Here is a 288,358-nt window from a genome sequence, read left to right as displayed (position 1 = left end):
ACTTCAATGCCCATAAGCCCCAGCTGATTGAGTTACACTGAGTAGTAGATTTCTGATCCAACTGGAAAGAACCAGGTTGCAGAATATAAAAACCAGGTTGAATATAAAAACTTATTTAATAGTCTTAAAGTAGGACTCACCAGATGGTGCTATTGTCTGTAGTCTTCCAAGCTATCTCCATGAACATGTCACAGAAACCAGTTTAGATTTAGGAGAAGAGCAAGTTTCAGAAAAGAAATAACTGAAAGACCCATAATGGAAGAACTTTACCATAGGTAGTTCTCAACTTACAACAGTTCATTTAGTGATCGTTCAAACTTATAATGGCACTGTAAAAAAGTGACATGAGCATTTTTCACAGTTACAACCTTTGTAGCATTCCCATGATCATGTGATCAAAATTCAGATGCTTGGCAACTGCTTCATACTTATGATTGTTGCTGTGTCCCAAGGTCATGTGATCACCCTTTGCGATCTTTTGATGAGCAAAGGCAATGGAGAAGCTTGTTTCACTGTACAACCTGTTGCTAACTTATCAACTGCAGTGATTCGCTTAACAACTGTGTCAAGAAAGGTTGTAAAATGGGGCAAAGCTCACTTAACAAATGTCTCACTTAACAACAGAAATGTTGGGCTCAATTGTGGTTGTAAGTTGAGGATTACCGTATTTTTCAGAGTATAAGATACACATTTTTCACTCAAAAAAGAGGGTGAAAATCTGGGTGCATCTTATACACTGAAAAAGCATTTTTGGCCTCCCAAAACACCGTCCCCATTGCAAAAATGGTTGTGCATAGCCTTTAGGACGCTTACAGAGTGCTCCTGGGGGCTGGGGAGGGCAAAACCAAGCAAAAAGGACCATTTTTTGCTTGTTTTTGCCCCCCCAGCCCCCAGGAGCACTCTATAAGTCTCCTAAAGGCTATGCATGCCCTTTTTTGACAAAAAATGGGCCTGTTTTTATGAAAAATGGGCCTGTTTTTATGAAAAATGGACCGTTTTTGCTCATTTTTCCCTCCCCAGCCCCCAGGAGCACTCTACAAGCCTCCTAAAGGCTATGCATGCCCTTTTTTTGACAAAAAATGAGCCTGTTTTCACAAAAAATGGGCCATTTTGGGGAGGTCTGCAGAGTGCAAAAGCTTTTTTTTTAAATTTGCCTCTTCAAAATTTTAGTGCATCTTTAACTCTGAAAAATATGGTATCTGCATTCTGTTTGGAACAGAGACTTCCATTTTAAGGAATATTAATCATTCCATAAGTTGTACTAGCCTTCCAGTCTTGGTATCCATGGGAATTATTTTCCAAAGATACTGATCTCTGGAACACTTTTCTTCTGAAGAACAGTAAACATACATACTTTTTGTTAAGGAAATGCCTTGTGTGTATATTTTATCTTTCTCGTAATAGTTCACTCAAGATGAAATTAAGCATCAGATTTATTGCTCTGGCCCTCATCAGATAAACATGATCACAATTTTCAGTTTCTTTCGGTCAAACAATGTCAAACCAATTTAGAAAGAGAAAAAAATGTAGATTCCCCCTACAATTACATTTATTGCCTGCTATAGTCAAAGAGAGGATATTGGTCTGGTTACAGGCAAACTTTTGTGCTAGGCACTGATTTCAACTCAAAGACATCTTTCTTATAACCAAATACTAGAATCCAGGAACTGTGAGGTCAAAATAAACAACTTTCCCACATTTGCTGGTTGTATGTGGCCTGAATTTATGGGGCTCAACAAAGACATGCTTTCTCCAATCTGCTGAAGTCAGAGGGCTGGTCTTAAAATTTAATAAAATTAAACTCTTTGGGTGACTCATCTGTGGAAAGTTCAGACACAGAACCTATCAACAGCAGCTCCGATCTCTGTTAGAAATGTAAATGTGATCCAGTAGTATTAATATGCTAAGTTATTCAGGTTGAAATATTCATGATGATAGAAGCATCATAGGCAGAAAGGGCTATGTAATAGACTCGGGGTTATTGTTATTCACTGTATTTATATCCAATTTTCCTTTAAAATGTTCAATATACTCTCCCCATGTCAAGAATTTTATCTAATCCATCCCAAGCCATTATGCACATCAATATCAATACACTACCCTTATTTTCTTTTTGTCTGATCCTCCCTCCCTCCCTCTCTCTCTTTCTCTCCCCCTCCACTCTCTCTCTGATTCAGGATTAAGTTTTGAATTGAATGATGTGGCTAAAGTCCTTGGACAAGGACATCACATACAGAGTTGAACTGTGCCTGTAGCTGATAAATCCTGGAGGTGAACATAATTATCTTTCCATTATTTCTCCATCTCTATGAAATGGCTTTTTAAATCTGTTTTCATCTCAATACAGGCATGTGTCAAGCTGAAGCAGCAAACTCTTTATTTGTGATACTTCATTTTTTTTCTCAATCTTTTTTTAAACATCAGCGAGCATCCGGTAAAACTTACAAAGATGCAACTACTATATTCTATTGCAATAAAATCCTTAGTTTAATTCAAGGCAAGTGGAACATGTTAAAATGGTTTGTTGGGTTGTTATGAATATTATTCATTAAATAAAACATGGACCCATGCAAAAATAAAAAAAGTAAATTTTCAGTGGTATAAATAGTGGCTTGCAATGGATACCTGGGTAAATTTATGTACCAATAAGTCATGATGTTATATGGAAATTATACTTAAATATTGATTCAGGATTGGGATACAAAAACTTTTCATTGTTTAATTATCAAGAAGATAAAATATTGGTGTAATATACTTGTAATGTCCAGGGCAAGTCAATACATTCTGTAATTACTGAAGTTTCCAGACTTCCAAAACCGGCATCTCATAATATATTGTGGTAATAAATATTTAGGTTGTGATGTTGCAAGATTTTACCAGCTTTGTTACCCAGACTGTTATATTTCTGTTCCACGTTTCTGCAAAGAATTGAGATATATATATATTTCCTACAATTTTTTCCTTTTTTCTAGATACCTCATGAACACTTCAAATGGTGTATATCTATGTACACATAGAAACACACATTATATAGTAGCCAAAATTATAGCAGTTCTCTCCTAGCAAGTCTTTTCAGAGTTTTAAGCAATATGATGAAAAAACCTGTGTCTACAAGTAATGAAGCAAATCAGGGTTGGGTTCCTACTGGTTTAACAACCAGTTTGCTGCATGCACATGGACGTTTTACAGAAAAATCACCTTCTGCATTGCTGCTGGGGAGGAAAACAGCTGAGGTGCAGCAATCCACTCCACCATGCCTATCAGCTGGGCTTCAGCTGAAAGTCAGAGAGAACTGGTTCGCTCCCAGCTGATAGTCGGAGCAAACCAATTTGCCTGAACTGGTCCAAACTGGTAGAATCACACCAGGGTTGGGTTGCTGCCGGCATTATTGCCAGTTCATTGTGTTAAGTTCTCTGAAAGAACCAGGCGGGAAGCGTCTGAGGTAAAGGTAAGTCAACCAACGTTTTATTAACAGGCAATGCAAAAACAAGAACAGTAAACCGGCACCCCCTCCCTGTCTGACAGCTATTTATACAGAGCTGTCAGACAGGGAAACCAATAGCCGTGCGTTTGACAGCCCGGCAACCGCAGGTCGCGCCTGATTGGCTCCGGCGCACCTGGCTGTTGCCGAACTGTCATTCGTAAGTCCGAGGACTTAACACAATGCCTCAAAAATTTTGCTGCGCATGTGCAGAACTGAAAAACAAAATGGCAACCCCATAGGAGAACCAATTCGAGGGCATGGCAGGCCTGGGTCGCTGCCAGTTCCAGCGACCCAGCCCACCAAGTTACTACCGGTTCGGCCAAACCAATCTGAGCCAGTAGGAACGCATCTCTGAATCCCATCCCTGAAGCAAATGCAAGACAAAGAATAGATTCATATATTTATTAACATAGATTAATATAGTAGGTCCTTAAAATATTGGCCCAAGATGTTTTGAAAACTGTTTATCAGAAAAGCTACTTGGCCAAATCAGGATTTGATCTTAATGCTTCCTTGGTAAATCAGGTCCAGTTAGAGAGATGGGAACAATTTTATTTGTCCATTTCTTGCCAAAAGTCATAAATGAGGAGAAAAGAACCTGATATTTTGAAGATGGGAAAAACATTTTGCCCCTGGTGACCTCTTTGTGGATGTACTTGCATGAGTATATCTGGATTATTATTTCATTTCAGATACATTTGGTTCTTAGTACATTTTTAATATCAAAAAATTTTTTGTATCTGCTAAAAAAAATTTTTTTCAACCCATTGCAAGAAAATGTTACAGATGTGAAGGATCTTGAAGTCTAGTAACAGGTAAAGCTGCATCTGCTGATAAAAAGGGGACTTAAGGTAACACAATTTATTCTGAAATGAGTTTAATTTATTTGGATGAACAGTAAGCAATATATTTGTAAAATGCAGAGCAATGGTGTTGACTTATTGCCTAACATTTGTGAGGTGTAAATAATCAATCTGCACATTGCAGAGCAGAAAGAAAAAAAAAAGCAACTTATGTAGCCCTTACTCTTAAGCCTGTACTTTCAATATTGGTAATTAACTAATCAGAAATGTATCTGCAATATGATGGAGTGATGGAGTCAAACATACTTATTACAAAATATTAACAAAATACTATCATTACTGAGTCTACTCCAACCCCATTCATCATCCTCTTTTAACAAACCCATAATCCCTTGCAGGGTGGATGTCTGAGCAACTGAACGGAGTATTTACTAGCCAAATGCCCTTCCTGTCACCAATGCGGAGTTTTTTTCCCAGCAGATATATTCTCATTGTGCCCAGAGAGAGAAATATCTACCTCTACCTAGGATCAAACTTATAGCCTCCTGATTGTGAGGCGAGAGCACCATCCCTAGGCCAACATGCCACTCGGATCCAATCCCATTGCACACAATTAATAAAGTGGCTCCCTGTTTCCAAGCAGAATCATAATTTCTGACCTCTTTCTGCAGTTGTTGAGGAAGATATGAGGTGGCGCAGTGGTTAGAGTGCAGTACTGTAGGCTACTTCAGCTGACTGCTAGCTGCAGTTCGGCAGTTCAAATCTCACCAGCTCAAGATTGACTCAGACTTCCATCCTTCCAAGGTGGGTAAAATGAGGACCCAGATTGTTGGGGGCAATATGCTGACTCTGTAAACCGCTTAGAGAGGGCTAAAAGCCCTATGAAGCGGTATATAAGTCTAAGTGCTATTGCTGCTATAATGCTATCACCCTTTCAAATGTAGTATCCATACCAATATTTGTCACCCAAAGCCCTATCAAAAAGAGATCTATAATAACAATTAATCAGAATCAAGCATCTACTTGAAACAAGAATAAGAAAAACAATAATGCAGTAAGTCAGCCTTTTTCAATCTCAGAAGTCTTCGATTTCCTAGTGGCTCTGCTGGTTGGAATATTTTGGAAATTGAAAGTCCATGCATTTTTTAAAAATGCCCAGGATGGAAACCATAGATAGAACAATCTTTTTGATATTTGCAATTGAAAAAGTATGCATCTCATATATATTACAGGTAATCCTCAATTTACAACTACAATTGAGTGCAAAATTTCTGTTGCTACATGAGACAGTTGTTAAGAGAGTTTTGACCCATTTTAGGATCTTTCTTGCCATAGCTGTTCAATGAATCACTGCAGCTGTTAAGTTAAGTTTGTCTGTCTGTCTGTCTGTCTGTCTGTCTGTCTGTCTGTCTGTCTGTCTGTCTGTCTATCTATCTATCTATCTATCTATCTATCTATCTATCTATCTATCTATCTATCTATCTATCTATCTATTGAATTTATAGGCCGCCCAATCCCGAAAGTTGCGGTTGTAAAATAAATCTTCCCCATTGACTTTGCTTGTCAGAAGTTTACAAAAGGTGATTACATGACCTCTGGATATTACAAGCGTTATAAATATAAATTAGTTGCCAAGCATCTGACTTTTGATCGCATGCGGATGCTGCAATGGTTGTAAGTGTAAAAATTGGTCATAAGTCACTTTTTTCTGCGCCTTTTGTGGAACTTTGAAAAGTCACAAAACCAACTGTTGTTAAGTCGACAGCTTTCTGTATGAAGCATTTTGTAAAGGAAGACCACTGAAGACAAACAAGATATTTTAAAGAAAATAGCAATAGCAGAATAACAGAGTTAGAAGGGACCTTGGAGGTCTTCTAGTCCAACCCCGCTACTTAGGCAGGAAACCCTATACCATTTGAGACAAATGGTTATCCAATTTCTTCTTTAAAACTTCCAGTGTTGGAGCATTTACAACTTCTGGAGTTGTTCCACGGATTAATTGTTCTAACTGTCAGGAAATTTCTCCTTAGTTCTAGGTTGCTTCTCTCCTTGATTAGTTTCCACCCATTGCTTCTTGTCCTGCCCTCAGATGCTTTGGAGAAAAGATTGACTCCCTCTTCTTTGTGGCAGCCTCTGAGATATTCGAACACTGCTGTCACGTCTCCCCTAGTCCTTCTTTTTCATCAAACTAGACATACCCAGTTCCTGCAACCGTTCTTCATATGTTTTAGCCTTCAGTCCTCCAGCAATAGCATTGAGACTTATATTAAGCAGTTTACAACAACAGCATATTGCCCTCATTTTACTGACCTCAGAAGGATGGAAGGCTGAGTCAACCTTGAACCTGGTGAGATTTAAACTGCCAAATTGCAGTCAGCCAGCAGTCAGCAGAAGTAGCCTGCAGTACTGCATTCTAACCACTGCACCAACCCGGCTCTTTCATTTTTATTCTGCACACTGGAGCATATATATATATTTTGTAATAGATTCATAATATATTGAGATATATACATTTTATTGAAAATAGAAAACTATTATAAAAAAAAAACCTAAATAAATAAAACCTCAACTCCAAACTATCAATCGTTTCTTGCTAGCTGAATTCTAAGAGAACCACTTGCCAATAAATCTGCCTGTATTGTCCTTGGGAGAATCTGAAGAGCTCATTGGAATCTAGCTTGACCAATCATACAACCTGGTTGGGACATTGGCATCTTCTAAGATTCCTTCACAACAACAGGAAAGCAGCGCTAATGTTCATTGGGAGTATTTTCCAGAATCCTCTGTAACGTACACAGAGTGTGCATCTGTTCATAACAGCTGGGCAGGAGGAATAACGAAATGGATCACTGGAACTGGAAAAAATGAATTAGATGAGCAACTAATTGAACATACTAACATTTCCTAAAATGTATCCTGTTTCATTAAAAAAAAAAATATTCCCCAGGAACAATCCCATACAGTGATCAACAATGAGAGTTGTTACTGAATGTCTTGAAAATTCAGGAAACCTGACTTTACAAGTCTTTTTTTTTTCCTCTCCTGGTCTCACACAAGAATTGTGCGCAAAAAGGGGGTGAATTCCCAAGAGATGAGCTAAGCACTGGCTGTGTTTTCTGACATTAGAAAGAAGTGTTAAAAACACCACCACCACATAAATGAGGTAATAAACCAAATATGTTTGGTTTTTTAAAAAAAAACAGAGCAGAATTCAGCTTGACTCTCTCTTAGTGGAAAAATAGCATTGTCTAGGCATGAAGGAATATTCATAACTATTGTATAAGAGGTTGTTTGAGTTGGATATTTTGTGGAATTTCAGAGCATAAAATAGTACAATTAGATTGTAAGGGATTGCAGAAGTATATTAAGGAGATGTTTATTTTGGATGTGGGCTTTACCCAGGCCATTTCTTTTTTAAAAAGAAACACATAAAACATTAAATTGATTTATTACTGTGTTCAACCCAAGAAAAAAGGCAAAGTATACAGACTTTCTTTCCCATTTCATCCTTCAGCTACAAGAATTCTATGAGATAGGGTTGGATTGAGAGAAAGTGGTTAGCTCTGGTTGAGGGGAATCTTGAATCTGCTGTCCTAATTCAACTTTAACCAATATACTTCACTGGCCTAGTAGCATTGATCACTGTTGATCCTAGGTTAATGGAATATCTTGTCATTGGAATGTTCTTTTCTATGGCAATTTTAATGACCTAGTTTCTACAGATGAAGAACCAATATAACCAGTCTTGCCAATGCAGTATAAAGTGACACTAACACTTTATGTGATCTTGAATCTATCCCTCTGTTAATGCAATCTTGTGTGTCTGTGTGTGTGTATGTGTGTGTGTGTGTTGCATTTATGTTGATAAATAAATAAAGGGAGACTAGTATAGATCTATTTCAAGCTATTTAGCTCTCATCAGCTAGCCATACCCTTACTGGGATTTGAACCTGGGCTGTTGCAAGTGCTTGGATTAGAATACTTAGGATAACACTTACTTATTTCCTTGGCTCAACTGATAAAGGAGAAGAGCTTGTGGCTTAGTGGCTAATACAACTGCCTAACATGTAAAAACAGCCCAGGTTCAAATTTCAAGGCTGGCTGATGAGAGCTAAATAGCTTGAAATAGATCTATACTAGTCTCCCTTTATTTATTTATCAGCATAAATGCAACACAAAAATGGTTTCCTGCCTGGAAGGCTCCCAGGGTGGAGCTGAAAGGCAAAAGGGAAGCATGCTCCCTCCCATATTTGGGCATACCAGGTGCTTTGACATAACACTAACTTATTTCCTTGGCTCAGCTGATAAGGGAGGAGAGCTTGTGGCTTAGTGGCTAATACAACTGCCTAACATGTAAAAAGAGCCCCGGTTCAAATCCCAGTAAGGTTATGGCTAGCTGATGAGAGCTAAATAGCTTGAAATAGATGTTGGAACAATCGCAACTTCTGGAGGCAAGTTGTTACACTGATTAATTGTTCTAATGCTGATCAATGCTATAGCTAATGACATGGGGTGGTTAAAGTTGAATTTAGTCCTTTTGTCATGACATTTCAGTGGGAGAATCTTGAATGTTTGGGGGTTGCAAATAGGGTTGTGAGAGACACATGTGGCCCTATCCTGACTTGTACAAAGTACACCTTGTATTCTGTATGTCTGTCAGTATGAGGAGAGATTCAACCTGGTCTCAGCACAATTGAATTTCAGGTACTTCTTAACTACCCCCATTTCCCAATGATGGGATTGAGAATATGGGCCAAAATTTTCAGCCCTACTCCTTTCAGTGTTGTCACAATTAGAGGTCTACATTTCTTCCCAAGTCTACCTTTAGCCTATGCTCTGTTACACAATTCTGATAGATGGAGAGGGAGGGGGGGATTGATATGGATATAAACAAATAGAACAACTTCCACACTTTCTCTCTAGATAGAAATTAAGGCAATGTACCAATGAAACCAAACTTTCATTTCAATTGTAATAGAGCAGAGGTGTCAAACTGACATCATCACAGCATCATCACATGATGTATTGGGACTTTGCCCCCTTTCGTTAAACTGGGCGGGAACATGGCCAGCACATGACTCATCCAACCCATGGGCCATGAGTTTAACAGCTCTGTAATATAGGATAAAATACTATTGATTTAGACTACATATGCTGTTCAAACTCTGCCATACTTCTATTTTTAGAAAAGAAAATGTGTGTGTACTTTTGTTTGTAGAATTCAACTCTTTGCCTTGCCTCTGTCATTAAATTTCTGTTCCCTTTTGGCAGCTGCCAAAAAAGCCAGCACAGTTCTAGGCTGCATAAACAGAGGGATAAAATCAAGATCACGTGAACTGTTAATACCACTTTATAATGCCTTGGTAAGAGCACACTTGGAATACTGTATTCAGTTTTGGTTGCCATGATGTAAAAAAGATATGGAGACTCCAGAAAGCGTGCAGAGAAGAGCAACAAAGATGATTAGGGGACTGGAGGCTAAAACATATGAAGAACGGTTGCAGGAACTGGGTATGTCTAGTTTAATGGAAAGAAGGACTAGGGGAGACATTATAGCAGTCTTCCAATATCTCAGGGGTTGCCACAAAGAAGAGGGGGTAAAACTATTCTCCAAGGCACTGAGGGCAGAACAAGAAGCAATGGGTGGAAACTAATCAAGGAGAGAAGCAATTTAGAACTGAAGAGAAATTTTCTGACAGAACAATTAATCAGTGGAACAACTTGCCTCCAGAAGTTGTGAATGTCCCAACACTGGAAGTCTTTAAGAAGATATTGGATGGCCATTTGTCTGAAATGGTATAGGGTTTCCTGCCTAGGCAGGAAGACCTCCAAGGTCCCTTCCAACTCTGCTATTGTATTGTATTGTAAAGCATTTTTGTGTAAATGAAACAACAATTTTCTCCGCTGGGACTTCAGCAGGGATTAGACCCCCCTTATTGTCTCAAATACAATCCTTTGTAATGTATCTCTGGAAGTTTTGGCAGAATCTCACTGACCATTAATTTTTTAAACCCTGCACTTTGAAACAAAAACATGTTTTTAATATTGTGCATAATTTGGTTTGGAGCTGGTTAAGCAAAAATGGAAATATGGAATAGAGATGGAAGATGGAATATAAAATTGCTATAAGTGATATAAATTAAACAGTGAAGGAGAGCCACAACCAGAAAGGTCCAGAAAAAACAAAAAAGTGCTTTCTTGCAAATGCCATTTATTTATATCATATTCCTCTATTGTAGCTAGTTCCAGGACTGCTTCAGAAATTGTATAAAAGAAAAGTGATGGATCCAGATGAAGAAGGAGAGATAATTTAACTTGATTGAATATTCACTTTCCTGAAGCATATATTAGATGGTTGCTATATTTCACTTCATATAACACTTAATTCGGTTCTCAATTCAAATATAGCTATGATTTGGGGAACATTGCATTCCAAAATATTTATACATGTCTACAACACAATTTCTCATCTGGACCTAACACCAAGTCTCAGCATTGTTCCAGGTGAACCTCATAACCTCATCTAATCGTCTGCTGGTCAAATGAAATTGAAAGCAGATGGCCTAGAAATATAAGAATGTTAGAAAGAGATTAAAAGGTCCATAACAGTAACAAATTACTCCTCTTGTTAAAATAAATGCCCCCTTGAATAAAATCAGATCATACTCCCCTCAATGATAATTCTCTTGTGCTCTAGCTGCAGCAACACCTGCCACCATTTTGAAAATGGATGGCTTCCATAATTTGTAAGGATTCGAGACCACAATAATTGGCACAAAAAATGTGCAGACTTTTTACTCCAATATACAGAGGAAAAATAGGATGGACTGAACCTCCACTTCAAAAAGTTTGAAAATGTTAGCCAACAATGACACTGATCTAAGTAGGTTATTCTGTGTCCTGGAATACTGTTATTGCTTCCTTTATATCAACAAGCAATCTGGGTCCTCATTTTACCGACCTTGGAAGGGTGGAAGACTGAGTCAACCTTGAACTGTTGAGGATCAAACCAGTGGTGAGTTCCTACCAGTTCGGACTGGTTCAACTGAACCAGTAGTGGTTTGGCTGACTGGGTCGCTGAAACCGGCAGCCCCCTCCCCCCCAAACCAGTTCTCCGGGTGGCGCCTATAGTGCCGCCAACTTGTTTTTTGCTTCTGCACATGCACAGAATATTTTTATTGCACTGTGCATGCATGCATAGAACGCATCAAGGGCGCACACATGAAGAGCCCGCCCACGGCGTGCCCATGAGCGAACCAGCAGTAGTTATTGCCAGAACCCACACCTGGATCAAATCCCTGGCAATCAGCAGAATTAGCCTGCAATGCTGCATCCTAACCACTGTGCTATCATGGCTCATGATGAAATACATATGAAAGTGGAGAGATTGCATTACAATAGTGCAACCCAGCTTTTGCCCTTTGGGTGACAAAGGCTTAGACCCTGTAGGCATGTCCACAATGGTTTTCCATAGTCCACATTAATTTTCAGCCCTTCTAGATTCAGAGTAAACATTTCAATGGAGTATTTTACCTCGAGTAACAATTAAAACCATAGGCTGTGTTTGCATAATTTGGCGATTGACTTTTCCATTTTCTAAGTTAGCATACTTCATAGACTCTTTAACTAACAAAATACGTTCATACAATATGGCAGGTTGTGAGAAATGAAACAAAACAAAACCAGGTAAAATTCAAGCTTAGGGGATGGTTTAAATGGAGCTAATAGGTTTTTAATTGATCTTGTTAAGCGTGTAGTGTTAATGCAGGATTGTCGCTCTGTTCATGAATTCAGAAATGCTATAACGTGATGCGCATTCTTGTAATATGTAGAAAATGACAATTTCTGCAATTCAGAACCAATGTTCCCTCTAATCTTTTTCAGTATGGGTGGAAAAATATAGTGTTTGAGCGGCACTGCCTGAGCACCTGAATTTTTTTCACAGATGTCACCCAAGACAACAACGAAATCAGTGTTATATCAAATCAAACTAATAAAAATTTAAAACGAATAAAATTGTAAACAAATAAATTTAGAAATAATTGTTCACTACAATTATCTTTTCAAATTCATTTTGGATTAAATAAAAAAGAGCTTTGAAATGAATATATATATGGCACTTAATACTGGTAAATATTAAAATAGTAAATGTTTGATATACTTCATTTTAATGATTTTCACTTGATATACTTCATTTTAATGTATTATATGCAATTTGCTACTTTAAATGAGTAAAATGATTAAAATCCCCATGCATAAAGTCTCATTCACATCTAACAGTTTTCTTCCATCATTAATTTGTAAACTCAAGGATTTATTGCCTGTCTGTTCAACAATGCTTGCTGATTGTTTAAAAAATTGTGGCAATTTGTTCCTCTCTATACAGGTGGTTTCAGTAACCTACTACTACTGAACTCTGGGAGGCAATTCTGCATATAACTAGTGATAGTAACTAGTGACCCAAAATATCCAACAAAATTGCACAGATAAACTGACAGATAGGAAGTTTAATTAGCTTAAAAGCAAAAATATTCTCAATGACTTTGAAAATCCCAATGAGTTATCAAATATCACGTGATCTCACTTGACCGGCTGGAGACTCAAACATAGCTGAGATTGCAGCCAGGAGAGGTAGAACAAGGAAGGTTTTCTTTGAAAGAGAGATGCACGAGGAAACAGACCTGCTTCCTACATTTGGATTCTGTGGCGCACGCTCTAGGTGGGAGTTTAGGATCACTGCCGCACTGCCCTGGACTTGCCAATGCGAGCCTCAGGTGGGTAGCCTCGAGAGAAATGGCAGCAGTAAGCCTCCTGCCTTCACTTTCTATCTTGTTGCGGGGAGGTAGAAAGTGAAGGCAGGAGGCTCACTGCCGTCGTTTCTCTCGAGTGTGAGTTGCTCTCTGCTAAGCTTAGTTGGCTCATTCTTGGTTCACGACCAGCCCCCACCCCACCCCTTGTGGGCTTTTATGTATTAATCGAGGCACGGATGCTGGAGAGGAAGGGAAGCCAGCTGTTTTCACACAATATGTTTATCTCAGAGGCTGAATTAATCACGTGGGTCAGAAAGACACAGAACTTTCTTTCAGCAAGTTTTGGCCAATCACTCCCCACCGACCCACGCAACGAGGCAAATTTAGCCCTCTTAAACTTGTGCAAAGGCAGCTGTGGGCAATGTTCCCTCTAAATAGTTGCTCCAGGAAGCCTGAGCCACCTCAAGTCCTCAACCTGCTGCCCTGCTGCACCTCAAGACCCCTGTTTAGCTGGAGGGGGTTTCAATCGCGATTGTGCGGCCGCTCTGCAGACTGCAGTCTGTGTCCGGCAAACAACACTGTGCGGCAGTTGGAAACTGCTGTGCAGTGTTTACTTTCCACGTGTGCGTCAGTGCAGCCGCGCAGCTTAGAGGGAGCATTGTTCAGAACATTTAGAAATTCACTATATTTCTAAGCCTCACAATCCCCTTGGGAATAGCCAGTAGTTTTAGTGTCTTTCGTGCTGAATATTCTGCCTCAAAATGAAAGCTCAGTGTTAGAAATCCAAAATAAACCATTTATTACCCTTCCCCTTGGGAATATGTCAACTCATAGCTAAAGATGAAGACATTTCAGTCCAAGATATTTGAAGGGTGCCATGGGTTGAGAATGGCCATAGTGATCTTCCACTCTTTATCCAACTCCTCCAGTTCAGAAATGAATATATTTACCTGCTTTTGATCTTGTCAAAATCTGATAATTCAGTTCCAGATCATTCTCTGTGCTCCCATTATTGCTGGCCATTGTCCTAACATACTAGTCTATCAAGATAAGCAATAATGTGTCTATTTGTTTGGGTATAGTGTGTTAAGTGATAATAGCAACTGTGTTTTGCCAGCCTGGGTTTAGCCTACTGTTTGAGTGTAACTAATGGGCCTTTCAGAGTGGCTGATCCTATTTAAGATAGGCTGACAACAAAATCTTAAACAAGTTAATTATCAGCTCCCAAGATTACCATCTTGCTGGAAATCTCAGTGAATTTATTGGAACTCACCTAGTTTCCTAACAAATCCAGGCATTGTTCAGCAGGTGTAACGGGTGTTCTTCTGACTCAAAAGATGAAGAGGTATTGAATCTATCTATCTATCTATCTATCTATCTATCTATCTATCTATCTATCTATCTATCTATCTATCTATCTATTTTTTGGTACTGTCCATGCGGTTGTCACTAGAGAAGAGCCTAATGCTGGGAAAGATTGAGGGCAAAAGAAAAAGGGGACAACAGAGAATGAGGTGGATGAATGGAGTCACTGAAGGGGATGACTGGGGGATGGTACAGGAAGGTTTGGAGGAATGTTGTCCATGGAGTTGCGATGGGTCAGACACAACTTTGCAACTAACAACAACATCTATCTATATCTATCTATCTATCTATCTATCTATCTATCTATCTATCTATCTATCTATCTATCTATCTATCTATCTATCTATCTACCTACCTACCTACCTACCTACCTACCTACCTACCTACCTACCTATCTATCTATCTATCTATCTATCTATCTATCTAATCATATATCAATCCATCCTTTAAAATGGGTAACTAGTATTGTTAATTCTATCTCCTTTAAGGACTTTTTACTTTCAATTTTAAACCATTCAAAGAAAAAATGTGCACATCAGAAACATTTTGAAGCTGAAGAAGAACTCTCTAGGGAAGTTGGCTTGGCTAATACAGGATTTTTGATGGTTGATGCCAAACCACAGACTACATCTTAGACAAGTTAATATGCCTTTCTGTTACAGTAAACATGTTTTGGGACAAATTTGCTGAACCAACAGAGTTATTCTTATGTGAATGTGTAAGCCTTAAGGGCTGTCCCTCTACTCTCCTGGGCTGCTGTTGTTATTGTTTTTGATATTGAGTATCTTCGCATCATTCTTGATTCCTGGCAACCGTGTGGACAAGCTCCTGCAGATATATATTTTTTTTTAGAAGAAGGTATTTGCTATTGCCTGTTTCTTAAGAAAGAGAGAAATTAACTGCACCAAGGTCATAAAGCTTACTGTGCCTAAGGCAAGAGCCGAGGTGGCGCAGTGGTTAAATGCAGCACTGCAGGCTACTGCTAGATCAGCAGTTCAGCGGTTCAAATCTCACCGGCTCAGGGTTGACTCAGCCTTCCATCCTTCCGAGGTGGGTAAAATGAGGACCAAGATTGTTGGGGGCAATATGCTGACTCTCTGTAAACCACTTAGAGAGGGCTGAAAGCCCTATGAAGCGGTATATAAGTCTACTGCTATTGCTATTGCTATTGCAAATCATAGTCTCCCGTTTCCTAGCTTGGGGCCTTTAACTATTGCATCTCAATTGTATAACTAAATATATGCGATTATAGAACTTAAATTAAAAGCCACTTTGGTAAAACTGTTAAACACTGCAGATTAGAAACTGGGAGATTGTGAGTTCTAATCCTGCTTTAGGCACAAAGTCAGATGGATGACCTGGGTTCAAACCCTCTCTCTCGACCCTAGGATGCAGGCAGCAACATTTTTTTTTCCTGAAAATCTTCCCATAAATAAATAGAAAATAATATAAAGCAATATATTCTCTAGAAAGAGTGCAGAGAAGAGCAACAAAGATGATTAGGGGACTGGAGGCTAAAACATATGAAGAACGGTTGCAGGAACTGGGTATGTCTAGTTTAATGGAAAGAAGGACTAGGGGAGACATGATAGCAGTCTTCCAATATCTCAGGGGTTGCCACAAAGAAGAGGGAGTCAAACTATTCTCCAAGGCACTGAGGGCAGAACAAAAAGCAATGGGTGGAAACTAATCAAGGAGAGAAGAAACTTAGAACTGAGGAGAAATTTCCTGACAGTTAGAACAATTAATAAGTGGAACAACTTAACTCCAGAAGTTGTGAATGCCTCAACACTGGAAGTCTTTTAGAAGATGTTGGATAGCCATGTGTCTCAAACGGTATAGGGTTTCCTGCCTGGACGTTGGACTAGAAGACCTCCAAGCTCCCTTCCAACTCTGCTATTGTATTGTATTGCATATTGTAATACAAAGTAATACAAAATAATACAAAATAATACAAAATAATACAAAATAATACAAAATAATACAAAATAATACAAAATAATACAAAATAATACAAAATAATACAAAATAATAATAAAACAATAAATTCTTTTATTGCTAATATGCTAGTTCAGTGGTGGCTAACCTTTTTCTAAAGGTGTGCCAAAATTGTGTGCGCATGGATGATATTGCACGCATGTGTGCCCAACTCACCTGTGCACCCATACGCGAACACACACACACACACACACACACACACACACACACATGCATGTGTGTGCAAATCCCCCCCCCCCCAGGCTCCAGAGGCTTTCCTGAAGCCTAGGGAAGGCAAAAAATGGTCCAACTGCCCAACTGGAAGTTCATTCCCGAACTTCCGGTTGGCCCATTGGGGCTTTTTTCCCCACCCTCTCTAGGCTTCGGAGGCTTTCGTGAAACCTGGGGAGGGAGAAAATAGCCCCCTCCCCTGGCCCTCCTGAAGGCTGGAAATCAGCTGGCCAGCACACACGTGCCATAGATACCCCATCACGGTGCTAGTTCAATGATCCTCAAATATTTGGGGCATGATTGTTATTTTGAGAGCATGTTATAAGTACTCTCACAAATTGAGTTGTGGTGGTGCCATTTTTACCGTGCAGTATTGCAGGCTGGTTCTGTTTACTGCTAGGAGTTGGATCCTAGTTCAAGGATGACTCAGCCTTCCATCTTTCTAAGGTTGCCAAAATGGGGACCCAGCTTGTTGAGAGCAACAATGCTGATTCTGTAAGCCACTTAAAGTATGCTGTAAAGCACTATGAAGCAGTATATAATCAATGGTGGGTTTCCAATTTTTTTTACTACTAGTTCGCTTGTGCAATGCGCGGACGCTCGCACGCATGTGTGTGACACTTTTGTGCATGCACAGAAGTGTCTGGGTGGGTGGGTGAAGCCTCCCACCGCTGCTACTACTGGTTTCTCTGATCCGGGCTATTTCTAAGTGCTATTTCTAATGCTACCGTCCACCATAGCAGGTTGATAGTGACTAAGCTAGTGGCCAATCACAAGAAACACAATCATCAGACGGCAACTATTGATGATACTTATTATTCTATCTGACCTCAATCCCACTTCCTTTTTTTTTTCTTTTTCTTTTTTTTCTTGTTTCTCCTTTTTCTTGGCTTCCTGCAGCCTTTAACATTCTTACTTTATAAAACTGCTTCTTCGGATATGCCAAGGACTGAAGCATCCTTGGAATTTTAAACTATTTTTGAAGGGGGAACACTTGGCTTTCCAGTATGCTTCTTTCCTTTTCTTCAAATTTAAAATAATCTTAAAACAAATAAAATGGGACAAGGAGCCCAGCAGGCATCAAGGGAAGGATTGGTGAACCCATTGTGAATCCCATTGATGGATGACCCAGGGTTAGGTGCCAGCACCGAAGTCTTTTTAAACTTTCCCCTTACATATATAGAAAATTTGAAGTGGAAAAAAAAATAATGCAGGGATAATCAAACAAATGTATGCTGGAAGCAACAGTCATAAAACTGGTGTATTGGTATAGAGTGTATTGGCTTTTGTGAAGAAAACAAAACCCTGGAAATCAATGATATATAAATATTAAATTAAGAACAACCCAAAGGAAAACAATAATACCAGTTCTGAGATAAGGAGTGTGAAATCAGAGCACACAATCAGAAAAGAAACATCTCTGAAATTTCCATTGTAGATAGAGGGGAGTAGAATAGAATAGTTCCTCCTCTTTAAATGCAGAAAAAGATATGCTTAGGAAAAATTCTATGGTTTTTGAATGCACCGTGAACAATAGATAAAGGTAAAGGTTTCCCTCACACATATATGCTAGTCGTTCCCGACTCTAGGGGGCACTGCTCATCTCCATTTCAAAGTCGAAGAGCCAGCACTGTCCGAAGACATCTCCGTGGTCATGTGGCCATCATGACTAAACGCCGAAGGTGCACAGAATATTGTTAGCTTCCCACCAAAGGTGCTCCCTATTTTTCTACTGGCATTTTTGCATGCTTTTGAACTGATAGGTTGGCAGAAGCTGGGATAAGTAATGGAAACTCATTCCATTACGCGGCACTAGGGATTTGAACGGCTGATCTTTCTGGTTGACAAGCTCAGCCTCTTAGCCACAGAGCCAACATGCCCGTCATGAACAATATTACAGACCAAAGCACATTGCTTAAAATTGAATCCAAATTGCTCATGGTTTTTTTTTGGGGGGGGGGGGTTGGTGACTATCCATCTCATTACCAACTGTGTCATACTCCGCTCCCACCTCCACCCCCACCCCCCAAAAAACCCCTACAATTTCTCACACTGCAGCCCTTATTTTTTTATCTTGCTCTTTAGCATACAGCAAACGTTCTTCTAAAATTGCCACCTTGACTTGTTTAAAATGGAGGCTTCAGTGCAGATTAAATTGTGTTGTAAGAATTGTGGATAGTAAGGCACTTTAGGGTTTAAGGTTGAACCACAGTGGCACAGTGGTTAGAATGCAGTACTGCAGGCTACTTCTGATGACTGCCGGCTGCCTGCAATTTGGCAGTTCGAATCATGGCAGGCTCAAGGTTAACTAGGCCTTCCACCCTAGGTGGGTAAAATAAGGACCCAGATTGTTGGGGGCAATAGGCTGACTCTGTAAACCGCTTAGAGAGGGCTATAAAGCACTGTAAAGCAGTATATAAGTCTTAGTGCTATTGCTATTAGTGACCTTGGCATAGAAAACAGCAAAACATATCAAGAAATCAGTTCTATAGATGGTGGTAACTAAATCTAGAAACCTAACACCCCCAAGAAATACTGTCCATACTGTTTTTATTTCTCTTATCTATCCTTTTCTTTGTTGGTTTTCTTGGTTTGGAAAAAAATCTGCCTCTGCCTCCAAGCAATTTGCCTCCTTGCAGCAAACAGCAAACAGCACAGACACATACATTGTTTGTGGTGTTACATTTCAGACTGTACTTATATAGATGCTGTTAAAATTGATGTGGCTTTCTGGACGTATATGTTATTCTCTGCTATTTAAAAGAAGATACACTTACTTCCTTGCAGAAAACAGTCTATTTCAGTTTAGCCTGATTAGAAGAAGAAAATCTGCCTCTGCTTCCCAGCAATTTGCCTCTTGCAGCAAACAGCAAGTTTCACTTTCAATTTCAGTTTAAACACAGGGCGATGAACAGGTGTTTCAGATTGCAGGGATTGGCATAGCCTATTGCCATCTCTGCAAGCCCCATTTTCCCCATTGGCTGCAATGAGGTAAATTGCTGGAAGGCAGAGACCAAAGGGTGGGGGCCTGTGGGTGGGCGGGGCAACATTCAGTGTATAAGACGCACCCAAATTTTCATCCTATTTTAGGAGGGGAAAAGGTGCATCTAATACTCTGAAAAATATGATAATTCCTTGTTCATCTTTTCTGGCTGCTGTGAAGCAGCAAGTGTTAATAGAAAAATGGAGAGATGGAAAGGTGGATAGGAAGCTGCTTTTCATAATTATTCAATGACATGTCACTCAATGTTTGAACTGGTCAGTGGAAAAAAAATGTGAGATGAAATGCAAGGACATAAAAAGCCTAGCCCTGATTTTGCATCGTGAAGGTTTATTCATCTTGAATTCAGAGCGGTGCAGTGGCCTAGAGGTAGCAGCTCTCACCTCACAATCAGAAGGCTGTGAGTTTGATCCTAGGAAGCGACAGATATTTCTCTCTCTCTGCTTTGAACTCCACATAGGTGTCAGGAAGGGCATCTGGCCAGTAAATGTTCAAGCTCCATTTAGTCGCCCTGACTCCAGCTCAATGCAAGAGATTATATGGTCACTAACTCGATACCTGTGCTTCACCATGAAACCACAGGCTGGATGAGTCACATGCTGGTCATGCCTATATAAGGCAATTGGCAGTCAGAACAGATTTCCTTTCAGGTGGGGAGGGGTAGTAGAATGTCTAACTCCTTAGCTTCGACACATGTTAATATAATACGGTATAAGAAATACTGATGATCTGATGGTCCTTTCGAAAAATCCTTTCTTAGCGAGCACCTAGAAGCCAAGAGAAACATATGTGCCAAATTTCAAGTTTGTAGGCTTTACAGTTGTGGAATTTCGTGATGAGTGAGTGGTGTTTGGCTTTTATATATATACAGTAGATTAAAAAGGGGGTGGGAATCATCCTGAATCCAAATCCTTACTACACAAGAGAGCAAAATGACTGTCTGAGAGAAGCCAATGTTTTGAAGCCTGAAATTGATATTATGACAAATGGCAGCTTCTTTAAGTCCTATCATTAGCATCGTCTTTTAAATAGACAGTCGGTTGTCATTTATTAGGTGTGGCTGTATCGATTCTGCCAAGATTCAGGCAGCTGGCACAGGTATCCTCATGAGAGCCATTTCAATCCAGATGATCAGATGTTGTTTATATTTACAGAAGAGCTGTGATAAAAATAAAACTGCTCACTCTATCCTATTATCAATCTGTCCAGATGTTCTGATACAGCTGGGAACTAAAGAGAGATCTGTTAAAAGAGACAAGGAACTGGATTGCCACAACTTCTCTAAAGACTTTGAAGATGGAATCAAATATAGGAAAAAAGGAAAGTTCTCCGAAAAGGATGCTATTCTACAAAATATTTCTTACCACGGTTTCCTCACAACATGCAGAACGATAGAAATGATAGTTTTGTATTGATGTTCCAATCCATCGCCTGGAGGTGAAGATGTCCTCCATAAAATTTCTTTCTTAATATTATTTGAGAATAAGAGATGGACTAAAGAGACTGTCTGGTGCAAAAATCATTTAGAAAGATTGTTATGAATAGATCAGAGTTTGTTGCAGCAATCACATTCAGAAAGCACACACAGATAACTGATTCAGCAGGATTCATTAACTTCTCTTTATATATAATAGCACCTGAAGTAAATATGCAATACCAAAAGCTGGTTTTCCAAGTGGTAGTAAATACAAGCAAACACAGGCAGAGGACAGTTTCAGTTTAGAGCAGCAGATTAATTTTGAGTTCAGCACAGACTCAGAACTACACAGCTACACCATGCCCTGGCTCCTGGCTGTCATCTTGTTGCTCACACAGCAAATACTGTTTCAGTTTCCAAACAACCCTCATTGGCTGACCCAGTTGCCATGTCTCTTCATTAACTGACCTTGTTGCCATGTCTCTTCCAATCATGAACTGTCATACACTGACAGGCTAAGGTTGAATGGTTCAATCTACGTCTCTTTATTCTGACTATGTTGTACCAGTTTCCTTGAATATTGGCTGTAAGTTATTATGGAATCTGTGAAGTAGCGTCTGACACAACAACTGATTGTTTTTTCCCCACTACCCAGAAAAGCATAGATAAGAGAAAATCTCTGTTCTTGATGTAGCTAACAATATCCTTCCCCTCATTATAGTTCTGTAGCAACTGAAAGGCTATAGAGATTGAAATAATCACTAAAACTAAAATCAGGACTAGATGGGTGGACAAAAATGCCAAATCCAGTCCAAACATCCGGCTGACTGTGTGACAAACCATAATAATAAATCAATAAACTTCAGGAAAAAGAAATCTGGCTCTGGAAAAAAAAATGCTGTAATTATATCATCACTGTGTTGTGTACAGATAAGGTGGGGAACTTTGAAGATAAAATGGCATATTATGTCCACTATCCATGTAAAAAACAGCAACTTTCTAGAGTCAGCAGTGTGCTTTCTAAGCAGCTCCTCATTGATGAATTGTTAAAATTGTCATTTTTTTTCAAGTTATTGAAAGTTATTCTTTTTTGGCATACTTGCAGAGTCTGCTCTTTTTTTTACTGCGTTCATCTATTCTTATTCAGAGCTATCAACACATGATGTGACAAGAGGTGTTTTTTTATCAGCAGGGTTTTTCCATTTTTTTCCATAATAATTTTCAGCGTAGTGATTGATTGATTAGGTGCCATGAAGTTGCTGCTTACTGTGGAGTTCCTAGTACTTTCTGACTTGGGTTGGTTGCTTGCTGCTGTTTTATTACCCAATTCTGTAACATCATCAATATGAGTCATTGTTGACTTTTGGCGACCACATACAGGTAGATTTTCTCTGTGACAATCTATACCAGTGGTGTAAAACTGGATTTCTTTGATGGCTGGTTCAGCATTGTAGTTATCCTCCATGGGCTGGGGGGGGAGTGAGATGGGATGGACACAGAGGTGGGTTCCTACCAGTTCGCACCAGTTTGGTAGAACCGGTTCGTCAAACCTACTGAACCGGTTAGAAGAGGTTCCACCAGAAAGCAGGCCACACCTACAGAAGAGGTTCCAAAAAATTTTGAAACCCATCACTGACACACACACACACAAACAGACTCACACAGAGAGAGAAAGAGAAAGAAAGGAAGAAAGAAATAAAGAAAAAAAGAAAAAAGAAAGAAAAAGTGAGAGAGATGAAAGAAAAAAAGGAAAAAGGGACAGAGAGACAAAAGGAAGGAGAGAGAGAGAGAGAGAGAGAGAGAGAGAGAGAGAGAGAGAGAGAGAACACATGACCGACAAGCCACTCCCACCAGGTCACATGGCCGGCAAGCCACTCCCACAAAGGAGGCTACACCCACAGAGTAGATTTGAAAATTTTTTGAAACCCACCACTGGATGGACACTTCCTTCAGCATTTTGCCAGCCAAAATGGGCCACAGGGGGAATGTGGGCACCTCCCCCACATCCTGTTTTGGCTGCCAGAGGTACCGTGGACCAGTCCTGTGCGATTTCTAGGCCGGACCTGCAGGTCAGATTTAAACACCCCGTGGACTGGCTCCAGCCCACAGCTCCTGATCTATATCTGACCTTATCTTTCAGGCTTTTGAACAGTGCATTTGCCACCACCATAACTGAAGCCATCCAACTTACTGCTCTTTGTCCTATCCTTCTCTTTCCTTCTACCTGTCTCAGCACTAAAGCCTTCTCCAGTGCATGGTCTTTACATAATAATTTTGCAATCGCGCAGGGAACTTTCGTCATAGGTAGCGGTCAGTTCGGACTGGTTTGGGCAAACTGATAGTTGAGATCTATGAGTGGCCCTGCCACCCACCCGGGCATAATCCCGTCCTATAGCACTGTGTTTTTGATGTTGCATGCATGCAAGGAAGGCACACATAAGCAAATTGGCATGTTTTTTATACCACACGCATGTGCGGAAGTTGCGCCTGCACCAGTGGTGGGATTCAGCCAGTTCTCACTACTTCGGGAGAACCGGTTGTTAACTTTCTGAGCAGTTAGGTGAACTGGTTGTTGGAAGAAATCATGAAGGCAGAGAACCGGTTGTTAAATTATTTGAATCCCACCACTGGCGTGCACCCACATTTCCGGTGCTGGGCGAACCAGTTGTTACAGTATGTAATGCTCACCTCTGGTCATAGGGCAGAATAGTAGCAACAACAATAAGCCAATTGGAATATTTAAAAGCAAAAGAAATAAAACATTTAGATATCAGTAATAAGCTTTTTTCCTTCCTATGTTTCTCCCACTTAGCTGCATGATCCATTTTGCTTCCATTGGGCTCACTGGCCATGCCCATCCCAGTTTTGTGAAGGGGGGGGAATCGTGATACATCACATGACAACAGCGTGATGCTGTGAGTTTGACACCCATGACATGGTTGATCTGGTGACGCTACAGTACCGACACAGGATGAAATGAGGGAGGTTTTTTTCCAGCTGGTTTGTCACAGATATTGATTAAGAACAAGAGGGAGTGATTGGTCCATCCAGCTGGTGTTTCTGCTTAAAGAAGGATTAAAACCCAAGTTTAAAAGGTGAAGGTTCCCCTCGCACATACGTGCTAGTTGTTCCCAACTCTAGGGGGCAATACTCATCTCCGTTTCAAAGCCAAAGACTCAGCACTGTCCAAAGACATCTCCATGGTCATGTGACCAGTACGACTAAACGCTGAAGGGCACGGAACGCTGTTACCTTCCCACCAAAGTTGGTCCCTATTTTTTCTACTTGCATTTTTACATGCTTTCGAACTGCTAGGTTGGCAGAAGCTAGGACAAGTAACGGGAGCTCACTCCATTATGCGACACTAGGGATTCGAACCACTGAACTGCCGACCTTTCTGATCGACAAGCTTTCTCATTCAATCTGTTCACCACTACACCAGGCTGTTTCCCTTGAAAGTAAGATGAATCATTTCATAAGATTCTTTAGCCATGACATCACATCGCCGGTGGTATTGGTAGTAATTCTGTGGTATGATACTTCTCACTTGAAGCACGATCACAAAAAAAAAAAGCCACTCGGCTTTTCCAAAGTGCTTTCATGGAGATGAAACTGAAGAATGGGAGAACAAATGAGAAGCAAAACATCTTCAAACATCTTGTTGGATGAGAAGCGAAACAAAGAAATCCCAGTTGCCTCTGGAAAAAAATGCCTTTGAGACAACCGTGACTCAGGTGACTGAGAATCTCCACAGACTGTTATGTATATATTTTATTTATTCATAAACCTATTCAGTATGCCACCCATTTTGACGACTCTTGCTGGGTTATAAAAACTTATTATAACATGAGTCGCAGTTGTGCCTGGAAAAAGGTGTCGGTGAAGTGACAAAGAAATTCACACCGTTCGCTGATACTAATTGTATTTAGCACACATTTCTAATTCCATTACAGATGTTTTACTGACAGAGAAAAATGAAGCACTGCCTCTGGGGAAGAGGAGAGAGGAAAAGAGATGTGCCAGCTTATCAAAGGTAATAATCAATTCCTTACCAAATTGGTGCTTTATTGAATGATGCCATGATAAATTAATCAGACACCAACCAGGCTGATGACAGGTTTGACGAATAAAAGTTGTCACACAGACAGGAAAAGCTTACCAATCAATTGCTGCCATGGCATAAGGGTCAGGTAATACGGTGTTAATGCATCCAACCTAATGACTAGCAGGGAAATGATTTTTAAAACTCCCTGCCCCCCATTATAGCATTTTTCTTGCATTCAATCAGACCCATCACATTGTTGGCATGTCATTCTGCTTTCTTCTCAGCAAGGATTGTTTGGCTACGACAGTCGCATCTGATTGACAAAAGGAGTAGGTCAGTGATAGTTAACCTTTTTGTCGTCAAAAATGCCAAAAATGTGCACGGGCTCGCGCAACAACACGCCTGCATGCCCGCACCCATAATGCAATGCGCGCGTGTGCTCTGCCCCTTGCACATGCAGGTGCGATCCCCTGCATGTGCCCTGTGCCCCCTGTATGTGCATGGAATCCCCATGCATGAGACCCACTGCACATGTGGACTTGATGACCTGTGCTCCCCCGCCTCCCCAGCGCATGCAGCCCGCCCGCCCTCACCCACTTTTTTGCTTTTGGGTTGATTCAGGAGGCTTTCCAGGCCCAAAATGAGGTGCTGGAAGGCCTCCTCCACCAACCTTGAAGCCAAAATGGGATGCAGGGGTGCTGCGCGAGGCCCCAAAATGCAATGTGAGTGCCCCCCTCGAGCATGTGCCCCATGCCCCTGTGCATCCACACATGCCTCCCCCGCGTGCGTCCTTCCCCTGTGCATGTGCGGCAGAAACCCAAAGACCAGTTGCCTGGTGGTTGGGGCAATAGCTGTCATGCCTGCAGAGAGGGCTCTGTGTGCCACCTGTAGCACACGTGCCATCGGTTCGCCATCACAGGAGTAGACTCTTGAAATGAAATACAGCTTGCCTTTGGACACGTCTAGTACTTCAACACACAAACTGAAACAGGCCTTATGAATGTTGCCAGTTCTTTGAGTCTCTTAAACAAAAAATAAAGCTGGAAAAATGAGATGCAATTGTTATAGATCCTTCTCAGAGTGAATAAATAAAGCATTTCACTCTTTTGCTTCTTACTTATGTGTTCTGACCCCCCTCTGTAGGGTGAGGCACGCCGACACAAGATTACTGCTAGACAATTTATTCACAGTAAATTAACACACCGACAAGACTTTGGCCGCAACCCAGATTTCCACAGATAAGAAATACACACGAGAGCTTCTCCAGCTTTAGTATATTAGTTGAATCCTGCAAACAGCCTCCTCCCAAAGTCTCTCCTTATATACTCTCTTTGGAGGAGTCTAATCACAACCACCTGGGTCCAATTATCTCCTTTGTCTCCTTAATTGCTGCCAGCGCTTATCCACCCATCTCTGCTGGGCGTCCGAGACCACTTCCCTGTGAACCTCATCACTGCTCAAGGGCCTGACGTCTTCACCACTGCTCCAGGGACACACTCCCTTTGGCTTTCACTGCTGCTCCATGCCTCAGGCACCTCCTGGTGGCCAACCAGCCTCTCTGGTCCCTGCTTGGTGTCTGAACCCTGTCCAGGTTCCTCCACATCTTCAAGAGCTGACTCATGGGGTCCCTCACTATCGGAGTCTGTTTGCAGCTCCAACAGCTCCCTTATGTATTTAGTTTATACTACCTCATCTATATCTGGTTGTTTTGGATTGATGCTTTTGAATTGTGGTGCTGGAGAAGACTCTTGAGAGTCCCTTGGACTGCAAGCAGAGGTGGCATTCAGCTGGGTCTCTCTGGTTTGGACAAACCAGTTGTGGCGGCTGCAGGAGGCTCCGTTCTCCTGCCCTGACATAATGTGCAAGCACTGTGCAATGCCAGAAGGCGGTGCACATGCACAGACATGGCCCGTGCACTCACATTTGCAAACCAGTAGGGATGGTAAGTGAATCCCACCGCTGACTGCAAAGAGATCAAATCAATCAATCCTTTTTAAAAAATCAACTTTGACTGTTCTTTGGAAGGACAGATATAGAAGCTGAAGCTCAAATGCTTTGGCCGCCTAATGAGAAGAGAGAACTCATTGGAAAAAGGCCCTGATGATGGGAAAGACAAAGGGAGAAAGTGACAGCAGAGGATGAGATGGTTAGATTGTGTCATCAATACAGTGAACATGAATTTGGGCAAACTCAGGGAGACAGTGGAAGACAGTGGTGTGGGGTGTGCTACAATCCTTTGGGGTTGTGAAGAGTCAGACATGACTTTGCAACTGAACAACAGGGAGATGTCATCTTTTAGTGTTCCCAAATTCCAAATGAGTCCACCACCCCAAAAGTTACTTACCACTCCTTAGGATCTTGACTAAGACAGTGGTACGATTCAGCCAGTTCGCATCACTTCATGAGAACCAGTTATTAACTTTCTGAGCAGTTTGGTGGACTGGTTGTTGGAAGAAATCTTTAGGGCAGAGAACCGGTTCTTACATTATTTGAATCCTATCACTGGACTAAGATCATCCAAGCCTTGAATGTCCAGGGCTCAAAGGTATTTAGCTGCAAAGCCTACACTTGGAATTCAACAACTTGACATCCTGCAGCTCCTGACAGTGTCTTATCGTATCATATAGGACAGGTAGCAGAGGGTCAAAAAATATCAATCTGCCTCAGGCTTTGTCCCACTGAGCTTGTCACAAGCAAAGGTGAACTGTTTATGGGGGACAGTTTCATTTGTAGGTCATTCTCTTAGTCATTGTACCGTACAAGCTAGAAAAGATGTTCCTTTATAATGGAATGATTTTTCAGTGCCCTTAATTTAAGAGAACAAAGAGTCTGAGTCTGAAATGCTTCAGGCTTGATTCAAATTGACAGATATATTTCAAAGGCAAAGAACGTTTCAGCTAAAATTGTTACATCGGTGAATCATAAGTTCGTACTACGGAGCTGAAAGAGTTCAATAATGTTCACAATCTGATCATTTATTAAAGAGAGAGATAGAGGGATATTCAGAATGTATTAAGAGAGTGGAATCCTTAAAATTATCCAGTTGAATCTTTGCAGCATTACTATCATCTAAAGAATTTACCGGCCCCTAATGCTTCCTCATTATAGTTCATGGTTGAAGCTTTTATGAATCAAGTTTAATTTTATGTCTCAATTATAACTGAACATTTCCATTGAGGAACACATGTACTATATTTCGAGTCTTGACTGATTATAGGGATGTCCATAGGATGGATCAGGATCAATGTCAAGATGGCAGCCTTAACTCAACTCAGGAGCTGGGAAATTATAAGGCACTGTCCAGTGGTGGGTTTCAAATTTTTTTAGCACCTCTTCTGTAGGTGTGGCCTGCTTTGTGGGAGTGACTTGCCAGCCATGTGATTGGGTGGGAGTGGCTTGCTGGCCATGTGACTGGGTGGGAGTGGCTTGCCGGCCATGTGACTGGGTGGGTGTGGCCAACTTGTAAAATGTGGTGAAACTCACTTAACAACACTCTTGCTTAGCAACCAAAATGTTGGCTCAGAAACTCTGGCATTTGAAGCATGCAAGTCTTAAAGCTGCCAAGTTACAAAACCCTTGCACCCCTAACCCTTTAGGGGAAAAAACCTCCAGGAGTGTTCAAACTTGACAGATTTAAGACTTGTGGACTTCAACTCCCAGAATTCCTCCTCCAGTCATGTTGGCTCAGGAACTCTGGCATTGAAGTGTGCAAGTCTTAAAGCTGTCCAGTTACAAGACCCTTGTACCCCTAACCCTTTCGGAAAAAAAACGCCAGTGGTGTTGAAACTTGACAGCTTTAAGACTTGTGTACTTCAACTCCCAGAATTCCTCCTCTTGCTCTTCATCTTAATGATGTGCGGACGGGCTGGGGGAGTGAGTTGGAACCAGTTCTAAATGGCACTGTAGATTTGTGGAAACTCTTCTATAGAAGAGGTTAGAATTGGCAGGAACCCACCCCTGGTACTGTCTATTTATGCATGTCTATTTATGCATGACTTATTCAGAGGCTGTGGTTTTCTGTCTTGTCATAAATTGTTCCAAATTTAGATCATACAAATTCTAAGTCCTTGTGTATTTCATCTAATTTCCCATTCTAGCCACTATGATTATGAGTTCTTTTTCCCAATTTTTACAAATAAATCCTGGTATGTTGTACTTTTTTTTTCAATTCCAGGCAGGGGTGGGCTGCTTTAGGTATACTCGGGTTCGGGAGAACCCATAGCTAACATTATGCCCAGTTCTGAGAACCTCCAAATCCCACCCCTGGCTGACCCTGCCCATCCCACCCCGCCTTGCCCCTCCCACCCTGCCCTGCTGCTCCGAGGTGTCTCCACACAGCCCATTTTGGATGCAAGGTAAATGCAGGGCCCACACAGAGGCTTGGGGAGGGGAAAAATGGGCCTGCTGGAAGGCCTTCGGAGTCCAGGGGAGGCAGCTTTCACCATTCCAGGGGCTCAAGGAAAGCCTCTGGAGCCTGGGGAAGGTGGAAATGCCCCCCCACCATGGTGCAGGAGGATGACTAGGCCACACCCACCATGGCCACACCCACCCAGCAACCTGTTGCTAATATTTTTGAAGCCCACCCCTGATTTCAGGTCTTCAATATTCCTATGTCTTGGGCCATCACATTAGTAAAACAAATATGGTTCTTTTCATGAACATTATTTATGCTCCGGTAGCATAGTATCTCGCCAAATCAATTTTTTTTTGGGGGGGGGGGTAATCAATCAATGCAATTTTGCTGCATTTAGTTATTAGGTGTTCAATTGTTTCACCTTTACCTCATCATAATCAGCATCTACTTTTAAACTATTTTTGTCTTGATGATAGTGCTATGCCGTGCTATTTCTTGAGCAGCAAAAGCACTTCTTCTTTTTTTCTTTTTTAATGTACTATCCTTTGCCCAATGCCATGTTTTGAGGTCATCCAATTTTCCTTCAGAATCTTAAATGCCCATGGAGTGCTGTGGTTTTTCCAATTTTCTAATCTCATTTCAAGTTGCTTTATACCATCATGTTTAGATTCCATTTCTGCAAATAACCTTCTTTCTGAGATTTTTTTTCAATAAAGTTTCTGTTCTTGCATTGATATATATTTTCCTCCTCTATTTGATTTGTTTTACTTGTAAAAGCCTTCACCCCGTATTCTACTGTAAAATATAAATCTGCTTTTTAAGGTTACCGAGGTCTGAATCTGGCTGACTATTCCTGCAGTATATTGAATTGCTAATATTGTGTATAAGTTCATAGCCTTGAATGTATTTTCATCAATTAAAGTAGACTAGGATTTTCCTTAATTACTAGCAGCATTCTTGTTTTTCTCTTTATTTGATTGTGCAAAATATCTGACTTTTCAGATTTTCCAAATATTTATAAACATGCTTATTCACTTATAAGCTGAATACCTTGGAATATTGCATCCAATTTTGGTCACCATGATATTTAAAAAAATGTTAGGACTATAGAAAGGGTACAGAGAAGAGCAACAAAGATAAGCTGCCTCTGTAAACCGCTTAGAGAGGGCTGTAAAGCACTGCAAAGTGGTATATAAGTCTAAGGGCTATTGCTAGTGCTATGATCAGTCATCGTCATTTCTTATCTCAATACAAGCAAACAATAATTATTTCTTTAGGCAAGTTCAACTGATTTCTGTAGCCTTCTTCATTCATATACTGTTGTAGTGGAGAGAGACAAAAAATAGAGCATGATTAAACAGAAACATTACTTAGATTTCATCAGAGGGCAGATGACTGAAAACTCCCTCAGCAATACCAGCTGGAAAAAAGTGGTTTGCTAAAGATTGCTATCCTAATAGCTACATTCATTAGCTGTCTTAGTATATCCCAAATCAGGCTATTAACTATCCCAGCTTTGACACATTTATTTTCGGGTCCTGGGTTTTTCCATTTATTAAATCAGATGAACCTCCCGGTGAGATTATTGGAAAAGAAGGACAAAAAGAGAGAGCGAGAACATAAAGACACAAACAGCTGTTGATCAGATAATACCTTTTGTCTGTAATCCATTTGGTGGGCAGTTTTGATTTCCCCTATCAATTTAAAAATGAATCCACTGCAGCTTGGATCAAAAATGTCCTTTCCTGAGTTAATAGCCTCTTCGCCCATTTTCCTGGTATAAAAGCATGCAAAGAAGGGAAGTGGGAATAAATATATTGGCATTCTTATTGCTATTATCAGCAACAAGTCTCATTGAATTCATTCGTGGCCTGTTTTGGATTATCTGTACATTCTCAATTCTTCTGCTAGTGCTCATTAGAGTGAGTCTGGTGTCAGGCAGTGCCCAAATCAACCCAACAAGCAATTGTTCTGACCCAGCTCCTCAAATACGACAAACCCTCTAAAGTTAAATCAATGATTCCTTCATTAGGAATGTCAGCAATTCTGGCAAAAAGTTTCTCTCTCAACTCATACTAACAAGTCTGTCCAGCAGGGGGCTGAATAGTTGTCTGCCACATCTGTTCATCTCTGCCTCCTGCCTTTTTTTTCCAGAGTTGGGGGGGGGGGCTTCGCTAACAATGGTAACTCTTCCTTCTCATGGATTAGCCCATGGATTTCCACTGCTCTCCTCTCCTCTGCCTTCTGCACATCGGGCACTGTTCCTCCTCTTCCTCAGCATCCACCTCAGAGGTGGGTTCCTACCAGTTCGCACCTATTCGGTAGAACCGGTTCGTCAAATCTACCGAACCGGTTAGAAGAGGTTCCACCAGTGGACCCGGAAAGCAGGCCACACCTACAGAAGAGGTTCCAAATTTTTTTGAAACCCACCACTGGTCCTTGGATATGATTATTCTACACTATCATGCTCATATTTATAAAACTCAGTGGCTCTGTGAAAGGTAAGGATGACTACTGCGTTTGGGGTGCAATCAGAAGATTGCGTGTCTTGAAGTTGTTTTAATGCAAACCAAAGATGCCTTTTAAAAAACAAGTTTACATCATATTCTTATGCATGCCAGTGCTGTGTGTGAGGTAATTTAAGGTGGTTCTGACAAGTGTTGTCGGCATCTTCATATCCGGTCACATGGGTGGCAAGCCACTCCCATCCGGTCACATGGGCGGCAAGCCATTCCCACAAAGGAGGCCACACCCACAGAGTAGGTTCGAACAATTTTTGAAACCCACCACTGATCCACCTCCAGACCTGGGGGGCTGTTGACTCTCCATCTGAGGGCTGATGGACAGCCCAGGCTCCACCTCTATCTGTCTCTCTCTCTCTGCCAGATTCATTCCCTCTTCCCCCTTTGAGATCTCAGGTTGCCTTGATGCTGACCCTGACTCCCACGCCTCTTCCTCTTCTGATTTGGCTGCTGAAGGGGCCAGAGACCAACAGGCCTACAACAGCAATAGAATAAATAAATGTTGCTAAAAAAAATCTCCCCATAAGCATCCTATTTTGACTGATATCTTTCTTTAGATCTCCACCTGCAATTTTACTCTTAGTATCTTCATTTTTACCTAATCCTCATCTCATCCATATTTCAGCCTTGCCAATGTTACATGTCAACTGATTTGTGGAAAGCTCGCTCGACTGAATGCTAATAATACCTGCCTGAACTGGCTGCAAGAAGCATCGACTCAAGAACCGCCTGTGAAAGCTCATCAATCATTGGGCAAAACCAGGCACATACAACCTTTATTAGCAATAGCAATAGCAATAGCAGTAGACTTATATACCGCTTCATAGGCCTTTCAGGCCTCTCTAAGCGGTTTACAGAGAGTCAGCATATTGCCCCCAACAATCTGGGTCCTCATTTTACCCACCTCGGAAGGATGGAAGGCTGAGTCAACCCTGAGCCGGTGAGATTTGAACCGCTGACCTGCTGATCTAGCAGTAGCCTGCAGTGCTGCATTTAACCACTGCGCCACCTTGGCTCTTAGAGCATGGGCAGGCCTGGCCTGGCCTCTGGCATGCTGGGACCTACTTCAAAAGGTGGGCAGGGCAACACAAAGCCCTGCACTTAAATTTGATTTCAATTTAATTAACTTCAGCTTCTGTGTAACTATTTCAGATGCCTTTACTCAATTTTGATTTTGGTCACATTCAGAACTTACCTAAGCAGACATTTTTTTTCTTCTTTTAACCCTAGAGAAGGCACAATCAAAACTTTAAAGGGCATGCATGCAGTTCTTAGCTCTTGGGTTGAGTACAGTAAGATTGACATTATGGAAACATTCTAGAACCATGATGGCAAACCTATGGCATGTGTGCCACAGGTGGCAAACGGAGCCATATCTGTGGGCACATAAGCTGTTGCCCTAGGGTCCGCTCCAATGCGCATGTACCAGTGGTGGGTTTCAAAAATTGTTCGAACCTACTCTGGGTGTGGGTGTGGCCTCCTTTGTGGGAGTGGCTTGCCACCCATGTGACCGGATGGGAGGGGCTTGCCGCCCATATGACCCGATATGAAGATGCTGACGACACTTGTCAGAACCACCTTAAATTACCTCACACACAGCACTGGCATGCATAAGAATATGATGTAAACTTGTTTTTTAAAAGGCATCTTTGGTTTGCATTGAAACAACTTCAACACACACAATGTTCTGATTGCACCACAAACGCAGTAGTCATCCTTACCTTTCACAGAGGCACTGAGTTTTATAAATATGAGCATGATAGTGTAGAATAATCATATCCAAGGACCAGTGGTGGGCTTCTGCTTTCCGGGTCCACTGGTGGAACCTCTTCTAACCGGTTCAGTAGATTTGATGAACCGGTTCTACCGAATAGGTGCGAACTGGTAGGAACCCACCTCTGGCATGTACGTGCCGGCCAGTTGATTTTTGGCCTTCTGAAGGGCCAGGGAAGGCCGTTTTTGCCCTCCCCAGGCTTCAGGAAAGCCTCCGGAGCCTGCTAGGCCCAAAATGGGGTGGAGAGTTATGCACACATGCGTGGGAGTTGTGCGTGCATGTGCAGAAGTGCAAGGGGGGACATTAAATTATAGGTGAGGGCATGCACACATACTCTATTGCGCACGTGCGCACACTTTCAGCACCCAAGCCCAAAAAGGTTAGCCATTACTGTTCTAGAACATTGGGGAGGGGACTCCTTCCTGAATTCTACATATTAATACAAAAACTTTCATTTTAGTAAATTATCTCTGATTTCAGCAAAAGAACCTCACCAGACTGTTTAACATTTGGAAAGCCTTCCTTTTTGCTACTCTGGTGCCTCACTTGCTGAATTTCTAGCTGGTTTATTTGGAAAGCCAGATGTTATTTGATGCTATTTGCTGTTCCTCTATTTGTATGGTCTGACAATAAGAGAAATAGGCTCAGCACATTACGTTGTAGAAAATACAAAAACAGATGGCTGAAATTCACAGTTAATTCAGATGCTTGGAAAAAATATATCTTCATATGATGTTCTCTGCTTGAAGGTCTTTGTCCAGCCTTATAGTGGAACCAATCACACTTTTTCGCCTACATGATCACATGACCACTGAGCCCCGCCCACCCAGCTGGTTATTAGGGCAGAGAACTGGTTGGTAAATTATTTGAACCCCACCACTGATTAGTAGCATAATATGTTCAAGGAGAAACTTCTTAGAATAATGCCATTGAATTAGCTATGCTGCTCACTCCTCTTCTTATAGTGCTAAATTCTGAATTGTTTGAGATTTTAAAGCTGGTTGTTGTTAGTTGCGAAGTTGTGTCCAACCCATCTTGACTCCATGGACAATGTTCCTCCAGGCCTTCCTCTCCTCTACTATCCTCTGGAGTCCATTTAAGCTCACACCTACTGCTTTGGTGACTCCATCCAGCCACCTCATTCTCTGTCGTCCCCTTCTTCTTTTGCCCGCAATCTTCCCCAGTAGCATATTGGACACTTTCCCACCTGAGGGGCTCATCTTCCGGCATCATATCTTTTTACCTTTTGTTACTGTCCATGGGGTTTTCATGGCAAAGATACTGAAGTGGGTTGCCTTCTTTAGTGGGTCATGTTTTGTTGGAGCTCTCTGCTATGATTTGTCCGTCTTGGGTGGCCCTGCACCTCATAGTTTCATTGAGCTACACAAGCCCCTTTGCCATGATAAGACAGTAATCCATGAAGGGGAATTTTAGGTATAATAAAACATTATTCTGTTTATCTGGTTAATTCTATTCCTATTCCCTATGGACTTTTTCCTAGATTTTACATGTAACTTCAGAACCAACCTGAGATTTGAGAAAGCTTTCCACAAAAGGAATTCCGGCATCTTCCCTTTTAAATTCAGCCTACAACAACAACAACAACAACAACAACAACAACAACAACAACAAGTAAAGAGACTAAATGTTGCAGTAATAAGTAGGAGCTATACACCTGCCAAATGGCGAATTTATTACTTTTTAAATTTTATTTATATCCTCTATATCTCCAGGTCTAAATTGGGACTAGAAGTTACATTTCTCCCAATTTCTGGTCTGGCGCCTTAACCACTGAACCAAACTGGGTCTCTAAATCATAAAGTTAAGGCATTATAATTAATCCAAGACTCAACAATTCTGTGTCAGAGGTACCGTAGAGAATAGAAATACCAACTCCTAATTCTAATCCGAAGGACAGAATGCAAGTATTTATCCCAGCAGGGCTAGACAGTTAGAAATCCACAGGGAATAATGTAGTCAAGTAATCCAGAGACTTAGAGCAGAAATCCAATTAGCAGCAAATGAATTAGGTAAATAAATTGCCAAAATACAGGTCAGGCAGCGGGGTCACCATTTGTTTTATCGGAACAGAATTTTGTTGAAGTCAAAATTGAGAATTATTTGATAATCTAGGACAGTGGGCCCCTAATTTTTGGGTACCAGGGACCAGCTCTGTGGAGGGAGGTTCTTCCACAGACTGAAGGGGGAGGGGGCATGGTTCCATGCGCTGCCTGCATCCTGTGGGGGGAACTTCGCTTATTTATGCTGTCCAGCTTCTGGTATGCTGCAGACTGGTACCAGTCCACAGACCAGGGCTTGGGTCAGTAGTGGGATTCAAAATTTGTACTACCGGTTCCGCGGGCATGACTTGGTGGGTGTGGCATGGCTTGGTGGGCATGGCAGGGGAAGGTTACTGCAAAATCCCCATTTTCTCCCGATCAGTTGGAACTTGGGAGGTGGAGCTGTAGAAGGAGTGGGGAGGCAGTCAGAGGTGGTATTTACCGATTCTCCGAACTACTCAAAATTTACACTACTGGTTCTCCAGAATTGGTCAGAACCTGCTGAATACCACCTCTGGGTTGGGGACCCCTGATCTAGGAGGTCATCACTAGTGACCCACATTCAAGGGCTTAAATCTTCTTGATCACCAACTCTGCCTTAAGATAAACACTCTAAATTGCAAAGTAGCCTATTATCTTCTCAGGTATACACTTTCTTTATGTAGGAAGTTAGCACCCACCTCTCTCCTAGAAAAATGAAATATTTTAGGAAATATTAAAAAGGGCAGAATATTTCCCCCTAAAAAGGAGGCAGAAAGTCACAACTTTGTCAATGGACCATTAAGGCCTGGGCCTATCTATTCTACATAACAAAGATCTACCTCCTCAGGCAAAGCCATAATAGGAATCCCAAAGCATTTTCATTACATCATCGTCCTGCAAGACTCAACCAAGCTTGGGACTCAAAAACACAACCTACAGAGTTGCCCCTGTATGGTCCCAGGGGAGTGTGACAATCAATCAGAATACAAGCTCAAATTCAAATCCCAACAGAGGGTATAAATCTCTCTCTCTCTCCACTCCATGTGCCTTTTTGTCCAAGATCTCAGACTATGTGGTCCTTGCCACCACTATTAAACCATCTTTGCAAGCAGTCTCCATGTTTCCAGTGTCTTTCTCCCCACTTGGAACTGAACCCAGATGGGCATTTCTTCCAACACTTTGAAGGTTGCTTGTCTTAAGCAACAATTAGTCTGAACTAGGGGCTATTTTAATTTTAAAACTTCTATTTCTTATCCCTTTCTCCTTCTCTCTTTTCTATCTATTTGACCATTCGCCTTTGTTAGTTTTTAATCTTCAGGTTTTATTTTTTTTAAAAATTAATAAAGTTATGGTGTTTTTTATAAAGCAATCTTTGCTTTGAAGTTCCTCAATTAGAAAAAAAAAGTCACTATTAAAAAAAATTAGTTCCATGATGGCCACCTTCAGCTATCCAACATTAGACATAATTTGGGATGACTTGGCAGGATTTGTAGTTTCGGAGTAATTTCATTGTGCAGATAAACATGGGAACAAGGACTTAATCAGTCTTCCATTACTGAGTGTGATTGCACTGACTTTTTTTTAATGCTGAAATTGGCAAGCCACCAGCTAAGCTGTCCTGGCGTGATTAGAAATATTAGAAATAAAATGGTTTTATTACAGCCTCTTTGCCTCAGTTTCTATACTGTTAATTAAAAGAAGAAGCTTGACTGGTCAGCTTTAACAGTTTCCCATTTGGGAGAGATAAAAAATAATAATTCTCAAAAACTGCATTTGGAGTGGGTGGCAGTTTCTCTTAGGCCTGCAACGTTCCGTATATTTAAGTATACATGCCACTTTCAAAATTAAACTGATTTAGTGAATGAACTAGGTTATTTCTCCCCCATTTCAAGGTATAAGTAACTTTGTAGTGCTTCGTAAACTGAATATAAAGTTCCATTTCTTACGACTGTAGCCACGGTAATGGAAATAGGTTTTTGTTCATGCAATGCAAATATTACTCCTTTTCATTCGTGGGCCATTGCATATTTCCACATTTGCAATAGCAGGTCCCTCACCCATCCAGAGGAAATGGATGTACATATGAAGGGAACTCAGAGCATGGCAATAAGGCTAAATAGCAATAGCAATAGTAGTTAAGTCTAACTGCTATTGCTATATACCGCTTAGACTTATATACCGCTTCATAGGGCTTTCAGCCCTCTCTAAGCGGTTTACAGAGTCAGCATATCGCCCCCACAGTCTGGGTCCTCATTTTACCCACCTTGGAAGGATGGAAGGCTGAGCCAACCCTGAGCCGGGGAGATTTGAACCACTGAACAGCCAGCTGAAGTGGCTGCAGTACTGCACTCTAACCACTGCGCCACCTCGGCTCTAAAGGAAATTGGCCAGCTTGATTTGTCTTAGCCAGTGACCAAAATGCAACTCTTAAGTATAATTTAGTCATGAAAGCTAGCTGGGTGTTTTGGGGCCAGTGAATGTCTCTCAGCCCAGTCTACCTCATGGGGTTATTGTGGGGAAAATAGAAGGTGGAAGGTGCATTGGATATGTTCGTTGCCTTGATTTATTTGTAAAAATAATACATTCTACAAATACATGAGCCGTGGTGGTGCAGTGTTTAGAGCAGAGGTGGGTTCTGGCTTCTATTACTGCCCGTTTGCTCAGGGATGTGTTTTGGGAGTTTGTGCTTGATGCAAGCAATGCTCACATGCACAGTAGTAAAAAAATTGCTTATGTGCAGAAGCAAAAAACAAGATGGCGGTTCCTATGGCGCTGCCGATAGAACCGGTTCAGGGGCGTGGCCAGCCGAGTTACTACCTACTTGGTCGAACCGGTCTGAACATTAGGAACCCACCTCTGGATTAGAGTGCAGTACTGCAGGCTACTTCTGCTGCTTGCCGGCTGCCTGCAACCTCACAGGCTCAAGGTTGACTCAGCCTTCCAGCCTTCCAAGGTGGGTAAAATGAGGGCCTAAATTGTTGGGGGCACTCTGCTGACTCTGTAAACCATTTAGAAAGGGCTGTAAAGTACTGTAAAGCAGTATATATGTCTTAGTGCTATTGCTATTGCTAAATCAATTCAGTATTTCAGGAACATGAATTCTGAATCTGAGATTCCGAGCTATTCAGGTTTCTAAGGCAGAGATGTATTTTAAATGAGTGATTATTTGATTTGTTTCTTAGTGTTTGTGGCAAATTATGCCAAAATACCCTTTTAAGTCTAACATCCCTGGGATATGCCAATCATTTTAAAATGTGCAGAGATGCAATACCACCCTGTATCAATTTATTATTTCCTCTACTGAATGCACTTTTCTAAGCATTTTCTACATGAAATTCTTTCTTCAAAGCTTCCCGTGAGCCTCACTTTTTCCCCTTCATTTTTATATAAAGAAATGCATGTATAATAAATTTTCACTGCAATTAATTGTAATTTCTTTTTTTAAAAAAACAACAACACCCTTCTGGTTTCCTGTTGATGAAGGGTGTGTTAAAAATACAGACATGATGCAATAGTTTTTCAAGTGAACTGAGACAGTATATCAGCAAAATTTGTCAGAGATTCTGTGACTGAGTTCATAGCACAATCCCATGTCTTCTGGGCATTTCACCAATTTAGCTGAACTAATCCAGAATATTGGTGTGAAATTCAGGACTTGCCAGAGCTTTGTATGGGGAACGAGATTGAAAATCACAGGCAAAATCATCCATAAATTTGTAGGCAGGTATTACAATTAGGCTGAGAGCATCCAGCTTTATTTCTCTTGCCACAACTTCTCTAATTGTAGAGGTGATGAGCTGTTATTGGATTCCGTGGTGCAGGAGTGTCAAACTCCATTTCATTGAAGGAGGCATCAGGGTTGTGTTTGACCTTGGGTGGGGGCAAGGTCAGCTTGATGTCACTTGTGTTGGTGGCGCCTGTGGTGGCCTGAACGTTCTGCCAGTGAAAATTGGCTCCCGAGCTCCATTTTCAGCTGCAACGGCCTCCTGCAATCCTCTGCCAGTGAAAATTGAGCTCAGAAGGACCAGCTGCAGCCCTTCCAACTCTGTTTCTGCTGATAATGGCACTGTGGGCTGGTCCTTTACTGTTTCAGGGTGGTCAGATCTTAGCCCCCCATGGGCTGGTTACAACCCCCAGGGCTTAAGTTTGACACCCCTGCTGTAGTGAGACAGATGAAGACCAACAAATTGTTGATAGAATCATAGAGGCGTTAGAAGTGGCCAGTTGGATAATCAAATTCTTGATCCTGATAGGAATCTCTATTAAAAAATAAACTCCACTGAAGATACTTACCTAGCCTAGTAACGAAATATTTGGAAACCAACCCACAAGCTCAGAGAATGAACCTTTACCCTCATCTATTAAAAATCTCAGAAAGAAGGGACATTTAATGCCTATTCGACATATCCAGTGGAAAGAGTGTTCATCTTTTAGGGGAATGCAACAATGGAGCATTTGTGGATTAGGGGATTCCTGGATATTGAAAACTGATACACAGTTCTGAATCAGTTGCACTTTACTGATATAATGAAATGTGTGGATGCTCTTAGGGGACAAAAGGAAGGCATATTGTTTAGGAAACAGCCAGACAAGAGACTGAGGATCCTTTATTGGCTTAATTGTCAGAAAAAGAAATTTAGGAAGGATCCACTCTAATTGGTCAAACTATTAAAAGTTGCAGCAGAATATATGTATGTTTGGATTTGCAAAATTCTGTTAATGTTGTCTTACAATTTAGTAGGTTTTTTTACTACTTGGGTGACCCTGAGGACAGGTATAAATCTCCAACTGGCCTCATCAACTGTTTAAATGAATGCAAATAGCAGTAGCAATAGCCATAGCACTTAGACTTATATATTGGTTCATAGTGCTTTTATTTATTTATTTTATTTACTGTATTTTTCAGAATATAAGATGCACCTTCCCCCCCCCCAAAAAAAAGGAGGATGAAAATCTGGGTGTGTCTTATACACTGAATAGAGCATTTTTGGCCTACCGAAACCCCGCCCGCTTTGCAAAAATACATGTGCAGAGGGTTTGGGAAGCATGCAAAGTGCTCCTGGGGGCTGGGGAGGGCAAACATGAGCAACAAATGGCCCATTTTTGCCCCCCACCCCAGCCCAGCCCCCAGGAGCACTCTACAAACCTCCCAAAGCTCTGCATGCATGTAGAGGGTTTGGGAGGCCTCCAGAGAGCAAAAGTTTTTTTTAAAACAATTTACCTCTTCAAAATCATGGTGTGTCTTATATGCCAATGTGTCTTATACTCCGAAAAATATGTTATTTAGTTTGTCATGCATATACAAGATAACGGGAATAAGAATAAACATTAATAAGAACACAGGAAATGGATACAAATAAATGGGGACAATAGGACAGGGACGTTAGGCATGCTGGTGCACGTATGCACGCCCCTACTGACCTCTTAGGAATGGGTTGAGGTCAACAGTAGAAAGGTTAAGGTTAAGGTTATGGGGGTTTGAGGATGTAACAACAGCCAGGTAGAATATTCCAGGCACTGACCACTCTGTTGCTGAAGTCGTATTTTCTGAAATCGAGTTTGGAGCGGTTTACCTGGAGTTTGTATCTATTGTGTGCTGATGTATTATTGCCAGGGCCGGATTTTCCTATAGGCTAACTAGGCTTCAGCCTAGGGCCTCAAGATCAAGAGGGGCCTACATTCAAATTGTTAGCAAAATTAAAATTACACTATTCTAAAAACAGTGAACACTAAAACACTGAACCGAAAATAAGGAGAAATTCTACGCATATGACTAATAAACAAACATAAAAATGTATTGGTTAAGATTGTTCCAGCGCCACAGCAGTTGGGGAGCCTGCCCACATTCCCGGCACTGGCGGTCGGGCGCGAGGCGCGGCCACTCCCAGTAGCCGCCCCGTCGACGCAGAGCCCACCAGCGGCCAGGCAGGTGAGGGCAAGGGGGCCGAGCCAGGCAGCTGAGCGCAGCAGGGGAGGCGGCTGGCCTCGCTGCCTTTGCCGCAGAGCAGAGCCGCCCTCTGTCGGGAGGCCAGCTATATATTGATATATATTGATATATCACAGTAATGATGTATTTTATTATCTCTCATGTAATTTACAAACTTAAAAATTTGAGGTGAAAGGGCCTCATAAATGGAATAGCCTAGGGCCTCTTTTCATCTAAATTCGGCCCTGATTATTGCAGTTGAAGCTGAAGTAGGCGTTGACAGGCAGGACGTTGTAGCAGATAATTTTGTGTACTTCGGTCAGACCATAAGTAGCATAGTTCTAGGTTGTCCAAGCCCAAGATTTCAAGCCTGGTGTCATAAGGTATTCTGTTGAGAGCAGAGGAGTAGAGTACTCTTCTCGGGAAACACCTCTGGACTTGCTCAATTGGGTTAATGTCTGATATATAGTGCAGATTCCAGATAGACGAGGTGTATTCAAGAATTGGGCTGGTGAGATTTGAACTGCCAAACTGAACCTAGCAGTTAGCTGAAGTAGCCTGCAGTACTGCACTCTAACCACTGTGCCACCTCGGCTCTGGCCAGCTGTCTGCAAGGAATATAAATCCTTCCATTGCCCACCATCCAATCAGAGCTGAAGAAGCTACTATTGAGAGAGTCTTTTCTATTTTAAAAAGCCTCTTGTTTTTCCATTTCTCCCCAACATAGGTATGGCTGCGACAATTACTGTACACTGTAGACATTAGGTTAAAATATGAATTGCACAGGTATTTTAAATTATATTTTTCAATTTAATTTTAATGCCTTAAGCTTCATTTCATGTTTCAATTGCAAGGATTATTTAACATTTCACCTTGCTTTATTATGACATCCACCGTAGCATATCATCATCCTAAAATGTTTTGCAGCGGAGATCTAATATGTACATTTCATAAGCAATGGATGGTGGTTTTTTTTTTTTTCAATTTATCAATGGGAGTTAACAGAATGAGGTATCTTGGTAGCTGAGTGACTCTTTCAATAAATTGAATGAAATACCAATCACATCTTGATGAAAAAGGCAGGGAGAAAGATTTCAGGGGGAAAAAATCAGGCAGCAATTTTAAGATAAAAGTAAAGGAGAGGTTTTATAGCAGGATCTTGCCAGTATATATCAAATTCATTTGAAACTAATAGTGGGGAAGTGCATGCAAGTAAATGCACCTTCTCTCTTACAGAAGCCTCAATTATATTATGACAAAAATGCAGTATTAGCACAGAAATTTCTTATCGAGAGAAAACTAAGCTACATTTCTCCTCAGAATATTCCTGCAGTGACAGGAAGTGACTCATTTCACATGATTGTCAGAATGGGAATTGCGCACTGAACATTTGGTCAGTTTTAATTCATCTCCATAGTCCCAACATTTGCTCTCTGTAATGTATGGAAGAATCAAGAGAGAGAGACAGATGTTCCCATGAGTTGAACTCTGCTTAGGAGACACATCCTTCAAGACAGAGGAAGGACAAGGTGTTTTCCAAATATCCCTTCTTACATCTGCAGGGTTGTGGAAGGAAATGATGCAACATATAAAAGGAAAATGAGATCAACAAAAAAATTGTTTTTCAATCCAAGATGCTCATTCTGGGAAAGAGAGTTTGGCTCTTGCTTATGGTTACGAATAGTCAATGTTATTATAAAGTGTTTTTTTTTAATCCGCTGATTCCATGTTGACATTAGCCTTTCAGAAATGAATGCTTCACAACCTGAACTCTCCTGTTAATTATATTTCATGATTACGAGCCAACACTCAGTGTCAATCCATAGTACTGTTGCTTCTCAAATATTTCTTCTAGCCATTTGATACTTTGTTCAGTCGAATAAAATACTTTTTAATTATATATTTAATCTCTTTAAAATAAAATCATTTATCTTCTTCTAGTATTTGCTTGCTACCAGCTTTGTTTGAATGGTTACTATATGTGTTACTATTCAGCCTTGTAATACAGACATGTTCTTTTACATTACTTCATTATAATAATTTCCCACTGTAAAAAGAAATATCCCATCCATTTGTTATCTACTAAACTTCTTCAGCTGATAAATTTAACACTTCTTTATTAATCGGCTGATTCAATTCAGAAAAAAAAAGTTTAGCCTTGGCTTTGCAAAACTGACTTGGAATCTGTGGCAAGACAAAACCAAACATTTCTTTTATTGGTGTTAAAAATAACTTCCTATGGACTTAACATTACATCGATTCTGCTTAAATAAAAAATTATTTTGATCAGAATCATTGTTAATGGAAATAGGACTGGGAAGGTAGACACAATTTGAAGCTCTTTTCTCAAGATCAAAAGATTAAATTTATAAAAGGAGACTAGATCATTCAAGGTGTAAAGTTTTTCGTTTCTTGGATTTGCATTTTGCAGGATTCACTGAGGAAAAAGAGTTTAGACTTAAACCTGTGTGTGTGTGTGTGTGTGTGTGTGTGTGAGAGAGAGAGAGAGAGAGAGAGAGAGAGGAGGAGGAGGAGGAGGAGGAGGAGGAGGAGGAGGAGGAGGAGGAGGAGGAGGAGGAGGAGGAGGAGGAGAAACCTTTTCACTTGCATGATCATACAGGGAATGACTTCTTAGAGAAGTCAAGCTAGTAACTTGGTGTCTAATATAAGACACTCTTTTTAAAATAGAATAGAATAGAATAGAATAGAATAGAATAGAATAGAATAGAATAGAATTCTTTATTGGCCAAGTAGGATTGGACACACAAGGAATTTGTCTTTGGTGCAGATGCTCTCGGTGTATGTAAAAAGACAAGATACATTTGTCAAGAATCATAAGGTACAGCACAGGGGTGGACTGCTGCTGGTTTTACTACCAGTTTGCAACACGTACACAACACGAATGCTGTTCAATGTAAATTATTCTTTGCATATGCGCAGAATAATTTACAGTGAAGTGCACATGTGCAGTCACTAAAAACCAAAATGCCGGTGGCGAGGGAATTGGTTCAGGGGTGCGGCAGGCCTGGGTCGCTGCCAGTAACCCAGGCCTGAATTCCACTACCAGTGAGTGGGTGAGAAGACTAATAGTAATAGTAATGCAACCTTAGCGAATAGTTTGACAGTGTTAAGGGATTATTTGTAGTAATTGTTTTTTCTGCAGTTCTAATACTATACAATAGCAGAGTTGGAAGGGACCTTGGAGATCTTCTAGTCCAACCCCCTGCCTAGGCAGGAAACCCTACACTATTTCAGACAAATGGCTATCCAACATCTTCTTAAAGACTTCCAGTGTTAGAGCATTCACAACTTCTGGAGGCAAGCTGTTCTACTGATTAATTGTTCTAACAATTTTTCCTCAGTTCTAAGTTGCTTCTCTCCTTGATTAGTTTCCACCCATTGCTTCTTGTTCTACTCTCAGGTGCTTTGGAGAATAGTTTGATTCCCTCTTCTTTGTGGCAACCCCTGAGATATTGGAACACTGCTATCATGTCTCCCCTAATCCTTCTTTTCATTAAACTTGACATACCCAGTTCCTGCAACCGTTCTTCATATGTTTTAGTCTCCAGTCCCCTAATCATCTTTATTGCTCTTCTCTGCACTCTTTCTAGAGTCTCCACATCTTTTCTACATTGTGGCGACCAAAACTAAATGCAGTATTCCAAGTGTGGCCTTACCAAGGCATTATAAAGTGGTATTAATACTTCACATGATCTTGATTCTATCCCTCTGTTTATGTAGCCTAGAACTGAGTTGGCTTTTTTGGCAGCTGCTGCACACTGCTGACTCATATTTAAATGGTTGTCCACTAGGACTCCAAGATCCTTCTCACAGTTACTACTATTGAGGATGGTACCACCTATACTGTATCTGTGCATTTCGTTTTTCATGCCTAAATGTAGAACCTTACTCTTTTCACCATTGAATTTCATTTTATTAGATAGTGCCCAATGTTCAAGTTTGTCAAGATCCTTCTGTATCTTAAGCCTGTCTTCTGGAGTGTTGGCTATTCCTGCCAGCTTGGTGTCATCTGCAAATTGGATGAGTTCCCCATTTATTCCCTCATCCAAATCATTGGTGAAGATGTTGAAGAGTACTTGGCCTAAAACAGAGCCTTGAGATACTCCACTGCATACTTCCCTCAATGTAGATGCAGTTCAATTGAGGACTACACGTTGAGTGCAGTTGGTCAGCCAATTACGAATCCATCTGGTGGTGATGCTGTCCAACCCACATTCTTCTACTTTATCTAGTAGTAGGTTATGGTCTACCTTATCAAATGCCTTACTGAAGTCCAAGTAAACTATATCAACGGCATTCCTCGGATCCACTAATTTTGTCACTTTGTCAAAGAATGCAATAAGATTAATCTGGCATGATCTGTTTTTGACAAACCCATGATGGCTTTTGGCTATTACTTTGTTTACTTCTAGGTGTTTGCTAATTCATTGCTTGATTATCTTTTCCAGAATCTTTCCTGGTATTGAGGTCAGGCTGATAAGTCTATAGTTTCCTGGATCTGTTTTTTTTTTTCCTTTTTTGAAGATGGGAACCACATCAGCCTTTTTCCAGTCCTCTGTCAGTTCCCCGGTGCTCCAGGATCTCTGAAAGATATAGTTCAGTGGTTCTGAGATTTCATCTGCCAGTTCCTTCAGAACCCTGGGGTGTAATCCGTCTGGTCCTGGTGATTTGAACTCGTCTAGGGTAGACAGGTGCTCACTTACCATTTTCTTCCCTATTTCAATTTGTGTTCCTAATCTGATTTTTGTGGTGCTGTTTTTGATAGTTTGGACTGTTTTATCCCTTTGTGTAAAGACAGATGCAAAAAATGAGTTAAATAGTTCTGCTTTCTCCGTGTTGCTTGTCACCTTCCTGCCACTTTCTCCCAGCAATGGACCAATTGTTTCCTTAACCTTTTTCTTGTTTTTAACATGTCGGGAGAAGCTTTTTTGTTATTTTTTACTTTTGTGGCAAGCCTTTCTTCATTGTGAGCCTTAGCTTTCCTCACTTCATCTTTACAGGCTGGGGCTATTTGCTGATATTCTGCCTTAGTTATGTTCCCCTCTTTCCACTTTTTATATTTATCCTTTTTGTCTTTCGATTTGCCAGAGAGTTCTTTATGCAGCCATGCTGGTTTCTTTTGGGAGCTGTTATTGTTCTTCTTCATTGGTATTGTGCTAGACTGAGCTTTTGTAATCTCGTTTTTCAAAATTTCCCAAGATTCTTGAGTTGTTTTTTCCCTTGAGGATTCTCACCCATGGAATTCTTCCCAAGCTCTCTCCAAGTTTATTGAAATTAGCTCTCTTAAAATCCAAGGCTCTAGTTTCACTTTGTTCTACCACTTGTGTTTGCATAATGTTGAATTTCAATATTGCATGGTCACTTGCCCCCAGGGTTCCTATGGCTTCAACACCTTCTATCATTTTCTCTCTGTTAGTGAGAATTAAGTCTAATATGGCTGATCCCCTTGTTCCCTTCTCTACTTTTTGGAAAACAAAGTTGTCTGCTAGGTTCGTTAGAAACCTGTTGGATCTTCCACTTGGTGTAGAGTTTGTTTCCCAGTTGATGTCAGGGTAGTTAAAATCCCCCATTATTATTGTGGTGTGCTTCCTACATACCTTAGTTAGCTGACTAGCAAAAAGTTCATCTACTTCCTCTGCTTGGTTGGGTGGCCTGTAGTATACACCTATGGCAATGTCATTGCCCCCCCCCAACCTTTAATATTGACCCAAATGCATTCAAGATAGTTCTCATCATTGCTTTGCTCTATTTCTGTAGAGATGTAGTTATTTCTTATATATAGTGCAACTCCACCTCCTCTTTTAATTGGTCTATTTCTTTTAAATAATTTAAATCTTTCAAGCTGTATGTTCCATTTGTGGGTTTCATCCCACCAAGTTTCTGTAATGGCAACAATATTGTATCTGACCTCATTTACTTGAATTTCTAATTCACCCTGTTTATTCCTCATACTCTGTGCATTGGAGTATAGACATTTGAGTCATTTTGATTTACCCTGTGTTTACTATGTACGTAACCTGTGTAATGCGTGACTGCCTCTATTTTCTTGCCACTTGTATGATTCATGCACATGATATGGCACTCACTATTAAATGCTTGGTTTTGCTTGACAGCAGGAGTGATCATCTTACCCTCACAAAAATCTATGTTACATGCACTGATAACCCTACGAGTTTTAGATTGCTGGGGACAGAAATGTTCTGTATCAATTAATTCTCTGTCCCTGCTGTTCAGTTTAAATGTTTATCCAGAAAATCTGTGAATTTAATGTCAAGTAACTCAGTCCCTTTCTTGGATGTGTGCAAACCATCTCTTTTGTACAGTTTTTCATTGGACCAGCTGCAGGCATCATGACTAATAAAACCAAAGCCTTCCCTTTTACACCACTCCTTTAGCCACACATTAAACTCTGCTACATAATTATCCTCTGAATTCTGTGTCTGTCTTGTTGGGTTGCAGAACCAAACCAGACAGTTATAGAGGGGCAGATGACAGATTCAATAATTCCACTGTGGAATTATTATTTCCCAGGTTTGGACACTATAGTTTGTTCAGTATAACTATATAAGTATAAGGTAACTTTCTCTGGTGTAATACTTAAGATGCTGGACTAGAAGTAAGAAAAGAAAGTGCACTTTTTTCTCTTAAACCTGTATTAAAGAATAATTATTTATTTCATTTTTAAATGTTTATTTTTTTCCTAATTATTATTACTTCTCTTCTGCCTTATAATTGATGTTTTCTATGTGGATTATTGAATTAGAAAAATGTTGAAAATTTAAAAATATAAACACATGGGAAAAATATTAGAATTATGAAAGCAATCATGGATTTCAGTATTTCTAGGACAGAGATTTTTTTAAAGAAGATTCCAGCTGTGATTTAAAGAAAAAATTCACCCTTTCCTAAAATATAATGTGCTGGAACAAAGGTTTGCCCCTGTGGTGCTGACCAAGTGGACACCATTACTCACTATGTCTTCTACTGCCTTATCTATAATTAGATTAGGGGAAAAACATTGATGATAGACAAATTTAAGGAGTCAGATGCAGAACAATTGAATTACCTTATAGATGTGATTCCATCTGTTGGCAGTCAGGTCACTAGACTTTGCTCTACTCGCTTTAAAACTCAGAAAAAAATAGCATTGGTTCAGCTTAATTCATGTTAGAAGTTTTAAGAATGTTGCCTTTCTTTGTGTTTAGAAGTATTCTTTTTATGTCATGCTATGGTGTTGTAGGGATGCGGTAGCTCAGTGGCTAAGAAGCTGAGCTTGTCGATCAGAAGATCAGCAGTTCAGCAGTTCAAATCCCTAGCACTGCATAACGGGGTGAGCTCCCGTTACTTGTCCCAGCTTCGACCAACCTAGCAGTTCATGAGTCATGCCAGCCACGTGACCACGAAGACGTCTTTGGACAGTGCTGGCTCTTCGGCTTAGAAATGGAGATGAGCACCGCCCCTAGATCTGAAAACGACTAGCACGCATACGCAGGGGAAGCTAATGGTGTTGTAACTTACATTCACCACAATAAACTTATTACCTCCATAACAATTTTGTGGCTGGAAATATGTCAGTGCCTCTGAGGGCCACAAGGATTAGGCCCTGAGTTGGTAAGGCCATCATTGTGGGGAGGGGAGGGGAGTGAGTTGCATGGAAATTGAGGTAAATAATATTAATCCTTATAGACATTTAAAACGTTGCCAGTTATTTTAGTGAAGAAAGCAGGAAAAAGCATGAATCAAAAGACTGAAAACCAGTGTTTTGATTCCTATTGAATTTTGCAGAGTTGTCTGTGGTTGCCATGGGGAAAAACTATATAATAGATACCAACGTAAGAGAATATTTGTAGCTCAGGATTCCTTGTTGCTCTCTGAGCTTGGGTTCCCCCCCCCCACCATAGTTTCATTACCCAACTAGGTAATATCATTCGTCTGTGTGTGTGTGTGTGTGTGTGTGTGTGTCACAATACATGACACAACACACACACACACACACACACATTTCACTTTCCTTTTGAAGTAATGAAAGGCAGCAAAAGAATAGACAAAAGAAGAAGAATTTAAGAAAGTAATTACAAATGCGACATTAATAGAAGTATAATATAACGGTTCACCGACAAATGTGCGTATGACAAATGCACGCCGACAAAACCGCGGTGATAAAACCACGATGTCGAAATCGCACCCACAACAGCGCACCGACAACAGTGCACCGACAAAAGCGCGCCATCAGCAAACAACGCGAAAATGACATAATAACCCTAACCCTAACCCTAACCCTAACCCTAACCCTGAACCTAACCCTAACCCTAACCCTGACCCTGACCCTGACCCTGACCCTGACCCTGACCCTGACCCTGACCCTGACCCTAACCCTAACCCTAACCCTAACCCTAACCCTAACCCTAACCCTACCCTAACCCTAACCCTAACCCTAACCCTTACCTTAACCATCATCACGCTTTTGTGGGCACGGTTTTGTGAGCATGCTGTTGTGGGCGCGATTTCGACGTCACGGTTTTCTCGCCGCAGTTTTGTCGGCGCGTATTTGTCATGCACGCATTTGTCGTGCAAGCATTTGTCGTGCAAGCATTTGTCGGGTCACGTAGTGTAACATCCTTTATTAAAACACTACAAAATAGTAAATTGAAATGAGTCATTCTAACACTGAACTGAAATGCAGAGAAACCTCTTCAAAGCAGATGGTAGGTCCAAAACTTCCCACTGGCAACACCATGTTTCCTGGAATGATCCAATTTTCTCCATTTCAGTTGCTTCTGAAAAACCTTTTCCCTTCCTCAGTTCAATAACCTTTCTTCTAGCATGACCCAAAGATGGTTTCTTCCAACTGAGCTTTCTTGTTTTGCTTAAAAAACCCGTTTTGCTTCTCTTCCAAAAAGCTTCTTCAGTTCTGACTGAATGGTGGAGAATGGAAGGATTTACTGCATATTCATTGCAGCCATCTGGCCATTAGCCCTCTTTCTAAGGATTGTTGAGGCTCTATGCCCTAAGGGCAGAGATGGGTTCCTACCTATTCAGTCTGGTTCTGCTGAATAGGTAGTAACTCCGACAGACAGGTGACCCATACTGGTTCTATCCTTGGCGGCGCCATGTTTTCATTAAAAAAAAGGTAATTTTTATTCCTTTTTTAATGTTCTGCACATCCACAGATCGTTTTTAAGTGCAAAGACACAGAGCAAAAATTTTCGGGCGATGAAGTGGCAGTAATGGCAGCCGGAACCCCACCTTGCCTAAATGTCACCTGAATCCTATAATCTTCCATTTTTTTCCTGGAAATCCTTTCATATACCTGCACCATTCAGAGAGCAAATCTCCCCAACAGAATGGAACACCACAGCCAACTCACTATGGCCAATTCACTGCAGCCAACTCACTACAGTCGAGCTGAGGTGGCACAGTGGGAGCCAAGGTGGCGCAGTGGTTAGAGTGCAGTACTGCAGGCCACTTCAGTTGACTGTTAGCTGCAGTTCAGCGGTTCAAATCTCACCAGCTCAAGGTTGACTCAGCCTTCCATCCTTCCGAGGTGGGTAAAAAGAGGACCCAGACTGTGGGGGCAATATGCTGACTCTGTAAACCGCTTAGAGAGGGCTGAAAGCCCTATGAAGCGGTATATAAGTATAACTGCTATTGCTATTGCTACAGTCAACTTGCTGCAGGACAACTCACTGCAGGACAATTCAACAATTTAATTATTTAAAATAATTTTAAAATATTCTAATTTTTGTCATTCACATTTCATTTTGTCCCTCCTTTGGCAACCTTTCTTTAATGATTCTATTCCACTATTTTTTTTTATATTAGTGCAACTCTTGTCCCAAAGCAAGTCATCCCTTGGTGAGTTGGCCATGGTGAGTTGGCCGCAGTGAGTTCTTGTAGACCCCATCCCAAAATGCATAGCTAAATGTCTAGGGAACAAGCCTAGAACAAACATGACCTGGATGACTGAGAATCTCCATAGACTTTTTCTAGCACAGTATCTAGTCAATGAAGGAGCACATCCCCATATTTTCTCTCTTACAGTATATAACATTATGGAGCTGCTATTATATTTCAGAACTGTTTCGATTGTGAATCAAAATATAGCAATAGCAATAGCAGTTAGACTTATATACCGCTTCATAGGGCTTTCAGCCCTCTCTAAGCGGTTTACAGAGTCAGCCTATTGCCCCCAACAATCTGGTTCCTCATTTTACCCACCTTGGAAGGATGGAAGGCTGAGTCAACCCTGAGCCGGTGAGATTTGAACCGCTGAACTGCAGATAGCAGTCAGCTGAAGTGGCCTGCAGTACTGCATTCTACCCACTGCGCCACCTCGGATCCAATTCAGAGGTGGGTTTCTGCCAGTTCGCCCTGGATCTGGCATACTGGTAGTGGTGGTGGCAGGAGGCCCCGCCCACCTGCCCCGATGCTTCTGCACATGCAGAATTTTTTGCACATGCGCAAAATGCCCTCTCTCGGTGAACCAGTAGTAAACTGGTTAGGAATCCACCACTGGCACAGAAGCTTCTCCGCATGCACAGAAGCGTCGTTGCAAACACACGCATGAGTGAACCGGTAATAAAATAAATTGAAATCCACCACTGATCCAATTCGATATTTTACATTCTTAGTGGTCCAATAATGTTGACCTAAGATTTTCACTCACCTCCAGAGATGGGAGAAAAGAAAGTTGCTTAATTGTGCAGCTCAGATTCCTATAGGTTCCTTCTCCTCTTTTCATTAGTTAACATGTCTCTTAATTCCCTCCTTAGTTTTCTTAGCTCCATTTTCTGCTGCAGGAAACGGCTATATTGCTTATGTTGCAGTAATCTTCTTTAATTGATTTGGGAAGTGTGCCAATTGCTTCTGGTATTTGGGGCTGGTGTTTTTACGTGACTGGCTTTCTTCCAACAGCCATCCTCTTTGGAGTTCACTTTATCCCTTTGCTCCTTTGATATCTGGCATTCCTTGTCTTTGAAGGCTGTGCTTTCATCCCATAAACTTGGAACCCATGAATAGAAAGCAAGCATTGTCTAGTATCACATTTTCTGATGTCCTTTGCTTTGCTTTTTAGTAGGTACTTGAGTCTTTTTAAAATATACATTCATATACATATTTGCAATCGTATACATATGTATATATAATTGTATTGAGCATTTTTGAGAAGTTAAAAGAAATACAAATATTGAAAGGAAACAAAGAAAATTAAAATTTAAGGCAGAGGAGGGAAGGGGGAGGGAGGGGAGGAAAGAAAGGAAAGGAAAGGCCAAACTTTTTTTATAGTGGCTATAAATGCATTCATTTTACCAGATGTCGGATTCAAAAATTTCAACAACGGGTCCTTTGCCTGGTTGCTGGGTGGGCGTGGCCATGATAGGTATGGCCTAGTCCGCCTCCTGCACAATGTGTATGTTTTCACCTTCCTCAGGCTCCAGAGGCTTTCCTCAAGCTTCTGGGAGGGTGAAAACTGCCTCTCCCGTGCTCTGGTAGGCTCTTCCAGAACTTCCAGGAGGCCCATTTTTCTCCCTCCCTGAGCCTCCATGTGGGCCCTGCACTTACCTCACATCCAAAACAGGCCACGTGGAGACTCCTGGGAGGGGAAGGGCTGGGTGGGCGAGGCCAGCTAGGGGTGGGATTTGTAGGTTCTCTGAACCAGCCATAACATTAGCTACAGGTTCTCCCAAACCTTGGCGAACCTGTAGCTGCCCACCCCTGCATTTTACTCTCTCTCTCCCTCTAAGGTTAAATCATAATTTACTTCTTTTTATAAGCTATCCTTTCTAATCTTCAAACCCCACACAACACAAGTTCACTTTTCTCTTTTTTCAGTGAAAAGGTTTGTGAGTTGTTTTCTCATAAAGGTTTGTAAGTTGTTTTCTCTAATCAAACAAATTAATGTTACCTTTTTTGCTAGTTCTATCATCTTCATCAACCATTCCTCTATTGTGGGTGTTTCAGAATCATTCTATTTATGCACATATAATAGTCTCACAGCAGTAATCATGTATAAAAATAACCTTCCATGGCTCTTTTCTAATTAACTTTCCATTAAACCCAGCAAGAAAGTTTGGGTTTTAGTCAAACATTGATATTTATTATCTTTTTGTATGTTTTTATGTACTTGAACCCAGAAGTTTCTGGCTTTTTTACAAGTCCACCAGGCAAGATAAAATGACCCTTTATATTGTCTACATTTCCCATATGCATATACACACGAATGCGCGCGCGCACACACACACACACACACACACTTTCTAAATAATAGTATAACACTATAATTATAATTGGATTATAATTATAATTATAATTATAATTATAATTATAATTATTATAATTGGATTATAATTATAATTATAATTATCTGGCAAAGCCACAGGGAGGAGTCAAGTGGGAAATTAGTCTCGAGTCCCACCTGACACAAAAAGCCAAAATCCATCCCTTTTTGAATGCTATTGAAAATTATCTAGTCCTACTCAGGGGCAAACCATCAGTCTGAGAATATTCCTGTGTATAGGCTTTAGCAATAAATTAGCCAACTGAACTCTTGATGTGGGGAGCTGGTAGTTTATGCCTGATGTCAATTCTTTCAATTACGTTTTCCTATTCTCAAGAGCCGAGGTGGTGCAGTGGTTATAGTGATACATCTCCTCTTTTATTTATCTTTTATTTCTTTACTGCTTTACAGCATTGTACCCTTAACATTTAGAATAGAATAGAATAGAATAGAATAGAATAGAATAGAATAGAATAGAATAGAATAGAATAGAATAGAATAGAATAGAATAGAATAGAATAGAATAGAATAGAATTCTTTATTGGCCAAGTGTGACACACACAGAATTTGTCTTTGGTGTATATGCTCTCAGTGTACTTAAGGAGAATAAAATACATTCATCAAGAATCCTAAGACACAACAGTGATAGTTATAGGATACTAAATAAGCAATCAAAATCATACTAGGAAACTAAATTAAATAATAAAATCCTAAAGATACAAGCAACAAGTTTATAGTCATAAGTAGGAGACAGGTAATAGGAAGGAAGAGAATAATAATAGTAATACAGCAGTGGTGGTTCCGGATCCCATTGCAACCGGTACAATGCAACGGGGCCCGGAGTCCATCACATGAACATGTGCAGTGCGTGTGCACATGCGCACAGCGCGCACATGCATCCTTACCTCCTGCGAGGCCTCTGTGACACTCTAGCTGCTTGGCAGAGTGTTGCACAGGTACCATATGCACCGTACACATGCACGGAAGTTGCCAAAGAGTTCAAATACAGGTAAGGAGGACTGATGGGCACTGTACCGGAACGGTATCTGGTGCTCCTGGCAAGGACCAGGGCACTGCACACCAGAACAACTAGATGTCATTTTGAGGGTAGAAGTTGAAACAATTTATGTCCAGGATATGAGGGGTCTGTAGATATTTTCACAGCCCTCTTTTTGACTCATGCAGTATATAGGTCCTCAATGGAAGGCAGGTTGGTAGCAAAGGTGGTATTGAGCAGATTCTGACCAGTTCTGGAGAACTGATGGTGGAACTTTTGAGTAGTTCGGCGAACCAGTAAATACCACCTCTGACTGACCCCGCCCCATCTATTTTCTGCCTCCGGAGTCCCAGCTGATCGGGAGAAAATGGGGATTTTGCAATAACCTTCCCCTGCCACGCCCACCAAGCCATGCCATGCCCACCAAGCCACACCCACAGAACTGGAAGTAAAAAAAATTGAATACTACCACTGGGTTGTAGCAATTGTTTTTTCTACAGATCTAATTATCCATTGAAGTCTCTGTCTGTCTTGTTTGGTTGCAGAGGTGCATTTATTGTGCTCTCCCCCACTTCCCTCTCTCTAAAATCCCTTGCTTCTTTTGACACCCCTCCTTCCAAGTGTCTGATTTATGGTGTTGGTTGTTATCAAGTTTTCTTGGCGTTTCTTCAGAGACTCTCTTGGTTCCTTCTAGGAGAGCTATCGACTGGCTTCCCTGACTTAAAATGAACCATTTCTTCCGGAAAATAGTATAGGACAAAAGGTTGAGAGTTTAATTCTCAAGGTTTTAACTCTTGATCTGGATCTGCATTCCTCTGTTCTTTCTCTCTCTCTTTTTTTTTTGTTGGCAATATTATTGTAACCATCACGTGCAATTCTCAACTCTATTAGGAACTTGAGTTTTTAAGGAGCATATTTGTCATACCGGTTCCTGCAATATCATCAGTGCCATGACATGCTTTAAAAGCACTTTTTGACAGTCACTGTTGCAGGGATGGTGAACGCATTCTTTTGCAATGGAAAAAATAAACCATTAACATTCTTTGTTCTATACGGGCTGTGGTCAAGTTTGCAGTTCAAAATAGCAGAGGGACATTCTGCTGAGCTCAGAGCTACCATCATAATCTGTTAGATTGTTATTGCCAGGAACTGCATGATTTCATTTTGAATTGTTTTTCCAACTCAACTATGCAGGTTTCTTGGCCAATGACTTTTCTTAGATGTTCCCGAGTTCATCATCAAGATCAACCTCACCTTAAACACTTATGTTGTCTCCATTGCTCAGTATATACAGCTGAATTTTATTTTCATGAAGGGTTGGTTTAAGCAGTAAGCCTTTTTCTACAATAAACAGAGTTGGAAGTAACCTTGGAGGTCATCTAATCCAACCCCCTGCCCAGTGGCAGGGAGTTTTTTCAGAACACCTCTCTTTAATGCTGACATCAAGCAATTCTTCAACATATGTTTTTTTTTAAAAAAATATATTTTTATTGTTTACATATAAGTACATTGAATACAGTGTAATTGTCCTGCTATTTCACTTGCCATAAAAACAAAAGTGAAAACAAATAACAGAGATACTATTTTAAACAGTGCTAGTGTTGTGCAGTTATTTTTGACCATCATATTCTAGAATGTCAACTTATTTATCCTTCTAATATCTACATTCTAATTCATACATAGTATCTCTTTCCATGTCCACCTAACCTGATTCTTTCGCATTCCAATTTCTACCTCGTGCTTCTAACCATTGATATTCCATGTAGCATAATATTCTGTATCTCCTTTATCTTTTATTTTTACTGTTAATCTATCCATTACTGCACTGACATATCTTCTTTATCATCTCCTCCTTTGAAGGGGTGTTTTCACTCTTCCACTGCTGCGCCTACACCATTCTTGCTGAGGTCAAGATATGTAATATTAGGTACCATATTTTTTGGAGTATAAGACGCACCATGATTTTGAAGAGGTAGTTTTTTTAAAAAAAGGTTTTGCACTCTGCAGGCCTCCCAAACTTTCTGCATGACTCATTTTTTGCATAAAAGGGGGGGGGGCATGCAGAGCTTTGGGAGGCTTGTAGAGTGCTCCTGAGGGCTGGTGGGGGGCAAAAACAAGCAAAAAATGGACCATTTTTCACAAAAACAGCCCATTTTTTTGGAAACAAAAAGGGCATGCAGAGCTTTGGGATTCTCTTAAGAGTGTTCCTGGCAGCAGGGGGTGGGGCCAAAAACGAGCAAAACTCGGGCCGCTTTTTGCACAAAAATAAAGGGCATGCAGAGGTTTTGGGAGGCTTGTAGAGTGCTTCTCTGGGCTGGGGGTGGGCAAAAACGGCCCTTTGCAAACCTCCCAAACTCTATGAACATCAATTTTTTGCAAAGAGGACGGGGTTTCAGTGGACCAAAATGCTGTGTATAAGATGGACTCAGATTTTCATCCTCTTTTTGGAGGGAAAAAGGTGTGTCTTATACTTCAAATAATACGGTATATTGTCCCTTTATCATTTGCAATGGAAAAAATAAATCATTAACATTCTTTGTTCTATACAGGATTGATTGATTTGATTTTAATTTGATTTTATTATATTTATATACCGCCCTTTCCCCCCGAAGGGGACTCAACTATGAGAAGGGGAGGCTGTGGTCAAGTTTGCAGTTCAAAATAGCAGAGGGACATTCTGCTGAGCTCAGAGCTACCATCATAATCTCTTAGACTGTTATTGCCAGGAACTTCATGATTTCATTTTGAATTGTTTTTCCAACCCAACTATGCAGGTTTCTTGGCCAATGGCTTTTCTTAGATGTTCCCGAGTTCATCATCAAGATCAGCCTCATCTTAAACACTTATGATGTCTCCATTGCTCAGTATATACAGCTGAATTTTATTGTCATGAAGGGTTAGTTTAAGCAGTAAGCCTTTTTTTACAGTAAACAGAGTTGGAAGGGACCTTGGAGGTCATCTAAGTGACAGGGAGTTTTTTCAGAACACCTCTCTTTAATGCTGAGATAAAATAATTCTTCCACATATGTATTTTTTTTTAAAAAAGTCTGCACATCCATTTTTTGCAAAGGGGGTGGGGTTTCAGTGGGCCAAAATGCTGTATTCAGTGTATAAGATGGACCCAGATTTTCATCCTCTTTTTGGAGGGAAAAAGGTGTGTCTTATACTCCAAATAATACGGTATATTGTCCCTTTATCATAGCCATCTGATATAAGGCCCAATAAAAATAATTCTGGCTTAAACTGTATATGTTGTCTAACCATTTTTTCTAACCACATATGAATTTGTATCCAAATTTTCCTTGCCTTTATACTGGTCCACCACACGTCACATATATGTATTTTCCAAAGCACCAAAAGGCAAGACAAGAAACAATGGCTGGAAACTAACCAAGGAAAGAAGCAACGTAGAAGTAAAGGACAAATTCCCCAACAGTGAGAGGAATTAACCAACGGAATAACTTGCCTTCAGAAGTTGGGGACACTCCATCACTAAAGGGCAACCATTTGTCCAAAATGATATAGAGTCTCCTGCTCAAGCAGGGGGTTTGACTAGAAGACCTCCAAGGTCACTTCCAACTCTAAAATTCTATGTTCTATGGTATGGAAAAGGGACGCAGTGGCTCAGTGGCCAAGATGCTGATCTTGTCAATCAGAAGGTCGGCAGTTCAGCTGTTTGAATTCCTAGTGCCACGTAATGGAGTGAGCTCCCGTTACTTGTCCCAGCTTCTGTCAACAAAGCAGTTTGAAAGCACGTAAAAAATGCAAGTAGAAAAATAGGGACCACCTTTGGTGGGAAGGTAACAGTGGTTCCATGCGCCTTCGCCATTTAGTTATGCTGGCCACATGACCACGGAGGCGTCTTTGGACAGCGCTGGCTCTTCGGCTTTGAAACGGAGATGAGTACCACCCCCTAGAGTCGGGAACGATTAGCACACATGTGCAAGGAGAACTTTTACCTTTATCTTTTATGGTATGGAATGTTTTCTGAGATTTTCTGCTTTCTCACAGCTTGCCAGGTTTTCTAATCCTTTGTCCCTGTGGAACTCCATGTGTCTGGACTGGAAGAGTTTGTAACAAAATCAGTGTGATTCAGGCTTCGGAGTGTGGGTGAGTTATGAGTTAATATGAGTTATCGAGGGGGGATTCATGCCGACACAATGTTGGATAAAAATGTTCTATTTTCCTTTGGAGAACATGAACATTTTCACTTTGTGTGGCCAATACAGCTGAAAAATATCCTACAAGTTCTTGAATCACCTGGGTTTAAGAAAGAAAAATTGTTGTTTCGTGCATTTCTACAACCCTCTTCTGTGATCTTCGATTTTCTCCAAGGATGTGTATATATTAAAATGTAGATATAAATCTATTTGAGTTATGGATGCTGCAGAAGCTACCAAATTACCTGGAACATTACATGTCTCCTCACCATTCATTTCCTCTCTGGGGGATGGAAGGCTCATTGTGCATATTTGTGTCTATGTATCTCAAGGGAGCTCCTTCCTGCTTAGGAAGAAAATAACTTCATTCCTTCCTTTCTTTTTTCTAAATGCTGCCCCAAGTGGGCATTTCCTTCCTGTACTCATAGATGACTGGTATTATGTACAATGGCTCTGAACACGAAACTGGGGAAACAAATAACCAAGACCTGAATAAGGGAAGACATTAAGTTCTTAAGAATCTGAAGAATCAATGTCTATACTCCCTTGATTGGATTCAGAAAAGCAGCAGAAAGCAAGAAGTCCCTCAAGATGGTGTTCACAGCCCTTATGTTATTTATTTTTTTAGAATAGAATAGAATTCTTCATTGGCCAAGTGTGATTGGACACACAAGGAATTTGTCTTTGGTGCATATGCTCTCAGTGTACATAAGGAGAATAAAATGCATCCATCAAGAATAAAAAGATACAACACTTAGTGATAGTCAAGGTTACTAATAAGCTATCAAATCATATTAGGAAACAATTAAAAACAATATTAATTGATAGATACAAGCAACATGGTTATAGTCATAAGTGAGATCAGTACTAGGAAGGACGAGAAGAATAATAGCAATACAGTCTTAGTAAATAATTTGACAGTGTTGTGGGGATGAGTTGCTAAGCAGTGATGGCATTTGGGGGGGGAAACTGTCCTGGTGTCTAGTTGTTCTGGTGTGCAGTGCCCTATAGTGTCGTTTTGAGGGCAGAAGTTGAAACAATTTATGTCCAGGATGTGAGGGGTCTGTAGATATTTTCACAGCCCTCTTTTTGACTCATGCAGTGTACAGGTCCTCAATGGAAAGCAGGTTGGTAGCAATTGCTTTTTCTGCAGTTCTAATTATCCATTGAAGTCTGTGTCTGTCTTGTTGGGTTGCAGAGCCAAACCAGGCAGTTATGGAGGTGCAGATGACAGACTCAATAATTCCTCCCAGAGTGACCACTAATAGGTAGAATATAGGTGCTAACAGAGGATTTGAATAGAGGACCCTTGTTCCCTTCAGATCTGAATGTTCCCCATCCCTGGTCCATAGTCAAGGGATGGTAGAGAAAGTATCATTGGCTTCTTCCTTCTCTCTTTCTCATCTTGCAACTCTTGCTGTTTTCTCTTATTCGTCTCTGCTCTCTCCCATGCCTGTGATGTCTCCTGCGCTGCTGCTCCTCCTCCTCCTCCTCCTCCTCCTCCTCCTCCTCCTCCTCCTCCTCCTCCTCCTCCTCCTCTTCTTCTTCTTCTTCTTCTTCTTCTTCTTCTTCTTCTTCTTCTTCTTCTTCTTCTTCTTCTTCTTCTTCTTCTTCTCACATCTCTATGGCTCTGAGGCAAACAGTATGCGTACGCACCAGCAGGAAACAGTCTGGCCTTAGTGTTGCCACTCCCTCATCCTGCACAAGAGGCAGCTGCCTCAGTTCACCCCGTGGTCAGGTCAGCCTCGTCGGACAGTCCTCTCACCAGACAGGGCAAGATTGGAGGCACAAGTCCAAGGCCACACCCAAGAGGACTGTCTGCAAATGCTATACGGGAGCTGGCACAAGCCAGTTTGTGCACGCTGTTTAAGAAGTGGCTCCTGTAGGACCATTGGGCCTCGCCTGAGTCTCAAAATAATTGTACCAACAGAAGCAGTGTCTGCTTTTGTATACCCGTGTCCAACTTGTTAACCACAATGGAGCAGCTTTTAGCAACAGTAATAGCACTTAAGACATATACCACTTCGCAGTGTTTTATAGCCCACTCTAAGCAATTTACCGAGTCAGCCTATTGCTCCTGGGTCCTCATTTAACCGACCTTGGAAGGATGGAAGACTGAATTAACCTTGAGCCTGGTGAGATTCCATCTGCCAAATTGCTGGCAGTTGGCAATCAGCAGAAGTAGCCCGCAGTACTCCATTCTAACCACTGCACCATCGTGGCTCTAATCTATTCTGAATTTTAGGTTCTAATCTATCCTGAATTCTCCAGAACTCAGAAGAAATCTGTATCAAATCCTCCAAGGATGGGACAAGAGAGCAGAGATTGTGGCATCTCTTTCTCCAAAAGCTTGTTCTCCTCAGAGAATGACATGAGCTTACAACATCCAGCCTCCACGAATCCTTTGCCATTGGCTAAGGCGCACAGGAACCAAATGTTTTGAGCATATCAAGCTGCTACTATGCATCAAGAGAATAGAATAGAATAGAATAGAATAGAATAGAATAGAATAGAATAGAATAGAATAGAATAGAATAGAATTCTTTATTGGCCAAATGTGTTTGGACAACAAGGAATTTGTCTTTGGTGCACATGCTCTCCATTTACATAAGGAGAATAAAATACATTCATCAAGAATAAAAAGATACAACAGTGATAGTTAAGGTTACTAATAAGATATCAAATCATATTAGGAAACAAATAAAACAATATAAATTGAAAGATACAAGCAACATGAGGGAAGAGATAGATACTAGGAAAGAAAAGAAGAATAATAGTAATACAGTCTTAGTAAATTATTTGACAGTGTTGTGGGAATTTGTTGTTAAGCAGAGTGATGGCCTTCAGGGAAAAACTGTCCTTGTGTCTAGTTGTTCTGATGTGCTATAGCTATAGCATCGTTTTGAGGGCAGAAGTTGAAACAATTTATGTCCAGGATGTGAGGGGTCTGTAGATATTTTCACAGCGCTCTTTTTGACTTGTGCAGTATACAGATCCTCAGTGGAAGGCAGATTGAGAGGGAGGAAGGCAAGGAAGCATTAGTCACTTGTTCTTCTAAGTGCCCCCAACACATAAGCTTCAGGCAGGAACGGGAAATGGAAGAACCCAACTTAGGAGCCACCTGGAAAAATGGGGCTTAAATTTCTCTTCCAATCTTGAGTCTGATGATCTCCTTTGTGGTGACCTATTCTACTTACAGAATCAGGAGATTCCCAAGCCACTCCAACCTGGGCTACCATTAGAACTCAAGGCCAGAAGATCAAAGCCAAGACCCAGTCTTGGAGAACAGAAGATGCTTCTCCCCCAATTCTAACTTTGCTTTGGAGCAGTGGGGAGGGGCGAAGAAGGGCTAACTCAGTTTGGGATGTGGGAGTTCGGCCAGGAGTCTGACCTTGTCCCTCCAACCAGTGGTGTATTAACCATTAAGCAGATTAAGTATGTGCTTAGGGCACCAGACCCAAGTGGGCACCACAAAGTTGAGAAAAGAAAAGAAAAATTGTATAGTGTTTATGAAGGAGGGGGGCACCAAATTTGTCAGTGCTTAGGGCACCAACAGGGGTGGGTTCCTGCCAGTTCTAACCTCTTTTATAGAAGAGGTTCCACAAATCTACAGTGCCATTTAGAACTGGTTCCAGCTTCCTCCCCCCACCCGTCCACACATCATCAAGATGAAGAGCGAGAGGAGGAATTCTGGGAGTGAAGCCCACAAGTCTTAAAGCTGTCAAGTTTGAACACTCCTGGTTTTTTTTTCTAAAGGGTTAGAGGTGCAAGGGTCTTGTAAGTTGATAGCTTTAAGACTTGCGTGCTTCAATGCCAGAGTTCGTGAGCCAACATTTTGGTTGCTAAGCAAGAATGTTGTTAAGTGAGTTTCACCACATTTTACAAGTTGACCATGCCCACCCAGTGACATGGCTGGCAAGCCACTCCCACCTGGTCACATGGCTGGCAAGCCACTCCCACCTGGTCACATGGCTGGCAAGCCACTCCCACAAAGCAGGCCACACCCACACAAGAGGTTCTAAAAAAATTTAGAAACCCACCACTGGGCACCAGTGAGCCTTAAGCCACCACTGCCTCGATCCTGGTGCACAAGCTCCATCCCTCGGTCCTGGAGAGACATCTTAACTGCTCCATCTTTGTTGCATCCCCACAACTTCTCAGTTTCTCGCTGGCCTGCCAGGAGCGGATCTGTTGGCGCGGGTTGCTCTCCAGAGGAGATCCTTTATTTCTTTCTCTCTCGTCCCCCTTCTCTCTCTTGCCCCCTTCCCATTTGTCATAGAACCAATCCTGACCTGCCACGCCTCCTTCGGAGTAAAAAATCACCTGTGCGTTTTTCTTCCCAAAGCAAATAGAGAAGACAAAAAAAGGCTGCCAAATAAAATAGAATAAAGGTTCCTCTCACATATATGTGCTAGTCATTCCTGACTCTAGGGGGCAATGCTCATCTCCGTTTCAAAGCCAAAGAGCCAGTGCTGTCTGAAGATGTTTCTGTGGTGATGTGGCCGGCATGACTAAATGCCGAAGGTGCACAGAATGCTGCTCCTTCCGGTTCCACCACAAAACCGCGGTAGACTAAAGCGTGTGTGACTAAAGCGCGGTGACAAAACCGCACCGTCAAAACCGCGCGACAACAGCGCGCCGACAACAGTGCGCCGACAGAAGCGCGCTGTAACATAACCCTAAAAATAACCCTAAACCTAATGCTAAACCTAACGCTAAACCTACCCTAAACCTACCCTAAACCTAACCCTAACCCTAAACCTAACCCTAAACCTTACCTTAAATTAAATCACGCTTCTGTCGGTGCGCTGTTGTCGGCGCACTGTTGTCAGCGCGCTTTTGACATCGTGGTTTTAGCGCCGCGGTGTTGTTGGCGCGCTTTTGACGTTCATGGTTATGTCGTGCCACGGCTCCTTCCCACCAAAGGTAGTTCCTATTTTTTCTACTTGCATTTTTATGTGCTTTTGAACTGCTAGCTTGGCAGAAGCTGGGACACATAACTAGAGCTCACTCTGTTATGAGCCGCAAGGGATTCAAACAGCCGAATTGCTGACTTTTCTGATGAACAAGCTCAGTGTCTTAGCCAGTGAGCCAATGTATCCGATCCTTCCCAATAGGAAGGGGAAGGATTGTGCCAGCATGGCTTCAGCCATATCTACCCAGTGCGAAGAGGAAAGATAGAGTATAATAGAATAGAATAGAATAGAATAGAATAGAATAGAATAGAATAGAATTCTTTATTGACCAAGTGTGATTGGGACCCACAAGGAATTTGTCTTTCTCAGTGTACCTAAAAAGACAAGATACATCCGTCAAGAATCATAAGGTACAACACTTAATGTTAGTCATAGGGTACAAATAAGCAATCAGGAAACAATCAATATCACTATAAATCTTAAGGATACAAGCAACAAAGTTACAGTCCTGCAGTCATAAGTGGGAGGAGATGGGTGATAGGAACCACGAGAAGACGAATAGTAATAGTAATAGCAGCCTTAGTTAAGAGTTTGACAGTGGTGAGGGGAAAGCGCTCCCGTCCTTCCATCGCTCTGCCTCGGGCACCCCCAGAATTGCAGAGACACCCATTCTGATCGCTCTCGAGCCAACTTCGTCGGAGACCTGGGGGGAAAAAAAAACACTCCGCGCCTGGCCAGCCCAAGAAGGGCAGCACGACTCGGCAACGGTAGAGGGCGAGGGGGGCGTTGTAGCCTTCGGCTCGCTCGCCAACCTTCCCTTCTCCAACCTCCCCCCCTCCACCTCCCGCCCCACACATAAACACACCGCAGTGCGCGCGTGTGAGGGAAACTCCCCTCTTTCAGGATCCCTTTTCTTGCCTCAGCGGCCGGTGGCGGACGGGGAGACGCGAGAGGTGGAGCGGGGGAGAAGTTCTGCGGGTCTCGCCTTTTGTACCCAAGTCTGCAAGCCCGGGATCTCCCCACCGCTTTAAGCCCTGCAGCCATTCCGGCTGAAATCTCGTTTTCCCCCGCTCCCCTTTTCTTTCAAAAGTTTTTTTCTCGACTTCGGAGGCGCGCTCAGAGACTTAAGAGGTGAACGGGAGAAAGGCAAGCGGGTGCTTTGCCGGCTTGAAAAGGGACTGTGGACCAGAAGATCTCCCACCCATTAGCCAGAAGATTGGTGGTCGCCTTCCTACTGCTTCTTTTTTGTTTTCTTTTTAAAGACTTTTCATCTGGGCGCCAAAGACTCCCGATGCAAATGCTAGCGCCGTTCCTCCTTTACGTGGTAGCCTGGGCCACTTTTTGCCCCCAGCAGCAGGGATCCGCCGCCGGCAGCCAGAGCGGGTCTATCAGAGCCTTGCGCGCCTCGAACCGGCGGCGAGATGGTGAGTGATCTTCTTTCTTCACCTATTCCTCACTGATGGGTGAAATTGGCCAGGCGGCCGCCAAAAGCTGAAGGTTGTGGAAGCGCGCCCCCTACACGTTCTCCTGAGAGGTGCACTTGAACGGGGAGAGGAGGGGGGGGGGAAAGGTTGTTAGGGTTGGAGCTCTGGGCAAGGCAACTTTTATTCAACTCTCTCTTTATTTTTCGGACTACCTTACAGCCAGATATTTCCTACAGCCAGTGTAAATGTTCACAGAAGTAATGCATGGTCTTCCGACATTCAGATAATGATGTATATTACTATAATATACAGTACAGTGAAAAATTACACTCAGGTTGTGAAAAGCAAATACATATCGTGTAAAGCAACAAGAGTAAGAATTCTTTATGGGTCAAATGTGATTGGACTCACAAGGAATTTGTCTTCGGTGCGTAAGCTTTCAATGCACATTAAAAAAGACATTCATCAAGAATCCTAAGATACAACACTTAGTGATAGTTATAGGATACTAAATAAGCAATCAAAAAATCATACTAGGAAACGAAATCAAACAATATAAATCGTAAAGATACAAGCAACAAGCTTATAATCATAAGTAGAAGGAGATAGATAAGAGGAGGATGAGAAGAATAATAGTAATACAGTCTTAGTAAATAGTTTGACAGTGTTGTGGGAATTAGTTATGATGGCATGCAGGGGAAAAACTGTCCTGGTGTTTAGTTGTTCTGGGGTGCAATGCTCTGTATCGTCGTTTTGAGGGTAGAAGTTGAAACAATTTATGACTAGGATGCGAAGGGTCTGTAGATATTTTCACAGCCCTCTTTTTGACTCCTGCAATATATCTTTTCAAAATAACTTGAAAATAAGTCTGGATCTGATAAAATAGAATGTTACTTTCAAGAAAAGATGCTAATCTTCTGTTAGATGCTCAAGCAAGATTTTCCTATAAAGGTGCGTAGCTTTTCACAGATCCACATTCATCCACGCTGCAGCAAAAGTTATAGGCACAATTACCAATCCAGAGGAATAATGCCTAGCAAATCCTGCCCATTAGAGGGACATCCAAAAGAATGCATCTTGCATAGCATTTCAGGGTAATTGGATAAGTGCATCCAGCTTTCGCAAAATCTTTTGGCAGGACCATTTCTTTCATTCGGCTTTTGCATAGAATTATTGCTTTTGTAGAAAGACCAGAATGAAATCAAGGCAGAAATTGTGTCTGGTAACGCTAAATTAATTGACCTTTTTAAAAACATGCTGGCAGCGTATACATGCTTAGGCAAGACACAGCCTGCGAAAATCTTCCTGGAGAATAGTATTTCCACATCATGGATACACTCTGAACTGAGTTTATATCATATAGAAGTTCTTTACATCTAAAAAAGAATCCATGATTATGAAAAGCTGGCTTTCTGTTCTTTAATCAGATAAGACAATGAAAAGTGTTATCAAAGGCTTAACACGCTCAAACAACCTACATTGCCACCTCTTGGATGTTCAAGACTTCCCACAACACACAAAAAAGGATGAAGCAGTCATAGCCTGTTGTTATTTAAAGTGTATCATCTCAAGTTTTAGTTACTTGCAGTTACTTATTGCTTATTTCAGGGGGCAAAGCTGGAAAGTAGTGTTTTCAAAAGTTTCAAGAGTTTCTTTAAAATTTGAAATGAGCTAGGTAGACCAAAAACTGATTGATTATGCACCATTAAGTAGTTTTCAACTCCTGGTTACTAAATGGATATATTTTCTCCATAATGTTCTATTCATGGTACTTCAGGTCTTAGAATAACAGAGTTGGAAGGGACCTTCTAATCCAACCCCCTGCTTAGGCAGGAAATACTACAGTAATTCAGACAAACAGTTATCCAACATCTTCTTAAAAACTTCCAATGTTGGAGCATTCACAACTTCTGGAGGCAAGTTGTTGCACTGATTAATTATTTTAACTGTCAGGAAATTTTTCCTTAGTTCTAAGTTGCTTCTTTCCTTGATTAGTTACCACCCATTGCTTCTTGTTCTACCCTAAGGTACTTTGGAGAATAGTTTGACTCCATCTTCTTTGTGGTAACCCCTGAGATATTGTAACACTGCTATCATGTCTCCCCTAGTCCTTCTTTTCATTAAACTAAGACCCAATTCCTGCAAGCGTTCTTCACAAGTTTTAATCTCCAGTCCCCTAATCATCTTTGTTGCTCTTCTCTGCACTCTTTCTAGAGTCTCCACATCTTTTCTACATCATGGCGACCAAAACTGAATGCAGTATTCCAAGTGTGGCCTTACCAAGGCATTATAAAGTGGTATTAACACTTCACGTGATCTTGATTCTATTCCTCTGTTTATGCAGCCTAGAACTATGTTGGCTTTTTTGGCAGCTGCTGCACACTGCTGGCGCATATTGAAATGGTTGTCCACTAGGACTCCCTATCATAGTTACTACTATTGAGCGACAATTCATTTTCCGACAGTCCATTCCCCTTACTGTTAGTCATCTCCTTCTTTTTCCTTTTAACTTTCTTAGTATTGGAACCTTCTCTAGAGAGCTCAGCCTTTGGTTGATTTGTCAATGATCCATTGTCTTGTTTTCATGGCTGTTCAAGGTATTCTCAGAAGCCTTTTCAAGAGGCATCCACAGTTCAAGAAATATAATTCTACTCGTAGACAACTCCTATTATGCATAATAGAATGCTCTCTGTATTACCAACTATAAGGTATAAAAGTACAAGTAGGTTTTCAAACTTCTCAGAACACTTCAACAGACAAGCTGCTATTAAAAAGCTAACAACAACAAAAATAGGCTTTTGAGAAAGTTAGATGTTTGAGCTATGGAGTGAGACTAATTTCTAAGATCAGAAGCCCTGGAATTTAGAAGTGTGCCCTCAAACTATTTTCCTGATCGGGTAATAATGATTCAGAAGCAAAAGAAGTGATATTTCCTGGTTATGATAAAATGTTACACGATTCCTTTTCAGATAGACTCTTACCCTTCAAAGATATTAATAGAGTTGTAAGTTATCTTATACATTTGGCATCAAAACATTCATAGACTGAAGCCATTGGCACCTTTCAAATGGCATCTTCTATTTTTGAGATCTCCAGAATCACACTGCTGAAATTCATCGTCAAAATTGAAACTTTCATCTGCAGTGCGACAGTCTCTTATTCTTTCTACAATTTAGGACTTAAGGTAGTGAACTTTTATGCCTTCTAAGCCAGATATGGCCATGATGAGAGCTGCCAATGTACAGGTATGACTTGACTTTCAACCAAAATTGGAACCAGAGAGTCTGTGGCTAATGAGACAGTTGTAAAGTAAGTTGCGTCCAATTTTTTGCAGTGATTGTTAAATAACAATTACAGTCATGAAGTGAATCACGCAGTCGTTAAGCAAAGCTGGCTTCCTTCATTGACTTCGCTTATCAGAGGTCACCTAGGAAGGCCTCAAGTGGTGATGGTGATGGTTATGATCACATAACCCTGGGATTTTGCAGCCATCATAAATACATGCTTCAAACACACATTGATTTCATGCATGCAGCTTCCAGCACACCTTCTTGGGCAGCCGCAGTGAATGGGGTGCAGAAATCAACTGGGCTGTGTGGGTGGGGTGAGTGAGCCAGTGAGTGCAATATATAGGATGAGATAGCGCTGGAGTGGGGAGGAGGGGGCGAGCCCAGCCGTTGGTCGGAACTACTGTCTTGCCCAAACCAGTCTGAACTGGCAGCAGCCCACCTCCGGTTATATCTTTAAGGGTCACTACATGAATGGTTTTAAATCAAGAACGATCTGTACTTTGTTTTAAAAAGGACTATGGAAATGATTGGAAAATGAATGAATTGATGGCTATTGCTTCAGACGTCAGGATAATACGAGAAGCGGTTGATACTTCTTGATCTCTACCTGCTGGGAGAAATGGGCTCATTTTTGTGGGACAACTAATTCTCCTGGACTGGATTAGACAGGCTTTTGGTGTGATCCAGCAGGAGACTTGCTGCTATGTATGTTTCTTTGCCAAGTGTCCTTCATCATCCATATTTCCCACTTGCCAAGAGAGGTGAATTTTAGTCTACAGGAGTTCAACCTCCTCTCTATGCTCAAAAATAGGATACTGGTGCAGAAAACTAGTCCTATGACTGGCTGCCCAGAGATTTCATCTATGGGCAATTATATTTCACTTGCAGATGGCATTCAGCTACCTTATTTAATAACTGAGTATCAGTCTGTAAGGTTCCATGATACGTTTAAGCCACAATGAGCCAAATATAAGACTTAGATGGGGGCTTGAATAACAATCAGCGTTTAATCTTTGATCAAAGTTTAAAGACAAACATATCCAAGGATATGCAGGGAAGAACTACGCCACTTCAGGGGAGATGTTACCCCTTATATATGGTTAAGAATAGTTATGAAACCATCAGTTATATCTCCAATTCTGCCATATTTGATTTGTGTATCCTTTGGACAGGATAAAGCAGTGATGGCTAACCTTCTTCTAAAGGTGTGCAGAAATTGTGTGTGTGCACACTATTGCGCACGGATGCATGTCCACCGCACCTGCACATGTGCGTATGATCCCACTGTGCATGCACATGGGACCCCCTGCGCGGTCCTCCAGGGGAGGCTGTTTTCACCCTCCCCAGGCTTCAGGAAAGCCTCCCCAGCCCTCTTCAAGCCCAAAAATCAGCTAGCCAGCGCACGCATGCACGCTGGAGCTGAGGGCTGCCGTTCCGGCAAATTTGGCTCTGTGTGCCACCTGTGGCACACGTGCCATAGGTTCGCCATCACGGGATAGAGCATCTTAATTATCCCCTTCAGCTATCTCCTTATCTCTTGCGGCTCCCTTTGTTCTCCCTCAATTGATCACTCAAATCGCTCTCAGGGGACATCAAAAGGGCATAATATATGTGTTTTTCAGAAAGCAAATGTTGACATGTATGTGTTACAAAGGTTTACAGAATCACAAATAACAAGTTTCTAATAAGTCTATTCTGATATTATTTAGTCTATCCTTATTACTATTCCCCTTCAAGTCAGAAAGCAACAATTCAGAGTCAAGAACAGCTTAAATTTGTGCTAGAGGAATTCCCCCCTCCCTTGTTTTTTTATTTGCTTCAGTTGAGGGAGGGAGTGATAGAAAGCAGCTCAGCATTCAAGCCCCCCCTCCCACTGCTAGATTGGCACTCCCTGCTGGATTTCTGACTATTCAAATGCTAAGACTTAGAATAAACTAACCTTACAACATGGGGGAGGGGGTTCCCTTTGCAAATCGTCACAGAGATCTCTGCAGCTGCAGTTTTGTGGCCTCACAAGTCTTAAGATTTTTACTGATTCAAATGAAAGAGGAAGGGAGAAAAAACACCAATGTATTTGTTTCGGTTAGGGAGGCGGGCAGTTTTAAGTAGCAAAATGAACACAGAGGGGGAACACAAGCAGTGAAGATAAATTTTTGCCCTCCGGTTGTGTAAATATTTTTTCAAAGATTTACAGCTGCAAACAGCTGGACCCTTAACACTTCCCCTTAGCAGATGTTTACCAAGGGAAGTGCTTGAAGAAATAATAGCAAGGAAGTTCTTCCTATTGCTGCAGAAGGTATTGTCTTTCCTTTCAGTCAATCAACTCCTAGTCTCTTTCTCTGATGTCATATTCTTCCAGGGTAGGGCTGGCTGGTTTTCTCCTCTGTTCCTATTTTCCCAGCATTTCAGCCTCCAGGCATTTAAGTGATGCTCTCTAGTTCCTGGATGGAGGGTGTGTTTAGTCTTATTTGGAATTATCGCCCCAGGCCAACAGGAGCTAGCCTTGTGTCCTGCCAATTTCAGGTGCTCATGTTTCATCCAGGGACTGAGTCTAGTTAGAGCCCCTGCAGGCAGAGGAAATTTGAACCTTCTTCCCTTTTCAGCTATAGCTCTTGAGACACCCCCCCCCTTAAACAATCAACCCGAAATTGCTGGCATACAATAATAGATGAGGGATCCTCCCTGTGTTCCCCACCCCACAAAAAACCCCTTGCATTTTGTTTTATAAAGTTTGCCCAGACCTGAACATGTTCTAACATACTCCTTGAGAGCTAGGGCAATATTCAGTAAAATATTCCAGGCTCTGTCTTGTCCAGATTTCAAAAAACCTTTGCTGCTTTGGAGAAAATAATAACAATATTTTTTAAAAAAAACCCATTCAGCATTTCATGATCCACTGATAGAGAGCACCAGCTTAACTGCTGGAAATTCTAAGGCAGGAAGACTTTTTCCTACAATCGAAAATAACCATTTGGATCACTTTTCCTAGAAACGTTTAGGTGAAAGATACTTGTTATAGCAGTTGAACAGAATCGAAGAAGGCTCCTTTGCTTTACAAAGTCAAGCACGACAGAGCTAAATGTTGTAGTCTTCCAGAACAAGGGTCTCCAACCTTAACAACTTCAAATCCCAGAAATCCTCAGCCAGCTTTGCTCTGGAAGCCGTTTCTGGCTTCCAGGGGGCCTCCAGAGCCCAGGGAGGGCAAAAATGCCCCCCTGCTGTGGTGCAGGAGGCTGAGTAGGCCATCTCCCAGGGCCACACCTACCCAGCAACTGGGCAGAGAACTGGTTGCTAAAAATTTTCAATCCCACCCCTGGTTAAGACATATGCAGGGATAGTTCTGCTTGTCTTAAAGTAAAACCAACAACTATTTTTATGCCACTTCATAGAGGAACAGATGGATTATGTCAGAGGTTCCTGTGAATTACATCTCATTTCATCAGATGTACAAAATGCCCTTACTTAGTATGTCTACTTACACACAGACATTTATGACTTAATGGGGGTTAAGTACAAACAATGAGGTCAAAACCAAGCAAAATGCAGAAAGCAGAGACAGTGATGAATACCTGTCAGTGGCCATTCACAAAGCATCCATTGAACCATGATACAGCCATCCTTGCAGAGGTTACATAATTAATTTGGATGCTTTTAAATAGGTTGTTTATTCTTGCTCAAATCCTAGGATCCATACCTCTTCATAAATTGTGTTACTTTGCAGTTCAGTGGTTTTTACTCCGAGGGTAATATTTGAAACATGGGATAAAATAGACGGTAGTCTGTGAATGATTACATCAGTATAAAACTTAATATTGTCTTTACTACATCATGTCCCTTTTTTCTTTGGTAAAACTGTGGATGGAATTGGAAAACATGCAGTTAGTCCTGGACATACAACCACAATTGAGCCCAAAATTTCTGTTGCTAAATTTTTAAATGGGTTTTGTCCCATTTTGTGACCTTTCTTGCCAAAGTGGTTAAGTGAATCACTACAATTGTTAAGTTACTCTCATTGGCTGTTAAGTGAATCTGCCTTCCCTACTGACTTTGTTTGTCAGAAGGTCGCAAAAGGTGATCACATGACCCTGAGGTACTGCCTGCAACCGTCCTAAAGGTGAACCAGGTGCCAAGCGCCTGAATTTTGATCACATGACCATGAGGATGTTGCAACAGTCATAAGTGTGAAATTGGTCATAAGTCACTTTTTTCAGTCGTCGTAACTTCGAACAGTCACTAAATGAACTGTTGTAAGTCTAAGACTACCTATACTAGTAAAAAGCTGCATGGTTTACACATAATGTAAAATTTGTCTTTCCTTGTCTTGGAGTCCGTTAGAAATGTTGGTCTGAAGGTCTCTATCCCACTGGATGTACCGTGAAAAATAGTAACTTATTAGGCTGTGGAAATCATTATTTTTATTGACAAGGCAGCAAGTTCTTCAGTGCAAGGCAGGGGTGGGTTTCAGGCGGGTCACGGCGGTCCCCGCGAACCGGTTGGTCGGCGAACCCGGAAGTAAGTAACTTCCGGGAATGCTGAAGTTTCTTACCCGGTTTTGACGAGTTCTGCGCTTCCACGCATGCACAGGATGCATACAGCGCCTGCGCGATCCTCCAGGAGCAGCTGGAGCATCGCACAGACGCTAGTACGCATGCGTGCACTGCGTGCGTGCACGAGGACGCCGCCGGCCCCGTTCCAACTGAACCGGTTGGAACGGGGCGAGAAACCCACCCCTGGTGCAAGGATAGTCATCATCAGTGGTGGGATTCAAAAATTTTTACTACTGGTTCTGTGGGCATGGCTTGGTAGGTGTGGTGTGGCTTGGTGGGCATGGGAGGGGAAGGATACTGTAAAATTTCCATTCCCTCCCCATTCCAGGGGAAGGTTACTGCAAAATCCTCATTTCCTCTCGATCAGCTGGTACTTGGGAGGCAGAGAATAGATGAGGGCAGGGGCAGTCAGAGGTGGGATTTACCGATTCTCTGAACTACTCAAAATTTCTGCTACCGGTTCTCCAGAACTGGTCAGAACCTGCTGAATGCCACCTCTGGTCATCATGATAGTTATCAAACCACTGGAATTCTCCGGATAGTCTCTTAGTGACCATCAGACTCCACAGTAGCTTTGAATGTCTTGCTATCCAGAAACAAAATGATCCCCCCCCCAAACCCTTAGAGGAGCATCTTTAGGAAAAAGAGCGACTACCACCCTTGCCTTCTGCTGCATTTGCCATGGCAGCCATTTTGTGAGAATATCACAGTACGCAATGAAACTAGACTGGATGGCCTTTTCCAACACGGTGTTTCTGTGCCTCCAAAATGTCATACTAATGAGTCAGATGGAAATCTAAATCCTGTCTTTCCTCCGGCAACTCAAAGCTGCATTCATTGTAATCCCTTCTCCATGCCACCCCCCAACACACAAATAACCCTGTGACATAGGTTAGATTGAAAGATAACCGCACCTGATGGCAGGACAAGAAGCAATGGGTGGAAACTAAACAAGGAGAGAAGCAACTTAGAACTGAGGAGAAATTTCCTGACAGAACAATTAATCCGTGGAACAACTTGACTCCACAAGTTGTGAATGCTCCAATACTGGAAGTTTTTAAAAAGATGTTGGGTAACCATTTGTCTGAAGTGGTGTAGGGTTTCCTGCCTAGGCAGGGGGTTGGTCTAGAAGACCTCCAAGGTCCCTCCAACTCTGTTATTCTATTCTATTCTATTCTATAATGGTTGGCTGAAAGCCATGGTTGAAATTTCATGAATTTCAATGAGAGTTCCTCCCAGTCTTAATCCACACCTTAAGGACCACATCACAGAGGTTCGGAAAGGTTTGCCCACTCATTTCATAGTAGCTTTTGAAATGCAGCTGCACAAAGGTTGTGGTGGGAGTTGCTTCGAGCAAATGCCTCTAACAATTCCACTGGATCAGCGCGTACCTAAATGCCTGCCTTTGAGCTCCAGAAGAACGAAGAAAATTACCAATGGGGCTCATCTGTAATCAATATGCTGGAGTTCCACAAAGCACTTGGCAGTCAGTGTCTGCCTTGTTTTATCAGATAGATGTATATCATGCCAAAGCAGATATTTCAATTATAAACTCGCCAGTTAGTCTCAGAGTTGCAGAAACCAACTGCACAGTCTTTTCAGCACAAATCATTTAAGAACCTTTTAAAGTGATTGTCTCTCATCACAACATTTTTATGGTTGGAAAAAAATATCACCGATAAATAGATTTCTAGTTCTGAAAGAATGGCATGATGGCTGCCAAAGACAACAGTGAAATGCTCAGCTACACATTAATGTAATGACACAGCAGATTTAGATAGATAGATAGATAGATAGATAGATAGATAGATAGATAGATAGATAGATAGATAGATAGATAGATAGATAGACAGACAGACAGACAGACAGACAGACAGACAGACAGACAGACAGACAGACAGATGATAGATAGTCAGTGTGCATGCATAGAAAGAAAGACATTTTATTCAAAATTGCAACTATAGCAACAAATATAAGTTCCAGTATTAAAATATTTTGCTTCGTTCTGTGTTTCTAAGTCAGCTTTAAGTGCTCTCTTTTAATTGTAATCTTCAGTTCCTTTTAATTCTCTCTAGTATCCAACCTTCAAAGTTCCATCCTGCCATGTTTTTTTTTAAAGAATTCAAAACAAAAGCATTTTCCCACGTGGAGAATTTTTATAATGAATCCCAAAATCTTATTTCGAATCCACCTGTACTCTTACTTCTAATTTTCCAAAATCAAAGTTCTAATAATCCTTTTGCTGTTTATCAAGTTTTGCTCCTAAATTCTTAAACTTCTATTCAAAACCTTTTTTTTGTGTGTGCTAAGGATTGATAGAAAATTGCCCAGTGTTTTCAGATTTGATGATGCAAAGGTTCCTAATAGTTGAAAAGTAGCTATATAAGCGATTTCCAAAAAGTAATTAGAAAAAGACCTATGTGAATCCAGTGTCCCTTTTGAAGGTGCTAACTGTGGTTTGAACAGGATGATAACCCCTCCTTTCCCAGACCTCTAAAATTGCCAGAGACCACTGTCTTGCAGTCTCTTTATCAGGGAAAAACTGTCTAGAACTTGGGTGTCAAACTCAATTTCATTGAGGGCTGTATGAGGGTTGTGTTTGATCTTGGGGGGCTAGGGGGCGTGGCCAAGGTGGATGTGGCCAGCTCAACATCACTCATTGAGGCTACATTTTCAACTGCAATGGCCTCCTGCAGCCCTCTGCCAGCGAAAATGGAGAACAGAGCCTCCTTGGACTCACAGGAGGCTGTCATGGCCAAAACAGAGCCCAGGGTGGCCTTGCACAGCCTCCCTGAGCTCCATTTTAGTGGGCAGAGGCACTGTGAGTCAGTTCTTCACTGTTTTCAGGGTGGCCCCATGGGCCAGATCAGAGGTGGGTTCCTACCAGTTCGCACCTATTCGGTAGAACCGGTTCGTCAAATCTACCAAACCGGTTAGAAGAGGTTCCACCAGTGGACCCGGAAAGCCGGCCACACCTACAGAAGAGGTTCCAAAAAGTTTTGAAACCCACCACTGGTCCTTGGATATGATTATTCTACACTATCATGCTCATATTTATAAAACTCAGTGCCTCTGTGAAAGGTAAGGATGACTACTGCGTTTGTGGTACAAGCAGAACATTGCGTGTGTTGAAGTTGTTTTAACGCAAACCAAAGATGCCTTTTAAAAAACAAGTTTACATCATATTCTTATGCATGCCAGTGCTGTGTGTGAGGTAATTTAAGGTGGTTCTGACAAGTGTCGTCGGCATCTTCATATCTGGTCACATGGGCGGCAAGCCACTCCCATCCGGTCACATGGGTGGCAAGCCACTCCCACAAAGGAGGCCACACCCACAGAATAGGTTCGAACAATTTTTGAAACCCACCACTGGGCCATATCTAAGCACACCATGGGCCAGATCTGGCCCCCAGGCCTTGAAGTTGACACCTCTGGTCTAGAACACTGGTGGATGATTTTGAGTCTCTCTTGAGAGGAAGCGTGAAAAGCTTTTCACTGGCTCTTTACTCTTCCTTGGCTATCAGCTCTACTTTTAGAAGACCTGTCTTCAGTTCACCATTTCTTCCTTGGAAGTCTATGAGTAGCAGATTCTCAAGGCAGAGTTCTCCCTTTAGTAGAGACAGTTGTGCCAAAACAGCCCAAGTGGAAAAAAACAAAAACAACCTCCCTCATGATAAAGATATCATCAAGATATCAGAAGGAGCTGTGGTGCTATGGTGGTTAGAATGCCATATTGAAGGCTAATTCTGCTCACAGCCTGGAGTTTGATCCTGGCTGGCTCAAGGTTGACTCAACCTTCCACCTTTCCAAGGTCAGTAAAATGAGGAGCCAGATTGTTTGGGCAATATGCTGACTCTGTAAAACGTTTAGAGAGGGCTATAAAGAACGATGAAGTGGCATATAAGTCTAAGTGCTGTTGCTATAAGACAGTGATGGTTAACCTTTGCAGGACCGAATGCCCAAATTGGAATGGGTGTGTATGTACATGAAGGTACATGTGCTGGGGCACCAAAAACCTGAAGACCAGTTGGGTGATATGTGCAGGCCTGTTTTGGGGCATTTTGGGGGCCCTTTTCAGGATATTTTCTGGGCTATTTTGGGGGCCATTTTCAGGCCATTTTTGGCCCAAAAAACAACCTGAAAATGGCCCCCAAACAGCCTGTAAACAGCCTATAAATGGCCTGAAAACAGCCTGGTTTTTGGCTCTCAGCTAACTAGTAGTAAATCGGTCAGGAACCCATCACTGGATATCATGATAAAGCTATCATGTTAATTTCACTTAGAATGAACAAAAAAATAGGAAACCAGGGAAGCTGTGGTTTATGGGAAAGATGACAGTACAATCCCCCCCCCCCAGGTCATTCCTGCCCTTCCTTCTCATTAAATAACTTCAAAAACAGCACATTTGATACATAGGAATTCCTGCAACAATCTCTTCTCCATTGAAATATTTATGAAGTACATTTTCTTTGATGAAATGAAATGAGAACACGTTGGACAAATGCAAAATGCCTCTGCTCAGCTTTACTTTAAATTAGCTTTCCTCATATTGACATGCCACCGATGTGTTGGACTCCTGTTCCCCTTCATTTTGAACCAGCGCAGCTGTGCTTTCTGAAACACAAGAAGGTATAATTTAAGACTGTGCTTGTGGTTTGTTTTTGTTTTTTTCTCCTTGCACAAAACCTCTGGGTTAATGCCAAATGTTACCTCCCCCCAAATACTAAACTTGGTCTCCATACCCTGGTATGTTGGCCATGGATATGTTCTGCTTTTTGGCCCTTCTGCTGTGGCTGTCACTCTTGTTTTGATTCAATTTCACTGTTGTTTGTAGACAGGGGTGGAATTGAAAAATGTTAGCAATCGGTTCTCTGCCTGGTTGCTGGGTGGGTGTGGCCATGGTGGGCGTGGCCTACTTGACCTCCTGCACCACAGTGAGGGGGGATTTTTCACCCTCTCCAAGCTCTGGAGGCTTTCTTCGAGTCTCCAGGAAGGTGAAAACGGCCTCCCCATGGCTCTAGAGGCCCTCCGGAGGCTGGAAACGGGCCCATTTTTGGACTTCCAAGAGACCCATTTTTTGCCCTCACAGAGCCTCCTCACGGGGGCCCTGCATGTACCTGGCAGGACAAATGGGCCGCATGGGGAGGGGCAGGGTGGCCGCCCCACCAGTCCTTGCAACAACCAGTTCGGCAAACCAGATGTAAAATTAACATCCAGTTCACCCGAACTGGTGCGAACCGACTAAATCTCACCCCTGCTTGTAGATTTTTATTTCGACAAGCCAGGGCCGTATTCTGTGACACTGTAGGACTTGGGAAACTGAGACAATGGAATTCTGATTCAACTGCTGTCCATTTAAGATAAAAGAGTGTAGATAGTTTTGCAGTATTTGTTTTGGAGCTGCAAGGTGAGGAAACACAACCTTGTGAGAAATCCGGCTTTTTTGTGTGTCCTAGATATTGGGTTTTATCTTTTGCCAAGGATGGAATGGGGCAGCAGGGATGGCTACGGGGTGCACAAAATTGCTGCCCAGGATGTGGAAGTGACACGGTTTTACTTTTTGTAACTGCATTTGAACTGTTGCTACATTTTAGTCTGAAGGGTTTGATATATCTTCTTGTGAGTCACATTAAATGCCTCTGTGTGGCAGTAAGGCAACGTAACATTAATTTTGATGAATGACTGAATGGATAATATGGACTGAGTGAATTCATCGTGGGTCACTGCAGCTCTTCTTGAACTAAAATCTGACTGCAGGCTTTCCTAATTTGATACCCTCCAGACATATGCTGCATGCAACATTTTGGATATTCACTTAACTCATTTGGAAAGGCATGAGATTGGAGGAGGTTAATTATACTACGAAGATTTTTCATTTCCCATTATAAGAATAGAAGCCCAAATAAACATGTGCAACAGATATTTCTCTTAGCACAAAGCATGACATTTCCTGAGGTTCTTGCAAATAATAAATTGTCTATGACATCAGGTTTCCTCTTCTATCTGAGTAATCTCTAGTCTCATTCCTTGGCACTGATCTCCATCTCACGTTTTAAAAGGCAATTTCCTACATTTGTGCTTTAGCAGTTTGGGATCCTGAAAAAGGAGCCATCCGACTTGCTGAATCAACTTCCTGCTTGCTTACAAATCCTTCTATCCTGCATCTTAACAATAACAGAATTGGAAGGGACCTTGGAAGTCTTGTAGCCCAACCCTCTGCTCAAGTAGGAGACCCTATGCCATTTCAGGAAAATGGCTGTCCAATCTCTTCTTAAAAACCTCCAGTGATGGAGCAGCCACATCCTCTGTAGGCAAGCCCTTTTACTGAATAATCAGGAAAGTTATCCTTACTTCTAGGTTGGTTCGCTCTCTGATTAGTTCCCATCCATTAGTTCTTGTTCTGCCTTCAGGTGCTTTGGAGAATAGGTTGACCCTTCCTTCTTTGTAGCATATATTGGATCATTGTGTTGTGGCTCACCAGTGGCCAGCAGAGTTGGCAGCAGATTTGGACAGTGAGGAGGTTGGGGAGGAAGATGGGCCAGTCCTGGAGTCTGGGGAAGGCTCTGATGAGGGCTCTGTGTCAGAGGCAGAGCCGTATGCCAGTTATCAGCTGCCTTCAGAGTCAGACATCAGTGAGGCAGATGAACAGCTGGAGCCTGTTCCCAGTGTGCGCATGCACAGAGTTGCCAGATGAAGGGACCAGCTAAGGAACAAGGGTTGACTTTGGAATAAGTCCACAGGTGGATGATGAATGGTCCCTCCCATAGGGAATAAAAGAGGAGCAAAAGGGGAGTGGAGTTTGCAGGAGACAATCAGTTCGCTTAATTGGTTCGTGACTCTCCGAGACTCCTTGCCAAGTTTTGCAGATATCGGCCTGTCAGCTCTCCAAGCCAGATAAGGTCTGTGACTGTAAATCCTCCCTTGAAAGACTTTGCTGGATGTGAAAGAGCAGAATTCACAGTAAAGTAATAAAAGGGGGTTTTGTCGGGACAAAGATTTTCCTTCATGCTCTTGGGAAGCCTCAATCAGAACACATTGCTATCATCTTACTCCTCGTCTTCATAGACTATATGAAAATGAGAGAGAGGGTAGGAGTAGGGGAGAGGTAAGGGAAGAAAGAAGGGGAAGGAGAGGAGGAAGGAAGTAGAGAAGGAAGGGAGGGAGAAAAGAAAGGGAAAATAAGGTGGTGTTACAACAGGGGCTAGGGATGGTAAACAAAACAACTCAAACTGTATATTATAACCTTTTAAATGGAATAACAAAAGTATAAGAATGGCAAAGAAAAAGAATAACTATGAATGTATACCTATAATTGTATGTAAGAGAATAAATGACAGTAAGAATATAAAACACAATATAGGTAAACAATATTTGGTTATAAATAGCTAAGTATAAATAAATATAGAATTGTACATAAAAATGGATAACGAATAAGGAGACCATGAATGCAAGATAGAAATGTATAGAAGGGAAAACACTAACTGTAAAGAAACCGATACGGAACTGCTATATGATATATGATGGAACTTCTTGTTCCTACGTTGTGTTAAGTCATGTGTTTGTTTTTGTTGATGTGTTGATGTGTTTAAAATAAAAATAAAAAAAAAGAAAATGAACTTCATGGAAGCATAAAACTACCTACCTAAAAAGAATAAAATGCAACAAGCTTGACCTTAGCCCTCCCCACATAGAAAATGATAATATTCCCAAGCAATTTAGTAACTCCATTTGTCATTCAGAATATTGCAAGAGGAGATCTGGTACCTGTTGCCTCTTCGTATGACACTGTCTTGATCCACAGCAGAGTTGCAACAACGATGATGTCACAGAAGGTTATGGAAGGAAGAATCAGCCATTGAAACACTAGGGACTGATAGTATCTTGCTGGAATGTTAGTCTGGTGACAATACAAGAGAAATGCCAAGGGACTTGCACAGTGCTTCCCCATGTATTGTTTTCATTGAAGTCAGTGGGACATTTTTGACCTAAGTTATTTCCGGATTGCCTGGTGGCGACAACATTGATGTGACAGGAAGCCGTGTTTATTTTTCCCACATGGCTCTCTGCTACATGGGGGGGTCAAGGAAGGTTCATATGAAAGGGCCATGAAGAAGCTTTGAGAGACTTTGCGGCTGACTGGAAACCAAGTGGAATCCGTTGCAGTCATAACAATCATATGCTTAGGAAACAGTTGGTTACTTCTCTGATTTAGATATGCTAGGATGTGACATTCCTGTTTTTCGTAGAAAACACTTTGGGGCATAAGAGAAGTCATTGTTTTAACCTTGGATTGTTAAATGATTGGCCAATCATTTCAGCATCCAGTGTTTCAGCTTCCAAAGGACATGCGTCACCCCTAAAAAGCCTAAATGAAATTTGCAAATACTAATTGCTGTAAAGGTCACTATTTAGAAAGTGTAATTATAAATTGAATGGAAATTTATTTATTTGCTGGCTATAGTTCTATCCCGCCTGCCCTTCAGGATTTCATGGTTCTTACACACCTATTTCAGTTTTTACCCACAATAGCCACAAAATGAGGCAGAGCAACCTAAACAAGACCTACCATATTTTTCAGAATATAAGATGCACTGGAGTATAAGATGCACCAAGAGACAAAAATTTTAAAAAAAGTTTTTGCACTCTGCAGATCTCCCCAAAATGGCCCATTTTTTGCAAAAACGGGCCTGTTTTTTGTCAAAAAAAGGGCATGCATAGCCTTTAGGAGGCTTATAGAGTACTCCTGGGGGCTAGGGGGGAATGAGCAAAAAATGGCCCATTTTTTGCTCATTTTTGCCCTACCCAACCCCCAGGAGCCCTCTGGAAGCCTCCCAAAGGCTATGCATGGCCATTTTTGCAAAGGGGGTGGGGTTTTGGGAGGCCAAAAATGCTGTATTCAGTGTATAAGACGCACCCAGATTTTCACCCTCTTTTTTGAGGGAAAAAGGTTCATCTTATAGTCCAAAAAATACAGTAAGTCACCCAGTGAATTTACGTAGTCAAAAAAGATGTATGTTTGGGTCTCCCTGGTCTTAATTTGATGCCTTAAGTATTATACTATACTCTTTCTCATATTATTATAAAGAGGAAAACTGGACCTGAACTGAACATCTCTCTTATATCCCTTTTCTCATTGTTAGCAATGAAGATGTATGGACTGCAACTTCCACAATCCCCCAATCAGCATGTAGAAGTCCATGCATCTTCAAATTCTCAAGATTCAGCAACACGTTCCTTATCCCTTCAAATAGACCAATCTGTGACAGCTCTTCATCAACTCAATTGTTCCTTAACAATTAGGAAATGCAGCCACTTTTCTTTGGACCAAGCCATGCTGAAATTCACAGATGATTTAATGAGAAATGTTTTGTCAGCCCCATGCACTTTGATTGATATTTTCTGTCTTTTCTTAAGGATATACAGTATTTCATGGGTTACAATTAATATTGGGGCTGGAATCAGGAAAGGGAGAGAGTTATATTTGCGTTGTATCTGATGTTTCATTCATACTATATTGGTTAGTTATGTATGCCCTCAGCCCAATTTATTTAATGGTTCAATTGATGTTGATGTTTTAATCTAGTTAATGAATTAATCTGGGTTTACTGAAGGTGTTAGATATTCTTCTCCCCCTCCCCACCTGAAAAGAACTCTGTTCCAACTGCCAGTTGCAGTTGGAACAGAGTTTCATAGCGAAGCATGGGGATAAAGCTAGTGGATCATATAATAAAAATTGCACAAAACTGAACACCTTGCCATCATAATGTATTCTTTGGAACAGTCTTTCAGGGATAAAGTTGGTTGATCTGTAGTTGAACTGTGTTTTCTTTCCACTACAGTCTCTAAAAAAGTCATTTCCTTAGAAAAGTGTCAGAAAATAGATCTTATTGGTTTTTTTTTAAGTTCTAATAACTGCATCTTAGAACAATTATGGCATGCAGTTAAAAGGGACTAGCAGTAAAATGTAACATTGATTATGCCTAAATGTCCACATTGAAATGAGATGGATCAGAGAGCAGCAAAAATGTATGTGATCTTACCAAGCAGCTGATTTGATTTTAGGCAGTAACTAGAAAATATTATGTTTATTTATTTATTTATTTATTTATTTATTTATTTATTTATTTATTTATTTATTTATTATTTATTTATTTATTTATTTATTTATTTATTTATTTATTTATTTATTTATTTGAAAAAAGAAAAAAGAGAGAAATGAAGCGAAGTTTCTTGTCAGCAGGGTAAGTAAAGTAAATTATCTGTGGTATGGAAAACATAAGTTTGGGTCTTCCCCCCAAAAGTTCTAAAGCTGTTTCAAAATCACGCTCTGCGCAATGATCAAAGCAAACTTTATTCTGTTCATATTTCCTCTGTAAACACTGTGGTTTTTCAAACTTTTCCTGGATAGATTTCTTAAGCTTTCTACTTAACTTTCTAATCAACCGTGACTCCATTTGTACACAGTGATATTTTCCTACTTCTTACAAATCATAAATTGTTATGTGAAGTTTGTGGCATACACTCCTAACCATTTATATCCATTTATCAAGGAAAAATTTCTATGCATAGGAGTCCTTGAAAAAAATCTGTTTCTAGTTAATCTGTATTGTTGCTTTCCAGTAATATCACATTAAAAAATTCAATAGCTTGAGCTGATAGAATTCAGCACTTAGTTCCCTCTCCAACATCACAAGAAGTTAAAGATCCACAGTATTCCATACACAAAGGAGTAGGGGCTGTTTATCATTATTTGTATTGTTATCTTCTACCTTTGTTTTCAGTTGAACAGATTCCAACTCATTTCTTATGCTTCATACATTATGAAACTGCAAGAAACATAAAAGGGAAAGAAATCATAAAGTAAAGGTTCTCCTTGCACATCTGTGCTAATCGTTCCTGACTCTAGGGGGCGGTGTTCATCTCTGTTTCAAAGTCGAAGTGCCAGTGCTGTCGCAAGACATCTCCATGATCATGTGGCCTGCATGACTAAATGACGAAGAAGCACGGAACACTGTTACCTTCCCACCAAAGGTGGTTCCTATTTTTCTACTTGCATTTTTACGTGCTTTTGAACTGCTAGGTTGGCAGAAGCTGAGACAAGTAATGGGAGCTCACTCCGTTATGCGGTGCTAGGGATTCAAACTGCCAAACTGCTGACCTTTCTGATCGACAAGCTCAGCATCTTAGCCACTGAGTCACTGTGTCAGAAATCATATCCATTAGCTAAAGTGACTGGTTTATTGTATATATGTACAAGTAATTCTTGAGTTACAATTACTCGTTTAGTGACTGTTCAAAGTTACAACAGCACTGAAAAAAGTGACTTATGACCGTCTTTCACCCTTACAACCATTGCAGCTTCCCCATGGTTCACGTGGTCAAAATTCAGATGCTTGGCAACTAGTTCATGTTTATGACGGTTGCGGTGTCCCTGGGTCTTGCAATCACGTTTTGTGACCTTCTGACCAGTGAAGTCAATGGAGGAGTCAGATTCACTTAGGAACTGTGATACTGACTTAACAACTGCAGGGATTCATTTAAGAACTGCAGCAAGAAAGGTCATAAAATGGGGCAAAACGCACTTAGCAACTATCTCACTCAGCAACAGAAATTTTGGGCTCAGTTATGGCCATAAGTGGAGGGCTACCTATGGAACATATTTTAAGTTTGAATTGTCCCAAAGCCACAAGATACCCCACCCTGCTGCACCAATGTTGGAATGAGCCATTTTAACCTTGCTGTAAGTCAGGGGTGGCAAACTTGATTTCATTGAGGGCCACATCAGGGTTGTGTTTGACCCTAGGGGGCTAAAGTGGGTGTGGCCAGGGTGGGCGTGAGCAGTCCAATGTCACTCATGTCGTGGGCGCCTGTGGTGGTTTCAAGTGCTCTGCCAGCAAAAGTGTGCTGTCAAGCTCTGTTTTCAGCTGCAACAGCCTTCTGCAGTCCTCTGCCAGTGAAAATGGAACTAGAGCTCTGTTTTTGCTGGCAGAGGCTCCGCGGGCCGGTTCTTTGCTGTTTCCAGGGCAGTCCTGTGGGCCAGATCTAAGCACTTCGTGGGGCAGATTCAGCCTATAGGCTTGGGCCCGTGTCTTCAACCAATCAATAGTGTTTTGAATTTCATTTCTTATTCTGCCCAGTAATGATTACCCCACTGAATTCTAGATAGTCTGCATATGTGAAAAGCATGGCTTTCATTCCATATAATGACTAAAAATATTGAATGGTGGAGACCTTGTGTCATCCCAACTCAATACTTCACTCTAGTTTGATCAGAAGAATAAGTACATATTCCCCTCTTTAAAGCAATAAGGAAAAAAAGCTGACTCATCCTTGTCATGCATTTTTTGGGAATGGTGGAAAACTTCAGCAAAATAGATTTAAAGGGTGGGGGGAGAAGAACTGATAAAATTAGTCAACAAAGCCACTAAGTTAATTTAGTAGTCATGAGCAGGGCTGCCGAGAGGATTATTATGTTCTGGAACAAGACTAATATGGGGCCCCTCACCTACACATGGACACAAACATCAATAATGTCATAATTGTACATTTATTAATTACATTCAAACATACTTGCAAATCTATTAAAAAGAAGACAGGTACTTCTGTAAAAGATAATAAAAACAATAATACACATTAGTATATAAACAAGTTTTTTAGAGTTTAGAGTTTAGAGTTTTAGAGTTTTATTTCATTTGTATGCCGCCCTTTTCCCTAAGGGGACTCAGGGTGGCTCACAACTCAAAGAAGGGAAAGGGGGATACAGACAGTTTAACAACAACACAAAACGATACATAGTTAAAAAAACGCAACAATTATACAAGTTACTGAAGTACCCTACTGGGAAGCTGCCAACCCCTCACAGCACTGGATGAGTTCAGCGCTCCGCCGCCGCTGCCATAGCCCTCACACGATTGATCACCGGCCTTCGTGTTCTGCATGTGCATACCTTCCAAACTGGCCCCGGCGAAGGTGGCTAGAAACCGCGAGTCAACTTGCTAACCAGAGAGCCAATCTGCTGCACGCCGTCAGCTGCAAAAGTAGGAGGTGCTATCCTGTTGGCTGAGTTTCAGATTAATAAAGGTTATGTCAAACAAGGCTGCAAGGTGGTTTGGCTATGCACACAAAGTATAGAGTATGAAGTATATATCCAATATTGTTTTTCTTTTTAAAAATTTGGTTTTGTAATTTTTTTTAAAATCCCCTTTATGGGCCCTCTTTGAGCTCCATGGGCCCTGGAACAATGTACCATATTTTTCAGATTATAAGACACACCAGTGTATAAGACGCACCAAGATTTTGAAGAGGCAAATTTAAAAAAAAAGTTTTTGCACTCTGCAGACTTTCCAAAAACGGGCCCGATTTTTGTCAAAGAAGGGCATGCATAGCCTTCAGGAAGAGTGCTTCTGGGGACTGGTGGGGGCAAAAAAGAGCAAAAATCAGCCCATTTTTCACTCATTTCTGCCCGCCCCAGCCGCCAGGAGCACTCTGGAAGTCTCCTAAAGGCTATGCATTTGTAAAGGGGGACGGATTTCAGGAGGCAACAAAATGCTGTATTCGGTGTATAAGACGCACCCAGATTTTCATCATCTTTTTAAAGGGAAAAGGGTGCGTCTTATACTCCAAAAATATGGTACCGGCTGAACCCCCCCTCTCCTCAGGCCTGGTCATGAGATGATAAACAACATCAATATAATAACGGTGACTCTGCACATTGACAGGAAAGTTACTCTAATTTTGAGATGATGGGATTTCAGAACCAGAAGTCATCTTTATGGACGAAGTATGATAGAAAATGACAGTTAGCAACAGTCTACTTATCTTTGTGGCAACACCAGAATGCTTTTCTATGGGCAAGAAAGTGTCCAATTTGTTTAGAAGTAATTTACTGCTTTCATGACCTTATTATAAATTAGTGTGATATCAGCTGCTCTTCACCTCATGTTAATGACCAGTAAATAAAATGTTAATTTACTTTACAGGTTTGTGTTGCAAAGGTTTCAGATATTTATATGGTTTTAATGAGTGTCCAATTTGCACAATAGGCTGAATGGATGACTATTAATAAAAGCATCTTCGCAAGGAGGAGATAATTATAATGCATCAGATGGTACCATTATTTGAGATGGGATTTTGTTCTTCTACATCTCTGTCTTTTAAGGAGTATATATCTGCCTTTAGCTACTTGGATACCCTAATGCCTGAGGAACAGAATATAAATTTTCTAAACAGACAAATCTGCTGCAAATTGGTTTATCTGGGAAACAAGGGTACTGGATATATGTTTATAATGTGCTGGGCACCTCACAGGATAAAAATAATTATACAACAATTATATACTAATAACAAGAGGCGTGGTGATGCAGTGGTTAGAGTGCAGTACTGCAGGCTACTTCTGCTACTTGCCAGCTGCCAGCAGTTTGGCAGTTCGATTCCCACTGGCTCAAGATTGACACAGACTTCCACCCTTCCAAGGCCAGTAAAATGGGGACCCAGATTGTTGGGAACAATATGCTGACTCTGTAAACTGCTGAGAGAGGGCTGTAAAAGCACTGTGAAGTGGTACATAAGTCTAAATGCTATACTATTTCTATGGCAGAACTGATCTAGAAGACAAACATCACATACACAAACACACATACACACACACAAAGACACACATACACTGCCAAAGGATCTCCAACATACTAACCTAATGTCGATGAGAACTAGGTCTTGAAGGTCCTCTGGAATACCATCAGGATGGAAAATATATTTGTCCTTTCCTCAAATATCCTTGGTTATTGGAGGTACCTCAAAAGACTGAACTGTATGTAATGATTTTCAAAATAAACAGGGAGCTATGTTCGGGAGATCGTTATCTCAATAAATGTGACAATTTGTTCATCTTCCTAGAATGTTTTTATTTTCTGGAAGAAAACTTCAGCAATCTTTTTATATAGCTATTGCCTCCCCCTCTCCCCCCCCCCCCGGGTAATATTTAGACATTTATTATTTCTACATCCCTAAATTATGCTTTTAGGATTTGGAGTTCTGAAGATTAAACATTTTGAATTAATATGGAATTTAAGTGGAGCGATAGTGAGATATAGTACGCTGTAGAAATTCTAAGTTTATTTATTTGTTAATTTTTTTAAAACACAGAAATCTTGTGACTTTGGGTGGTCATAAGAACATCCATCATGCAGCAATATGAATTAAAATGGGGATATCATCAAAATAAAATATTGTAAATTTAAATTAAACAGCAGCCCAATAAGAAGGAAAACTTGGATGTCTCTATGTTGATTGGTTGATTAATTGATTAGTTGGTTATGAAAAGTCCTTTGGAAGAGGTCTGTTTTGGGAATGAGGGCCAGGCTCTAAAAGTACTGAATAATCCAGTTGATTATTGAAAAAACATAATCTTCTTTGCTCACATATTTTCCTAGCCTTTTGTGTTATTTTAATAGCTTAGCCTGTGCTTCACTTTGAGGGCAGAATGCAAGGCCCTTGCTGAATACTGTATTTGGATTACTCTAGAGCAGTGCTTTTCATAAGCAAAGAACATAATCTTCTTTGCGCACATATTTTCATAACTCTTTGTGTTATTTTAATGGATTGGTCTATCGTTCATTTTGTGACCAGAATGCAAGGTCCTTACTTAGTAGTATATTTGGATTTCTCTAGAGTGGGGGGGGGGTCAAACTCACGGCGGCATCACGTAACATATTGGGACTTTTCCCTCCTTCAATAAATCTGATGTGGGTGTGGCCAGTGCGTGACACATCCTGCTCATGGGCCGTTAGTTTGACAGCCCTGCTCTAGACCAGAGCTTCTCAAGTTTGGCCACTTGAAGATGTGTAGAACTTCAACTCCCAGAATTCCCCTGCTAGCTGGGGAATTCTGGGAGTTGAAGTTCACACATCTTCAATTGCCAAAGTTTAGAAACACTCCTGTAGAGGAACGTTTCCATTTCCAGATCAGAATCCTCTGTGACTTTTTTGGATTTGGTTTTCAACCTCACATTTCTAGAAAGAACTTTGTAGATCCAGGGGAAAATCTTAAGTCTGTGGCAGGAAAGTACTGAACTCTAACTCTAACCATGATGTTTTTAGAATTACTAATTCTTCTATGAGGGCCTTGGTGGCTCAGTGGCTAAGATGCTGAGCTTGTCTATCAGAAAGTTCGGTAGTTTGGCAGTTCGAATCCCTAGTGTAATGGAGTGAGCTCCCGTTACTTGTCCCAGCTTCTGCCAACCTAGAAGTTTGAAAGCAAGTAAAAATGCAAATAGAAAAATAGGAACCACCTTTGGTGGGAAGGTAACAGCATTCTGTGGACCTTCAACATTTAGTCATGCTGGCCACATGACCATGGGGATGTCTTCAGGACAGTGCTGGCTCTTCGACCTTGAAATGTAGATGAGCACTGATTCCTAGAGTTGGGAACGACTAGCACATACGTGCAAGGGGAACTTTTACCTTTACCTTAAGTCTTCTATGGTACTTTTTGAGGCAGATGGGAATAATGTCCATACTGTGGATTTACTTAAGGCCTATAAACAGTGGAGTAAACTTCCCAATGATACTTGAGAAATTATTACCAAATTGAAGGTTTTAACAAAGCAATAATGGCAGCTCGTTTTCATTTGGCCTGCCAGTCATTTGTCACTACTAATTGTTGTGGACACTCATGGAAGAGGGGAGGCAATAATAAAACCTGTGTACAGGCATCAAGATGCATCTCACATTATGTATGTACTTTTGTTTGACATCTCATTATTTTTCCATCATTGTGGTTTTTTACTGGGTGGCTATGCTAAATACATTGTAATGTGCCTCTGTTTCAGTCTAGAGCATTGGTAGGAAACCAAGTGTCCTTGAGACGTGGCTGAATTGCAACTTCAGACCTTTTTTTAACAAACTGACTATATTTCAGGGTTTCAAGTTTCTCATTTAACATCCACAATACTACATTGTTTTTAATTTGTCAGACCTGCCCCAGTCTGATCCCTTAGGGAAATAAAACTCTTGATTCCATTTGAAGCAAAAAGGTACTTTAACTAAGAGATGCTGATTGCAGGAGAGTCAAGCGGAATCTAAGATTCCCATATGCTGATACACAAGTAAACCCCTGGTTTCCCTAGTCCCCCCCCCTCTCCCCCATACACACACCATGGTCCAGAGGTGGGTTCCTACCAGTTCGCACTTATTCGGTAGAACCGGTTCATGAAATCTACCAAACCGGTTAGAAGAGGTTCCACCAGTGGACCCGGAAAGCAGGCCACACCTACAGAAGCAGTTCCGAATTTTTTTGAAACCCACCACTGCCATGGTCCATCTGAGCTTAGACAATCCAGCAGCACCATGATGTTATGAGAAACTCTGAAGTGTTTGGGTTGGTGAAATTCCACATTCAGGGCAAACTGCCTTGAAGATGCCAGTACACCACTATGAACCAGATTTCAAGATGCCCTGTACTTCCTCAACTGTCAATTCCTTCTTCCCAATTTTCTGTCATAAAGGTATACAGCAAATTGCCCGTTTCCTTTCCCCACAGATGACAGAACGTCAACAAAGTGCCAAGCAAATCTGATGGTTCTGGCATAATTATTCTCTAGCAAGTTAGAAAATGTTTACTTTGTTTAAATGCATAAGGAAAACTGGGAGCCTAGAAAATAACCTAGGCAAAGTGCATTTCTAATTCTTTAGCCCTTTTGGTATTATTTCTTGCAAGAACCTATGTTCCATTTCTGTTCTTCCCTTTCCTTCCCTTAACAACCCTGTTACTCACTTAACAGCTGCAGTGACTCATTTAACAACCGTAGCACGAGAGGTCCCTTCCATAAAGCTAGTCATCTTGTTATAATCTGCCATTTTCATTAATGTTGATCTCTATTTTGCATATAACAGCTTTTGCATTGCTATCAGGGGTGGGCTGCTGAGGGTTTGCAGGGGTTCGGGAGAACCTCTAGCTAAGATTCTGTGCAATTCGGAGAACCCCCAAATCCCACCCCTGGCTGGCCCCGCCCACCCTGCCTCACCCCTCTCAGGAGTCCCCATGCAGCCCATTTTGGATGCAGGTAAATGCAGGGCGTGCACGGAGGCTCGGGGAGGGCAAAAAATGGGCCTACCAGAAGTTCAGGAAGTCTGGAAACAGACCTCTTTCTGAGCTCCAGAGGGCCTCTGGAGCCCAGGGACAGCAAAAATCACCCCCCACATGGTGCAGGAGGCCAACTAGGCCATGCCCACCATGGCCACACCCACCCAGAAATCGAGCAGAGAACCTCTTGCTAAAAGTTTTGAAACCCACCCCTGAATTGCTATATATTAAGAGCCATGGTGGCACAGTGGTTAGAATGCAATACTGCCAGACTACTGCTGACTGCCGGCTGCCCAGTATTTTGGCAGTTTGAATCTCACCGGCTCACATTTGACTCAGAATTCCATCCTTCCCAGGTCGGTAAAACAAAGACCCAAAGTTGTTGGGAGCAGTAAACCGCTTAGAGATGGCTGTAAAGCACTGTGAAACGGTATATAAGTCTAAGTGCTATTGCTTTTTTTTCTGAAGATGTCCTTTTTTTTCTTCTCTGGCAAATGCTTGTGGCATCAAATTCTTAAGCTACAATTAGTCCATTTGCTATTGGTTTGGTATAAAGAGCTGCTTTTCTTTTCTTTTTGTAAATGTAAAAGCATGCTTATATTTCGGCATGCTAAAATCTGGTGCGGCTGGCGCATTCAGATGCTAGTTTAATCATTAGCTATTCTCTAATTTGTTATCAGTTTAAAAGAATTTGAACAGATTAGTCCTCCTTTTTAAAAAAAAAAAAAGAAGTTGCGCTATTTCGCAAATTACAAAGCATAAATCTCTTGTATGTGTCATAGTCCAATAAAACAAATCCCAGATTTAAATGGCATGCTGATATGTGTACACAAGCAAATGGGAAAAATTGTATGAAGGTCAGGGTAGAAATGTGGAGTCTTTTGTGCTCTCTGAGCTTGATTGTTTGCTCCCACTAGGTAACATCGCATTACCTAGTTGAGTAACAACGCATCTGAAAGCAAACAACCGAACTCAAAAAGCACCAAGGACTATACAAATGCACATTTATTTGTAGGCAGGCCTGTAGCAAAACATGTTCCAAAAACCTTATTGCCAACATGTGAAGAAGGTAATGGGATATGCATAAGAAAAAAAAGGGTCTATTTTTCTTTGATTCTGAACAAAATGAATTTTGTTCACACCAAACTGGCAGTTATGCTGGCAGTAACCACCCCTGTCTCCATCCTAGTAATGGGTTCCTACCAGTTCAGACTGGTTCAGCTGAACCAGTAGTGGTTTGGCGGCCTGGGTCGCTGAAACGGGCAGAGACCCAGGCCTGCCATGCCCCCGAACCGATTCTCCCAGCAGCACCGTAGGCACCACACAGAGGTGGGTTCCTACCAGTTCGCACCTATTCGGTAGAACCGGTTCATCAAATCTACCGAACCGGTTAGAAGAGGTTCCACCAGTGGACCCGGAAAGCAGGCCACACCTACAGAAGATGTTCCAAAAAATTTTGAAACCCACCACTGGTGCCACCATCTTCTTTTTGGCTTTTGTAGATGCACAGAAGCATTTTATAGTATTGTAGTACGTGCATCTGAGTGAACCAGCAGTAGAGACTGCGGGAACCCACCCCTGCTTCATCCCAATCTGGGTGCCTCAGGCTCACTGGCAGAACCAGGTCTTCAGCATCTTCCTAAAAAGTCTTAGAGACAGGCCCAGTCTAAACTCCAGGTGAATGATGTTCCAGAGAGAACGAGCCACCATGGAGAAGGACCTTCTTCTGGGTCCCACCAGGTGTATCTCCCTAGGGGATGGGACCCGCAACATTCCTTTCATCCCTGCTCTAGTGGGGAGGCAAATTTTCTCATAAATAAGATCAACATCTTTCACTTGTTTCTCTCATTCTCTCCCTTCTACTTAATACTTAAATAAATAAACCATGTGACTCTGGAATATCTGCAACCATAACTTAAAACAACCGTAAATGATCCCCAAATCACAATAAAATCTGTACAAGACTATAGTTTACATTAGATAAATTTACATGAACTTTGGAAGAGCTATTGTGAACAAAACTGATATAATCATGGACAGGTTGCTGTCTCTGTTGAAAATAGATCTACAGTGAATAACTGAATGATTGTCAGATATACATTCTACCATTTATTATCTTTGTTATGATTTACTATGTGTCTTTATTATGTGTGTAAACTCACACACATACATATACTGTAAATATGCATTATTCATGTACCTATATTCACACCATCCACAGAGATATATACATCAATATGGACATGTACTGTATTTCACTTAACATACAAGATATATTTGCTGAAATTCTTGATGCCATTTATAACATTAGTCCTTGAAAACTCTGGAAAATGTTAACATGTGCTATTGATTTGAAGCTAGAAAGCTATTTGTTCTACTTTTGTGAGATGCCAGAAGGCATGGAACAGAGAAAATGTATTATTTATAGCTGAAGCACAATAAAATCTAAATATTGCAAGAATTACTGGCGTATGAGATCAGATTATCTGGGATCATTTTCAAATATTCAGTTGGGTGCCAATTATTACATAAAAACTCAAATTCATATGCATGTGCATGCAGAACTCAAAATATGGAAAACGGGCATGCCTTTAAAGTTGCCTATCCATGCAAGCACAAAAAGAATAAGGATATGTTAACATCCATTATACATGGTTGTTGTATTGTCCCAATCCTATTTTTTTGAGTTGAGTCATCTTTAGCATACATGCACTGGAAAAATTAATAGAGACTTGTGTTTTCTGGAACCCTGATACTAGTATTCCTTGACTTATGATCACAACTGAGCACAAAATTTCTGTTCCTAAGTGAGACATTTGTTAAGTGGGTTTTGCCCCATTTTAGACCTTTCTTGCCACAGTTGTTAAATGAATCACTGCAATGGTTAATTTAGTTACATGGTTGTTAAATGAATCTGGTTTCCTCCTTGACTTTGCTTGTAAGTAGGTCACAAAAGGAGATCGCATGACCTTGTGACACTGCTACCGTGGCAGCAGAGTCAGACAGTGAGGAGGTTGGGGAGGAACATGGGCCAGTCCTGGAGGCTGGGGAAGGCTCGGATGAGAGCTCTGCGTCAGAGGCAGAATTGAGGCCAAGGCCGTCTGGCAGTTCTCAGCTGCCTTTGGAGCTAGACAACAGTGAGGCAGAGGAACAGCTGGAGCCTGTTCCCAGTGTGCACGTGTGCAGAGCTGCCAGAAGAAAAGAACAGCTCAGAAATCAGGGTCGACGTGGGAGTAAAGCACAGGTTGATGGTGAATGACTCCTCCCATAAGAAATAAAGAGGAGCAAAAGGGGAGTGGGCTTTTGCAGGAAACTATTCATTCATTCGTTTCAGGAGCAAGAAGATCTGTTCGTGAATCTCAGAGACTCTGTGCCAAGTCTTTCCTTGCACAGCACTGCGTTTGGAAAATATTTACATGGCAGCTTTCCAAGCTAGATAAGGTCTGTTATCACAAATTCACCTTTGAAAGACTGTTTACCAGGCCTTTGCTGAATGTGAATGGGAGGAATTCACATTCATTTAATAAAAGGGGTTTTGTTGGGACCAGGAATCTGCTTTGTGCTTTTTAGGGAAGCCTAGGTCAGTGCACCAGTTGCCAATCATCCTTGATCATGTGACCATGGGAATGCCGCAATGGTTATAAGTGTGAAAAACAAATCATGTGTCACTTCTTGCAGTTTTGTTGTAACTTTGAACAGTCACTAAGCGAATGGTTGTAGGTTCGAAATGGGTTTCTTAGGGTTTGTACATTCAATTGAATTTACAATTGACTTCCCAGTTCAAACAGGATTTCTTAGGGCTTGTAGATTCAATTGAATTTCAGCAGGCTTTCCCTCCAGACCTTGCTTATGTCAAGATCAGAAGCAAGGATGGCAAAGAGATTGTTTTCCCATTCTCTTTTAGTTAGCACATATTCAAGCTGAATGCCAGCATAGTACAAGAGCTGGATTGCCAATGTTTGACTCTAAAACTATGGTTGAATTTCATCTATGGAATTGTGTTTCATTAACATCTGCCTCGGGATACATACTATGGCTAGGTTTAGACAACACAGTTCCTGATTATTGTATTACATTATTTACTGGATTTGCACAATATTTGAATCATAAGTTACCCATATGAACAGGGCTCATATAACAAAAGAGAACCAATGAAAAATTAAATAAACTCAGCATGTTGGGGAAGCACATCATGCAGTGCGGATGTGTCTGATTTGGGCAGAATTATTGTCTGTTTCTGAATGCTGTTTTCTCTTTTGAAACCAGGAATTCAGTTAACAACTCTCTCTTCCTGCCAAGGTTGAAATCTTCCATGAATCGACTCGAAAACTGGAAGAAATCTACATGTACACTATATATGAGATTGGCAACTTTTTTATCCAAGGCCAGGGAATTATAAAGTTTATGGCCTATTGCTTCATATCTTTTGATGTGTTAAAAGTCTGTTAAACTGGTCTCCAGGAAATTATTTAGGTTCAAGTGTTCGATACTTTGATCCGATGCAATCCTGCTCTGAAAACATGCTCTAACAAATTTGTGCTGTTACCAATTTGTGGTGTTGTCTTGAATATCTTTCATCTGTAAAAGGTTTTATTTTTATCCAATACTTACATTGATTACATGATATGGAAATAAATAGTCAAGCTAATGCTCTAAATTCAAATTCAGGACACTGCTGGAAGGGATCTTGGAAGTCTTCTAGTCTAATCCCTTGCTCAAGCAAGAGACACCATTTCAGATAAGTGACTATCCAGTCTCTTCTTAAAAACTTCCAGTGATGAAGCACCCACAACTTCTAAAAGCAAGCTATTCCACTAATTACTGAGTACCGTACTTTTTCAGACTATAAGATGCTCCGGACTATAAGACGCAACTAGTTTTTAGGGAGGAAAATAAGAAAAATAAGAAAAATTGCTGCCTTCCACCAATTTGCCTCCTTACAGCAAACAGCCTGGTCAGCTTCAGCACAGCCTGATTTAGCATGAGCAGCTGATTGGTAGTTGGATCGACCTCCCGGAATACCAATGATCAGCTATTCCAGGCTGCAAGGATTGCTGCCACCACCTATCACTGCTTCTGCAGTGTTTTCAGCCTCCATGTGTCCCATTTCCAGCCTCTGTACATCCCATTTTTGGCCTGTTCCAGGTGGCAGGGATTGCCACCACCACCTATCACCACCGAATGGTGGTGGCAAGCAGCAGCAATCCCCACCACCTGGAACAGCTGATTGTCGGTATTCCAGGAGGACGATCAAACTGCCAATGAGTTACTCGTGCTAAATCAGGCTGTGCTGAAGCTGACCAGACTGTTTGCTGCAGGGAGGCAAATTGCTGTGAGGCAGAGGCCGAAGAGTGGGGGCCGATGGGTGCTTCGGCAACATTCACTCTATACCACAGAGAGACATTTCCACCCACTTTTGGGGGGTGGGGGTGGGTGGGCAGTGCATCATAGTCTGAAAAATACGGTAATTGTTCTCACTGTTAGGAAGTTTCTACTGAATTCCAGGTTATTTCCCTCCTTGATCAGTTTCCATACATTGTTTCTTGTCCTGCCCTCTGGTGCTTTGAAAAATAAGTTGGTCCCCTCCTCTCTGTGGCAGCCCCTCAAATACTGAATACTACTATACTATCTTTTCCTTAATTTATTTTTGAAATGAAATAGCGCCTTTTATGCATGCTGGTAGCAAATTCAAATTTTCTAGAATATTTATATCAGCACTTATACTATTGAAAAAGGTCTGTGACAGTGATGGCTTTTTTGACTCCCATGCTGAAAGCAGGGGGAGCATAGGGGGTTTGTGCACGGGCATGCCACATCCATAATGCTATGCACATGATACCCTCCCACGGGCACATGCGAGCACGACCAGTGCCTCCTCTTCTGCTTTTGTTGCAGTTTTTTCACCCTCTTCAGGCTACAGAGGGTTTCTAGGAGCCTGGGGAGGGTGAAAACAGCCCCACTCCCTGGAGGCCCCCCAGAGGCTTCAGCAGCTTCCCTGAAGCCTCCGGTGGGTGAAAAATGAATCTAGGAGAACCCGGAAGTTCAGGAATGGTGACTTCTGGTTTGTCCATAGAGCCGATTTTCAACCTCTGGAGCCTTCAGGAGGTTTCCCTGAAGGCTCCAGAGGGTGAAAAATGGCCTCAAAAGAAGGCCGAAGTCAGCTGGCCAGCTGGAACTGACAGGGCAATACCTCGCGTGCCCTAACAAATGGCTCTGCATCACGGGCCTATGAGATGTGTCAGAACGGAATCCTTATGAATGAGATTTCTCATTCACCTTTTGGATTAGTTTAATTTTTTTCTTGACCTTTTTTGAAGTTCCTCTTGTGCATTTCATGGAATATTTAGACAAGGACATTCTGAATGAAGGCATTGGAGACCAATAGAGAGTGAGATGGCCTTAAGAAAAATCTTCAAGTCAATTTTGCTTCATGGACAACATGAATTTTCTTGGTTCCAGTGCAGAACTGGTGACAGTACCTTTTTAGGGTAGTTTTTGTTTTCTTAGTCTAGTCCAGGGGTAGTCAACCTTTTTATACCTACTGCCCACTGTTGTATTTCTGTTAGTAGTAAAATTTTCTAACCGCCCACCGGTTAACAATAATGGCGATTTATAAAGTAGGGAAGTAACTACTTTATAAAATTTATAAAGCAGAGTTACAGCAAACCCCTACCACCCATCATAAAAGCTGGAATGTCCACTAGTAGGCAGTAGGGACCAGGTTGATTACCACTGGTCTAGTCTATAATTCTGATACTTCCTGAAAGTCTTCCAGTCCTACTTAGCTTTCAAACCAAGTTCATGTTTTCTAACTAAGACTTTAGCTAACCATTAAGCATGAACCAGATCATTTGTAGCTAATTGTACAAAATATGGTTAAAATAACCCTTCAGGTATATGATATATAAACCCAGCCTACATTTAGAAACCAATTCAAGTAGATAAGGAAAAAAAACAATGGTGCTGTCTTCCTTGGATAGTACATTTTCAGTTGCAGATATGTATGTATGTATGTATGTATGTATGTATGTATGTATGTATGTATGTATGTGTGTGTGTATGTGTGTATGTGTGTATATATATATATCTGGGAGGAAGATCACTACTTCCATTCTCTGTCCTTCGGCTCGTCACAAGAGACCATCCAGACAGAACCCAATATTTTTTTTACTGTTGCCTTTTTGTTACATTTGTTGTATTTGTGCTGATAAATAAATAAAGGGAGACTAGTATAGATCTATTTCAAGCTATTTAGCTCTCATCAGCTAGCCATACCCTTACTGGTATGGCTAGCTGATGAGAGCTAAATAGCTTGAAAGGCTAGCCATACACATACATACATACATACATACATACATACATACATACATACATACATACATGGAAAGAAAAAATTAAATATAAATCTTGCTCATGCAAACTGAAATGGTAGAACTGAACAATTCTTTACAAAGTGGCATTGTTTAACCATTCATCAATGGAAATAAATACTATTACAACATCATGGCTACAGATTATTCTTTTCTATTTTGCAAAATTAGCCTTTACAATGGAGTCCAGCAGATGGTATGAAAGTAGGAACTATGGTAAAGTAGGGAAGAAAAGTGTGTTGATGTTATGCATTTCAGCTGGTCTTACTTGTTTTAGCTATAAATGTTTCTTTCAATGGGTAGTTCCTAGCAGATGGCCCTCAATCAGAATTTTTTGATTCTTCACTAAAGTCTGCTAGGGATTAATAAAAAGAAGTGAGCTTCCATAACTCTTATGCATATAAAAGACATTTCAACAGGCAACAATTTACAGGCTAATTATTAGGTGATGTGAATATCATAACATGCTAAGGCCTTTTCTGTTATTTAGCCAAAATATAACTACCACCACCACCTCCTTCTCCTCCTCCTCCTCCTCCTCCTCCTCCTCCTCCTCCTCCTCCTCCTCCTCCTCCCTCCTTCTTCTTCTTCTTCTTCTTCTTCTTCTTCTTCTTCTTCTTCTTCTTCTTCTTCTTCTTCTTCTTCTTCTTCTTCTCCTTCTCCTCCTCCTCCTCCTTCCCCTCCTCCTCCCCCCTCCCCCTCCCCCTCTCCCTCCCCCTTCTCCTTCTCCTCCTCCTTCTCCTCCTCCTCCTCATCCTTCTTCTCCTCCTCCTCCTCCTTCTCCTCTCCTCAGGGATGGGATCCTACTGATTTAACAGCTGGTTCACTGAGCATGTGCTTCTCTGCATTCATGTGTGTAGTTCAGAGAAGACTTAACTTCCGGATTGCTGCTTGGGAAGGAAAACAGCTGAAGCCCAGAAATCCAGCACAGGGGCAGGCAGGTAGGCCTATTTGATTGTGGGAGCGAACCAGTTCAGGCGAACTGGTCCAAACTGATAGAATCCCACCATTGCCCTTCCCCCTCCTTTTCTCACATGCTGAAAAGCTATGGATTTTCTCATGGTACCTATTTGGTCACAGTTTGCTCATATTAGTGATTTTAATCAGCGAATCCACTCATTTGCTGCAGGGTAGATTGAGTGACCCTGAAGGCTCATTTTCATTGGTGGTCTTTGATTGAAAAGTGTTTATTATATAAAGTTATCTTAGATCTGGCTATTTCTTCTGAAAATAAATATTCCCACAGTTAAGATTTTGATGGTCTGTAGAATTGTTTTATTTTCCTAGGTAAACAATCAAGTAAAAACAGCCTAAATCAGAAAGCTGAAATATCATTGTTTTCATAACTTTATGGATTTTTCAACATAAAAGCATCCATGCTTTCCCCTTCAAAAATGTTTGAGAATTTTACATTATCTCATCCCCTTGCCTGGAATGTATAATAAAAAGAGATCAAAAATTGTCCCTCACTTAACAATCTGTTTTGAACCAAAACATCTAGCCTGAAAAATTGCAGATGTACCAATCTTGCAATTCTTCTCTGAGGATACTCCAACTTTGGTGGAATATCCCATCTGGAAACACTCTGGAGGATGTTGGTATTGCCAAGATGATTTATCAAATTTGATGACTACATTGAATAAAGCAGTTACTAAACTGGTCAGGCTGATAGATTTGGCTTAAAGTGTTATTTTCAAGTTCTAAATATGTAGCCCTTTTCATGCCAAGTTCTTGAAAGTTTGTGTATGGAATATGTTCACTGCCCACCCATTCAACTGTAAACGTGTAAGAAGCTTTGTATAATATCTTATCATGCACCTCAGATAACTTATTTGGTTTTATAATTCTTCGTTGTAACTTTTCTTCATGCATCCAGGTATTATTTGGAAGTATTTACTTTATTAAAAATTATAATAATCTATACGATTTATAAATATGTGTATGTTAAGTGTGTATGTAAGGGACGCGATGGCTCAGTGGTTAAGACGCTGAGCTTCTCGATCAGAAAGGTCGACAGTTTGGCGGTTCGAATCCCTAGTGCCGTGTAACAGAATGAGCTGCTATTACAGGGCGGGGCATAACCTTTTCCTAGGGGGTCACAGCAACACTTGTAATAACAACACAAATAATTCATACACCATTCGAAAGCCCATCAAAAACTGAGTTTATTGACACAATTTAATAGTCAGTATGACCACCATTAGCCCTTCGAACAGCATTCAAACGAGGTGGATAAGAACACAACAAATCTTCAAACAGTTCCGTTCGATTTTCCAGATTTTTCAACACAGTTTCCAAATTCATTCTCAAAGTTTCAACCGAATATCGATTTTGACCTTGCTCCTGAATCATCAGAGCTTCCACTTCATCCTTAATCCTTAATTATGGCCCCAATGTTCTCTGCCGGATTGAGATCTGGCGAATTTCCCGGCCAGACGTCATTGCCCCAAAATTCGACATTGTTTTCCTTTAACAATTGCTGAGTCGCATTTGCATTTCCGAATTGAATTTTCCAGCCATTCTTAAAGCAAATTTAACATTTAATAGCTCATTCAATTCAGTTTTTTATGGGCTTTAAAATGAGGTGTCGCGGAAGTTGTAAACTGCTGTCGATCTTGCTGTGACCCCCTAGGAAAAGGTTATGCCCCACCCTGTACTTGTTCCAACTTTTGCCAACCTAGCAGTTTGAAAGCATATAAAAATGCAAGTAGAAAAAATAGGAACCATCTTTGGTGGGAAGATAACAGCATTGTGTGTGCCTTTGGCATTGAGTCATGGTGGCCACATGACCAGGGAGATGTCTTCGGACAGTGCTGGCTCTTCAGCTTTGAAATGGAGATAAGCAACACCCCCTAGAGTCAGGAATGACTATACACATATGTGAGGGGAATCTTTACCTTTACCTAAGGGTGTATGTACAGTATTTATGCATGGATGGATGGATGGATGGATGGATGGATGGATGGATGGATGGATGGATGGATGGACAGACCAACAGATGGACAGACAGATGCACTACATGATTTACATTTAGAGTCATAAAATTTTACGACTTCAAGATTTTATGGAACAATTTTTATTTAATGCTAAATGGAGGATGCTATTTTTTATTAATTATAATTATGTGCCATCAAGTTGATAGCCATCCATTGACCACTACAGTATCTCCAGCCAAAGTGGAATTCACTAACTTCTAAAGTGATATATTAAACAGCTTTACCATTAGGAGATTTTTCTAATGTTTCAGTGAAATGATCATTTTTTTTTCTGTCATGGGAACAGGAGAAACCATTCTGATTTATCCATTGTAACCCTTCAGACATTTGAAATTTGCTTTCATAGCTCACCCTTAATTTTCATACTCAGCTCTTTTGATACTTCATTGGACTTAGTCCTCAGACTTTACCATCTAGCTTGGTAACAAGATCAATAAATTAGTTGCTCTCTTTGGTCCCTAAGAAAGCTATGGGGCAGAAAGATAGATCAACTTTTGCAGCACCATGGATAGTTCTGAGTCAACAGCTTGTCTCAGCAGAGATAAAATGCTCTTTATCTTTGGAAACCTTCCTCCGCCCCTTTTCCTCCAGAAAAAAAAAAGATGCATAAAAATTTGGATAATACTTTTCTAGGAATCACACAGGAATATACTCCAGATGGTTCCTTCTTGAAGCTAGCTTTCAATGCTGCTGTGTGTCATCCAGGTGCAAAGGTCTTGGAATAAGGAAGATCTAATTCTTCAGTGGTCCTTTGTTTGGTACAACCTCCAAGTGGTAGGCTTTCTTCATGGGATGTCTTGAAATGTAGGTTAGACAGCCATCTGTTGAGGCTATGTACTACACTGAAGAGTCAAATTTGATGACCTAAATAGATCCTACCAATTCTACTGATATTATGAATTCATAAACCAGCTCCCTAGTCTCTATTCTTCGTATCTGTTATTGCTAGGCTCTTACATCTGAAAACAATCCTAGGGCAAACAAACTTAAAAGTTGGGGCAGGGAGAAGAATGCCTTGGAGTATAACTTTCATTTTCCCCTTAATGCTATCCTTCCAATATCGAAGGGGCTGCTAAAAAGACGGGGTCAATCTGTTCTCCAAAGCTTCTGAACGAATGGATGGGAATTAATCCAAGAGAGAAGGAGAAAAACTAAGGAGAAATTTCCTGACAGTTACATAGAACAATTAATCAGTAGAATGACCTGCCTCCAGAAGTTGTTGATGCTCCAACTCTGGAGGCTTTTAAGAAGAGATTGGACAACCATTGACTGAAAATGGTATAGGGCACTGATGGCTAACCTTTTTGTCATTGTATGTGTGCACCCATAATACAATGCATGTGTGCCAACCCCACATGCACCGCCCCCTGTGCATGCATGCATGACCCCCCATATGCTCCCTGCCACCCACACATGCAGGCATGATCACCCATGCACCCATCCCCATGCATGCAGGCATGACCCCCTTCCCGCCATGCATGCACACTTGTCTCCTGCATGTGCCCTGCCCCCACGCCTGCACAGCAGAGACCCAAAAGCCACCTAGCCGGTGGGAGGCACATGGACATGGAACTGAACTGGGGCAACAGCTCTCATGCCCACAAAGAGGGTTTCCTATCTGAGCAGAGGGTTGGACTAGAAGAACTCCGAAGTATCTTCCACCTCTGTTATTCTGCTATTCTGTTAAATCAGGGAGTCCATCATTAAGTCAGATGGTGGCTCTTACATAAACATTGAAAACATATGCGTCCTCCTTTCTTTCTGCTTCTCCTTTTGTCTCACATTTTTATCTAGGTGGAAATCATGTGGTCTGAGGCTGAACTACTATATTCTCATGGAATGGTTAGTGAATAATACTAATAGTACAATGTTGAAGATGGTTTAAAATAAAGCAAAATAATCCCTGCAGGTCTGTTGTCCTCCATGTAGATCTCGTTAACAGAAAGAATTAAGTGGAAATGTTTAAAAAAAAATATCACTGGCTAAAAGCCTTGGTGGGGCTATGCAAGGCTAATTGCTTATTACTGGTATAAAATGATTATATATGCTTACATAATTGTAAATTATAATTAAAATATCTGATGTGAGTAATTGTAATAAATTATCCACTCCTTATTATTTTGAGCATTCCACTCTGCTTAGCAGCTAAGGAATTTGGAGAAGTGAATGAGTTTTGGAGCTAGTTGATTATTTTCTGTCTCATTCCGATGAATTATTAATGCCTACCAGGACTGGGTTTCAGTTATATAAAGGGTTGTTACTTTTTTGTGCAGTTAAAATTGGCTATATGGAATTGACTACATGAAATGGCAAAGTTTGATGTAATGCAGAGGTGAGAAGAAGACATCTTGAACTTACTTATTTTCAGTAAGTCAGTGAGAGTTTCAGAAGTCCATCTGCTTTGAAATAGTAGTTAATCAGGGCATAATGGCTCATTGGTTAAAGACCAATGGAGAGCTGAAAGCCTGGGTTTGAAACCCAAGCTCTGTGCAACAGGTTGAGCTCCTGTTACTTTCCCCAACAGTTCAAAAGCAGGCAGATGCGAGTAGCTAAATAGATACCACTGTGATGTGAAGGTAATAGTATTCCATGTGCCTTTAGCATGTAGCCATGCTGACCATATGACCATGAAAATTGTCTTTAGACAAAGCTAGTTCCCTCGCCCAAGAAACGGAGATGCTCTAGAGCAGGAGTGTCAAACGTAAGACCAATGGGCCAGATCCCTCCCACAATCTGGGCCCGTTGGGCAATCCTGGTCTATCCAATGCAGAGAGGATAGATTGGGCCAGTGTGGCTTCAGCCTGGTCTACCCAATGCAAAGAGGAAACATATCAACAGTTTGGGAGTGGAGTCAAGCTGGCCATGCCAGGTGTTATCTTTACCTTTAGTAGCTAATCATAAGTTTGAAATGAGAAAAACTGATGGTAAACAAAAATGGAATAATATGTGGAAGGCAGTGGATGTACTTTAAGTTAATAGAATCTGTTTCTAACCAGGATGGTATCAAATAATAAAACAATAACAATGTCAGTGTTCCAAATAGCATCCAAAAGTAAATCAGAGTCCAAGTGAAGTATTGATCTAAGTTCCAATTTATTAAGAGAGACATGTTGACACATCTGGAGAAAACCGAATCTGAAAGCTTCCCAGTTTTCCCCACCAAGTTGAATGTTCAAAATCTTGTCCCCACACCCACCAATCCATCACATGGTCAAATCTCCCACTACCATATTGGCAGTTCCACCCATCCAGTTCCAGCCAGGTGCAGTGGTGCAGAGACAAAGGATGACCTTGGCTTTCTAGAAAGAATTTTGTTATGGCTACATAGTATGCAACTCCTTACAATACTCCCTCCCATTTTCCCACAATAGAAAATGCATAGCAGAATAATAGAAAGTGTGGCAGGCCAAAGTTCTAAAAGAAAAGACCCCTTTCTTTCAATCTTAAGTTTCCTTCAATATGTCAATATCTTCCTTTCTCAGTGGGGTGGGGTGGTTTTGACCACAGAAAGCTGGATGTGTAATTTGATGCCATAGTTGTCAGTGTACCCATTCCTTATTCGATCTCCCTTAAACAATATTTCAATCTGGAGGTGAATAGCATGGAAATTGTTGTGCTATAAAGCAAAATTCCAGTACTCCATTTTACCTGTATTTCTAAATACAGCACAATTCATAAGGATCCCACAGATATTCCTAGAAAACAAAATAGCTGTTAATGCAATTCAGAGGAAAATGTCTCCAACTGCTTCAAAAGAAGGGAAAGGTGAAATGTGTCACTGTAACAAAAATATCCTCTCCTATTTGCCTTCTGGTGATTGGCTCACCCATTGTGACTTCTGCTTTATGAATGGGCAGAAGCCCCATCAATCTGCAACATATTCTCTAAAGTCCATTTGTGCACCACCACCCCCGAAAGTTGAGTAGGTCTTGCCTGTGAATATAATGGTCCATGCAGCAAAATTATTTAGTCAAATTATGATTGATGTCTCGAGACATCTGCTGTGGTGTATCCTTTCTGTCCTACACAAACACAAGCACATATTTTCCCCTAGCTTCAGCTGAAAGTAGCTGACAATTCCTGGAGTTTAATTGACCATTGTTTTTACAATAATTTAATTGAGCATTATTTTTACAGTAGTTAAATGGCTTGGCTAACATCAATGGAATGGATTAATGCATCAAGGCATTAGTATTCTGCATAATTCAGCTGAAGACACATCCTATAATTATCTTTCACCTTCAGCCTTTGCTGCCTTCTGAACACTGGCTAAAGTCCTTGCATCTGCTCGGTATTGCCGACACAGAGAGGAATATCTCAAAGGCACATTGGACAAGTGAATGAAATGTGGGATCATTTCCAGAATAGATACCCAGTGGCTCTTTGCTACATCATAACACTGCAAGCTTCCCTGATGGTGCTTTATCTGCCTTGTGCAGGAACGCGGTAGAACATAAATTTTGAAAAAGAATGAGGGAAAAGGGACAAAGAAAGAAAACGTATCCCCAGAGGGGAAAAATGAACTGCATCCCTCTGCTATATAAAGCAATATCTGGTCAACACTATGTTTCCCTGAAAATAAGACAGGGTCTTATTTTCTTTTGACCCCCAAAGTAAGCACTTGGCCTTATTTTTGGGGAGGTCTTATTATTTTTGAGGTACAGGAGGCGGTGAACGTGGTCACCTCATGGCTGCTGCTGTGTTGCAATATTTTCGGGGAGGGCTTATTTTAGTGCATGCGCTCAAAAACCCAATTGGGTTTATTATCCGGGGAGGTCTTATTTTTGCGGAAACAGGATAGCTAAAAAAATATATGTGGTCTTCCTTTTTAAATTACTCATTATTCATAGCTGAAAGGTAAGAAACAAATACAGATAGTCTTTGACTTACAACCACAATTGGGATTAGACTGTCCATTGCTGAGCGAAGCGGTTGTTAAGTGAGTTGCATCCTACTTTATGACCTTTTCTGGCCACACTTGTTAAGTGAATGACTGCAGATATTAAATGAATCATGCAGCCATGAAGCAAATCCAGATCTACCGTTGACTTTGCTTGACAGAAGACATCTGGGAAGTGGCAATCCTAATGGCCCCAGGATGCAGCAACCATTGGAAATACATGATGGCTGCCAAGCACCTGAATTTTCATCATGGGACTTGGGGGGGGGGGAGGTTCTGCGATAGTTGTAAGTATGAGGACCAGTTGTAAGCCACTTTTTTTAGTGCTGTTGTAACTTTGAATGGCTAATAAATGAATGGTTGTAAATCGAGGACCTGTATTGGCTCTTTTAAAACAAATATTTTTTTTTTATTAATTACATTTCTTAGTGCTTAATAAACATTGTGTTGTTTGGGTATTTAATTTGTATAACAATACATATTACGTTCTTAATCTCCACTCCTTTTTTCCAACCACTGATAAAATAGATTCCATGTTTGATAATATTATATATCTTCTTTCTGTTTCATTTTTAATATCAGTCTGTCCATTTCTGCACATTCTAGTATCTTATTAATTAGTCTCCGGACTCGCTTCAAGGTGCTAGTCGTTACTTATAAAGCCCTACATGGCATCGGACCTGGGTACCTGAGAGACCGCCTCCTGCCAATTACCTCCCATAGACCAATCAGATCGCACAGACTAGGCCTCCTCCGGATCCTATCTGCCAGCCAATGTTGGCTGGCGACTTCCTGGGGGAGAGCCTTCTCTGTTGCAGCTCCAGCCCCCTGGAACGAGCGCCCCGTGGAGATCCGGACCCTTATTACTCTCCCAGCCTTCCGCAAAGCCACTAAGATCTGGCTGCTCCGGCAGGCTGGGGGGATGTTGAAATAGCCAGCCCCACGGTAACTATGAATGTTGTGTATTTTAAATCGTTGTTTGTGTATTTGTCTATTTATCCCCTTCCCTTGTTTATTGGAAGCTGCCCGGAGCCCTTTGGGAGTGGGCGGCATACAAGACCAATAAAATACAAAATACAAATAATACAATACTCCATGGATAACATTTTAAATATTTTGGTGAAATGGACTGTAGTCTATAAATGATTGCGTCAGTATAAAACTAAAGAGAAGTTCTCCAAGGATGGGCTCCCCCATGAGTCCAAAAAAAGCTCAGAAGATTAAATCTCTGGTGACCAATCCAGATTGGATCCTGCAACAGTCATGACACTTTCTCAAAATCCCCCTCGTTTCAATATCTGGATGTGTTTTGATTAAATATGGCTGCCCCAGCAGCCAGTTTGTTAATGAATGGACAAGCTCCTTGTAGCCTTTTTGTCATGAGGCTTTCTCAAAATTCTCCCCTTTTAAACTATGCCTATTACTTTTTTCCCCTTAATAATGTTTAGCCGCAGGGGTATCTTTGTCAGGTCAAAATAACATCTGTGATCGTGTCACCATCTTGACTTCTTCACTCCTGCTGTTGTTTCTGCTTAGCTGTTAACAGAATTGTAGGAAACTGCCTTAAATCAGGTCAGACTAATGCTCATATAACAACCGTGACAGGGGCATCTCTTTCTCCCTCCCATTAGTATCTTGTGCTTGAAGGATCTTGAAGTGCTTTCTAATAAAAACATCAGTAAAATATACCGTATTTTACAGTATAAGATGCACCAAGATTTTGAAGAGGCAAATTAAAAAAGAAAGTTTTTGCACTCTGCAGACCTCCTAAAAACAACCTGTTTTTTTGCAAAAACTGCCATGTTTTTGTCAAAAGAAGGGCATGCATAGCCTTTAGGAGGCTTCTAGAGTGCTCCTGCAGGCTGCGGGGAGGACAAAAACGAGCAAAGAATGGTCCATTTTTTGCTCATTTCTGCCCTCCCCAGCCCCCAGGAACCCTCTGGAAGCCTCCTAAAGGCTATGCACTGCCATTTTGGTGAAGGGGGAGAAGTTTCAGGAGGCCAGAAATGCTGTATTCAGTGTATAAGACGCACTCAGATTTTCACCCTCTTTTTTGAGGAAAAACAGTGGGTCTTATACTCCAAAAAATACAGTATACTGAACAATATATTGAAACAATATCCAACAATAACATATCCACTCTATGAAAGAAACTTCTCCAGAAAGTATGGAGGCTCAGCCCTTCCTTTTTGTAAAAGCAAAGTTGAGAGGGACTGTTTCCTTGTGTTTTAATTGACTCTGACAACCATTAGTGCTAGCATTTTGTTTTTATTTAATTTAATTTATTGCATCAATGCAATTGTTGCTGGCCACCCAGAGTGTGTGGGATACTATAAACCAATAAACTAACAATGAATAAGAAGGTTTGGGGTGGGATGGGGTGGGGAGAACTGCCTGTTTCCTCTCCAAATATAAATACCAGGAAAACCCAGGTGAAGAGATAAGTTTTGAAGAGGCCCCTCAAGAAGGTGCAGTAGATGCTCCCAAATTTTGGTGGGGGCATTCCATTAGAAAAGGTGTCATCGCAGAAAAGTCCCATGAATACACGAATAGTCACCAAACAGGTCTTAGACTTATATACAGAGTTAACCTCTTGCCCCCAACAATTTGGGTCCTCATTTTACCTACCTCGGAAGGATGGGAGGCTGAGTCAATCTTGAGTCTGGTGATATTTGAACTGCCAAATTGCAGGCAGCCATCAGGCAGCAGAAGTAGCTTGCAGTACTGCACTCTAACCACTGCACCACCAGGGCTCAGGATTTTCTATTGTAGATAATGTATGAAATAGCAATGAATGTGAAATTGACTTTTTCATAACAAATTGCTTCATTCTTCTAATGGGAGATGCCAGAACTGAGATGTTCTGCATAGAAAATATATGCTCTACCACTGCGCTGTGGACATTTCCCTAAAATGACCAGGTTTTCACTAGCAGATCTCTTGAGTCTTCTTGTTGTTGATTTTTTGTATGCACACCATTAATCATCCAAATTCTCCATGATGACATGATACAGTGCAACCTGTGTGTTATGTGTTTTTTTTGTTTTCAGTCTATCGTTTCTAAAGAGTATTTTTTGCCAAATGAATAAATCAAATAACACAAGATCAGCTAATGATGTAGACTTATACACACACACACACACACACACACACACACACACACACACACACACACACACCAATACAAAAAGGTCCATTGCTTGAGTTTCACTTTAACCTTAGAGAACCCATTCCATGTGTGGAAAATTAGCAAAAGTAGAACTTATCATTGTAGAAATGCCAGATCTTGGTATTTAAGATAAGAGAACTAAAAAAAGGAAGGACTCATCGGAGAAGAGCCTAATGCTGGGAAATATTGAGGGCAAAAGAAGAAGGGGACGACAGAGAATGAGGTGGCTGGATGGAGTCACTGAAGCAGTTGGTGTGAGCCTAAATGAACTCCAGAGGATGGTAGAGGACAGGAAGGCCTGGAGGAACGTTGTCCTTGAGGTCATGATGGGTTGGACACAAGTTTGCAACTCACAACTAAAAACAACAACCTTCCCTACAGTTCTCGTGTTGCAAATATACATTTGGATAGATGCAAATATAATAAAGAAAGTCATAAAAAGGAGAAACTGACAGATGAATGTGAGGAAAATGAGTGATATATTGCTTAAGCTCTTCCCACCCACCACTCTCATCTGGGAACATGGATGTTCTTCTAAAATGCAACACATTTTGGGCAACTGCTTTGGAAGGTTCTCTATTTTTTCTCTTTTGGTCAGTACCATTAAGCTGGTCTCTGTATTTCATCCATCTGGCAGGGAGGGAGCCTTCTCTTCCAAAATGCAAACTAGCTGCCAGAGCATTCCTGTCGAGTTTGCTTAGCCATAAGGATGCTAATTGCCCAGGCTCAACAACTCAGCAAAGTTCTGACCTCTCCACCTTGGCAGAGTTTTTGAGCGCTCAGCCTGGTTGCGCTGGACCATGTGGCCCCACAGGCAGAGGGCAGGAAGTTGGAAGGCTACTACCCAACAGATGGAAGCAATCTTTGCCTGTCTGAAAACTGACAGAGCGGGGAAAGGAAAGTAGGGAACACAATGCAGGGGGAAAGGGAGACATTCCCTGCACTCTTTTCAACTTTAGAAACCGCATTCCCTTTGCAGTATTTCAATCCCCAGTTGATACTGGAGAAATAAAGATGGAAAGTGGGCAGCCCATATGAGGGAAACACAGCCATTTTTGACCACAGACATTGGGGTCCATTGCCAAAAATGTTTTCCTGTTTCCAGAATAAGCAAAAAACTAACAGCATCAGGAGGAGACAGAGTTGGCTGGCCATTCACTGAATGTAGAAGGGACTGTGGAGCCATTGTTACCCAACTTTGTGTAAGGTAAAGGTTCCCCTCGCACATATGTGTTAGTCGTTCCTGACTCTAGAGAGCAGGACTAATCTCTGTTTCAAAGCTGAAGAGCCGGCACTGTCCAAAGACGTCTCCATGGTCATGTGCTCATCATGGCTAAACACCAAAAATGCACAGAATGCTGTTACCTTCCCATCAAAGTTGGTTCCTATTTTTCTACTTGCATTTTTTACGTGCTTTCGAACTGCTATGTTGGCAGAAGCTGGGACAAGTAACGGGAGCTCACTCCTTTACGCAGTGCGGGGGATTTGAATCACCAACATTTCTGATCAACAATTCAATTCAATTTCAATTTACTTTATTTGTATGCCGCCCTTTTCCCTGAGGGGACTCAGGGCGGCTCACAGTTCAAGGGGGGGGGGGGAACAGACAAGTTACAAACATGAAAACCATACACCGTTAAAAAAGCACAATAGTCATACCATTCGAGTGGGGTTGCAAGTCTTTTAGCCCAAGGCCTGTCAGAACAGCCAGGTTTTAAGGGCTATGCAGAAGGTCTGGAGGGTGGTGAGGGTACGAATCTCCATGGGGAGTTCGTTCAAGAGGGTCGGAGCAGCCACCGAGAAGGCTCTCCTCCGGGTAGTTGCCAGACGACATTGGCCGGCAGATGGAATTCGGAGGAGGCCTAGTCTATGGGATCTTATCGATCTAGTGGAGGTAATTGGCAGTAGGCGGTCTCTCAAGCTCAGCATCTTAGCCATTGAGCCACCACATCCCTTGTCAACTTTGTGTCGGAACAATTAAAATAGACACAAGAGTCTTAGCTCCAAATAGTAACCATTGGGAGAAGAAATATTGACTTCTTGCAGGGCCTTGAGAGGCAGCATGTTTTCAGATTCCCTGTCTTGGAGAAGGTCCCATCCTATCCAATGTATGGTTTGGAATTAGAAATAATGAAAGGCTTTGATTGCAGGGGGTACCTGCTGTTTTGAAGCCTAGGACCATCAGTGAACACACTCCAGTTTGAATCAAGGCAGTATAGGAGAGCACTTGAAATAGATTCCCAAAAGAGTGGGTGAATATATTGGTTTTAAGATGCAATCGGAGTTGTTCCTCTAAGCCAGGAGTGTCAAACTCATGTCATCATGGTGGTATCATATCACACATCGGGACTTTTTTCCTCTTCGCTAAACCGGGTGTGGTTGTGGCCAGAGCACAACACATCCGGCCTGTAGGCCGGGAGTTTGACAGCTCTGTTCTAAGCTTTTGAACTCATGCTGGAGCCCATGCTCAGGAAACTTCTCAATCTCCTGGATGTATGTACTGAACTGTTATATGCAAAATATTTACGTGATGCATGGTTGTATGGGACTTTTGGTTGTTGATTGATGGCCAACTATTAAGTTGTTGAATGCTGCTTCTTTCTTCTCCCTACCTTCCCAAGTACCTGGTAAACTGCGAGTAAATTACCACTCCTGTTGACTGACAAGAGCTTTAATAATGGTTTTACTCATAAATGATTTACTAATAATTTCTACAGATCTTTTCTTTCCCCAAAAAAGTTGACAAAAGAACCTTAATGTAGACAAAGGAACCAGGAGAGATTCAAATGAGCATTCTGCTTTCTGCACATCTCTGACTTTAAGAAGGTCGGACCTCATTCTCTGCTTGGGAGTTTTCAGAAACATCTGGCTAAGCACTGATGAGGCAGTCAGGTGGGAGGACATCATGATGGATTAGCTGAATCCTTAGCTTGATCTTGAGAAGTTGGGCTCTTCTGTTTTTAACCCCCCTTCCCATTCTTTATTAACTAGTTTGTGGGAAGCAAGCCAGCCCATAGCATTAGCTAGGATTTCTTTCTTTCTTTAATGAGAGGCACAGGATTTATTTTCTTGAGTTCTTCCTTGTAACTAATTTGTATTGTTTGGAGAATAGGGATTGTTTGTTCTGCAGATGTTTACTGGCTCCTTTAATAGACATGCAGGATTTAACAAACCCAGTTGAGTTGGAGATGGGGCTGGTCATTCGCAGCTCCAGGGCAAATTGTTTGATGAAACTGAGACAGCAAAGCAATAAAACAGATGCTAATCTGCATTTAAAATTGCCAGGCATACTTAGTAACCATCAGGCAGAAGCAAATAAATGCCTGCAATCCATTTATGTGCCATCTACTATGAACTATTTTATAACTCTGAATCTCTTCCACCATCTCCTGCTTTTCTATACATAAAGCAACTCCCACAGTTCCCCAGCCAGCATGTTAAAGTCCACACAGCTTAAAGGCTGCCAAGGCTGAGAAACACTGACACAAAATATTCTGACAGGAAATACAAGAGTTTACTTTTAAGTAGAAAAAGGTTTTGGTTGCCGTGAGTGCAGAGAAGAGCAACAAAGATGATTAGGGGACTGGAGGCTAAAACATATGAGGAACGGTTGCAGGAATTGGGTATGTCTAGTTTAATGAAAATAAGGACTAGGGGAGACATGATAGCAGTGTTCCAATATCTCAGAGGCTTCCACCAAAAAGAGGATGTTAAGCTATTCTCCAAAGAAGCAATGGGTGGAAACTGATTAAGGCGAGAAGCAACTTAGAAGTAACTTAGAAGTAAAGAGAAATTTCCTGACAGTTAGAACAATTAATCAGGGGAACAACTTGCCTCCTGAAGTTGTGAATGCTCCAACATTGGAAGTTTTTAAGAAAATGTTGGATAAACATTTGTCTAAAGTGGTGTAGGGTTTCCTGCCTAAGCAGGGGGCTGGACTAGAAGGCCTCCAAGGTCCCTTCCAATTATGTTATTCTATTCTATTCTATTCTATTCAGTATTGAAATGAATTGTGTACTTTAAACCAGTTTTTCTGATTTCAGGGAAAGAGATGAATGTTAGAGAATTGGCACGTGTTTCTTTACTAAATAATCTAAGTCCTGCAGTCTCTGAATGTTATAAAAATGTCGAATCTGCATGCCTTGTCATTGGATAAAACTGGAACAGTTGTTTTGAAATTGAAATGAAATTTGAGAGATCAAAAATAGGATGCTTGAGTTCAAAAAATGTTCTTGTTTGCAACCAGAGGTGGTATTCAGCCAGTTCGGACCAGTTCGCCCAAACCAGTAGTGGCGAAGTGCAGGTGGGCCTGCACACCCACCCCGGGTCCAAAACATCCTATGTAGCCTTGTTTTTGATGCCACACGCATGAGCAAAAAGAATGCATGGAAGACAGCACAGATGTGCGGAAGGTGCGCACATGCACAGAAGGCAAGCATGTGGGTGACACAAGCGTGTGCAGGCATGCACTTACAGTTGCGAACTGGTGCTAAACCTAAGTGAATCCCACCACTATTTGTAATGTTTTGCACATTTCTGTTGTCCAAACCAAGATGGGCGATTTGTAATCTCAGAGCTGCAGGCAGCCTTCATAGCTTTTGAGAACCTCAGGAACTATGTCTGCCATGGGTACATCTACCAGGAAAGGAAAGGGAGGAGACAAATGGCGAGATGTGTCATCACACAAATGGTATGACTTCTGCCTTGGCATCAGTGTCTTGATGTAATTATGGAATCACATGGTTATGTCATGAGGTGTATATTGTTGGATAACCTTGTGGCTGATTATGGATGTCAATGATTTTATTGACCCGTGGTATTTCAAATTTTCTTTTGAGGTGGGAAACATGAATATATAAATACAAATATATAAGTACTAAGATTACATAAATACAAATCTTAATAAAACAAGACGCGATCACTCCCACTCCTTGTTTTCAAATCAAGGGAACCAAATCCTTCCACTTTACTTCTTCACACAACCCGTTGTGGCCCTTCATCTCCCCTAGACTATTCATGCCAGTCATACTTGTCACCAAAATACTTAATCTTCTGACCCATGTAATACCCACAGGGCAGAATGAAACAATGTGCAATGGCCAACTTGCCACTGCCAATTTGGCCAATTTGCCATGGCTAACTCGCCGTAACCAGCTCGCCATGGCCAACACACCATGGAACATCTCGCTGAAGCCAACGTACCATGGTACAACTTGCCACAGGACAATTCAATCATCATCTTCTTTTAAAGACCCCTTAATCCCTTGCAGGGTGGAGTCTTGGGCAACTGAATGGAGCTGAGTGTTTCCTGGCTGGATGCCCTTCCTGTTGCTAATGCAGAGATTGTTTCAGGAGATATATTCTCATTGTGCCCAGACTGTAACTTTTGTCCCATGGTGAGTTGTCCCATGGTGGGTTGGCCATGGTAAATTGGCTGTGATGAGTTGTCCTAGACCCCTACATGGAGGGATCAAAGTCTGCAAGACAGTAGGCATAGTAGTATGATTAACACCTCACTTCTTTGGTATGTATATGGTATATGGGTTTTCAGTCATAGCCACCCCACCTAACTACTTGCAAATTTTGATATTGCATAGAAACATTCCTGCCTTGACCTATGCCAACTAGGAAAAATAGAACATGGTCTTTTTTTTTTCAGCCATAAATGAAGATGCTGAGGATTGAACTTTTTATACATAATGCAAGTGTTTTAATCATTAAACTATAACTCAACCCAAGGAAAGGATCTTTTTTTCCCCAGGGGCTGTGATTTGTAATACACCAATCCAGGAGTGAAATCCACTTACCTTTGCTATCAATTTGGTGCATTAGAAAGCAAGAAATCCTACTGTCTAGCTAATATAAATCGTGCATCACAGCTGATTGTCAGTTTGCCCAAACAGGTAGCATTTTTTTGACTACTGATTCAGGTGAAGTGGTAGCATTTAATCCCTGCACCAATCTCTGATGACTGACTACAAAACGCAATCGTCATATGCTTGGCTCTAATTTGTGCAGTGTAGATGGAGCCTAACCACAGCTTGCAAAACGAAAGCACTCTTGTGCATGAACTATGTTTGTCCTTTTTCATGTTTCATTTATAGAATCAATGAGGAACCATTTTCTTACATGTTAGTTTGGCCTCTAAACTATTTTAATATTTCCTAGGGTTTTCTCTGATATCACACTGCCAAAATTCAGGATCAAATATCTAAAGAAAAAAGGCAGACCAAGAGAAAAATTTTTAGCACACATGTCACAGTAAGTGTGTAAATCATTGGGGAAAAAATAATGCATCTCATCGCTAAATCTCCTTGGAAATCCCGGCCCTACCAATCTGTATTGCATTGTCATCATGCAGTACAGGTCATGTCTTGAGTCAGGAAAATATTAAGCTGCAATTGTATACACAGTGGGATGTATGCCTGACTGAATTCAAGGATTTTACATTGTGCATCTATGTTTAAACGCCAGGATTTTGCAAGCCCTTAGTTTCTGAACTCTACTTGGCCTGGGTGCATTACTGTTGAGGTTCAACACAAGTGCAAGATTCTGTCCTCCTGCCAAGCAACATGCATAGACATTGGCCCAGTTCTAACCAGGTTCAGAGAAGTGTGTGGGAAATCTAGAGTTAAATATGCTGTGTTTAGAGAACTTGCTTAGTGGGGTTGAGTCTTATGAAAAGGACAGATGAGATGAGGTCCTATCTGTTGTGGCCCGCCAGTGGCCAGAGGAGCTGGCAGCAGAGTCAGACAGTCAGGAGGTTGGGGAGGAACATGGGCCAGTCCTGGAGTCTGGGGAAGGTTTGGATGAGGGCTCTGCATTGGAGGCAGAGATGGGACCAAGGCCATCTGGCAGTTCTCAGCTGCCTTCGAAGCTAGACAGCAGTGAGGCAGAGGAACAGCTGGAGCCTATTCCCCGTGTACACATGGACAGAGCTGCCAGAAGAAAAGAACAGCTCAAAAATCAGGGTAGACTTGGGAATAAAGCCACAGGTAGACAGTGAATGGCCCCTCCCATACGAAATAAAAGAGGAATGAAAGGGGAGTGGGCTTTTGCAGGAAACAATTCGTTGGTTCATTCATTCATTTCAGGAGTGTGAATTTCTGTCCGTTAATCTCAAAGGCTCTGTGCCAAGTCTTTCTTTGCACTGTAGTTTGTTTGGAAAATATTTACACGGCAGCTTTTCAAGCTAGATAAGGTCTGTGGTCATAACTTCACCTTTGAAAGATTGTTTACCAGGCCTTTGCTGCATGTGAATGAGAGGAATTCACATTTTTTTAATAAAAGGGGTTTTGTCGGGATGAGGAATTTGTTTCGTGCGTTTTAGGGAAGCCTAGGTCAGAACACTATCATGGCAAAGAACATCAAATCAATGGCATAGTGTTATTGTTGGTGATATTAAATAAGGATTGGCAAATATAGATACTTGGGAGTATAGAGGACAACTTGTTAGGAAGAGCAAGGGGCTGGATTGAGAAGGAGAAGCAGAGAGGTAAAGTGAAATGGGCAAGCCTGCGTCACATGTATGAAATGTTCCCTCTTGAGTTGTTGTGATTTGTTTGTGGGATGAGATGTTTGTGGAAATTCTTCATTTTGAACTGTAGTAACATTTTAAGTCAATTCGGGAATTACAAGCTTCATTAAGACGGAAAATGTTTGAAAGAGAGTGTTTCAACCATGCATCACTTATATACGCAACAGTTTTATTAAGTTTCCCAATAATGGTGTAAAACCATGCCAACGTTTTTCCCTCCTATAATAGTCAGAGGAGAGTCCTAAGCCATGCAAAGAGATTCAATGCCATCTCAAGGCCTTGGATCAGAGGTGGTCCCTTCAATTAGAGCTGAGGTGGCGCAGTGGTTAAATGCAGCACTGCAGGCTACTTCAGCTGACTGCAGTTCTGCAGTTCGGCTGTTCAAATCTCACCGGCTCAGGGTTGACTCAGCCTTCCATCCTTCCGAGGTGGGTAAAATGAGGACCCGGATTGTTGGGGGCAATATGCTGACTCTGTAAACCGCTTAGAGAGGGCTGAAAGCCCTATGAAGCGGTATATAAGTCTAACTGCTATTGCTATTGCTAAATATGTTGTTAGGCACCCAACCATGTACTGATCCTTTTGTCTAGTTTATGATTAGGAGTTCCACTCATAGCGCTTCTCTTAAAGCAGGCTGCAAAAGAACCTGATTGCTTGGATTGGGTATTCAGTTAATTCATTTTTGCCACCACAGCCTAGATCCTTTATATCCATGATGGCGAACCTGTAGCGCATGTTTCACAGGTGGCATGCAGAGCCCTCTCTGCGGGCATGCAAGCTGTCACCCCTTCAAAGCTCCACTGTGCATGCACATGCAACACCCACTGGCCAGCTGATTTTCAGGTCTCTGCTGTGCATGGGCAGGGGGCAGGGGGCATGTGGGATACACACACATGCGTGAGGGGTGGGGGGAAGTGCAGGGGTGTGCAGCACCCCCCCTCCATGGCCCGTTTTTGCTCCCAGGACACTGCAGGGAGACCCACTAGGCCAAAAACAGGGCACAGGGGGTCATGCACACATGCGTGGAGGATGGGGAGAGCATGCGTGCGGTCACTCATGCATGCACAGGGCGCTGGGTGTATGGGGGTTATCACATGTGAATTGCATTATGGGTGCGGATGTGCGGGTACACTTGGTCACAGGCATGCGCTTTTGGCACACAACAACAAAGAGGTTAGCCATCACTACCCTATATCCATTTTGAGATAAAATCAGTTTCAACGGTGGAGTGGGATATTTCAGGAGGAGAAAAATTTCAAAACTTCTCTGTTCCTTGTAAGAAAAGCAGAGGTTTTTGTGCCATCACTTAAGGGGCTTATTATGCCAACAATTTCATCTTACTACTTTTAGAAAGGGCCACTGGGAGACTGGAGCCATGAGATGATGGCAGCTTAAATACGTCTGAGAGAGATTGATGCTGAATTTTTTTTAAAAAAGAGAAAGGAAAAATGAGAAGGAGGGGATCAGACAGACTGACAGACAAGCTACTAGAAGCATTGTTACTACTGACAAACCTTTTCTCATCATACCTCAGGAATAAGCATGTTAGCAAGACATTTTGTAAGAATTGTTCTCTCTACTACTGTATGAGAAAAGATTTCTACTAATTTTGCAGAGTCTTGTGCCCCATGCCCAAGTGGCAGTTGGAACAGAGTTCTTTTAAGATGGGATGGGGGGGGGAGTAGAACTCCTTAGCATCAGAGCATATTAATAATAATATAAGAAATACTAATGATCTGATGGTCATTTTGAAAAATCCTTTCTTAGTAAGCACCTAGAAGCCAAGTGGAACATATGTGCCAAATTTCAAGTTTGTAGGCTTCACTGTTGTGGAAATTTTATGATGATGTGTGAGTGGTATTTCACAGACAGACAGACAGACAGACAGACAGACAGACAGACAGACAGACAGACGATGATAGATAGATAGATGATAGATAGATAGATAGATAGATAGATAGATAGATAGATAGATAGATAGATAGATAGATAGATAGATAGATAGATAGATAGATAGATAGATAGATGATAGGTAGGTAGGTAGGTAGGTAGGTAGGTAGGTAGGTAGGTAGGTAGATAGATAGATAGATAGATAGATAGATAGATAGATAGATAGATAGATAGATAGATAGATGATAGATAGATAGATAGATAGATAGATAGATAGATAGATAGATAGATAGATAGATAGATAGATATAGCGATAGAGATTGATTAACTGTCTCCTGTGCTTAAACACCAGGAATCAGCATAGTTTCCCCACAAAAAAAAACATGCTCAGAGATGCATTACCTCCATAGCTTTGGATGTTTAACATCTGATCTTCTGGCCTAAAGTCATACCAAGCAGGCTGACCTTGACTCAGCACAGGAAGAAGGCAACTTCTTGTGCTTAGCTGCACAATAGTTCCTATACATTGTACCAGCAAGTAAGTAGGCAACTATTCTGGAAAAAGGGATTTGGAATTGGGAAAAAATCACCAGGTCATCTCAGTTTCTGTCTCTGCCTGTAGGTACTTTTCCAGACAGATGATGAGCATTCCAGCAGAAAATGAAGTTATTACGGCAGGACATGTCCTACAAAACATGTTTTGTCTTTGCTTGTTTATTTGTTTAAAAACAAGCAGAAAGTAAGGAGGTGTTAACCTTAAGAAAAAGCAGAGATTGTCTATTGTATGGTACCTTAGGTTTGCTCAGTCTCATGTGTCTTTACAGTATTTTATTCCCTTCCACAGGCATCAGTTTTGTTTATTATTGTTTATGTTATGTGTATCCTGTTTTTATTATTGTTTTCAATTAAGGTTGAGAATATTTCCAACACACCTACCGCCTCCTATTTTCCCTGCCACAACCCTGTGAGGTGAGTTGGGCTGAGAAAAAATTACCGGCTCAAAGTCACTCAACTGGTTTTCATGTTTTCATGAAGAACTAGAACTCACGGACTCCCACTTTCTAGCCTGGTGCCTTAACCACTAGACCAAACTGGCTTTCGTTTTTGAGAAAATACTCATAGAATCCTCATTTCTAGTGTGCTCTGTTTTAAACATTCCACATGTATCTCTCCACATGAGAGAAATATCATGAAACTCTTTCTATGAAAACAAAAATAAAGTATGTAGAATTAGATATGTGATCAATATTGCCTATTTAAGAGGTAGGAAACCCTAAGACTGTGATGGTGAATCTATGGCACACGTGCCACAGATTGCACACAGAGGCTTCTCTGTAGGCATGCGAACTGTTGCCCCAGCTCAGCTTCACTGCGCATGCATGCGCACCTCCTGCACGCTGATTTTCAGTCTCTGCCGTGTATGCATGGGGGCACGGTGCATGCGGGAGATGCACGCATGCACGGGATTTGAGGGTTGTGCACACAAACACGGGGGTGGGAGGAGTGTGGAGGGTGCGCCCCTGTGACCTGTTTTTGGTTCCAGGAGGCTGCAGGGAGCCTGCTAGGCAAAATACGGGGCGTGGGCCCCCTGCAACCCATTTTTGGTCTCAAGAGGCTGCAGGGAGGCCTGCTAGGCCCAAAATGGGGAGCATGTGGATGTCACATGTACATGCGCAGGGGGTAGAGGGCATGCACAGGGGTCAGGGAGCACATACATTGCATTATGGGTGCGGGCGCGACGACAAAAGGTTAGCCATCACAGCTGTAAGACGTTTGAGATAGCATGACTCATCGTTCCTGGCAATTGGCAACAGTTGTCCAACCTATCTGAAGGACTCCATTTACTTTTATTTTTATGCATACTATGAATTTCAACCCTTGGCGATTTTATGGACAGGAATATGCAATTTTGGGGGCAACAGTTCAGAACAGCTACACCACTACTTCTAATTTAATAAAAAAAAAACTTTAATTAAAAAAAAAAGAAACCAGGGATGTAAGTTAAAAAAAATCATTCTAACTTACATCCCTGGTTTCTTTTTTTTATTAAAGTTTTTTTTATTTTTAATTTTCAAAACAAACACAACACATAAAATCTTCCTTTTTTTACATACTGTAGAAAGTGTATCAGTTGGTTGCAAAAGACTTTCGTGCATCTCTTCCACAGTCATCAAACATAATTCATATTAACTCAAGTATTTTAACTCAGATATTTATACATGTTACCATCATCATACCTCCATTTTCATTTGACTGTAGTTGTTTAGACGTCCTTCATCATAAAATATACCAAGATTTAATACATAACCACATACTGGCATTTCATTTACTATTTCTAAAATCCTCCAATGACAGTAAACCCTTATATCCTATTCTAGCTAAACATCCATAATATTTAATAACAAAGTTTTCTATCCTTCTTTCCAAATCACTGTTTACAATTTACATCTCATTTCCTTATATTGTACCTACATCCCTGGTTTCCTGATAGCCTCCCATTACAGGAATAATTGATCCATCCTTGCTTTGCTTTTCTTCAGCCAAGATAAGCAAGATGGTAGCGGATGGTGTGTCAGCTTTTTATTTATTTATTGGTGTCTTTGAGTCAGTGTTCACTCCTGTCAACAAGTCCTTGCAATTTTCCTGGCAAAATTGCAGAAGGAATTCCCATTGCCTGCTTCCTAGAACTAAGAGAGAGAGGCAGTGATGGGATTTAAATAATTTAACAACCAGTTCTCTGCCCTAATTATTCCTTCCAACAATCAGTTCACCAAACTGCTCAGAAAGTTAACAACCGGTTCTCCCAAAGTGGTGCAAACTGGCTGAATCCCACCACTGGAAAGATGAAATGCTCCAACACCACCCAACTGGATTTGTGCCTAAGATGGGACTAGAATTCATGGTCTCCTGGTTTCTAGCCTGTTACCTTAATCACTACGCCAAACTAGCTAGTCTAGCTCTGATCTAATTAAAAAGGCAGAGTTCTCTTACACTGCCTGCTTTCTGTCCTTCAGCAATAACTGCTCAAAATACAAGGTTTCTTACGTACACATATATTGAACATACGGTTTCTTGCATGTAAATTGCTTATCCCAATATGGACCCTGTCTTTCAATACCATCAGCAGTCAGGTTCACACTGGATTTCTAGCCCACTTTCATAGCATGCCAGTAGGAGCTAAGAGTTTCTCTGGATCAAACACTTGTCATAAAGCAATGGATAATTATTCCAGATGTAAAAAACAGTTGTACAAGAAATGATTCTTGATGGGTAATGTATAGTGCCTGCATGGACGCCTCTATCTGAAGCTGGCAGTTGGCATGCTTGAGTGTCAGCACTACTAGTGACAAATGGGTCCTGGACTTAGCCTTTCCTTCTGGTGCTGCCAGCTGTTATAATATAAGGCTTGTAGGCTATGCCCTGAGCTCATCTGCCTGCACTAGGTTTTTTTCTGCTTTTTATCAAGACACATGAGGCCAGAAGTAAGAAGTTGCTGTGTGCAAAGATCAGAATGGACTCCCCCATTAGATTTCTTACCCCTTAGAATTTTGCAGTGTTATCTTCAGCCAGAGGGAATGGGGATGGAAGGAAAGAACCAGAGGTGGGTTCCTACCAGTTCGCACCTATTCAATAGAACCGGTTCGTCAAATCTACCGAACCGGTTAGAAGAGGTTCCACCAGTGGACCCGGAAAGCAGTCCACACCTACAGAAGAGGTTCCAAAATTTTTTGAAACCCACCACTGGTCCTTGGATATGATTATTCTACACTATCATGCTCATATTTATAAAACTCAGTGCCTCTGTGAAAGGTAAGGATGACCACTGCGTTTGTGGTGCAATCAGAACATTGCGTGTGTTGAAGTTGTTTTAACACAAAACAAAGATGCCTTTTAAAAAACAGGTTTACATCATATTCTTATGCATGCCAGTGCTGTGTGTGAGGTAATTTAAGGTGGTTCTGACAAGTGTCGTCAGCATCTTCATATCCGGTCACATGGGTGGCAAGCCACTCCCATCCGGTCACATGGGTGGCAAGCCACTCCCATCCGGTCACATGGGTGGCAAGCCACTCCCACAAAGGAGGCCACACCCACAGAGTAGGTTCGAACAATTTTTGAAACCCACCACTGGACTAGGTGCAAGCTCCATGGGCAAAGGCACACGTGGCAAGGCACAGGCAAAGACACGAGGCAAGGCTGAGGTTTTTCTAAAGCTGGGGGAGTGCAGGTCAAAGCAAACAGTTGTTGCTAACAAAGACAATCCCCCCCCCCCCCGGGCTTCTGCTTAAGTCAATGCAAGCTGGGTATTCTTTGTGAAGAGGGATGGAGCGACCTTTTCCTGAGCAGCCTCGCAAACTCCTTTGAGCTTGCCTCTACTCTATTCTCCGTGCCCTCAGATCGAGTGGGAGAGGCAGCTGTTCCTCATCAGAGGGGATCTGCTGCTTCTCAACATCATTGCCTGTCCACAGCTGATTCTCTCCCATGTCTGCGAGGGCAGGCAGCTCTCCATCCAGTCGGCCACCTCCCACAATGCCTGAGGGGCCTGGGACAGGATCATCCTCAGCCCCTGGACTTACCAGACATTCCAGGAGAGATGTGCCATCTCAGGGGTGAAAGACAGCAGGTTCTGACAAGTTCTGGAGGACCAGTAGCGGAAATTTTGAGAAGTTTGGAGAACCAGTAAATACCACCTCTGACTGGCCCCAGAGTTTGGTGGGAATGGAGATTTTGCAGTATCTTTCCCCTGCCACACCCACCAAGCCATGCCCACCAAGCCACGCCCACAGAACCGGTAGTAAAAAAAAATGAATTTCACCACTGTGCCTTCCCCATCGGACAGTCCTGGTTCCAACTCCCCTTCTTCTGAATTGAGGCCATGACAAAAGTACTTTGAAAGAAACACAGAATATTTTTGAAATCTAGTAATCTAAAAAAAATATATGTACACATATTTAGTACAGATGTTTTTTGTATTGATGTGAGGTGTTTTTTTAAAAAAAGGAAAAATCAGTTTACTGCATGGATTTAAAAAAAAGGATAGGATGATGGGAAAAAAAACATGTACAAAACTAACACAGAATATTTCTGCATTTGCAATTTACAGCATCATCCGGCCATCTGCTTTGGCCATATATCACTAATGAAGACAGGTTTTATATCACCACAGCAATGGCAAGGTAACGCTATAAATCAGTAGTGCAGAAATGTTAATGAAGCAGAATTAGACAGTCCTATCCATCCTTTGGCTTATTTGGAAGCAAAAGTAAGGGGCTGCTAGAAAATTACCAATATTTATCAGTTCGTTTATGCTTTGCAATTTGACTCCACATTTCCATTCATAATTCATCATGCTTGTCCTATCGGGAGAGAAACAAATATAACTCATGCTTAATCACAGATGCATTGACCAGCTAGGTCACTCCTACTAGTCCATGTGCTCCAGTGGTGGGTTTCAAAAATTTTTTGAACCTACTCTATGGGTGTGGCTTGCCGGCCATGTGACCTGGTGGGAGTGGCTTGCCAGCCATGTGTTCTCTCTCTCTCTCTCTTTCTCTCTCTCTCTCTCTCTCTCTCCTTCCTTTTGCCTCTCTGTCCCTTTTTTTTCTTTCATCTCTCACTTTTTCTTTTTTCTTTCTTTCTTTCTTCCTTCCTTTCTTTCTTTCTTCCTTTCTTTCTCTTTCTCTTTCTCTCTCTCTGTGAGTCTGTCTTTGTGTGTGTGTGTGTGTGTGTGTGTGTGTGTGTGTGTGTGTTTCAAAAAATTTTGGAACCTCTTCTATAGGTGTGGCCTGCTTTCCGGGTCCACTGGTGGAACCTCTTCTAACCCGTTCGGTAGATTTGACGAACTGGTTCTACCGAACTGGTGCGAACTGGCAGGAACCCACCTCTGATGTGCTCTCTAACTAACTTGGTTAAGGTTTTATTGAGCCACGGGGGCACAGTGGTTAGAGTGCAGTACTGCAGGCTACTTTTGCTGCCTGCCGGTTGCCTGCAGTTTGGCAGATCGAATCTCACCAGGCTCAAAGTTGACTCAGCCTTCCATCCTTCCAAGGTAGGTAAAATGAGGTCCCAGATTGTTGGGAGCAATAGGCTGACTCTGTAAACTGCTTAGAGAGGGCTGTAAATCACTGTAAAGTGGTATGTAAGTCTAAGTACTATTGCTATTATTGCCAGGGAAGAATGGAATAGATTCACCAATGCTTGTTTTTAATTTATCTAACCAATAACAAACAGGCACCAAAGATTACTAGCACAATAAGTATTAACTTAGCCAATGATACTGACTTAAGAGGTGCATGAAGTAGGGAGAAGAAACCGGTTGCTACAATAAAGAGTGTTCAGAACTAAGCCTCTGTTAGTTTATGTTATTCAAACACAGTCTTGGTGTGATTTGTCACAGCACTGCCAGGTCTTCCCTGCCAGGAATTTCACAGCATAGAAGATCCATAGATGTTCTTCCCCATCCCATGACTTTGTAAAAATAAGCTCGCTCTCTTCTCATCATAATACTGGGATTATTTTCTCAGCTAGTTGGCTGCACCTAGCAAACCTTGTCTGAGCTGAAGAGGCTGAGCAGGATTTGGTAAGAAGTGGAGTGGGAAACCATCAGAGAATACTAGGATGATTAGGCTGGACCGAAAAGGTGAAAATAATCTTTGAAGAAAGCAGCAGGAAACAATTTCTACATAATTGCAAACAGAATTACATACATACATACATACATACATACATACATACATACATACATACATACATGGCAGGAAGACAGAGCAACTCAGTTTAATGAACCTTTCATTTTACTTTGAGCAGGCAAAAACACCAATCCAAAAGATGAATAAGATCAAATCTAGTTAGTTCTTGGATGGGTAAAGGGCCTTTACTAGGATGTTTCACCCATATGCACACACACACACACACCTGCATGCTGTTGTGGCCTGTCCTCAAATCAGATGAGGAGTAGGCATGGGAATCAGGGTCAGCATCAAGGCAACCTCAGAGCTCCAAGGGGAAAGAGGGAGTGCAGTTAGCAGAGAGAGAGAGAGGGAGGGAGGGAGGAAGAGAGAGAGAGAGAGAGAGAGAGAGAGAGAGAGAGAGAGCCTGGACTGTCCATCAGCCCTCAGATGGAGATTCAACAGCCCCCAGGTCTGGAGATGCTGATGAAGAAGAGGAGGAACAGCTGGACCCAGTGCCTGACGCACAGACACACAGAAGGCAGAGGAGAGGAGAGCAGTGGAAATCCATGGGCCGACCCTTGGGAAGGAAGAGCCACTGCTGCTAGCGAAGCCCCATCCTAGCTCTGGGGATAAAAGGCAGGGGACGGAAAACTATTCATCTCCCCTGCTGGGCAGACTTGTTACCCTGAGGTGTGAGAGAAACTTTTTGCCTTGGCAAAAATTAATTAATTAAACAATTCCTAATTAAGGAATCATTGCTTCAACTACAGAAGGTTTGTTGTGTTTGGGGAGCTGGGTCAAAACACAAGTGTGTGTGTTTGTGTGTGCACGCACGCACGCACACAGAGAAAATACAAAAAGCAAAACTCATCCTGGAAAGTCTGGGAGGAGATGCTATTGTATTAATATCTGATTTGTCTAATCTTTTGCCAGTTGTTTCAACAGTGTTAGATAATCTCCCTCCCTCTCTAAGTAGATGCATATGCTAAATCTGTAAGCTTTGGAAGATTCACTTCATGTTAGAACAAAATGGCCTGTCCCATATTAGAAAAAGAATCATTCCGGTGAACTTTCCCCTACATTCCTGGCCCCACATCTGTTTGCCAGGCATTGCCTGCCATAAATCGACATTCTAAAAATTCAAAAAAGGGCCTTTGATGTTTCGAATAGTGCAGGATGGGTAGAAGTGCATTCTGACATTTGGCAAGGGATAAAAATGACATTTCCACACTGGGGGGGGAGGGGAGGAAATTCCTTGGACCAAAAGACAGAAATATGCTGCTCTGCTTATGGGCTGACAGAGAACATCTAAGAATAGCAATTCTTGACCACCCAATCCTGTGAATATTTCCTTGCAATTATCTTAGTTTTATTCTTCCAAAGACAGCATCTCCTTTGCAATGCATGGCTTGGTTCTCTTGCAGAGAAAATTGTTCTTGTTATAACTCAAAAGACCTTGCTGTCAGATTACAAAACAAAAACAGGCTTGGCAAAAATAGCGCACATATTTTCATAGATTTGCAAGAAATAGATTTGAAGCTTCCATGAGATCAGTGCTTTCAGTAATCAGAATATAGAATCCTGAATATTTGGGATGAATTTTACTCATACTGCTTTTTGTGGTATAGAAGCAAAGATATGCAGATCTAAGAAATGACTACTTGGGTATGCAAGTTGGAAAAAGGCGGTGGGAGAGAGAAGTTAGCTTCTAAGGAGAAGAGAAGATTCCAGGTAGAACAGAGGTGGTATTCAGCAGGTTCTGACCAGTTCTGGAGAACCTGTAGCAGAAATTTTGAGTAGTTCGGAGAACCGGTAAATGCCTCCTCGGATTGGCCCCGCCACCATCTATTCTCTGCCTCCCACGTCCCAAATGATCAAGAGGGAATGGGGATTTTGTAGTAACCTTCCCCTGGAGTGAGGTGGAAATGGAGATTTTACAGTATCCTTCCCCTGCCACGCCCACCAAGCCATGTGCACCCAACTGGTAGTAAAATGTTTTGAATCCCACCACTGGAGTAGAATAATATTCTCCAGTAGAGATGGTTTAAATCTAGTTAATATTAGTATGGTATACTGAGCAGGGATTTCAAATGGACAATATGATTCAAAGCAAATTTGTTAAATTATGCCTTTAACAGCATAACAGAATAACAGAGCTGGAAGAGACCTTGGAGGTCTTCTAGTCCAACCCCCTGCTCAAGCAGGATACCCTATACTATTTCAGACAAATAGTTGTCTAATCTCTTCTTAAAAATCTCCACTGTTGGAGAACTCATAGCTTCTGGAGGCAAGTCGTTCCACTGATTAATTGTTCTAACTGTCAGGAAATTTCTCCTTAGTTCTAGATTGGTCTTTTCCTTGATTAGTTTCCATCCATTGCTTCTTGCCCTGCCTTCAGCTCCTTTGCATCTTTATCTCCCTTTGAATCATTAAAGATGCTGAATCAAATCCAGTGTCCTTAAATTGTCTCTGCAGAAGACAATTAAACAGAAAGAGACACTTAATTGCCTGAGCAGGTCTGGAAACTACACATGTTTTGAGAATATTGTGTGTATTAAATGGGCTATTTATTTAAAGTGCATAGTAGCATATTAGAAATGCAGTTGTGATACCATACACTCTTTTTTTTATAATTGTTTCACAAACAACAGATAACAGATAATTCCTAGAAGAGGCAGGCTTCCCAAAATATTATGGCCCAGAGACAAACTCTTTCGTACCACTTTACTTTACAAAGAATCTTTGAGAAATACAGTATTATTTTAAATTGGAGTATGACACTGACTACAACTGTCCAGCACAATTTGCTGGCCAGTTCTGTTGTGTTTTCCTTCTGTATTCATGCTATCCATACCTGAAAAAGAAACGCAAGTGAATATATTAAAAATTAACGCAACTTTCTGGCTAAAATTAGGCAATCACTATAACAATCTAGAAGGTTGGGGGCAGATTGAAAGTCTGTCGCCCCCTAATGCAGTTTAGTGTCTACAGTGCTTTTACATTTTTATTTCTTTAAGGCAATGAATCATGAATGGCTTCTAATACTGTGACATTTGGACAGCAGAAATGGACAGCAGAAAATTGCTTCCCTGTAATTGCTCTCTTTGGTTCTAGTAGTTCTATCTGAAACAAGGAAGTACAACTTTGCAGAAACACAGCCTGCCAAATCTATGAAGATTGCTACTCTTTCTCTAGAATCTTCTCTTCTCCATCTAAAGATCTCCAGGTCTTCCTACTGATCTTTTATCAACTGGTTTCAGTGTTCTCGGTTTTCTTATTCTGTTTATACTCCACTTTGTCTGGGTGATTCACAAAACCTGGCACCCATTTTTGAACACTATCCAAGCAGGGATGAAATCCAGCAGGTTCTGGAGAACCGGTAGCGGAAATTTTGAGTAGTTCAGAGAATCACTAGCGGAAATTTTGAGTAGTTCAGAGAACCGGCAAATGCCACCTCTGCCTGGCCTAAGAGTGGGGTGGGAATGGAGATTTTGCGGTATCCTTCCCCTGGAGTGGGGTGGGAATAGAGATTTTGCAATATGCTTCCCCTGCCACGCCCACCAGGCCACGCCACACCCACCAAGCCACGCCCACAGAACCGGATTTCACAGTATTGAATTTCACCACTGACTCCCAGTGCAATATGATCAACACAAGTGGAATGTTACTTATCATAAGTTGGGCATGAAGTTTCTTTCAATGTAGGTGATATGATGATACGATAGTTTTATTGATTAGCCTATAAGCCATATCAAAGCACAAGGTACAAACACATATCGCCAATAAAATCTTATACAAACAATTTAAAATAAGAGTAAGGTAAAATGCAATCGTTATAGGATAAGATACAATATATAAAGTATAATACATAAATATATAAAATAGAATAAAATAACATAACATATTTCGGTGTCACCCTTACAATCTACCCCAATCAGTCCCACGTATGCAGATCTCAACCGAACCATTTTGTTTAAGTACTGTGCTGTGTTAAATGTTATTTTCAGCTTCTGGATGCACATAAAGTAAGTTGTTTTGATATGGCGATCCCAATGGGTCATTTGTTTAGTATATGGACCAAGGTACCTTTTAATGTGGCTCATAAATGCCTGTATCTTTTAAAACTCTGCATCCGCTTGTGATTCAGTCTGGAGACATTGAGATAGCTTTTTGGCTTTTATTTTACTTATTATTTTTTGCTAATAGTCCAGCAATGTGTGCATATTTGTGCACTTTGCCACAACTTTTGAACCTTTTGGCTCATTTGCCTTATCAATCCATGGGAGCATAGAAGCACATCAATAAGACGTTGTTGATTCAGTGGCATAATCATATTAAGGTTGTCCTAGTTGTTCCTCCCCTTAGGGTTTATCGATGCATGGATGTGCATAAATAATAATGTAGAAGAGGGAACTGTCATGAACCAAACGAGCTAAAAGCCATGACAAACTGTTTACCGTTTCATTTCCAGAATTAATTTTAGAAATTCCCCCAGCTGAACAAGAATTCAGGAGCAATGTTAATATAGCGAAAAGTAAATTCAGTGGAACAATAATGGAAATTAACCAAGGAAACTTGTAAAAGTGACATTCATCATTGGAATTGCTTATGATTATATTTTAGTATCTCCTTTTTATGAGTTCTCATCCATCTTGGCTCCTTTTCTCATTAATATGTCCCTTCATAGAATCCTACTTATCACTACTCTGAGTTTACTAGACTTTCTGGTTCTCTTTTTTGTTCTCTAACAGACACATCACACAAACAGAAAAAAAAAACCTTCTTGCTTCCAAAAAGTATATGAAATAAAGCTGGAGGTCACATGGATTGCAAGTTGTTTAGGTAAAGGTTCCCCCCGCACATATGTGCTAGTCATTCCTGACTCTAGGGGGCGGTGCTCATCTCTGTTTCAAAGCCAAAGAGCCTGCACTGTCCTAAGCCATCTCCGTGGTCATGTGGCCGGCATGACTAAATGCCAAAGGTGCACAGAATGCTATTACCTTCCCGCCAAAGTGGTTCCTATTTTTCTACTTGCATTTTTACATGCTTTCGAACTGCTAGGTTGGCAGAAGCTGGGACCCTCCCGTTACACGGCACTAGGGATTCGAACCACTGAACTGCCGACCTTTCTGATCGACAAGCTCAGTGTCTTAGCCACTGAGCCACCATATCCCAGCAAGTTGTTTACCTCTGTTTTCAATGGTAGTTGTAACATAACCTTTTTCTTAAGCTTTCTCTCTCTGCCTCTGTATCCATACACACAATATTTTTGTTTTCCTGTGACACATCAGCCCAATTCCCTATAATATTTTGAAAATAATTGTCTCTGGCTCAGTAAGTTCATTAATCAATTTGCTCAACATTCTGGAATGTATTTCACATTATGCACCGATGACCTGAGAAATTCAATTAAGAAATAATATGCTAACCTTTCTCTAAGGAGCTCAGGAACACCATACCTAGGTTTTATCTCATTTTTATAAAGGAGATTAGATGGTAGCCTACTAATATGGACTATAAAGCAGGCTGGCTTTTGACTGATCTGTCCTACTTGCTTCTTGCAACACTATATGAGCACCTGAGCTTAAAAGATGCCTTCTATTACCTCCCAAAGGTGGTTTTTCAAGAGGCAACTGTGCTTCCTTGTTTTTTTCTTTTGGAGACATTTCACTTCTCATCCAAGAAGCTTCTTCAGCTCTGACAGGATAGTAGGGAATAGAAGGATTTATATTCCATGCAGACAGCTGGTCATTTGCATTCTTAAAGAGTCATTGAAGCCACTTGGAGGTTTGTCTGTATCCTCAGGGTCACCTGAGTAGTGCAAATGGGTGTGAAGCCTTTTTGGAACTGCTGAAAGGTCTGTGTTGTGGAGCTGTGCTTTCTGCAGGATGCTTTCTGCCCTGTGTCCCTTCACTGTTGAACACATGTGCAGGCTGTTGGGAACAAGTCTGTGTTGTCTGCATCTTAAACTGAAGTGCAAATGGTTCCTGTAGTGTGCAGTTTTTCTGGGAATCTACTGATACACAAACATCAATGATTCTCTAAAAGAATGCAAATGACCAGCTGTCTGCAAGGAATATAAATCGTTCCATTCCCCACCATCCAGTCAGAGTGAAGAAACTTCTTGGATGAAAAGCAGAATGTCTTCAGAGAAAAAGAAGAAAGTCTACTTGCCTCTTGGAAAAGCAAGTCATGGGATAGCCAAGATTTGGATGACTGAGAATCTCCATAGACATTAACTCTAAAGCTTCTTCAGCCCTTCTGCAACTTGCTAGAATTATACAGACCTGTATCTTAGCTTATCTTCCCTACCAGCTGCACTCATGCAAAGCCACACCATGGTCATCATAAACCTGCGCATAAGACTCAGTCTCTTGACAAAGCTGACCCAGAAATTCTGCATATATGAATAGAGAGCAGGGGAAGGAGAGACTAATAGGAATCAGCGTTCCTTGTGTTAGTTACAGTCATGCGCACTGAGATGTATCTCTGCTTCCTGTTCAACCTGGAACCTGAAAGGGCACTGCAACAGGCACAGCTGAGCCTTTGAAGATTTCATCTTTCTTCTTTGATTATAACTAACACCAACTTCAACAATAGCAATAGCCCTTAGACTTATATACCACTTTATAGTGCTTTACAGCCCTCTCTAAGCCTTTTACAGAGTCAGCCTATTGCCCCCAACAATCTGGGTCCTCATTTTACCGACCTCGGAAGGATGGAAGGCTGAGTCAACCTTGAGCAGGGGAGACCTGAACTGCCAAACTGCTGGCAGCTGTTGATCAGCAGAAGTAGCCCGCAGTAACTGTATTCTAACCACTGCATCACCGCGGCTCCTAGTTAGTCCCTTGATTGGGACTAACACCAACTTCAACAAGCTCAGGTCCAGAGGAAGAATCCAATAATCTTCCTTCGCTTGTGTTTCCAAAGGTTTGGCGCTTGGAACAAAATAACTGGGTAAAGCTGTTAGCTAAGCTACTCCCCAACCAGGGTTGCTCAAGATAACCCAATTGACGCTAGGAAGGCATCTCAGCTTACTCATCTGCTTTTCTAGCTTAGACGGAACTTAGGTCTTAGCCATTCCTTATCTGATGGTTTTCAGAAGTTTCGAACCAAAGTCTCATCGTTCCCCTGGTATAGTATTAGTAGAGACAATGAGATCTGTAGGCTATTGGGTCAGCAAAGGCTGATATGTACCATCATTCTAGGACATGAACTGCAAGAGTAGCCAGAATAAAAGTCGATGATTGAACTGCAGTAGGACAAACTTGACGTTAATGAAGGTACCAAGAGAAGTTAAGTGCTGACTCTCTGCATGTCACCGAAATGATAACGGATATGCTTCACATATGGCTGTATAAGGTTTTATATCTGTCAGAATATCAATGAGCCATCTCTCTCTCAAGAATGGAGTTTGGAGACTGAACGACAGCAGTTGGCAATAGCATCAATCTTCAACAATGAATATTTTTGCTTATGTTTTTACTGTTTGCCATCTGCCATCTCCCCTCCCTGTACTGCAATTATATCTACCTAGATGTAATCACACATTAGATATATGGACACAGGCTTCCTCCAAATATGATTCAGTGTCAGAGAGAAAAGCTACAGAACATGATTTTAAAAAAGAGAGGGCCTTTGCAGTGCAACCAGTGATGTTATACATAGGATAAAAGATGGAACCGCCTATTGTTTTGTTTGATGAAAAATGTGCACAATACAGTGGTGTGTTCCAGATCCTGTTGCAACCGGTACCCTAACCCTAACCCTAAAGCGCGTCAACAAATGCGCTCTGACAAAAGTGTGCCATCGAAAACAACCCAAAAACAATGGTAACAACGTTAACAACCCTTACCCTAACCCTAACCCTTACCCTAACCCTAACCCTTACCCTAACCCTAACCCTAACCCTAACCCTAACCCTAACGCTTTTCTGGGCGTGGTTTAGTGGGTGCGCTTTCAATGTCGCCGTTTTGTCACGGTGTTTTTGTCGGCGCACATTTGTCGGGTCACGACCCCAGCTCAGTTCCACCATGCATCTGCCTGCACCCACTGCTGGCCAGCTGATTTTGGGGTCTCTTCTGCACAGGGGCGGGGTGCATGTGGGAGATGTGTGTGCATGTCCAGGTGGAGGGCGGTCACACATGCATGCACGGGGGACAGAGGGGAGCAGGGTGATGCCCCCCCTCTGCAGCCCATTTTTGGTCCTAGGAGGTTGCAGGGAGGCCTACTAGGCCCAAAACAGGGCACGGGGGGTTGCCGCGCCTGCAGGGGATGGGGTGCATAGCGAAGTGTCGGCATGCATTGCATTATGGGTGCAAGCGCACACTTTCAGCATGCAAGAACAAAAAGGTGAGCCATCACTGTCAGAAATGCTGATACAGTATCTCCACTAATAACTATAACTGGGAGCAATGACTTGAAAGCCAGTGTGGTGTATCCTGATGGATATAAGTTAGATTTCAATACAATACACACAAAAAAAACCCCCACAATAATCATAATAGCAATAGCAATAGCAGTTAGACTTATATACCGCTTCATAGGGCTTTCAGCCCTCTCTAAGCGGTTTACAGTCAGCATATCGCCCCCACAGTCTGGGTCCTCATTTCACCCACCTCAGAAGGATGGAAGGCTGAGTCAACCTTGAGCCGGTGAGATTTGAACCGCTGAACTGCAGATAACAGTCAGCTGAAGTGGCCTGCAGTACTGCACTCTAACCACTGCGCCACCTCGGCTTTCAAACTTTGGGGTTGATGCTTACATGTAACATCAAATCTCTCATATAATAATTGTATGCATGTGTGCTTTTTGTAGAAAGGCATCAAATTTAAACTGTTTATAGATTAACAGAATGATTCTCAGATATGGAACTGTGCAATAAGACATGTGAGCATATGCAGCTGATTAAAATATATGATTCACTGTCTAAAGCAACTGATTTTTTAAAAATTATATCATGAGATAGATAGTCAAGCAAGGGATGTGCAGCTGTGAAGAGAAGTCTGAAATAAACGTTGGGAAATCAACATTTATGGATTCAGCCATCACAGGATGCTCAAACCCAACATTTGATAGTCTCAGTTACTAATAGGGGTAGTTTTTCCGATTTTCTTTCCAGGAAACATTGCTTCAAAATCAATTTTTGCAAGCAAGAAGGAAAAAAAGGAGATTGGTTGTTCTTCAAAGTACCAATTCAAGAGTTTATTGATCTTAGGGGTTTTAGTGAACATTTCTTCAAGGGCTTTCTGAATAGCTTTTTCCCATGCTTTTGTTAGATTGTATTCTCCTTAAAGGCAAAATTGTTGATTATATAAACCATTTGTGCTTTGCTTGGGCATTGTACTTCTGGCATATAGACATATATTTGAAGGATTTCAAGAGCCGAGGTGGTGCACTGGTTAGAGTGCAGTACTGCAGCCACTTCAGCTGACTGTTAGCTGCAGTTCGACGGTTCAAATCTCACCGGCTCAAGGTTGACTTCCATCCTTCCGAGGTGGGTAAAATGAGGACCCAGACTGTGGGGGCAATATGCTGACTCTGTAAACCGCTTAGAGAGGGCTGAAAGACCTATGAAGCGGTATATAAGTCTAACTGCTATTGCTATTGCTATTTAAATATTTTTTACCTTCCCCCTCACTTTGTAATTTTTGATGCTCAGGATGTGGAGAAATGGAGACCATTTGCATTTAAATATGAACCCAACTAATTTCACAATTCTGAACCAATATATAAAATAAAAATATAGTTATCAGGCTTTTTATTTTCAAATGTAGTTCATACATTTAAAACGCATAGCAGAGCAAGTCTCTATAAAGCTGCAAATAGTGTATTCATGAAAATAATGTAGAAATATGCATTAAATTAGAAAAATGGCTGCCACCTTTCTGCCATAAATTAAGCAAAATTGCAAACATAATAGAAAAGGATGCATCAAATTCAAGTTGAATGAATAAAAGGTGAGAAATTCATAAAAAGGAAAAATTGAGGGAAATGTTTATTAGCTTTATACCTTACAAGTTCCTAAATGCGTGATACTATTATTATTTGAAGCATAACACATATAGAATAGAGTAGAATTCTTTATTGGCCAAGTGTGATTGGGCACACAAGGAATTTGTCTTTGGTGCATATGCTCTCAGTGTACATAAAAGAAAAGATACATTCGTCATGAATCATAAGGTGCAACACTTAGGGGGTTGTGAACACATATGTGAAGAGAAAAACTAGGATTATAGAGAATTGCTACTGGTGAAGATAGATCACTCAAAACTAGATGGCCCAAAAGGTTTACTGAAACATAGTGGGGGGGGGGGGGAGTTAAGAGTCCAAGGAAACAGAATGTGGATATATTTATTTGGGGGGCAGTGGGAGGTTTTGCTATGTTTTATGGGCTTTTAAATGTTTTTATTTATTTATGTTCTTTGTGAACTGCCCAGAATTAAGATATATAATATGAGCAGCCATATGTATCAAATATATATGAGAGAGAGAGACACCATGCAAATTAAACAACTGAATTAATAATATTAATAAATAAGGCTTATGTTCATATGTGAAAACCAAACTTAATGCTTGAACTTAAACTATGAAACTTTTAAATCTTCACTTAACCATGAAGCTCAATGAGTAAGTTTGAACAACTCTTATCTTAATCTACCTTATCATGTAAAATTATATGATATATGTATGTATGTATGTATGTATGTATGTATGTATGTATGTATGTATTGTGTCACAACCCCAGGTATGCCCAAATATGGGAGGAAGCATACTGCTTCCTTTCTCTGTCTATCGGCTCATCACAAGAGACTATCCAGACAGAAAGCCAATATTTTTACTGTTGACTAATATGTAATACAGCACAGGTTCTAATCCCAGTAAGGGTATGGCTAGCTGATGAAAGCTAAATAGCTTGAAATAGATCTATACTAGTCTCCCTTTATTTATTTATCAGCACAAATACAACGTGTGTGTGTGTGTGTTTGTGTGTGTGTGTGTAGTGAAATCCACTCCCTCATCACAAAATCTCCAAAACAAATTTGACATTTGGCACGTATGTTCCTATTGGCTTCTAGGGGCTCCCTAAGAAAGGATTTTTCAAAATGACCATCATATCATTAGTATTTCATATACAGTATATTCATATATAGTATATTAACACCCTCTGATGCTAAGGAATTAGACATTCTACTCACCCTCCCCACTGAAAAGTTCCAACTGCCACTTGCCTCACATTCCGTTACCTCAGTTCAAACTAGTGGACATTCCACTCCTTCACTCAGGAGTGGACTGGGGCTTCTTACAGTACTAAACATCGCTACCTCACCAAAATGTCTACACCTTCCACCTATGGAACTGATTCAAAACTCAAGGAAGTGGGAGCAATATTCCCTTATGTGTTTCAATCACTGATCACCACTGAGCCACGAATTTCTCCTGCATAGTGTCCCAGCCCCAACTCATTTCTTACACTGACCTCCTCAGTTCAAACAAATGTTTCTTCTACTGTAACACCAGTTAAAGGGAAAAGACTGTCTTTCTGCTACCCGGAAGTAAAACAGGTGCTTCAGAATGACATCTTTTGGAGCCAGAGACATGAAGGAGGGAAATTTTATGTCAATATTCAAAGTGCAGGGCCAGGTCTACCACAGGATAGGGGGTAACATGGCGGGGCCTCAGCAGCAGCCTTCATTTCTCCAGATATACTTTGTTGGAGTGCTACAATAGTCATAAATGTGAAAATGGTCATAAGTAGTGAAGCACGGGTATCCAGCTAGTGTTGTATATAACAATATATAAACAACCTGTTAGTTCCCAGGATAGGTAGGAACATATAACAAGTTTTTCCTTGTGCTCACTCCCATATAAAATTTGTTTTCTCTGTCCAGCGCTACACCTATCCAAAGAACTGAGATTTCCTCATGGAGTTGACCTTGTCTTCAGAGGTATCCAGCTCAAATTCTAAAAATGACATTTTAGAATGCACTTGAAGAAAGACATCGTCCCAATTGAGCTGCTCTTTGCCTTTGGCTTCTCAATAACTGAGTGAGATTGTTTATTGATTCACTGGATTACTGCAGCCCAGGGGTTCCCCTATAGATCCATGTGGCATGTTGCGGCGGATGCAGAGATAAAAATTTTCAATGTATAACTGCATGTTTGACCTATCTGTGTCGTCAGGGTCACCTGAGTAGGTTTCCAGAGGGGAAAAAATTGCAGACTACAGGAACCAGGAGTACCACTCAGGTGACTCTGAGTTTTAAATCCTGAGGGCAATAACTGAGGAGATCGGTCAACAGTAACTTGAACGTTTATTAGGACAGAACTTGTGATAGGCAAAAGACAACAAACCCCCATCTGACAGCTATTTATAACAGGAGCTATCAGACGGGGAACCAATGAGAGCACCCGGTTTCTCCCGCCAGCTGACAGGCGCGTCCTGGCCAATCAGAGGTGCTTTGCACAGCGCCATCTGCTGGTCAGGACACAACACTGAGGACACAGATAAACTTCCAAGTGCTTCAAGGACCCCCTAAAAGGATGCAAATGACCAGCTGTCTTGAAGGAACATAAATCCTCCCATTCCCCATTATCCTGTCAGAGCTGAAGAAGCTTCTTGGATGAAAAGTAAAACATCTTCAAAAGAAAAAAACAAGAAAGTCCAGTTGCCTCCTGAAAAAACACCTTTGGGACAACCAAGGCCTTGTTGACTGAGAATCTCTAACAGACTTATCCTGTGAGCTTCTTCCATGTTTTTCATTATCCTGACCTCTTCACACACCACAGAATGTAGTTCCAAATATTCCATAGGAAAACCCTTTTTCCATAGGAAAAATATTTTGGAAAAAATATTTTCCAAATATTCCATAGGAAAACCCAGAAAGAGGAAGAGTCCTCTTTCTGGGTAAATGTGGCGAGAGCACAATTATATCATGTTATGAAAGGGGTGGGGACAAAATATATGGTCCATTTATCCATAATTTGCAATGTTCATTGTCATCATAGGTTTAAACAATTGCTGACTGACTGGTAGTTAAGGAGGGACCATCTTTGTACAATTATACCATTGGAAGACTTGAAAGTCGAGGTTAGGACAGATTATTGTGGATAAATATCATTGTGGTTGAAAAGAATCAACAATGATATGATTGAATGGCATCAGTGTGGTAGCTCAGTGGCTAAGACACTCAGCTTGTCTATCAGAAAGGTCGGCAGTTCAGCGGTTCAAATCCCTAGCACCGTGTAATGGAGTGAGTTCCCATTACTTGTCCCTGCTTCTGCCAACCTAGCAGTTTGAAAGCACGTAAAAATGTAAATAGAAAAAATAGGAACCACCTTTGGTGGGAAGGTAACAGCGTTCTGGGCATCTTCGGCGTTTAGTCATGCCAGCCGCATGACCACGGAGACGTCTTCGGACACCGCTGGCTCTCCGGCTTTGAAACTGAGATGAGCACTGTTATATAGCATTCGCAAGTCCTCGCACTTGCGAATGACAGCTCGGTAGCAGCCAGGCGCGTCTTAGCCAATCAGACGCGCCTGTCAGTTGCCGAGCTGTCAAGCGCGAGTCAGCCGAGTATAAAAGGCAGAATATTTCCAACGTCAGCCGAGTATAAAAGGCAGAATATTTCCAACGGCTCCCTGATCTACTTCATAGCTGCGGAAGCTACCGGTCTACTGTTCAGACCTCCCTGTCTACTGTTCAGACGTCCCTATCTACCGCACATCCTGCCCGGTCTACTTTGTGTTACTTGTTACAACGTTACTTGTTCATTAAATGGTTACAGTTACCTTCGAGCCTCTTGCTTCTTTGTGAAGTTATAATAAGCACCACCCCCTAGAGTCGGGAATGACTAGCACATATGTGCGAGGGGAACCTTTACCTTTACCTTTTAATCTCTTTTTCTCTCCCCATATAGGCTGCATATGGTTATATTTGCAGCCTCACAACCATTTAGTTGATTTTATACGCATGCCTTACCTGTTTATTTGTATGCATACAGTACTCCGTAATGGGGTGCATGATCAAAGAGACACTTTTAATTAGATGTGAATTCTATTTTGTGGCATTACTAATTCATGTTTAATTAACAGTACAATGCAGTGTTTTCACTGTTCATTGTACACAAGCTGTATCTTACAAAATAAGCCCATCCATTTTGCTCCACTGATTTCTGACATTGATGTTACTGCACTATCTTTTAATGGGTTTGCCAAATGCAAAAGAATCTGGGGTTCATCATAGAATTGTAGAATTGGGACGGACCACAAGAATTGTCTCTTCAAGTTTCCCGCAATATCAGGAAAAGCAGTTAAGCCACCTATGAAAGATGCTGAAAACCTCCTGAGATCGAGAATTTATAGCCTCCGTGCCTAGATGTTCATTTATTGTACAGATCTCACCGTCAGGAAGTTTTTTCCTGACATTTAAATGGCCATAACCTGCCTCCCTCAGTTTCTTGGATTAAACTATATTAATAGCTGGCTGGACAAGGTCTCCATGGGTTATTTTAGAGCAATTGTCTTGCAATATAATCAACTCAGTAGGCTGAAACATTACTCTTCTCAGTTTAGGGAGTGTATTTCTTAGACAGTGAATTTATAACGAAGGATTATGTTTGTGTGTTTGTAGCGTCATTCGATCAAAATTGTTGTGGCCCGCCAGCAGAGCTGGCAACAGATTCAGATAGTGAGGAGGTTGGGAAGGAACATGGGCCACTCCTGGAGTCTGGGGAAGGCTCTGAAGGAAGGCTCTGAAGAGTCAGACATCAGCAGCCTGTTCCCAGTGTGCGCATGCGCAGAGTTGCCAGACGAAGAGAACACCTAAAGAACAGGAGTCGACTTGGGAGTAAGACCACAGGTGGACAATGAATGGCCCCTCCCATAGGGAATAAGAGTGGAACAAAGGGAAGTGGCATTTGCAGCAGACAATTAGTTCAATTAATTGGCTCGTGACTCTCCGAGACTTCTTGCCAAGTTTTGCAGATATCAGCCTGTCAGCTCTCCAAGCCAGATAAGGTCTGTAACTGTAAATCCTCCCTTGAAAGACTTCGCTGTCTATGAATGAGCAGAATTCATGGGAAATTAATAAAAGGGGTTTTTGTCAGGACCAGGAATTTGGTTCAAGCTCTTAGGGAGCCTTGGTCAAAACAAAAATAATTGAGTTGAACTTGGAGCTCCAACCCGGCGTTAGGCAATCTCCAGCTATCCTAGATTGCACCCGAACAAAGGTGAGAATTGGCCACATTGTTTCCATATTTCTCTCTTTTTGGGGGGAACTCTTTCTATAGAGCAAAAAGCATTATTAAAAAAGATACACTTGCTTTTATCTAAAGTCAGCATTTCTTATTGCTCAGTTCTTTACTTCTACCCCAATATAGAGAAGGAAGGAGTATGTTAGTTCATTATTTCCTTCTGATGGTGTTTCTTTTTAATGGCGCAATAATGAACTAAAAAAAATCCTGCATGAATAGATTTGGGGGCAATCATTTCTGAAAAAAAAACCCATATATTCACCAATTACTGAAGCAGCTAGCAGATAGATAGTAGGGAGAGAAGATTAATCCCACAAAGATGTGATCAATTTGGAATGCAAGCATGTAAGGAATGACAAATCAACTTACTTGAAGCCTTATCTTTTAACTGGATCTAACTCATCTACCTTTAAGGGACTTCAAATAAAAGTATATTATGAGGTCCTGGATATTTAAAAGAGTAAATATGGTGCAAACTGCTACTTTTTCATTTTCAATAATCTTTAAATGAAGCACGTAAATGGTTTCCAGAATTCTGGAAGTTGAAGTCAATCCATCAGGAGCCCTGGTGGGTTCAAAAATTTTTTGAAAATTTTGGCTTGGTGAGTGTGGCATGGCTTGGTGGGTGTGACTTGGGTGTGGATAGCAGGGGAAGGATACTGTAAAATCTCCATTCCCTCCCCACTCCAGGGAAGGTTACTGCAAAACACCTATTTCCTCCCAATCACCTGGGACTCGGGCAGCAGAGAATAGATGGGGGCAGAGCCAGTCAGAGGTGGCATTTACCAGTTCTCTGAACTACTCAAAATTTCTGCTACCAATTCTCCAGAACTGGTCAGAACCTGCTGAATACCATCTTTGATCAGAAGGATGCTGAGGTTGCAAAAAACCTGACATATCTACTCTTTCAAAGATTGTTGTGCTTCAAGACTACACCATGGTGATAGGCCATATTTTCTTTTCTTTCATTTTTCTCCTTTGCTATAATGCTGGTTGAAAGATGGAGAAACAGAAAAGATTTGTGGATTATAGGAATATGCTAAGGAGTTCTGTTCTGATTATATCCAAACAGAAGAAGAATTTGGGGGCTTGAAAAATTCAACTCCTAAAAATGAATTTCTTAGCCTGATTAAGGAGAACTTCAGTAACAGCAGACAAGTGAAGAGATGTAGTGGCTCAGTGGCTTAATGACACTGGAGATAGTCTTTGCTCCAATTGTTGGAGTCCCAGCACTGTGTGGCGGACTGAGCTCCCGTCACTCTCCTCGCCTTTTGCCTACCTAGCACTTTGAAAGCATGTTACATGCATATAGATAAATAGGTACCACTTCGATGAGAAGATGGGCTGGTGCTTCATGTAGACAATAAGAATCCTGCTACCACTGGTTCTTTCTGGTTGCAATTCCCATTTGCAAGGAAGCTTCAGTAGAGGGAGAGGGCCCTGATGCTGCTGATACAGAGCTAGCTGCCCTCTGTGGCACACTTGGAAACAGAGTTAGTGGGCAGCCAAACTATTGCTGTGTATTAGCATTGTAGTCTCCTGGCTAATGTAACATCACCATAGGCTAAATAAATAAATAACAGCACACAAGTTGTACAATGGATTCTGCTCTCAAGTGCCAGAAAGTAACATTGTGTGTTCTGTAGTCTACAAAAGCACCAAATTGAGTAGGGGTGGTGTAGAGCAGGAGTGTCAAACTCATGGACCATGGGCCGGATGTGTCAGGTGGTGGCCATGCCCACCCCCAGTTTAGCGGAGGGGGGGGAAGGTCACGATATATCACGTGACGACAATGTGATGCCGCAGGTTGACACCCCTGATGTGGAGACAGAAAGAGATAAAGACAGAAAATCATATGAAGACTAAGAAGAAAGACCCAAACTGATTTATTCTCTCAAGTGCATTTCTCCTTTCCTATATATGAATGCAGTGGTACAGCCAGCTCTACAATGGACAAGGTGGTCCTCTGGAGAATGGAACTAGCATTATTCCTTACAATAAAAAGGACCAGCAGGACATGTTGCTTCTCATCAAGGTGACCTCTTCAGCAAAATAAGAGCTGTACTAAATCTGCAAAGAGGAAGGAAAGGTGGATATAAGGTGGGGTTGATGACAGGTTAGGCTGCAAGCAGGAAAGGTGGAGGGTTGAAGTAGCCATTCTGGTATTTAGTGTATTTCCCTAGAGAAAAGCCAGAATAATGAGAAACTATTTTACTGGCTAATACAACGTTTTTTCAGAATGGGTGAGGCTGTCTGCTTTTTTTCCTGTTGGAAAAGATGCAGGATATTGAAGGGAGCCGACCTACCATATTGCCAGCTGCAGTGACAACTATGTGGCAGCACAAGCTATTTTTTTTGTTGGCTGGAAGCAGAGATGAGGAGTGGAAGGTGATGGCCCAGCACACAGTCCTATCAATATTATGTGAAAAAGCCAGATAGTGAGCTTATCTTTCTCGACTGGCGCCTTGCAAGGCGAGGCTGCTTATGCAGCAAAGGTGATGCTCTCAGCCAAGGTCTCACCAAAAGATGAGTCAGAATAGTTGATGAGCCAGCGGTGAAGTCATTATGTTTGCCAGACCTTTGGCTTAAGATAATAGATCATAGGGGTGTGTTGAAGGGCACCTGTAAAAGGGCCTAGTAGAAAGAAAGAGAGAGAGAGAGAGAAAGAGAGAGGGAGAAAGAAAGAGAGAAAGAAAAGGAGAGAGAAAGAGAAAAAAGGGAAGGAGAGAGAGAGAAAGAAAAAGAGAGTGAAAGAAAAAGAAAGAAAGAAATAGAAGAAAGAAAGAAAGAAAGAAAGAAAGAAAGAAAGAAAGAAAGAAAGAAAGAAAGAAGAAAAAGAAAAACTGGCTTCAGCATTTTTATCCTGAGTTAGAATAGAAAGTGATGATATTTTTATAGGCAGGAAGGGAGATTAGCTAATAATTGTGGTGGAAGAGGCTGCTGTGTATGGGCCAATACCATACAAGCAGTATACTTTTGCCTTCCAATGTATATATAAAACAAAGTTCTTGTGTGTTTGTGTGTGTGTGTGTGTGCGTGTGTGTGTGTTGTGTGTGTGTGTGTGTGTGTGTGTAAACGTTGCATAGATTTCCAGCTCTCCATTTAGAAGCACCGGTTCAGCTGAAGTGCACATTCTCAAATTAGAATTGACCGATTATGTAAACACTTTAAAAATTCTTTGAGGACAATAGGGCAAGTAGTTCATCATTAAAGCAGATTTCAATCTGGTGCAGATTATTTACTTTGCAACAGAGTGCTCTGTAATTGATGTATTTTAGTCTTTATTTTTAGCTTTGCTACTTTATTTTTATTTATTGCTAGCTGCCTTGAGTATTATTTTTGGTAGAAAGGCAAGATACATGCGGAAGATTTTTTTTAAAAAAACAACAACAAGAGTTTTATCTTCCCTTCTGCAAACTGAATTTCACAAAAAGTCCTCTATTTCTTTATAAACCTGCCTGGGTTTTTATAAATACGGACATTTGGCCATTTCCTGACTATTATCCATGATTGTGGGTGTATAATTTTCATACACACACTCAAAAAAATAATCCCTGAAGACCAAAACAAAGGGGTTATTTGCAGTCTTACCAAGTGCAGCTTTCTGAATGCAGAAACGTAACAACAACTGAATTGCTTAATCAGACTGTCAGACTGTTAGTCATTCTGAGTAAAGCGCAGATCTTGCTCATGCTCTCCAAAGAGCAAAAGCAATCTGATATTCCGCACTCCAGGGTTTTAAGTAATTCCCCTTTCATACCTTATTAGCATCATGGAAATGTGCCTTCTCAATAGCTTGCTACATTCTTTTCTCAAAGAATACTATTGTTTGTAGGAAACTCAACTGCTGTTGTGTAGAGATTTTTCCATTCCCCTTGGAACCTTTTACATTATCCTCATATCATGATCAATGGCAACAAAACACTTAGGAATCCTGGTGACAGCTTCCTTCCCCCTCCCTCTTTACCCATTCTGATAAATCCCATGCATTCTTTTTGCAAAATCATAGGTACCATTTTGGAGGGGGGTTGTATTCCTGAGCAACATCTGTGGCACATATGTTGTGTTGTCATTACCTACAGAGAGGCAGCTTGTAACATCTTTGACAGTCCTGTTAGTTTAAGAACTGGAGCAGACTTGACAGCTTCTCCATGCTGATAATCACAAAATCTTTTGTTTATGCCTAAGTGAATATAAACCATGTGCTCTCACCAATGACACTCTGCTCCTAATAGCTATGTGGCTGGCAGTTGAATTACAGATATATCTGTCCAGGTTTCTAAACCAGGATTCTCAAGTTGAGGTCTTTCTATTGAGAAATGGTAATTTTTGGTCCACCAATGCTGGGAACAAGTGATCGGGTAAAGCTATTTCTTCATGCCATGCAGATGTGCTATCCAAAAACAGTTGCGTGACTGAACACAAGAAACAGAATGTTAGCTTGTACAGAGATGATAGCAATAGCAATAGCACTTAGACTTACATACCGCTTCACAGTGCTTTAAAGCTCTCTCTAAGCAGCTGACGGATTCAGCCTCTTGCCCCCAATAATTTTGGGTCCACATTTTACCCATCTTGGAAGGATGGAAGGCTGAGTCAACCTTGAGCCTGGTGAGATTTGAACTACCAAATTGCAGGTAGCCTGCAGTCAGCAGAAGTAGCATGCAGTACAGAGGTGGTATTCAACCAGTTCTGACAGGTTCTGGAGAACCGATTGCAGAAGGAAGGGGAATTTTGCAGTATCCTTCCCTGCCACACCTACAAAGCCATACCCATAGAACTGGTATTTAAAAAAAATGAATCTCACCACTGCTGCAGTACTACACTCTAACCACTGGCTCATTATCCCAATTGTGAGCAAAAACAATGGGTTTATAATCTAGTGACATCTGGAGCATACAAGTTTACCTCAACCTGTACTTCCCAAGCTTGGAAAGATTTTTGCAGAAGTCCTAGTATTCCTTCTAAATTTGGAACACTGCTATCCTGTCACCCCTGGTCCTAGTAAAAAGATGGACTAGCGGTGACAGGATAGCAGCATTCCAATATTTGGCACAGTGTTTCAATATTTGAGGGGTTGCCACAAAGTAGAGGGGGTGAACCTAATTTCCAAAGCACCTGAAAGCAATACAGAAAACAATGAATGGAAACAAATGAAGGAGAGATTCAACCTAGAACTAAGGAGAAATTTCTTGAAGTGAGAACAATCAACCAGTGGAATGGCTTGCCTTCAGAAGCTGTGGGTGCCTCATCACCAGAAGTGGTATTCAGCAGGTTCTGACCAGTTCTGGAGAACCCGTAGTGGAAATTTTGAAAAGTTTGGAGAACTGGTAAATACCACCTCTGACTGGCCCATGTATTTTCTGCCTGTCCCAGCTAATCGGGAGGGAATGGGGATTTTGCAGTAACCTTCCCCTGAAGTGAGGAGGGAATGGAGATTTTACAGTAACCTTCCCCTGAAGTGGGGAGGGAATGGATATTTTACAGTAACCTTCCCCTGAAGTGAGGAGGGAATGGAGATTTTACAGTAACCTTCCCCTGAAGTGGGGAGGGAATGGAGATTTTACAGTAACCGCCCCCTGAAGTGAGAAGGGAATGGAGATTTTACAGTATCCTTCCCCTGAAGTGGGGAGGGAATGGAGATATTACAGTATCCTTCCCCTAAGTGGGGAGGGAATGCAGATTTTACAGTAACCTTCCCCTGAAGTGGGAAGGGAATGCAGATTTTACAGTAACCTTCCCCTGAAGTGGGAAGGGAATGCAGATTTTACAGTAACATTCCCCTGAAGTGAGGAGGGAATGGGGATTTTACAGTAACCTTCCCCTGAAGTGGGGAGGGAATGGAGATTTTTCAGTATCCTTCCCCTGAAGTGAGGAGGGAATGGAGATTTTACAGTATCCTTCCCCTGAAGTGGGGAGGGAATGGAGATTTTACAGTATCCTTCCCCTGAAGTGAGGAGGGAATGGAGATTTTACAGTAACCTTCCCCTGAAGTGGGGAGGGAATGGAGATATTACAGTATCCTTCCCTTTCCATGCCCACCAAGCCACACCACACCCACCAAGAGATGCCCACAGAGCCGGCAGTAAAAAAATATTGAATCCCACCATTGCCCATTACTGGAGGCTTTTAAGAAGAGACTGGACAGCCATTTGTCAGAAATGGTGTAAGGTCTCCTACATGAGAGGGGGTTGGACTAGAAGACTTCCAAGGTCCCTTCCAACGCCTGATGCATACAATTCTGTTTGGACTTTGCAGATAGAAAATGTTGCTTGCCTCAGCTCAGTTTGCATATTTGCCTAATGATGTTTTAATGATGGTGGGTTTTTTTTTCTGGTAGTACTGCCACCACATGATTTGGATCTAAATACAGAACTTATGACCTAACTCTTTCAGCCTTAAAAAAAAATCTGTTTGGGAGGGCTGCCCATGCTTTGAAAATGATTCAGAAGTATTGGGGGATTGTGTAAGCGGCATATTTCTGCTTCACGCTTCCATTCAAGCTTGAGAAAAATGATGCTATTGTGTTTTTAAAAAAAAGTTGGCTTATTAAAATTAATAAGGCTGTTAAAGCATCAGCAACACCACCTCTTTTGAGACATGCAGGAAAGCATGACAATATTCAGGCTTCTTTAAACAGAAATGTATTGGCTTTTTTAGATCTCAGGATTCCTTGTAAAAAAAAATGAAAGCATGAATAGCTCTATTGTATATTCCTCAGTTTAAGAGCATGCAGATACCTACTGTATATATATCGTCAAGAGCTTCCTACCAACTGTGAAAGAGTTCAATTTGGAAATAATTATGGTTACTGGTGTTTGCTGCATGTAGACATGATGTCTTGTTTTCTACAACATGCTAAATCTGGTTAAAAAATATTTCCTAAATTCTTGCCATATAAATGCAAAGGTTCCCCTTGGACATATGTGCTAGTCGTTCCCGGATCTAGGGGGCAGTGCTCATCTTTGTTTCAAAGCCGAAGAGCAAGCGTTGTCCAAAGACGTCTCTGTGGTCATGTGGCTGGCATGACCTAAATGCCGAAGGTGCACGGAACGCTGTTACCTTCCCACCAAAGGTGGTTCCTATTTTTCTACTTGCACTTTTACATGCTTTCAAACTGCTAGGTTGGCAGAAGCTGGGACAAGTAACGGGAGCTCACTCCATTATGTGGCATTAGGGATTCAAACCGCCAAACTGCTAGCAATAGCAATAGCAGTAGACTTATATACCGCTTCATAGGCCTTTCAGGCCTCTCTAAGCGGTTTACAGAGAGTCAGCATATTGCCCCCAACAATCTGGGTCCTCATTTTACCCACCTCGGAAGGATGGAAGGCTGAGTCAACCCTGAGCCGGTGAGATTTGAACCGCTGACCTGCTGATCTAGCAGTAGCCTGCAGTGCTGCATTTAACCACTGCGCCACCTTGGCTCTGCTGACTTTTTTGATCGACAAGCTCAGTGTCTTAGCCACCGAGCTACCGTGTCCCTTCCTACCATATTGTGGTTGTTAGTTGCGAAGTCATGCCTGACCTATCACAACCCCATGGACAACATTCCTCCAGGCCTTCCTGTCCTCTACTACCTACCATATACTGAACCATACCCTACCAAAATACTGAACCATAAATTAACCAAACAGATTGATTTGCCCAACATATTAAGTCAGATGTATCCATCATGGTAGAGCGTGGCCAAAAAAGGCAAGATGTTGTTTCTGACTGTGAGATTGAAGATCTGACTCTTTTTTCCCCTTCTGAGATACATTAAACATGGGCAGGGCTGCCTTTGAACCTGTGGTTATAGTCCCTGTCTGAAGAAGCCAATGGAAGAAAACTCAGTGAAGGCATGAAAATAGATACAACAATAAAGGACAATATTTATAGCTCAGGGTTGAAATAAGGGGTCCTTGGTGCTCTCTGAGCTTGGTTGTTTTCTTGCAGACATTCCATCACTCAAACAAGGTGACATCATCAGTACTACTCAGTGCTACTAGCACTGATGATGTCACCTAGTTTGGATAATATAACATCTGCAAGAAAACAAGCAAACTCAGAGAAAACCAAGGACCCCTCACATAGTGACATACTGGAAAAAGGAAATGGGAAGAAAAGGTCTCCATCACAAAAGTATAGACTTCTTCGAGCCTTTGGGCAGGAAAGTGAAAGTTCAGAATAAGTTGAATTAAGGATACCAAGGATATTAAGAATAATGAACAGGCTTGTTTCAATGAATTTGAGAGAAAGTTTCAAGTGTACTAGCTCCTTGGTGAAGGCGGCAAAAACATGAACAGGTAACAAAAACAAAATGCAGAGCTAATATTTCCATTTGCTCTTCTCCAACCAAAAACAAACAAACTCTTCTACACACTTGAGACAGTGGCTCAGTCAGGAAGATGGGGATCCAGCACTTTTCTCCCACACATGAAAGGCTATTTTCCCCAAATCAGCCATCCGAAAATGATTAATTCCTGCCTCAAAGCAGGATTAGACCTGGCTGGTACTCTAACAGGGCCCTATGGAAGTGAACATCCACTGGGTGACATTATTTATCCAGAAATCCATCCATCCTTCCTTCACATCCCTCCCTCCCTCCCTCCCTTCCTGTCAGTGTAGATATATTCATGAGCTGGAATAGGGCTTAGCCAATGGGAGCTGAAACAGCTAGGAGCCAGGGCATGGCTTAACTCTGTAGCTCTGAGTCTGTGCTGAGCTCTAAACTAGTCTGCTGCTCTGAACTGAAACCCAAACTGTTCTCTCCTCTACTTTTGTTTGCTTGTACTCTCTATCACATTGGAAAGCCTGCTTTTGGTATTGTATATATGACTTATGATATTATATATAAAGAGTAGTGAATGAATCCCACTGAATCAGTTACCTGTGTGCTTTCTGGATGTGATTGCTGCTGCAGACTCTGACCCTTCCTTCCTTCCTTCCTTCCTTCCTTCCTTCCTTCCTTCCTTCCTTCCTTCCTTCCTTCCTTCCTTCCTTCCTTCCTGTCTTCTTTCCTGTCTGTAAATGCTCCTCCAATGTTTATGGGAATGATTCATTTGAGAGACTGGTCCCCAACCCAATTTTTGCTTTCATTTCATCATCCATTAACCCAACTCTGCTCAAATGTTTGACTGGATGCTGTAAAGACAGTCATTTATATTGAGGCTTCAGAATTAAAAACAAAACCAAAAAAAGCTCTTGTGACTCATTTTAAGCTTACATTTGCAAGGAGTAAACAGGATGAATAGTTTGTGGTTTTAAACCAGCACAGAATTCTGCTTTTCCCAGGGATAATAGAAAGATAAATGGCTAATTTTTGTTAGGCAAAGGTTTTTTAAAAAAAAAAAAAAAAAAAAAAGCTGCCCACATTCAAATACTTCACAAATGGCCACAGACTGTCCTCTATGTAGCATTGTTCTTAATGTAAAGTTTCTAGCTTGATCTTTCTGATTCTCAATGCTTTTGAGAACATTTTTACACTTGGCTTTTTGCACTTTCAAGAGCAATTCAATCTGTGTGCAAACCTTAAGGTTGTGCCCTCTCCTGCCAGAGTTGTTGTTTGCAACGGCATCCTCTTGGGAAAACTTTTCACTTTCTGTCTATTCAATGCCAGTAAAATGATTTAATGTGTGCCTTGCATTTTGTTTGTAACTTGCCCAGCCATCGTACTGCATGTTCTTATAAACAAGAAATCATTTCTCAATTGCCAATTACCTGCCTTAGCATTGTAGGCTTTGACAGTTGTTTACTGCATAATGAGGCTTGGTAATCCAGCTCAGTGAAATGGGCCCCTTTTTTTTTTAAAGAGGGAAATCTTTTGGGATCCTTGGCATTCATTTTCAAGCAAGTAGCGGAGTCTCTGGGTATCGCTCATAACTATGCAATGTCTTACATCTAACTTAATTACAGTACAGTACCATCACTGGGGCAATGTCTTACCCCCGCCATGTACCATCTGATTCGGGCATGGAGGGAGGGAATTAAAGAGAGATTATGCCTAAATCCTTCAAAAGAAAAGCAAATCCTACATTGGTATTTCGTGAAATAGAGGACAAGTTAAAGAACGAAAGGGCATAGGAGGTAGCGATTTAATATCGAGCTTCTGCATGGAGAATCAAGTGTCATCAGGGTTATCCACCAGTAAGTCAGAAAAATCAAGATGACAGTTGACCACAACTACGTGATCTTGCCCATTGTAGCATTGTGCATTGGAATCACATATAGGTAGTCTTCAATTAATGACTGTAATTGAGCATGGAACTTCCATGATAATGGTAAAAGAGCCATGGTGATGCAGTGGTTAGAATGAAGTATTGCCAGCTAATTCTGCCTACTGCCAGTAGTTCAATTCTGACCAACTCGTGGTTGATTCAGCCTTCCATTCAGTGGTGAAATTCAAACTTTTTTACCACCGGTTCTGTGGGCATGGCTTGGTGGGCATGGCAGGGGAAGGATACTGCAAAATCTCCATTCCCACCCCACTCTGGGGCCAGCCAGAGGTAGTATTTGCCGAACTACTCCAAATTTCCACTACTGGTTCTCTAGAACCTGGCAGAACCTGCTGGATTTCACCCCTGCTTCCATCCTTATGAAGTTGATAAAATGAGGACCCAGATTGTTGGGGGTAATATGCTGACTGTATAAACCATTTGGAGAGTGCTCTAAAGCACTATGAAGCAGTATAAATAGTTGTTGTTATTGCTATAATTCACGATGGTCGTAAATAGAGGCACCCATGTGACCAATCCAATTTTACGCCTTTTGCATTGATCATTAAGCAAACACCACAGCCATTAAGCGAATCCACATATTTCTTTCAGCATTCTCTTTTTTGGGGTCACAGACTGGCTGAAACGATTAGAAACTGACAAAATCATATCCACATGACTGTCAAACACTGCAACTAGTTGTAAAAGTGAGCTGCTTGTGAAGTTCTGAAATTTGGTTATCTGACTGGGAGGATGGGAGGGGCTGAAGAACTTTAGAACTGGGCCACAGATAGCTTTTGGGGAGAGGGGGTTTCCAACGCACCAGTCATTAAGCAAAGATTACCACTTCTGGTATGCATCCTAACAGCATTTGCCATATGATAAAACCGTAGTGTGCCTGTTTCTACTTTCTTAAGCATCTGGATGTAAATCACATGACCATGGGATGCGGCAATGGTCATAAGTGTGAAAAATGGGGAAAAGTCCCATTTTCAGTGCCTTTGTAACTTTGAATGGGCACTAAACAAACTGTTGAGTACTACCTGTACTTTAGTCTAATCTGTTAAAAAGCATTGTGTAGTTTGTCCTCTATCTGAAAAGGATTCTAGTAGTGTGGTTTCGAAGTCATATCAAAAAATCATGTTGCTGCCCTCAGAACCTATGACACAATCAGCTGGACACAAAAGACATAATTTGACATATGCAGATTTCTATTGTTAATATTTTTGTGAGCAATGATTGGGTGATGAACCTCGGTGAATTGCAAAGCCTGATAGAACAGTATCAGCCTTTCATTTGGTGTCCTAGAAAGAGGTTTGACCAGAATTCCTAGACTGCATACCCAACATGGCTGAGACTTATTGGTATTGTAATCAAACACATTTGGAAGCCATCAAACTAGAGAAGACAGTTCTAGGTCTCTGTTTCTGGAAGTTCTGAAGTTTGCTATTGAACTTCCTTTAGCATATCTTTAAATTTAAGTTAAAATTCCATATCTATTTACCTGGAAATAAATCACATTGGATAGTCAGACATATTTATGAGCATTCATATTTAGGACTATATGATCAGCCAGGCCTGGAAAGTTTCCTTTGAGTTTCTGTAGGAAGTTTTACGTGATTTATATATTCAATACTAAGTGTATTATAAGGTCCTTTGCTCCATGTAACTTAGTGACACGTAACTAAGACCGAGTGGGAAATTTGTTCAGTTTCTTTTTTAATTACAGCTGAATTAACCAAGATACAAATTGGACTAATCAATAACCTTTATTTTTTGCATTTCTCTGAACTTGCAATATTGTTCCCTCAGTAAAATGAATACAATTTTTTTCATAAACATAGAAAACATCTACATTTGTCAAAATGGCAATCTAAATCCATATTGGAGGATAATGGGCTTGCAGGAAAAGTATGAAAATATGAAAATGTGCATACATTTTTGATCATGGCCTGACATCAAAGGGGGTATTCTGCTGGTTCAGACCAGTTCACCCAAACTGGTAGCAGAAATCACAGGTAGGCCTGCCCTGGCTCTATTTTGTTCTATTTAGGGATGTTTTTTGAGCAAAGTGCATGCGCGGAAGGATGGGTGCATGCGTGGATGGGGCGCGTGCTAGCAAAGCGTGTGTGCGTGCGCGCGCGCACACACACACACACACACACACACACACACTCTTGCGAACTGGTAGGGAAGGTAAGTGAAAGCTACCCCTTCCTGACATATATCTTACTTGTAAGAAAGAGCAGAGAACATACTTGTGCTTGTCTAAGGTTAGATTAAATCATCACCATGAACCCTTCCAACGCCACAATTTGATGAACTGTGAACATGGTAGAAAGTGGGAGAGATCCCTATTTACTAGTCATGCAGTTCTACTATAAGCATAGTTTTTAAAGTTATTCACAAATACTCTTTTGATCAGCCTCTCTTGTCAGAAGAAAAAGCTCCCTATGGTGATCTATGATTCAGTCCTAAGATTACAGAATGCCAAGCAAATCAGCTGTGCAAAAGACCAAATCTCTATATAATTTGATTCAACACCAATATATATTTGCTCCTAAAGACACAATTTCACATCTGAGAGCCCTTACATTGATGAAGAAGATTTGGATGCAAGTAGAAGAAGGGGGGAAAGAAAGAAGCAATTACTGTCAGGTTCAGTCACATGTCAAAAGAAAGAGAAAAGGGGGGGGGGAATGCAAATACGTAGAATGTTCCAGTTTTAATGGGCCAACTTATCTTCAAGCTTGAAACATAACAGAGTATTAAAAGGAGAATGCCAACTGATTATGTCATTGCAGGATCGTTAAATAGTGCTGTAGAAATAACTGCATTTATATTTGTTTTCAATTTTATTATCCTCTTCCCAATTCTTTTTTTTTTAAATTAAATGTAGTCTTAAATAAGATTTCTCATATCGTAAATGATTTTTTTCAGTCCACATTAGAAATTCTAGATCCTCAACTGGCTTTCTAAAAGTTTTGTATGCAACCCCAGGATGTCTACTTCACGAGCTGTCCACGCCCACCCTGTCCATACCCACCTTGGCCCACCAAGATCAAACACAACCCTGATGCGGCCCTCACTGAAATCGAGTTTGACACCCCTGCCATAGAATATGCTTTAACAAGTGATAGCTACTGGTTGGAAATCCATATAAGGATATTCAGTGCTAGAACATTTTGCTGTATCTTTCATTTCTCCATAATGATAGCTATTTTAGTGTAATCATAGGGTTATGCTAGGGAGAGATTGTGTCTACAGTTGTAAGCAACCCAGAGTCTTTTGTGCGTGCAGCTGTATTAATCACATCAATTAGTCAGCACAATTATGTCCAGTCTTCCCTTGTTTGCTGATTGTAGAAAAAATGTTGACTTGGATTTACTTATTGGGAGCTGGCTGGGAAAGCTGCAAATGGTGACCTCAGGACACCTGCAAACATAATAACTTAAAGCCAGTTGTCAAGTGGCCAAATTTTGAACATGTGAACATGGGCATATGGGGAGTGTTGTCAGTGCAATGAACAGTTTTGGTCAGTTTTTTCAGTGCTGTTGTAAACGTTCAAGTTGCTGAATGAAAGATTGCAAATAGTGGACTTAGGCAGTTATCAGTACATGATTTTTTTAAAATGCACACAGCTATCAATTCTCTTTATCAATAGATGTTTTCACACAACACATTAGAGTGGGTTGGACAGTTTATGCTTCAAAGTGTTACTGTCCTGCCATGGTATGTGCGCTGGGGTTGCCATTGTAAGCCGTACAGTGGCTCATTTGTTTGGGTATAGCTCTTAAGTTTCTTTAACCTGGGTTTTGAATTTTACATAGGTAAAGGTAAAGGTTCCCCTCACACATATGTGCTAGTCATTCCTGAGACTAGGGGGCAGTGCTCATCTCCGTTTCAAAGCCAAAGAGCCAGTGCTGTCCGAAGAAATCTCCGTGGTTCTTGGGCCGGCATGATTAAACGCCAAGGTGCACGGAACGCTTCTACCTTCCCACCAAAGGTGGTTCCTATTTTTCTACTTGCATTTTTACATGCTTTTGAACTGCTAGATTCAAACCTAGGACAAGTAATGGGAGCTCGTTCCATTACGGGGCGCTAGGGATTTGAACCCCCAAACTGCCAACCTTTCTGCTCGACACCACGTTCCTTTGAATTTTACATAAATTACAGCTAAAATGTCATGCCCCCCATTGGAGTCTGAATCTGTGGGAGAAAATGAGCTGGAACAAGAGCTGACAGAGAGCAAGAGGGCGGTTTTGTTTGGCCTTGGAGGAAACTGGAGTTAGCCCGGGTGAGGCTTTTCAAGATAGGAAAGGCTTGCAGACAGGGAGGAGCAGGAGAGGCAGAGCTCTGGTGAAGAGCAAAGACCACCCCCTCCTGATCTTAGAGTACGCAGAGAAGAGAGAAGGTGAGAACAACTCAGGCTGAGCCAGCTACGAGGGAGGAGAGTGCCCCATGCCTCTTCACAAGGCACACCTGGGGACTGTGATGTAAGGAGGTGCCAGTGGGAGGGGCGTTTGTTGGAAACAAGTATTGAATCTGTGAGCCTCGTGTGCACTTGCTGACACCAGCAAGTGGGGCATGACCGGTTTGCCTGCTTCACTGAACTTCTTGCTGTGGTTACTCTTTGGCTAATCTGGTTTACTGGACTTCTTGCTCTGGTTACTGTTTGGCTAATCTGGTTTACTGGACTACTCACAGCCAGGGGTAGGATTCAACTGGTTCGGACAAACAAACGGCAAACCAGTAGTTCTGGAGATGAGTTGGCCCTGCCGCTGCTCTAATCCATCCTATATTTCCTTTGTTTGAAGCCCAGCTGGTCGGCACGGCAGAGTGGTGTCACATAATGACCACCTAACATTAACAATGACTGGAGCTCCATCTTGGGGGCTGTAATTGCAATACATCTGGAAAGTACTAGGTTTTGGAAGGCTAGATTGTTATACGGAGCAGGACAATATGGCATTAGTGAAGAAGTCCTACAGTCAGAAGTTGCTAGAATGAACATATACAGTATGTATAAATCCTACCAAAGGGTATGAATCATAGAAGAAAAAGGGGGAGGCATAGAAACAATGGCATAGTAATGTCCATGTGCAAACTCAGATTGGTGGCTATTTCTCTTAGAACTGTTTCATATCAGTCTTGGAATGTAGAGCCGTTCAAATAGGGTCAAAGTAGATAACGTCAATAGCTTCCCAATTGTGGATTCATTATCTGCCAAAACCTTCTCCATTGGTAATGTGCATTAGGGCTAATGGGAATTTCAGGTAAAGATCAGCTAGGGCGTGGGTATCAAACTCCCCGCATCACCGTGACATCGCGTGACATTTTCCCCCACCGCGGAGCTGGGGTGTGCATGGCCTGTGTGTGATGCATCCAGCCCGCAGGCCACTCTTTTGACACTAGAGGGCCAGGTGTTGCCCCTTCCAACCATAGAGGATGCCTTCCAATGAAAGACGCTTTCAAATGGGACCTTGATATTTGAGGTGTGAGGATCGGAGTTTCAAGCGGCTAGTGACATTGCCCTTGTAGCCAAAAGGAGGGTGTGCAAGAGAAATTCTAGGAAGGAAATAGACATTTGTTCTTAAAATATTTATTTCTCTAATACTGTAAATGTTTGCAGTAGGGCTTACAAGCTTGCAAACTACTCAAAAAATTGGAAAGGGTGCAAATTGGATGTCACAGCTGCTAATTGTAATAGCAACAGATTGCTTCACTCCAGCAGCTGCCATCAAATGTCAGGGCTCTGAAATACGAAGTCATATCTCTTGTTTAATTCTATCATCAGCTTTGAGTTTATACCTTAAAAAGGTACAGAGTCCTTAAAAGAAAATTGGACCTTCCTTCATTGTTATATTTTTGGAGTGGTTGATGTTTAAAATACCATTATACTACTGTTTATACTAATCTCAAAAATTATTGGGTTTCACTGGCAAAATGAATACTTCAGCCCTAAACAGGTTTATAATGCACCAACTTCTCAAAATGCAAATAAGATACCCACATATGTTTGCCTGTCCTTTCAGATTAGATCACAATATCAACAAAGATTATTAGGGGACTGGAGGCTAAAACATATAAAGAACGGTTGCTGGAATTGGATATGTCTAGTTTAATTAAAAGAAGGACTAGCGGTAACATGATAGCAGTCTTCCAATATCTCAGGGGCTCCACAAAGAAGAGGGAGTCAAGCTATTCTCCAAAGCACTTGAGGGCAGAACAAGAAGCAGTGAATAAAAACTAATCAAGGAGAGAAACAACTTAAAACTAAGGAGAAATTTCCTAACAGTTAGAACAATTAATCAGTGGAACAACTTGCCTCCAAAAGTTGTAAATGCTCCAACACTGGAAGTTTTAAAGAAGAGATTGGACAAACATTTGTCCTAAATGGTATATGGTTTCCTGCTTGAGCAGGGGGTTGGACTAGAAGACCTCCAAGGTCCCTTCCTTCCAACTCCGTTATTTTATCCTATCACTGATCACAGTACATTCGTTTTGTTACCCAGATAGGAAAGAAAGTTATAGTGCAGTCCCCAGTCTGAAAATATTCTTTACTTCTGATTTAATAAACATTCACAAACCCTTCATTCTTGTGGCCTGTTTCAATATTATCAATCACAAGTTACAAGTATAGTTGATCCATACCACATCAAACAGTCAATTTGCATGTATTGAATAGCTCACAAGAGTCTCAGTCTCTTCAATACAGGTGTGAAGATGTAACTGCAAATAAATAGAAATAAATTTTAATGCAGCATTGGCAGATCAGTATTCTCAATGTCGTAAAGAAAGACATGTACAGTTTATGGTAGCTATTGAGCAGTGGTGGGTTCCGGATCTCATTGCAACTGGTAAGGTGCAACGGGGCTGGGCATCCACCACATGGATGCGTGCATGCATACTTACTGTCCGCAATGCTCCAGCTGCTTGGTGGAGGGTTGTGCAGGTGCTGTACACTCTGTGTGCATGTGTGGGAGCCCTGAAAACATCAAATACAGGTAAGGAGCGCAGGCGGGTGGGTGGGCCCTCCGGAGCACAGTACCGGAACAGTACCTGTTGCTCCCGGCAGGCACCGGTACGTCCATACCCTGGCATATTGGTTGTAACCCACCACTGCTACTGAGTGGATATTCACTCAATTTTGCAGATTATTCTCAGGAAGTATCCTCTTGTGAACTGCTTTCTAAGGTCAACATTCTCATTTGGATCCAAATCCCAAACTTTTGCAGTGCTTTTTGCCAAATAATTTTTTTCTTTGCTAACCTATGATTTAGAATATAATTATCCCTTGGTTGAAACCATAAACTTTTGTGGCTTCTCCAGCTCTGAAGATATATACTTTTAGACCAGGTACTGTACAGTACAAAGACAAGCAAATGAAGGCAAACTGAACACTTTTCCAACGAATGCCTCTATTGACAACATATTTGTGTACCAAATAGTACGCTAGAGTTAACTACTAATTTTTATGAAATGGTGTGTCTTTAATTACAAATGATGCATGAATACGATGGAACCCACTTACATTTATTCACATATGACAATGGCTACTGCATATCAGGACAATCTTTATAAAATGTTTTATAGGTGGCATTTGCAAGACTAGCAAAAATATTTAACAACATGTCAGCCCTATGTTAGAAATGTAATCAGATTCCAGTTACCTATTATGATATGTGGTGGATATATATGAAAGCAAGAAAATATTGGACAGAAATACACACGTGGCTAGAAAATTAAGCAGCATATAGATTTAAAACCAGAAATATTTTTGTTAGGTATAATACCAGAAAGTTATGATAAAGGGGATATATACTTAATGCTAATGCATTTACAGAAGCGAGAATAGTACTTGCACAATATTGGGAAAATGAGAACACCACGCCAGATGAAACCATAATTTGGAAAATATTGGACTGTGCAGAGATAGATAGATAGATAGATAGATAGATAGATAGATAGATAGATAGATAGATAGATAGATAGATAGATAGATAGATAGATAGATAGATAGATACTTTATTTGTATGCCGCCCTTTTCCCTGAGGGGACTCAGGGCGGCTCACAATTCAGGGGGAGGGAAGGACAAACAAGTTACAAACATGAAGACAATACATCATTAAAAAGCATGGATGGATAGATTGACATTGAAAATAAAAGAGAAAGGAGATACAGAGTACTATTCAAAATGGGATAGGTTTTATCAATGGTTAGAGTTGTAGAAATTACATGAAGAAAGATTATTGTTATATGTAAGTAAAATATGAATGTTGTCTATAATTATAAACATGCTAGTACAACTAATATGATTGTAAATAAGCTAATATAATTATAAACATTGTTGTAATTATTATGTGTATTATTATTACTATCAATATATCTTTTTTTCCCTGTAAAATGAAATGCCTGGACAATACACTGTCTTCAAAATATTTCTATATAAATAAAAAACTTTTAAAAAGTATCCACATATGAACACCTATGCACATTTTTGACACAAATTCACCTGTATGGATGGGCATCAGTAGATAGAGTCAGGTTTTGAGGGATCCTTCCAAATTTCACAGAAAGGAATGTGTGGGACAGTAGTGGTTTTCTCTTACCTTCACTATCAGTTTGGAACTGGGACTGCACGCGCGCATTTCAAATGTACATATTTCACATGCGCAGAGCATCCTTGATGATTTCCGGGTGGGTGGGTGGAGTCTCCCACCACCGCTGCTTGTACCAACGGGGGTGAAACAGCAGAATACCACTTCTGGTGTGGGAGAACAATGTTAAACCATTAATTTTTTACTTGCAGGCATTTCTTCTGAACATAATGGAACAATATCTTTTAGTTGGATTAAGAGGAAATGAGGCCATGGTGAGCTACAAATGAAGGTTTAAAGAAAGTCAAAGACACACTGTGAAAGAGAGGCATGTAAACATTTTAAGAGGAACAATTTTTAATCAGACAGATCAATGGGCAGCAAATTGATGCAGAGATATGTAAACAGGCACAATGTTTATACCACAGAGCTGTTATTTAGCATAAATGTCAGTTGCTTAATTACAGTTTGAGCCAAGGATACTCAAGGTCATTATCCCAGTTGTTCTTGTAATTGCAGGTTACATATAAAAACAGATTGTATTTCATGAAGGTTAAGGAACATATATTGCCGCTTAATTCTGTGCACTGAATGCTGTAGGTCAACATTTTGCAATAGGTATTCATACTACAGATCCCAGCAACACCAGCCAGCAAAGGACCACAACATTTTAGAGAAATGTTCATGTGGGTTGTAGCAATTGCTTTACTTAAAGGCAATTGACTTACAAGGTGGCCAAGGTGTTGCAGGTAGTCCTTGACTTACAACAGTTGGTTTAGTGACCATATGAAGTTGCATCAGCATTGAAAAAAGTTCCTTACGACCCCTTTTTTCACACTTACGACTGTTGCTGTAACCCCATGATCAAGTGATCTAACTTCAGACACTTAGCAAATGGCTCACATGGACAAGGGATTACAGTGAGTGCTGCTTTGCGTTCCTGGAGGAAAGACGGGATTTAGATTTCTATCTGACCAATTAATATGACATTTTGGAGGCACAGAAGTGATAGGTTCCCTGAAGGAATGAGGCAGGAGGCTCCCAAGGTAAGTCAACAGCAGTTTATTAACAGAACTGAACAACAGACAAGTTAGCAGTAGACAGGGACTTCCCCCCTGCTTGACAGCTATTTATACGGAGCTGTCAAGCATGGAGGCCAATAGCCGCGCGTCTGACAGCCTGCGCTCAGCCATGCCGTGCCAGAGCCAATCAGTCGCGGCCTGGAGGTTGCTGGCTGTTATTCGTAACTACGAGGATTAAACGCACAGTGTTGGAAAAGGCCATCCAATCTGTGTACTGTAGCATTCTCACAAAATGGCTGCCATGGTGAATGCAGCAGAAGGCAAGGATGATAGTTGCTCTTTTCCCTAAAGATGCTCCTCTAGGGTTTTTTTTTTAGCGGGGGGGACTATAGAAGTCTGGACCGACAGAAGGACGACAGACTAGCTGAGGTAACAGGAACAGCTTTGATTGCAAAGGAACAGCCAACAAGGTAACTACAAAACACTTCAGCACCCTGCTCTGCTTGACAGCTATACGGGAGCTGTCAAGCAGAGCAGCCATTAGAACCAGCGTAAAAAGCCCGCTCCAGCCCGGCGCATCTTAGCCAATAGGCATCAGCTTTTGGTTGCTGGGTTGTCAGTCATAGGTCGAGGATTTACGGCTGGTTGTAAGTCAAGGACTTAAGATCGGTCGCAAGTTGAGGACTTAAAACTGGGCGCAAGTTGAGGACCGTTTTGTTTCTTGGTAGCAAGACATCCAGAACTACTGTGGAGTCTGATGGTCACTAAAAGAGGGGATTTAATTGATTTAATCCAATTGGTTTGATAACTGTTCTGACCCCCTCCTCCGCCCAGTAATGAATGCCGAAACAAGCTTAGCTGGAATGCCACAACACTTCATTAGCAGGAAACATAAATCTTGGTGGCTGAAAGCCCAAACACGAACGAACAGATAAAGAACCTTGGCAGCAACCCAGACTCCAACAGATACAAATAACAGCTTCTCCAGCGTTGATAATTAAGTTGAATCCTGCAACCAGACTCCTCCCAATGTCCCTCCTTATATACTATCTTGAGAGGAGCCTAATTACAACCACCTGGGTCCAATTATCTTCTGTATCTGCGTAGTTGTCCTCTACGTCAATCTGCCCGCCGTTGCTGGGCATCCAGGACCACCTTCCTTGTCTCCTCTCCACTGCTCCAAGGCCTGACATCAAGAGCACACTCCCTTTGGCTTTCACAGTTGCTCCATGCCTCAGGCACCTCCTGGTGGCCAAACAGTCTCTCTGATCCCTGCTCGGAGTTGGAACCCTGTCCAGGATCCTCCACATCTTCCAGAGCCGACTCATAGGGCCCCTCACTGTCGAAGTCTGTTTGCAGCTCCAACAGCTCTTGCTGGGCCACAACAGATAACTATCATGATAACTATCCTTGCACTAAAGGACTTGTTCCCTTGTCAATAAAAATAATGATTTCCACAGCCTAATAAGTTACTATTTTCCACAGTACATCCAGTGGGATAGACGCCTTCGGACCAACATTTGCAACAGACTCCAAGATTAGGAAAGACAAATTTTACATTATGTGCAAACCATGTAGCTTTTTTTTAATATAGGTAGTTCTTGGCTTACAACAGTTCATTTAGTGACTGTTCAAAGTTGCAACAACTCTGAAAAACGTGACTTATGATCATTTTCACACTTATGACCGTTGCAGCATCCCCATGGTCACGTGATCAGAATTCAGACGCTTGGCAACTGGTTCACCTTTAGGATGGTTGCAGTATCCTGGGGTCATGTGATCACCTTTTGCAACCTTCTGACAAGCAAAGTCAATGGGGAAACCAGATTCATTTAACAACAGTGGTACTAACTTACCGTATTTCTCAGAGTATAAGATGCACTTTCCCCCCTCCCCTAAAAGAGTGCAGAAATGTTGGTGCATCTTATACACCGAATACAGCCATTTTTGGCCACCCGAAGCCCCGCCCCTGCATCCCAATTTTTCCAAAAAATGAGCCGTTTTTCACAAAAATGGAGAGTTTTTTGCCATCTGCAGCCCTCAGAAGCCCTCTGCAGGCTTCAGCAGGGCTGGGGCAAGGCAAAAATGCCACCCTTTTTTTGAAAAATGGGTGAAAAACGGGCCATTTTTCACAAAAACAGAGGCTTTTTTGCCTTCCCTCAGGGGGCGTTTTTTGCCTTTCCCCAGTCCCGCTGAAGCCTGCAGAGAGCTGCTGGGGGCTGAGGGAAGGCAAAAACTTTTTTTTCTTACTTACCTCTTGGAAATCTTGGTGCATCTTATATACCGGTGCGACTTATAGTCCGAAAAATACGATAACTATTGTCGCAAGAAAGTGATTCACTTAACAAGTGTGGCAAGAAAGTTCCGGAAATGGGGCAAAATTCACTTAACAAATGTTTCAGTTAGCAACATAAATTTGGGGCTCAACTGCGGTCATACGTAGAAGACTTATCTGGATAAAAAATGTCCCGTTTTGTGTTCCCTGAGATTCCAGCATCTAAAATTTGTGAAGCTTTCAGCTGGAGGAGCCCAGGCCTTCCTGTCTAAATACAAACAACAATAAATATGTTGTTTAAACATTTCATCCCCATTACAGTTAATTGCTATACTAGCTGTTTTCTAGCTGAGATCTTCCTTGCTGGCTTTGCATATGTTGTGCCTTGCTGGGTTAGCTTGCGATCAACAAAAAGCAATGTTATTTCACTACAGGAATACAAGGTGTGTCAACAGAGCAGTCAATAAATATATTGGGTTCTCTCAGCCTTAGAGAATTGACATTTTAGCACATAATGAATTTGATTTTCAATCTTAGGCAAACACAGAGATGTTTCACAATTCGCACCCCACTCTCCCTCCCTCCCATCCAGGTGTGTTGAAGGCATCAATTGAAAGCAGAGCCAATGTGCCAACTCTGTGGCTAGTTTGGTTTTTCATTAGCGCCAGCAAATATGCGGATATTCCTTGATGCAGTGTAATCATATTGAACCATTCTAAGTGCCCCATGGCAAAATTTGCATTCCAATTCTGAAAAGAATGCCTTGGGGGAGAAAAAAAATCAGTCCTTCAATTTAACTTTAACCCGGGTTCCACCGAAGAAAGGAAGTAATATTCAAAATACTGAACAATTGCAAACCCAGCCAGCCCATAAATTGTTTTCTCCAGCCCTGTTTAGTTTGGTATGAATCAAGCATATCAACCAGTCTTTAATAAAAGAGGATCACGTTGGGCTGCCCAGGGTAATTGGTTGAAGATTCCACTTCCATTTTTAGAAAGATGGCAGGATTATTATTTCTGTGTGCTTGTGTCTGTTTGTGCCATCGAGGGAAGGTTGACTCCCGGCGAGTGCCTGGACAATTTCCTACAATTTCTTTGATAAGATTTCAGAAGTAGTTTGTCATTTGCTTCCTAGCACTTAGAGAGAGTGACTGACCCAAGGTCACCCACATGGCTTCATGCCCCTAGATAGGACTAGAACTCCCAGTCTCCCAAATATCTATGCAGATCCATAATCAAAGATGAAGTTTAAATCCCCAAACTCAAATGAGAGATATAAACGAGACTGGAAAAAATGGATTGACTATACACAAAACAAATATGGGACTAAGAAATTCCAGATAGCCTATGCTTAAGATTAGGAATAAGTTAAACTGCTTAAAGTTTGTGTAACAGCAAGAAGCTGAGTTCAACGTAGAGATCTTTTTGACTTTCTTTCTTTCTTTCTTTTTTAATCTCCTTTGTTTAAATATATTTTAGACTGTGTTTGTTAAAAAGCTATACCGTGTACGGGCTCTGGGAAGTCAGGGGGGGGAAGGGAGGTGGGGTCTTAGGGGGGAGGAGGGGAGGGGGGAAATATAGTATGTGCTAGATTGAAATAGAAAAAAAAAGAAAACCCACCTGTTCATTCCTGAAGAATCTGACTAGAATGACATTGCACTGTAGTAACTTAACTATTTGTGATCCTTAAAATGCTCAAGAAAATTGCTATAAAACTTTGAAAAAAATAAATAAATCCCCAAACTCAATTCTGGATCCCTCCTTCCTTCCTGGAGGGATTCACTCTGAATCTGTTTCTTAAGTCAGCCTCTCCACCGTTCTGACAGGTTCTGGGGAACCAGTAGCAGAAATTTTGAGTAGTTCAGAGAACCGGCAAATAGGCTGGCCCGCCCCCACTGCCTCCCAGCCTCCCAGCTGACTTTCTTTTGTTGCCCTGAACAGGAGACTGGAGCTGGAAAGCAGGTTAGTGACATAGAGAGGGAATGGGGATTTTGCAATATCCTTCCCCTGCCATGCCTACAAAGCCACACCACGCCCACAAGACCACGCCCACAGAACCAGTAATAAATTTTTTTGAATCCCACCATCATATCAAGTGTCAAGCCTGGGGATGAAAGACATAACTACTGGTTATCAGCATATTGATATATCAAATCCCACACCCACAAAGGACTTCCTCCAGGAGAGGTTTCATGTAGATGTTAAAAAGGGGGAATTAAGAAGTTTCCATGAGGCACACTATGCCTTAAATGCCCTTTAATTCCAGTAGGGAGCAAATTCTCAGCCAAACAGATCCTCAGAAATGTACAAAGGAGACAGAGCCTGCATTCCAACGATGGAATACAGCTTTTGTCATTTTCACAGAAGATCAGACCCAATAGATGCCTCTGTCCCCATGCTTGTAAGTAAGATTTGCTTCTGTCGTGGCGCCTGCCCTCTGGAACAATATTCTCCCGATGATTCCCCCATGATGATGTTGAGAAAGCTATTTAAGAACCTGGTTATTCTCCTAAATTGTGTGGCAGGTTGATGCTTTATTTATTTATTTAGCCAATGCATATCGCCACTCATCTCAAACAAGTGGTTGAGTCTTAATCTTGTAACAAACGTGTAACTTTAGTTAAAAATTACAAAAAAAGGATAATGAAACAACACATAACTTTCATCATTCTTTTTGTTTTGTTTTGTGATTTTTAATTTTAACTCTTAAGTTACCCAGAGGCAGTGGAGTCAAGATGCCTATAAATTATATTAATAGAAACAAATATATAAAAAAACAAGCATATGCTTCAGTCAATTTCTCTCTTTAGATTTTGTTTAGAAAACAGTCCTACTAGGCTGAAATTTCTGAATAGGTAATACTGCTTGTGTTCACATCATGTCCAAAACAAAATATTCCAAATTCTCATTTGCAACTAAAATAAACCCTCTACTTCAGGGGTGTCAAACTTGATTTCACTGAGGGATGCGTCAGAGTTATGTTTGACCTCGGAGGCCAAGGATGGGCATGGCTATGGTGGGTGTGGCCATGGTGGGTGTGGCCATGGTGGGCATGGCACAGGATTCATGTCAGGAGCACCTGTGATGGTCAAGTACTAAAGCAGGACTTCCCTAAGACACTCCTTCACTCTCATTATAATGTCTTTCCTTCCTTCCTTCCTTCCTTCCTTCCTTCCTTCCTTCCTTCCTTCTTTTCTTTTTCCTTCCCTCTTCATTCTCCTTTCTTCTTCCTTCCCATCTTTCCTTATTTTTCCTTCCTTGCTCTCTTTCCATCTTCTTTTTCTTTGTCTTTCCTCTTTTCCTTTCTCCTTTCCTGTCCCTTCTTACATGCTCTAAATTCTCATTTTGTTTTGGTTTAGTTTGTTTTGCCAGCAAAAATGGAGCTCGGGACAGGGCATGAGATCCCTCCACACCCCATTTTTGGCTGTGATGGCCTCCTGCAGCCCTCTGGGGCAAAAATGGGGCTGGGGGGATATGGTGCATATGACCCCCTGGAGCTTAATTTTCACTGGCAGAGGCATCATGGACTGGTCCTTTGCTGTTTCCAGAGCTAAGCATCTGGCCCACAAACCTTGAGTTTGACACCCCTATTCTACTTCTATCTGGTCTGAGGGGTAAATGTTGCTCATTTTGCCTATGTGGCTCAGTAAAACAAGCATTGTCGGAAAGAGATTATATAGCATTAGATATTCAGATATAATACATTCTCTGTGGAGCTGTTAGTTTTACTTTTTTCCCCCTTGATATAAAACACGTTAAAAATGTTTATTTTCCAGAAAAATATGATTAAGCTGGCAAGACCCTAGGTGTCAAATTTGCTCATTCCAAATGCAAGAAAACTCTCTTTGTGCTAATATGATGTGTGAAAATATTTTATCTGAGGCAGGAATATGATGGATTTTATTCTCTAATTAGTAGCATCTGGTCACACTTTTCTCTGCTTGATGTTGTAGATAATTCATTCTTCATGCAAGATTTGACTGGTCAGAGGGAAATGAAATAATTCATTTTCAGCATGCTATAGTCCATGTAGTCTAGTGTTCTCTGTAGGAAATATATATATATGTGTGTGTGTGTGTGTGTGTGTGTGTGTGTGTGTATTTGTCTTTATAAAAATATTTCTCCCCTTCTAATAAGAATCAAGAGAAATAGCATCAAATTGGAACCAAATGTTTAAGTTTTAAATTGCCATAAAATTCATCTTCTTGGTCTCTCTAAGTTTTAGATAAGCCCATGAGGTTCTTTAAAAGAGAAGAGAAGATTCATCAGAGGGCAATTTTCTCAAGGTTTCCTCAACTTTGGTTTATTCTGGAAGTTTGCATTAGCCCAGCCATAGGAAGTAACCTTATGTTCTCTGTATGTTTTGGATTGCAAATTCTATAATCCTGCACCCTACACAGGCTGAACTAAATTATAAGAAATACATGTTCCATATTGCCTTTACCAATTGCAAATTATCTTGCTTCTTGACCAGCTTAATCAAACTTCCAAATTTAAATATTCTATGTGCCAGGTAGTGTTTGTGTTTTTAGATGTCCTAGAAACACATGGAACATGGTGACTCAGTGGCTAAGATGCTGAACTTGTCAATCAGAAAGGTCAGCAGTTTGGTGGTTCAAATCCCTAGTGCCACGTAACAGAGTGAGCTCCCATTACTTGTCCAAGCTTCTGCCAACCGAGCAGTTTGAAAGCACGTAAAAATGCAAATAGAAAAATAGGAACCACTTTTGGTGGGAAGGTAACAGTGTTCTGTGTGCCTTCGGCATTTAGTCATGCCAGCCACATGACCACAGAGATGTCTTTGGACAGCGCTGGCTCTGGCTTTGAAAAGGAGACCTCCTAGAATTGGGAATGACTAGCACATATGTGCAAGGGGAACCTTTACTTGTACCTTTAAAAACATTAGCTTACATGAGATGTTTTGTGAAATAGGTTCCTTCATGTAGCTTGGTCACTATTAGATTTTTATTTTAGAAGTGGGCAAGCTCAATAGTTTAATTAACCTAAAGCAAGAATAGAGATTAAGTACTTTGGTCAAGAGTTCCTACCAAAGTTTCAGACTCCCTTAAGAAGTTTCCACAGTTGGAATTCCTCAACATACTTTTGATTGAGAGAAGGTTATAGGGAAAAGGCCTGAACCCACAATCTTTATAATATGAAAAAAAGGTTCTGTTATAGGTTAGAATGTTTGTTTTACATGCAAATGATCCCTGGTTTAATGACAACATTGGCCAGATAGATGAATGAGCTGGTTTCCTGGGTTCCCATAGATCTTTGACAATGCCCATTAGCATTAAATTAAAACTCAAATTCTTGGAAAAGTCATATTAGAGCTAAAGCTATATCCAGAGGTCACAGGTTGAGTTACAAAGCACTGTGCAATTATTATTGCTTTAATCTCAGTTTTAAAAAGAGTTCAAGGAGAATTCACAACAACAATCTTGACCTATACAGTGCCCTGTGGAAACACAGAGTACATTTAAGGGTAATAAACAGACTTTTGTCTTTCATTCAGTCTTGGAATTTAAACCAGTTGCATAATGTAAGTGTGTGTGTGTGTGTGTGTGTGTGTGTGTGTGTGAGAGAGAGAGAGAGAGAGAGAGAGAGAGAGAGAGAGAGAGAGAGGAGGGAGGGAGGGAGGGAGGGAGGGAGAGAGAGAGAGAGAGAGAGAGAGATGTAAGGCTCCAAACATATAGTTAACCTTCCTTTTCACTCTAGCGCAGGGGTGAGCAAACTGTGGCTCTGGAGCCACATGTGGCTCTTTCATCCCTCTGCTGCGGAGAGAGAAGACAAACTGCTGCCATTGATGCTATGAGACTGTGCTAGGTATTTTTCAAAGTGAGTTGGTCTCCCGAAATGATGAAGGCTGCATCCCCAAGCATATAGAAAAGAGGGATTTTGCACATCAAAAAAATCATTATTATTGTTAGGTTTTATTTTCCCTTCCCAGAGCATCCCAGAAATGCTGGACGTTAGTAGCAAAGGAAAACGCAACTTTAAGTAAATTAAACAGAAAATTCAAAGTAAGCCATTTCAGTTAGGAAGTGAGAGAGTGGGGTTATAATTCATGGAGAGGAACATCACTATGAAAGAAGAGAAGGAATTTGATGAAGAAACCCTAACATTTCTGTTAATGTGAAGTAGCCTGGTTGGTCACAGTGTGTGTACAGTTTGCTCCAAGGGAGGTTTATAGTCAGCATATTGCATATTTATTTAACATCATTTCCATCCCGTCCCGGTCTTCTTTGAACCAGGGCAGAATGCAACACAGTTAAGGAGATAACCAGAAGTGGCATTCAGCTGGTTTGGACCCATTCGGGTGAACTGGTTGCTCTGATGATCAGCTGGTCCTGCCCACCCGCCCCCGTCCTGTCCTTTAGTTCTTGCTTTCTAGCTCATCTCAATCAAGTAGCACAGCAGTTCCCCCCCCCCCCCCATGCATGCTCACTGTTCTACTTACCATTGCTGACTTGGAAGGTAAGCAACTGAGCTTCTAAATGCTCCATTCTCAGGCTGAGCGCAAGGACTTTAGCACTGTGCGCAAGCCTTTAACCTATTGTTAAACCAGAAGCATCCCATCACTGGAGATAACGAAATTATATAATGCATGTAATCACATTCCTAGTCAATACTTAGACAGTCCATAATCAGCTCAAGTCAAAGGCAAGATGGAATACTTCTGTCTCAATGTGATTCCCCACTGCCCTCCAAGCAAGGGTTGGATTTTGGTGTCACGTTACAAATAAGATACAGTATTTCATTTTGATGGTTTGGATAAAGATTTCTATTGACATGTGATGTGACTAGCGTCCATTTCTTCACACTCTGTGGATAGAGCCCATGAACTGCCGGCACTGTTGCTTTCTGTTGAATATCTTTCCATCGTTCTGAAATCTCCTTGGCTTTCTCAGTATGAACAGACACAATGGGAGAGTTGCTTGGGGATTTAGTTGAAGAATTGGAGGCCAAGAAGATTACATACCATTGTGGAGATAATTACAACAAGAAAAAGAAGGATACTCATACCTAGTTAGATTACTTTATCAATATATAAATGAAAGGGTTTCATCCATGGGAATTTCTCCAACATTTCTCATACGCACAACCTTTTTCTTGAATTAAATGAGAATGTATTTAGAACGTAGCAGTAGTATACTACCATTTTGTGATAGCGGGCTATAGGAGTCATGATGAGAACTGTTTACTCTAAAACAGTGGTGCAGTGGTTAAATGCAGCACTGCAGGCTACTTCAGCTGACTCACCGGCTCAGGGTTGACTCAGCCTTCCATCCTTCCGAGGTGGGTAAAATGAGGACCCGGATTGTTGTTGGGGGCAATATGCTGACTCTGTAAAACTGCTTAGAGAGAGCTGATGGCCCTATGAAGAGGTATATAAGTCTAACTGCTATTGCTATTGCTAAACAGGGGTGTCGAACTGGTGACCCGCAGGCTGGATGCATCATGCACAGGCCACGCCCACCCCACCTCCACAAAAGGAAAAACCACCAGAATACATCACACGACGGCAACGTGACAAACATGAGTTTGATACCTATGCTCTAAAAGGAAGGACAAAATTGACCCCACTCATTGAGGGTCAGCAATTATCCATGCAATTCCAACCATTGCTTCTTACTTTAGGTACCCACTGATTTCACAAGGCCCACAATAGCTTTGAATGGCACCCAGGCACTCTCAAAATTATAAATTACTTAAGGTAAAGGTTCCCCTCGCATATATGTGCTTGTTGTTCCTGACACTAGAGGGCGGTGCTCATCTCTGTTTCAAAGCCGAAGAGCCAGCACTGTCCGAAGATGTCTCTGTGATCATGTGGCTGGCATGACTAAACACTGAAGGTGCACAGAACGTTGTTATCTTCCCACCAAAGGTGGTCCCTATTTTTCTACTTGCACTTTTACGTGTTTTCGAACTGCTAGGTTGGCAGAAGCTGGGACAAGTAACAGAAGCTCACTCCGTCACACGGCGTTAGGGATTCGAACCGCTGAACTGCTGACCTTTCTGATCAACAAGCTCAGCATCTTAGCCACTGAACCATCGCATCCATCATAAGAGTATAATGCTACCATAATTTTCATGTTAATTGTTTTGAGTCTCTGTCATACACCCACATAAACACAGATTGCCAAGGGAAACAATGTGGTTTCAATTAACGTCCCAGTTCTAAAAAAAAATCATCTCCAAAGATGCAACTACATCTTTTGACTTTGTTCTATTCTGATGCTTCCTCATATTATGCAACTTAGTATTTTTTTTCCTGCTTTATAGATCATTCTAAGTATAACCAAAAAAAAAAAAACCTGCTTACAGAGGGAAAAATGGAGGCAGGCGAAGAGAGTGGAGAATACTGGGAAACAGAACTAGCCATACAAATTCAGTTTATTTTACATGTCTTGACCTGAAGGTGAACTGTTCTGTGGCTTGAAGTCAACTATGCTTTCTTCCCTCCATTACTTGGAACTCCGCAAATTCAGCTGCCTTGATTTTACCAGCTGCCAAGCCAAGGAAAATTTTTAAAAAGTGCTTCTCTGGTTTTTTTTTTTTTTTTTTTTTTTTTTTTTTTTTAAAGCATTCGTACGGAGTGTAGAAAGTTCATTCATCAGTAGGTCTGAATGTACTGGTTGAATGAAACAGTTGTTAAGAAGACAGAAGGTTAGGTAGGAATCACCTGAAAAAAGACAAAGGAAAAACTGTTAGTATGCTGATCTATGGCTATAATGAAAACTTGAATTGACTTCAGCTTCTGTTTAGAAGAAAATAATAATAATATGAATCATCCCACAGTGAAACTCTCAAGGAGGCATTTGTTTCTTCATCTGACATATGGAAAGATCAGACTACCTAAAATCTACATACTCCAATTCATGTAGTGGTCTAGAGATGTAACAGAATAGAATGGAATGGAATGGAATGGAACAAAATGGAATAGAAAAGACTAGGGTAGGGTAGAATAAAAATGAGAATAGAATAGAATAGAATAGAATAGAATAGAATAGAATAGAATAGAATGCTTTATTTGGCCAAGTGTGATTAGACACACAAGAATTAACTAATGAAAGAGTAGGAAAAAAAGATAAATGAAGGCTGCCTTGATGGTTTCCATTTCAGTTAAGTCCTTCTGCCTAGCAATAACTTCTAATGTTTCTTTTTAGATTGCCAAAGTGAAAGTGAAAGAGCAGACATGGTCATACTAAAACAAGTGATGGCAAACTTTTTTCTTATGGCATGCCAAAAACGTCTGCATGCATGACACCACCAATTCAATCCTCCCTGCCCACCTGCGCATGTACATGTGACAGCCCTCCCCCCCCTGCACATGCATGCATGATCCTTCCCCAGCCTCAGGAGGTTTTCTTGAAGTCTGGGGAGGGTGTAAAACAGCCCCAAGGAGCCAACGGGAAGTTTGGGGACAAACTGGGGAGGGTGAAATTGGCCTCCCCCAGCCCTCCGGAAGGCTGAAAATCAGCTGGCCGGTGCAGGAATTTGTGCCAGAGCTGATGGCTGGCATTCCAACAAATATGGCTCCGCGTGTCACATATGGCACGCATGGCATAGGTTCGCCATCATAGCACTAAACCATCCCATGGAAGATCTCAACTCTGGTATAGTCCTACAGAAAACCAAATATTAATAAATATTTAATCTTAAGTGTGCTACAAGTACAAATCCAGATTGTCTATTAGTTGTAGGCACATTGATTTGGAGTTTGATTCTTCCAGAATCCAAGCAATAAATAGCCTTGTTCCCCCCCTAAAAGCAGAAATATCCCATTAGTCTCAGAGGACCCCACAAGGACACCCAGTTCAATCCCAAACTACAAATGTTCTCCTTTATTGAAATCAACATAATTGCGTTATGTTAGCCTTCTCCTGCACTTTCATGGGAGATTATGCTTTGATATTGTAATGCTAACTATTCTTTTTTTTAAAAGGGGTGTGTGTGGTTTATATGCTAACAATTATAGTGTATACAATATTTATGATTCACAGAGTTTTCTTTGCAAACCCACACATTTTTAAGAATGCAAAATTGGAGAACTGGCCGTTTTGAAAATACTATTATTGTTTATCTGGATGAGCTCTGATTACAGATTCAGGGGGAGCTACATTTAAATTTAATCCTGGGAGAGACAAATCATAAAAGAATAGCTCCTGGTCTTTGTTACATTCCAGGAAGACTTCAGGCATCCTGCTTTTTTTCTGAAATAAAACAGATTCTGAAAACAAAGTGCCAGTTAATATAAAACTCTCACTACTCATGTACTGAGATGGATGAGGCATCCCTGAAACAAAACTAACAGTGAATTACTCTGCCGGGTTTCTTGCTGGATCCATTTGGGGAGCATCATTTCTCAAAGCAAAAATAGCTGAACGAAGTAACATTCCTAATGCAGCTCTGGATTCTTTGGCCTTCTGGGGCCTTGAATTCCAAATTTAAATTTTAATCTCCATGTTAATTCACTTTCATTGCCTAGACGTGTTTTTAAACAAAGCTACAATTTTTTGAAGGAAAAAAAAGGTTTCTTTTAATGAGGTGAACTGTTGAGCAGAGTGCTTGGCATCTGATTTTCTATGCCAACCAATTCCCCAAATTAATATTTTTATTACCAACATATTTTGGGGGGTTGGCTTTTTCTTCATAGGTAGTCGTGGGGAGGGGGGGGGGAGTTGTGGCTCAGTGGTTAAGACACTGGGCTTGTTGGATGAAAAGCCAGAAACCGAGGTTCAAGACCCAAGCTCCACGCGTTGAGCTCCCATCCTTGCCTGGCTCCTGCCAACCTAAGACTGCAAAAGTGAGTAGATAAATAGGTACCACCTTAGTGGGAAGGTAACACTGCTCTGCAACATCATATTGGCCACTTGACCATGGAAATGTCTTCATATAACACTGGCTCAATGGCCTTGAAATTGAGATGAGCACCACCCCTCGTGGTCGGCAACAAGTAGCGTAATAAAATCCACAGACTCCTTTATCTTTGGATTCATAATCTTGCTGTCATTTCTCCTGCGGCTGTTGCTCATTTAATTTTTTTAATGCATTCTTGTCCAGCATTTCTTGATGTTCTTTATGTTATTCATGAGAGATGCATTAATGACAGCTCGTTTGCATTTGTTTTTATTGTATGCTTATTTTTAAAATATATTTATTTCTGCTTCTACCAAAACCAGTTACTTAACTTCGTATCATATTTTCCAGATATAACATTCTCTGTCTGATCCAATATAAGCCTGTGTAATTTGTGAGATGATATTTGGCAGACATCATTTAGTTCCTCCATTCAGTTTTTTTCCCCAAATTATTTTTAATGCCATTTATTTTGTAATTCGTCTCATTATTATTCATTCTGAAAATGTCATTGTGGCTATTATTTTCATTTTTTCTTCAGCTAGGTGACCTAGTCTTTTTACTGCAACTTTCTATTTATTTATGAAATGTATCAGACCACCTGAAATTAGTCAAGCTCTAAGTAGTCTAACACAATTTTAAAAAACAGAATTGTAATTTTGTAACAACTCTAGGTGGCTCACAACAATCAAACCCAGAATTGTAATTTCTGGGTTTGATTGTTGTGAGCCACCTAGAGTTGTTTTAGAGTTGGGCAGAGAACCAACCTAGAAATAAGGAGAAATTTCCTGTCAGTGAGAACAATTAGTCAGTGGAACAGCTTCCCTTCAGAAGTTATGGGTGCTCCATCTTTGGAGGTTTTTAAGAAGGGATTGGACAACCAGTTGTCTGGAATGGTATAGGCAGGGGTGGGTTTCAGCCGGTGTTACTGCCGGCTTGCTCATGGGTGCACTTCGCATGCACATGCACAATTCAATAGAAATTGAAATTTTTTTTAAAAAGATGGCGGCAACTGTGGCGACTGGGGAACCAGTTTGGGGGTATGTCAGGCCTAGGTCACTGCTGGTTCTGAGACCCAGGTCGGCATACTACTACTGGTTTGGCCGAACTGGGCTGAACCAGTACGAATCCACCTCTTGATATAGAGTCTCCTGCTGGAGCAAGGGATTGGACAAGAAGACCTCCAATATTGTAGTCTAACTCTGTAATTCTAGATACAATAAAAACAGAGAAATAATGATGCTTCCCATCCTTTTGATTGTATTTGCTTCTTGTTTTTCCCTAATATTGCTCCAGGCATCTCTTTGCCTATTTTATTTCCTGGAGCTCCTCAACAAACCAAGAAACTTTATGGGATCTGGAAGTGTGGACTGTTTTTTTTTCCCAAAAGGATCCTCTCAAGGACCTTTTGTTCCAGTGGTCAACCTAATAAAAATGCCTTTCCAATGGCTGGAAGATTTCCTCAGGTGCTACCAAATAACCTACTGGATCCATCAGAAATTTTGGAAAGACCATCTTGATAGCAATAGCAATAGCAGTTAGACTTATATACCGCTTCATAGGGCTTTCAGCCCTCTCTAAGCGGTTTACAGAGTCAGCATATTGCCCCCAACAACAATCCGGGTCCTCATTTTACCCATCTCGGAAGGATGGAAGGCTGAGTCAACCCTGAGCCGGTGAGATTTGAACAGCCGAACTGCAGAACTGCAGTCAGCTGAAGTAGCCTGCAGTGCTGCATTTAACCACTGCACCACCTCGGCTCTTATAGGTTCTTCCTCCCTGCAGAACTTGGTGGCTCTAGGTAATCTTATAAATTTTGAGGGAGTGATCTGTCCCAGATTGGCCTCACAGCTCCATGGAAGCATTTCTTCATTTGCCTAATAGTCTAGACAAAACCACAGTCATCCCAGTAATGAGATTTTTAAAAAGTTGGCAATGGATGTTGCCATGGAGCAGGGAGGTCAGTGCAGTGGCAACAATCCCTGCTTCACAACCAGGGCCTCACTTCTGGCTAGTTGCACACCAGCACTCCTTACAACGGCCTGGCTCTACAGTTCCCATCCCACCTCCTGGGATTAGGATTGATGCAAAACACAAAATTCGCTTGGCAGCTCCTCGTGAAATGGTCCCTTCTTCATCCATCAAAGTCTAGTAATACATGCCAGGTCTGTCTTCTCATTCACGGTTTTATCATGAACAAAGCCAGTTTCATTACAGAAAAATGTTAGTAATTTCCATTGAAGCGATATATTTAAGGATCCTACCATCCTAATTCCAAGTGCCAAGAAGGATAATCAATTATGGGCAATTTCAGAAATGCTATAGTTGCCTTCTTTTCCAAAGGAAACCAGTTGGATTGTTTTTTTTAATATATAGATAAATAGTTCTCAATTTACGATCATTATTTTTACAACCGTTTGAAGTTAAAATAGTGCTAGAAAAAAATGACTTATGACTGCTCCGTGCATATATAGTGTCCCTGCTGTCATGTCATCAAAATTCAGGCACCTGGCAACTGGAGAAGCCCAAGTCATATAATTGTCATATGTAATCTTTCTGGGAGGCTTTCAACAAGCAAAGTCAATGCGGGAAACTAAGGTCATTGAACAACTGCATGATTTGGATAATGACGGTGGTTATTTGTTTAGTAAACATAGCAAATTGGTCAGGCATGATTCATTTAATAACTGCATTGCTTTGCTACTGAAGTTCTGGTTCCAACTGTGGTTGTAAGTCAATAACTACCCCTAATACCCCCCCCCCCAATTGTTTTCTTGATCAAATTCATTCATTGAGTATTCATTGCAATTGTAAGTTATCAGTATGATTCAGTGATAGGATTCAAAAAAAATTACTACCCGTTCTTTGGGCATGGCTTGGTGGGTGTGGGATAGCTTGGTGGGCGTGTCTTGGTGGGCGTGGCAGGGGAAGAATACTGCAAAATCCCCATTCCCTCCCCACCCCACTAACCTGCTTTCCAGCTCCGTTCTCCTGTTCAAGGCAACAAAAGAAGATCAGCTGGGAACCTGTGAGGTAGCAGGGGCGGGGCCAGCCTATTTGCCAGTTCTCCAAACTACTCAAAATTTCCACTACCAGTTCTCCAGAACCTGTCAGAACTAGCTGAATACCATCTCTGGTATGATTATATTATTGTGAGTTAATATGATAATCTTGGAGCATGCACAGGGTATATGCAGACTCATACTGTTGTAGTGGTTACAGTACCATGGCTAAAACTGGGAGACTGTGATTTCTTAGTCATGGCAACAGCTGCATTACCTTGGATTACTTCTTTCAACCCTAGAAAGAAGAAGACAATGAAAAATGTTCCCAGGAGAAACTATCTGGTTTCTATACTTTAACTAAGCAGCATGCAAGCATGTTCATATGTCATTCTATACATATTTGCAATTTATTTGAATAGTTATATGGCAGGAATGTCAAGTCATGGGTCAGGTGCGTCACATGCAGACCACGCCCACCCCAGCTCCACGAAGGGAAAAGCATCACGAAATGTCACATGATGGCAACATGATGTGGCGAGTTTGACATCTGTTTCTTTAAGGTAAAAGTTCCCCTCGCACATATGTGCTAGTTGTTCCCGACTCTAGGGGGCAGTGCTCATCTCCACTTTAAAGCCAAATAGCCAGCGCTGTCCAAAGACATCTCCGTCGTCATGTGGCCGGCATGGCTAAATGCCAAAGGTGCACAGAATGCTCTTACCTTCCCAACAAAGGTGGTTCCTATTTTTCTACTTGCATTTTTATGTGCTTTCGAACTGCCAGGTTGGCAGAAGCTGGGATGAGTAATGGGAGCTCACTCCATTATGTGGCGCTAGAGATTTGAACCAGCGAATGGCCGACCTTTCTGTTCAACAAGCTCAACATCTTCGTGGCACGACAAAACCACGCTCAACTAAAGCGCGCCCGATTAAACCGCGTCGCTGACATCATCAACAGGGCGACAACAGCGAGCACGGAGAAAGAAGGGTGCTTTAAATAGCTCTTTGAAAGCAAGCCAATTCAAGTTAAGGTAAGGGTTAGGTTTAGGGTTAGGTTTAGGGTTAGGGTTAGGATTAGGGTTAGGTTAAGGGTTAGGGTTAGGGTTAGGTTTAGGGTTAGGTTAAGGGTTAGGGTTAGGGTTAGGTTTAGGGTTAGGTTAAGGGTTAGGATTAGGTTTAGCGTTAGGTTAAGGTTTAGGTTTAGGGTTAGGTTTAGGGTTAGGTTTAGGTTTAGGGTTAGGGTTAGGTTTAGGGTTAGGTTAAGGGTTAGGTTTAGGATTAGGTTTAGGGGGGTTAGGTTTAGGTTTAGGTGTTAATTTTAGGTTTAGCGTTTACAGCGTGCTTTTTTCTCCACGCTGTTGTCGCACTGTGATGACGTCAGCTACACGGTTTCGTCAAGCACCCTTTAGTCGAACGCAGTTTTGTGGTGGAACCCAACGTCTTACCCACTGAGCCACCACATTATATATAGGGATATATAGGGATGAACAAATTTGTATTTGATTTGGAAAAAACTGAACATTTTTTTTCCTGCATCTGACATGTCACAAATTAGAGGCAACATTGGTGGTGAGTCACTGCTACCATGTCTTCCTTGATCAGTGGATTAACTCATGTCTTTCTTTCCAAAGCTTTATGAGAGACAATTAAACTCTCACTGCCTCTAGAAGTCTTTTCACAGCAGGCTAATTCTCAAGTGTAAATGTGTCTGAAGAATCAGTGGGAACATTTCAGCTCAAAAAGCAGAGACAGCTTGCCAGTTGGAGACTGTAAAATTAACATGAGATAAGAGCGTGAGGTATGAATCAGCAGAGTGGCATGGCTGGTAAACAGTCTTGTACAATTTAGGCAGTTTCAAAAGAAATTGACTTTCAGCTTCCAAACTGTAGAAAGTAATCAGTCCATTCTACTTTCCCAGTTGAAGTGTTGAGTCCAAATTTGGATACCGCTGCATCAGAAGAATGAGGCAAATCAGAGGGGATGCTTTGTGGTTGATCAGTGAACTGAAAACGTGGAGCAATTAAGGAAACTGGGCTTAATGTTAACAAGAGAAGACTGAGAATGAATATGATAGCACTTCTCCAGTTCACTAAAGGCCCGTGATTTATTTTCTGATCTTCCCAGAGTATGTGGAATAATGGACTCTAATTACACAAAAGGAAATCTCCATTGAATGTTGGCAAGAATTATAATAAATGTAAAGGTAAAGGTTCCCCTCGCACATATGTGCTAGTCATTCCCGATTCTAGGCAGTGCTCATCTCCGTTTCTAAGCCAAAGAGCCAGCACTGTCAGAAGATATCTCCGCGGTCATGTGGCCAGCATGACTGCAAACCAGAACACTGTTACCTTCCCACCAAAGGTGGTTCCTATTTTTTCCACTTGTATTTTTACATGCTTTCAAACTCCTAGTTTGGCAGAAGCTGGGACAAGTAATGAGAGCTCACTCCATTACGCGGTACTAGGGATTCGAACCACTGAATTGCTAACCTTTCTGATTGATAATAGTTGACCATTAATCAAGGGCTTTAATTAAGATTTAGCTAGTAAACTCTTACAACTAGTATATTCTACCTTTTCCCCTCCTATTCCTTCATTCTCTAAGGTTCCTGCTTGATCTAAGATCTAAAGTAACATCCTTCCTGTTTCTTAGGCCATTTCTACTTACCCCTTCTTATGAAAAACTCTGCATGTGTTGTAACCTCATCTGATTCTTATATTATCAATTACAAATATAATAAAGTAGTCTAATTGCGTAGGACAAGATGACGAAGTTTGTCTTCTTCATTTGGTCATGTCAATTACTGTATGATTATCTTATCTTTTGGGGAATGATTTAGGCAGCTGTCTATGCCAAGTTCTTTAATTTGGTCTCTTGAACTGAACAAGGAGTTGGACTTGAGGGAGATATGCCCCCTTCTAATGTTTTAAGATTCTAACCAGTGGTGAAATTCAATTTTTTTAATTACTGGTTCTGTGGGCGTGGCTTGGTGTCACTGTTCCCTCTAAGGTGCGCGCCTGCGCGGCCGCGCACGTGGCAAGAAAATCCCGCGCAGCAGTTTCTATCTGCCGCGCAGAGATTTCTGCCAAAGCAAACGTGGGGAAGTCCTTTGCAGGTGGCTAGAACTGGCCGCCTGCAAAGGACCTCCCGAGACTTGTTTTGAAGAGCATGGCTCTTCAAGTCCATGTTCGGGGGATCCCTTAGAGGGATCCCGCTGCTCCTCCTTCCCGGCCGGGCTCCCAGCACTGCAGTTCTGCACCGCAATGGCCACCGCAGCGTCAAGGCCGTTCTCCCAGGGGGGCGGGCTGCCTCTCCGTGCCGAAGCTGGTGAGTCCCGAACACGCCGCGCTTCTCCCTGTCGGGGAGGCGGTGGGGGTCACCCAGGCTCGGGCAGAAAGGCAGGTCGGGGTGGCCCAATTGCGGAGCATCTTCCGCGCTGCCGCCCAGACCAAGGCAGCGAGGGTGGGATGGAGGTTCTGCCCGAGCTGGCCGCCGCGGCGGACTTGCTATCTGCGGTCCGGACTTCGGGAGGTGATCCAGGAGGGCGTTGGCATTCTTGGGGAGCAGCTAGAGTCCGGGGGACCCTCTATGTTCCCTTCCCTTCTGGCCTCGGCAGCGCGAGAAAGGGAGAAGAGAACGGCCAGCGTCGACTTCTTCGGGGTGGTGGCTTTTACTTTCCGGGGCCAGGAGGAAGGTATCCAGAGCCAGTCCGCCTCTGAAGATGGGGTTTTATTTGCAACCGGGCATTCAAAGATTCTCCGATAAAGGAGGATTTAAGAATTGATACTTCAAAAGTTCTTCTCACGCTCCACTAATCTCTCAAGAAGGGAAGAAGGGGGAATCAGATGCTTCCCCCTTCACTAAAGAGGCAAAGGTTTCCAATTGTCCGGCAGCCTTCGTGGCAAACATTTTTTTTTCCATTTTCTTGAGGAAGTTTGACTCCGGCGGTTTCCGTAGTGTTTTACTGGTGGGCTTTTCATTTTAGGAAGGGATTTGGTCCTACATCAAGATACATTTCTGAAGATGTTATCAGTACCTCCTTTCTGATTTTTATTTTTATTTGCTTGTTTGTAAAGTTGCAAAGTTAGCGGTTGCAAGTAGTATGAGGTCACCATTGGGTTTCTGGACTAGAAGATCCCATTGATCTCTCCAAGTGGGTCTCCTGTACTTTCAGTGGGGGTGTCACAACTTCATGCACTGTTCCTGTCGGGGGCTGCATCAGAATGAGGCTCTCCGGCTCAGTGTCAGGGAGGCTCTTCTGGCAGCGGGCGAGGGGGGCATCCAAAAGAGAAGATTGGAGTGGAAGTTGTCTAATATGTCTAAGAGTTGCCTTGGATGAGATAGATGTGTGGCTATATAAATTTGATTAATGAATATAAACTTTATTGCTCTTACTGTTGCAGTATATGATTAGGAGGTATATCTGCTTGAACATGTATGTTTATACATACTTACACACATACAAATATTAAAGTCTGTTGTGGGCACATATTTAATGGAATGGCAAGGATTGGTTTATACGGAAGAATTACAAAGTGAAGTAATGGACATTACATAATCTATTGTATGTGTTTATGTCTTTTTTCCTATTTACTTGTTTAAGCTTTATTCTAGAAAAAGTTTTTTTCTCTTTATTTTCAAGATATTTTTAAATCCTTTGGGGCAAATAGAGAAATGTAGGTATAGTAATGAACATGGCTGACTTCAGAGAATACAGCTTGATATTTTAATTATAGGAAGTTTAAAGCCAACCTGTTTGTTGGCTTTAATTGAAATATTTTCTATATTGGCTTCAATTTTGGTCCAGTAAATTTATTTTTATAAGTGGAACTAAAATGAGCAAGCATGATTAACATTAAGTAGATAATACAGAGTTTAAAAGACATTTTGGTTAAAAATTTAAACCTTTAACTTCTTCAGGAAAAATTTCAGATTCCAACTGTTTATCAAGCAACAGTAAGAAATCATTCTCCTATGTCTGCTGCCTCCTCCTCCTCCTCCTCCAACAGCACTGCCGGATTTCCGCCCAACGCTGTGGGGGCGCCAGCGGGAGCTTTGGCGGCTTCACCTCAGCCGCAGCGCTGGGCAGCAAATGTGTCGGTGCTATTGGAGGAGGAGGAGGAGGAGGTGAAAAAATCCCCATGACCTGCAACAAAATTCATTCTTCCACTCTTATCTTGCCCTAACTTCTGATAGGTTCCTGAAATATAGATCTATAAAATTTAGTGAACATATTTCTATCTATTTTAATACAGACTCGTAAAACAGATTGGGACAAATGACACTAGAGCTCTGGGATAATAGCAGGTTTACTCTATTTGGATTTTCAGATAAAAGGTATCTTTTGTGCTAAGTTCTAACAATGTAGTTCTCTAATGTAACTATGAAACAGTCCAAATATATAATTCCCCTCAGGGAGGAATTCTGGGAGTTGAAGTCCACAAGTCTTAAAGCTGTCAGGTTTGAAGACCCCTGGTTTTTTTTTTCTAAAGGGTTAGGGGTGCAAGGGTCTGGTAACTTGGCAGCTTTAACACTTGCATGCTTCAAATGCCAGAGTTTCTGAGCCAACCTTTTGGTTGCTAAGCAGGAGCGTTGTTAAGTGATACTGATATTATATAACACTTTTAATTAAGCGGGTACCTTGAATAAACATAACTTTGAGTTTCAAATAATGCTGATTTCGTTGTTGTCTTAGGTGACATCTGTGAAAAAAATTCAGGTGCTCAGGCATGAAAATGTACCGCTCAAACACTATACTTTTCCGCTCACACTGAAAAAAAATTAGAGGGAACATTGCTTGGTGTGTGTGGCAGGGGAAGGATACTGCAAAATCTCCATTCTCTCCCCACTCCTGGGGGAAGGATATTGCAAAATTTCCATTCCCACCCCCAGTCTGGAGCCAGGCAGAGATGATATTTGCCAGTTTTCTGAATTACTCAAAAATTCTGCTACCAATACCCCAGAATCTGTCAGAACCTGCTGAATTTCACCCCTGATTCTAACCTTGTAGAAGTTTATAACCATTACAAATTCAGACATTACACATGAGCTAACATGAGAATGAATTAGGATAGTTCCCTAGGTCACTTCCTGACAATGAGAATGTATTTTTTGCATACGTTGAAGGAAATAATGGAATCTCAATGTCTACAGAAAATGAAATTCTGTGGAAGAATATGTATCTTTCAATTAAAAGGATTCAACCAGTTCCTCATAAGATATATAATTGTACATATATTCTCTCCTGGCTCCCTTGTTTATTATATATAATGACCTATACATGGTTTATGAAGACTTATGTGATATTAAAATTGATTGCTGTATATACCTGCAGATAAGCCAAAAATTTTAGATGCCAAAATATACTCCCCAAACATAGGTTAGGATTATCCAAGGATGGACATATCCATATTATTTATATAATAATACTTTTTTGAAAAGTACTTGTATATCCCACTTATGTTCACATATAAGCGCATCTGCAATTTAAATGCAAATTATTTTTCTTTTCTTCCTTTGAATATTTTTGGAAGGAATTATTACCATTTTATAGTATTGGTTTTAAGAGATATAGATTTTACAATAATCCTCTGCTATTTATTTAATGTAAGTTATTGTTTTTAAACTTCATTTTGTTATATTTCAAATCAGTTTTTATAATTTTGCCAGACTATTTTATCTATTGGATAGATTAGAAATATGTATGTATTTATGTACTTCAGGCTATTTATAAGACTCTCCAAATCACAAATATATCTTCTCACCAGAGGTGGGTTCCTACCGGTTCGGACCGGTTCGGCCAAGTAGGTAGTAACTTGTTGGCCTGGGTCGCTGGAACTGGCAGTGACCCAGACCTGCCACGCCCCTGAACCGGTTCTCTCAGCAGTGCCATAGGCGCAGTCATCTTGTTTTTGGCTTCTGCACATGTGCAGAAATATTTTTTTTAGTACTGTGCATGCATGCCAGGGGTGGTTTCCTACCAGTTCTAACCTCTTCTATAGAAGAGGTTCCACAAGTCTACAGTGCTGTTTAGAACTGGTTCCAGCTCCCTCCCCCCACCCGTCCGCACATCATTAAGATGAAGAGCGAGAGGAGAAATTCTGGGAGTTGAAGTCCACAAGTCTTAAAGCTGTCAAGTTTGAATACCCCTGGGTTTTTTTTCTAAAGGGTTAGGGATGCAAAGGTCTTGTAACTTCACAGCTTTAAGACTTGCACACTTCGATGCCAGAGTTCCTGAGCCAACATTTTGGTGGCTAAGCAAGAGCGTTGTTAAGTGAGTTTCACCACATTTTACACCACGCTCACCCAGTAACATGATTGTCAAGCCACTCCTACTTGGAAACATGGCTGGCAAGCCACTCTCACCCAGTCACATGGCTGGCAAGCCGCTCTTACTCGGTCAAATGGCTGGCAAGCCGCTCCTACTCGGTCACATGGCTGGCAAGCCACTCTCACCCGGTCACATGGCTGGCAAGCCACTCTCACCCAGTCACATGGCTGGCAAGCCACTCTCACCCAGTCACATGGCTGGCAAGCCGCTCTTACTCGGTCACATGGCTGGCAAGCCACTCCTACTCGGTCACATGGCTGGCAAGCCACTCTCACCCGGTCACATGGCTGGCAAACCGCTCCTACTCGGTCACATGGCTGGCAAGCCATTCTCACCCAGTCACATGGCCGGCAAGCCACTCCCACCCAGTCACATGGCTGGCAAGCCACTCCCACAAAGCAGGCCACACCTACAGAAGAGGTTCTAAAAAATTTTGAAACCCACCACTGATGCACGCGTAGCGCACATCAAGCGTGAGCATGTGTGGCACATCCCTGAGCAAACCAGCAGTTGCAGCATCCAGAACCCACCCCTGCTTCTCACCCTTATGGGTGTTAGGTGTCAGTCAGAACTTTGGGGAGAAATGGTAGCTTTTGAAGTTAACATTTGTCTTAAACACACTACAATGTAATTGTAGTAATGCCTTTCCTCATGGTTACTCCCGGGAGGAAGATAATTTAGCATACATATGTGCACTGAATTGTGTCCAATTGTGAAGTTGCGTGACATCACTAATGAGTGCATGAACTGACCTGAAATACCATTCACTGACCATCTTGTTTGTGGATTGTGAGATGGCAGGGGGACTTTCCAACTATTGTCACTGTGCAAACAATGGTGGGAAGTTTCTTAGCAAGACAGATGTCAGTTGAATCAAACGGGCATTGATTCATGACATGGGAAAACTTTTAGAAGCAACAACAAAAAGTTCCATGACATCTTAAAGTCTTTAGGAAAAATGCGAGAACAATGCTGCAGGAAAATGGCAGGAGGTGATGTGTATCTCAGTCTTTTTCTGACCTTCCCAAAGGTATTCATTTAACTGTCGCTGGAGAGAAGACAGAGTTTCCAGCAAAGGCCATACAGAAGATAGATCTAGATTCCTTACAATGATCTGAAACCTACACACACGTATGGACTACGGCTTATATATATATCTGCTTAGACTATGTACCTAAATACCATACTTCTTTGTAGCCTTGACTTAAAGAGTAGAAGGTATTTGTGTGTGTGTGTGTGTGTGTGTGTGTGTGTGTGTGTGTTTTCTTGCATATCTCTCTCTGTCTCTGCCTCTCTCTCTCTCTGTTTCTCTCTTTGTTTCTCTCTCTTGCTTTGTCTGTCTCTGTCCCTCTCTGTCTCTGTCTCTGTCTCTCTCTCTCTGTTTCTGTCTGTCTCTGTCTCTGTCTTCCTCCCTCCCTCCCTTCCTCCCTCTATGCATCTATCTGTCTTGGGAACTTTGATTTGACTCTTTTGGGAAACAAGTTCAGCTAACCACAACTTATTATGGATAAAACTGCCAGGGTGGTGGGGTAGAGAAATCATTGATCACTTGTAGAACATAGAAAGCTCCCGTCTCTATCACTGACATTGGCAGTTAAAAAGGATATAGTCAGGCGATAGGAAAAATTTCAACCTGAGACTCTAGAATATCTCCATTAGTATCAGCCACCTTAACTTGGATGGATTAAATGGTCTGACTTGATCAAAGTCAGTAGCAGTGGTGGGTTTCAAAAGTTTTTGTAACCTCTTCTGTGGGTGTGGCCTGCTTTCTGGGTCCACTGGTGGAACCTCTTCTAACCGGTTTGGTAGATTTGACCCATCTCTGGTCAGTAGTGTCTAACATCTGAGGACTCAAGAGTTTGGTTTCTTGAGAGGTGGGGCTGATGTCACTACAACACGAATGCAATCTTGGGGCTCCAGGATTGCTGTCAATATCTCTGCTACTGGACGGTCCTTTTGGACCTAAATCGTCCTGAAGAGACGGTGATAGAGAAGGGCACATCCTGCTGATCTCAGGGGCATCGCAAAGTCCCTGATCGATCCAGGAGAAGCTCTTTTTTCTGACTATAAGAGAAGCAGCCATTGAAGCTGCACAATGTTGGGACAGACCTCTGAAATGGAAGTAGAGCAGGAGAGAGAGTGTGTCAAAATTGGTGAAATAAATTTTATTATTGGAGAAGAGAACACCCAAAAAGATTTAGAGCAAAATTAAAATTGAAGACAGAAGAGAGCAAGCAGCGGATTAAACCTGTATTAAAATTAGAGTGTTATCTTTTTTTCCTTAACTTCATTTTCTTTTTTTGGATACAATTCTTACAAATGCCTCTTACTTTTTAAATTGGACTGGTCTCTTTCTTACTTGTTCTTCTATTTTTCCTCACTTTTTGTATTTGTGGAGCAAGAATCTCTTTCTTTTTGGTAATGTTTGGGTGGATTTTACCTTAAAAAAAAATTCTCTGAAGCTTGGAACAAAGAAAGGGCTAAAAGAAGGAGAAAAAGAAGTAACACTGCCACCTAGAGGCTGGAGGCTTGGAAACACTAATTCTTATGAACATTTTATTTATATTTTATATCTCGAAGTCCTTGACTTTGTTTATTGAAAGGAACAGTGGGAAGAGCACGATTTGTTTATACAGGTGCTCTTTTGGAGCATTATCAGTAACTGGACTTGAGTAAAGAGAAAGCCTGGACTTGAAAGATTATAGTGAATTTGTTTGAAATTTAACAATAAGCCTTGGATGGTTTAGTGGCAGTGTTTACAACCTGGAAAAATGGCACAACATGAAGAAGAAAAGGAATTAACATTGCAAATAATTATGTTAGAAATTCAAAAAGTTTTAACAAGCACAGAGAAAATTAATAAGAGATTTGAGATTATAGAACAAAAAATAGAATGGAGGGAAGAGTTTAGAATATTTACAAAACTATGATGAAATTTGAGGACAGAGTTCAAAAAACTGCAGAGAAATATGAACAGTGATAAGAAAATTGTTGACATTAACAGCAAACCGAGAGTGGAGGGAAATGATATGTGTGAATTACTGAAAGGAGAGATTGACCAACTCGAACGCTATCCCAGACTTCAAAATATAGATGAAGAATGGGGAGAAAATTTGGCAGAAACAATGAGCGTAATCTTGGCAAAAGCACCAGTGATAATCAAACGCAAGATGATGGAAGGAACAGATGGAGGGTTTCAACTCTCTATAAGATATGGAATGAACAACAAGTTTCTAAGAGAAGTCCACATAAGTCTTATCAAGAAAACACGTAGAATACAGATTCTACAAATGGCAAGAGATATTGGATTGCACTACTACTATAAGGATACAGTATGATGAAATGAAATGTTACAATAAAATCAAGTTAAACCAGTTAGCCTTTGAGTATTATGTAAAAGATATATAATAGTTATAGTCAAATAAATGATTAACAATTATAATAATGCATTTATATATACTAGATTGATAGTATGAAATTTTATATAAAATTGCAAGTAGGACTATGGAGACGAGGTTGAAAAGCTTTTTTATAAAATATAAACAATTTTATATAGAATATAAAGATGTAATATCATTGGATGATTTTAGGATGATGTAATGAAATGCCATAATATAAATTTACTTTAAATTTAATTATGCTTCACATAAAAAGAATGTAATAATAGCTATATTCAATGAATGTTTAATAATTATAATAATTGTATCCATGTATATTACATTGATGATATTAATAATGGGAAAAAACATGGAATTGGAAATTATTAGAGAATGTTGCCAATACTTAAATAATAGAATGACCTAGAATAGGATATAAAAAAAATACTTTTTATTGGATATATTGAAGATGATATAATGAACTATTATAATATAAATGAATTTATATTTAGAATACTTTCTTTAAAATGAAGAAACAATAGTGATACTCAAACAAATGAAGTACTGTAATAACAATGAGCCGAGGTGGCGCAGTGGTTAAATGCAGCACTGCAGGCTACTTCAGCTGACTGCAGTTCAGCAGTTTGGCTGTTCAAATCTCACCAGGCTCAAGGTTGACTCAGCCTTCCATCCTTCCGAGGTCGGTAAAATGAGGACCCGGATTGTTGTTGGGGGCAATATGCTGACTCTGTAAACCGCTTAGAGAGGGCTGAAATAAGTCTAACTATTGCTAAGTCTAACTATTGCAATGTATACAAATACATTGTTATTACAGTACAATTGTGACCAATTGACACACTGTACATAATTGAAGACGGTTTTTATGTTATATGTCTTGTTTGTTTATGTTTGTTTAAAGATAAAAAAAAATATTTAAAAAAAGAGTTTGGTTTCTTGATTTCAAGTACTTTCAGAAATATGATATCTTTTCTTGAAGGATCAGGGCTGACATTTTTCAATTTATGTTTCTATTAAGAATGAAAGGGTGGGAATAGAAGGAGGAGGCATATGGAGCTGAAGTGCTTCCATCCTCTCTGTTAACCACCACCCCAACTCCAACATTTTCTTGAATCATTTTTCAACAATGTTGAGAAGTTAGTTAGAGGTTTTGATGAGAGCAGGGGTGGGGTGGGGGAAATGGCAACATGTAAATGCTGGGGGAGAAAGACATTGAGTTCTACAATTGGGGGAGCCTTTTCAGCTGGTTTATATTTCTGTTCCCACAATATGCTTTACTGGGTCAAAAGGGAATCATAAGTTGTGGGAACTTGAGTAAGTTGACAATTTAATTTCCAGATGGTTGAATTTAGCCTGAAAGAATTCAGTCTTGCGTAGAGTTAAGCCCACTCAGCCATTTCGTGGGAATATGTAACCCCAATCATGTAGCACATATGACATACTTAGTCTTCTCATAGAGAACTAAATATCCTGTTTTCTGGTGCCACATTGCTGATTGAGCAATAGTGTCTGCACAAGACGTCTACCCAACATCAATCCAACTAAGTGTGTACAAAGAAGCAATGAATAGTGGCAACAGCCATAGTAACAGATAGATAGAAAATGTATTTCAGAACATACCTCTGTACAATGATTTTATTTCACTTTCTACCGTACTCTATCATCAACTGTAAATAATTGTTAAACTATGAAAAATTAAAATTTTAACAGTCTTAACAGCGCTTGAATATCTGAATCTCACACTTATACACAGACCACAGGCAGATTCTTTTCTGATGTCTAAAAGATACTATATGAGAGCCAATGGTTAAGGCACACAAAGCCACCCGGATGGCCTTGAGCCAGTCCCTCTCTTTCAGTCCTAAGAAGGAGACTTCTGAAAAGCCTTGCCAAGATAATGGCAGGGACTAGTCCAGGCAGTTGCCAGGAATCCAAAAGTGACTTGAAGATGCATATCCAAAAGATAGTATACTTGATTTCATTGATATAGCATGCAAAAGACTATACTAAACATGGATCCAATTTCAAGCAATTGTCTATTTTCACACTGCATATCACCACATCTTTTCCTTTTATAGCCCAGATCTCTATTATCTATCTTTATTTCTATCTATCTGTCTTTCTTTCTGTCTATCATCCATATCTATCTATCTATCTATCTATCTATCTATCTATCTATCTATCTATCTATCTATCATCCATATCTATCTATCTATCTATCTATCTATCTATCATCCATATCTATCTATCCATATCTATCTATCTATCTATCTATCTATCTATCTATCTATCATCCATATCTCTATCTATCTATCTATCATCCATATCTATCTAACCATATCTATCTATCTATCTATCTATCTATCTATCTATCTATCTATCTATCTATCTATCTATCTATCATCCATATCTATCTATCTATCTATCTATCTATCTATCTATCTATCTATCTATCTATCTATCTATCTATCATCCATATCTATCTATCCATATCCATCTATCTATCTATCTATCTATCTATCTATCTATCTATCTATCTATCTATCTATCTATCTATCTATCTATCATCCATATCTATCTATCTATCTATCTATCATCCATATCTATCTATCCATATCTATCTATCCATATCTATCTATCTATCTATCTATCTATCTATCTATCTATCTATCTATGAGGGATGTGGTGGCACGGTGGCTAAGACTCTGAGCTTGTCAATCAGAAGGTCAGCAGTTCAGCGGTTTGAATCCCAAGCACCATGTAACGGAGTGAGCTCCCATTACTTGTCCTAGCTTCTGTTAACCTAGCAGTTTGAAAGCACGTAAAAAATGCAAGTAGAAAAATAGGGACCACTTTGGTGTGAAAGTAACAGCACTAGTCATGCTGGCCACATGACCAGGGAGACTTCTTTGGACAGTGCTGACTTTTTGGCTTAGAAACAGAGATGAACACCAACATGTAGAGCCAGAAATGACTAGCATGCATGTGCAGGGGAACCTTTACCTTTATCTATTTGTTTATCTATTTAGCCATCTATTTACCTATTTATTTATCTTTCTATCATCTATCCATCCAAAATGGTTATATCCAACCAACATCTATCTATCTATCTATCTATCTATCTATCTATCTATCTATCTATCTATCTATCTCACACACACACACACACACACACGCACACACGCACGCACATGCACACACACAGGCACACACACAAACAGAGCACCACTACCACTTTTAAACCAGTTTTGAATACTAATAACTGTTCTTTGTGATTTTTAACAGAAAGTAATCATCTCTCAGCCTTATATAAGAAAGAAGAGACCATCAATGTTTGGGAAAATGGTTACATCCAGAGCCCTCGTTTCCCACACAATTACCCTAGAAATCTGTTGCTGACATGGAAGCTACGTTCACCAGGAAATGCCAGAATACAGCTGGTGTTTGATCATCAGTTTGGACTGGAGGAACCAGAGAACGATATCTGCAGGTAAGATAATCAAATCACCGAGTCATAATTGCTCATTTGGTAGAACGACTTCAAGGTAGGCGAAAATAGGTTAGCCAAGTTTCTTAGAGATGTTTTAAAAAAAAAATTTAAAAATTGCAGTCAGATCAAACTAGTTTTCTTACTGATGTAAGATTTGGGAAGTTCATCCAAGGTGAAGGAAGTTGTTTCAAACAATTTCCACTCTATGCCTGCTCAGCCTGGAATTGCAAAGTCCCTCGAAAGCAGCTATACAGTGTTTAAATGTAGCAGAAGGGGGAGAGCAGAGAGATTTAATCTGCTTAATGACATTTCCCAGCCATTAATTCTGACTAATTCTTGTCTTTTTACATATTCATTTTTTAAAATTTGTATTTGGTAGTCTTGTTTTTCTCCTGGCAATCAATTATGAAATGTCTATAGGGTTTACAGTGTTGCAAATTACTTTGCAAAGAAATAGAAATATATATCTCATTTCATAAATGAGAGCGTTAATTAAAAAGGTGGACAGAAGCTGCATTGTCAATATAAAATGCATTTTTGAATTAAAGTTAAATCTAATCTGACTAGCCTATTTTTTGAAATGAAATCCCAGTTTGCAACATAATGTTTCTTGGGCCTAAGAAGGTTGTGTTTTATACTATCAGAAGTGTCAAACTCAAGGCCTGGGGGCCGGATACGGCCCATGGGGTACTTAGAACTGGCCCACAGGGCTACCCTGGAAACAGCAAAGAACCAGCCTGCGATGTTTCTGCCAGCGAAAAAGGGGTCCCAAGCTCCATTTTCAGCTGCCATGGCTCCCTGCAACCCTCTGCTAGTAAAAATGGAGCTCAGGAAAGCCGTGTGCAGCCCTCCTGAGCTCTGTTTTCACTGGAAGAGGGTTACAGGTGGGTTCCAGACCTAATCCAGCATTAACAACTCCACTCGTGTGGTTGATAATTAGGTTGATCTCCAATCGATCTCATAATGGGTCTCCCCTCCCACCTCCATGGGACCAGGTAATGGTAATGATTGTGGTTGAATGGAGGTCTCACCTACTGGCTTTAGCAGAATACTGTGAAATACAGGTGCACCTTTGCTAATTGGGATAGTTTCAGCTCCACCCTTACAGGAATAATTATCTGTGCAATGGGGAATGGGCCTAGGAACTTTGGATCGGGGTTTGACAGGAGGCTGTGACAGTCGAAAATGGAGCTTGAAAGTCTGTTTTCACTAGCAGGGAGCTTGGGCCACTCCAGGTGCCCCCAACAGGAGTGATGTTGAGCTGGCCATGCTCACTCTAATCCAGTGATGGCAAACCTTTTTTGGCTGCAGTGCCAAAAATGGGGGGAGCACAGGGGGGGGGGGTGTCATGTCCTGGCTTGCCACACCCATAATGTTATGTGTGTGCACCCCCAGCATACACATGTGCATGATCGGCGACAAACACCCCCCCACACACTTTTGCTGTGGTTTTTTGTTTGTTTGTTTGTTTGTTTTTTTTTGCCTTCCCTGAAGCCTCCAGAGGGCAAAAAATGGACCTACGGGGAACCTGGATGTTTGGGAATAGTGACTTCCAGGTTCCCCGTAGGGCCGATTTTTGACCTCCAGAACCTTCAGGGCCCTTCAGGAGGCTTCCCTGAAGGCTCCAGAGGGCAAAAAACAGTCCTACGAGCAAACTGGAAGTCCGTTTCTGACTTTCCAGTTTGCCGGAAGCCTCCGGAGGGCGAAAAACAGCCTCAAAAGCCAAAGTCAGCTGGCCAGCACACATGCTTCACATGCCCTGACAAATGGCTCCATGTGACACCTGTGGCACGTGTGCCATAGTTTCACCATCAGCGCCTTAATCAAACACAACCCTGTTGTGGCCCTCAATGAAATCGAGTTTGATACCCCTGCTATACATTATCAAATGTATTTTATTTCAGTGAGGCAGCTGAGTAAATGAACTGTGGATGAGAAATGATATAAGGCTGAATAACTATTATTTTTATGCAGGACTTGTTCTTTGTAATGTTTATTTGAATAAAAAAATACGATTGGAGAACACAAAGGAGCTATATTCCAAGTTATCTGTCTGTTGAATGGCTCTTTTGCATTCAAAGTATATGGGTAAATTTTATCCCATACTATGTCAAAAAGAGAATTCTGAAATTTTGCAGATTTGTTACCTAAGCAAATCTCTGTGCCACTGTACCAGGCTTTTAAAAGTCGGTATAAATAAGAACATCAGATTGTACTGATTTGAATAATGTTCTACAACTTTGTGATACCCATTTTTAGCCACAGAAAAAAATGCTGCAAGTCCCCCCCAACCACCCATATTTTCTAGAGCTGAGGTGGCACAGTGCTTAGGGTGCAGTACTGCAGGCCACTTCTGCTGACTGTTATCTGCAGTTCAGCGGTTCTAATCTCACCGGCTCAAGGTTGACTCAGCCTTCCATCCTTCCAAGGTGGGTGAAATGAGGACCCAGACCGTGGGGGCGATATGCTGACTCTGTAAACCGCTTAGAGAGGGCTGAAAGCCCTATGAAGCAGTATATAAGTCTAACTGCTATTGCTATGGCTATTCTTTCTCTCTCCTCCTTTAATGCAGAGAATATTCAAAATGTCAGTCCTACGATCTTCAGTGATGCTTGATATTAACTGAGATTGGCTTTAGACAAGATTTGCAAAATTTTCTATAAAGCTTTGAAGAATTGAATTGGGGTATCAGAGACACTGAGTCCCCAAGGGATATGAGTTTTATTAGGAAGTGCATTTTGCCAAGACCTTATAGTGAACACCAAACAACTGTATCTTTAGGAATCAAATTAAAACCAGTTTTCTGGGGGAGAGGTAGTTATTGCTCCATATTTGCATAATATAGCGTCATCAAAGCTAATACTGTGGACTTCTTGAACCTATACTTAGGCTGTGGCTACTAGTTTCCTGAATCCAGAGCCTCATAGCTAATATGTTGAAAGTGCAAAAGTATCTTATGGACACTGTCTGAAAATCCCACCAACAGCCTTTCCAGAGAACGGAACAGACTTTCAAAGTTGGGCTGTAGTCATTGCCTCTATTTTTGTAAAAATGCCCCTATGATTTCCAGTGCCAGCATGGAACTGAGAGATGTTGAAGAACAAAAGATAATAATGATGATGATCATCATCGTGATGCTAGAAACTTCAAGAGCCATGCTGGTGCAGTGGTTAAAATGGAGTATTGCAAGCTACCTTTGCCCATTGCCAGTAGTTCAATCCTGACCGGCTCAAAGTTAACTCAGCCTTCCATCCTTCTGAGGTTGGCAAAATGAGGACCCAGATTGTTGGGGGCAATAGGCTGACCCTGTAAACCGCTTAAAGAGTGCTGTGAAGCGGTATATAAGTCTAAGTGCTATTGCTAGAAGCTGATTTTGGCTTTCTAGACTCACAGATTTCCCATTTATGTCTGAATAAAAGGATCATTAAAATGTCAAATGTTCACTGGGGGAAAAAAATCCTTGCATCTGCTGTCATGTATCAACATTTTTTTGCCAGACTACTAACCTATCATCTTCACTCCAGATATGATTTTGTGGAAGTGGAGGATATTTCCGAAATTAGCACTCTCATCCGAGGACGTTGGTGTGGATATAAAGAAACTCCTCCCAAAATAACATCAAAGACAAACCAGCTGAAGATCACCTTCAAATCAGATGACTTCTTTGTGGCTAAACCAGGATTCAAGATTTACTACTCCCTGGTGGTGAGTAACATGATGGTGTATGCCAGCAGTAGGTTCTGGCTTCTGCTATGGCCAGTTTACTCAGGGATGCTGTTTGGGCCTATGTGCACACTTGATGCATGCTACGCACACATGTACAGCAGTTAAAAATGCTTCTGTGCATGCGTAGAAGCAAAAAAAATATGGCTCCTATGGCACCACACTGATAGAACTGGTTCGGGGGTGTGGCAAGCCAAGTTACTACCTACTCATCCACACAGGTCCAAACTGGTAGGGACCCACCTCTGGTGTCTGCAGTGGTGGGCTGCTGCTGGTTTAACAATCAGTTTGTTGAGCATGTGGTGATCACATGTACACAGAGCTGGAAATGGAGCATTTAGAAGCTCAGTTGTTCACCTTCCAAGTTGGTAAGTAAAACAGTTGAGGGGGGGCGAGAAATCAGCTGTGCTGCGCAAGTGAGATGAGCTAGAAAGAAGGAAATAAAGTACAGGATAGAGCAGGGGCAGGTAGGTGGGGCCAGCTGATTGTCAGAGCTACCGGTTCACTCAAACCAGTCCTAACCGGCTGAATCCCAGCCCTGGGTGTCTGGGGAAGAAACAAAGGACTGCACAAGAAATGATTGGGGAAGGAAGGAAGAGTAATAAACTTCCAAGTTCAGATAATGAATACTGCTTCCCTTTGGGGAATATGTAGTAGGATAATTTTGTGATGAAGTCAGCAGAAGAGGGAAACTATTAATTAAAATGCAATACTCTTCATTTTAATAACATATTTAGGAATTCTATACATTTGGGGCTAGAAGCAATCAGGTAAAGGCAGTGACAGAGATTCTCTCTCCCCCTCAAAAAATACTGTGAAAGGTGACACTCTTTTTAAAGAAAATTTTTTATTAGATAAACATTAAAAACATTGGACATAGTGCGACATTTCTGACATAAAAGTTCCCATATAGTGATTGGATCTTACAATGATTACATTTTAGATCCTTTGCATGGGTAGGTCTAGTCAGTCAGATTACCTGTCCATTGATCCTTTCTTTTTTACAATTACTAACCATACAAATACATATCCAATTCCTACCTATCGCACCTTCTTAATACCATATTTTCCAGTTCTAAACTTGTCTGTGTTTTTCTGTCCTGGCCTTTTTCCCTCATTTCTAACCATCTGTCCTAGATTTTGTGATATTCCGTCTCACCCTTGTCTTTGAGCTCTAGAGTCAGTCTATCCATTTCTGCGCACATCGGTATCTTATTTATTATTTCTTGTTCGGAGGGAGCCTCTTTATTTTTCCATTTTTTTGTGAAAAAAACAGTCTCGGAAAGGTGACACGCTTATCCAGGTCCAACATAACCTCAGCTGAAGACAGAGTGGGGAGGAAAAATGCTCATGAAGCTCAGCAAAACACACAAAAGTCCTCAGCAATCAAAGATTTATTTAGTTATTTAGAAAATTTATACAGCTGCTTATTCACTCATAGCAACTCTAGGCAGCTTACAAGTGATAAAAACACAATGTAGAAAAATAATAATAATTAAAAAAACAATAACACCCCTCCCCCAGCAACAGCGCCCAATTAAATGAGCCATTTGATGGGCTCCATTGCACATTGGGTTCCCCAGGCCTGCTGGCAAAACCAAGTCTTCAGGGCCTTCTGAAAGGCTATCAAAGTAGGGGGCGATCTAATTTCTGCAGGAATAGTGTTCCAAAGGGAGGGAGCCACCACAGAGAAGGCCCTTCTTCTAGGTCCTGCCAGATGTGCCTCCTTAGAGGATAGGACCTGCAACATGCCTTGTCTCCTGACTCTAGTGGGTCAAGTAGATGTGATTGGAAAGAGACAGTCCCTCAGATGCACATGTGGGTCAACAAATTATTATATTTTGAATACACTGTCTGTAGAGCTTGATCTCTATAGAAAGGCTCTAATGTTGGGAAAGTTGGAAGGAAAGGGAAGGTCAGCAGCAAGGTGGTCTCAGTTACAGTGACAAAGGGTGCATTGTTGTAAGAAGTGAAGGGCCAAGGTAGGGACAGATCATCGTAGAGAAATATCTATGTGGATTCTAAGAGTCAATACCAACCTGATGGCATATAATCAGTCAGCTGCTCAGCATGATTATCTGGTGGTTAATGTAGGCTCTATGGGAGCGGCATGATGGTCTAGAGGTGAAGACACTCACCTCCAACTCAGAAGGTTGAGGGTTCAATCCTAGGCAGTGGCAGATGTTTCTCTATCCAGGCGCAAAGAGAAAATATCTACTGTGAACTCTGCATTGGCATCAGGAAGGGCATTCGGCCAGTAAATGCTCATCTCCACTCAGTTGGGATGGAGTTGTCTTGACTCCATGTCAAAATAAGGGATTAAAGGGTCATAAAAAGAAAAAAAATATATAGGTTCTGGGGATTTTTTTCAGAATAGAGACAACGTGTTGGAATATCCTCAGTATCTTACTCAGACTGAAAACATTGCTTAATAAAGCAACATTGTTCTGAGCCAATGTAGCCTTTTTATTTAGTTATTTGTTAGATTTTCATGCTGCCCATCTTTGTCACATGATCCTGAGTGGTTTACTATCTGAAAATGGGGGGGGAAAAGGAAATGGGCATATACCAGCTTACTTTTCCCAATCCTGTAGTATCATCCCACCCTACAGAGTTGTTGAGTGTGAGACCTATGTGAGAAGTACCTTCCCACGACTGCATATTAGAATATAAATGTAATAAATTGTGATGGGTATTCTACAATGGACAGCAGTTGATCAAGCAACCTAAAAATGAGATTCATGCTTTAGCTGTGTGCAGCTAGAAATTTATTTTAAAAATAAACATTCCCATTAGCAACTCTGTAGACAGAAATCTTATGAGCCAGGTAATTATGTATATTAGTGTCACAGTAGTGACACTCCGCTTCTCATCCTATAAATTTCAAGGCATGTTGAAACCTGAGAAAGCACCTTACTTGGGGGGGGGGGGGTGAAAGAGCTGCTATTCGGTTTTCGGCAGCTTCCTTTTCCTTTTTTTTTTTACTTTACGGATTTCTATAATGAATGGGCAGAGAAATTCTCCTGCCTTTTGTGGCAGTGGCCTTCCTGTTTGGTCAGAGGGTTTGCTTTAGAATGTATTCTAAAGGAGAAGAGAAATTCTGAGTTATAAGGAAGGGCAGACATCTGTGGCTTTCTTGTCTTTCACTGCACCATCCTCTCTCTGTCCATCTGTGATGGCTCTGAACTGTGAGAATGACCTTGGGAGATAAGAGAAAGAAATGCAAAGTAGGCAGATAAAAGGCACCAGCAAGAGAAATGGGGATTTGGCAAATGTCTCATAAGAAACTGTCCCTAGTTTCCTGGACTGTATAGGTCAGTGATGGCTAACCTTTTCTGGGCTGAGTGCCCAAAGCGCCTGTGTGCACGTGCAAATGTGCACATGCGTGCTCGAACCCCCAAAATGCAACCCCCTGCACATGCCCCCTGCCTCCCACACATGTGTGCATGCCCCCCAAAATGCCTCACCCCCTCACATGCACGTGCGACCCCCTCACATGTGCACATGATAGCCTTGCACACGCCCTGCTCCAATGCATGCGTGCACAACTCTGCACATGCACCTCATCCCCTGTGCATGCACACATGACCCCCTCACACACTCCCCCATGCATGCGCAGCAGTGACTCGAAGGCCAGCTGGCCTGGGGAGGTGCGCGCACATGCTGCATGCCACCTTTAGAATGTGTGCCATAGGTTCGACATCATATATATGGGCGAAGAAGGGAAAGTTATCATGTTAATCTTCAAAGATTCTGTGAATGTAATCTTACAATAAAAAATAGAGCAAATACATCTCAGTGTGCTTTTATCTGGAGAACCTGGTTAATTTTGTCTCCTGCACTTTCATTAAGTTCCAGGGGAAAAAAAGGATAGTATTTTTTTCCCATATAGTAATACTAAATATGATGATTAAAGAGAGAGTTACGCCTTTGATAAATTCATGAAAAAAAATTCTTTGGAGAAGTTTAAAGAAAAAAATTATCTGCCCGTATAAAAATTTCAGAGGACAGTTTTTGTTTTGCTATTGTCACTGAGAAGACGGAGTCTTCCCCTTGGACAATGTGGATGAACAATGTGATCCAACTAACAGGCACCAGGGAGATCAGGAGATCCTGTCAGTTCAAATGGGTATAAATATTTATTGCAAGCTTAAGCTCTCTACAAGAATCTGAACTACTAACAGCCAAAGAAAATTGGTGGTAGATAAGAGTAAAAGAAATTTGAGGTGGACTGGACTTAGATCTCTTGTGGGTGTGGAGAGATTCATGACTGATGATGCGTTTGACCCCACTCTCTGACTCAGCAAGGCACCTCCTATGGCAATACATTTGCAGTCTACCACCAGGGAAAGAATAACTTTTGTGACTATAAGTACCTCATATTTCATAGTAAATGTTGTGGGGAAATTATCAGAAAATTACTGAAAGCATAGCTTCTTGGTTCCCACCCTCCTGGAAAATGTTGGAGAAATCGTTCAGCTAATATCCCTGTTCACAAACTTAGTGGAGAGTCCCAAGTGGTATTTATGTACACGTGTCAGTCAGGGGTGAGTTGCTGCCGGCATTGGTGCCAGTTTGGTGCATGCACAATTTTGCACGTGCGTGTGCAGTCGCCCATAAATAGGTCTGTACATGCACAGAACATTACAAAATTTTAAAAAGCCATGCCGTACCAACCGGGAAACTGATTCCAGCAACCCAGACTAGCAAACCACTACCGGTTCGGCCGAACTAGTCCAAACCAGTAGGAACCCACCTCTGGTGCCAGTGAGACATGTATACTCCAGGAGCATTTCAAAACAATGACTAAGGAAGAAGAAACAACATAGGAGCTTCGGTGCTGAAAAATCCAGAAGAAACCAGATATGGCCCCGTTGGACTCAGAATACTGAGTTAAACAGGATATTGACATCGATCTCCAAAGCTATTCTCATGAGCTAAGTTACTCCACTGTGGAAGCCTTTAATTTGAAGGCAATTTAGCAAAACAACAATTTATGGTATTGCTTTCCCTGGAGCACCACAATGCATAAAAATTAAGCACTGCTGCTTTGTGTGATATTTCCAAAGGACCTCTCTTATAATTAGCCAGCTTTAGGAGAAATTGTGTGCAGGTTTTGAATTGAAACCCTTGGGATTCAGGAAACAAGAAAATATATAACATTGCAAAAGAACAGAGATTTCTGTTTGGTTTGGGTTTTTTTCCCCAGGAGGAGAAAATGGATGAATGTTGTTGCCAAGGGTCTGTGATGTCAAAATTGCGCATAGAAAGTCAGTTTTGCTTGCCAGAATTTGGCCCTAGTCTGCTTGGAAAGCAAAAGGGCTTTTTCCAGATTGTGAGGCCTCTGAGCGTTTCGGGCATGTTTAAAGGAATCGATGCAAACCTTTCTTTTTTTTCTGCCTGGAGTCGAAAATAATTTTTTAATCGAATGTATTCTTCCTGTGCATGCTGCAAGTACAAAAGCAAACTTTTGTAATCTGATACCCTCCTGATAGGATGGACTGTAAATCTTAACAATTCTCAACAGTACAATCAGTTGAGAATTATGTCTGAAAAACACCACCATGACCAGTAGGCTCTTAAGTCTGGAGGATCTGAGTGAGGTTACAAGCTGCTTAGAGCAGCTGTCACCAACACGGTGGTCCGTGAGAAAATTTTGGTGGTCCACAGAGAAATTATTTGCATTTTTTATATTGCATTAAATCAGGGGACCTCAAACTACGGCTCCTGGGCTGGATACATGCAATGAGCGTTTGTATTGCTGCGGAGAGTCTCCCCCTTTGGGGTCTTTTTATGCAGGTTGGAGGGGGGCAAAAATTCCGACTTGGGCTCTGCTTCAGCCTCCTGGTGCAGGGCTTTGGGTGAAGGCTGGAGGGAAGTGCCGCTGGTGGCGAAGAACCGGAGGGTCTTGTTCCAGATGGACTTCATCAAGGCCTGGAAGTGGCTGACCATCTCAGCCCACTGAGCCTCCAGGCGCCGGTACCTCGTCTTGCACTCCCACAGGTCTTCCTTCTTTTTGGAAAGCCTGTGCTCTTAGTCCTCAGTGAGGGGTTTCTGCTGAGCCTCCTTCTCAGTCAGAACAATTTGAACTGCACCAGCTATTTTGCCAACTCGTTGTCTTGATAGCTGCTTAGCTCCAACATCTGATTCTTGTTGGGGCCCCAAGGAGCCCATGTGGACAGGCGAGGAGTGGGTGGGAAAGGAGGGCGAGTAGAGGCTGTTGAAATGCCCCTTGATGTGAGTGACATCAATTTGGCCACACCCACCCAGTTACATAACCACCTAGCCACATCCACCCAGCTGATCATTAGGTAGATCATTTTAGTGGTCTGCGAGATTTAAAATTATGAATTTAGTGTCTCTGAGGTCCACAAGATTGGTGACCCCTGGCTTAGAGATCTCTTTAAATGTTTCCTTATGAGGAAGCTTATGCAGAAGTTGTACCAATGCCATTTTGAGAAAATCTTCAGCATTTTTAATTGTTCTGCAATTTGACAAAAGCAAATTGCTTTCAAACAAGTCCTCACATTTCATTTATTTGTTTAAAATATTTGTATCCTGTTTTCCTTTTTTAAAAGAAACAATCTTCAAAGCAGTTTAGAATTAAATTATTCAGGGCACGTGCAACTCTTTTGATGTGCAATCCTTTTTTCCAGAAGACTGAATCCTTCCTGTCTTGCTATACTGGAGAGACATTCCAAGGAAAGAAGAGAACTTCTATTTGACCTGTTGCATTAGGAAGTGAGGACAGTCAGAGGCTTTACAGTGGTAGAAAGACTTATAACCAAAAACAGAATTACTTGAAGTTATGTAATAGTGTGTGGCAGCAATTTTTAGAACCTCTTCTGTAGGTGTGGCCTGCTTTGTGGGAGTGGCTTGCCAGCCATGTGACTGGTGGGTATGGCCAACTTGTAAAATGTGGTGAAACTCACTTAATAACACTCTGGCTTAGCAACCAAAATGTTGGTTCAGAAACTCTGGCATTGAAGTGTGCAAGTCTTAAAGCTGTCAAGTTACAGGACCCTTGCACCCTAGCCCTTTAGAAAAAAATACCCCAGGGCTGTTCAAACTTGACAGCTTTAAGACTTGTGCACTTCAACTCCCGGAATTCCTCCTCCAGTCATGTTGGCTCAGGAACTCTGGCATTGAAGAACGCAAGTCTTAAAGCTCTCAAGTTACAAGACCCTCGCACCCCTAACCCTTTAGAAAAAAACCAGGGGTGTTCAAACTTGACAGCTTTAAGACTTGTGGACTTCAACTCCCAGGATTCCTCCCCTTGCTCTTCATTTTGATGATGTGCGGACGGGCGGGGGGAGGGAGCTGGAATCGGTTCTAAATGGCACTGTAGATTTGTGGAACCTCTTCTATAGAAGAAGTTAGAACTGACAGGAACCATCCCTGGTGTGTGGAAATGATCTTGGGAGATGTTGTGGCCTGCCAGTGGCCAACAGAGCTGGTGGCAGACTCAGACAATTAGGAGGTTGGGGAGAAACATAGATCAGTCCTGGAGACTGGGGAAGGATCTGATGAGTGCTCTGCATCAGAGACAGAGATGGGACCAGGGCCATCTGACAGCTATCAGCTGCCTTCAGAGTCAGAGAACAACAGCTGGAGGCTTTTCCGGATGTGCGAATGTGCAGAACTGCCAAGAGAAGGGGACAATTAAGGAACAAGGGCGGACTCAGGAGTAAAGGCACAGGTGGATAGTGAATATCCCATCCCATAGGAAATAAAGAGGCTCAAAAGGAGGGGGGGTGGAGTTTGCAGGAGACAATTAGTTTGCTTAATTAGTGTGAAGATTTGTTTGTGACCCTTAGAGACTCCTTGCCAAGTATTTACTTGTACAGCATTGCATTTGGAAGATATCAGCCTGGCAGCTCTCCAAGCCTGATAAGGTCTGTGGTTGTAAATTCACCCTTGAAAGATGTTTGCTGGGACTTTGCTGGGTGTGAATGAGAGGAATTCACATTAGCTTAATAAAATCAGGACAGGGAGTCTGCTTTGTGATTTTGTGAAGCCAAGGTCAGAACAGGAGACAGGAGGAAGATTTGCAGCCTAGACAACGATCAGACAAGTGGCAACTGAGGCCAGAGAAGGAATGGAGATTTGATAAACATCTCCAAAGGGATTTCCCAATAGTGGACTATAAACATGAGGAAGGGTGGAAGAGATACATTTTCAGACTTGCAAGATTCTGGTAATGCAACCTTACAATAAAGTCAGACCTAGTATTTCTGGATGTGCTTCTGGTCTGCACTATTCACAGAGCTGTCAAGAAGCTCAAGGCACCACCAAGAAAAATTCTTAGGGCTTCCTGGGATAGAAAGCAAGAAAAGAACATTTCTGAGAAAGTGCAAAGTACATTTTGACACTATATATATACTATATATATATATACACACACACACATACACATATACACATACACACACACACAAACACATATATATATATATGTGTATATATGTGTGTATATATATATATATATATATATATATATATATATATATATATATATATATATATATATATATATATATATATATATATATATATATATATATATATATATATATATATGTTTTTCTTTATTTGTGCTGATAAATAAATAAAGGGAGACTAGTATCTATTTCAAGCTATTTAGCTCTCATCAGTTAGCCATACCCTTACTGGGATTTGAACCTGGGCTATATTGCACATTAGGCATACTAGGCAGAGATCTTAGCCATTAGGCCACAGGCTCTTATCCGTTTATCAGTGAAGCCAGGGTGAAAGGTATCTATTAGATTTTTTACAACCCCTGGTAAGCCCCAATTATGGGAGGAAGCTAACTGCTTCCATCATCTGTCCTTCGGCTCGTCACAAGAGTCCATCACGACAGAAACCCAATATTTTTACTGTTGGCTTTGTTATATTTGTGTTTTTTTATTTGTACTGATAAATAAATAAAGGGAGACTAGTATAGATCTATTTCAAGCTATATATATATATATGTATATATATATGTAAACACAGCAATAGTATGTTTCCAACAGACTGAAAACTTCATGCTTGTCAACAGCCACAGTCTCTTCTATCTTGCATTTGTGGAGGGAAATATTATGTTGGCTGGTCTGGAGAGAAATAAACTTGAATGTCCCTTCTGTTACAGTACCTGACAAGTGTTGTGGTGCTTCCTGAGTCTCTGAATTCCCCAGCATATGATGTGATTGTGTCTTTCCTTTTCTCCTTTTTATATATCTCTATATAAAAATATGGAGTATCTGAGCCAAGCTTTATTATTGGTCATGGGGCTATAGCGTGATAGAGACTGCATATCTAAAGATTGCAAACCTAAAGATACAATTCATGAATATCAGATTGTTATCTTAAATTATTATGATTTATCAGCATGGAGTGGTTTGCCACTGGAGTTTTTTCCCAATGAATCGACTTGTTCTGAATTTCAATCAGGGGTGGGTTTCAACCGGTTCGCGGCGGTTCCTGCGAACCAGTTGGTCGGCGAACCCGGAAGTAAGTAACTTCCGGGAACGGCGAAGGGCCCACCCGCCCGCCCGCGGTCCTTACCCAGTTTTGACGAGTTCTGCGCTTCCACGCATGCGCAGGACGCATACAGCGCCTGCGCGATCCTCCAGGAGCAGCTGGAGCATCGCGCAGATGCTAGTACACATGCATGCACTGCACGCATGCACGAGGACACCGCCGGCCCCGTTCCAACCAAACCAGTTGGAACGGGGCGAGAAACCCACCCCTGATTTCAATGCACTGGTGTCAGAACAACTGAGGCACCTCCAGGTCAAAAGGATTAGCTGGGTGACATCACCCTTGCCCTGGGAATGGCTAGTTTGGGGGGGGGGGCTTCTTTCATGTCCCCAGCAGGAGTTAGTACAAAGCTCAACCTACCCTATGGTAGCACTTGGGTCTCAAATGTGAGCTGGCTAACTTCCAACCCAGCATCCTAAGCAGTGATAGAATTCAAATAATTTAACAACCGGTTATCTGTCCTAATGACCAATTGGTGGTCATGTGACTGTGTGGGTGTGGCCAACTCAACGTCACTCACTTCAATGGGCGCTTCACCTTAGCTGTGACAATGTAATAAGGGTTAACCGGAGAGGCAGTTTCTCTAAGCAGGGCAATAAAGATTAGGCTAGAAACAACACCAGAATGTTTCCTTCCTGCCTTCCTTACAGGATTAGACCTGTAAAGTGGGGGAAAAAACCAAACAAAATGGTATTTCTTCCAACAACCAGTTCTCTGAACTGCTTTATGTTTAGGTTTAGGTTTCATTTTATTTATATGCCGCCCTATTCCCAACGGGACTCAGGGTGACTCACAAACCCAAGAGGGGAAGGGAAACACAAGAACTACAAATACAAACTTTTAAAATAACCAACAGACACACAATTGAGAGGGGAAGGGAACTCATCAACCCCAGACCTGCCAACACAGCCAGGTTTTAACGGCTTTTCGGAAGGCCTGGAGAGAGGTGAGGGTCCGAATCTCTGCGGGGAGTTCATTCCAAAAGGCCGGGGCTGCCACAGAGAAGGCCCTCCCCTGGGTAGTAGCCAGATGGCATTGGCTAGTAGACGGAACCCGGAGGAGGTCAACCCTGTGTGATCTAATGGGTCTTTGGGAGGTAAATTGGCAGCAGGCGGTCTCTCAAGTACCCAGGTCCAATACCATGAAGGGCTTTATAAGTGACAACTAGCACCTTGAAGCATATCCGGAGACCAATCGGTAACCAGTGCAGCTCGCGGAGGATAGGTGTAATGTGGGTGCACCCACAATCGCTCGCACGGCTGCATTCTGGACGAGCTGAAGTCTCTGAATGCTCTTCAAGGGCTGCCCCATGTAGAGCGGATTGCAGTAGTCCAGTGTTGAGGTCCCGAGGGCATGAGTGACTGTTGCGAGTGCCTCCCGGTTCAGGTAGGGACGCAATTGGTGCACCAGGCGAACCTGGGCAAATGCCCCCCTGGTCACAGCCAACAAATGATGGTCTAAGGTCAGCTGTGGGTCCAGGAGGACTCCCAAATTGCGAACTCTGTCTGAGGGGTGTAAAATTTCACCCCCCAGCCTGAGTGATGGACTACTAACCAAATTTTTGGGAGCGAAACACAACAGCCACTCGGTCTTGTCTGGATTGAGTGCAAGCTTGTTGACCCCCATCCAGATCCTGACAGCCTCCAGGCACTGGCACATCATGTCAACCGCTTCACTGAGTTGGCACGGGGCGGACAGATACAACTGGGTATTGTCCGCGTATTGATGGTATTTTATCCTGTGCCGTCGAATGATCTCACCCAGCGGCTTCATGTAGATGTTAAACAGGAGGAGGGATAGGACCGAACCCTATGGGACCCCATATTTCAGGGGCCTAGGGGTCGACCTCTGCCCCCCGACCAACACTGACTGCGACCTGTCCGAGAGGTAGGAGGAGAAGCACTGAAGGACGGTGCCTCCCACCCCCACCTCTCGTAACCATCGCAGAAGGATACTATGGTCAATCGTATCGAAGGCCGCTGAGAGGTCAAGAAGCACTAGGATGGAGGTGCGAGCTCTATCCCTGGCTCTCCAGAGATCATCGGTCAGTGCGACCAAAGCAGTTTCTGTGCTGTAGCCAGGCCTAAATACGGACTGAAAGGAAAGTTAACAACCGGTTCTCCCAAATAGATGCGAGCTGGCTGAATCCCACCACTGATCCTTAACCACTGTACTTCTACACACATTCCAACAAGGGCAATTTGGCTTTGTAGCCTCTCTAGGGCTTTTATCACATATAATTTCAAAAGGAAGAATGGAGGGAGAGATGGAGGAGACAGAATTTGGTTTCCAGACAATCAGTCTACAAAAGAACATATATAGCACATTTTGAACATCAACACATTGTGGAAGATACTCAAGGAGGAAGTGACATATGGAAACATCAGGGAAGTCACGACAGTATTTCTGGGCACTAATGCTTCAGATTTGCAGCTCAGCTTGACTTTATATTATTTTAATGAAAGAAGAATTGTTAAATAGAAAGCAATATAACACTCTCCGACATAGTCCTTAATAGCATCCTAGTGTATATGAATGCCTCTAGGCCCTCGATTGAATGAAAACAATAATAATAAAGAGCAAGTGGTTTTAATCCAGTGCTTTACTTGGAATCATGCTCATGTGCCCAGAAAGATGGCAAAAGTAACCCCAGGTGGTAGAGAGGCAAGGGCATTAGTTTGCTCTGCAGTAAATCAGTGTTTTGTGATTACCACATCCATCATCATAGTCATGCACTGATCAAGCAATCCCCAGCAGCAGCGATCCCTGGAGACATACACAGCATGTTCTCAGTGCCAAAAAAAAAGTTGTTCCCTCCCCACATCAATCTACTTTCAACTATTTTGGACATTTGATGCATTGTACATGTGGTTTTGCTAAATATGTGAGTCCTACTTGGGTGTGCTAATCTTCCATGTGATTAGAGTCACATGAGAGCCAAGAATTATGCAAGCATTCATGCTGAGCTGTCATTCGTAATCTTTTGTGGACCACCTGATGTTTAACCCCTCTTCAGTTTCAAATTCTAGAAGATCCTCGTTGCAAAAGATGTGGGCAGATAAAACAAGTAGTGGAGATGAATCGCGCCTGGGGTTGGCTTTCCATTTCATTGCTTTTGATGGGAGTGAGGTTAACAGTAACCCTGCTGTCATTCTAGCAGTTCTAACTGTTGAATTAGAATGGGGCTAATAGGACTTGTAAGTACCACAGTGAATTATCATGAGTTTAAATAAAGAAATGATTAGGAGTTTACAGAATGTAGATTTCAACAGAATCACAGTACATATGCTTTCACATTAACAACATGGAGGTTCATTTAGCCATTTCCTCCCTACTCTATTCTTGTAAATAAATGTATGGCATATTCAAACAATAAAATCAATGGGATGAATCTAACCTTAGAGATCCTTAGAAATCAAGCCCTAATTTGTTGATGACCAGCTGACTTCCCATTGATTTGCAAGAAGTCTGCCCTAAGTATATACCCAGTTGAAAAATAAATATTAAAAACCATTAGGTCATATGGGTAGGTTTTTAAAAGTTTAAATGCAGGGTAGTAAAACATTTGGTCACATGGGAAGATTTGTAAATTGGAAAGTCCTTCGCAGCATGCACAATAATTTAATAGTTAGAAAACTCGAGTTGTTTCACTCATTTGAAGAAAGTTCACAACTTGTACATTCAATCAAGTTCCTGATGCCCAAACAGAACTTTTGATGATGAGGAGACCTTATTATTTTCACCTCAGATGCAAAATTCAAAATTAAATATATCACCTCCCTCACTATTACAATCGCAGAAGATAGTCTAAACCTGTGATGGCAAACCTATGGCACATGTGCCAAAGATGGCACGCAGAGCCCTCTGTGGGCACACCGCATGCCGTCACCAGCTGCTCTTCTGGTTTTGCATGCTGGCCAGATGTTCTTCACATACTCCTGAGCACCAGAAACCTGAAGACCAGCTGGCCGAAACACATGCATGCGCTGGAAACCCAAAGACCAGCTTGGTCAGTGCGCGCATGCGCGCTGGCCAGCTGGTCTTCAAATTTCTGGTGCTCTGGCGCCCCTGCACATACATTCCAGTTTGGGCAATCGGTTCCAAAAAGGTTCTCCATCACTGATCTAAACTAATACCCATAGCACACCAATATGTAGGTGCCAAACTGAATCTGTATAATGTAACACATTAGAAAATGTGTTACAGAAAATATTTTCAAACTCCAGAATTTAGCTTACTGTATTGTAATGTAAATGAGTTTTTGATATGAAAACTCTTGGATATACTCTCAGGGCTGTTGTGTCATTCAACATGTATAAGTTTCAAGTGCTGCCAATTTAATTGGAAATATTCATCGTATTTACTTTTAATTCCAAATTACTAAATTCATTTTCTTTTCATGAAAGTCAGTTGAATTATTAGAGTTGACGTTTGATTTCCATTAGATGTATAAATCTCCGCAGAAGACAAAACCTAATCGTCTTGTGCGAATCATTTTCAGAGTCAAACAAATGCACTTAAAAACAATGGAAAATATTTTTAAAAGAAAAAAAGAACTATGCAATCTTTTAGCAAAGCAAATTCTTATAAAACTTCAGGAAGTACTTCAGGCCTTCCTGCTGCCTTTTGAAGATGTTCCCTCCCCAGAGGTCAATCTTTCTCCTGTATTGATCGCAGCTATGGGACATAATCCTTCATAAATTATATTTAGTTCAATTTTTTCCCAGCATTAAGCAAGTCAGAAGAACTATCTCATTCACTGCATTTTGGTTAACTGTTTTTAGTGGTAATTTTGATTTGTTTTTAACTTACACGTTTTTAGGTTTTTTTAAAAAAAATTGTAAGCAATCTTAAGGACTTTCCTAGGTATACATTGATTAAAGAAATAAATAAATTGCTTCTCTGTACTTAATGGTAGAGCTGGCTTTGTTTTTATGTATTTTCAGAGGCTATTCATTGCTTTCAATCATTACTAATTGGATGATTTACAAATTCACTAACTATTATGAATATATTATGATTTTATGGATAGAAGTATTGATTTTCACCAGAATATTTCGGTACTGTGTTTTGAAAACACAGTTTTAAATGCAACTGATCCATGATCACAAAAAAATTATTCTAGGATTGGAAAACGCAAGTGTCCAAATTTATTTACAAATAAATCTTGAGGTAGTTTTTATAGCAGTGGATACTAGTAACCCCTGGGAGTTATTTGTAGGGTTAAGTCAAATACTAGCAAAGTTTTATATATCACACAAGAAATTGACAATTTCTTTCTGTTTTATTATTCCACTGCCATAACCATTAGAAAGGAACGCAGACACTGAGAGTAAAGGAAAAGGCTATTAGGATATCTCATTAAAGAATCTCTCAAGACAGAAGTCTCTTTCATTTTATGGTTCTTTTCTGCCTGATCTTGTTTTAAAAGCCTGAATAAATAGACCTTCTATCATTCCTTCCGAGAGATCATCTCAAAGAAAATCTGTCTGACAGGAAAATTTTTCTTCATTGTGAGCTTATATTTTTCCCTTCCTTTAATGTCTTCCTATTACTCATGCTGTCTTCTGCCATTTAAAGATCTAGGCTCTGTCTCTCCTTCAGTTTCTTCTCTTTTAAATATCTGTGAATCAATATTCATTGTTTTTAGTTCTTATGTGAAAGAACTGCATTCAGATCTTCATCCTAATTAACATTATACATGCAGTTCCATCCATTGCTTCTTACGTTAGGTACCTACTGATATCACAAGGCCCACAATAGCTCTGAATGACACCCAGGCACTCCCAAAATTACAAATTAGTTAAGGTAAAGGTTCCCTCGCTCCTATGTGCTAGTCATTCTCGACTCTAGGGGGCGGTGCTCATCTCCGTTTCAAAGTTGAAGAGCCAGCATTGTCTGAAGTCTCCATGGTCATGTAGCCAGGACGATTAAACGCTGAAGGCTCACGGAACGCTGTTACCTTCCCACCAAAGGCGGTTCCTATTTTTCTACTTATATTTTTACACGCTTTCGAACTGCTAGGTTGGTAAAAGCTGGGACAAGTAACAGGAGCTCACTCCATTACATGGTGCTAGGGATTCGAACCGCCGAACTGCTGACCTTTCTGATCCACAAGTTCAGCGTCTTAGCCACTGAGCCCCCAGGTCTCTTTTTTTTAGTTACACTGGGCAAATTCCTATGAGATTGTCCAATCAGACAAGATTTCAGTGCATTCACGTTATATCAAAGAAGTTAGCTCAACAAGATCTTACCAAATTGGGCAGTCTCGTGAGGTTTTTCATCCATTTCCCATTTCTGTTTTTATTTTAAGGTTCTGATATTCTATTGTACAAAAAGAAATTGCCAGCCTCTTGTTCTATACAGACTCCAAGATGAGCCAAGGTGGCGCAGTGGTTAAATGCAGCACTGCAGGCTACTGCTAGATCAGCAGGTCAGCGGTTCAAATCTCACCGGCTCAGGGTTGACTCAGCCTTCCATCCTTCCGAGGTGGGTAAAATGAGGACCCAGATTGTTGGGGGCAATATGCTGACTCTCTGTAAACCGCTTAGAGAGGCCTGAAAGGCCTATGAAGCGGTATATAAGTCTACTGCTATTGCTATTGCTATTACTCCAATCACAATTTTTATTTGACAAACTTCACACTATATTGCTGTAGAATTGTTTTTATAGAGCTAGATTTATGTTGTCGGAATTGAAATAATTTTCCTCACTTGAACTGTATGTTATAGTAATTATGATATACAGTGGAAAAGTGAAGGGAAACACTAGGACATTTTAGCTCAGTGGTTGCTGAGCCTTGAACCACAAAACCATATTATGCCCATTCTGAAGCCAAAAAATGTTAGGTTTGAATCTGAATCACTTACACCAACGATCTCAAACTTTGGGTCATGACCTATCAAAGGATCAGGAACATTTTTTAAAAAAAATATATGATTGGCAGATTGTTTCCCAGTAAGTAGCAGCTTCCATCCCATGTGTTTTATAATATTGCATGCATTGCCTTTGGAGCACCGATAGAAGTACCCCTATTATTGAAGCTTGATATATTTATCTGTTATTTTAAATTTTAAACTTTTGAAAATGGTTTTTGTTGTTATGATAAGAAAAAAGATAAAGATGACCAACTTTCCAGTAATGCTGATAAAAGTAAATCTAAATGAATGAAGAAGAAAACATCTTTCAATAAGTTACATTTATTTCTTTGCTGTCTCCCAAAACCCGTGAATAGCAATAGCAATAGCAATAGCAGTTAGACTTATATACCGCTTCATAGGGCTGAAAGCCCTCTCTAAGCGGTTTACAGAGTCAGCATATCGCCCCCACAGTCTGGGTCCTCATTTCACCCACCTTGGAAGGATGGAAGGCTGAGTCAACCTTGAGCAGGTGAGATTAGAACCGCTGAACTTCAGGTAACAGTCAGCTGAAGTGGCCTGCAGTACTGCACTCTAACCACTGCGCCATGACATGATCAGACAGATTCACTTATCATTTTAGAGCATTACACCAAAGGAGAGTAGAAAGCAGATGGCACAACTTAAGGTTCTACAGTCACATTTGATCCTAAAAATGTCTCCAGTGTGTCTCCAAGAAAACCCCAATATTTGCTATAGAAAAGTCACATTTAGTCTACCAAGGGGAGGGGGGGGTATATAAATGGCTAATACAGTAATTGCATTTAATTAATAAAATTTTAGTTAAATACAAATGAATTCCAAATCAAGTCAACGTTTTCTCCTATTTCCAAACATACCAATAAAAAAAGTACCGTAGTTACAATTTCAGACTAAAAGGGTGCATGTGAGTTACACAGGAATTTATCCATTTTCCCCAATCTGCTGTCCTCTAAATGGGCTAAATTAGAACTTACATTATCCTTAGCTGGCATGATCAAGAGTTCTCGAAATGATAAGATTTAGGGTCCAATTCATCTAAATGTCAGCAACTGAGGAAGTCTGCCCTAATCTTAACTGGCAATAGCTTTCTGCCTCCTAGGACAAATCTTTAAAGGTAAAGGTTCCCCTCGCATATATGTGCTACTCATTCCCAACTCTAGGGGGTGATTCTCATCTCTGTTTCAAAGCCGAAGAGCCAACGCTGTCTGAAAATGTCTCTATGGTCATGTAGCCAGCATGACTCAACACTGAATGTACACAGAATGCTGTTACCTTTCCACCAAAGGTGGTTCCTTTTTTTCTACTTGCATTTTTACATGCTTTTGAACTGCTTGGTTGGCAGAAGCTGGGACAAATAACAGGAGCTCACTCCATTACGTGGCGCTAGGGATTCGAACCGCCGAACTGCCAACCTTTCTGATTGACAAGCTCAGCATCTTAGCTACTGAGGCACTGCAACCCTTTGGCCAATATGTTTCTAGGTCTGGACACCTTAAAACACAAAAGCTACCTGGCATGTGGAATATTTAAGTTTGGAAGTTTGATTAGGCTGATCAAGAAGCAAGATGATTTGCAATAGAGAAAGGCAATATGGAACATGTGTTTCTTCTTATAACTTAGTCCAGCCTGTGTAGGCTGAGCCACCGCATCTCTTACAAATCCCGTCCCTTATAAATTGTCTTACAAAGACAAATCTTTGCCATTCCCTAAATCCATCCTGGTTCTTTTCTTAAGGAAAAAGGCCTCGTAATGAATTTAGAGACCTTCTCCCTACATGTGTCTCGCACTTCCCATTTGACCACATTGATTTGTTGTGCAAATAAAAATAATTGGGTAACTCAGTAAAAGGACATCAAACAAATATTTGTTCAGCTGCTTGGTTTCAGCTGCAGTGCATTTAGAAGAAGTGATTGGACAGTTTTGCAAATGAAGGACTATTCACTGTAAAGTAGGAGAAGAGCCCTGTTAGTGGAACATGGTTTCAGCTATTCCTGAAATTATTAGGCATATTTGTCTATGTATAAGTAAAGGATAGACTAAAAGCCAGCTCATCTGAGCGTCTAAATAAATAATAATTCCCTGAGAACTGCATTTCTTGTTTGAACACACAGACACTAGCTGGGATTAACAAGACAGTGGATAATAATCAGGTGCCTTGCAGGCAATTTATCTCTTTCACAATTACGAGCAAATAAAATCTGTCTCCTTTCTTCTCTTAGCCGAAGTTCATTGGGCTTGCAGTGCCCCCTCAGTGCTGGTTCAGGCACATCCGCCAGATGCATTTAGAAAGAGATTGAAGGTGTAGAAAGTGCTTATTCATGCACCAGACCCCTTTGATGCTCATAAACCAGGAAATATGCAGATACTCTATTTTTATTCTCTAGCTGCTTACCTGACATTCCCATTTAACATGCAAAAGGGAGAAACAAATGAATGCTTTCTCTGACACAACGTTACACAGTATTTCCTGATAGCACCATCCTTTGATTTTTGTACATTAGTTGGGTTTGCACAACACACAATCTTTAATTACTGGAATAATGTGTTTTCTGGATTTGCAAAGCAAATTGAGTAATCATCTTAATTAGTCAGGCTGGGGTCATACAACCTGCTAAATCACGAAAAAAGCTAACACTAACCAAGCTTAGCCTGTTATATAAACATACAGAGACTAGATTTTTGGGTGACCTAGTCCAATGTCTCAATCATCACTGAATGATTAATGTGCCAGTCTGTAACACTGACTTTTGACTTGGGTATGCATATAAAATGAATGTTCTATCAGGTGTGATTATTTTGATGGCTGGAATTTCTGCGTGGGTTAAATTTCAAACAAAATAACAGCAGAAAATATCTTTAAAATATTGTTTGAATATTTGAAACCTTTTATGTAGCTAATAGGAGGACCTTAAAATTTGCAATACATTGATTAGGTAGGGATAGTATATTATTCTGCTCTTTTGGGGGGGGGTGAAGTATTACATAACTTTTAGGATTGCCAAGTTCTGTGCTGTGAAAATGGCCCAACAGATCATTCAGTGTGTACTCTTGGATGGGATGGGCTCTCTTTAGAGTTTAACAGACTTTCACAAATTTGTATACAATGATGAATAAACCTTTAATGGGGAAAAAGATGTAGATGACAACTTCCCTGTTTCCCTGAAAATAAGACCTCCCCGGACAATAAGCCCAATCAGGCGTTTGAGTGCATGCGCTAAAATAAGCCCTCCCACAAAAATAAGCCCTCCCTGAAAATATTGAAGCACAACAGCAGCCACAACAGCCGCCTCCTGCACCTCAAAAATAATGAAACCTCCCCCAAAATAAGGCCAAGTGCTTGTTTGGGGGTCAAAAGAAAATAAGGCCCTGTCTTATTTTCAGGGAAACATGGTTGTTATGTTCCACATAACTCGCATCCGATTTAATTTTGTGAGGTTACATTCCTAGCAAATAGGCAGAGGATTACAGTATTTAAATGTGACCCAAGTGCCTCATAATCTTGGAATTTGAAACACCAACTATTTATTTATTTAATTATTTTATATGCCGCCAATCTCACCATCTCACATGACTCAGGCAGCTTACAATGGTATAAAAGCATAAATAAATAAAAAACCCATTAAAATTAAGATTAGCAGCAATTAAATATTTCTTTTTTAAAAAAAAGCACAGATAGTACAAGGATCAACAATTGTGTCTCATTTATTCAGCCACCTCCAGCCCACACTGAACACCCCCTCCTCCCAAAACAACTGCCAGATCTATGTTTTAGGGCTCTTCCAGAAAGTCTGAAGGGTAGAGGCTGATCTCACCTCAAGAGCTAAGGTGTTCCAGAAGGCAGGGGCCACAGAAGAGAAGGATCCTCTCCTTGGTCCTACTAGTAAAAATTCCTTGGCCGACAGGATCAAAAGGAGGCCTTTTCTGCCAGCATGAGTGGGGCAAGCCAGTTCCATGGGGCAATGGTTCATCATTATCTTCTATATCAGGGGTATCAAACTCAATTTTGTGGAGGGCCACATCAGGGTTGCTTTTTACATCAGGGGGCCGGGGTGGGTGTGGCCAGGGTGGGTGTGGCCAGCTTGATGTCAGGGGCGTCTTTGGTGACCTGAGCGCTCTGCCAGCAAAAACAGGCTCCCGAGCTCAATTTTTGTCTGCCACGGCCTCCTACAACCCTCTGGCAGTGAAAATGGAGCTTGGGAAGGGCCACACAGGAAGCTGTGGCAGCTGAAAACGGAGCTCAGTAGCCTGTTTTCATCTGCAGAAGGGCCGGTTATCCGCTGTTTCCAGGGCAATCTCACGGGCCAGATCTAAGTACCCCACAGGCCAAATCTGGCCCCTGGGCCTTGAGTTTGATACCCCTGTTCCTTATCAATTACTGACTAAATTCTACTAGCTAAATAATAACTAACTGACTAAATTACTTCATAAATAAAATAGAATAGAATTATTTATTGGCCAAGTGTGATTAAAAACACAATGAATTTGTCTTTTGTGCATAAGCCCTCAGTGTACATAAAGAAAAATAAAATATATTCATCAAGAATCATAAGATACAACACTTAGTGATAGTCATAGGTTACTAATAAGCAATCAAATCATACTAGGAAACAAATAAAGCAATATAAATTTTAAAAAGACAAGCAACATGGTTATAGTCATAAGTGGGAAGAGATAGATACTAAGAAGGAAGAGAAGAATAATAGTAATACAGTCTTAGTAGGTAATATGATAGTGTTGTGGGAAGTAGTTTTTTAGCAGAGTGATGGCATTCAGGGAAAAAAAACTGTCTTTGTGTCTAGTTGTTCTGGTGTGCAGTGCTCTATAGTGTGTTTTTGAGGGTAGAAGTTGAAACAATTTATGTCCAGGATGTGAGGGGTCTGTAGTTATTTTCACACCCCTCTTTTTGACTCGTTCAGTATACAGGTCCTCAATGGAAGGCAGGTTGACAATAATTGTTTTTTTCTGCAGTTCTAATTATCCATTGAAGTCTGTGTCTTTCTTGTTTGGTTGCAGAGCCAAACCAGGCAGTTATAGAGGTGGAGATGACAGACTCAATAATTCCTCTGTAGAACAGAATCAGCAGCTTTTGGGGCAGTTTGAGCTTTCTGAGTTGGGGCAGAAAGAACATTCTTTGTTGTGCTTTTTTGATGACATTTTTGATGTTAGGTGTCTATTTTAAGTCTTGAGATATGATAGAACCTAGAAACTTGAAAAAGAATTGTGCTTTTTTTTTCAAAATAAACCTTCATATCTTTTAAAGACCCCTTTTTATCTTTTGTGCAAAAAAATATGAGAAATCAATGTTTTACAATTAATGGAAGGAAAGAAATCTCCCCCGTGCATTTCCTTTCAGACTATTAGGCTAAAGACCTTTTAAAACAATCTGAACAGCAGTATTCTTTTCTGCTTCCCACAAAAATCAGCATCTTTTGATCCCACTGGTAAACAATGAATCTGGCAAAAGACCATGCTTTTAATCTTCAGAGACAGAGAAAGGTCTCTCACATATGCCGCGTTATTATCTTCTGAGAAAGTTTATAAGGACTTTTCCTTCTTCTTTAATTTGGAGATTACGCAAACACATATCCTAACTCTCCACCTTCTTTCCAAACAGCGATTCGGTCTCCTTCAGGAGAAGGGAGTTAAATAAATTGCTTTAACTTCTGTCCTCCCTCTGAAACATGACATTTCTCTTATATGTTTACCGGGAAATTAAATGGAATCCACAGAGCTTCTAAAAAGTCAATGAATCTTCATGTAAATTCAGGAAGACAAGTTCATGCTCTGCCCACAGCCAAAAGATCTTGCACATAGATGGATGCTTAATAGCACATAGATCGCACCTGGCTTTCCCTTCCTCCCACCATGCAATTGAACAAATGTGCACTTAGGTGTGATATCAAAGCGTTATAGAAAAATCCAATATCCTTGCTCAGCCCTCCTTTGAGTGCACATCTCTGCAATGCAGTGAACACCAATTAGACCCAAATATGCTATAAAACAACAATTAGGAGCCCAAGTACAAAATGTAATTAACCAGAATCTAATTAATCAAGCGACACTGCACCGAGAAAGAAAGGAAAAGTCTAGCTCAACAGCCACTGGGGAATATTTTATTTTAGCTGTTGTTTGTTTGTTTGTTTGTTTGTTTATGGGCAGCACAGTGACTCGGCCGTTAAGATGCTGGGCTTGTTGGCTGGAATGCCAGCAGCTCAGGTTCGAGACCTGAGCACCATGTGATGGGGTGAGTTCCCATCCTTGCTCCAGCTCCTGCCAGCATAGCAGTTTAAAGCATGCAAATGTGAATAGATAAGCAGGTACCACTTTGGTGGGAAGGCAACAGTGTTCCATGACGTCATGCTGGCCACAAGACAGCAGAAATGTCTTTGGGCAGTGCTGGTTCAAAGGCCTTGAAACAGGGATGAGCACTGCTCCCTATAGTTGACAATGACTATTGGAGTGAAATCCACAGGGACTCATTTTTGTTGGTTTGTACCCTGGCACAAAATTTAAATTGGCACCGATTTTGATTCAAGTTGGTGATTCAAAATCTGAAAATGATTCATTTCAGCTATGTAATTGGAAGTCAACCAGATCCAATTTGAAACAAATATTTGCCCATATTAAAATGTCTGAAGGTTTTTCATTTTTGGAAGAATGGAATGAAAATAAGGGCCTCCACGGGGGAAGTACTGCAGACTGACTCTGCCGACTGCCAAGAGTTCGATCCTGATCAGCTCAAGGTTGACTCAGCTTCCCATCCTTCCGAGGTCAGTGCACCCAGATTGTTGGGGGAAATATGCAGACTCTGAAAACCATTTCCAGAGAAAGAGCTGTAAAGTACCGTAAAGCAGTATATAAGTCTTGGTGCTATTGCAATAAGTGCTATCTACAGACACTTCTAAAAATATAGTAGTGTTATTAATTATCCCTGGCCAGTTTTATTAGAATGCCTCCAAGTGTTTTACCATAACATTAAAAAAAAACCTCCAGTATTTCTTTGCAGGCATGATGAAAGGACAATACTTGACTGGACTGGAGACTAAAACATAGGAAGAATGGTTACAGGACTGGGCATGGCTAGTCTAGTTAAGAGAAGGACCAGGGGAGACATGATAATAGTACTCCAATATTTGAGGGGCTGCCACAAAGAGGAGGGGATCAAGCTATTTTACAAGACACCGGAAGGCCAGACAAGGAATAATGGATGGAAACTGATCAAGGAGAGATTCAACCTAGAAATAAGGAGAAATGTTCTGACCATGAGAGCAATCAACAATGGAACAGCTTACCTTCAGAGGTTGTGGGTGGTTAATCACTGGAGGCTTTCAAGAAGAGCCTGGACTGCCATCTGTCAGAAATGGTGGAGGGTCTCCTGCTTGGGGGGGGGGGGTTGGACTAGATTACCTGCAAGGTCCCTTCCAACTCTGTCAATCTGTATCTGTATCAATATGAGAGCCTTCAAACAGTCATGGAAAATATTGCAAATATCTTAGAAAGCAATCAACTGAACCAATACAGAAAGTAACCTATTGCAATATAAACACAGCAACATTCAAAATGCTTTTAAAAAAATAAAAATTAAAAAAAGCTTGTGTTTATTGCTAGCTTTTCTGACCTGGAAGGTTTGGCATGACAAATGTCTTTATGGACTGAACTTAATGTACTGGCTCCAATCACTGATTTCTGAGATCAAAAGAGTTGGCAGTTACTTTGCAAATTTGAACCCTTCCTCTCAGGAAAGACTAGGTGAAATCAAAGCAATGGCTTGATGGTTATCTTTCCTCTACTTTGAAGGCAGAAAGTTTTGACCCAGCACCCATCCATTTGTGGTCAGGAGATTTAAATCTTTCTCAGATGTTTCGAGAGGCCTGTGTGGATGACCTTGGGGGATGAGGGAAAGAGATCTTGCTTAGGAAAGAATCAGACAAGAGAGGTAGCAGCCCCCAGTGGTTTAACAGTCAGAAGAAGAAACTTAGGAAGGACTCACGCTAGTGGATCAAGTTATTAAAAGTAGCGGTGGGAAGTTGTACAAACTTCAGGTGTGCAAGATTCTGTTAATGAAGCTTGTTACCCTCAATGTGTGAAATTAGGCATTTTTAGGCACTTAAACTTATATACCACTTTACAGTGCTTTACAACCCTCTCTAAGCAGTTTAGAGTCAACATGTTGCCCCCAACAATCTGGGTCCTCATTTTACCCACCTCAGAAGGATGGAAGGCTAGTCAAACTTCAGATTCGAATTGCCAAATTGCAGGCAGACGGCAGTCAGCAGAAGTAGCCTGCAGTACTGCACTCTAAACACTGCGCCACTGGGCCTCAGCGGGATGTAAAAGTATGAAACGCTTATATATCACACATTTCCTAGGCATTCTTTGCAATGCCGAAAGGCAAGACAGCGAAGTATAAAATACACCCACAAAAATGCCCTTCTAGCCTTCCTTTTTGCAACAAGTAACTCAATGCTGGTCTTTTTCTCTTGCTTTTTTCCCTCAATTACAAAGTCCTGTACTTAATCCTAACCTTAACCCCTTTTCATGCCTCTCTTTTCATACTTTGCCTAAACAGTTCTTGTCATTCTGCATAATTGGAAGCTCCAGTTGGTGCAAAATGCAGCGGCCCGCATGGTTTTGCGCAGACCTCGGCATCCACATATCTCCCCTCTCCTGCGGAAGCTGCATTGGCTGTTGATTTGTTTTGGGGTGAAATTCAAGATGCTGGTTGTCACCTTTAAAGCTCTTCATGGCTTGGGACCAAGTTATCTGAGGGACCATCTCTTGCTGGTCACATCTACCAGACCCACCAGAGCGGGGAGGCAAAGAATGTTGTGTGTCCCATGCTCTAGGGAGACATACCTGGTGGGACCCAGAAGAAGGGCCTTCTCCGTGGTGGCTCCCTCTCTCTGGAGATTAGAATGGTCCCCAGTTTAACACTCTTCTGGAAGGGCCTGAAGACCTGGTTCTGCCAGCAGGCCTGCGGAACCTAAAGCAGGATAGAGCCCATTAAATGGCTCATGTGATCTTCTGTCACCAGGGAGTGAGGGGTGGGTGGTAATTTTGTTATATTAATTTATTTGATTCTTTTTTATTCGTTTTATTGTTTTAAATGAGGTTTTATATTCTGTAAGCCTGCGGAACCTAAAGCAGGATAGAGCCCATTAAATGGCTCATGTGATCTTCTGTCACCAGGGAGTGAGGGGTGGGTGGTAATTTTGTTATATTAATTTATTTGATTCTTTTTTATTCGTTTTATTGTTTTAAATGAGGTTTTATATTCTGTAAGCCGCCTTGAGTCGCCATGTGCGAATAGGCAATATAAATTAAATAAATAAAATAATTTCTAGGCATTATGTAAGAGCCATGGTAGCACAGTGATTAGAATGCAGTACTATAGGCTGCTTCTGCAATTTGGCAGTTCAATTCCCACCAAGCTCAAGGTTGACTCAGCCTTCCATGCTTCCGAGGTGGGTAAAATGAGGAATGTTGGGGGCAATAGGCTGACTCTGTAAACTGCTTAGAGAGGGCTGTAAAAGCATTGTAAAGTGGTATATAAGTCTAAGTGCTATTGCTATATAAAGCCTAAAAAAAGTATATAGCAGTGAGGGCTAACTTTTTTGTCGTCACATGCCGACTGTGTGCATGCATGCCCATATCCAAAATGCAATGTGTGCATGACATCATCCTCTGCCTCACCACCCTGCACATACATGTGCAACCCCCCCCACAACCCCTCCATGCCCCTTTTTGAGCCTAGCAGGCTTCCCTGTAGCCTCCTGGGACCAAAAACAGGCTTAGCAGGCCTCCCTGAAGCCTCCTGGGACCAAAAACAAGGTGCACCATACCCCCACCACCCCCAATGCATGTGCGTGCATCTCGCATGTGCTCCATCCCCAGCACTTGCACCGCAGAGACCTGAAAATTAGCTGGCCTGCGGGAGGCGTACATGCGCATGCGCGGTGCAGCTGAGCTGGGACAATGTCTCGCGTGCCCGCAGAGAGGGCTCCGCATGCCACCTGTGGCACACGTGCCATAGGTTCGCCATCATGGGTATATAGCATATTAATATAACACAGACTTTTCGTACTTTGCCTAAAAAGCTGCACATTTTATAGATTTCCTAGGCATTCTATACAATGTCATCTTTTCATACGTTGGCAATAACAGCCTTACTATAAAGTAGAATTAGCTCATCTAGTTGTTCACTCTGTCTGGTTTACCTGGGGAGGACTGACAAGTTTAAACATAAGGCCAGCCTGAAGGCCATATACAGTTTGATGAGATATCAGTTGAGTCCCTAACAGGGTTTACTGGGTGAGCGGAAGAAAACATTTCATTAACAGAAGACAGCAAAGTTAAGACTTATGGCTATCTGCCATAAGTATCACTGTATAATGTTGACTTATCACTCCAAAGACTTTGCATAAGGCAAAGAGTTAACGAGATTTTAAATGGAGTGGCTGGCTCCCCATTACACGGCCAGGGAATCCATCCCACCACTTAGTGTCCCCAATTCCACTGGATCCTTCATTCAATATGACACTGAAATTGCAACTTGTGTACTGCTTAAGGTTGCCAGATCTGCATTGCAAAGATCTGTACGATGGTAGAAGGCAGTAAAAAGGTATAGGAAAGTACCACTTTTTTGGGGGGTGGGGGGGTATCCTGTGGTCTGAATTTTTGTACTCCTTTCGTAATTCTAATAGTGTGTGTAGCAATCTAGAAGCAATAGAAAAGCCATAACCAGCATATTGAAAAGTGCTTTGAAAACTTTTGATTCAGATTTGCCCTTCAAAACAAATTGCAACACTTGGATATGCATATCTGTTTCAGTGGGGTGGGGTGATCGAAGCTTTGCCAAATCAAAAACTTCTTTCAAAGTTACTAATGAATGTTTGGGAAAGGTAGGTTTGCTTTTACGCTAAAGAAAAATGTAGCAAGAAGAAAACAAAAGAAAGATCTCCTGAAAGGGAATCCTAAAGACTCCATGACAAGGTCCAAAGTAAAATTTCCTACAACCTAAACTCAGTTCTCTCAGGTCAAACATGTCTTGGCAATAACAGAAGTAGCTTGCCTTTGCTCTCTTCCAGGATGTTGTTCCCCCTACCACCACCACCTTTTCAACTATATTGTGCTCCCACATCTTCATCAGGTCCTTGATTGCCATGGTGTCCATGAGCTCCAAGACCAGGGATGTCAAACTCAAGGCCCAGGGGCCAGATCCAGCCCACCGGGTGCTTAGATGTGTCCTGCAGGGTCCCCCTGGAAATAGTGAAGGACTAGCCCAAGATGCTTCCACCAGCAAAAATGGAGCTCCGCCCTCCCGAGCTCCGTTTTTGCTGGCAGGGATTACAGGAGGCCGTCCCAGCCAAAAATTGAACTCATGAGGACCATGCATGCGCCTTCCCCCCCTGAGCTCTGTTTTCATTGGCAGAGGGTTGCAGGAGGCCGTCCCAGCCAAAAACAGAACTTACGAAGGCCATGTGTGACATACACACACCCTGAGCTCCATTTTCATTGTCAGAGGGTTGTAGAAGGCCATCACAGCCGAAAAGCAAGCTTGGGAGCCCATTTTTGCTGGCAGAGCACTTGGACCAACCCCAGTGCCCCCCAACACAAGTGACATCATGTTGGCCATGCCCACCCTGGTCCACCCAAGGTGAAACACAAACCTAATGTAGCCCTCAATGAAATTGAGTTACACCTCTGTCCTAGACCACCTCTGATTCCACACCCAAAAAAGTCTGGGACTAAATTGAACTGTCAGTTTGACCAAAGAGTCAGAGAAGCTACCACATAGCAGGGAGTTGATATAAAAGCAGCAATCCCACCTGTTTTTAGGATTGCAAGTAAGCCCAAAAGATGATGCAACGTATATGAAAAGTTGCACTCCAAAATTACCTTTTCTTCTTCAAATCAATATTGTTTCATAACTCTGATGTGGAATACTTGCGTTAGGAAAGATTATGTCAAGCAAACAGAGCTTGGCCTGTGATTTTTCTAGTTTATAGAACATTGATTGAAGAAACAAAACAGATAAATAGCTGGATACATGCAATAATGCCATAGATTTTGCTGCCTGTTCACACAGAACACAACATTAGTTGGAATGAAACATCTAGAGCAAAAGTTCCAAGAAGCACATATTCAAGACCACTTTGCATAGTAAGTTATAAGAAGAATCCACCTTTTAAAATAAAATAAAGATGGCAAAGATGGAGGAGGAGAAGGATAAAAATTTTACTTCTACTCACTGCTAAGGGTTTCCAGGCAATTAGGAGATTTCTGTTTCCTTTCCAATTCTGCAAATAGAACTAAGAAAGTGAGAAAGCACTTGACATTAATTATTTTCAATGCTAAACTAAGTCAATATTCTAATTTAACAATGACTTGTTAAATGAGCCACAATTGGCTAGACTTACATAGCATTAAAAGTATAAACGTGGTTTTACAAAACACAGGGACTAGGTTTATGCAACACAGAAAGCCAGAAACAAACAAGCTATGATATAGCTTAATAGAATGTCTAAACCCAGTCAGTGGCTTCATTCTGACAGTTTATAATATTTATCCATCAATAGTAGGGAAACCAGCAGTCAAGAAATATGCAGTAATAACAGAATCAGAGAGTTGGAAAGGACCTTGGAGGTCTTATAGTCCCATCCCCTCCTCAAGCAGGAAACCCGATACCAGAGCTGACAAACTCGCTGCCCACAGGCTGGATGCATCATGTGCTGGCCACACCCAATTTAGCCAAGGGGGCGGAGTCATGATTTATCACGTGATGTCGCCATGACAAACTGAGTTTGATACCCCTGCTCTATATCATTTCAAACAAATGGTTGTCCAATCTCTTCTTAAAAACACATTGTGTGAAGCCCCGGCTCTCTGGAGAAGGTTCTAACGTTGGGAAGGATGGAAGGAAAGAGAAGAGGAAGAGGACCAGCAGCAAGAGGGATAGTGTTCTGACCTAGGCTTCCCCAGCAGCACGAAGCTGAGTTCTCATCCTAATAAACCCCTTTTATTTAATTTACAGTGGATTCCTCTCCAGCTGATAACTGTCAGATGGCCCTGGCCCCCTCTCTGCCTCCGATGCAGAGCCCTCATCAGAGCCCTCCCCAGACTCCAGGACTGGCCCATGTTCCTCCCCAACCTCCTCACTGTATGAATATGCTGCCAGCTCTGCTGGCCATTGGCAGGCCACAACAGATGGACTTAGTTTCAGTGACTGTGTGTGGATGTACTGTTGGAAGACTTGAAGGACTAGGTTAAGAGCAGATTATCATGGAGAAAATCACTAAGAATCAAGAATGGCACACAATCAATCAGTCAATGAATCAATTAGTCAATCAAGGCATTTACCAAGATTCAAAAACCACCTAGGCTCATCTTACATAATGATCAGCAAGAAATAAAGTCTCAGATTAGGTTTTTAATTGACTCGATTGTGTTGTGTGAGCAACAACAATCACTCTTTCTGCTGCCCAGCATCTTTCAGAAGTCAAAGCCAGGGCAGAAAATAAGGGGGGAAAAGGAGGGGGAAAATTGAATTGCTGCTTTTTCTTTTAAAAGCTGAGAGCAGATAGAGATAAGACAAAAAGGAATAAAGAGATGAGAGGGTGAGAAAAATACTAGATTCTGGAGTTATGGCTAGAGTGACAAGAAGGTTGCAAAGAACTTCCAATTTGCTTTTGCCTCATTTCATTCAAACTTGTTTGAACTACGGTTAAGATAACAAAGAGGGATGTGGTGGCTCAGTGGCTAAGATACTCAGCTTCTCGATCAGAAAGGACGGCAGTTTAGCGGTTTGAATCCCTAGCGCCGGATAACGGAGTGAACTTCCATTCCTTGTCCCAGCTTCTGCCAACCTAGCAGTTCGAAAGCATGTAAAAATGCAAATAGAGAAATAGGGACCATCTTGGTAGAAAGGTAACAGTGTTCCATGCACCTTTGGGATTTAGTTATGCCAGCCACATGACCATGGAGATGTCTTTGAACAGCGCTAGCTCTTCGGCTTTGAAACTGAGATTAGCACCACCCACTGGTGTCAGGAATGACTAGCCAATATATGCGAGGGGAATCTTTACCTTTTACATAAGAGAACAAAAAAGTATCAAAAGAAGCATGAGGATGGGAGCATGAACCTAAGAAGTCTTCAAATTAGTTTTCCTAAGCAATTGAAAGCTGTAGAAGGGGCACTCCAGAAACAGAAGGGGCATTTCAGGAGAATTTTAGAACTTGTCAATAAGGATTAGCTTGTTAAATAAATAATTGGGTGCACATTGGGTGATATAATAGTTGCATAAGCCTTTAAGATGAGCTGAAAGACATTTGGGGATCCAGCCATTGCTAATAATAATAAACAAGTCTGTCACAGTAATGCCAGAAATCTTAATCAGTTCATCAGCTGATTAATTGTTGACATTTGCATAGGAAGTGCACCCATTGTTTTAAATGCAAAATGACATTTTGATCTGCAACGCTAAACAACCTGGGAGTGATCCCTACAGAGGTTAGTGGCACTCATAAAAAAACGCATAGGATGATGCTCTACATATATCCATATCTCTTTTTTTAAAGGGAACATGAAAGAGAATGCTCCATTGCCGAACTCAGTGGTTCTCAACCTTTTCTTCCACACAGACCCCCTTTCGCAAGTTGTGGGAGCTTCATCACTGGAGGCTTTCAAGAAGAGACTGGACTGCTATTTGTCAGAAATGGTGTAGTGCTGTGATGGCAAACATATTGCATGCATGCAACAGGTGGCACACAGAGCCATCTCTGTGGGCACGTATGCCATCGTCAGCTGCTCTTCTGGTTTCTGGCATGCATATGCACACTGGCCAGCTGGTCATCGTGCATGCCAAAGTGACGGAAACCAGAAGACCAGCTAGCCGATGCGCATGCACGCACTAGCCACCTGACCTTCGGGTTTCCGGTGTGTGTTCCAGTTTGGGCACTTACACGCATTCCAGTTTGGGAACTCGGTGCCAAAAAAGTTCACCATCACTAGTGTAGTGTCTCCTGCTTGTGAGGGGGGGGAACGGGGGGAATTAGACTAGATGATCTACAAGGTCTCTTCCAACTCTATTAATCTGTTAAATCTGTTAAGCACCATATTTTTCGGAGTATAAGACGCATCTTTTTCCCTCAAAAAAGAGGCTGAAAATCTGGGTGCATCTTATTCACTGAATACACCATTTTTTTGCCTCCTGAAACCCCGCCCCCTTCACCAAAATGGCTGTGCATAGCCGTTACGAGGTTTTCAGAGTGCTCCTGGGGGCTGGGGAGGGCAGAAATGAATGAAAAATGGGCTGGTTTTTGCTCAATGTTGCCCCCCCAGCTCCCAAGAGCACTCTATAAGCCTCCTAAAGGCTACGCATGCCCTTTTTTTTTGGAAAAAAAATGGGCCTGTTTTCATGAAAAACGAACCATTTTGGGGAGGTCTGCAGAGTGCAAAAACATTTTTTTATTTTCCTCTTCAAAATCTTGGTGCGTCTTATACTCCAAAAAATACGGTACCTTTTGTGTCCCCACAAGACTTCGCTCAAGATTTAAATCATAACATTTCTTCAAGCCTTTACGGACTCCCTGTGACAACATTTGCAGCCCCCAGGGGTCTGTGGACCACAGTCCGAGAACTACTGAACTAAATGATTTCTTTTTCAAGATAAATAGATAAATATCTGGGACAGCAAGGTTTTTAAAAATATTTACCACAGAAATATTTCCAGCCCACAAATTGAGCATCTTCTTCTTCCCACAGTATCTGAATCTTGAGGAAGAAAATCATGTATATCTTTGCTTCAGACACACAATTCTGAAAGCGCTTAGTTACAGCACCACTTCAGACATGTCATCCATAAATTTCCCTCCAACCGAGCAAAAAGCTGACATAAAAATGACATCTTTCTTCTTTCACATCACAATTGTTAGCCTCCTGTTAAGCCCAAAGAGTCACGTTTCTGCTCTGCTGCATACAGGAGAGGCTATGGAAGCATTTGGTAGGGTGTAGAGTTTTGTTTTGTTTTGCAATTTTTACTCAAGGCAGGTTCTGACTCCCAAAGCTGTCCGTCATTAGGGAAGAACAAAGCATTCTCTCACGGGGACTGAATTTTCTATTAAGAATGAGATTAAAATCTTCACCTCCGCTATCTAGGGATAAGGAGGGGGAGAGGCAGATCCAGGGGATTTGAAAGGCAAAACAAAAGGGAAAGCTCCTCAATATGAACTTGGCTCTCCTTATCTACAGGGAGACTACACACAGAAGAAATTCCAAATGAGATAAATTGTATTTTTTACAACTATACAGAGATGGTTGCCTTTTTCTGAGATGTTTATCCATTCCCTGGTTTAACTAATAGTCCTTGTGTTTTGCTAGTGATTTCCCATTAAGGTTTTAAACAGGTCCAATTACATTTATCTACTAGCTGGATTCACATACTTCACGATGAAACTATGTGAAGAGGCAATGCAGGAGAAATACGATTCACTCCAGTTCAATCTGTTGGCTCAGTGGTGGTCAGTGATTGAAACACATAAGGGAATATCGCTCCCGCTGCCTCGAGTCCAGAAGCAGTTCCATAGGTGGAAGGCATAGACATCTTGTTGAGGTACTATAAGGAGCCCCAGATCGCTGCTGAGTGAAGGAATGGAATGTCTGCCAGTTTGAACCGAGGTAACAGAATGTGAGGCAATTGGCAGTTGGAACGGAGTTCTTTTCAGGTGGGGAGGGGGAGTAGAACTCCTTAGCATCAGAGTGTGTTAATTACTGTATAAGAAATAGTAATGATCTGATGGTATTTCAAAAAATCCTTTCTTAGCGAGCACCTAGAAGCCAAGAGGAACATACATGCCAAATTTCAAGTTTGTAGACTTTACGGTTCTGGAGATTTCGTGATGAGTGAGTGGCATTTGTCTTTTATAGATATAGAAGATTTTAAAATCAGCTGATCAGATACTGGTGTCAACCCAAGCTAAAGACTATTAGCAGTGCTCCACAGTTCAATTAAGCAACCATTGCAAATGGCAAAAGTGCAGAGCCTCTGGCTGCTGAGCTCCCTATATAGAACCAGGGCAGTTTAGCATCCCATGGCCATCAGCAACTCTCCAAACTCTTTCTGATGTCTCCAATGTCCTACCAGCGAATGCCAGTGAAATTCAGTGGCCAAGCTTCCAGTCAATTTGAGGCAGGTAATGCACAATTGTGGTTCATTACAATTTGCACAACTAGATTGTAAAGTGTCGAATGACGGAACTCAGTTCTAAAAAGGAAATAAGGTTTGCCCTCACCCCCACGGCTCTCTAAAAAATATCAACAACATCAAATGGCCCCTTTGACTATCGAAAAGTTGGTATATGGAAATGTATGGTGCCATGCAGTGGTGGGATCCTAACAGCTCAACAACTGGTTCAGTGATCGGGTGCTTTGTGCACGCTCACATTACTCGTGTATATGCCTGACACATGCTGCATGTGAATGCATACTTTTGAGAAAACTTACCTTCCACATTACTGTTGGGGAGGAAAACAGCTGGGGTGTGGCAATCCATTCTGCTGCGCGATTCAGCTGAGAAGATAAAAGTCAGAAAAGTGCAAAGGTTGGTGGACGGGCCCACTTGATCGTCGGAGTGAACCAGTTCACTACCGGTTCACCTGAACCAGTACGAACTTGTAGAATCCCACCCTTGATGCCATGTATGGCACAGACAAGGAGAAAAAGAGCTGTGCTTCGAGCAGGAAGTGGCTATCACTAAAGTGAAAGGCATATTTTTCTAATCCCGCCAGCTTTTCCCCCCCTTAAAGTGATTTTCTTCCATTGTCAACTTATTGTTGATACCTGGGGTGGGGAAGACAGAGAGTTGAGGCACACACAAGGAGGCCTTCAGATTCACAACCACAATTTCCCTTCCTCCTTTTCTGATAGACATATACGGCTTCTATGCAGTGGTGAAATTCATTTTTTTTTTACTACCGGTTCTGTGGGCGTGGCTTGGTGGGTGTGGTGTGGCTTAGTGGGCATGGCGGGAAAGGATACTGCAAAATCTCCATTCCCACCCCACTCTGGGGCCAGCCAGATGTGGCATATGCCGGTTCTTGGAACTACTCAAAATTTCTGCTACTGGTTCTCCAAACTATTCAAAATTTCCAATATCAGTTCTCCAGAACCTGTCAGAACTTGCTGGATTTAAACTCCTGCTTCTGTGGTAAAACACGCAATGCTTTAATGCTCCCCTCCACAGCTGCAGTTTTATGCTTTATGCTGCTTATAATTACCAATAACAAAAGTAGCTTATTCATGCTCATTCTAAAAAGATAATTACAGCTTCTCTTGAAATCATAACCCATGATAAAACATTAGCTACAAGAATAACATGGCTTCCACTGTCTCAGGAATATTTTGTCATAGGGATAATATTTTTTTTTAAAAATCACAATATTAAGAATACAAATAATTCAGCACAGTATTATACCTCAGGGAAGGTAGCTCAGCTGTAGAAAATGAGGGATATGACTTTGAGGTAAATAGGCAAAACCCATTGTAGACTCAGGCAGACTCCTCATTCATTCAGACAACTGGGTTTTACTGAAAGAGCCAGTTTAATCTCAGGTGGATGATGTTATAAAAGCCAGCAATTGAAGGAGGACAGGTTTACGAATCCAGGCATCCCAAAAAGTGTTTCTTTGAGTCTCTTCAGTATCAGATATATGATGGCTGATAGAAAGGTTAAGGTAATGATTTAATAGCTGATGAGCTGCTCTAAGGCTGTAAACCTTTTTCCAGTCCAACTTGCAGAATTATCTTATGAGGAAGAAATGACTAATGAGGAGATGGAAGCTGAATGTTTTCTGATACATTAGAACTGAATCTTTCTCTCTGACCGGCTAACCTTTTGTGTAGAAGGAATCTTCTCTTTAAAAGAAGAATTAGTTTCCCTTATTCTTTAACACTGTTTGATTTCCAGAAATAGAAAAATAAGCTCAGACTGCCCTTGATTCTAATTGCAGCTGAAAACTTTCATATAGTTTTGATAAGATTTTGGAATATCATCCTCTCCTTCCTATCACAACAAGTAAGTATGACAGGGAGAATTAATAGACATTCAGTAGATCATTTCGTATTACTCTTAACATAGTCATTGCTAATAAAGGAATTATAGCTAGTAATGTACATTGGCAGCCAATTTCCTCAGCAGTTCTGAGTATGTGTGGCTCCTGGATATTTAAGGTGTAGCATTAGAGAGAGGGAGAAAATCCCACATTCATTTTCCATTAAGCAGCTCAAAAATAATTTAGTAGTTTTTCCACCCATTTCTCCAACTTCTTTTTTTTTTCAAAAGCAAGGTTTTCTTGCAGCTTTGGGATTGTATGATTTTTTTTCCACAAAAGAAATATGCAATGACCTTTTTTGTATGTTTTATGCCAGGAACAACACTTTTCCAATAAGCCAAGCCTAAATGTGGCTATTTACTGGCTTTCATATTGGCCAAATATTTTCATTATGTTTAATATTATCTGCATATCTGTCTAACTATCCATCTATTATAAATGAGCAGCCTCTATCTGTCTGTCTGACTGTCTCTACCCTCCTTCCTTCCTTCCTTCCTTCCTTCCTTCCTTCCTTCCTTCCTTCCTACCTACCTACCTACCTACCTACCTACCTATCTACATCTATCTATCTATCTATCTATCTATCTATCTATCTATCTATCTATCTATCTATCTATCTAACTATCTATCTATCTATCTATCTATCTATCTATCTATCTATCTATCATCTATCTATTATCTCTATATCTCTCTATTGTCTCACTATCTCTCTATTTCTCTCCCTATCCTGTCTGTCTGTCTGTCTGTCTATCTAGATGAGTGGATGGCTAACTAGCTATCATCTATGTATTTCACAAGTTGACAACCCCTTCCTTCCTTCCTTCCTTCCTTCCTTCCTTCCTTCCTTCCTTCCTTCCTTTCTCTTTATTTCTTTCATCATCATCTAGCTAGCTAGCTATCATCTATGTATCTATCACAAGGATAGTCACAATCTGTCTGTCTGTCTGTCTGTCTGTCTGTCTGTCTGTCTGTCTGTCTGTCTGTCTGTCTGTCTGTCTGTCTGTCTATCTATCTATCTATCTATCTATCTATCTATCTATCTATCTATCTATCTATCTATCTATCTATCAGGCTGGCTGGCTGGCTGGCTGGCTGGCTGGCTGGCTGGCTATTATCAGTCATCTCCTCTCCCTCTCTTCCTTCTTTCTGTGAATTTGAGACAATCAATTTAAAAATATTCCCACAGTATATTTAAAATACACACTCTAATTCATTTTAATTTAGATTTTTTAAAAGAAAAAGAAGGCAGAAATGGACCCAACATGGCAGGTCTGCTTTTGCTCCAAATGATGAAAGTGTTGTGCGGTTTCATGGTACCATGGCAACACTGGTGTTCAAGGCAACAATGATGATTGCAAAGGGACTTATTTATTTATCACTACTGTGCTGTGTAGGCAGAAGCTATACTCTTCTGGGGAAAAAAATAGGACTTCTGGATATTTAAGGGCCAGTTCAAGTGCAACATGGGGAAGAGGCAGTGTGGAAAAAACAAAATATCCCATAACTTCTCAGCATGAGGCCAAGGGAAAAAAAGCACTCCAATTGGTTCTATGCATAGAGTAGAATATGGTATAAGGACAACAGTTTTCTGTGATACTAGGAAGGACAACATCATTTGAGATTACATAAGGGATTATATTGAAGGGACACAGTGGCTCAGAGGCTAAGAAGAGGCTCTGAAAGGACAGCAGTTCAACAGTTCGAATCCCTAGTGGAGCGTAATGGGGTGAGCTCCCGTTATTTGTCCCAGCTTCTGCCAACCTAGCAGTTCGAAAGCATGTAAAAAATGCAAGTAGAAAAATAGGGACCACTTTTGTGGGAAGGTAACAGCATTCCGTGTGCCTTCGACATATAGTCATGCCAGCCGCATGACCACACAGATGTCTTCAGACAGCGCTGGCTCTTCGGCTTTGAAATGGAGATGAGCACCGCCCCCTAGAGTCGGGAACAACTAGCATATACATCCAAGGAAAATCTTTACCTTTCCCTTTTAAGGGATTGCAGGACTCAACAACAACAAAAAATTCTGGGAATTGGAGTCCCCATATCTTAAAGTTGCTGAGGTTAGTAAACACTGTTCTATACTAAGACAATAAACCAGTGGAAGAATTTTATGAATTGCCAATATTTGATGTGAAGAGAAAAGAAATCAACTTTAATACTTCGCTAGCCGACTGAAAGAAAACAACCATTACCCTAACACTGATCCATTATATAGGATGAGTTTGCTGCTAAATAGGGAAATCAGTTGCAATATAAATTCTACTTTTGGATTTTACAGAAGCTGTGGCTTTTGAAAAGAGTATTAACGCTGTTTCCTCTTCTTCCTTCTTTGTTCTTTGATTTCTTCTGATTTCTTTCTCTTTTGATTCCCCCCCTTCTCTTAGATTGCCTGCTCTTTTTCCTCCTTCCATTGTCAGACATATTCAGAGTTCTTTTGTATACTTTTAATTTATGTCTCTTTCCACTTAGCCATTTGGGCATCCCTGTGAGGTGCTGTTTGGATATTCTGTCTCAAGCGCCAGAAACACCTCTGTCTATTTTTTTGCCTTAGTCAGAGAGAAGGATATTTTTCTTCTTTTGTCCGTGGAGCTGCTCCTGTGCTTTTAATAATAGCTTAATGCATCCAGATTCAGTAAGCACAGCTGTGATGAGGCAATGGTTCCTGTCAGAGAAACAAAGATGACAAATATAGACTTTTCTATTTTGGTACAATACTCTAAAGCAAGCCACATAATTTTCTGCTCAAAATGAGCCTTTTTAAAGAGCTAGTTGTATTTATGCACTCTTTTTCTTTTTTTCTTTTTGTATAAAAATGAGGCAGATTGTCTAGTAGTGACTTACTGGAACAGTGACGGCTAACCTTTTTCTAAAGGTGTGCCAAAATTGCGTGCGCGCTATCGCATGCACCAGAGCTAAGTTCCGGCAGCTGCTACTACTGGTTTGTTTAGGGGCGCGCGTGATACATTCCGCATGCGCAGTACTTTTAAAAAACAAGATGGTGTGCCTGCGGCGACGCCAAGAGAATCAGTTCAGGGGCATGGCAGGCCAAGTTACTACCTATTTGGCTGAACTGGTCTGAACTGGTAGGAACCCATCTCCAGTGTGTACTCATGCCCACTCATCTGTGCATGCGCTCATGGCCACTATCACCACCACCACCCGCATGTATGCACATGCCTCCTGCGTGGGGGAGAGTTTTCACCCTCCCCAGTTTGTTCGTGAACTTTCAGTTGACCCGTTGAGCCTGTTTTTCACCCTCCAGAGGCTTTCCTGAAGCCTGGGGAGGGCGAAAATGGCCTCCCCCAGCCCTCTGGGAGGCTGAAAAACAGCTAGCCGGGCTGCCATGCCAGCTAAAATGGCTCTCTGTGCCACTTGTGGCATGCATGCCATAGGTTCACCATCACAGTACTAGAAGATAAAATGCCGGGTTTTATTACTAATACAAACTGAGAGTGAGGAAGAATAAAGGTATATGAAGGATGGATCAACTGTGTAACTGATGCTTTCAGAAAAGAAAAGAGAAAATACCCGCATGACATTATTTTTTGTGTGTTTGTGTATGTGTGTTTCTCTTTGGTCTTCAGGATGATCTTCAGCCTGTTGCATCTGAAACCAATTGGGAATCAGTCACAAGCCCGGTCTTGGTAAATAATTGTTAATCTATTTTCTTTTCTTTCTTTTTTTTTAAGAGGAGGAAGTAACTGAAAATCAATTGAGAACCACAGCAAGGAGATAAATTGGATTTAAGCATTCCACTAAGCTATTATATAATTTGTTTTATTTTGGCTTAGTGCATTATGAGAAATGAAATAATTGCAGCTTGTTCAGCAAACCAGTGTTAAGCAATTAATGTGATGTATCAAACAGATCGCTATAACACTGGCAGTGTTTCTAGCAGAGACGTTACTAATGCTGCTTCAGGGTTTCTGGATAGCAGTGAAATCCATCTTATTTTTTTTGAGTGAATTGGCCAGTCATCAATTTCTTCACCAATTCAATCCAAAGTTTTATCTTCCAATATCCTGACTGTTCAGAATACATATTAGTCATTTGATTTGGGTCCCTTGGATACAGCATTACAGAGCATGATAGGATAAGAATGAGATGCCTTTACAGAAAGACTTTCTACTAAAGGTAAAGATACTACCTTTAGTAATCCCAGTTTAAACATATAAGTAGAGGGTAGGGTATTGGCCGAAGGGATGCAGTGCCTTAGTGGCTAAGATGCTGAGATTGTCGATCAGAAAGGTCAGCAGTTCGGTGGTTTGAAACCCTAGGTCCGCATAATGGAGTGAGCTCCCGTTACTTGTCCCAACTTCTGCCAACCTAGCAGTTTGAACACATGTAAAAAATGCAAGTAGAAAAAAAGAAACCACCTTTGGTGGGAAGGTAACAGTGTTCCGTGCACCTTCGGCATTTAGTCATGCCGGCCACATGATCACAGAGAGGTCTTTGGGCAGCACTGGCTCTTCAGCTTTAAAACAGAGATGAGCACCACCCCCTAGAATCAGGAACAACTAGCAATAGCAATAGCAATAGCAGTTAGACTTATATACTGCTTCATAGGGCTTTCAGTCCTCTCTAAGCAGTTTACAGAGTCAGCATATTGCCCCCAACAACAATCCGTGTCCTCATTTCACCCACCTCGGAAGGATGGAAGGCTGAGTCAACCTTGAGCCGGTGAGATTTGAACAGCCGAACTGCAGAACTGCAGTCAGCTGAAGTAGCCTGCAGTGCTGCATTTAACCACTGCGCCACCTCGGCTCTTGTAACTAGCACCTATGGGCAAGGGGAACCTTTACCTTTACCTTATTGGCTACCCCTTTGTATGAGATGATATCGGGAATCAACGCTATTCAGAATAAATCAGGATTTTCCAAACTTGGCAACCATCAAATATCTTAAGAACTGTAGTTCCTAAAATTCTTACACATCGTGGAAACATCATGACTAGGGAAAGCTACAAAACTTTAAGTCTGGGTAGATGAGTTGATGGATCAAGTCTGGATAGATGGATAAATCAACTAATCTGGATGAACTCCTGTATATTTCCTGTGGGTGCTCAAATGAAGCTCACACTTCTTACTTGCCTCTAAGATACAAGGAAAAGATGAGTTTCGTGTCCAAATTTTCATTATTAACAATGCTCAGGAAATCAATTGTTACTGGCTTGGATGTTATTACAGAACAATAAACAGCATCCATAATCTGTGCAAGAATTAAAGCTTGTCACGATTCAGAAATGATTCGGAAGAACATAGAAGCCTGCAATGCAGCAAGGTAGAAGGACCATTGTTCAGAATTCAGCCTATAAAGAAACATCATTGATTTAAGGAATCAACTCTTTAAATCAGCAATGTCGGAAACGTCAGGCAAAAAAGACACAGCGAGTTTAAAGAGATACCACAATTTGTTCTCCTCTGCAGTTTAAAGTACTCTTTCTGAATCATTTCCAAAGCATGAACATCCCTGCAAGCTATCTTCAGGAATGTACACTTAATCTGTTCATTTATTGAGCAAACTGCAGTGGTTTCTCTTAAAATTACTTTCTAATTCCAACATTAGAGTTCATTTGCACATTGGGTCACTACGATACATCGTTTTTGTTTGACATTTGTTTAAAATGAGCCACTAGTATTTCTTCCCAGGCAACAATCAATTGTTGAATGGAAAAAATGAGATTTATAATCCAGCAAGTCTTAATTTTGGTGTGTTAAATCATTCTTCTTTGCCTTATCCTTGAGATGCAGTGTTTAGGCCATAGGCAGAGGTGGGCTAATGCCAGTTCAGACTGGTTCGAGCGAACCAGTAGTTCTGACCAGCGACTGGATCTGCCCACCTGCCCTGGCACTATCCCATCCTATATAATTGCCATTTTTTGATGCCACGCGCATGAGCGGAAGGAGCACGCGAGAACATAGCAAGCGGCCGAACATGCATGTGTGCTCACATTTTTTGTTATGGGCGAACCAGTTGTTACAGTACATGATGCCCACCTAGGCCATAGTGCACATTTAAATATTTTCCCCTTAAAACTGTTCATACTCTCAACAAAAAATAAATAAAAAGTCAATCTTGTTTAGCTTATCCTTAGCAACTAGATTTTCCTGAGAATCTGCCATCTAATTGTTTTAGAGTATGAGATTGTTCTCCTTACTTGTCCTCACTTCACCCCTCTCTCAAGAAAATAACACTTCCTTTTTCTGTATGGACATTGTGTTTTGAAACTCTATTTTTTACAAATGTCAGGATTTTGTACAAAAGGAAAGTAATAGTAGTGATTCTGTTCTTTGCTCACCTTGATGTCTTCAAATTTCTCTCTGGTCCATTATCTCAACTCATCTCACCTCTATCTAGACTGCAGCAATAAAAATCAGGCACATTGTGCTTCATGAACACAAAACTTACCTCTTTACAATTCCTGTTCCAACAGTTTATTTCATATCTAACAGAGTTTTTCCTTAAAATACCTCTAGGCCTGTTCTTATTTTTTTAACCCTTGCAAAACATGTGCCTTGGACAGTCACTCCATTTTATCCGCCTATGTTAGAGTCTTCTTGACCCTCTGACAATTGTACCCCTTTTCCTTACTGACATGCTTGGAATTATTCTAGAGAATGTTTCCTGAAGACCGTTTCTTCTATAAATTCTTCTTCAAAGCCCATCTTTCAGTAAAGCTCAAGTCATCTCCCATTTTTTACATGTCATGTCTAGTAACTAAATACTAGAGAGGGGTGTGGTGGCTCTCGCCTTCTGATCAGGAGGCTGTGAGTTCGATCCTAGGTAGAGGCAGATATTTCTCTCTCTGGGTACAATGCAGTGGTGGGTTTCAAAAACTGTTCGAACCTACTCCGTGGGTGTGGCCTCCTTTGTGGGAGTGGCTTGCCACCCATGTGCTCGGATGGGAGTGGCTTGCTGCCCATGTGACCCGATATGAAGATGCCGACGACACTTGTCAGAACCACCTTAAATTACCTCACACACAGCACTGGCATGCATAAGAATATGATGTAAACTTGTTTTTTAAAAGGCATCTTTGGTTTGCGTTAAAACAACTTCAACACACGCAATATTCTAATTGCACCACAAACGGAGTAGTCATCCTTACCTTTCACAGAGGCACTGAGTTTTATAAATATGAGCATGATAGTGTAGAATAATCATATCCAAGGACCAGTGGTGGGTTTCAAAAAAATTTGGAACCTCTTCTGTAGGTGTGGCCTGCTTTCCGGGTCCACTGGTGGAACCTCTTCTAACCGGTTCGTAGATTTGATGAACCGGTTCTACCGAATAGGTGCGAACTGGTAGAACCCACCTCTGGCACAATGAGAATATATCTGCTAAATATAACTCCACACTGGTGACAGGAAGGGAATCTGGCCAGTAAACACTTAGCTCCATTCAGTTGCCCAGACGCCATCCCATAAGGGATTTTAAGGTCATTAAAATAAGATGATGATTGTAACTAAATACTAGAATTGAAAAGCTCCACAGTGTCCTTTTTTCTTTCCCCTTCTTCATTTCCAATTAAGGGTTGTTTTCAATAATGTTTAGTTCAACCCTTGTGATAATTCATTGCTGTTATGAATCTGGAAAGGCTTGTTTTGATCTCTTTGTTCTCACACTGCCCTATATTTCGTTCTTAGGGCATTTCCTATCGCTCTCCATCAGTGACTGACCCCACGCTTACTGTGGAAGCCCTAGATGAAACCGTTGCTGGGTTTGATACTGTGGAGGAATTGCTCAAGCACTTTAACCCGGAGACGTGGCGAGAAGATCTGGATCACCTGTACACAGAGAGCGCCCCACCCCGAGGCAGAAGTTTCTATGAGAGGAAGTCGAAAGGTAAGAAGCAAAAATGGTTGGATGGATGCACGGCAGAGTAATCTGTCCAATACAATGTTAATTTTGTGACTGACATGGTTAAAATCCTTGGAGTAGTGTTGTAAAATTTTAGCAACTGCGCATTAGTCCATATTTTCGTTCAGTGAGAATTAAAATTCTTAACAACCAATCTACATAATGAACATTGGAGAGATGTTTGCAGCCTATAAAAGCCACCTGCTCTTACAGGTGCTGGTGCCAGCTGTTCTTCTAAGTGCAGTGTGGTTTTTTTTATTTTTTTTAAAGTGATTATCTCCCTCTTATACCACAGCGAGATAATTAAGATGGTTGTAGAGGACAAGAGTAGGTAGATATACTACTGGTAATTAGGACATCCGTGTCTTATACGCAGCAACTGGCTTTAACATAAAGCCCTAAAAGCATTTGTTCCCTGGAAAAATGGTTAGCGATGTCCAGATTTTATTAGATGAGCCCAAGGCAGCTGGATACCTCAGAGGACACTTTAGTTAGTTGAGCAAACTAAAAAAAAAATATCCTGCCTGAGGCAAATACTTATTCCTTATTACAGTACTACATTCGTTTGGGAAATTCAGCATCCAATGTAACATATGCATTACTGTTCAAAATGGTAACATCTATGAGTCTTGATGCATTGTGAGTTGTCTTTTCATCATTTTGATTGAGAGTGCATGCATGTATGTATGTCTACATACATACGTGTGTGTGTGTGTGTGTGTGTGTGTGTGTGTGTGTGTGTGTCAGGGTATAAAAGTCACAATATAGACCTCTATTTTCTGGAGGATGTGTCTGTATGTGTATCTCTGTTTATTAATGGCAAACTCATTTTCCAAACACCCATGTGGCCAAAAAACTTCTACCCATGCCAAAAAAAGGGGATGCCAGCAAGCTTTGGAAGACCTAAGGTTTGAAAAAATATGAAAGGATTCCAAAAAAGAATGTAAAGAGGTCTGAACACATTGTATATGCTCATCATATAGAATAGAATAGAATAGAATAGAATAGAATAGAATAGAATAGAATAGAATAGAATAGAATAGAATAGAATAGAATAGAATTCTTTATTGGCCAAGTGTGATTGGACACACAAGGAATTTGTCTTTGGTGCTTATGGTCTCAGTGTACATAAAAGAAAATATACATTCATCACAAATCATAGGGTATAACACTTAATGTTAGCCAGAGGCTACAAATAAGCAATCAGGAAACAATATCAATATAAATTGTAAGGGTGCAAGCAACAAAGTTGCAGTCATACAGTCATAAGTGTATGTGTATATATGATTGCTTGGTTCCACCTGCAATTTCTGTATATCTTTGAACACTACCCAATCATATGGATAACTTAAAAATTCATAAAGTTATAATGTTGATCTTATTATATGATATCCATTATGTTATGTTACATCACATTACATTACATTACAAGATTCTATGAAGATTCTAAGAATCTATGGAGATTCCCAGTGATCCATGATATGGTTGTCCCAAAGGTGTGTTTTCCAAGGCAACTGGACTTTGTTTTTCCTTGAAGACATTTCGCTTCTCATCCAAGAAGCTTCTTCCATTCTGACTGAATGGTGGAGGATGGAAGAATTTATATTCCTCGCAGTCGTCATTAGCACTCTTTCTGAGAGCCCCTGAGACCACCTGGAGGACCTCAGGGTCACCTGAATAGTGCAAATGGGTGTAGAATCTTCTTGGAAGGCTTGGTATTACATTACACAATCATAGGTTGCCCAATGCCCAACAACTTCGGCAGCAAACACAACAATCTTTTCAACAGGACATACCCTTCACTCTGATTTAAAGCTTAAGAGAATAGCCAGGTCTTTCATAGATCCCTGAATGTCACTAGGGTGAGAATCATACAGATCTTTGGAGGGATGTCATTCCAAATGAAGATATTGTGAGAGGGAAAGAGTTCTTTTTTGGTCCCGCAAGATGGTATTGGGTCAGTGTTATTGATACCCGCACTGCATTTGTGTTGGAAACACCAAGGCGCTTCTTCCAGGTTGAAAGCATAAGCCGATGGCCAAGGGACGTCTGTCAGAATATTCATGAACTGGCAGAGAAATGGTAACAAGGTCAGCCAATGAATAGGCATGGTAACAGGTCAGCCAATGAATAAGCATGGTAACAAGGTCAGCCAATGAATAGGCATGGTAACAGGTCAGCCAATGGTAACTATTTGGTGATTAAGAGCCATGCCATAGGCTCGGAGCCTGGGCGTGACCTAACCTACATAACTGAGTCTGTGCAAGAGAACTAATCTAGGCTGCTCTCTGAATTGAAACTGAGACCAATCTCTCCTCTGCCTGTGCTTTGTCTGTAACTACTATTACATTGGAGAATCCACTATTGGTATTGTACATTTACTCATGTATTATTATGTATAAAAGAAGTTAATGAATCCTGTTGAGTTATCTGTGTGTGCTTTCTGGATTTGATTTTTGCAACAAACTCTGACAATGTCGAGTTGGGGATTCCTTTTGTGTCCCCAGCAAAGAGGATAATGCCTCCACTCTGCCTGACTGCTTTGTGTGAATTATGAATGAGCATAAACAATTGGATACTGGCAGTTCCTCAAATAACATGCCGTTTGCCATGAAGGACTAGCTGATAACCTGGTGTTGCCTGGGTATTTATTTATAGGGGGAAAATGTGTGGACCAAACGTAATTTCCAATGTTGGATTTTCCCCCTTACCAGAGGGAGCCCCCTTGTGGAGTACTGTGAAGCATCACCATGGCAACTCCACTGCACTGTACAGTAGAATCCATTTTAAGGCACAACAGGCTGTATTGTAACAGAACACACATCCCGAAGGGTGTTAGGGGTGTCTTACCCCCACAGTATTTGTTTCCAGAGAGTAAGTCATCTGTGTAGCAAGTTTGGTTGAAATTGGTCAAGGCGTTCCAGAGTTATGTTGGAAAATATACACACACAGCTGTTTTTATATAGATAGATAAACAGTTGGGGTAGTATATGGATAACTGCACCTTGAATTGCACCTGGAAAGCAACTGGAAGCAAGTGCTGTCTCCCAGAGCAGTGGTGTTACTCAGATGAAACACAGATACACTACATACTGAATCAGTTGCAGTTTTTGCAGGGTCTTCAAGGACAGCCCCACGTAGAGCATATTGCAGCAATACAAATGAGAAGTGACTAAGGCATGGGTGACTGTGAGCAAGGCCTTCCAGCTTTTTCACCTAAGCCGTTAATAAAAATGTGTAAAAATCCAGGGCTAAAACCACTAACTCAAATTTGATGCGGAACAATTGATGAACATGCCTGATGTTATTTTTATTTCAGCTAAATATCCATTTAATTGTTGTGCAATTGGATCCATACTTAACTAGCTTGCTAATCAGAATATCATGGTGTAATTGGCTTGGTTGAAATCAAGGTACATTATGTCTGTAACATTTCCACCTTCTACTAATTGTAATTGTCATTATAACCCAATCATGAAAATGAGGTAGTCTTAGAGAGGCAAGATTCATTTTCCACAAATCTATCCTGATTTCTGTTAATTACCATCTTACTTTCAAAATGATTTACAGAATAGAATTGGAGTTGGAAGGGACACTGGAGGTCTTCTAGTCCAACCTCTGCTCAAGCAGAAGACCCTATACCAGTGGTGGGATTCAAATTGTTTTACTACCTGTTCTATGGGTGTGGCTTGGTGGGCAGCCTGAAGATGGTGAATGAGACCTCATCGAAACATTGCCAAGACAATCTCAATCTTACACAGGAAAAGACTCGAATACAAGACCTGCATATATATATATATATATATATATATATATATATATATATATATATATATATGTGTGTGTGTGTGTGTGTGTGTGTGTGTGTGTGTGTGTGTGTGTGTGTGTGTGTGTGTGTGTGTGTATATATGTATATGTATATGTATATGTATGTATGTGTCTGTTTCTGTGTCTGTGTCTGTGGTGTGTGTGTGTGTGTGTATGTGTATGTGTATGTGTATATGTATATGTATATGTATATGTATGTATGTGTCTGTTTCTGTGTCTGTGTCTGTGTCTGTGTGTACGTACGTATACATATACATATACATATACATATACATATACATATACATATACATATACATATACATATACATATATACACATACACATACACACATACGCATACATATACATATACATATACATATGTACATGTATATTAGCTCTCCTTTAGTCATCTGGCACTTTCCCAGTTCTCTCAGATTTCCCCAAAGATAATATATAAGGGTTTAGCGTGACCATCAACTATTAGCTCCTTTCCTACCTTACAGTGCATTTCATTTGGCCCCGGAGATTTAAGGTCATTCTGAGGAAATCGGTCTTTCTTCGTGTTTCTATCAAACTGAAGCTTATTCATGCATTCAGTATGATAAGTAGTTGCCTCTGAGGGATTTTTAGAAATATGTAAGTCACACAGTGTGGCAGTCTGACTTTTTCAGGCTCGAAAAATATCACAAGCTTATACAACATGTTCTTGGATTGAGAAAGGGGAAGAACAATGTTGACATAGCAGTCAAAACAAATCTTTTGTATTCATTGTTTTTCATAGCTCCTCAAAGAACCAACAGGGAGAAATAAGCAAAGGAAAGTAGAGATTATGAACCTTTGGTCGGTTGATGAGATTATTATTTTTTTAAACCAAGATGTAGGAAAGATGCATATGAAGGTATTAGAAAACAGTATGATCATATATTATAACACATGTATGTATACACACACACACACACAAACTATATATACATATATAACAAAATGAATCATTATAGGTCTGTTGTGGCTGGGCGCAGCCAGCAGAGCTAGCAGGAGAGTCAGACAGTGAGGAGGTTAGGGAGGAACATGAGCCCGTCCTGAGGGCTGAGGGAAGCTGAGATGAGAGCTCCGTGTTGGAGGCAGAGAGGGAGATAGACAGCAGTGAGGCAGAGGAACAGCTGGAGCCTGTTCCCAGTGTGTGTATGGACAGAGCTGCCAGAAGACAAGAACAATTAAGAAAGCAGGGTCGATTTAAGAGTAAAGCCACACATTGGAGGTGATTGGCCCCTCCCATAGGAAATAAGATGGCGCAGTGGTTAAATGCAGCACTGCAGGCTACTTCAGCTGACTGCAGTTCTGCAGTTCGGCTGTTCAAATCTCACCGGCTCAGGGTTGACTCAGCCTTCCATCCTTCCGAGGTGGGTAAAATGAGGACCCGGATTGTTGGGGGCAATATGCTGACTCTGTAAACCGCTTAGAGAGGGCTGAAAGCCCTATGAAGCAGTATATAAGTCTAACTGCTATTGCTAAATAAAAGAGGAGTGAACAGGGAGTGGGCTTCTGCACTCGTTTCCACTGGTTCTCCACTCGTATCAAGAGTGGAAAGTTCGGCTTGTGACTATAAGAGACTCTGTGCCAAGTTTTGCCTTCCCCTGCATTTGGAAACTAGTTATTTGGCAACTTGCCGTATTAATAAATATTCCTCTGAAAGACTGTTTGCTAAGCCTTGCAGGCTGTGAATGAAAGGAATTCTCAGTCAGTCATGTAAATAAAAGGGGGTTTGCTGGGACCAAGACTCTGCTTCTTGCTTTTTAAGGAAGCCTGGGTCAGAACAATGTCAAACATCAGAAACAGAATATTCAGATTGTCTTAAGTCAGGGGTGTCGAAGTGGCAGCCCATGGGCTGGATACGTCACATGCAGGCCACACTCACCCCAACTCCGCAAATGGAATAAACATCGCAAAACGTCACGTGACGCCAATGTGATGCCACAAGTTTGACACCTGTGTCTTAAGTGAAGTGCTGTCAACAGAAGCAATTTATCCTTTCAGATACCAATTAGGATGCATTGGAGAACTGAGGAGAAATGAAGTGGTACCCATGATTGTACCCTTGTACACCTGACAGTGGAAAAGGTGGCCTCCAAATGTTGTGATTGCTCCACCACTGGAGGTTTTTAAGAAGAGATTGGACAGGCATTTGTCCAGAATGTTACAGAGCCTCCTGCTTGTACAGGGGATTGGACTAGAAGATCTCCAAGATCTCTTCCAACTCTGCTCCTCTGATTGTAAGAACAAGCCTACTTATAAGGAAAATACGCTTTCAGAAAGGAAAAGTGTACATGTGGTTAAATGTACACTCAAATCAGTAGGATTTGAATGCATCAACTTTTAGATTTCACTTGTAAAGATTCATTCATCCTTAGAGGAACACACTTTCGTTCTGTAGATTATATTATGCCACAGCACACAGAATGCTATTCAAAGAATAACTGAGCCAGTTGGGGCACTGTTGATGTAGGTTTAGCACACTATGAGAGATTTACAGGTTAAACAAATTTGCTGCTACCACTAGGTTATGCTTTTAAAAACAAGGGTTAGAAAAATAAAGGAATATCACAGTGTAGTGTTTTTCCAACACACAGTGTGACAATGGAACAAGTTACACACTGAAACATTAAGCCTTCCTGTGAATTCCCAGTGTTCTCAACCATCTCATCTATTTGTCATTAATATTTTTCCCCAGTTCAAACCAAAATCAGACAAAGGAATTTGATGTCTTCCAGATTGACAAGGCAATGTCAGCAAGTAACTAGAATCCTCCGTGTATTTATCTTTGAAGGGTTCTGGGCCATCTGCCAATAAGCCGAAGCATTTTGAATGCTGAATGCAAAATACATTTCTGCTGTTTGCTTGTAGCAAATGTTTATCCTTTCTTATGTGTAGTTAGTAATCCTCACTCCAAGACAGCTGTTTTAAAATGATTTATATATGCATTTGCCTAGATTTCAAGAATGCCAGGTTCCAAATGAATGCATAATTTTAAAAAAAGGTAGAACGACGAAAAGAAACAGAATATATGCATTCAAAAAGACCACACCAGGCAAATTCTTCACCCATCCCTAGATGGCTGAATAGATATATTTTCAGTGCCTTCCTGGCAGTGGTGTGATTCAATCAGTCTAACAAACAGTTTGCTGAGTGCACACTTTGTAGAGTAGATTGGGCTGAGAGAGAATGACTGGTCCAAAGTCACCCAGCCGGCTTTCATGCTTAAGCCAGGACTGGAATTCATGGTATCCTGGTTTCTAGGTCAGCATCTTAACCACTAAGCTGAACTGGCTCTCGCAGGAACCTTTAGATTTTCACAGAGCTGTCTCGTGTGATTAAATATTGAATGTAGCTGCTATTTTCACATTAAAGCACATCTGAATATTTTTCTGAAGAGGATTATCTAATCCTTTTCTCCTGTAGAGGATAATAAAGGCTTCCTGCTGCAGCTGAACTTTATTCAACCATCACTGGCTGGGTTCAGACATTATACTAAGTCACAGTTACACCAGGGGTGTTAAACTTGCAGCCCACGGCCCAGATGCATCACATGCTGGCTCCACCCCCACCCAATTTACAGAAGGGGAGAAAGTCCCGATACATCCCATGACACTGCCATGATGACACGAGTTCGACACCCCTGAGTTACACAGTAACGTTTTCCACAGATGAAGCTATTCTGAATCATGGCTTGATATGAACTAGTCCACTATGTTTGGCTAGAGGAATGATGACTAAAATAAGCCATGACTTAGCTCAATTGTGAAACTGGTCTATCTGAGCTCCAGCAGATTCTTATATTTTGGTTGTTCTTGACTCTGGATACTTGCTTGTTTCTTATCCTCATTTATCATTTATCTTCTAGTTCTAACTAGATTTGTTGTCTGAGTCATTTTAGCTTACTAACCATAACCCAATCTGGCAACATTGGGTATAATGTAGGGATTATTGACCATGCCAGATTTTCCCCCCTCTTGTCTATGAAATACAATTTGTCAGTCTTGTTCGGCTTTCTAAATATTCTTTCTTTCCATTCCTATTTTGGTGAAAATAGCAATAGCAATATCACTTAGACTTATATGCCACTTTATAGTGCTTTATAGCCCTCTTTAAGTGGTTTACAGAGTCAGCATATTGCCCCCACAATTTGGGTCCTCATTTTACCCACCTTAGAAGGATGGAAGGCTGAGTTTACCTTGAGCCTGGTGAGGTTTGAACTGCCCAATTACAGGCAGCCAGCAGTCAGCAGAAGTAGCCTGCAGTACTGCACTTACTGCGCCACTGAGGCTCACCAAAAATCATTCCCAAATCTAGCAAGTACCTCAGAGGTTCAGCAGTTAGCACACTAATTCTACATCAAAGTATTCACTTATGTTTCATGGCAACGTTTCTTCAGCCCCAACGTTCCACCTTCAACAAGTTCTTTTGCTAACTAAATTAAAACTCATGATGAAAAATATGAGAACCTCTTATGTGTAGCTGTGGGTTTTTTTAAAAAAAAAAGAGTTTAATTTAGGCCTGCTGCTAGTGATAGCCTGTATTAGGTAATTGTGGAGCAGCTCATTCTGAGATCTGCCACATTCTTCAAATGCAGGTGACGTTTTTAATCAGGCACATTACCTAACTACTTCCATATATTTTATTTGTAGCTGTAGAGATGGACTATAATGGTCTACAGCATAATAATACACGAAGAAGAGAAGCGCCAAATGATTCTCTGGAAACAGTAGGTCACCACTATAGAAAATTTACTCATCGCACCTATGGACTCTCTATTTACAAATTACTTCTGTGTGAATGTGTGCCTACAGGAAGGTGAGATTGCTTATGTAGGCTTGCAGGGTGCAATCCAGCAAATATGAAAGACGGAGAGAAAAAGAGAGAGGATTTTCCATCAATACAAATTAAGAGAAAATGTGATGCTTGGTATCACCAATTTATCTCCAAGGCATAAACCCTTTCTTTAAAAAAAAAAAAAAAAACATCAACAGATAGGTGTTCTGTAAAACCAGATTCATTCTTGGCTTAAATCCATGGATATCACACAAACGGACCCTTTGTGACAGCAGTAATTTCATTCTGCTGAGGCAACTTGACCTTCTTCCTCTGAGGTAATTGACATGCCAAGTTATATGAGCCATAGAATTCATTTCTTGTACATGATTGACATTCCATTCAAAAGCTCAGCCTGCTGAGTGGGTCTCTTTAGGACCCAACCTTTTCTCCAGAGATGTTTCACCTTGGATAGCAATCCAGTTGAAGGATCATATAAACACTCCTTTGTGTGTACCTACAAATCAGAGATGGTATTCAGCCAGTTCGGAGTGGTTCTCCCGAACCAGTAGTGGATATCGCGGGTTGGCCTGCCCATCCACCCTGACTCTTTGCCTATTGAGGCCAGGCGCATGCGCAGAAGGTGCACATGTGAGCAAAGCGCATGCACAGAAGGCCGGGAGCTTGCGGGGAAGGAGCACGTGCGGGAAACCAGTGGTAACAAAATGTGAAACCCACCGCTGCTACAGTTACTTTACTTTTTCCAACTGATACTATGTAAACAAAAATAAGTACATGCTAAAAGAAAAAAAAATGATTTCATTCATGTACTTTTTAATATCTACATTTAAAATGTCTTGTTTTCAATTGCTTGGAAGTTACTGGTATATTGTGGTTTTTTTTTCAACTGGTTAATGAAATTATACATAACAGGCTTTAGCGTTTTTGTCATTCCAAAGCTTTAAAGAACTTACAAGAACATTCAGTTTCTTTCTAAGCCTTCAATGAAGAACTATACTCCCTTTATCCCTTGCTGGAAAATACTTAAACAAACTTAAACTTTTTTTAAAAATGTGAAGAAATGAATTTTAACAGCTAGAAATGATTGGCTTTAAGACGAGCTTACCCAGCAATTTGGTTCTGTCTGTCCAGTGTAGGTTTCCAAGCTTGCTGGAAAATCAGAATTTATTTTGGCCCAGGTCACAAAATTGGGGGACGGGACGGGAGGGGGACAACTGAATTTCAGGAATTTGGATTTCCTCCCTCAACCCTACTCTTGTTCTCAAATTCATTGCTCCCGTAACATCATTTTTCAAATAGAATATCTGGTGATTCTGTCTGGATCTGGAATCTTTTCTTCCCTAAAGACACCATTGTACATGTTCATGTGATGGTCCATTCATGGTTTTTTTTAAAAAAAAAAAACAAACACTTGCAAGATTCCAAATGAGTTTCAAAATCTCATGGGAGTAAATAAACATCTTCTTGCAAGGTCATAAGACAGGGGTGTGTGAAACTCAAAGCCCGGGGGGGGCAGATCCAGCCCACAGGGTGCTTAGACCTGGCCTGCAGGGCCATCCTGGAAACAGTGAAGAACCAGAGCGTGGTGCCTCTGTTTTCGTGCAGGTGGCCTTCCCAAGCTCTGTTTTCATTGCCAGAGGTTGCAGGAAGCCATCGCAGGTGAAAATGGAGCTCGAGAGCCCGTTTTTGCTGCCATAGTGCTCGGCACCACATGTGCCCCCGACATGAGTGATGTTGAGCTGTCCATGCCCACCCTGGCCATGCCCCCCACCTCCACTCCAAGGTCAATCACAACCCGGATGTGGCCCTCAATGAAATTGAGTTTGACACCTCTGCCATAAGGCTTTGGGTATGTATGTGTGAACTGTGTGTCCATGTCCATGTATCTTCCATAAGATTTTTCCTGAGGCTAGTCCCTTCTAGTCTTTTAGGCTTTTACTTCCATAATTCCTAGCCAGCATTTTGAAGTAGAATCGATGGGATTTGTAATCTAACAATTCCCTGTCTGGGGAACTACCCACAAGAGATACAATCTCTTTTGGTGGGTTTGATGTTTATCCAATAATTGATTGACACAATATTTGCATTTGTTTTCATTGACTCCTGTAGCTTTTCAACCTACTTAAAGAGCATTATTTTAAATATTTGTTTGGAAAACATATTTCGTTGATTTGCCTCTAATTTCTTTAAGGAGATAATCCCCTCTTTCTTTCTCACTGATGTCATTTTAGAACAGTAGTTCTTATGCACTACTAGGCAACTTGTCAATTACCAGCACCCATAAAAATGAGTTGGTATTAGATATGCCCACAATTAGTGACAATGAAAGATTAATCTCTCATTGAAAAGCTTTTCTTCCTCTTAAGTAGAATTAGCCAGAATGGCCAGACATGAAAGGCAGAGGATTTGAAGAATGACAGAACATCAAATATCACCCATTGAGAGGAATAATCAATAGTTTTCAATTCTCCTTTCTCTTTGCTATACACACCAGACCTTGCATTCAGCGCTTGAGTGCACTGATAATTCCCATTGATTTTATGCTTAAATCTCAAGATATATATACATCTTTGTAGAGATAATGGCACTTTTGGGAAAATAGCAAATGGGGGAAATATAAATGATTAAACATTCATACATTTGATATCAGGATTTAATTATTCTTATAGCCTGGGCATCCATTCCTATATAAAAAAGAAAATATCTGAACGTATTGAGAATTTTTACATTTGAAATCCTGCATCAGATCGCTGAAATGTCATCTGGTCAGTGATGTCTCTTTCAAGATTTCATTGTTTGTAATCTCAGAAGTATTATCCACTAAAGAAAAACCCACAACAAATGACAGGATGTTATTGACAACTGCTGTTTTAGTACATAAGTTGTAATTTCATCTTGGGATCATTGAATGTCCTCCTTAGTTATCAGAGTATTTGAAAACAGAAGTCTAGAATCATTCCTATAAAGTAAAAGCAATATTTATTAAGTTCCATACCAAACATACCAAATTGTGAAACTCACCCCACTCTTTATCTTCCTTTAATATGCTTTAAAAAGGATTTTGAAAGTACGCACACACATCAAAATGAAATAGGAAAAAATGAAAGCAGAAAAGAACAAGAACAAAGTTATCAGTCTTTCTGTTACATGAATAGAAAGATAAATCTTAAACTCATGTTATCAGTCCAAAGTTGTAAGTATAAGGTATTGTTTTCTGTGTCTTTTTCCTATATCAATCTATGGTAAATCTATGGTTCTTCATCTAATGATAAATTCCAAATTTTGAATATGTAATTCAGAATCACTTTTACATTTTTACCACACATTTCTCTTTATAAACCATATTAACCAAAAAATGAAGTCCAAATTCATCTCCTCTGGCTTCAGTATTAAATATATATTTCATGAATATGGTAAAGAATTTGACAAAACTATTATAATTTGCAAGATTCAGTTATTTAGAAAGCAAACACAAAGTCACTCAAGATACCCTCTTTAGGATGATCAAAAGTTGTTTTGTGGTTTCATTATCAGCAAATGAGAGGTACAGTTCAGATATAATTTAAAAGCAGGGTTTAAGCTCAGGTACTTGGTTAAATTTGAAATACTTGTAACACAAAATACAGAACATTTTGCACATAAGTTACTATTGAAATATGATTTGACGTCTGAACAGGTTAAAGTTTGCATGATCAAATGGATTCAGAACTCAAAACAAAACAATTGATATATCAATAGAAAACAAGATTAATTTTACTGCAAATAATACATTTAGAGAAAAATGATATAAGATGTTTTTCCTTGTATTCAGGAGATTGTTCAAAATGTAAAAATCAAGTTGCACCATTTTATTCTAAGTGATAACAAAGTAATACAGTGCAACTACTCTGGAAGATGATAAAATTAAACAAATTGTAAATATTGACTTCCTTTTTATCTGTTTATTATTAAAGCTTATATACTTATAACATACATAGTGTTTATAAAGGATAACTGTCACCAAGATATTTTAGGCTTTTCAGTGGAAATCACATTTAACTTCTTTGTTAAAAGAATGGCAGCTTAAACTATGGAAGCGTGAAACTATGTCTAAAATTATATGAAAATGAAGTTTGATGTTAGCTTCAAATTCGTCTAGAAGTTACTTATGAAGTATACATAATTCTATACATGGTACCCATATTTTTAGAGGCAATATATAAATAATACTTACCACCCAGAGATTTCTGTAAAGTGTTATGGGGGTTGGTATATAAGTCTAAATATTATTGCCAGTGTTATTGCTATTTTTTGTAATTTCTATGTATTTTCTTTGTTTTTTAAAATATATGTTTAAAATATATATTTGCTTAGACTTTCATCAGACAAAACCTCCGTTCCAAGATCTGCACAGACATCAGAAGGCAGCGGGGACTGAATCTTAATAAAAATTAATTTAGGCCAGAGATTAATTGATTCATTGACTTCTATGGGGGGACAGGTGTTTTATTCACAAGTCTGTTCTCTCTTTCTCCCTCCTCGTTCCCTTTTGCCTGTTTCAGTTGATTTAGACAGGCTGAATGATGAGGCAAAGCGTTACAGCTGCACTCCAAGGAATTACTCTGTCAATGTTAGGGAGGAGCTGAAGCAAAGCAATGCCGTCTTTTTCCCTCGCTGCCTCCTGGTCCAGCGCTGTGGAGGAAACTGTGGTTGTGGAACGACAAATGGGAAATGCGCTTGTACGGCAGGAAAACTCGTGAAGAAGTATCATGAGGTATCTTGCTTTTTATATTATTATTTTTTAAGTAAATGTACGTCAACTGCCACTGTTCGTTCTTTCTTTCTTTCTTTCTTTCTTTCTTTCTTTCTTTCTTTCTTTTTTGAGCTGAACGAAAGTACAGGTAGCCCTTGACTTACAACCACAATTGAGCCCCAAATTTATGTTGCTAAGCGAGATGGTGGTTAAGTGAGTTTTGCCCAGTGGTGGGAACCTGCCGGTTTAACAACCAATTCAGTGATCCCATGCTATGTATATGTGCACAGTTTTAACAAAACTTACCTTCCACGTTACTTCTGGGGAAGAAAACAGGTGAGGTGCAGCAATCCACTCAACCGCACAAATCAGCTGAGAGCATATAGGTAAGTAAAGTACAGGGGCTGGTGGGTAAACCCACCACCTGATCATCAGTAAACCCGTTCACTCCCCAGCTGATCATCGGACCTACCAATTTGCCAAACTGTCTAAAGTTGTCCGAACTGTCCGAAGTTCAGACAAGTCCGAACTTGTCTGAACCGGCTGAATCCCACCCCTGGTTTTGTCACATTTTACAACCTTTCTTGCCACAGTTGTTAAGTGAATCACTGCAATTGTTAAGTGAGGAACACGTTGGTTAAGTGAGCCTGCCTTCCTCGTCAACTTTGCTAGTCAGAAGGTTGCAAATGTGATCCCGTGACCTTGGGGCACTGCAACTGTCATAAATATGAACCCTTGGCCAAGCATCCAAATGTTGATCATGTGACCATGGGGATGCTGCAACAGTCGTAAGAATGAAATCAGTCATAAGTAACTTTTTTTAACTGAGCCATAGTGGTACAGTGGTTTAGAGTGCAGTACTTCAGGCTACTTCTGCTGACTGCTGGCTGCCTGCAATTTGGCAGATTGAATCTCACCAGGCTCAAGGTGGATTCAGCCTTCCATCCTTCTGAGGTGGGTAAAATGAGGACCCAGATTGTTGGGGGCAACAGGCTGACTCTGTAAACTGCTTAGAGAGGGTTGTAAAGCACTGTAAAGGGGTATATAAGTCTAAGGGCTATTGCTGTTGCTATTAAGTGCTGTGGTAACTTTGAACAGTCACTAAAAGAATAATTGTAAGTTAAGGACTACCTGTAAGATTCTTGACATTGATTCAACTAAGAATGTTTCCCCGTGTCAATAGATAAATGCACATTTGGATGGTTGTGATTGGGTGAAAATATGTTTTCCCCCCTTCCTAGAATACCGGCTCCTCTCCCAAATCATTGTTAATTGCACTAAAATTTACTAATGACAGTCCAGCGGATATGTCCCATAAATATATCTCATCTATAAAGACAAAACCACTATAATTTTTTATGCCAAAGTACAGTGACAGCTGATTCAGTGTTTTCTTTAAAAACAAAAAAATTCCAAGGAATGCAACCATTGAAATAATGGAATGGGGGCAAGATAGGGTCTTATGTCAAGAAAAGGTATAATTGGGGTTAGCAGGTCATTCTGGCCCTGTTGTAAATTGCAGGCAAAGAGGCTATTTCTCCTCTTCATGAGATAAAGCATGAGGAAAATAGTTTCTTTTGTTCTATATTCATTGGAATAATAGTGTAAGGGAAGATTTGGATTTTTTTGGATTTTTTATTCAATTTGTACGCCGCCCTATTCCCCGAAGGGACTCAGGGTGGCTGAACAAAGCCAAGGGAGGGGAAATTACAAAAAGTAAGACAAAGACAATCAGACAATACAAACAGTTTAAAAGCACAACAGACACAGCAGATTCGAGTAAGGGGGGGGGGACTCAACCCCAGGCTTGCTGGGACAGCCAAGTCTTCACGGCTGTCCGGAAGGCCTGAAGGGTGGAGAGGGTCCGAATCTCCATGGGGAGCTCGTTCCAAAGGGCCGGGGCAGCCACAGAGAAGGCCACAGAAGAAGAATGTATTGTACCAGTTGTCTCCTAGAAAAACAAAATGTACAGGTCCAGTATAGGTGGTATCTCGCTCAATAGTAGTAACTGTGAGAGGGATCTTGGAATCCTAGTGGACAACCATTTAAATATGAGCCAGCCGTGTGCAGCAGCTGCCAAAAAAGCCAACACAGTTCTAGGCTGCATAAACAGAGGGATAGACTCAAGATCCCGTGAAGTGTTAATACCATTTTATAATGCCTTAGTAAGGCCACACTTGGAATACTGCATCCAGTTTTGGTCGCCAAGATGTAGAAAAGATGTGGAGACTCTAGATAGAGTGCAGAGAAGAGCAATGAAGATGATTAGGGGACTGGAGGCTAAAACACATGAAGAATAGTTGCAGGAACTGGGTATGTCTAGTTTAATGAAAAGAAGGACTAGGGGAGACATGATAGAAGTCTTCCAATATCTCAGGGGCTGCTATTCTCCAAAGTACCTGGATAGGACAAGAAGCAATGGGTGGAAACTAATCAAGGAGAGAAGCAACTTAGAATTAAGGAGAAATTTCCTGACAGTTATAACAATTAATCAGTGCCTCCAGAACTCCAGAAGTTGTGAATGCTCCAACACTGGAAGTTTTATGAAGATGTTAGATAACCATTTGTCTGAAGTGGTGTAGGGTTTCCTGCCTAAGCAGGGGGTTGACCTCCAAGGTCCCTTCCAACTCTGTTATTCTAGTCTAGTCTAGTCTTGCTTCTGGAACTTTGGACAAGTATGTAGGAACAAAAAGCATGAGAATGGTGGTTCAAATAAACAAATACCATTTAAAATAAAAGTTTGCAGAGCTGCAGCTTGACAAAGCCTGCCATCATGCTTCAATGCTCCTCTCTCAGGAATGTGATTGCTGAACTGACTTTAGGAGAAGGGTGGGTTCAGACCAATGGCATTTGTACAGATTGCCTAGGCTAGAGATGTGGAGAAATTTCTAAAAACGGTATGAATTTATTGTATGGACAGAAGCAGGAAAAATAAATATACCCATTCCGAAATGGAGATGGAATACCTACCTCATAGCCAAAGGTTAACTTAATTTATGATGGAACTGCTTAATTTTAACAGTTCTGTTGCCTGCTGATGTGTCAGAGAGTAACCAGTGAAAGGATTATGTGGTCAGTTCCATGTGGAAAGTCCTACATTCCAGGGCTCAATATATAAAAGAAAGGAAAATTATGTACCTGATGTGCCACAGGACTATTCCATTCTTATAATATTACAGGCTAACATTATTAAGGATGGTGTTCTAGCTTCAACTTCAAATGACCTGGCAATGGTAAATTTAGATGTACTGTATATGTATCCTTTACTGCTGAATTAATAGTACAATGGGTATAAATCTAATATTAATGGAACCTGTGAAAATAAATCTATTTTGGATACATCAAAGGTAAGATTGATGTGAATTCAGGAACGGATCATTATTCTTCTTTCTTCTTCTCTTTCTTCTTCTTCTTCCTCCTCCTCCTCCTCCTCCTCTTTCTTTGTATGTATGTATTATCTTTCTCTGTGTGTATGTATCTGTGGACCACTGCCAGTTCAGCAAAGGACTGAATTTCAGAATTAACCTTACATGCCGGGCAGATGAGAATCCCCTTTTTCAATACCTTAGGAGAGGAAAGGGCCAGCTGAGAAGCTTTCCTCTTTTCTCCTTTTTTCATTTATTTGATTACTAACTGTTAACCTGGCGTTGCCTGGGTATCCCAATCCTGTATTAGACATTCACAAATGTCCGGACCAAATGTAATGTTGGATTTTCCCTCTTACCAGAGGGAGCCCCCTTGTGGAGTACTGTGAAGCCATTACCATGGCAACTCCACTGTGCTGTGCAGTAGAAGCCATTTTAAGGCGGTACAGTAGAATCCATTTTAAGGCACCACAGGCTGTATCATAACAGAACCACCACCACCTCCAGGGGTATGTCACCCCCACAGTATTTGTTTCCAGAGAGTAAGACATCTGTGTACCAAGTTTGGTTGAAATTGCTCGAGGGATTCCAGAGTTATGCTGGAACATACTCACACACAGCTGTGTGTGTGTGCGTGTGTGTTTGTGTGTGTAAAACAAAATAAGGTTCCCGTGTAAAGTATTTCTTAGTGAGAATAAGTCCTTTAGAGTGGCAGTTGCCACAGATATACATGAATGTGAGCAAGTGAATACCTGTGAAACTAAGATAACTGCAAATTGCCTGATCATCTATCCCTAATGATAAACCACAATCCTCAACACAATTTCAACTCTGAGCTTCAAATTTAATCTATTTCCATATAAACTTCATTTTAAAAATCTGCCATTCATCCAGTGGATTGTTCAACCCTCACTAGTAAATCAAAAAGGTTTTTTTTTAAGAAGAACAGAAATATAAAGAGTGATGGAGTTTGTATGTCAAGTCAATTCTTCACCGAAGGAAAATACCTAAGTAAAACCCATCAGGGGTTTTCAGTGGAGTCACAAGGCAGAAATTCTGGACAGGCTCATATTTTTCTCCTTCTTCTATATTGTCAATTCTATGGGAACGCATAAGGACATCATAATATTTTATATTCCTATAAAATTGGCATACCAGTTGTACTTTCCATCTCAGTTTTATTATCATGGGTCTACATTCAGGACTGATATGGCCTTCAACGTATTAAGGGATCATGAGAAGAATGTTTTCTTCAGAGCTCCACAGTTACTGTAGTAATTCATTAGACCTGGCATTTGTGCCTCACATCTCAGATCATTGATGGTCACTGTTTTCTACCACTACCCTGTTTCCCTGAAAATAAGACCTCCCCAGATAATAAGCCCAATTGGGCTTTTGAGTGCATGCGCTAAAATAAGCCCTCCCCTGAAAAATATGGCAACACAGCAGCAGCCATGAGGTGACCATGCTAGTCATCTCCTGCATCTCAAAAATAATAGGACCTCCCTGAAAATAAGGCCAAGTGCTTTTTTGGGGGGGGTCAAAAGAAAATAAGACCCTGTCTTATTTTTAGGGAAACACTTTACTTTTCCTGCATCAGACATAAAGTTGTACATTCTTTTGTGCCTCTTGTTCCCCATATTCTCCATTCACACATACATTGTACACACTTATAACCAAAGTCCAAAAACTGCAATCTTTCTCATGGGGGATTGTTCCCCCTATGACTATTTTGGTTACCATTACCCATAATTTTCTTTTCAGCTATACAGTTTCCTTTTGGAGATAGAATAATAAAACAAAGCCACCAAAATTAATCTTTTATTACTGTAGAAAACCAGATTAAAACTTCCAAAGAACCAAACTCTTCTTTATTTCTAACAAAGAAGCATCCATCATTCCACTAAGGAATTGTCTCCACTATCAATTTGCCCTAATTATATTCCAAAGAAGGGATCGGTGAAATGATGAGTAAGAGTGAAAATTATGAAGTTCCAAACTGGTTATAGAAGGGATGTCAAGCTCAAGGCCCATGGGCCACATACAACCTGCGGAGTGCTTAGATCTGGCCCGTGGGGCTGCCCTGGAAACAGTAAAGGACTAGCCCACAGTGCCTCTGCCAGCTAAAACTGCGAAAGGCCCTCTCATTCTCCATTTTTGGCTGCAATGGCCTCCTGCAGCCCTCTGCCAATGAAAACAGAGCTAGGGAGGACCATGTGTGGCCCTCCCGAGCTCCATTTTCGCTGGCAGAGTGATCAGGCCATCACAGAGCCCCCCAACATGAGTGACATTGAGCTGGCCATGCCCACCCTGGCCACACCCATCTGGCCTCCTGAGATCAAACATAACCCTGATGTAGTCCTCAATGAAATCGAGTTTGACACCCCTGGATTATAGTTAAAATAAGCATTTTCTCTTATCTTTTTTTCAGTTGTAGGGTCATATGCCTCAAGCAGAGATTTTGTAGTGATTAGTCATCATTTCTCTTTTTGGGGGTCCTCATTTTTTATCCCAGTTACCACCTCCTCATCCTTTTCCTCCATTTCCTCATCCTCCTTTCTCTTTTCTTCTCCTCCTTTTTCCTTTCTCCCTTTTCTGCTTTCCTAAGAATGATTACCAGGGAAATCACTTTTACCAAACATTCTGACCAATCACTTCAAAATCAATGAAATTATCTTGAAGTTAACCCAAGCAGTTTGTACAGTCCCACACTCATAACCTCCCCTTTCCTACATTTCCAAAGTACCTGTAGTATTCTAGATGTAAGTTGATTGGGGGGGGAGGTTCTTTTTAACTTGAACTAGACACACACCAGATCAATATGTAATCAAAGGCTGAAGAATAATATTGCCTTTCCACATGATTGAGAGGTGGTGTACCTAGAAGATTCCTACATGTTCTAATTACCTTCTGATTCCTTTTTTTTAATCTCACTAGGTGCTAAGATTTATCCCCGAAGCAGGTCATCTCAGGAGGAGGGGCAAAACCAAGCACAATATGTCACTGATCGATATTCAACTGGAGCACCATGAACGCTGCGACTGTGTCTGCAGTGCGAGGCCACCGCGATAAAAGCAGAGCGTCTGGTTTTATGCGCAACATGAAAGGGAACTCTTTCTCCTGGGAGAAGGAGCTGTCCATGCTGATTTGCCCAGCGACCACCGAACTATGCTAAAAGCCTGCCTTCGTAGCCTTTTGATTTGAAGTGCTAAATGCCAATGACAGCTTACCCTTAATAAAGCAGATTGACAACTCTGAAATGCAAATCTGGGATTGAGTTTAGAAAACGAATGAACTCGAGGGCTGAAAGTTTTCAGGCCTACGATGAAAATTGAGCTGCATATGGCTGCACTCTTTTGGCTGAGTTCCTTAGTTGGCTTTTACAATTCTTCATGCGTGCATGTACTCACAATACTTTTGCACAAAATCCTTTGCACAAACACACTTAAGCACACTTACAGTCCAATTTATTTGGGGGGAGGAAAAATCATCTATGTGCAAAATGGCTGATTTAGCCATTTTAGCCATTTAGCCAAATTAGCAAAATGGCTGATTTATAGACAGCCACCAACACATACAGGTATATTAGGTTTACAGAACTTTGGTGCTGCAGTGGAAGTATAAAAGTAGCAATAGTATCTAGCAGCTAGCCATGCAGGCATCACACCTAGATATACGCTTTACAGTAGTCCGATCACAGCAAGCAAGTTTGAACTTTAAGCAAGCCGGATCCAAGGCTGCTGGAGTCCACATAGGTAGTCCTCAACTTATGACCACAATAGAATCATTAAATGAGTCATCACATTATTGCACCTCATTTCATGATCTTTTTTGCCATGGCCATTAAAAGCAAATCACACAGTCTTTAAGTGAATTTGGCTTTATTCCCTGGCTTTGCTCATCAGAAGCCAGCTGGGGAAATTGCAGATGGGGATCACATAACTCCAGGATGCTGCAACCAGTGTAAATACATTACTGTTGAAAATCTGCTGCATCGTGATCAAGTGTCTACAAGGACACTGCAGCACCACGATAACTTTGAATGGTCACTAAATGAATGGTCATAAATTGAGGGCTGCCTGTATATAATCTGGTTATTTACATAGATATATGAATCATTCTTCCCTGAACTGGCCCTATTCCCCCATTGTACAGGTTTCAAAATGCCATGCTGATATTCATTCAAATTATCACCTTTTATAGGTTGCAAAGTTGTCGCCAAACATTCTGAATATTTTTTAGAATGGAATCAATCTATTCTAAAGACAGTAGTCTAAAGGGCCCATATATTTCCCATTTTAAAGTTTCAGAAAAAACTTTGTAGAATTGTTGCTATCCAAATCAGAAAGATTCTTCCCCAGCCTTGTAAATAAACACATCTTTTAAGTTTTAGCAACTTTTCCCAAATTGGTTCCTTCCAGGTGTATTATCCAATTTTCCCCAAAATAAGACCCAACTAAAAAATAAGCCCTAGCATGATTTTCATAATATAAGCACTAACCCAAAAACAAGATCCAGTTAAGATTGTCAACCTGATAGTACTGTATTTCCCAGAAAACAAGACCTAACCAGAAAATCAGCTCCAATGTGTCCTTTGGAGCAAAAATTAATATCAGACCCAGTTTTATTTTTGGGTGAAACACGGTAGAATCAAATTAAGAATTCTGGAAGTAGCCCAACACATATGGAGAACCTCAAGTTGGAGAAGAAAAGCTACACTAAGCCCTTCAACACATGATTGGGCTGAAAGGAAGTGATATTCTCAATCACCTAATTCAGTGGTTATAACTTCGATAAGCTCTTCAAATCTGGATTTCATGTCAATCTGATTTAGACAAATCCAAGTAGTGCATACATTTTTTTCCAAATGCAATAGTTTGAGTTCAAAATGGGCTGTTCCATCCTATGAGGGCTGTTTCAAACTGGGAATATTTGTGGTGTAATTGGAATAGCTTGCTGGGAGATTAAAATAACCCTTCAATTTCGAAACATATTTCAAATCAACACTTTTCCCTTTCCTAACAAGAACACAGAACTCCAGACATAAAGAAGCAAGGCATCTAACTAAAATTCCAAATAAAATGTATCTTGTTTATTGAGAGCCATGCAGATCCAAAAGTTGGAGCTGGGATTTCTTGCTTCTCTCTCCTTCTCTCCCATTTTATATAGTATTGTGTGTTCAAACTGGATCTAATTCTAATAAACTTGTCATTCGAATAACAAGGCTTGCCATTCATATAACATAACCTTCCCAAACTGGTTTCCTCTAGCTAGCCTGGACTATAATATCTAGACCATGGATCTCCAACCTTGGCAACTTTAAGCCTGGAGGACTTCAACTCCCAGAATTCCTCAGCCTGGGGAATTCTGGGAGTTGAAGTCCTCCAGGCTTAAAGTTGCCAAGGTTGGAGACCCCTGATCTAGACAATTTTAGCCCATAAACTCTAGACCAAACTAGCTGGAACAGGAACTGTGATGAAGATATGTGAAAGACAGAAGATTGGTATACAGGTAATCTTCGATTTACATCACAATTGAGCTCAAAACTTCCATTGTTAAGTGAGTTTTGCCCCCATTTTACCATCTTTCTTGCCACACTTGTTAAGTGAATCAATGCAGTTGTTAAGTTAGCAACCTGGTTGTTAAGCGAATCTATTGGCTTATCTATTGACTATGCTATTCATCACAAAATGTAAACCTGGGACACTGCAACCATTATACAAAGACAAATTCCTTGTGTGTCCAATCACACTTGGCCAGCAAAGAATTCTATTCTATGAAATATGAGTCAGTTGCCAAGCATTTCAACTTCAATCACGTGACCATGGGGAAATGGTCGTAAGCATGAAAAGGATCATAAGTCCTTTTTCTTTCAGTGTCATCCTAACTTTGAACAGTCACTAAATGAACTGTTGTAAGTCAATAGCTTTCAAGAGTTCAAACGTGCCTCATATGCTTTTTGTAAAGCTGTGCAGGGTTTCAAGTCCGAAGTCAATAAGATTCTTCAAAGCACACCAGAATTAAAACATGTACCGGGGGTCTTTTTGCCTTTGAGCAGGAAGCACTGCATAATATTATTTAGCTGCAATCTTCACAATAATTGGCAAATCAATATTTTTTTACGCTTCAAAGGCAGCCCCATAGCTGATACAGCATTTTCACAACAAAGATGAGATCCGTACCGTTGAAGGACAGATTTAAAAATCAGTATAATTTCAAGTACATACAGAATGCAATACTCTTCACATTACGCAAAACAGTATTAGTTAACTGCCATCAGCAGTAGTTCCCATTTCTGGCTGCAATTTCCTGGGACTTAAAAGAAAAAGGAAAAAAAAAGAATAATTGGAATTGTATTTTGAATAAGTAGTTTATTGCCTTGAGCCTTACTTAGTTTTGCAAAATAAATGTTTATTGGGTTCATACAATATTAAGAACATTCATTCAGTTCCTGGATGTTGATAAAGGATTTGAAAAGCTACAGGATGGTTTCCTATGGTTTTGAACCTCTAATAGGAAATTTTCTTGATTGACTATATTTTCCAATTATTTTGTATGCGTATATGTTCTGTACTTGTTAAATGCACACATATACTAACTCATTTCTTGTCTGAGGTGTCTAAATAAAAGTGTAAGGCAGTGCGTGGTTAAGAGAATGGAATGTTTGATTTTAAATGTAAAGGAAAAAATAGGTAGAAAGTTTCCATTGATAAAACTACACTTTATTTTTTTTCTATATTGTTTTCTGATTCTGTGCTTAAAGGAAGAAAAAATGGTTTTACAATAGCATTTCATGTATAAAACTAAATTTGGCTTCTTATCAGGCAATATTGCGAATTTCTAAACCACTATTGTTCTGCTATTCTCTTAAACTGGTTCCTTTTATTAAGACGAATGTTTTATCTGCTTTCTTGTTAACTTCATCAAATTCTTAAGAAGTTACCCCTTCCTATTGTAATGAAACACTGGAGAATATAAATATTTCTTCTGTGTTTCTTTGTTTTCCTTCCTTTCTACGAAATCTGCTTATCTCTTTACTCAGTTGCCTTTTGAGGCGCTTAATTCAGCATACACATTTTATTTTAAAGGAGTAGTTATTAAGTCAAAGATGTATTAAGCCTTATATTTTAAAAAAGATTATTCCCTAAATACTTTGGTCAATATTTCCCACATTTCCATATGGAAACTGAGAAAATAGTATATTGAACTAATTCCTGTATCATCCGTAATGGAAATTATTAACTAAGCCATTGTTAATAATTTAGTTAAAAGCAATTGTTTAGTTAACTAAACTGTTGCTGGTACTGTTTAACTGGATTATGAATTTGTTGTAGCTTGGATTAGGATTAGGATTAGGATTTATTTCATTTATATGCCGCCCTTTTCCCCGAAGGGGACTCAGGGCGGCTCACAACTCAGTCAAGGGAAAGGAGGTACAAACAGGGGATAAAAAAGACAACAAACAATACACAATTTAAAACACACAACAACCATACCATTCGAGAAGGGGGGCAGAAGACTAGAGCATTGAATCTTGACAACTCTGCTTCGAAGAAAGATAATTATGGAATTACTCATTTTAAAGTATAAGCATTCAGTAAATAAAAGCAGGCCAAATATTACAAACTAGTCCTTAATTAATTACTGTCTTTCAGTAACATTTCTGGCAACTTCAGCCTGGTGAAGTAAACCATCACGTGATGGAATGCCCTGAATCGACTACAATTTGACATTTTGAAAATAACTGTTAATATTACTATTTTTGTGGTGGGTTCAGTCATTTCTTTCTTAACTAAAGCATGTTTTGGGCAAAAGAGAGAAAGGGGGGAGAATTCAATCCATTGACAGTTTGATTCGGTTCATAACAGATAGGGGGGAAAAAACCTTTACTCCCAAGTATTAAACAAATTGGAGAGACATAATGGTGAAATGCATGTGTCCAAGGGGAGGGCAAATGGGAAAATATACATATTGCAATTTCACAACACGAGCCTTTTTATGATATTGAACAAACATTGACGGTCCCAGGGGTGCTTTTTCAAAAGGCAACGGGACTTTCTTTGATTTTGCTTCAAAGACATTTCAGTTCTCATCCAAGAAGCTTCTTCAGTTCCTCGGAAGCATTCTTGGATGAGAAGCGAAACGTCTTCAAGCAAACACAAAGGAAGTCCAGTTGCCTTTAGATAAAGCACCTGTGGGACAACCATGACCTGGATGATGGAGAATCTCCATAGACACAGAGACAGTAGAAAAGACACTGCTGGTGTCATGGTATCATTGTGCATGTTTCATTAATCTGGTGAAAATTCCAAATATAGTTGATGCATTAGGTCAGCTGACTGATTATATGACAGTGCTTTCTAAGTATCTTGCCGTACTAAATGTACAAATCAAACAAGATGTTTAAAATCAAGAACAGGAAAAGGGAGAAAACAGCCAGTAGAAACTAATTACTGGTGGAGAAGAAAATATTGATATTATATGAATGTGACCTACCAGCAAAAGCAAAAGAGTTTTCAGAGAAATGTGGTGGGTTATAATTGCCAACATCACAAGAAAGAATTGGGATTGTATAAATATGTATATATGAGCTTCATCACAGATATTGTGCCTGTGTTCTAGGACACTACATTCTACACTACAACTATACTACAAATTAGCATTTTAATTGACCCACATCCTTAGGGAAAGCAAGAATCAGTAATGCAAGTAAGCAAAAGTAACATAAGCAAAATGCCCAGTGTAGCTGCCTCCAATCTCTCTGTCTCTTGTGTCAACATATTCTGTCCATAAGAGCCGCGGTGGTGCAGTAGTTAGAATGCAGAACTGTAGGCTACTTCTGCTGATTGCCAGCTGCCTGCAATTTGGCAGTTTGAATCTTACCAGGCTCAAGGTTGACTCAGCCTTCCATCTTTCCGAGGTGGATAAAAGGAGGACCCAGATTGTTGGGGGCAACATGATGACTCTGTAAACTGCTTGGAGAGGGCTGTAAAACACTGTGAAGTAGTATATAAGTCTAAGTGCTATTGCTATATTAGCATAGACTACATTGCCAATATATAATGGTCCATGTAAGATGAATGAGATCCTATATACATACTCAATACTTAGAGATGTCTAGATATTCCACAACTATCAGCATATCGAGTTGTGCTAACTCAGAAAGTAGGCATCCACTTGATCTTCTACTATGCCATTTGGATCCTGTTATTTTGGAGGATTGTACTTTAAAAAAAAAAGCAATTATGTGGTTTATTTCGAGTTGATAAGACAAATTGATAGCCCAGGAACGAAAATGGATGATCCCACTGTAAATTACTGGTCATATGTTTTCATCACAATCCTCTCAAAAGTTTTCCTACACCCCTGCTGGAGCTGTATAAAAGCAAAGTAAACAATGCAATATGTATTGAGATTATGAAGTATTCTGTCTCTCTGTTTGTGTCTTTTTTTGATATTAGATCTCTTGTACAAATGCAATTTTCAAAGCTTCTGGAAATAGGATTTGGGGGGGGGGAATCACTGTAATCTTGTTAGGATCAAACTTACTATCTTGTGCAATTTATATATGTATTGTTGTTGTTTTTTATTGTATCCCTAAAATGCTGCCTTTTATAGAGTGAACACTTTAGTAGTACAGCACATATAATTGTGTTTTAAAGTCAGTTACAAATAAACAAGCTTTTGAAGAAAGAATGCTGGAGTTATTAATATGTGTCGGCGTTATTAAATTCTGCTGAAAGGGCGATTTAAGCACTACTCTTTGTTCTTTTATCTTTCTAGTCAGCAAGTGCCCAATTTCATGCAAAGCTTTAGATTTCACACAATTTCCTTCCCTCTAAACTAATCCAAGTTTATTCCCAATCATCCACAGTTAATGAAATCAGAGGATGAAAACACCCTTTCCCTCTAAATTATGGATACTTGTTCTTAACCATCACAGTGCCAAAATAACAAAACATCTCAATACAGACGGTAACCTTTTGTAGTGACAGTGTGATAACTCTCACAAGTGTCAAGAGGCAAAATTTGTATCACGCTATTTACTCTCTCCCCCCACAAGAGATCTGTGCCTAACTGTTACTTTCCATAAGAAGAGACAGATAGTTTGATTTGATAGAAGCAACTTGTTATTTAAAGGAGCCATTTATTCATGCAGCCATGAGGACTAGTCACCTGTTGCATTTTTGAAAGAACAGAATAACCTCTGTGCACAGCACAAAGAAGTCACAATCAAAAGGACCCATAATCAAGGATAAGGGGTAGCATTCAATCTGGCGTATCAATATAACCCTACAAGACACTTTTATATGTAGGCCAATACTGCAGGCTGTCTGGATTCTCAAATCTGCCAAACCTGGTTTGCTAGGAAGTGGCTCACTGAGATTGAAAATACAGAATAACAGTGTTGCAAGGGATCTTGGAGATCTTCTAGTCCAAGCCTCTGTTCAGTCAGGAAACCCTATATTATTTCAGACAAATGATTGCCCAATATCTTCTTTAAAACTTCCAGTGTTGGAGCATTTACAACTTCTGAAGGCATGTTGTTCCACTGTTTAATTGTTCTAACTGTCAGGAAACTTCTTGGTTCTAGGTTGCTGCTCTCCTTGGTTAGTTTCCATTCATTGATTCTTGTCCTGCTTCCAAGTGTTTTGGAGAATAGGTTGACCTCATCTTCTCTGTGGCAGCCCCTTAGATATTGGAAAACTGCTCTCATGTCACCTCTAGTCCTTCTTTTCATTAAATTAGATGTACCCAATTCCTGAAACCATTCTTCATATGTTTTTAGCCTCCAGTTCCCTAATCATCTTTGTTGCTCAATTCTTATTACAGTGATGCAAGATCATTTTTGAATTAAAAAGTTTCCAGGTTCAGTTTTCAGTGTGTCTCCTTTAGATAGCATTCATTTACAAATAGTATACAAACATTTCATATCACAAACTATTATTATTTATTGGTGAGATTCACAACCTTTGGGACTGGTTGGTAGCTCAACAGCTCGAGTCCTAACCAAGGACCTAGGAACTGTTAAGGTAACATCAGAGGATATAAGCTGTTCCAAGTAGGGTGGTTTTTTTGTAGAGTCAGAATGTTCAAGTCTGATAAATTTAGAATTTCCAAATAGCGAGATAGCTCTTTAGGAATTGCTCCAAGGGCTCCAATTACAATCGGGACAACACACAATTTCTTTTTCCACAATCGTTCAACTTCAATTTGCAAGTCCCGTTATTTTGTGATTTTTTTCTTGTTTCTTATCTTCAATTCGTGCATCACCAGGTATTGCAATGTCAATGAACCATACTTTTTTCTTTTCAATTATTGTTATGTCAGGTGTGTTGTAGGCCGAGTGTCTGTCAGTCTGAATTCTGAAGTCCCACAAGATCTTGACTTTCTCATTCTCTAAAATCTCAACCTGATGGTCCCAGTGGTTTTTGCTGTACTCAAATCCAAACTTTTGGCACAATTTCCAGTGAATAATCTTAGCAATGTGGTCATGGCATTGTAGGTAGTCAGTTTGTGAAATTTTGCTGCACCCGCTGATCAAGTGGTCGACTGTCTCATCTTTCTCATTACAGAGGCGACATTTGCTGTTGGTGGTAACATGTTAAATTTTTGCCTTCATTTAGTTTGTGGCTAAGGCTTGTTCTTGAGCTGCCAAAATAAAGCCTTCTGTTTCTTTTTTCAGTGCTCCTGATCTTAACCAGTTCCAAGTTAGCTTTTGGTCAGCTTTGCCTTCAATACTTTTCAAGTATTGGCTACACATACCTTGGTTTTTCCAACTTTCAGCTTGCTTCTCAATTACTTCTTTCTTATATTCAGCTTTTTACTTAGTTGTCTTTAAAAGGCCTCCTTTATTTACTTCCTTAATCATTGGTTCTTCACTTTTCTGGATGTAATCATTCAAGCTGTGTTTTACTTCTTCCACAGACTGTTTTACTTGCAGGAGTCCTCGCCCACCCTCTGCTCTTGGTAGATATAATCGGTCAACATCACTTTTAGGGTGCAAAGCATGATTCATTGTCATAAGCTTCCTTGTTTTTCTGTCCAAATTGTCCAACTCCATCTGGGTCCAGTCAATTATTCCTGCAGAGTATCGAATCACAGGTATAGCCCAGGTATTTATGGCTTTTATGATGTTTCCTCCATCCATTGTTGTTGTTGTTGTTGTTTATTTATAATGTGAAGTCACAGCTGCCAGTTTTTAGCTGGACTTGGCTTTTATGGGCATAAAATTCTTCCCAAGAATCTAGGATGTGGTAATGTGTGTCTGGATCCAAGCGGTATGGCTTTTTGCAATTAACAGAAATTTTGTCAATGCCCAGATTGTCAAAGTGCTGTCCAAAATATTTTGGCATGGCACTGAGTGTGCCAATAACCACTAGGACCACCATAGCTGGATTATGCCCTAATCTTTCAACATCAATTCTCATTTCTTAAAGCTTTGTGGTTTTACAGGGCCTAAATGAGATGCCTTAGAGCCCAGGCAGGTGGGCAGGGCCACCCGCGAGTTCTGGTACCAGTTCAGGCCTACTGGTCAGAAATTGCAGAATACTACCTCTGATCCACACATTATGCTGAAGATGATTGATTGCACAGCCAAGTTTTTGCACTGGATTTGGTATTTTATTGATATACTGTTAAATCTGAACAGTCAAATCAAATCTTGGAGTACGTGGAAGGTGAAAAGAAGCAGTGGCTAAGGATATCCTACATAAAACACTTTGGGTGAGAGAAAATTTTCATTGGATTTCATCAAATCTTGCAGGATCCCTTTTGCCATCCACAGCTCCAGATGTGGAGAGCATGAATATATACAACTTCTGTAGCAAGCAAGCATAAAGTGGAATGTAACAGACATCAAACAGGTCAAAGGAGGATTAGGAATGTTTTTTCAGGTGCCTAATCTAGTCTTTAAAATGCAACATCATTTATGAGAACTTGCTCTGTCCCCGACCAGCCAGAACAATTTATTCCTCTCTCTATCACATCCTTCCCCAAAATGAGTTCAAAAGCAGCTTACATAATTAAAGTACTGCCACAGTAAAAGCACATAATAATAGAATTGTCAACAACACAGATCCCTCAGCAACATTGAGTGAATGCTAAAATCAAAAAGTCTCAGAAAATAACAAGGTATTTTGAAACTAATATGAGCAGGTTTCCGGGCAAATGGGCCAATAATTTTTTCCTTCACAAAAACAGGAGGCACTCACATATATCATTGTCCAAATCAGAACCAAGGCAATTCAAGGTGTTTCTATAATCATTTCAATACCTATTGGATCCAGATGCACAAAAGATAATTTTAGACTATAGGCAGCCATCCCTGTCAGCCTAATAAATTGATGCAACATCCCATCCATTTGAAAGTGAGACTTGCTTATGGATACTAAATGTTTAATTTGATAAACAAAATGAGCACCCAGCACATTTCCCCCCAAATTTCTAAAGCCAAGGGCTTTATGAATTTGTACATAAACCTATATAATTTGTACATAAACCTATATCCTCACTGCATTACTCCCTTGTATGATATTGGTACAAAGCAGAGGTGATATTCAACAGGTTCTGACCAGTTCTGGAGAACCAGTAGTGGAAATTTTGAGTAGTTCGGAGAACCTCTGACTGGCCCCACCCCTATCTATTGTCTGCATCCCGAGTCTCAGCTGTTCAGGAGGAAATGGGGTAACCTTCCCCTGGAATGGAGAGGGAATGGAGATTTTACAGTATCCTTCCACTGCCATGCCCATCAAGCCACACCATGCCCACCAAGCCATGCCCACAGAACCAGTAGTAAAAAAAGTTGAATTCTACCACTGGTACAAACTCTATCAAGAGTTAAGTCATTATTTACCACAGGAAGTCCTCACTTAACGGCCACAGTGGGGCCTGACAATGCTGTTGGTGAGCAATGTAGTCATTAAGTGAACATCAAGTGACTGTACCAGACTTAAATCAATTCCACTGCTGTTATTAAGTGACAAAGCTTCCACCCAAGGAATCTTGTATTAATGCTAAGAACTGGTGTACAATCAATAAATCCAACACTCCATCCTGCGAAAGCACTTCAATTTTTGGAAAGCTGCTATCTCATATCCCCTTAGCAGTGGTGGGTTTCAAAAAAATTTAGAACCTCTTCTATAGATGTGGCCTGCTTTGTGGGAGTGGCTTGCTGGCCATGTGACTTGGTGGGAGTGTCTTGCCAGCCATGTCACTGGATGGGTTTGGCCAACTTGTAAAATGTGGTGAAACTCACTTAACAACTCTCTTGCTTAGCAACCAAAATGTTTGCTCACCAAACTCTGACATTTGAAGCACACAAGTCTTAAAGCTGTCAAGTTGCAAGACCCTTGCACCCCTAACCCTTTAGAAAAAAAAACCCAGGGATGTTCAAACTTGACAGCTTTAAGACTTGTGGACTTCAACTCCCAGAATTCCTTCTCTCGTTCTTCATCTTGATGCTGTGGGGATGGGCGGGAGGAGGAACTGGAACCAGTTCTAAATGGCACTGTAGATTTGTTAGAACTGGCAGGAACCTACCCCTGCCCCTTAGCTAACTGTTTCTCCATCTTGGCAACTTTAAGAGGTGGATTTCAGTTCCCAGAATTCCCCAGCCAGCAGTTGTGGGAGTTGAAGTCCACATATCTTTGAGCTGTCAAGGTTAAGAAACAGTGCCTTATCCTTTTCTTTGAGCTAAACATACATGGCTCTAGCTCTGATAATCTTTCTTAGTTGAGTAACAAAACATCTGGAAGAAAACAAACAAGTCCAGAGAGGACCAAGGAACTCACAATTGAGCCCTGAGCTATAAATATTATCTTATATTGATACCCAGTTCTTTCAACATTCTTCATAATATTTAATCTCCAATACCTCATTGTCCATAGTGGCTTTTCTTGGCTCTGCTTCCAGTACTTCAACATTCTTCTTTTATTGTGCCAAGCAGAATTAAACCCCCTTATTCTACAGATCTTTCTGACCAATGCAGCAGAGCGAGATACTATTTCTTCCTTCCATCGCAACACAGTATGTCTCTTGATGTAGCCCAAAGCTCTTCTGACAACTGATTAGATTATTTAGTTTAGATTATTATGTTACAGCTTTAATCTTATCAATGTTTGGGGAGGTCTGTAAACTACTCAGGGTCAGGTAAGATTGGAAGGGCACATGAGCCTAGTTAAATAAATACATGGGGGGGGGGGGAGAGAAAGATCTAATAAATCAAAGTGATGCCGGTTTATCATCAGGAATGAAAACACTGTGTCCAGGGTATGAGCTACAAGTAAACAGATTAGCCCAATAAAGGAGACCACATGAATTTAGAATGATCCAGCATTTTTAAAAACTCAGATGTTATTCACAATACGTTTATATCCCGATCATAATTCTCATTGTATCTCATTCTCATTGTAACAGCATTGACAAAAAGGCATTAAGAGTTGTTAACCTAATCTTACGTAGCTTCTCCGGTAATATTGAACTGCAAAGTAGGGCAGACAAAACTTTTGCTAGACCAATTCTCATCTGTCTGGAACCCGCACTGCGAACAGTCGAATGAGTTCAGAGATATTTCACGAGAAGAGCCCTCTACTCCTCTGCTTGCAACAGAATACCTTATGCCACCAGACTTGAAATTTGCGGCTTAGACAATTTAGAACTTCGCCGTCTTCAATCGAACCTAAGTGTAGTACATAAAATTATCTGCTACAAGGTCCTGCCTGTCAATAAATACTTCAACTTCAACCACAACACATGAGCTCACAATAGATACAAACTTATGGTAAACCATTCCAAACTTGATTGCAGAAAATACGACTTCAGTAAAAGAGTTGTCAGTGCCTGGAATGCACTAGCTGATTCTGTGGTTTCTTCCCCAAACCACCAAAACTTTAACCTTAAACTGTCTACTGTCGACCTCACCCCATTCCTAAGTGGTCTTTAAGGGGCATGCATAATAGCAATAGCAATAGCAATAGCAGTTAGACATATACTGCTTCACAGGGCTTTCAGCCCTCTCTAAGCGGTTTATAGAGTCAGCATATTGCCCCGACAGTCTGGGTCCTCATTTTACCCACCTTGGAACGATGGAAGGCTGAGTCAACCTTGAGCCGGTGAGATTTGAACCACCGAACTGCAGTTAGCAGTCAGCTGAAGTGGCCTGCATTACTGCACTCTAACCACTGCGCCACCTCGGCTCATAAGCGCACCAGTGTGCCTAACATCCCTGTCCTAATGTTCCCTTGTATTTATATTCATTTCATGTATTCATAATCATGTATATACTTATATCTGTTATCTAATTCATGCTTGACATGTATTCATAATCATGTATATACTTATATCTGTTATCTAATTCATGCTTGACAAAATAAAATAAATAAATAACTAAAGTAATTTGATTTCAAAGTCTTAGATTTATCTGGTATTTTAGAAGAAACTAACCATAGCTTAATTGAAATGGCTTCCAGTTTCAGTAAACTAAAATAGTTCCTTCTGCATTACGTCATGTTTGTAATAACAATTACACATTTGGGTATTCAATCAAGATGTGTGGAATTGTGTATAGGGAAAAACTGTTACAATTCTTCCCTCGATTTTAATGAAGACCCTTGAGTCCATTTTAAATCATTGAGAGAGAAAAGTAAGCAAATCAGTTTTCTGCAAGTTTGAAGACAATTGAACTCCTTGAGACTAAAAGAATTTATTAATTAACAATCCCTTTAACTTTTGTACTTTGTATGGAAAAAAATGTCAAAATTTAAAAAAAGTATCAGTACATGATATTAAATAATTACTATCCAATTTAGGATAAGAGGACATGAGGGTTAGCTATCTGGAAGATGATGCCTGTTAATTATATTTCTAGCCTTTCCATATTCTTTTATCCTTCATGTACGTGCAGCTTCCACATTTTTTAAAAAAATCCACCAAATTACATGTAATGAAAGATACTTTCTATTCTCATGCTGTTTTTCTGCTTAGTGAAACTTTAGGGTGTATCCCCATTCTTCTTTCAGACTTACAAGATTCTTTTTTGTAATGTCAGCTTACAATAACATAGAATTAGTTCACCTGCATCAGGTGTGGGCTACTGGGGTTAAAGGGGTTTGGGGGAACGTCTAACTAAGATTCTGTGCCTCCGGAGCTTGGGGAGGCAGTTTTCGCCCCCCCCAAAGGCTCAAAGAAAGCCTTGGAGCCCAGGAAGGGCAAAAACACCCCCCACCCCCACTGTGGTGCAGGAGGCTGACTAGACCACACCCACCATGGCCACGCCCACCCAACAACCAGACAGAGAACCCCTTGCTAAGATTTTTGAAGCCCACCCCTGATCTGGATGGACCTTTTGTCTACACTACCTTGCAAAGTTGACATCAGTTTTGCAAGTCTAAAGGTACATTTCTTCCCCCTTGCCTTTACAGCGAAAGAGACTAGTGAGGATCCCTTCTGAGACATATTAAATGCCCACTTTCCTTCTGTGGACTACTTAAACTTAAATAAGTTAGAGGTTATTTGCACCTTCATCACAACAAATATAAACAATTTCTAAGGATCAGCTGTCTGGAGCACTTCTGGGCCATCTCATGTCCTCTTCTTGTCTCAAAAGGAATTCTTGAAGACCTGGTCTACTCACTGGCTCTTCATTCCATTGTAGTCATTTGTTCTGCTTTTCATGGAGCTGTCTTCAGTCTGCTATTTTTTTTTCCTAGAAGTCACCCGCATTGATACAAAATCTTTTTTTTAATGTAGCATTTATAATTAGAAGACTAGTGAACACTTCTAAATGAACTGTTCCTATTATTGCATTGTATTAAAAAGTCATCTTCACAGCTGACCTTTCTATAGTTAAATAAAAATTAAAAATCAGCATTTGAAAAATATAAAACAAACAATTAAAAATGACAGTAATCCATATAGATTATCTGAAGAATAACTGATAAATCAAAGTCCTATATTGCCTCTAATGTCATTTCTTTGGATAATCTCGATTTGCAAGATTGGAGAGTCAAAAAAAAAAAACACCCTTCCTTCCTATTTAGCCCCTTAACCTATCTTTCTTATATCTCTGCCCATTCTAAAAAGGTAAAGGTTCCCCTCACACATATGTGCTAGTCATTCCGACTTTAGGGGGTGATGCTCATCTCCATTTCAAAGCCAAAGAGCCAGGACTGTTCGAAGACGTCTCTGTGGTCATGTGGCTGGCATGACTAAACACCAAAGGCACACGGAACGCTGTTACCTTCCTACCAAAGGTGGTTCCTATTCTTCTACTTGCATTTTTACATGCTTTCGAACTGCTAGGTTGGCAGAAGCTGGGACAAGTAACGGGAGCTTACTCCATTACATGGCACTAGGGATTTAAACCGCCAAACTGCCAACTTTTCTGATCGACAAACTCAGCATCTTAGCCACTGTGCCACCACGTCCCTTCTGCCCATTTTACACAAAACTAAATTACCACAAGTTTTTCTCTAGACAGAAAGCCAGAAATATTATACACCCTCCTTTGTACAGGAGTGATTTCAGTCCCAATTTCCATGCCTAGCAAAATTAAAATTCCCAGTTGCTTATACGCATATAAATTTTAAAATATGCATTTTAAGAAAGGACTTTTACTGTATGGCTTTTTTTTTCCTCTCACAAAATTGTGTTACTGTGGTTTGAATAAAACTTTTAATTGTCTAATAATTGGATGTTCTGCTCAGACAATGCCTAGTTTAGGAAGACCAGACAACTTCTTTTTTTTTTGAAAAAGTTTTTTATTTTTATTTCATACATATAACCACAAGTATACCATTACATCTGAACAGAATTTTTTTTGCAGGCTTTTAATGAATTAACAGTGAAATCTAAACCAAAAGCATTCTGATTCATTGACCAGTTCTTTAGTTATCAAAAAATGACTCAAAACATTTATGTAAAAAGATTATGTAAAAAGAACCTAATGACTTTGAAAACGTGTACAGTTGAAAATAAGTCACACTTCTTTGAACCATTTTTATTCATAACTGCACCCTCCCTTTGGACCATTATTTTTTTCTCAGTTGCTTCATAATTAGCTGGCTATTTTTTTTAAAAAATAAATCTTTATTGGTTATACATTTTTTTTAAAATAAGACAGACAAATACAAATACAATTTTAAACATACAAACCCTCCCCTCCCCCCCCCCCAGACAGTCATTCACAGCCCAACTTTTTTTTCCCTTCCTCATTGTTTAGTCTCTAAGCAACATCTTCTTGTTACAAAGTCCAGGGATCTATTACAATGCCCATGTTCACTTTTAGTTCCCATTGTTAACAGCTGCTATTTAACTTTCCCCATTTTAAGTCCCTGCTGATCTCCTTGTCACCCACATCAGTGACGTGTGGTGAGCTTCATGGCAGGTAAGGCAAGCGCAAAAACCCGGCCGAAGCCCCAGGACAAGGACCCGCTCTATGGTGGATGGCGCCAGGACGGCAGGGCCCGGGTGGCAGGACTTTAAAGTCCTGGCGCCGTCCGCCATAGAACGGCCCACATATACCATAGGTTCCAGCTAAGATAATGTTCCGTTTCTCCTTTGTCCCTCAGCCAACCCGTCATTCTGTCCATTTCTGCACACTCATAAATCTTTTTAATTATGGCATCTTCAACTTCTGAAGGGCAAAAGAAATGTCTTAAAAACAAATAAATAAAATATTGGGAATGTAAGCAATAAGAAAATTTCCAGAAGACCAACTTCCTGCCACCAAGAAGAAAAAGAGAATTTGCAATCTCTGGTTCTTATTGAAATGACCTTTCACTACTTTGGAATCAGATACAGTTCAGCCAAGCAAAATAGATGCCAATAAAAAGTGCATTGGAAAGATGAGAGAGAGGAAAAAAACAGCAGTCGGAAATGGACGTGAAAGGCCAATATTGCACTGGGAGTAGGAACAAATTGGCTTTTGAAAAATGTAAAAGGTATAAAAGACAATTCCATACATACATCTGTACAGTTAGGAGACTGCCTGTTTTTAGAAAAACTCTAAGGAATATTTTCTTGTAGTAGAGAAAAGAGAATCGTGGAAATAATCAGATAATAAAAGCCTTCTGAATTTTATTTATGGTATTATTTTATATTACAATGGTAATAAGATTTTCATCTTTGGCTAATTATGATATTCAAGGTATAAGGGAAATTAAAACAATATAACTAAGAAACAAAGAAAGGCAAACATGAAATGTGTTAAAGGCATAGTTTGGACTAATGGTTAAGGCATCAGGCTAGAAACTGGGACTCTGTGACTTATAGTGCATCTCTAAGCACAAAACCAGCTGGGTGGTTTTTATTTATTTATTTATTTATTTATTTATTTATTTATTTATTTATTTATTTATTTATTTATATTCATTCATTATTTGTTTGTTTGTTTGTTTGTTTAACAAAATCAGGGATCTTGGAGATGCTTTCTTCCAACTCCCTGCCCATGACAGAAAACTATACATCCGTGATGGCGAACCTGTGACATGCATGCCAGAAGTGGCACGCAGAGCCCTCTCTGTGGGCATATGTGTGTCGCCGCCAGCTCCTCTTCTGGTTTCCCATGTGCACATGCATGCCGGCCGCTAGAGCACCAGAAAACAGCCTGAAAATCCCCCCAAAACAGGCCATTTGGGGGCCATTTTCTGGGTTGTTTCTGGGCCTTTTTCGAGCTGTTTTGAGGCTCTTTTCAAGCCATTATTGGCCCTTTTGGAGGGCTGCTTTCAGGCTGTTTTTCAGCACTCCAGTGGAAAAATGAAAAATGGCCTGAAAATGACCCCAAAAACAGCCTGAAAAAGAGCCTGACAAATGGCCTAAAATGACCTGAAAACCAGCCTGGAAATGGCCCAACAAGTGCCCCCCAAAACAGCCAAAAACAGCAAAAAAAAAGGCATGTATGCGCCGGCCAGCTGGTCTCCAGATTTCCAGTGCTCTGGCATGCTTGAAGACCAGATAGTTGGTGTGCGTGTGCATGCTGGAAACCCAAAGACGCAGTTTGGGCACAAAAGATTTGCTATCACTGCCTTAAATCATCCTGGACAAATGGTTGTCCAATCTTTTTTTAAAACCAAAAAAAAAAAAACACCCCTCCAGCAATGGTGCCCCAACAACTCTGGAAAACAAGCTGTTCCATTGGTTAATTGTTCTGCCAGGAAGTTTCTCCTTCGTTCCAAGTTGAATCTCTCTTTCACGAGCTTCTGCCCATTGCTTCTTGTCCTGCCTTCAGGTGCTTGGGAGTATAGGTTGATGTCCCTCTTCTGGGTGGCAGCCCCCGTGGCACGACAAAACCGCGCTCGACTAAAGCATGCCCGATTAAACCGCGTCGCTGACGTCATCAACAGGGCGACAACAGCGAGCGCGGAGAAAGAAGGGTGCTTTAAATAGTGCTTTGAAAGCAAGCCGATTCAAGTTAAGGTAAGGGTTAGGTTTAGGGTTAGGTTTAGGGTTAGGGTTAGGGTTAGGTTAAGGGTTAGGGTTAGGTTAAGGGTTAGGGTTAGGGTTAGGGTTAGGGTTAGGGTTAGGGTTAGGGTTAGGGTTAGGGTTAGGGTTAGGGTTAGGGTTAGGGTTAGGGTTAGGGTTAGGGTTAGGGTTAGGGTTAGGGTTAGGTTAAGGGTTAGGGTTAGGGTTAGGGTTAGGGTTAGGTTAAGGGTTAAGGGTTAGGGTTAGGGTTAGGGTTAGGGTTAGGGTTAGGGTTAGGTTAAGGGTTAGGATTAGGTTTAGCGTTAGGTTAAGGGTTAGGTTTAGGTTTAGGGTTAGGGTTAGGTTAAGGGTTAGGTTTAGGGTTAGGTTTAGGATTAGGTTTAGGGGGGTTAGGTTTAGGTTCAGGGGTTAATTTTAGGTTTAGCGTTTACAGCGTGCTTTATTCTCCGCGCTGTTGTCGCGCTGTGATGATGTCAGCTACGCGGTTTCGTCGAGCGCCCTTTAGTCGAACACGGTTTTGTGGTGGAACCGGCAGCCTCTGAGATATTGGAAGGCTGCTATCATGTCATCCACCTTTCTGGGACAGCCCCTCATATCCCGGATGTCCAGGCATTTTGTATCAACTTCCTTCCTACATGAGTTGAGAAATAGGAAATGCCTCATGTTCTATTCACTGAAACTGTTCTTGAGCATGTGTTCAAGTTAAACCCATACGGTGCAGCCACACGTTGCCTTTCAGAAATAATATTACAATCTTGAAGCAATAAGCTGAAAAGGAACCTTTTCAAAGGTCCACGTGTTGTTGTTGTTTCACCCAGCAGGAAAGCTATTGAAGTGAAAAACAAATTATTTAAACAAAGCTATCTCTGGGTTAATGTCACTAAGAATATCTTGGAATCATACCAAGAAATATTGTAAGGTTTTGTGTCAAATGACTATTACAAAGAATATTGGTTTGCGTTATTTTATGCACCAGCAGCAGTGGTGGGTTTCAAATTTTTTTTAGAACCTCTCCTGTAGGTGTGGCCTGCTTTGTGGGAGTGGCTTGCTGGCCATGTGACTGGGTGGGAGTGGTTTGCAGGCCACGTGAACAAGTGGGAGTGGCTTGGCAGTCATGTGACTAGATGGGTGTGGCCAGCTTGTAAAATGTGGTGAAATTCACTTAACAACGCTCTTGCTTAGCAACCAAAATGTTGGCTCAAAAACTCTGGCATTTGAAGCATGCAAGTTGTCAAGTTACAAGATCCTTGCACCCCTAACCCTTTAGAAAAAAAACCCAGGGATGTTCAAACTTGACAGCTTTAAGACTTTAAGGTTTAGATAGGACTCTTAGAGGTGGGCGGGACAATTGGTGAGCCAGCCAATCAGTTTAGCACCGGGCGGGGCAAGCGTGGTACGAATGGGTGGGGGGGTAGCTGGAACCGGTTATAAACGGCATGGTAGATTTGTGGAACCTCTTCTATAGAAGAGGTTAGAACTGGCAGGAACCCACCCCTGACCAGCAACTACAATAGTCTCTCTCGCTATCTCTCTGTCTCTGTCTCTCTCTCTCTCTCTCTCTCTCTCTCTGTCTCTCTCTGTCTCAATCTCTCTGTCTCTCTCTCTCTCTCTTTGTCTCTGTCTCTCTGTCTCTGTCTCTGTCTGTCTCTCACACACATTTGCTTTCTACAGCATGCGTTATGCTAAATTCCATTAAAATCAATGGAGCAATAGCTCTCTAAAATTGGGTGAGTGGTATTGTAAGAAATGCAAATATTATGGAGCGAGTCTAAAGCTGAAAACACACATCTGTGAATCACTCCTCTCGAAGCATCGAAGTGTTCAGAATCAGCTTGGCTATATAACTGGAGCTCATCTTCTCTACTCTAATGTTGATTATGTGCTCTGTCCAAACTTGATCTGCATTTCTATTGTCTAGATTGTTCTACGTCAATGGTAATGCCTGAGTTTCTTCCAAGGAATGCAACTAGAGGAACAAAGTGCATTACTGCGTAGCGTTTTTTAGGATTTAAGTTGGATGGGTGAGAACCAATTCAAGACCAGAAGCCTGTAGAAGTGTGTCTTCAGCCTCCTCTCTGCTGGTCCCCTGTTTTAGCTGCGGACAAAATCAGATCTGATTTGAAAGATTGGGAATGCACAGGGCATTGCAAAGCCATGAACGGAGCAGTTTTGCTACCAGGTGCAAAGTCTGATATTGGATGCCAGCGTATCTAGCATTTACCGCCCCATTTATTATAGTCTTGGAAGCTTTTCCTGGTTTCCCCACAAAAGTCAGCCACACAATTTGCTACTGAAAAAAATTGGCAGCAAAGTTTGCTTTGAAAAATCAAAAGTTGGGCTATGCATTTTTAAATGTGTCTTTTGCATTTTTAAAGTGTTTTTGAGGATTACTACCCTTATTTGTTTTGTTATTCCCACTGGACTGGGGCTCCAACTTCAGCATCTTGGCTTTAGCCATATATATATATATATATATATATATATATATATATATATATATATATATATATATATATATATATATATATATATATATATATATATATATATATATATATATATATATATATATGTTTTTATTTGTGCTGATAAATAAATAAAGGAAGCACAAATAAAAACACAAATATAACAAAGGCAACAGTAAAAATATTGAGTTTCTGTCTGGATGGACTCTTGTGACGAGCCTAATGACAGAGAGTGGAAGTGTGACCTTCCTCCCACACTTGGGCATACCAGGGGTTGTGACTTTAAGTATATATATATATATATATATATATATATATATATATATATATATATATATATATATATATATATATATATATATATATATATATATATATATATATATATATATATATATATATATATGTTATATTTATGCTGATAAATAAATAAAGGGAGACTAGTATAGATCTATTTCAAGCTATTTAGCTCTCATCAGCTAGCCATACCCAAGTTTGGGAATCGAACCTGTGCTCTATTGCCTCCCAGGCAGGGAGTTAACCATTTGAGCTACAGAGAACGACTCCTTATCAGCCAGCCAGGGTGGGAGGTATATACTTAAAGTCACAACCCCTGGTATGCCCAAGTATGGGAGGAAGGTCACACTTCCACTCTCTGTCATTAGGCTCGTCACAAGAGTCCATCCAGACAGAAACCCAATATTTGTTTTGTTGGTATATATATATATATGTTTGTTTGTATATATATATATATATATATATATATATATATATATATATATATATATATATATATATATATATATATATATATATATATATATATATATAAACTAATGAAGATAGATTAATCCTGCTACATACCATGGTTCCATTCACTATTTTAAGATTGTTTAGGTGTCTGGACACAAAAAATCCTTTATTCCTTTCAAAGCTAATATTGTTTATTTTTAATGAAACAATTAGCTTAGATAAAAATCTGCTGATCTTTTTTTCTAAGGCATTCCCAGTCTCCTGCTTAAAATGCTATCTCATTCCATCTAAAGAGCAATAATGCAATGCTATATCTTCCCATGCATAAGGTGGGTATGAGTGATGGACAAATCAATCTAAAACCATCCCAAGTAAAATTGTTTAAAAACTTAAAAGTCAGCATTGTTTTTAAAGAAAAAGGTAACCTTAAAATGTATTGTATTTGTTACGTGTCTAATTCAACTTTCCATCAGGAACTCACGGCAGTATATGTTCCTCACATTTTGCCCCCCAATGGAGTTGTTTGGGGCAAAAGAGAATAACTGGAACCCAAAAATGCAATGCACGTGCGCCTTCTGTGCATGCACCCCACACCCTGCACATGTGTATGTGACCCCCCCTGCATGATCTCCCCGTGCATGCACGTGCATCCCCCTGCACACTGCACACACACTGTGCATGCATGGCAGAGACCCGAAGACCAGCTGGCCAGTGGAACTGAACTGCGGCAATAGCTCATGTGCCATCAGAGATGTCCCTGCGTGCCATTGGTTCGCCATCATAGTTCTAGGGTATCTTAGATTTTAACATCTTCACTATATCCAATTTCATTACATTCCTTCCATGTTTCTTCGTTTTTCTTTAAATGAATTATTCTGTTCCATTAGCATTCTCAGTCAAATTTGGGATATCCTACTGAGTTTGGAGCAGTGGTGGGTTTCAAAAATTTTAGAACCCCTTCTGTAGGTGTGGCCTGCTTTGTGGGAGTGGCTTACTGACCATGTGACCAGGTGGGAGTGGCTTGCTGGCCATGTGACCAGGTGGGAGTGGCTTGCCAGCCATGTGACTGAATGGGAGTGGCTTGGTGCTTAGCAACCAAAATGTTGGCTCAGAAACTCTGGCATTTGAAGCATGCAAGTCTTAAAGCTATCAAGTTACAAGACCCTTGTACCCCTAACCCTTTAGAAAAAAAAACCTCAGGGGTGTTCAAACTTGACAGCTTTAAGCCTTGTGGACTTCAACTCCCAGAATTCCTCCTCCAGTCACGTTGGCTCAGGAACTCTGGCATTGAAGTGTGCAAGTCTTAAAGCTGTCAAGTTACAAGACCCTTGCCCCCCTAACCCTTTAGAAAAAAACACCCCAGAGGTGTTCAAACCTGACAGCTTTAAGACTTGTGGACTTAACTCCCAGAATTCCTCTTCTCGCTCTTCATCTTGATGATGTGCGGATGGGCGGGGGGAGGAAGCTGGAACCGGTTCTAAACGGCACTGTAGATTTGTTGGAACCTCTTCTATAGAAGAACTGGCAGAAACCCACCCCTGGTTTGGAGGGGGGATTTTTTGTAAAGCTTACCTCATTTTTCTGTGTCTATTTCCATTTTCAATATTTTTGCAGATATCATTGTAATACTGCAACTTTTGTAAGGCTTATTTCAGTCTGAGGCAGCAGCAAGCAGTTTCAGATGGAGCAGGAAGACAGGCATCCAGTAGAAACCACAATGACATCACCATGGAAATAATGCAAGGTGTCATGACATTAAAATGTGGGTGTTATCCCTTATCTCCCCCTTTCCCAGAGGTGGCATTCAGCAGGTTCCGACCAGTTCTGGAGAACTGGTAGCAGAAATTTTGAGTAGTTTCTAGAACTGGTAAATACCACCTCTGACTGGCCCAGTGCCCATCTATTGTCTGCCTCTCGAGTCCCAGCTGATCAGGAGGAAATTGAGATTTTACAGTATCCTTCCCCTGCCATGCCACCAAGCCATGCCCACAGAACTGGTAGTGAATAAATTTGAATCCCACATCTGCCATTTCCCTACCGCCTGCTCCCACTAAGGACACTTGTATAGAGCACAGCAGGCCCATATGATTCTTTGAAGTCTTTTCAATTTGGATTATTCTTTTTCCTTAAAAAGAAATGAGGATTTGGTATATAAAGAATTTCACCTAAAAATGACTTAAGGGAAAACTACAAGCATCCAATATTTTTTATGTGGAAAGACTTCTGTAAAAACAAAGGTAATGCATACTGGGAAAACATTTTTGAGATAGCTAGCAATGTGTGAATAAATACATTGAATGAGTTTATCCTCTCTTTCCAAAGTGTTTTTTTTGTTGTGTTAATTTTTCAGACATTGCTATTATCCTCATTTTAACTATCCCTGATCCAATTAAAGGTGTATTTGAGTTTTCCAGTCTTTTGCAGTAATGAACTTGGCAGCTCACAACAGGATTCAAATCCATTTCTTATCCTCTATTCACTTGTCAGCTTAGGCAATACCAAAGGTAAACCAATAGCAGATTTTACTTGAACAATTGTTGCAGTGCCCTGGCAAGGCCTTTAAAAAAAAAACATCTGAAAAGGCTGACTCAACCATTGAGATCAAAGATGGGGTATTTCATAATAACCTGCTTTCAATTCCCCCCAAAAGAATCTATAGAAGATTACGGTTCACTTTGTACAGTTTTAATAGAGTGAATGTTATCTATATTGGCTATCTTCCTGATCAATTCTTGATGAGCTGCTGAAATAAATTTAAAAGGAATTCTATGCCAGAAAGAGTTGCAATGAGATTCTCTGGGTTCAAACACCGAAACATCTACCCAGAGATTTATCGACTTTCAGGAAAAGCAGTTTTTGGATGAGGTAAGAAATCAGGAGGTAAGCTTTGACTATATTTTCCTCAATATATTTTCTCCTGATTTCGAGGTGGGTTCTCTCCTTCAATAGTTTCCATCCATTGCTTCTTGTCCTGTCATCATGTCCTTTGGAGAATAGGTTGACCCCCCTCTTCTTCGTGGAAGCCGTTCAAATATTGGAACATTACTCTTAAGTCACTCCTAGTCCTTCTTTTCATTAGAATAGAACAGTGATAGCTAACCTTTTCCGGACCAAGTGCCCACTGTGCACCCATACAACCGAACCCCCCAAATGCAATACACTTGCTGCCCCTGTGCATTCCCCCTGCAACCCCCTGCCCCCACACATGTGCACACAGGCCCTCCACATGCACACCACCCTCCGTGCATGCGCACAGGGGTCCCTTGCAGTCACCCTGCCCCCCATGCATGAATGCATGGCCCCCCTGCAGGCATCCCACCATTGCATATGCATGCCTCCCCATGCCCTGCCCCCTGCATATGTGTGGCAGAGACCTGAAGACCAGCTGGCTGGCAGGAGGTGCGAGTACATGTGCAGCAGAACTGAACTGGGGTGACGGCTCGCGTGCCATTAGAGAGGGTGTGCCACCTCTGGCATGCATGCCAAAGGTTTGCCATCACGGGACTAGAAATACCAAATTCCTGCAACTATTCTTCATCCTTTTTACCCGCCAATAGCAATAGCAATAGCAGTTAGACTTATATACCGCTTCATAGGGCTTTCAGCCCTCTCTAAGCGGTTTACAGAGTCAGCATATTGCCCCCAACAACAATCCGGGTCCTCATTTTACCCACCTCGGAAGGATGGAAGGCTGAGTCAACCCTGAGCCGGTGAGATTTGAACAGCCGAACTGCAGAACTGCAGTCAGCTGAAGTAGCTTGCAGTGCTGCATTTAACCACTGCGCCACCTTGGCTCTTCCAATAACAATAGCAATAGCAGTTAGACTTATATACCGCTTCATAGGGCTTTCAGCCCTCTCTAAGCGATCCAATCCCCTAATCATCTTTGTTGCTCTTCTCTGTAGTCTTTCTAGAGTCTCAACATTTTTATATCTGGATGCAATATTCTAACTGTAAGTTATATTATATTCATATATAAGTTACTGCAGGGCCAGATGAAGAAAGCCCCAAAGAAGTTTTTAGTGAAAAAATATCCCAATAAATAAATGCTTCCCATTTCTTTTCTACACGTGGGAAAATGTGTGTGGTTTGCATGTGTGGTGTCTTTTATTCTAGTCACAGTTAACAATTGGGTATGATTTGTTTATATTTTTTAGGGTTTTGATCAGTGGTGTAATTCAAGTTTTTTTACTACCTGTTCTGTAGGCATGGCTTGGTGGGCATCGCAAGGGAAGGATGCTGCAAAATCCCCATTCCCTTCCCACTCCAGGGGAAGGATACTGTAAAATCTCCATTCCCACCCGACTCTGGGTCCAGCGAGGGGTGATATTTGCTGGTTCTCCAAACTATTCAAAATTTCTGCTATTGGTTCTCCAGAACCTGTCAGAACTTGCTGAATTTCACCCCTGGTTTTGATGCTTGTTTAACAATTATAAACAAATTGTTTTGTAATTGCTCTCTTTTTTTGTAAGAAGAAAAGAAAAATAGAACAATACATTGAATCTCAGTTCAGTGTTGGTGTTATGGATAATATATACTGGAACTGGTTGAAATTCCATCCCAAAGCATCTCCATAGACCTTCAGTCATATTGGAATCAACTCCACAACTGTGTGATTTTTTTTTTTTGGAGGGGGGGTGTTGTTTTGTTTTTTCCTTGGCTCTATTATGGTTTAATTGAAACTGGAACACAAAAGCTATTTTTTCTTGGTAGAGCAAAGGCTTTGAGGAGTTTATGAGCAATCTGTTTTCTTTTTTTCAGGAACTTTTGATTTACTCATTCAACTGGCCTTATAAACTTTTAAGTGCAGTGAAAAAAATGGACACCAGCAGGGGTGGAATCCACCACCCCAAACTGGCTGAATCCCACCACTGGTCTTGGCTCTCCTTAACCAATCAGTCCGGCAGTAGCTCCCCCTCAGTCTCAGTTCATTGCCATGACCTTGGTTCACACATTGCATTAAGTTGATGTTTTGTCTAGTGGACCAAGGCACCACATTCCAGTCCTTTCTAACTCCCCTCTCCCCACCCGCAACTAAGAAATGAAGTGAAAATAAACATGGCTTCAATCGAAGTCGTTTCGAAGTTGACATTCCTGGCCCAACGGAAGGCTGCAGATGGGAGAGATGGGTATAGGCAATTCCAAGTTCCATTATTGTTGCCTCTTTCCTGCACTTAAGAATCTTTTCTTCTTATCTCTTGGGCTTGTTTTATGCTGTTAGTTGCTTATGAAACCACTGTTCAGTAGCACTAGGAAATTTAGTCTTCTACCTCTACTACATAAAGGGCTGCCAGAGCTGTGATCAAAGGGTGACATGAACATTTGTTAAGCAATGGTAACATGTGCTTAGCTTTTAGTTTGCAAAGATCAGTGCTGAGTTTTACCTAATTTTTTATCACTTATAAGAGGAAAGGTGAAATGGAAAGTCTGCCATAACCCATCTCCTCCCAATATTGTTGCTTTATTAATTCTTCCCCCCTCCCTCTTGGTTTTTATTTTTAATGCTAGAACTTTTGTGTTGTGACTTTCTGCTAAACCATCTGTTCTTTGATACTTCCCACATCTCTATCTAGCAAATTGGGAACAAGTTCGGTATCTCAGAGACTAACAGTCACTAGTGAGCTTAATGGGAGATCGGTATCTCAGAGACTTGCTGCTGCTTGCAATATGGTGAGCATTTAACTGGGACAGCGCTGAATAAAGAGATTAAGCCATTGCGTTGCTACGAGAGTGAGATCGTTTGGAAGTTTTGTTATCAGTTTTCACTTCTAGCTCTACACGCATTAAAGTCAATCAAGCGAAACCTCTGGGTTTCATTACTTTTAGCTTTGCCTTTTGTTATCAACATGAACCTCCCGATGGAGTCATTTACAAATGCTTGGAGAAAGCATTTAATACTATTTGGCGATGGATTAAAATAATCACCAGTGTGACAGGAGATTGGCTGCTGATTCACAGGACTCTCGCATAATCCAGGCACAGTGTTCCTTTAAATAGGTGTGCCGTCATAGAAGCCATTCTGGCTGAAATATCACAGCTTGAAATTCACAGTGGTGAAATTCATTTTTTTTTTTTACTACCAATTTTGTGGGTATGGCTTGGTGGGCATGGCCTGGAAAGGATACTGAAAAATCTCCATTCCCTCCCCATTCTGTGGGCAGCCAGAGGTGGTATTTGCCAGTTCTCCGAACTACTCAAAATTTCTGCTACCGGTTCTCTAGAACCTGTCAGAACCTGCTGAATTTCACCCCTGGCTTTTGCCCTTATCCTTGATTGCTGAACTAACCCACTTTCTGATTTTCACTGGAAAGTAACCACATCAGCTGGGGTTCTAGACAGGGGTGGGCTGCTATGGGTTTGCATGGGTTTGGGATAATCTGTATCTAACATTATGGACTGTTCAGAGAACTTCCAATCCCACCCCTGGCTGGCCACGCCCACCACACCACATTCCTGCCACCCGACTACAGCCCTCCCAGAAATCTCCACACAGCCCATTTTGGATGTGAGGTAAGTGCAGGACCCGTGCAGAGGCTCGGGGTAGGGGGAAAGTGGGCCTCCCAGAAGGCCTCCGGAGCCCGGTGAAGGCAAAAACACCCCCCTTCTTTTTCTAGTAACTACTCTGTGGGCTCCACAGGACACAATTTTCTCATCAATGCTATTTAGCCTCTCACAGGTTTAAGGGAGGGGGTATTATGTATTATCAAAATGATGATGACATGTCTCTCTCTTTATCCATAATGTCTGAATAAAAGGAGTTCCAACCAATGTAACTTACAATATAAGCAATATTTATTTCAGATTTTCTTCTGCCTCTGTTTCAGAGGTGGTATTCAGCCAGTTCTAGAGAACCAGTAGTGGAAATTTTGAGTAGTTCGGAGAACCGGCAATAGGCTGGCCCCGTCTTCACTACCTCCCAGATGATCTTCGTTTGTTGCCATGAACAGGAGAACAAAGCTGGAAAGCAGGTTAGTGGGTTGGGGAGGGAATGGGGATTTTGCAGTTTCCTTCCCCTGCCCATCAAGCCACACCTACAGAACTGGTAGTAAAAAAAATTGAATCCCACCACTGCTCTGTTTGCTTTATCAATATCTGCAATTCTCTGTCCTTATTGAATGTTTTCTCCAGGAGCAAACACTGGAACAAGTCTTCCTGTCAGGCCTGGAAGTAGTCATCTTTTGCATTGGGCCTTCAGGCCTGCCACATTTAATTCTGTGGGAAATTGAGAGGGGGAATTATATGGAGTGTAATAAATATAGTCGAAATAGCATTCCTTTCTCTGAGAGTCAAGGACGTCTTGCCCTGCACCTGGAGTAGTGTGACTGGGAGGCATCTCCAGTTTTGGACAGTGCCTGATTGGACCACATGATGGACATGGGGGTGCTGAGCAGGGACTTGGACTTTCGTTTGGGTGGGGAAAACCTAGAAACTTTCAGATTCGGGCTTTCCCAGATATGCCAATATGACTTCTCTAATACAATGGAACTTTGAGAAAACTCAAACTTTGGAGTCTTCTTTCTTTAGGGGTGTTACTTGGAACCCTAACATTTCCCTTCTAAGGAATGTGATTGTGGATTAATTCTGAATATCACAGTATCATCATCAGGAACACAACTGTGCTGATCATTGATAAGGCAGGTGTAATAATGACGATAAAGATTCTGATCGCTCTAATCAATATCAATGCTGATGATGATTCATCAGATTAATTGGCTGACGACCAATGGCATTTGCATAACTGATGTTAAACTGTATTTGGATCTAATCAGCAGTCAAAATAAAATTTAAAAAAAACAACCAACCTTAACCATAAATTATATGATTCTATTAGAAATGAGGCACTGCCAAAGATGGGGTGGGGGTGTTGTTGCTTTTTTTTTTGTTCTGTTTTTGTTTTATTTTGTTGCTTTTGGTAGAAAATTCCAACACTCTGCATTCAGAGCAATTCCAAAAGTTATCATTCAGCATAAATTTTAATAAGCAACTCTCCTGAGCGAACCTATACGCTAATTAATGGGCAAAATAATTGTGCAATCTGGCTGACAGCCCCTAGCTTTCATTAACAGTATGATTGCTGTTTTACCCCTACCTTCTGGGGAGAAATCATGCAATTACTCTTTTGGGATAATCAGTATTTGCTGTCAGTGCATGGCAGATAAGCAGCATGGAGCGTTTAAATGCTGGAATAAGCTTGTGAAACACACTGCGGTGCAACAAGCTAGGCAAAAGAAATCAGTGAAGCAAAGCATATTAATGAGTAGGCACTGAGCATCAGGGACTTGTCACTATCAGGAAGAGCAGGACTTCCAGAGGGAGGAGAAGAAACCTGGGTGTCCAGGAGGGGTAGCAGTACTTGCAAACATGTGTGATTGTTTAAGAACCGTGGATCAGCCTAGCTGGATTAGGCCAGCAATCCATTTCTCCGCATGTCATCCTTAGTGAAGCGTGCAAAACAGTGGCTGCATTCCCTGTGTCGGATGAGGAGAGCACAT

General features: G+C 41.1%; 1 protein-coding gene and 1 pseudogene across 2 annotated transcripts; one reads left to right on the top strand and one right to left on the bottom strand.

The window, feature by feature from the left end:
- The first annotated feature begins 64,902 nt into the window (after positions 1 to 64,902).
- On the top strand, positions 64,903 to 259,643 carry PDGFD (platelet derived growth factor D). Of its 2 annotated transcripts, XM_087721149.1 has the most exons (7): positions 64,904 to 65,483; positions 191,152 to 191,356; positions 194,881 to 195,061; positions 234,216 to 234,275; positions 238,278 to 238,476; positions 251,673 to 251,884; positions 258,166 to 259,643. In XM_087721149.1, the coding sequence occupies exons 1-7, from the start codon at positions 65,351 to 65,353 to the stop codon at positions 258,298 to 258,300; spliced, it is 1,125 nt and encodes a 374-aa protein (XP_087577275.1). In that variant the 5' UTR covers positions 64,904 to 65,350; the 3' UTR covers positions 258,301 to 259,643. The 2 variants fall into 2 exon arrangements, with proteins under 2 accessions (XP_087577276.1, XP_087577275.1); XM_087721150.1 differs by lacking the exon at positions 234,216 to 234,275 and having other exon boundaries at positions 64,903 to 65,483.
- Positions 259,644 to 266,267: 6,624 nt separating this feature from the next.
- Positions 266,268 to 267,355, bottom strand: LOC148044305 (uncharacterized; annotated as a pseudogene).
- Between the last annotated feature and the right edge of the window lie 21,003 nt (positions 267,356 to 288,358).

This window comes from Thamnophis sirtalis, unplaced genomic scaffold (genome assembly GCF_051295495.1).
Source record: "Thamnophis sirtalis isolate CommonGarterSnake01/CBP01778 unplaced genomic scaffold, rThaSir2_p1.2 scaffold_8, whole genome shotgun sequence".
NCBI lineage: Eukaryota > Metazoa > Chordata > Lepidosauria > Squamata > Natricidae > Thamnophis > Thamnophis sirtalis.
Note: the sequence above shows the minus strand (reverse complement) of the source record. Positions and strands in the feature narration are given on the sequence as shown.

Coding starts and splice junctions, on each gene's coding strand:
- PDGFD (XM_087721149.1), top strand. CDS start 65,351: ATGCAAATGCTAGCGCCGTTCCTCCTTTACGTGGTAGCCTGGGCCACT. Junction 65,484..191,151: donor CTCGAACCGGCGGCGAGATG/GTGAGTGATCTT, acceptor GATTTTTAACAG/AAAGTAATCATCTCTCAGCC. Junction 195,062..234,215: donor AGATTTACTACTCCCTGGTG/GTGAGTAACATG, acceptor TTTGGTCTTCAG/GATGATCTTCAGCCTGTTGC.